The 288358-nt window shown below is 38.3% G+C and overlaps 1 protein-coding gene, 1 long non-coding RNA gene and 1 pseudogene across 4 annotated transcripts; 2 read left to right on the top strand and 1 right to left on the bottom strand.

Moving 5' to 3' along the window:
* Positions 1-3323: 3323 nt before the first annotated feature.
* Positions 3324-3397, top strand: LOC115934816 (uncharacterized; annotated as a pseudogene).
* A 138625-nt stretch (positions 3398-142022) lies between these two features.
* NR3C1 (nuclear receptor subfamily 3 group C member 1) lies at positions 142023-267526 on the top strand. Of its 2 annotated transcripts, none has more exons than XM_055389283.2 (9): positions 142023-142042; positions 146333-147529; positions 231136-231302; positions 235105-235221; positions 244541-244819; positions 246502-246646; positions 249725-249855; positions 262710-262867; positions 263401-267526. In XM_055389283.2, exons 2-9 carry the CDS (start codon positions 146346-146348, stop codon positions 263551-263553), a joined length of 2334 nt encoding a protein of 777 aa, XP_055245258.1. In that variant the 5' UTR covers positions 142023-142042; positions 146333-146345; the 3' UTR covers positions 263554-267526. The 2 variants fall into 2 exon arrangements, with proteins under 2 accessions (XP_055245258.1, XP_055245257.1); XM_055389282.2 differs by having other exon boundaries at positions 231136-231305.
* On the bottom strand, positions 250878-286520 carry LOC109027014 (uncharacterized). Of its 2 annotated transcripts, XR_010133958.1 has the most exons (4): positions 286377-286520; positions 260666-260758; positions 254067-254210; positions 251284-252248 (listed from the first exon to the last, which is right to left on the bottom strand). It is a non-coding gene; the product is annotated as an uncharacterized lncRNA (long non-coding RNA). The 2 variants fall into 2 exon arrangements; XR_008680332.2 differs by having other exon boundaries at positions 250878-254210.
* Between the last annotated feature and the right edge of the window lie 1838 nt (positions 286521-288358).

The raw sequence follows: 288358 nt of genomic DNA, 5'->3' as shown, positions 1-288358 counted from the left end.
CAAGGAAGAGATCATTTCAACCTTAAACTTATTCAAAAAAAATAGAAAAAAAAAGTTGGGGATAACACTCTCCAGTTCATTTTACAGCCTTATAAAACTTGATAGAGAAAATTAACAAGAAAAATAGCACTTTGAGAGGCTGAGGAGGGCAGATCACCTGTGGTCAGGAGTTCAAGACCAGCCTGGCCAACATGATGAAACTCTGTCTCTACAAAAAATACAAAAATTACCTGGGGGTGGTGGTGCATGCCTGTAGTCCCAGCTACTCAGGAGGCTGAGGCAGAAGAATCACTTGAACCCAGGAAACAGAGGTTGCAGTGAGTCGAGATCGTGCCACTGTACTCCAGCCTGGGTAACAGAGCAAGACTCAATCTCAAAAAAAAAAAAAAAAAAAAAAAAATAGAAGAAAAAATTGTTTTCTAGTCTCATTCATGAAAATAGAAGCAAAAACCCTAAATAATATATTATCAAACTAAATTAAGCAACGTACAGAAATATGACTCATAATTTGGGTTTTGGGCTTTTTCCCAAAATGCAAGTTTAATTCAAATTTACAAAATCTGTTAATGTAGTTGATATGGTTTGGCTCTGTGTCCCACCCAAATCTCACCTTGAATTGTAATTTCCATAATCCCCATGTGTCAAGGGAGGTAATTGAATCATGGGGGCAGTTTCCCCATGCTGTTGTCTTGATAATGAGTGAGTTTCACCAGATCTGATGGTTTTATAAGTGTCTGGCATTTCCCCGGCTTGCATTCATTCTTTCTCCTGTTGCCCTGTGAAGAGGTGCCTTCTCCCATGATTGTAAGTTTCCTGAGGCCTCCCCAGCCATGTGGAACTGTGAATCAATTAAACCTTCTTTCTTTATAAATTACCCAGTCTTGGGTATTTCTTCATAACAGCATGAGAACTGACTAATATATAGTTCACCACATCATCCAGTGAATAGTAGAAAAAATACATACGACCATTGCAACATATTTGAAAAAGGAGTCCATAAAATTCAACAACCATTCCTGACAAAATTTCTTAGCTACTAGGAGTAGGAAATAAGCCTCTTACCTGCATAAATGGTATCTATAGAAAACCTGGAACCATCATCATATTTGGTGGAGAAATATTGCAAGCATGCCTATTAAAATCAGGATTAAGACCATGAAGCCCTCTATCACTATTTCCATTGAATAATACATTGAAAATCTTAGCCAGAATAACAAGAAGAGGGAAAAATTAAATATATAAGCATTTAAAAAGAGAACATAAAACTCTAGCATTAGCAATTGCTAAATTATCTACATAGCACAAAAACATTTTCAGACAAATTATTAAAATTCAGATAATTTAGTAATTTTTAGATATATTAATATACACAAGTCCATTGCAAATCTAGTTATTCATCCATAAGCATGAGAAAATTTTTATTTAAAAAAAAAGATACCACTATGGTAGCAACTAAAGATATAAGGTAATGAGAAAAACATCCTACAAAAGATGTGTAAACCTTTAGGTAGAAAAGTAGAAAAACTATTTAAAGGATACTTATTAAGAGCTAGCAGTGTGCCAGGCATTGTGCTAGGTAGTAGAAATACAAAGGCTGGTAAGACAGCATGTTCCTTCTTTCCAAGGCTACCAGGCTGGCAGGAGACACTGGCACCCAAGCAGATGATTGCCATACAGTGGGACAAATGCAGTGGAGGTGTGTTTGGATACAGTAACAGGGATGAGTCACATTTGGGAGAGTCAGTAAAAGGGCATACAAAGTTGGAAATATTTGTATTGACTCTTGAGGATGAGTAGGAATTTTCCAGGAGAGCAAAAAGGGAGAGGGAGTAAGCAATGCTCACCAAGCAGAGGGAGCAGAATGGGGATAAGAAAAGGTGTGAGACACTCCAAGAACCCTATTCTCACAGCCATACCCACTCAACAAGGATGTGCTGAAAATGCTATCAGTTGCCCCACCTCTGAACTCTTGGACTGTCCCATCCTGTGGCCTCCCATCATCTCTATTAAACTATTTCCTGTCCTTGAAGGTCTAATTCAAATTGCTTTCCCTATTCCTCTGTCCCAAAACACTGTGATCTATCTCCCCACTCTTTCCTGAGGACACTTTTCACCTCTCATTTTAATGGAATGCCAGCTGCACTCTTCTGTTTACCAGACAGCATTTCAAATATTTCTGCTACTTTAGCAAAACAGCAAGCTAATAATTGAGTGGGCACTCAGCAAATGTGTTTTAAATGGGTTATCATTTAAACAGTTCATTTTAAGGGCTTCTATAGAGCTGTTCCTTGGAGCAGATTGTGATCTGAAGGAAATCTGCATTGTTGTTGGTTTTGTTTTATTACATGACATCACAGTGAATGGCCTTTGTCTAACCCACAGGGAGACCAAAAGACAATACCTGTAAAACTTGGCCTCTGGATAAACTCCATCCTGTGTACTTCAAAACAGCATGGATAATCTCCCCTCTCCCACGTCACTCCGCTCTCTAAACAAAATTCCCAGTGTAGAAATAAAAGCAAGTTATTCTGCTGGTTAAAATGCTAGTTTGCACATCTGCATGTGTGCAACAAAACAAGCTCATCTGGACATGCACAAAAATTAGTTTTGATATTTACTGTGGCTGTACTCTCTCTATATCATTAAAAATTAATAATTTTGTACAATTCAGAATAAATAATGATGTTTTCCTCCAGGTTCAGAGAAAGTATGAAGTAGGAGGAAGAGCACTGAACTTGGAATTCCCAAAAAGATACTACTGTGGAATTGGCGAAATCTCCTAAATCTTTTCCTCATCTTCAAGGGGGTGATAATGTCACTTACCCAATATAGCTCATTTGGCTAACAGGACAATCAAATATGCCAGTGGCTATTTGAGTTTAAGAAGTGTAAAGCTCTGTTCCCATGCCATGTGCTATCATTATTACTGAGACTAACCAGCAGAAACTGACACAACATTTCCCTTCTCGTGAGCTTGAATCCTTTGACGCTGTTATCTAAAGAATTAGCTCTGTGAGGCATGCCCAGAAAGTTCATTGAGAAAATCACTGGTTTTAGACAGCTAAGACTAATCCACGAGTGAAATTCATCATCTTCCTTCAGCATCTTTCAACAACATCCAAAAGTCTATCTTTTAAAAGATAACCACTGCCTTAAATAAATACAATTGTATTTGTATTGGTTACATTATCTGGTGGCACTGTTTTCAGTGTAACAAATCATCAAAATGCATCCTCCACATATTTCCAGGGTCCAATTAAGTTGAAAGATTATCCAGTAGCTCTTGTTTTCCTCACTACTTAATAGTTATCAAGAATTCTCCTCAGCATTACTGCTCTTTTTGAATTTGTCTAGCAGGTCTTCAGGGTTTTACAAAAAGAAGAAGAAACGCACCCCCAACACACACACACACACACACACACACACACACACACACACACACACAAAAGAACCCCTCTTCAATCAACACGTGTCTGACATAGGTGGAGTCTTTCTTTTAGTTCCTGTTAAATGTTTAGCTTTTGGAGATAGAATCATCCCCCATTATTCTATTATATTCCTCCATCATTCATTTAGACAGTGAAATACTATGCTACCTTTTAAAATGAGATTGAGGATAATGTTTACTAAGGTGGAGATTCATTATATGGTTAAATGTTAAATTTTTAAAGCAGCATGTTATGAAGCAGTAGTGTGGTGCGATCTCATTCTCGTAACAGGAAATGTGAGCTTGTGGTGTCACGTTGCTAAAAGTCTGGATGCAAGCAAACCTGGGCAATGATTAAGTGCATAGATATTAGTGTCAGATTGACAGGGATTCAAATCCATTCTCTTCCTGGCTAGATGACCTTGGACAGATTGTTTAATCTTTCTCAGTCTCACTTTCTTCCTTAAAGAAAATAATAATGGAATTGGCTTCCTGAGGTTGCTAGGAGGATTAAATGGATAAAGTATATTAAGCATTTAGCATAGTTCCTGCCCCACAGTAAGTGATCTGTAAACCATGGCCATTATTATTATGACCTATGGGATGATACAAAATGTCAATAGTTATTACCTCTGGGTATGGGCTTAAGAATAATTTTTTTCTGTGCTTCTTTGGGCTCCATTTCCACCTGCGTCAACCACTCTAATGTGTTAACATGTGCTTTTTTGTATATGTATATTGCAAAATAATTATTGTTTTATACAATATTTTGTAATTATGTGAAACTATCATACATCTCATTGATCTTACTTTTTTCATTAAGCACTATGTTTTGAAGATCCACAATTCACAATATGTTGCTGTGTGTACCTCTAATTCATTCTTTCTGAATGTTGCTTAGTACTCCAGAATGTGTGTCCTCAACATTTTATCTATCTGCTCTCTCAGTTATTGGACTCATAGGTTACTTCCAAGTCTCTAATGCTACAAGTAACATGTAATTAATATCCTCATGCACATCCCCTGAAGGATCCATACAATATTTTCCTTGAAATACATACCCAGAGGTATAATTGCTGGGTTATAGAATATGCATTTTCTTAATTGGCTAAGTAGTGACAGATGCTTTCCAAAAAGGCTGCAGTAATGACACAGTGACTCCATCAGCAATGATAAAATTCCTGTATGTGGGAACATCTCCACCAACACTTGGTCTTATCCATCTTTCTAACTTCTGCCAGTCTAAAAAGTAAAACATGAGACAACTTGTTGTTATTTTAATTTACATTTCTCAGATAACTCAGAATTTGGGCATCATTTGTTTCATATGTTTAGTAGTAATTTGAGCTTCCTCTCCCGTAAATTGCCTGTTGGTATCCTTTGCCTAACTTTCTGCTGAAGTTGCTGCCTTTCTTTTGTTGATTTGCAGGAGTTACTTGTGTTATTCATTTGGCCCTTGTGGGTTTTAGACATTTCTAATACTTTTCCCATGTTGACATCTGTGTAATAAATTTGCTCATGATGTCTTCTTCAAACAGAAAGCCATAATGTTGATGCTCAAAGTCATCAACACTTTTCCTTATGAGTATGCCTTTTGAACTTTTGTTAAAAAGGTTTTCCCTGCCCTAAGCTCAGTCACTAAGATATTCTCCTACATCATACTCCATTAACTGTATAGTTGTACCTTTTCCTTTTAGATCTTTAATTCAAGTGGGGGCCACATTCGTGTGTTATGTGAGGTAAGGATCTAGTTTACTCTGTGTATAGTGAGCCAATTTTCCCAATGTAAGCTGCTAGATACTTATGATATTCTCTTTATCATACTTAAGTTTCCACCTATATATATATATGTGTGTGTGTTTGTGTCTGAGCTTTGTGTCCTATTTTATTGGTCTGTTTATCTAGGGTATTTGGTTTTTTGTGTGTTTTGTTTTATTTGCACCAATGTAGCACTGTTTTTGTTACTGTGACTTTGTCATATGTTTTCATATCTAGTAGGACAAGCCCATTCTCTACTTATATTTTTTGAGCTTGACTTAGCTGTTTATAAACTTTTATTCCACCACATAAATTTTAGAGTAAGTTTTATCATGTTGCTCAAAAATATATAAGTAGAATTTTTGATGGGATTGTATCAAATTTACAGATTAAATGTTATTTTTTTCCAGTATAATATTGCCTCATCCAAAAGCTCAGTAATTTTCTTCACTTATTCAGATCATCTTTTCTGTAGATAGCTTTTATATTATTTTATTAATATAATTAGCTGCTATATAGTTAATAGACTTCTTAGTTGTGGGAATGATATGTTATTATTTATTATGTTTTCTGATTTGCTATTGCTAGCACTAAAAAAAAAAAAGGATTGATGTATCCAACAATTTTATTCAGTTCTCTTATTGGTTCTAACACTTTGTTTTTGAAATCTGTTGGATTTTTCTGGATAAATGATCATATCATATGCAAATGAAGAAAGTTTTCTCTCTTACCTTCTGTATTAGTCAGCTCTCACTAAGTTATGCTGTGATAACAAATAGCTCCCAAAACTCAGTGACTTATAACCACAAACATCTGTTTCTCACTTATGTAACATGTTGAATATATATTGGCTGCAGCTCCCTCTGTATATTTTCTTATTCTGGGATCTGAACAGAAGAAGCAGCCCTGGTCAGGAACACAGTATTCTCATAGCAAAGGAAAAATGCGAAGAAACCAGCAGATCTACACAATGACTTTTAAAGCTTCTGCTCACAACTATCACACCGTCAAATTCATTCATATTCATTGGCCAAAACAAATCCCATGGTTAAATAAAATGACGTAGGGTAAAAAGTGTTCTCTTCTCAGAGGAAGGCTCTAGAAATCACAAGGCAATGGGCAAGCAAGTGCAAAACTCTTGCAGGGAAGGTGGTAGTGGATAATTGGAAATAACAATATAATTTACTACTCTTTCTAACTCTCATTCTTATTTCTTTGTCTTTCCCTTAGCTTTGACCAAAACCCCTAATGGTAATAGTAAGCATCCTTGTCTTAACTTTAGCATAGAGAAAATGAGTCTAAAATTTCTCCATTAAGTATAAGAGTTACTATAAATTGTTAGTAGAAATCATTTTTACCAAGTTAAGGAAATTCCCTACTATTCCTAATTCCCTAAGAGTTTTGATCATAAATTTGTGTAGAACCATATCAAATTTATATTTTGGGGGTTGACTGATACAATCATATAGTTTTATTCTCCATTAGTCTGTTAATACACTAACATACATAAATGAATTTTCTCTATTGAACCATCCTTACATGTCTAAAATAAACCCTAATAGGTCAAGAGTTCGAGACCAGCCTGGCTAACATGGTGATACCCTGTGTCTACTAAAAATATAAAAATTACCCAGGCATGGTGGTGCATGCCTGTAATCCCAACCACTCAGGAGGCTCAGGCAGGAGAATCATTTGAACCCAGGAGGTGGAGGTTGCAGTGAGCTGAGATCACATGCCACTGTACTCTAGCCTTGGCAACAGAGTGAGAATCTGTCTCAAAAAAAAAAAAAATACAAAATGAGCCCTATTTGATCTTAAGGTATTTCTTTAAATCTAAAATTAGTTTAGCTAATATATTATGTATAATTTTTTAATGTGTATCATTATACATTAAAAAGTGAGCTATTATTTTCTTCATTGTATTATCCTCATCTAATTTTGGAATGAGGCCATGCTTATTAAACATAAAATGATGTGTATAGATTTTGCCCTTTTTCTGTTTTGCAAAACCAACCTGTATAACATAGGAATTAATATTCCTTGAAAATGTAGTAGAACTTTCTAATAAAACCATCTGGGTCTAGAGTTCTTTGAGTAAGGAGGATCTTTGTTTATCATTTCAAATTATTTAATATTCATTGATATATTCAAATTATATATTTCTGCCAAGCGTGGTGGCTCACGCCTGTAATCCCAGCACTTTGGGAGGCCGAGGCAGGTGGCTCACAGGAGGTCAGGAGTTCGTGACCAGCCTGGCCAACATGGCAAGACTCCATCTCTACTAAAATACAAAAATTAGCCAGGCATCGTGGCTCATGCCTGTAGTCCCAGCTACTCAGGAGGCTGAGGCATGAGAATCACTTGAACCCAGGAGGTGGAGGCTGCACTGAGCCAAGATCACGCCACTGCACTCCAGCCTGGGTGACAGAGTGAGACTCCATCTCAAAAACAATATATATATATTTCTTATTTATACCAGTTTATTATACCTTATTTATACCAGTTTTGGCATTTAATCTTTTTCCTAGGAATTTATCCACTTTAAGTAGATCTTCAAACTTACTGTCCTGTAGCTGCTTAAAGCCTTTGAAGTCTAGCCTTTCAAGGAAGTAATCATATCATGTGCATGGCCCTGAAGCTCCCTGTACACTTTCAATACTTTACAAATGATAATAATAATTAACAGGCACTATCCGATGAATGGAAATCTACCAAAAATATTAGAAATTATCTCCAAGAGTAGTAAGGGTAATTTTTATGTTCTAACATATTGTACATTCTTTTTTGTATAGTCTGAAGGTTTTACACAGACAAAATGTTGCTTTTCTATCATCAGGAGTAACTTAAACTATTTCTCTTTTGTACTGAAATTAATCTATAAAACTTACCTAAGTTCAGAATTACTGTCACATTCCCATGCCCCATTGAAATATGGTATTTGATATATCCACAGGCAGACCTCTTTCTTGGGTGCTGAATTCATCCATAAACAAGTAGTACCCTTCAAGGGAGAAATCATAACCTGTACATGGCCCTGAAGCTCCCTGTGTACTTCTAATATTTTGTAAAGAATAATAATTAACAGATACTGTCTAACCATTTTGGATTTATACCAATTTATTTTATATAAGAGGACATTTTAACATAGCCACCTATGGGTACAATTTTAAAATTTTGCTATTGAACTCTTGGAACATGAGTTGTTTGTTCTGCCTGTCTTTTTCCTGCCTTTACCTTCCACTCAAGTATGAGTTTTATTAAGCAGCGTATATTTCACCTAAGGCCTCGAAAATGTACTTTTGGAGAAAAAGGCTCTTCTTGGTAGTCTGTGGTGAGTAGGACCTTATTTCTGTTTGGTTTTTAGTGTGTGTTATGTGTGGGCCCTGAGGATTCAATGAAGCTGTTTTCTTTGAAAAGCTGTCAGACAACACAAATTAAATCCAGTAATGGTATAGACACAGCCAAACAAGTTCAACTAGTTCACATACACTTGAAAGCAAATGAAAGAGAGTATGTATAGGGAGAGATTTTTACCGTCTGCCTCTTCTACTAAATGTCTTCAGTTCTCCAGGGAAATGTCTAATAAATAGATCAGGTTGTTGTGAGATTCAAATTAGTTAACGCATTAGTTAGACGCACTTAGCACAGTCCCTGGCATACAATAGATAATAAATGGAAGCCATTATTATTTGTACACATATGGAGGTGGTTTTACATATACTGCTCTGGACTTTGTTTTCCTAGTAGCACAGACATTCCTCTGAGTGTAAGGACTGAGCTCTAACTCCCTCTGTAACAGGTAATTCTACAATAGCACAAATACATCCCCATTTAGTCAACCATTCCCCTATTCATGAGCATTCTGGTTGATTCCAGGTTTTGGCTTTACAAATGCTACAGCAACCTCTTTGTCCCCCTCAGAACTTCAAGGCAGCCAGTTCTGCCCTTCCCCATTTGCTCAGAAACTGCCACTCTCCCAAGACACTTCCTCAGATAGGGGTGCCCCTGCAGGCCACCTCCACATTCCTGCCCTCTTCCTCAGTCCTTCCCCAAGCAGGCTGGCCAAGCTGGAGCAGACTTTCTAAGCCCCTGGGAGGACTGGCTAGGAGCTGAGATGTGGAAGCCAAAGCCCATGGTAACAGTCATCCTGAAGGCATGCTGCAGTCATGACTCCTGGTGTAGGAATGAAGGCAAGACTGGTGGAACCAAGCCAGTAAGCCATTTTGACTGTGATGAGAAGACAAGAAACAGCTTGTGGATGTACCACGGCTGCTGTAATCCACCATTTTGAGATCAATTCTGGCAGGGGCACCAGGGAGTCACAGATCTGGCCTGTTTTAGGAATTCACCTCTATAATGATACCTTGTATTGGCAGAGTGACGTCTATGTCTCAGAAGATTTTCTTAGCTCTGTTATATCATTATGGGTTTTTCTGTTAAGTGACACCATGGCACCCAGCAACTGAGCTATGATTTGGCTGTGCTGGTTAAGTTAACTGAAATACTAGATCCAGCCACCTTTTAGCTGGGTGTTTTATGTTGTAAAGGCAGATTAAAATGCTCCCCTAAAGTTCACATGAGCTTGTCCAGTCCCTATTGGATATTAGAACCAGCTGTTATTGAACCTGTATGTGACTGATGCTGTTCAAATGTTATCTGACAATCTTCCCTGAAGCCCAGGAATTGGTATCCCTACTTCGTTCATTTGTTTTTTATTTATTTTTTTTATTTTTTTTATTTTTTTATTTTTATTTTTTTTTTTGAGACGGAGTCTCGCTCTGTCGCCCAGGCTGGGCACAGTAGCGTAATCACGGCTCACTACAACCTCAAATTCCTAGACTCAAGCAATTCTCCTGCCTTGGCCTTCCAGGTAGCAGGGACTATGCTGAGCAAACTTTTTAATTTTTTGTAGAAACAGGGTCTCATTATGTTGCCCAGGCTTCTCTCAAACTCGTGGCCTCAAGCAGTCCTCCCACCCTGACCTCCCAAAGTGCTAGGATTATGGGCATGAGCCACCACGCCTGGCCCGTTATCCCATTTTGTAGATAAAGCCATTGATGCTCAAGAAAGTAAAGCCTGAGGTCATTTACCTGATGAGGAGTGAAGCTGGGATTCAAACCCAAGTTTGTGAACGCAAAACCTATGTCTTTTCCCCTCTCGCCACCATTCCACAACTAAACCACCAAAGCCCAACTTTTTTGAAGAACTCTTTCTGAAACTTTTAAGGAAAAAGCCACTTTCCCATAGTTAACTAGGATGCGTCTGTATATGGATCCTATTTCACAGTTCTTTCAAACTAGAAGCCAAATTATTTCTTATGCACCTATCCCAGCTGTTGGGTGTAAACATGATCATGTTGATGACATGATGATGATGATGATGGTGATGGTGATGATAACAGCTTTAATTTACTGAGCACTCACTCCGTGCCCAGCACTTTGCTTAGCACTTAACATTCTCGCACTTACTCTTGATTCTTACGAGAATCCCAGTGCCCAAAAAAACGTGCACAACTAGGACACAGCACACCTGAGACTTGGCCTCGGGCTCCTGACTTCAAAGCCTGTGCTCCCAACCATGTCACAGCACTGCTGCAGCAGTGGAATCTTGAACGCGTAGTTTCATCTAGCATAGGCTACCGTAAGAGAAAGGAGACACTGGAAATACTCCACACGCCTTTCCTGCACTGACAGCCATTCTTAGATTTAAGCATTTTATTCAGCAGGGCTCAGATGTATTTAGACACTTTAAGTTAATCATTACCTGTCACCATTTATGTGTACTGTTCCTCATCAGCAAGCACATGTAGACGTAGCTGCCCTCTGCTTTACATCATATTTTTTATTAGGCAACCATAATATTAATAGAGGAGCTCTCCTGCCAGAAGAAGAACATTTTTGTGGTGTTGAAGATAATATAGGTGCTCAACCTAAATTAACTGGATAATTGCTTCAGTGTTTTCAGTAATTTATCATCATGGGCTCCCAAGCAGCTCAGACAGACGTCAGTTGTGGCTAAGATGACACTGTCCCCCAATAAATCAAGAAAGAGGATAACAGAATTCTGCAAAACACCCACAAACTCCCCAAACCTGAATTTTTTATCTTCACCATGAATTGCCTCCAGTCATCTCTGGCTGGAGCAGAGATGTCGCCTGGTTATCCGACTCCTCACCTCACTATCAAAGGTCATGATTGCAGGGATGTGTGTGGCTGTGTGCCAGTCCCTGTGAGAGCCAACTTGGTGGTGGCAGCACATACCAATGGCATGGTACTTCAGCTTGAATTGACAGTAGGCTTTATATAAGTGGAATTGTAGGCTCTTACTAGCAAAGCTACTCATAATCTCTACTCTTTTCTTGCTACAGTAAGTGTGAGAACCCAGTACAGAGTCCAGTAAGCATCACTTTTAGTTGGTGTGTATTAGGCAGGGTCCTCCAGAGAAACAGAAGCAATAAAATATAAATATATATAAGATTTATTATAAGGAAATGGCTTACTGAATTATGGAGGCTGAGAAGTCCCACAATCTGCCATCTCAAACCGGAGACTCAGAAACACCTGTGATGACCTTCCAGTCCAAGTCCAAAGGCCTGAGAACCAGGAACACTGATCATACAAGGATAATGTGAATCCCTGTCTGAGGGCAGAATACCAGTGTCCCAGCACAAAAAGTCAGGCAAAGAGAGTGAATTCTCCCTTCTTCCACCTTTTTTGTTCTATTCAGATCCTCAGCACATTGGGTGAGGCCCACCTATATTGGAAAGGACAATCTGCTTTATTCCTTCTACTGATCCAAATGCTAATCTCACAGACACACCCAGAAATAATGTTTAACCAAATATCTGGGCATCCCATGGTCCAGTCAAGTTGACACATAAAATTTACCATCATAGCAATTTGAGAACTTCACCTTCACTAAGATGAGGTAGCACTTTCTCATTCTGCCTTTTACCATCCAATATTCTATAGATGCTATCTACTACAGGGGTAGGTAAGGAGGGAAGAGAGAAAAAGTCAAACACATGTAGAAACCCATTGCATATGTTACCCTAATTTTGGAGAATCCCTGTGTGGACAGACATTTTAAAGACTCTAAAGAGTCCTGCAGTACAGACACATATTAACTTTGTTTTACCCAGTGTTTCCCTATTTGAGCACCCAACTGTTTTCGAGGAGGAGATTACCATTATGGCTATAAAGCCACATTCTCCCATGGCCATGTCCCCTCGATTCTGGGGCATAAAATTAAAAATATAGAACGCTAAGACCAGTATAATCTTAAGGGATTTCATTGACCTCATGGCATCCTCCCTCCCCTGCCCTTGAGAGTCCCGGAATTAACCTGACCCAGAAAAGTTTTCTCAAAGAATTTACAGAGCCCCAAACTGACAACAACTGCCTGAGATCTCTTCCTCCAATTCCAACCTACTCCTGTCACACAACATGATTTCCTATATCACGAAATGGGAGAGAACAGAGAAGAGCTTATCAAGAGAGACGATAGATGTCGTCTGTTAGGTCCTGTTAGGTCTCATCTCATCTTTTAATATTGCAAATAGGCCATTGGCAGGCTCCTTTGAACACTTACTAGGTCACAAAGATTCTGAGTTTCTATGTAGATGGCAGAAAGAATACATTCTTTACCTCTCCCACCTATCCTCTTATTTACAAAGGCCTGAAACAAAGTCCTAAAATCTAAAGACATATATTTAACGAAACATTATAACACCACTAAAAGGAAAGCCGCTATAGAGCCATTTAGAGCCATTTCATCCTTGACAAGCTCCCTGGCAGAAAGTGAAGATGGAAGCAAAGTCTGAGTTTTCTGATCCCTCTGAGTCCAGTGCCAATTCTGTTTCACTCTCTGACCTCTGTATGATTAATGACATTAGAAATCAACAAATGCCCAATGCTATCTGACAGAGCACAAGTGTTCCACAGAATCCAGTTTGATTATTTTACCCTATCCAGACATTCTTTAAGGGCAGAAGTCTAATAATTCTTTAGATATTTTAACTTTAGTTTTAGTTTCACAAGTAATTCGTATGACTCAATTCTACTTTTAAAAGTTAGAATATTGTGGATATAGCTAAGGTCCTCTTTCACCAATATCCTCATCCTAATCCCTTCCCCATATTCCCAGAGGTAGTGAGGTCCCCCCACACACATACACACACTTTTACATGCACACAATATGCATATTCATAATTCACATAAAACATATAATATGGGTTTGGATTTTTTGCATTAATGGTGTCATACTGTTCTGCAACTTGCTATTTTCAGTGCAAAATATGTTTTGAGACATCTATCATATTAATATATGTTTAGTCATGCATTTTAAGTACTGTATGGCATTTCCTCTTATCATTTCACCATAATTATTTAGCTATTCCCATTCTGTAAGATCTAAAGGTCATTTCCACTTTGGGCCTCTTAAAAGCCACGCAGCACTGAATGTCCTTATCATGGTCCCCTGTGCAAAGGCAAAAGATTACAAGGATAGATACCTAGAGATGTTACTGCTGGGCCACAGGGTGACATTTTATTTTCAATAGATGCTGCCAAGATGTGAGTAAAGAACTCTCATCTGTAAAGGAGCCAAGGGAAGAAATCTCCACAATGGCTCAAGGAAGTAAAAAAGAGGATGAAGAAGGTGGTTACACTAGCTGCTTTGGAGAAGCCTGTGAGAATTAGTTCAACCATTGTGGAAACACAGTGTGGTGATTCCTCAAGGATCTAGAGCCAGAAATACCATTTGATCCAGCAATCCCATTACTGGGTATATACCCAAAGGAATATAAATCATTCTACTATAAAGATTACATATACGTGAATGTTTATTGCAGCACTATTCACAATAGCAAAGACATGGAATCAACCCAAATGCCCATCAATGATAGACTGGATAAAGAAAATGTGGCACATATACACCATGAAATACTATGCAGCCATAAAAAAGGAATGTGATCATGTCCTTTGCAGGGACGTGGATGAAGCTATCATCCTCAGTAAACAGAGGAACAGAAAAACAAATACTGCATAATCTCACTCATAAGTGGGAGCTTAACAATGAGAACATACGGACACAGGGATGGGAACCACACGCTGGAGCCTGTCTTGGGGTCAGGGGGATGGAGAGCATTAGGATTAATAGCTAATGTATTCAGGGCTTAATACCTAGGTGATGGGTTGATAGGTGTGGCAAACCACTATGGCACATGTTTACCTGTGAGACAAACCTGCATGTTCTGTACATGTATCCCAGAACTTAAAATAAAATTAAAAAAAAGAAAAGACTAAAGCCATGGATCCTTTTTTTTCAATCCAAAAGCTGCCTTCTACCTTTGTGTGCTGTCTTTTTCCCTTCCAGACTGTCCTTGGTATTCTGTTTAACTTGGAATTTTGCTCTTAACTGCTATAGAATGTGTATGTGCATGCATATGCATGTGGAAGACAGACGTTTATCATTGAATTTTTTTAAATGGAAAACTAAACAACAACTAAAAACTTTCTTTTTTTTTTTTTTTTTTGAGACGGAGTCTGGCTCTGTCTCCCAGGCTGGAGTGCAGTGGCGCGATCTCGGCTCACTGCAAGCTCTGCCTCCCAGGTTCACGCCATTCTCCTGCCTCAGCCTCCCAAGCAGCTGGGACTACAGGCACCCGCCACCACAGCCGGCTAATTTTTTGTATTTTTAGTAGAAATGGGGTTTCACCGGGTTAGCCAGGATGGTCTCGATCTCCTGACCTCGTGATCCGCCCGCCTCGGCCTCCCAAAGTACTGGGATTACAGGCGTGAGCCACCGCGCCCGGTCCTAAAAACTTTCTTAGTGGGAAAGAGGTAGGTAAATGACCACCAGTTCACATACTGTTAAATATATACAATGTACATAATCCAATTCTGGAAGGATATACAGTTTATGAAACGTTAATGGTAGCCTTTGAAGTGTAGAATTCTAGGCTGAAAGGAGGAGAAAGAATTTTAGTTTTTATCATATACCTTCTATCATGTTTGATCTTTTCCTTTAAGATCTTATTCATTTATTTTAATCTTAAAATTAAAGAATAATACTAAATGTCTTCTGAGCATGTCTCTACAAGGTCCTTAGATAATGAAGTTATTGGTGGGAATGTCAAGCACTGATATGCTGTCGTATCTTAGGTTCTTTGGTGCCCCTCAAATTGAACTGTTTGCCATCCTTGCTGGCTGGGTGTGCCAAAGCATAGGCTATAAATAATACTCTCAGTTTAAAGTCAAAAAGTCATAAAACATTGTTTTACCTCTTTGACTCCTCATATCAAATCTAAAAAATTTCCACCTTTGAGAAAATTCTATTCCAAGCTATAATTGCAAATGTACTCTACCCTAATTTCAGTAGCAGACATCACTGAAATGAGGCAGGCTGAATTCATCACTGAATTGTGAGGCAGACACCTCACAAGTCTACTCCTCCCTCATTTTCAGTTGGTATCAGAGTTGTGGGGGTGTTGGGAATATGAAAGGATGAGGATAGGGTGGATGGAAAGAACTGAGTTAAGCAAGAAAAGATGATCATTCCTACTTGGGGTCTACTTGGGCCTTCAAGATTTGTAGACTTCTATCTTTTGCCTTCCCATGCTTTACAAAGTTCCAACTATGCCTGCATTTCGAAGGGAGCAAGTATCATGAATAGTGTGCTTACAATTGTTATGTTTAGATAGAAATTTTAAGTCTGAGATTTTAAATGTTCTTGAGGTTAGAAAACCAATGGGATACAAATAGATCACTAATAACATGATATCTTCTTTACAAATATCCCATTGCTCTTTAGTGCAAATCTATCACCTTTTGTGAAGAATTCGTCACTGTGATGTCATGTTCTTCCTTTGTCCCCCACTTTCTTGCTCTATTTAATAGTCTATGAATTGGCTGGCGTTTTTCCTTCTCTTTCTCAGCACTGTTTAACTTCCCACCCTCTGCATGATATTTCAGGGTTCATACTCCTCTGAATGGGCCACAATTATAAACCTGGTTCCCTAATGAAGGTTATCTGGGTAATTTTAATTTTTTGCTATTATAAAAATAACCAAATAAATACTATAAAAATTCATATCTTCAAACATATATTACTGCATATAGGAGTAAGTATAACCATAAGATTATTTTCAAACCGTGAAATGCCAAAGCAAAGAAAATACTCATTTTAAATGCTAAATGCTAAATATTGCCAAGTTTCCATTGAAAAAGTTTATATCAATGGTTTACAACAGTGCTGATATTCCCCACATACTCACCAATGCTGAGTTTTACCGAATGTCAACATTGTCAATTTGGTGAAAGTGATTTATTTTATTTATTCTGATGAGGTTGAATATCTTTTCACGATTATTGGTTATATTTTCCTTTCTGTGAGCTTCTGCTTTGTACTTTTGCTCATTTTTTAATTTTTCTATTTTGTGCAGTGACTTGTATAAGCTATCTCTGTCTAACAGTGGCCTTTGTCATGTGTGCAGTGAATCTTTTTCTAGTTTATCATTCATCTTTTTATTTCGTCTATGGCATTTCTTTCTATTTCTAAAAATAGAAGTTTTAAGCATTGATGTAGATAGATGTACAATATTTTCCTTTAGACCTACTGCAATGAATTCTTTTTAGTTAGATATTTGATTATCTCTTCTTTTTCTGACTTCTGAAGCACATGTGGTTCTTACTGCATATTTGACAAAACTTGTACTAACTCATATTTAAATTTACATCTGTGTGTGTGTGTGTGTATGTGTGTGTGTGTGTGTGTGTGCGAATCTATTCAAATAGATTAAAAGGTCCTTGAAAAGCTGGAGAAATCGAGTGATTCTTTATATTCCCCACCCTACCCCACAGTGTCCAATGTCTAGTAAGGGAAAAATTTAGACCGGCGGGAATTTCAAATGAAAGCACTGCTAAGAAGAGTGCTATGAGAATCTAGAGAAATATAGGCCCCAATTGTCAAACTGACCAAAGAAACAGTAAGAGATTCCCTCAAAGATATGAATGATCCCCAAGACAAACCCGGTCTTCTTTACCTTTTGCCTAGAGCAGAGGCAGTTCTCAGTGTTCCGTGGCCTTGCCCCTGCCCAACTCTCCAAGTTTACCTTGTAGCACTCTTGCCCTTCTCTTTATATGCTGCTACCCTGGCCTTCTACCTATGGCCCAACTATCCACCAGGTTAGTTTCTACCAAGGCCTTTTCCAAGAATATTCTTCTTCTTGGTTTTCACATTCCTAACTGCATCTTGTCATTCAGACTGTGGCAGATTGGATTTTTTCAAAGATGACCACACCAATACATATCTTATCCCTTCTGCTCTTCTTCTTATAATATGTTGAAAGTCCTACATCAAGAGATGGTGTCTATGTTTCTCTACATTGAATCGAAGTGGGTCTTTGTAACCATCTTAACTGAAAGAGTCTGGCAGAAGCGACACTACGTGACTTCCAAGGCTAGGTGATAAAAAACAATATCCACCTGGCTCAATCTCTCTCTTGGGAGGCTCACCCCCAGAACCCAGCCACCACATTGTAAGGAGAGCAGGTCACATGGAAAGGCCTGTATAGGAGTGCAGACACACAGCTGACAGCGAGTGACAACCACCAGATATGTGAGGGAGCAGACCGTCAAATGGTTCCAAGCCTCAGCCTTCAAGCCACCTCCCAGCTGGGCCCCAGACACTGTGTGGCAGAGACAAGCTGTCTCTACTATACTCTGTTAGAATTCCTGACCCAGAGAATCCATGAGCATAATACATTGTTTTATGCCACTGAGTTCAAGGGTAATTCATGGCGAAGCCACAGTAAGTAGAATGAAACCTCAGCTTAAATGTGTTCAGAGAGGTCCTCAGCACCTGCAGCAGTGTCTGGCACATAGACAAGTGGTAATCAACAAATATTCGCTGAATTAATATGAATTTGCAAGAATCAATGAAGTGGTTCTAGGCAATGAGAGTCTTCCATTAGACCTTATTTTTGCTACTTAATAGAACAAACTTTTACTGAGCACTTACTGTATTCTTCAGGAATAGATTGTAGTTTTCTATTCTGTCGCTATATGTGTACTTCAAAGAGTGATTTAATGCAAATGGAAGTAAAAATCAGTAATCTGTACACCAAATCCCCCTTGACATGCAATTTACCTATATCAGAAACCTGCACATGTACCCCTGAACCTAAAATAAATGTTTTAAAAAGAAGTAAAAATAAGCAATAACCAGGAGATGTATATGATGAATTTTTTTTACTTTTATTTTAAGTTCAGGTGCCCATGTGCAAGATGTGTAGGTTTGTTACATAGGTAAACATGTGTCATGGGGGGTTGTTGTAAAGGTTATTTCGTCACCCAGGTATTAAGCCTAGTGCCCGTTAGTTATTTTTCCTGATCCTCTCCCTCCTCCCACCTTCTACCCTCCAGTAGGCCCCAGTGTGTGTTGTTGCCCTCTGTGTGTTCATGTGTTCTCAATATATGATGAGATTTTTAAATTGGACTTAGAAATAACAGAGATAGGAAAAAATAAAATAAGTTGAAGCAAAGTAAGGCAAACCCTTAGAACATTTAAAAGAAAAAAAAAGAGCTTGTCAAACAAGTGATAATTTTTAATCACGTATAAAACTAAATTCTACCATGGTGATACAATTTCTAATTTCCTTAAAACAGTATAATCTTCTTTTTTATTCATAGAATATTTCCTTGTTGGTCAGAGAATGAATTAGATAATATGGGGAAAAAACAGTTCTTTAATATATGGTTATTTATGTTTGGATAGAATGTTTGACCCAAAACCTTCACCTTTCCTCTATTTACTTACCACTCTTTGCCCAAAAAGGGCTGGAATCAGAACCATAACAATGAAGAATGAGAGAACCCACAGTTTGTAACTGGAACTCAGGCCTTTTTTTTTTAATTTTTATTTTATTTTATTTTATTTTGATTCAGGGTCTCCCTGTCACCCAGACTGGAGTGCAATGGCACATTCTTGTCTCACTGCAAACTCTGCCTCCCAGGTTCAAGCAATTCTCCTCCCTCAGCCTCCAGAGTAGCTGGGATTATAGGCACGTGCCACCGCAGCCTGGCTAATTTTTGTATTTTTAGTAGAGATGGGGTTTCAACATCTTGGCTAGGCTGGTCTCAAACTCCCAACCTCAGGTGATCCGCCCGCCTCAGCCTCCCAAAGTGCTGGGATTACAGGCATGAGACACCGTGGCGGCCACTCAGGCTTTTTTAAGAGTCTGAACTGAAAGCTCTTAGAAACTGTTCATGCAGCAAATCTGGTCAGCCAGCTACCTGGGAAGTTTCTTCCTGAGACAGTGAGTTTTCGCACATCTAAATTTGTCTTGTTTCCTTCCTTGGACAAGCACCATTTCCATTTTTGTTTTCAAAATCAACACCATCCTTGCTATTTTATAAAATATTGGCACCAATTTAACAGTTCTATTGGCCTTAGAGAAAGTATTGGAATCTCGAAAGGAGCCCAGAACTAGAATATTATAAAGGGTTGCTTGGGTAAATGTGCGTTTTTTATGACCTCCTTGAGAAAATAAACACCTAGCACCCATGAATGTGCAACTTACCTGTACCTGTTATAACTTACAGCCTACACTGATGATTTCTAGTCACCAAAAAATGTTCAAAGTTATTTGGCTAGAAAAGGCACAGGAGATGAAGGAAGACCTGTTTGAAGCTAACTATTTCTCTGGAATAATAATACAGTGCATAACAAATAATGCTTTCCAGAGGCTGCCAGTATTAAAATGAAAGATGCTAAATCCACTTCTCTTCTCTTCTCTGCTTAAATATTATCCATGGCCCTTCATTGTACCCACTAAAATACCTGAGTTGAGATTATTTGCAACCACCCACACGTGGTACCTATACTATCTCTCTTATTATGAATCTCAATTTAGCTAAAATTTTTCATGCCCCTCTCCTCAAATATCAACTGAAAAAAGGTAAATATACCAAAGACTATAAAGTAGAATTGTTTACCCCCTCAATCAATAGTCATCACCCATTGAGTCAAACAACACCTGGGGCATTCACCTGAAAACAGAACTAGGACCAATCATGAGGCCATGTCTTCATAAGACCGAAATTGTGAGTTTAAATCTACAGGTGGGTTAATTTTACTTACTTATGTAGGATGCCAGAGAATATTGCTGTAGTCTTTCTCCCTGTCTTTGGTGGAAAGGCAATTAAAGAAGAAGACTATGAAAACTAGTGAAAAAAAAAAATAGCAAATGCCCAGTACACAGAGATTGGAAACCTGTATTCCAACTTGCACTAACTATGTTAGGTTAGGCCAGGTCCTCATCCTCTCTTGTCAGTTGGACGACAAACAGATGGTGCCTGGATGCTGGTTACCAAACCAGCTGTTGGCTTCCTAACCCTGGAATTTGCCTTCCTACAAGAAGAAAAACTAAGTGAGAGCTAATTAAATGCTTTCTACTTAGAAAGTCTATTCCCAGACTGTTTTCTGCCTGCAAACTTAATGTCCTTAATCTATGCCAATGCTTGTAGCCTAACTACTCTGGCTATTTTCTAACTTTCCTTTCTAGTTTTTACAACTGCTGTATTTTTGCAGTCATAATTATTAGGAAAAAGTTTGCTCAAAGAACAATCAGAAAAATAACCTAAATCCAATGAGTCAAATAACCACAATCATTATCATCATTATCACCATCATCATCAATCATCACCATCATTATCATTATCCTTAAAAGGGAGTGGCAAAGGTCAACCTGGTTTTAAGAAGAACGCATTCTAACAAGCTTAAAATTATTGAGTTCCCTCCGTGTTAAGATTAAACTGAAAACTCCACATTCTCTTGATTTCGTTTACCAAACTCCATATCCTAGCTCAAGAAAATAAGCTTTCAGGAGCTTTTTTGGAACAACTTAAATGGCAACTTGGAAATCAAATGGTTCTGACACAATAGTGATCTTGATGAGTTAACTTCCAATGAATGCACCATATGGATGAAATTCTTCCTGAAGTGCATGTGGGTGTGTTTAAGGATAGAGCATGTGGGGCAAAACACATTTCCAGCTTTTCAAAAACCCATACATTTGCAAAATCATTTGATGCATTTTTATTTTTTACTGATTCCAAATCTGGCCTCTTTCAAAAATAAAGAGTTACTGGTCTTTTCTAGGGACCTTCCCCCTTTGTTTCTATATGAGCATGCTCCTTCCTAGTCTCAGAGACAGAAAAGTCCAACTCCTGAAATCTAGGGCTTATGCAGACACTCCAGTCTACAAGCAAAGCAGCAGGCTAGGAGGAGGGGACACTTTAAAATTCAGTTACAGAGGAGTGGCTAATGTTGAGCTACCTCGTACAACCCTAGCAAGGCCACTATGGTTCTAGGATATTTTGGAGCCCATAATTCTATGATTTATGTGGAACTTAGGGTCAAATCTTTCTTCCTGAACCACTATCAAGTTTCCTCAATCCCAAAATGTAACCCACCACTGAATTTTGAATTTAAATAAAAAAATATACATATGTATACATATAGTTATTCTCACTAGCTTTCTTGTTGGTTTTGATTCACTGTTTAGCATATTAACATTATTTTGGATCCTAATTCAATCATACACTCAGGGAGTTATACTGTGGGATTTGGGGCTAATGTCTGTGTATTTGAGGTTTAATCTGTTATCAGTGGCATTCTAGATTAGGCTCAGAATATTTCTCAACTAGTGCTACAGCTTCTGCTACCATTCAGTCTGAGTTGGCATTTGGGATTAAATCGATTCACCTTGCCTGCTTTAGACATTCTCTTTTCTGTTCATTAGAATTATCCACAAGCGGGCAGTCAGAATCACCTTCTTTGGTGCCTAAATTTCTCTTGAGTTAGATCTGTTTTACAATTTCTGCCCATAACAAACCTGCCTCAGTCATTTGAAAGCTAGCTTCCCAAAACCTGGGACACACATGTAAGTGCCCAGAATCCCCTAGCTTTAATGGAGTGTCGCTTTCTGCAAGATTCCCATCCTTTCCTCATCACCAATCAGTGGTCTGTTGTTCATAGGAGAAACAATAGTAATCTCTTGTGGTTTCTTCCATATTCTGACCAATAAAACCACAGTAAATCAAGAATTTATCAAGCTACTTAGAGAAAAGAAGAGGCAATAGAATACTAACTGTGGTGGCTATCAACAGCAGGCTAGGTCAAAAATGTGGAAAATGCTTTCCTAATAACAGATTATTATCAAAGGCAAGAGAAGATTGTTTCTTCCATTTTATATTCCAGCCAAGAGTCTCATCCAACCATGTGTTAATAATACCTGTGAGACAGTTCTTCCTTTCTCATGTTCCAATGCCAAGTTAATTTTGTTCACTATCTAAGTATTTGTATTCATTCTCTCAATTTAGTGAGGGCAAGGATTTTGACTTCTTATTCACCTCCACACCCCAAGTGCTCAGCATGTCTGACAAATATTAGACACTCAATAAGTATTTGATAAATGAATTAAGATGAGATTGAAACAATTATTTCCTCCTGAGAAGTATTAAGTTCTTCCTCTACCAGAGTTTTTATATAAAAGCAATTTGAAAAAGAATGAACAAGTTGCTATATTTATCAAACTTCATTTTCCAAATTTGGTGAATCACAAGGACTTACTTTGAAAGCAAAACTGGGAGTTACTGATTTCCAACCTCTCTTCTCCCTCTATTCTTAATCTTCAAACACAGCATGTTTGCACGTGCGTGCACACACACACACACACACACAAACAATGGAGGCAGTTTAGAGAACATCTTAGAGTATTTTGTTAAATAACAAGAGTGGATTTGCCTGCAGAGCTGTCCATATGACCGCTTCAATACCTCTCGTAACTAAGATCGCTTTTTGCAGATGGGTGAAGACTGCCAGTCCTCAAAGAGAAGAAACGCGGCTCCCATTAACACAAAATCATCAAATGAATCTTGCTGGCAGGACACTAGCCCAGCTATCTATCCATTGACAATCTCATAACCTTCAATCTTAAATCCAAAACAAATAAAACAATGCCTGATTCCAAAAGAAAGAAGAGGAGAAAATGAAATATTTCCATCCCATTTACCCTTCAAACAAAAGATAAAATGGAAGCTAGAATGTAACACAAAAAGCATGGGTTTAGTAAGATCATGATAGCTAAGTCACTTTGGGTACAAAGTGTATATTTTTGAGTGTACCTGGTACTTTCAAATGGGGACATTATAATAACTGAAAATTATAGGGCAGTGATGGAGCCTCATGGTTAAGAGCACAGCCTTTGAAGTTATGCAGACCTGAGTTTGAGTTCCTGTTTTGTCAATTTCTTTCTGTGTACCTTGAACAAATGACTTAATCTCTCCCTGCTTCAATTTCCTTAGCTGCAAAGGGGGATGCTAATAATTTACAGGGTGTTATAAAAATTAAATGAGATAACCCATGTAAAGCACTCACACAGCATCTGGCACAGAAAAGCACTTAATAAATGTTTACTATGATAGCCGTGGTTCTTACATTAATCTGAGAGGAATTAATTTGACAGGAAGGTTGATGGATTGAATAGAAATAGCACAAAAGTGTCTCATCACCAAGAACATAGCCTTTCTGAGAAATTAGCCAACCGGCAAGCCCAGTAGCTAATTGCAATTCATTTGGAATGAAATGGAGACAAATATGCCGTTGTAAGAACCAGGATAGAGAAATGCTAATGAAGGTTGAGACAGTGGTCTGAGGAAGAAAGAGGCAAGTAAATCTAGTGTGCTGTGGAGAGAGCCTTGGCCAGTGGTCCCAGGCAAGAACATCCTTGGAAAATCTTTATGGCTGTATCTGAAACCTGAATCAGAGCTCTGCAAAGCTAAAGAACATGTCTGCCCTTTGGCAGCCAACAAAATGATGCTTGGAGGAACAGACATTCCACCTGGGAACTGACTAGGACCTTTTCCAAGATGGTCTATGAGAAAGGGTCACACGGAGCACCATACTTGGGGGTCTCCATGGTGCCTGGGATTGGCTCTCCAAGGTAGAGGTCCTTCCAGTGGAAGCTCATACCACACACAGGTCTATGTTTCATTAATTTCTTTTGCTTGAGATGCTACAGAGACCAAGATAGACAGGCCCTGGCTTCACGGAACTCATAGCTCTGTGAGGGGATGAGAACACAAGGTGGTGGGTTACCATGACGGAGGTCTGGGCAGGGTATTTATGGAGCACACGAAAAAGACATGGAACCAGTCTTGGGGCCAAAGAGGCTTCTTAGAGAAAATATCTGTGATGGGACATGAAAAATGAATGAGATTAGAAAGGCAGAGGGGGCCAGAGTAGAAAAGAAGGTCCAGGCAGAGGAAAGAGCATGGGCAAAGGGCCAACAGAAGACTGAGAGTGCAGCACATCTGAGGGATTAAAAGATGGTCTGTGCAGCTGCAGCAGGGAACATGGAGCATGTTCATTTTAGGATGGATTGTCAACAATAATTTTTACTTTCTCTGTGCCAGGCCCTGTGACAAGCAGGCCCACTAGGAGTATTAGCTCATGAAATCTGCACAACAATCCTACGAGCTGGGAACTGTTGTTCACCTCATTTTACTATGGGGAAGCTGAGAATCATCAGAGAAGTTAGGATTAAGGTATGATGTTCTGAGTCCAAGGTCTGACATCTCATAAGTGTGCTAGGATTTCTAGCCAGACAGCCTGGCTTGAGAGCTCACACCCTTAACCACTGTACCTCCCCAAAGACACATCCCACTGCACCGCCAGCCACCATGGCAGCTCACCTTTTAAGACACAGGGGGTAGGAAAGGGATTTTGTATAGAGCTTTACATTTATGGTTTCCCTAAAGTTAGTGTGAAATAACCTGTCCATATACAAAACAAAGGCGTTAAAAAAACTTTTCCAAATATGTTTCTGAGCAATAGAAGGTATAACCACAGGTTTGTACTTCTATACAATTTCTACACAGGTCTTACCTCTACAGATTCCCAGTTCTTGCAAAGTCTTGAGACTATTTTGAAATCCCTTGCGTAGAAAAGCTGCCTCATGTGAGATGACTATTCCATTTTTGACTTAGACCAAGTTTCTGAGTATGCCTGAAGCTGGAATTCTATCCAAACAACAGTGAACAGAACTTTTTTTAACCTAAACTCTGAGCTTCTATGTGGTGACTTGGGAAAGAAGAAAAGTCGCTATGTATATATAACTTTTCTACACACAAATAGCTAACTAGAATATTTGCCACTAAGCCCTCCAGCACCTAGCACAGTACCTTGCACATAGTAGGTAATCAAAGAAACGCTACAAATAAAGGCATACATAAAACCTAAATAAATGAATGAAGGAAGTTCCTACTTGTTTGTTTCTTGGCTTTCTCCTCAAGGTAAGGTATGATAATGTAAGGAGAGACATCTCTGACTACAGTGAGAAGTCATGAGAACTGACAGAATGTCTATGACCTTGAAGAGATACTTATACATCCGTGTTCACTGAAGCATTATTCACAATAACTAAAAGATGGAAGCAATCCAAGTCCCTGTTGATAGATAATGGATGAACACAAAAATGATAATAAAAATTTTTGAAACTATAAATAACATGGTATATACATACAATGGAAAATTATTCAGCCTCAAAAAGGAAAAAAATTCTGACACATACTATAATATGGATGAACCCTGAAGATATTATGCTAAGAGAAATAAGCCAGTTATAGAAGAACAAATACTACATAATTCTATTCGTATGAGGTACCTAGAGTAGTCAAATTTATAGAAACAGAAAGCAAAATGGCATTTACAAGGAATTAGAAGAAATTAATGGGGATTTACTGTTTAATGAGGTCAGAGTTCGCATTTTGCAAGATGAAAAGAGCTCTGGAGAGGAATGATAGTGGTGGTTGAAGAAAAACATGAATATAATTGATACTATTGAACTGCACACTTAAAATAGGTAAGATGGTAAATGTTATACATATTTTATAATTATTTTAAATTTTTTAAATAAATTTCAAATTCAAAATGTTTAACATTTTTTAAAATACAGTTTATATTTTAATCTTAAATTTATAACATAAATATAAATTTAAAATTTGTAAATAAGTGTTGTAAATTTATTTAGAAGAAATCAAACTATCCATGTTTGTAGATGACATTCTATATCTAGAAAACCCCATAGTCTTGGCCCAAAAGCTCATTCAGCTGATAAGCAACTTCAGAAAAGTCTCAGTTTACAAAATCAATGTACAAAAATCAGTAGCATTCCTATACACCAACAACAGCCAAGCCAAGAGCCAAATCAGGAATGTGATCCCTTTCACAATTGCCACAAAAAGAACAAAATACCTAGAAATACAGCTAACCAGGGTGAAAGATCTCTACAATGAGAATTACAAAACACTGCTCAAAGAAATCACAGATGACACAAACAAATGGAAAAACTCCATGCTCCTGAATAGAAAGAATCAATATCATTAAAATGGCCATACTGCCCTAAGCAACTTACAGATTCAGAGCTATTCCTATCAAACTACAGATGACATTCTTCACAGAACTAGAAAAAACTTTTAAAAATTCATATGGAACCAAAAAGGGCCTGGGTGGCCAAAGCAATCCTAAGCAAAAAGAACAAAGCTGGAGGCATCACACTACCTGACTTCAAACTACACTACAGGGCTACAGTAACCAAAACAGCATGCTACTGGTACAAAAACAGACACATAGACCACTGGAACAGAATAGAGACACCAGAAATAAGACCACACATGTACAACTATCGGATCTTCGACAAACCTGACAAAAACAAACAAGGGGAAAGGACTCCCTATTCGATAAATGGTGCAGGGATAACTGGCTAGCCACGTGCAGAAGAATAAAACTGGACCCCTTTCTTATACCATATACAAAAATAAACTCAAGACGGATTAAAGACTTAAATGTAAAACTCAAAACTATAAAAACCCTGGAAGACAATCTAGGCAATATCATTCTGGACATAGGAACCAGCAAATATTTCATGATGAAGATACCAAAAGCAATCATAACAAAAGCAAAAATTGATGAATGAGATCAAATTAAACTAAAGAGCTCTGCACAGCAAAAGAAACCATCAACAGAATAAACAGAAAACATACAGATGGGAAAAAATATTTTCAAACTATGCATCTAACAAAGGTCTGATTCCAGCATCTATAAGAAACTTAAATTTACAAGAAAAAAAAAATCCCATTTAAAAGCAGGCAAAGGACATGAACAGACACTTTTCAAAAGAAGGTGTACATGCAGACAACAAGCACATGGAAAAAAGCTCAATCACTTATCATTAGAAAAATGCAAATCAAAACCACAATGAGATACCATCTCCTACCAGTCAGAATGGCTATTATTAAAAAGTCAAAAAATAACAGATGCTGGCAAGGTTGTGAAGAAAGGGAACATTTATACACTCTTGGTGGGAGTGTAAATTAATCCAGCCATTGTGGAAAGCAGTGTGGCAATTCCTCAAGGAGGTATAAACGGAACTACCATTCAACCCAGCAATCCCATCACTGGGTATATACCCAGAGGAACATAAATCATTCTACCATAAAGATACATGCATGTGAATGTTCTCTGCAGCACTATTCACAATAGTAAAGATATGGAATCAACCTAAATGCCCATCAATGACAGACTGGCTAAAGAAAATGTGGTACCTATCCATCATGGAATACTATGCAGCCATAAAAAAGAATGAAATCATGTCTTTTGCAGGAACATGGATGAGCTGGAAGCCATTATCCTTAGTACACTAAAACAGGACCAGAAAACCAAATACTACATGTCCTCACTTATAAGTGGGAGCTAAATAAGGAAAACACATGGACACAATGAAGGGAACAACAGATACTGGGGCCTACTTGAGGGTGGAGGGTGGGAGGAGGGAGAGGATCAGAAAAAATAACTATTGGGTACTAGGCTTAGTAACTGGGTAATGAAATTATCTATACAATAAACCCCCATGACACATATTTACCTCTATAACAAATGCACACATGTACCCCAAACCTAAATTAAAAGTTAAAAAAAATTTTTTTAATAAAATAAATGTCAATGAAGGCAAAACAAAGACATTTTCCACCACAAAAGTGATGTTAATTATTAAAATGTGATTATAATGCTAGTATGTGATTATTATTATATGCTTTATATAATCTATTATTTCCCCTACTTATCAACAAGGAAAGTGAAGTACACCAATGTTAAATAACTCTATAAAGGCACACGGCTAATAAATGAAGTTGTGATTATTCTTAAGAAATAGCTGAAGAGTGGTGGCTATGTTGATGACTTATGGCTAGTTGAGGATATGTAATGGAACTGACTATTAGTTTGGATTAATCAGAGCAGAGGTCCCAGTAATTTACAATCTCATACCAACTTTCCATAAAGATAGCTACAGCTGACCAATAATAATTGTAACATAAATGAGGCTCCAAGACACCAGATACTAGATGAGAACTTTGGATGCATTACCTTCTCCAGCATTCCCAGAAACATAAGAAATAGGTGCTGCTCTTATTCCCATTTGCAGCAATGGTTAAAAAACTTGCCCACGACCATATAACTAGTAAGTGATAGAGCCAGGAAGTAAGCCCAGGCAGTCTGTCACTGAACTCTGTGCATTACCCACAACACCAGTGTCTCTTAAGCTGTGATCTGAGAACAAACTTCTTGGTGGTATTCATAATAATTATAATAAGAGTTAACATTTATTGATCACTCCCAATATACTGGCCTAACTGCTTCCAGTATATTATGAAAACCCCGAAAGAACCTTGTGACGGAGGTACTAGCCCTACTTTAAGGGTCAGGGGCCTGCCCAGCGTCTCCCCACTAGAAAGGGGAGGAATCAGGATTCAAATTCAGGTAGTCTGATTCCAAAGTCGTATTCTTAAAGACTCCACCCTTGCTACTCAGAGGGGCAACCTCCCGCAGCATTTCCCAGGAGGAGATAGTTAGAAATGTAGACTTTTGGACCCTACTCCAGACAGGATGAATGAGAATTTGCATTTATGATAATTATGCACAAAAGTGTGCATAATGAAGTTTGACAGATGCTACATTTCATTCCTGTCCTCCAAGGTGAGGCCACAAGGCTACAGCAATAAACAGCATAGACAAGGTCCTGCCTTCATCAGCCTCCACACTGGTAGAGGGAAGGGAAACAGACCACAAATAAGAAAATGATTACAACTAAGTTCTAAGCCCCAGGTGCTTCTAAAAATGCCATTTCCTGGTCTCTACCCTTAACTGAATCTATCTGGGTCTCTAGGGGAAAATCTGCATTTAACAAAGTGAGTCATTTGCCCTCTAAAATGCAAGAGCCATGGCCCTCCCTGCTAGGCCTCAGGGAAGAATCAGGCAAGAATGCCAGCATCTTTCCTACTTTTCATATTGCCTCAGTCCCCAGAGCCAGAGAAATGGACTGCAAGAAATCCTTCCAGTAGGCTGGCCAACTGACAATCTATGCATTGATTTAGAACACTGAACCTCAGAGATCCATGTGATGCTACTTAATACGGTGTGCAAGGCTGCAGGCACTCACAACTGACCGTGAGGGTATTGACTGGTCCCTATGGAAATGGTTTCTTGTGTCTGAGCCTGTCTCTCCCTGCCCACTGCACAGTAAAGGTCATTGCCCCAGCACCCTTGGGACGGGTCTAACACGACAGCGGCAGCCAGGACCTATGCACACACTAACCAATGCCATGAGCACATCCCAGCGAGGAATCAATCCTCATCTAAGAAGCTGGCCTGATGCCTGGTTCCTAAGGAGTCGCATACACAAACCATTTATTAGCAACTCTGATGCTCTCCCATTACTGACAGCTGCTAGCCAGGCTCAAATGAAAGATCTAGGGAAAGAAATATAGGCAAATCTTCCCAAGACTTTGAGTTTGAAGAGACAAACTCAGAAGAACCAAGAGAAAAGGAATAATAGAGAATGTGCCTTTTCCAAATAGTAATAAGAATCATAACTAACATGTAATCAGTGCTTACTACATGAAGTAAATATTTTAATTGTTCCCATTTAACACAGAGATGTAAGGCTGTCACTTTACAGGACAAGGGAGAGAAGAAAGGAAGGAAGGAAGGGAATGGCAAGGAAGGGAGGGAGAGAGAGAGATGGGGAAAGGAAGGGAAGAAGGAAAGAAAAGGGCAGAGATCCCAAGCTCAGCTTTCTTCTGGGATAAATGATAGAATGACTGTGGAAGGCCTAAAACAAAAGATGAATAGAAACTGTCTTTTTACCTTAATTTGAAACTGAAATACTCAAGAGATTGACTTGTTTCATGTTCTATGAACCCAGACAAAAATAAATTGGCTGAATTTCAACCATCCCCAAATTGTTACAAACACACACACACTGTGTGTGTGTGTGTGTGTGTGTGTGTGTGTGTGTGTGTGTGTGTGTTTTCCCAATTATGACTTCTTGGGGTTGAATGGAAAATTTGGCAATCTGATTAACTGTAGCTTACAATAAAATAGCAGGAATGGGTGTTTTATAAGCCCTCTGTTTCTCATTCTCCTTGGAAGATTGTCAAGAGCTTAATGAAACTAATACTTTGGGTTTTAGATCTCTCATAGCCAGAAATCAGAGCCTCTCCAACACTAACAACTGAAAGTAACTCATGCTCTTTGAGCCAGTGGAATTATGCCAGGCACTAGGCTATGTGCTATTTGTGCATTGTCCCACTGAATTTTCTCAACAACCCTGCAATGAAGGTATGATTAATATTCTCATCTTACAGACGTAACTGAGGCTCAAAGAGGTGATGTGACTTGCCTAAATGGTAAGTAGAGAAGCCACACAGTTGGACTCAAGTCTTTTCTCTTAAGCACTATGTTAAACACTAAGCTATAGTAATGTTGGCACAAAAAAATCTGTTCTTTAAATCAGCCAAACTGGTTACTTGGTATTCTGTGGAAAAGTAGTTTGGCTAATAATTGTTTTTAGTGGTTTTGGAGACAATGGCTCAGAAAGACATCATCTCCCCCTTCTCAGGATGTTTGACCTCCATCCAGGATGCTGGGGGGTTGCCTGAGATTCCAGTATGTTATTAGGGATTCATTGTGCCCATTCAGTCATTCAACCTTCTCCTCCAGCCTCCATGGGAAGTGTACATTGGCCACATGCATCCATTGGACATGGCAAATTGCACCATTCACTCATTTGATACATTTTAACCAGCTTCCATGTGCCAAACACCATCCTGGGCACTTCACATACTATTATTCTTCAATACTTACAGAGCCCTGTGAGGGAGGTACCATTATTATCCCCATTTTATAGATGAGGAAACAGAGATTCAGAGTGGCTAAGTACATCTAGGAGTCTCACCAGATCAGCCTGTTGACTCTGGTGTCTACTCTCTCAAGCAATATGCAATAGGGAGCAGGGAAAGATAGACATAGTACCCATCCTGGAGAAGCCATCACACCAACAGTGGAGATAGACATCAAGCCAATAATTACCAATTAATTCATTCATTACCATCATGTAAGTCCTACACAGCTGAACTCAAGGAGGAACTGACCTGGGGGAACAAGAAATCTTCCCTGAGAAAGTGAAAGTTTCGTTGAGAACTGAAGTGAGTAGGAGTTCATCAGGAGAGAACAAATAAGAAAAGCATTGAAGATAGGGGAAAATAGCATGTTGACGGCCCTTGCATATTAAGACTGGAGTATTGGAGAGGAAGAGAGACAGAAGATGCAAGAATCATCTACTGTTCCCATCCCTTCTCTATGGAGGAAGGAACTGGCCTCAGGTTCAATGCACCCACTATCGAATTTTTCACTGTGTGCCCAGTGTTGCCTAATAGGCATTCAACATACCACTGATAAATTAATGAAACACATGGACAAATACATGAAAGCTGTTTGGTCCAAAGTCAAACAATGTATTGGTAAGGAAGAAAAATCCACAAAATCAATGTTTGGTATCACACAGATATGTGTTTAATAGCTGAATTTTAAAATATTTCCCTATGGCTTTTTAAATTATATGAGCTAACGGAGTAAGATAGTCTTTTCAACAAATGATGCTAGAAAAACTGGATATCTACATGCAAAACAGTGAAGTTGACCCTTTCTTACAGCATACACAAAATTAACTCAAAAATATATCATAGACCTAAATTTAAGACCTAAAACTCTGAAAGTCTTACAAGAAAACATAGGTGTATATCTTTGTAACATTGGCTTAAGCAATGGTTTCTTACATATGGCACCAAAAGCACAACAATTTAAAAATAAAGAAACAAATTGAACATCATCAAAGTTGAAAATAGTTATGCCTCAAGGGGCACTAACAAGAAATTGATATTTTAAAACCCTCAAAATGGAAAAATACTTGCAAATCATGTATATCTGACAAAGAACTTGTATCTAGAATACATAAAGAACTTTTATAACTCAACAATTAAAAATAGCACAATTCAAAACTTGGCAAAGAATTTTAGTAGACATTTCTCCACAGAAGATACATAAATGGCCAATAAGTGCATGAAAAGACGCTCAACATCCTTGGTCATTGGGAACATGAAAATGAAAACCACAATGAGGTATCACTTCACACCCATTAGGGGAGCTATAATAAAAAAGCCAAATAATAGCAAATGTTGGATGAGGATGTGGAGATGAGAACCCTCATATATTGCTGGTGGGAATAGTATATGGTGCAGCCACTTTGGAGAACAGTTTGGCAGTTGCTCAGAATAGTAATCATAGAGTTACCATATGACCCAGCAATTCCACTGCTAGGTATTGACCTAAGAGAAACACATCTGCCCACACAAAACCTATGCATGAATGTTCCTAGCAGCATAATTCATAAGATCTAAAAAGTAGAAACCACCTAAATGTCATCAACTGATGAAAAGATAAACAAAATGTGCGATATTTATATAAAGGAATCTTATCAATAAAGGAAGTGAGGTACTGACACATCCTACAATATCAGTGAAACTTGAAAATATCATCCTAAGTGAAAAACGCCAGTCACAAAAGATCACATTTTGTATGATTCCATTTATGTGAACTGTACTAAATAGGCAAACCCATAGAGATAGAAAGTAGATTAGTGGTTGCCTGAGGTTGGAGCACGAAGCGGGTAACAGGAATACAGAGTGGCTGCTAATGGGTATACGGTTTCTTCTGGGGATGATGAAAATGTTCTAAAATTGACTGTAGTGATGGTCGCACCATCCTATAAATATAATGAAAACCTTCCATTGAATTGTATATGTTAAATGGGTAATCTCATGGTATGTGACATATCTCAATAAAAGTATTAAAAATTATATGAACTAGAACTAGTGTCACAATCTTCTAATTTTCTGGAACCGCATTATTTTGTTGTGTTTCAGTTTTCACTCTCTTCAGAAAAGGCTCTGACATTGACTGCCTTTTCACCCCACACCCCATAAAAAGTATTACTTCCAGGATATGTATAGTATGAACAAAGATTAAGCCAGGTCTTCTCAGCTTTCTACATCTGCCTGCCCCATCATAATCATCTTTCTGATGAGCCCCAAGGCCCTGTAGTGTCCTGAATTATTTAAGGAAGATTGAAATATTTCCATTCTACTGTACTTCTAAGTCTTGCACAAGCCCCCTCTCCAAAAATGTATATAAACAGAAAGCTTGAAATATATTTTCTTAAACTAAGTAGAACAACAAAAACAGTAACAACAGAACCAACCATTCTCAAGAATACCAGTTGTGTATTTTTTTTTCCTACGGTGGCAGCAGCATCATTTAGGCAGACTTTGCAGTGTTAGGAATTTAGGTTGCACAAAAGTCACTTTCTTAGGAGCATTACTAAACAATAGGCTATTGCACAAACAAGTAAGTTTTCCATCTGTGGACATCTTTTTTTCTTTTTAGTTTCTTTAAAGATTTTTATCCATTAATTTCAAACTATAGTAGCCTTAGTCTTCCCAAAAAGTAACAGGGCTAATGAGATTTCTTACAATCCCCCTCCATTCCTGTTACCTATAATATTTAATGGTTTCCCTTCAACTCTATCAGCGCTTGCAATTCCTCCTCTGTTTTACTCTTGTTCATTTTCAGCTTAATAACCACCTCATTCTATGCATCATCTCTCTGAAAATTTCGGGGAATAGCTGTGTAAGAGAAATGCACTCTTTGAATTTAGAACAGTACATTGTGTGTATACTTTTATATTATGTTCCATTTGTGCTGCTCCAATGGCATTGGCTGAACTCAGTGGCAAACTGAAATGACTGCAATGTTTTCCATTTGGAAAGAACAGCTTATTTAGCAGGTACATAATGGTATTTATTTTCTTTACTATTAGACATAGCTTGGAGTCTTTACCCCCCAAACCAGTTCTGGACATCAGTTTACCAAGTTGGACCTATTTGTCATACCCAAGAAAATTAATAACCTCAAAATTGTTAAGTATCTTCTTAACCCTGAAGAACTGATGAACTTATCAGAAAAGCCCTGTCCTTACCAAAATTTTATAGGACTACTACTTTTAGCAGCAATTACAGCTGGAAGTAATAATAACAGCTAAAATTTTTTAAGCTCTTACAATGGACCCACCACTGTTTAAAGCTAGATGTAGATATAGATACAGATAATTAATTTACTTAATCTCCACAATGGCCCTGTGAGACAGGTATTCTTATTATTTCTATTTTACAGATAAGGAAATTGAGGTACAGAGAGATTGAAAGAAACTTGCCCAAGATTATGCAACTTGTAAATGGCAGAATTGGGGGTTTAAACTCAGGAATTTAGTTCCCAAGTTACTATGCTATGTTGTTTGATAGGAGGAGCTTAATAAACCTACTTGAGTGAACAAGTAGAGGTTGTAGAGCAACAAAAGAAATTCATGACAGCAAAATTGCATCTACTCATCTCCACCCATTCTTTCCAGCCACATCCCTCCAGGAAGCCTCCCGGGATTACTAGAATGGAGAGGACATTGTTCTGTCCCTCCTGCCTGCTCTTTTTCACCTCCTCCTAGATGTGGAGAGACCTTTATAATAAATGTGTTTACGGAAATATGTACTTGCAAAGCAAGCCAGTTCCCAAGAAATCAAACATCCATGCGCAAATGCACCAGGTCAATCTGGTCTTTGACTCATTATGACCATAAGAATAACACAAGAGGATTCTGGCAAAGCAGATGTGGGTACCAGAAATGCAGGAAGGCTGCACACGATGGCTCACACCTGTAATCCCAGCACTTTGGGAGGTCAAGGTAATGGATCACCTGAGGTCAGGAGTTCGAGACCAGCCTGACCAACATGGTGAAACCCAATCTCTACTAAAAATACAAAAATTAGCCAAGTGTCATGGCGCTTGCCTGTAATCCCAGCTACTTAGGATGCTAAGGCAGGAGAATCACTTGAACCTGGCAGGCAAAGGATGCGGTGAGCTGAGATTGTGCCATTGCACATGGATGGAGCGAAACTGTCTCAAAAGAAAAAAAAAAATGCTTCAAGAATAGCTATTTGGAACCCAGAGTTCTGATACTAGGCCTCAGTCTTATCTGTTCTTAGCTCTTGCTTGAGAAAAAGATTGCATGATTAAAATTAGTCTTCAACTACTTTGAAACCCTCTCTTTGGTTCCTTGCTGGTTAGTCAAACAGATTAACCAGGCTACTCTTTCTCAGTTTCCAAACCAGAAGTCAGCACTTCAGGGCAAAACATTTGACACATCCGAAACTCTTTTTAGTAGTGACAGCATTCTTTGTTCACTGAACATAGCTAGCTCAGTCATTCATTCAAAATTATCAGTAGACATACGACAGCTGCAGGTCCTGACATAATGGCTGTACCAACACTTTTTTTTAAAGTGAGAAGGAGTTAAACTGAGGTAACTGAGATCGTGTGACAGGAACAAAACCCCAGCAACCTTGCCTCACCTGTTGGGAAATCTCAACTAAGCCTGGATTTGAGCCACATATTCAAAGGGCCAAATATGCAGCTCTACCTACATTAGCTCATTTAATCTTCCCAACAGTCCTGTTAAATTATCATATTATACTCTTTAAAGAGAAGGAAAATAGAGCCAAGATTTGCACCCAGGTCATTTGCACTCTAAAATCCTCATTTTAACCATTACAACTCTCCTACTTCAACGTACACCTAAGCCTAAAGACAGAACCTTGGCAAAAGTACCATTTTTCGAACCAATTCAATTCATTTCAATGATGTTCTCAGTAGGATTTTATAGGCAGTAGAAACCCAAAGTCCATTTCTCTCAAAAGCCTGATTTTCTTCCAATCTTTCCTCTGGGAATAAAGTATCGTTTCTAGAACACCTCAATTTAATGTAGATAAAGGATAACAACTTGTAGACAATAACAAGTTTAAATGTAGAAGGCGATAACACATTATTTTATATTTTTGTATGGTTGTTTTATTATACCTCTTTTGCCACATTACACTTGGGTAATACATTTTGGTTGTTGATGTTCCAATGTTGCATAATATATCAGGTTTCAAAATCTTTTTAGCAATATTATTTCATTTGATCATAGTTACAACCTTGTGAGGTAGGCAGATAGGAGACTATTATTCAAGTTATACAGTATGAAAACTGAAGCATTGTATTCCCAGTGCAGCATGGCTGCTAAGCAGTTGAGTGGTTACTGGAATCCATGTCTGTTGAATTCCCAGATCAATGTTCATGTCACTGTTCCACACTGCTTCTTGTAAATCCAGTGATACCCATTTTCATACAAGCATAGGTTTGCTTATCACCTATCTCTCCTACAGCTTTCAGAGATCCTGTGCAGGTCATTTTTGACAGGTGAATAATGAAAAGGTCTAGTATATTGGAAACCACAATGTGACCTAAAAGAAGAAAAGCATTGCAAGGACAAGGACATTCATAATATTTTGCAATAGCAAAAATTTAGAAAATAACCCATCAACAAGAAAACAGATTAATAATGAAGCATTTATACAATGAAATCCACAGCAGTGAAAACAAATAACCTCTAGCTAAATACAACAGCATGAATGAATCATGAATCACACACAGTTTGAAAGAAGTCAATATCAGAAGGATACATATAGTATAATGCTTGTACAAACTATAGAAATATGCAAAACAATAAGTTTGCATACACGTGTAGTGAAAGTATTAAGAAATGCATGGAAATAGTAGTCACCAAATTCAGACCACTAGTTGCCTCTAGACAGCAGAATGTGATCAAAGAGGACTAAGTAGGGACTTAAACTTGTATCAATATTGTTTTCATTCTTAATCTGTAGTCAATATGTGGGGGCTTGTAATATTTTTATTTACACATTTGTGTTTGTCTTAAATATTTTACAATACATTTTTTTTTTTTTTTTGAGATGGAGTCTCACTCTGTGGTCCAGGCTGGAGTGCAGTGGCGCAATTTCAGCTCACTGCAACCTCCACCTCCCAGGTTCTGATTCTCTTGCCTCAGCTTCCCGAGTAGCTAGGACTACAGATGCGTGCCACCATGCCCAGCTAATTTTTGTATTTTTAGTAGAGATGGGGTTTCACTGCTGGCCAGGCTGGTCTTGAACTCCTGACCTTGTGATGACCTTGTGATCTGCCTGCCTCAGCCTCCCAAAGCGCTGGGATTACAGGCGTGAACCACTGCCTTTGTCTACAATACCTTTCCAAAAAAGAAAATGACAAAGGCAACCATTCATTCTGCAAACATTGACTAAAGGCAAGCAACATGCCAGACATTGTGACTGGGTGTTGAAATGTTGCGGTGAACCCCCTGATGCACTGGAGAAGATGGAAGAAGTGTGTTTAGTACTAGAAAGCATAGGGAGCTGTGGAAGTGTGTGCCAAGGAGTCCTAATGTAGTTCAGGTGACTTAGGAAAGCCTCCAAGAGACAATGAAGCTTAAGCTGAGACTGGAGAACAAAAAGTTGTGGTTATCAGCAAAGAAAGGAACAGTTCAGATTGATCTCATTCAAAATTTCCGTGTCTGAAACTAAACATTGGCACAAGGAAGGCAGAAAGGACAAGCCAGATCACACACCACAGCATCTCCTGTCCATTCCTTGCTAACATTTAGACTTCATTATGCGCTGCCTGTAGCTCACGTGGTGCCACATGCCAGCAAGTACCAAGTAGGGTGGGAAGGCGAGTGAAGGGAAGTGGGTATTCAAACACATTTCAGTGACTTCACACTCTCCTGAGATCCAGAACTGTTCCCATATTCTCTCCTAATACAGAAGCAATTTCAGACACTGAGCATAGGGAGGCAGGGTGTGAGTGTGAGCTGGCTGAGCCTTTCCCTCCCATTCCTGTGAAGGAATTACTCTGGCAGATTTCCACATTGTAGGTATTTTACCATTTGTCATAGGCAAGTTACACAACTCAGTTAGTGATTAAATTACCAACAGAGCTGCTATTTGAGTAAGGAAGGTTCAAGGTTGTTTCTTGCTCCTGCACTTTGTTTTAAATGCAATTGGATTAATTCTTTCTTAACCTCCTTGTTTAGAGGAAGAAAACAAAAATCCCGTCTGGTCTCCAATAGACGGGGTAAAAAGCGGCATTTTAACTAACTTATCAACCACTAGGATCCCTGTGTCTAACCTCAGTCCTTTGTTTAGATTTATAAAGTATGAGATCATTGTCAGTTTCATTTATCTCTGTTATTAAATGTACTGGGCCTCCTTCAAATGACATTATATCTCCTTATCTGATTCAAATAAATGTCTTACTCATGGCTAGAATGTAGATGGTGAAATCTCATTGTTAACTCAATAATTGAAATAATCTCATTGTTTTGCTTTCCTAATAGAATCTTAAATTGATTGCTCATGCCTGGAATTTCACTTAGTTTCACCAAACTTTTCTTAAAACTGCTGCTCTTGTGCATTCTTTTTGTCTCAATGTTTCTACAAGGATGGAGCATTCTTGCTCTAAAGATAAATGCTTTTAACTAGCATTTCTCTTGGTCTGTTTATCTTATAAAAGCATAAAAGTAATCACTCAATATTTGTGTTTGTTTCTATTAGTTATGATTAAATATACTGGTGGTATAGTTGCTAAAGGCACAGGCTGTAAAATAAGCACTAGGTTTGGATCCAAGCTCTGTGACCTTATAGTGACTTAACCACGGTTTTCTCATTTATAAAATTGAGATAATAATGGCTATCCCATAAGAGTGTTGTGGGAATTCATAGAGATTATTTTGGGTGTGTTACCTAGGCTGGGTGGCTCGTAGTAACCATTCAGATTTTAGCAAATAAAATACTGTACTCTGTATTCAGCTTGACTAGAAAGGTGGTTTATCACTTAAAGGTTTGGATTGACCTTCTGAATTGTGACTCGTGAAAGGGATTTTCTTCCTGTCTTATACCATTCTGTACTTAGAGTGTTTGCATCTGAATCATTAGTGTTCCTTATCTTATGTATATAAACTATCCTCTAAATTAATTTTGTTTGATTTGGTTTTATTTTCCTGGTGATTTTCCCAGCTGCCCCAACTGCGATTCTTGGTATAGAAGAGGCAGTAGACTGCCCTTCACCTTCTTCAGGTGAATGTCCCAAACAGAGCATTTGAGGTCCCCAGCTACAGCAGCCAGTGCTGCCTGGTAACTAAAAGCAGCAGCCTGCATGGCTGGAGGAAGTCAAGATAATGGAATTGGATTGTCACCCACAGTCAGCCTGAAACAACCATGGCTACCACCCCAAGTCCCATGCACTTTCTTGCATTTGGGGCTCTACACATACCCTTCCCTCTGCCTGGAACAATCTTTCCTACACTTCCCCCTTAATAAGATAATTACTACTCATTTATCAAGTCTCAACTTATATGTCATCTCTCTAAGAATTTATTCTCTGACCCACAGACTTAGTGGGAATCTCTATCATGTACCCCCACGACATTCTCAAATTATCCCTATTATGTGCAAGCAGTCCTTGTGCTATGGATTGAATGCGTCCCCCAAAGTTCATGTGTTGGAAACTTAATCTCGTATGTGACAGTGCTGGCAAGTGGGACCTAGTGGGAGGTGATTAGGTCATGATCATTATCACGGGAGCAGGTTAGTTATCATGGGAGAGAGTCTGTTATAAAAGCAAGTTGAGCTCCTTCTTGCTCTCTTGTGCTCACCCTCTCTTGCCCTTCTGCCTTCTACATGGGTTAATGTAGCACAAAGGCCCTTGTCAGATGCTGGGACCATGTTCTTGGACTTCCCACCCTCCAGGACCATCAGCCAAGTAAATGTCTCTTCACTATAAATTACTCTGTCTGTGGCATTCTGTTATGGCAGCATAAAACAGAGTAAAACACTTTGCTTTACACAGTTCCACTATGCACGAACTTCAATGACCACAATTTAGTTAAATAGCACCAGCCCTTCAACAACACAGTTCAAATTTCAGTAACCATGATATGTGAACTATAAACTGTAGGGACATGGATGAAAGTGGAAACCATCATTCTCAGTAAACTATCGCAAGAACAAAAAACCAAACACCACATATTCTCACTCATAGGTGGGAATTGAACAATGAGATCACATGGACACAGGAAGGGGAATATCACACTCTGGGGACTGTTGTGGGGTGGGGGGAGGGGGGAGGGATAGCATTGGGAGATATACCTAATGCTAGACGACGAGTTAGTGGGTGCAGCGCACCAGCATGGCACATGTATACATATGTAACTAACCTGCACCTTGTGCACATGTACCCTAAAACTTAAAGCATAATAAAAAAAAGAAAAAAAAATGTATTTTCTTCACAATTTTGAAAATTAGCTCACGACATCATTAAAAATCAAGACAAACATCTGAAAAAAAAAAAAAAACTGTGAGCTGCTTGCTCTTTGGTCCACAAATCACTTCTTAACAGATTCACATCATGATCAGTAACCAATCACATCACTTCTTCCAAACCAATCACATCACTTCTTCCACTGTGCATTTGTTATTCAGTTGACACACAGAGAGCAAATTAAGTGGTTGTGTTGCTTCCTTGTCTCCCAGTAATAAACCCATGTGACAGTTTACAAACATGAATAATCAAAACTGGGAATTAGCTGAAAAAGGTGAAAGTACTCCAAAAAATGAAAAGTGATAACCTGGAAGTCAAATTCGAATCAAATGTAAGTGAAGTTATAGAAGAAGTAACTGATTACGGCATGTTGACATCCTTTACCATTTCATCTACTCTAGATATGCAGTCAGAGGAACTTAGCAAAGTGGCTATGACAGAAAGGATAAAGATGTCCCAGAGAAAGTGATGCCGGCCAACCATTTCACCTTGAAAGAACTCTCAGAGATATTTCACATCAACATACAAAGAACAAAGGAGAAAATATTAGAAACTGATCCATACTTAGAAAGGAATATGACAATTTACTGATACATAGAAAACATGTTTGCTCCATGTTGTAAGATATCTGATGATAAGAGAAGGCGAGCAGGCATTGTTCAGACTACTTTGGATGAGTGTTTTACACTAATTCTCAGTGTTTCTAATGTTTTCAATTATCATGCACTAAGTAAATAATAGTTGTATTACATTTTTCATTTCCCTATATATTTATCACTGGCAGTTTTTAAAGGTCATGGAACAGTCATAATTTTTCCTATTTATGATGATGATTACTTTGCGCAGTTTCAGCTTGCATGGTAATATTTGTGGTCCTGCACCACATGCAAAGTAAGGACTGCCTATATATTGAGCATCAATTGTATGTCTGGTACATCATAGTAATTTACTACACGCTCACAAGAATATAAGTTTAGGTTTGGGTGAATGAATGAATGAATTCTAAGTGGGCTTCACCTATATTCAAATATTAGGAATGAAGGAAGATATTTTCTTCCTTTCCCAGCCACTGTGATTTGCTGTAGTTCTTCCTCTAGCTTGATGCTTGGCCCATATCTGAAAGAGTAGACCTGGTCTGTGCTCAAATTAACTCTATAATTCTAACAATATCCCTGAAGCTGGGATTCAGCTCCCCAACCAGCAGGTCAGTGCAGCAACTTGCAACTGGCTCCACCAGGCCCAGGCCCAGTCTCAGCTGCTCACAGCCACAACCACTGCTATCTATGCTCAAGTGATTGTGGAGCTGAGTTTATGATTCAGTACTTCCAGTCTTAAACTATGGTCATGGGGCATAGGAATACCTTAAATAAGTTAAATGTATTGAGTAAGTTTATTATAATATAAACTTTAGTCTGGTCAATAACTTACATCCTCTTATATCTTTACAAGAACTGTCAATAAATATACAGATTTCATACTCATTTCTTTACACTAAAGAGTGGTCAAACAGCCAAAATGTCAACATTGCTATGACAGCACTTCAATGTCCATAAATGTAATCTTAGCATAGCTGAAAATCTAACTCTTCTGGTACTTTCTCTGTACTTTTATCATTGTAATCCTGTTGGAAATACAACTGGGAAGAGACAGAATATAAAAGGGACAATGTTCCCACAGCTTTTGGATGTCAGATAGGCAATGTCATTAAGTCATTTCCAGGAAATACCATGAACCAGCTTATTTATGTTTCTTTTTCTCCCAAGGTTCTTCTCTGAGAATGTTTTTAAAATCAAATTAACCTCTTTCCAAAGGCCTTTAATACTTCCTTATTCCATGGATTTATTAAAATCTTCTTCCAAATATGTTGCCCAGGGGGTGGTTGAGAGTTCCATTCCTTCCTTCATTTATTTGGCAAACATTTGCTGAACACCTACTCTGTTCCCAGCTCTGTGCTTGGCACTGAGATCAATATTGAGAGTCAGACACATGTGCCTTTCTCGGCCTTGTAGACTAATGGCAGAAACAGGCAATAAATAGATGAATAAATAACAGAACCTGGAATTAAACTCATGCCACATGCTATGAGGGGAACAAACAGGGTGAAGGGAAGGAGTTTGGGCCATAATCCAGAGAGACACAATCCCGAATGCCCAAATCTCACATGTTGAAATCCCAGAAGATCAAAATCTTTAAGTCTAAAATCCCAAAATCACAATCCCGAAAGATCAAAATTCTAAAAACATAATTCTGGAAAAAATAATTTAAAAAAATTTAAGACATCTATTTATATTAGGGGATTTATTTTAGAAACATAAACCCACAATCAAACGCTCATAGTCCCCTTCACAGAATAAAATAGGCAATAATAACATATTTTTGCAAGCATAAACAGGTATACTAATGACAGTCACATGAGCATAACAGTTATGAGAAGATGAACCATATTCACAAATAAATAGGTCAAAAGCAAAATGTATAAATGCCTATCACTATGGTTGGTAATTGTGTGCACCTAGCTTTTAACTGTGGTCATCTGAAATACCATGACCGACACCTTAAGGCTTTTGACAAGATTTGTCAAACATTACAACAGATCACTACCAAATAGGCAATCTCCCGAAGAGCTGAGATCTCAAGAATTTTTTTCTTTCACAAATTTAGATAGATGTACAAAAAAGGACATCTCTTTATTGATTGAAGAAGTTTTAATGTTTTTACATTGACAAGGAGGGAAGCTGATGGTCTAACTCTCAGTTCCAGGCCAAAAGCCTCAGGACCCTGTGTAGATTCTAGAGACTAACAGCTGCTGAGCCTGCAGTTCTGATGTCTAAGGCAGGAGAGGAAAAGTCTGTGCCAGCTCTCAGAGGAGACCAACTCACCTTCTGTGTTGGTTCTCTCTGGGTTCCTGACTGATTAGATGGTGCCCACCAACACTGAGGGCAGATCTTCCCCACTTAATCCACTCAGACTCACACACTAACCTCTGGAAACACCCTCACAGACACATCCAAAATAATGCTTTACCAGGTTTCCACATATCCCTTAATCCATCCAAGTTGACAAGTAAAACTAAGTCCACTAGTCTACCTTTTGTCAACTTGGCACCCACAGATATCTCCTTAAGCCATACTTGATTTCCAAGTAAAGACGATTTCTTGTCTTTTTTCGTTCTGCCAACATATTGCAACAAACAAAAGGCAACTATGCTGTATACGATCAAAAATGCACAGCTGTCTTCCTCAGAACTCGGCTTGCAGGATTTTAATCTTTCAGAATTGTGATTTTCAGGATTTTAGACTTTAGAAATTTGGATCTTTTGGGATTTCAATATTCGGGGTTCTGGCATTTGGAATTGTGTCTTTTAGAATTATGATGAGCACCAGAAGGGAGGGAGGATACTAGGAAAGGCCTTCTTCAGATAAGATGGCAGGGAAGAGCTCAGAGGAGGTGAGACCTGAAACACAAGGAGTTGAGGGAAGAAATTTCCTCACAGAGGAAACATGCCAAAGGGCTCTGAGGCAGGAAGAGCCTGGGGTGCTCATGGACATGTAAGGGAGGAAACTGGAAATTTTGTGCATAATTGTACATAATTGAAGCCCATTTAAGGCCAGAGTAACTGTTGTGGCTCTCTGGAGATGGCCTCTTGCCACCCACTCCATAGCCTGTCATCTCAGGGTGAAGAAGCTTCCACAGGGAGCCTCAGCTTCACCCCCATCTGTTTCCTATTTACAGCAGGCCTATCCTGATCTGCAATTCATGCTTAAAGCCTCCAACCAAGCCTGCTTCTCTGAAAACTTGCTGACTTTGACTTGGGATTCGCACTAAAGTTCTTTGTTGCAGGCTGATCTCTCCCCAAGTGCTTTCTCTATTAACCACTTAAGTACAGCAGTTTTTTCATCCCCTCTCACTGCCTGCAAGCAGGAGGATGAACACTGTCCTGTGGGCATGGATGCTGGCAGATGGGCCTCCTGGAAGGAGACTTCTGGAGGCTGTTGGAGCGGAGTATGGCCCTGGGCCAGCTTTGCAATAGAGGGACACTTGCTTGATAGGGGCTCAGGGAGTCATCAACTCTATTTTCTCATCCTTGTTTCACAATTTCAAAAGAAGCACAACACGAAATTGATAAAGCTTTGTTATAGCACATAATTGAGAAAGCCTGTGATTTGAATTATGCCGGGAAACTACTTGCCACATGTCATCATGTGATGTAATAAAAGCGATAACTATATGTAGAATAATTTTTTTTTTTTTTGAGACGGAGTCTTGCTTTGTCGCCCAGGCTGGAGTGCAGTGGCGCGATCTCGGCTCACTGCAAGCTCCACCTCCCGGGTTCACGCCATTCTCCTGCCTCAGCCTCCCGAGTAGCTGGGACTACAGGCGCCCACTACCACGCCCTGCTAATTTTTTGTATTTTTAGTAGAGACGGGGTTTCACCGTGTTAGCCAGGATGGTCTCGATCTGCTGACCTCGTGATCCGCCCGCCTCGGCCTCCCAAAGTGCTGGGATTACAGGCGTGAGCCACCGCGCCCGGCCCAGAATAATTTTTAAATAATCTATTATAGGACTTTCTTGGCTGTTTAGTCCAGTTATTCACAGGGACTTTATAATACTTTTATCTGTTATTACCACGGTTTGGAAGAGAAGGAGATAACAGGTAATCTGATATGTCCAGCAAGTTACTTCTCTCTCTGAACTTCATTTTCCTTATTAGTTAAAAGGTGATAAATAATGCTATGGCCCTCACAGGACTGTTGAGAGGACTAACTAAACTGATGTGTGTCAAGTACACTGCCCAGTGCCTGAGTCATAGTTAGAGCTCAGAAATAGTAATTATTATTATTTCATGAGGCACTATTTCTCTTCTTTAAAAAATTTTGGGCTGGGCACAGTGGCTCACACCTGTAATCCCAGCACTTTGGGAGGCCGAGGCAGGCAGATCAGCTGAGGTCAGGAGTTCGAGACCAGCCTGTCCAACATAGTGAAACCCCGTCTCTACTAAAAATACAAAAATTAGCCAGGCGTAGTGGTGCATGCCTGTAGTCCCAGCTCCTTGGGAGGCTGAGGCAGGAGAATCATTTGAACCTAGGAGGCAGAGGTTGCAATGAGCAGAGATTGTACCACTGCACTCCAGCCTGGGCAATAGAGTGAGACCCCATCTCAAAAAAACAAAAACTAGGACAAAGTTCATAGTTAGGACCAAGCAAAAATTTATTCTATGTGTTAGGGTAATTATTTTTGTAAATTTTTCTTCTATTTATTCCTTTTTATTAATAATTTATGAATTATAGTTGTATCCTTACACTATAAACAACACAGTTCAGTCCCACAGAGGGCATGTCCAAAGCCATGTGGAATCCAGCAAATTGCCAATAAAAAACAATCCGTAACAATAGTCTTGGTTTCACTGGAACTAAGGACATATGATCTATGCTGTATGTATTCTATTTCCTGTGTAAGAGACACTTTGATACTCATTACTCTAGAAAGTATTTATAATCTAGACAAAAAAAGCCTAATTTTAAACATTGTGATTTTTGACATCCATTTTTTGAAAATCTGTATTTTCCAGATCTTAATATATTTCTTGAGTGCTGACCATGTGCCAGCCACTGTGCTGTATTTCACATGAATTACCTCATCTAACCTTCCACCTGTAAGTTAGATACTATCCCACCCCCATATGACAGATAAGAACACAGAGGCTTGGAACTATGTGCTGTATTGCCCAAGGTTACCCACCTAGTGGCAGACACAAGACACAAACTCATGTCTCTGCCATTTTTACTGTGCTCTCTATGAGAGAAATGTCCACCACCTCTTCAGGCTAAATGTGATGAATAAGACTACAGAGTCTTGGGCGAGTCATATCACCCCTTTTTGCCTCCATTTCCTCATTGGTTAAACAGGAGCAATAATCCCACCAACCTCAGACAGCTGTTGTGAGGATTCAGTGAGGTCATGCATGTAGAGCACTGCCTCACCCTTTAGGAACCCTGCCTAACTCTCCCGGAATATCACACTTCATTTTATCAGGAAGAATTTCTCCATGTGGTCTAGCCTGACAATCCATTGTTCACAGCCAAGGTCATACTCCGTAACTAGTTGCCCATGTCCACCCCATGTTTAGGCTTCCTCAGATAAAATACTAATTGCTCATACTCATTAAAGCTTTTTTAATCAGTACCACTTGATTCCCTGTCTCAGCATTGTATATATTCCCATGGTCCTGTTGGCTTCCAGACTAAAAGATTTAGCAGATCTCCAGAGTCACATGCTTCTCCGTTTCTACTCTTCCTTTTCATAGAAATGAAATCTTAAGGAAATCCATCAGACCAGCTTGTTCATCCTTAAAGGATGTGCACTGGAGGAAGAAGGATTGGGATTTTATCTCTTTTGTAGCCATATCCCATAATTTGAGGTCCGCACACCATGCTACATTCATATTCATGCTCTCTTTCTCTTTGTTTTCTCCTTCTCTCTCTCTTTCTCCCCGACTCCCCCCATCTATTACCTACCTACCTGTCTCATTTAATCCATGCAACTCCCCCTCCAAGAAAGTATTTAAAAGGTGGGCTCTAGAGCCATACTTCCTAGATGGTAAATCCTGGCTCAACCACTTGGTAGCTGTGTGACCTTGAACAAAGTAAGTAACCTCTCTGTGCCTAGTTTCCTCATCTGTAAGGGGGGATGCTAATAGCACCTACATCATAAGATAGTGTGAGCCTAGTATTTAAAAGAGTGCCTGCTACATAGCTAGTTCAAAAAAGTATTATTATTATTCTGTTTAATAGATGGCAAACTGTGGTTCTGGAAGTTTAAATAACCCACCCAAAGGCATACAGACTGTGTGTTGCGGAGCCGGAACAGGCTGATGGCAGAGTTGGTGCTCTAACCACAGTACTTCACTGCCTCTTACTTAGCATATGCTGTGTGTTTATTACTCAGCTGAGTATGGCTGGGCATTGTGGGACTCTCAAAATAGACAAAGATGCCCTTTTAACCAACAGTTTCACTTCCAAGAACTTGACCGTAACTGGAACAAGTATATAAAGGAATAGGTATACGGATGCTCATTACATAATACCAGAAACAACAAAAATGCCCATCAATTAGGGGCTCAGTAAGTAAGGTATACTGCATTCATGCAGTGGCTGCTATGCTATTATTAAACCAAGAAGAGCAATATGTATTAAAGTAAAAGATCTCCAAGTCCTGAAGCTAGAAGAAAAATAAGGTACCAAAAAACATAGTTGTACTTATATAACCATATATGATCTCAGGAAGCAAATTAGCAGCAGTGGGTTCTGGAGAAGAGCACTAGGTATCTTGGACAGGAGGGAGATTTGTGTTGCTGGATTTCTCTATTTTGACTGTTTGAATTTTTGACCGAGATACTTTTCAATTTAAAAGACTAGAATATAAAAAGGCTGCTAAATGTAACACTGACTATATAAATGAATGTTTCTTTATATATAATCTTTGGAGCACAAATTTTTCATGGGAAATGTAAAACTGCCTTTTAAAATGTGATGGGGAGACAGACTGTGGGAAATATTCACTGACTAGAAGAGAGAAGCAAGACTATTTTAGAAACTCCTCTGTCAGGGCAGCAGTATAGAAAATAGTTGAGAGTGGTGACTTTGGAGTCAGACAAACCCACTGTCAAATATTGGGTCTAACACTAATCCACTGTGTGATCTTTTGAGTCTCAGTTTCCTCATCCATAAAATGGGGCAATATTATCTATTTTGAAGTGAGGATATAATGAGATAAAATACCGTAGAGTCTTGCACATACAAACATTCAATAAATGGTTATAGCTATTTACCCTGATAAGGAAGTAGGTAGATGACTGATAGATAGATAGATAGATAGATAGATAGATAGATAGATAGATAGATAGATAGATAGATAGATAGATATTGCTTAAAAGGTTCTAAATCAACCATTCTTCCTTTGTCCTCCTTTCTCTCTTTCTTTCTGCCCTTTCTTTCTGTCCTTCCTTTCTCTCTTCTATCAGCCCAGAGAACAACAGTCTTATACCTGTTGTCTAGATAGTATTGTAATAGCAGTACCAGCAAGCTTTGCAGTCACACTAACTAGCTGATGACCCTAGGCAAGTTTTAAGCTCTCTGAGTCTTTAAATAATGCTAATAACAGGCCAGCTGCAGTGGCTCACACCTGAAATCCCAGTACTTTAGGAGGCCAAGGTGAGAGGATCACTTGAGCCCAGGAGTTCAAGACCAGTCTGGGCACCATGGCAAAACCCCCTATCTCTAAAAATTACAAAAATTAGCTGGGCATGGTGGCGCTTGCCTGTGACCCCAGCTACTCGGGAGGCTGAGGCAGGAGAATCACTTCAACCCAGGAGGCAGAGGCTGCAGTGAGCCGAGATTGCACCACTGCATTCTACTGTGGACAACAGAGCAAAACCCTGTCTCAAAAAAAAAAGTAATAACAATATCTATCCATAAGGTATTATGCAGACCAAAACAAAATAGCCATGGTCCCTGCTCTCATAAAACAATCTAGGATCCCCCGCAAATAGCCTAGCATGACTAATCCTATGTGGGTCCTCCACAAACATTTGTTAATTCATTGAACCTATGACTTTCCAGGAAAGGCATCTATACATACCATGAGTTTTTTTTTCCAAATTACTCAACTACCATTTTACCAAACAACTCCAATTTGTGTTAACTTTTCAGGCCCAAGCATGTGTATTTGCCTTTAAACTACAAGCATTTCCTTCGCTTCTCATTTCATCAAGCTATACAATTGGAATCACTCTTTTATTCTCTAGCTTTCACTATCATTCTTGTTCTCTCTCACTCTCTTTTTTTTTTTCTGAGACAGTCTTGCTATGTTGCCCAGGCTGGAGTGCAGTGGCATGATCTCAGCTCACTGCAACCTCCGATTCCCAGGTTCAAGTGACTCTCCCGCCTCAGCCTCCTGAGGAGCTGGGATTACAGGCACCTGCCACCACGCCAAGCTAAATTTTGTATTTTTAGTAGAGACAGGGTTTCACCATGTTGACCAGGCTAGTCTCGAACTCCTGATCTCAAGTGATCCACCCACTTCAGCCTCCCAAAGTGCTAGGATTACAGGTGTGAGCCACCGCACCTGGCCTCTTGCTCTCTCCTAATAGTTATCCAACTCAAACTACCGAAGTGCGCTCACATCATGGTCCACTACATCTAGCAACTCAATTCTGTCTCCAAAAGGAAAGAGTTTCTCTCTCCTCACTTCAAACTGAAAAGTCCCAGGAATGGTCTCTGACTGGCCCAGCCTGGAACTGGAAGGGCGATAAATGTAGGGCTGGAAAGCACACACATAACTAGAGGAGAAATTATTGCACTTTGGTCTCCTCCCCCAATTTGGATCTACCAAATGTAAAACAAATATCTGAATAGTCAGGCTTTTTTTTTTAATTAAAAAAATTGTTGTGCTGCTTAAATTAACACAGTGCACTGTGCACTCCCCTTTGCATGTGTAGACACAACCCTTTTTAAATCTGTATTAAAAAATAGAATTGGCAATGGCTTTTGCTCCCGCTTGAGCTTGCCAAAAAAGGTTGGAAATGAGCATGCCTCTTCCTGTCTCTCTTGGCTCTGCTCCCTATTAGGATTTGATAGAGACAGAATCTTTCTCTTCCTCAACTTTCCCTGGAGCTGTAAGTGGGCTAAGGGGTGGAGTTTGGGAGAAGGGCACCACCTTTCACAATCTAGAAGTTAGGGATGTAGAAATATCAGGTGCTGGCGACAACATTTTGGAGCTTCTGAGCAAGTTCAAATGCTGTTGTTTAATCCTTAATCATCTCTCTTGGCATACTTCCCATTGCTACTGCTTGCATAAAATTGGAAGGAGCTGATTGCCTCAATCTGTATTTTCTATAAGGCCATGCTTACTTAGTGCAAAACCCACAGGGACTCCTCATATAATTGTTTTGACCCTAATAGGCTGTTTTCTTTGCTTCCAAGAAATCTCTTCTATCTTCCCCTTACATTCTAAAATAGTCTTAGTCCCAAGTGACAGTCAAGAACATGGGGGATACCTAAACATTTCCTGCAGAGAAATAAGATGTTAGTTGAATTCCATACCCATCTCTCTGAATGGGACTAATTATCAATAGGGGCTGTTGCCATGAACAGGAGGATTCTTTATGGAAATTACCTTAACTATTTTGTTTTTCCTAAAGACTACTTCAGTGGCAAAGAAGAATCATTTCATTACTCTTCAAAGTTCCTATACCAAACAATAAAAATAAAATGCCTGCTCATTCCAGCTAGTTAAAATTGAAATTTGAGGGCTCTGGTAATCTAAAACATGTCACTCAACTGTAGGCTGTCTCAGAAGAAAAAGTTCACTGCACTCTTCAGGAATGAAAGTACAAGATCCACCCAAGTTACTGCATAAACCAAAATGCTCAAGGCTAACCCCATGCAAATATAGAGAAGGCCAACCTTTAGATGCTATCCTTTTTTTTTCAGAGACCCTTCCCTAAAATCTTTCTAATGCTTGAATTTTCTCATTCATGAAAACTGCCTTAAAATTCCCAATATCCACAGGAGCAAAGGTACAATCAGTCCCTAACAGCTTGCAGTCAATTTGTGTCTTAAATCTTTCCTTACATTGAAATTAACAATGTTTTATTTCTGTTGCTTTCTTTTTGTAGATTTTACTATAAGGAGACAGATACATAGACATAAGCAAGTATTACTTGGAAAAAAATGTTTACTTTCTTACTCCATAATATAATGTGGTAGCACACACTTCTTCCTAGGAAGAAGTATATTAGGTTGAATGTGGAGAGACAGAAACTAAAAGGTATAGAGCACCTAATCCACAGTAGTATTGAGCAGGATGAGTCAGGTAAGGTGGCAACACAGTATGAGGGGGACACACCAATTTCAGCAGGAAACATTTTTGACTGTTATCTCTAATGACCTACATATACCTGCTCTTCAAGATTAACAGGTTTCTGAAATAATGTTGGGACTTTGAGTCTCATTCCACATCCATTGCAATGAATTCTTTAAAAATCGGAATGATTTTCCAATCTTGAAAGCACTGCAGAGAGACAACAGGACTAGTACAGCTTCAGTCAGGTATCCACACTTGAACCAATCAGGTAGGACCAAGAATGCAAGCATGGGTGCATTGGAGCCCACGGGGGCAGACTGAAGAGAAGTTCTTAGGGGAAAGAAGGGTCAAAGGAATTCTGTGACTTGCATGGCTTTGGGGAAAGTACTTTAGCCTGTATGAGCCTCTGCTTACCAGTCATGGATTATACTTTCTACTTACTGTAAGAAACACTGCCTTATAAATACTAAACTGCTAGTCAAGGATGCTGGGGCCTGAGTTGGCAGTAAGTTTAAGATGACTCACCAGTGTTATAAGGCTACCAAATGAGCAAGCTTGATCTTGGGACATAATAATATACATGTATACATTAAAATGGGAAAAAATGACAACCTCCCTCCATTTGATAAAAATCTGATTCTCCTGGAGTAGAGCCTTCGATCTGAGGTGCCTCATTAACAGGAATATTGGCAAATTGGAACAGGTGGTGGAACTTAACCTCTCTTTACAACATGCCATTGTATCAGTTCAAACGCCTTTTTTAAAAAACTCTAATCCACACGGTCTTAAACAGTTGAAAATGTATTTATTGGTGTTTACATAGCAAGGTGTCTAGAGGCAGGTATTTTCTGGCACTGAGTGAGTGGTCCACTGATGTTAAGGCTGTCATCTCTGTGATTCTCTTGACATTTTCTTGACCTCATGGTTGCAAGATAACTGTCAGAGCTCCAGATATCTCATCCATGTTCAAAGCAGGAAAAAGAAGAGGAAAATTGTTACTAGCTTGATTTGTTCATGTTATCAGAAATACAAAAACTTTCTCTGAAAAAATTCCAAGAGACTTTTGCTTATATCTCACTCATAGAACTGTGTCTCAAGTACACCATCAACTGCAGCTGAGGCTAGAAAGATGAGTATTGGGCAGAAGATGGCAAGGAAGAAGAACAATAATTGCAATATTTCAGCTAAAGGGCATTGTCTGCCACAATTGGCACTATTGCCTTTCCCTTTTGGGAAAAAGAAAATATTTCACATACATGAAAAAGAATAGGATTGGTCTAGATTTATCAGATGTCCACCCACTCCTTATCGAATCAGCTAACGTTTAGATACAAGCCTGGCTGTAGAAGGTTCATTACTATAAAAAATTGTCATATGTGTACCCATACAACCATACATGGCTGAAAAATAAAACATCACAAATCCAGTTGGAGCCTCTTATATATTCCTGCTCAATTACATTTCCTTACCCTGGCCCAGTAAGCAATTACATAGTATCCTGAGTCTGACATCTATCATTCCCACACATATTTTTACTTTGTATGGTTATTTTCATAATATTGCTTAAGTGGTTTTAAAATTTTGTGCAAATGGTATCATACTGTAACTTGGCCCTCTTCAACTTGCTTTTTTAAATTTAATTCTGATGTTTGAGAATTATTCACATTTGATTTAGTTCACTCAATATCATTGCTGTATAAATATTGCTTTGATGAATATAATACAATTTGTTTATCCATTCTTTCATTAATGGACATTAGATTTTTACAGCTCTTTGCTACTAAAACAATGCTTCAATGAACTTCTTGTACATGCCTCTTTCTGCATATGTGGAATAATTTCTCTAAGGCATATACCCAGAGATGGAATTGCTGAGTCACAGGTTCTGTACTTTTAAATTTTACAACATATTGCCAAATGGCTCTCCAAACTGATTTATCAGTTATCCACCCACCCCAGTGTATTATTGTTCTAATTGTTCCACATTCTTACCAACACTTGATATTGTCAGACTTTTCAATTTTTGCCAATTGCATAGCTGTGAAATGGTATCTCAGTGTCATTTTAATTTATATTTCCATGATTACTAATGAGATTAAGCATTCTATCAGATGTTTTTGGCTATATGGTTTTCATCTTCCATTAATTTCCTATTGATATTATTTGCTCATTTTGTAATGGATTTGTTGTCTTTTCCTTATCATTCAACTCTTTCTATGTCTGATTGCCCCAGTGAGACTGAGCATCTCTAATCAAGAATCATGGCCTTCGCCACTCATTCAATAATATCTGCTGAATGCCTAGTATGTGCCAGATACCACAGAAGCATTGAAGATACGTGGCAAAGGCCATGGAGATGTTATTATGTCTTTAAAATTCTTTTATTATATCTGGCACATAAAGAGATTTGTTGACAAATAAATAAACACAATTCTGAAGGTACATGAGAGCTGTCCTCTGCAGCCTTTTTGTGGACAAGTCCTCAAACTTATTCCAGGTACTCTAGAGAGCAATGTGAATATAAACAGGTAAAAGCTACATGGCAAGACTTAAGCTCAAACATAACACAAACTTTCTTATTATCAGATTTGTTAAAACATAGAGCATCCCATCACTAAGGGTATGTAAGTACAGTCCCATTGATTACCTGGCAGGCCTATTGTTTAAGGAATAGAGCACTAGACAAGAGTTTGGACTAGAAAAGTCCTCCTCTATTCTCCAAAATTTCATAAAATACATAAATTTTAGTTAACCAACACTTTTTTAAAATCCCCCATAATTATGTATAAAACTCACATCCATCCATCTGATGATTTCCATATAAAAATGCCTATAATCGCTTGCCCAAATGCCATGTATCTGACCCTTTCTTCTGCGTGTGGTTAGTTTCACAAATAATTTACCTTATAAACCTTTTACCTTATCTAACCCTTCATATTATGACAGAAAGGACTCAACCTTTTATTTCACGCAGATGACCTAATGTATTGCACCATCACACTTGAAAAAACAGTGAAGAAATATTTGCTTCCCATCCCAAATCTATGCAAAGAACAAAATTACTGCTCTGAATCCAGCCTTTCCATTACCATGTGTGCACCTGAAAATGTAAAAGCTTGGAATTAGGCTTTCCATTGATTTAAAAACACATGCATTCTCCCAGAGTGACAGACTTAAAAGCAGAAAGAGACCATAAAATCCTCTACGTTTACCTGAATCAGGCATCTAATATTAGGCAGCACTGAAGAATTGAAGAGCAGTCCTCTTTTACTTTCTAAATATCTATCTTGTTTGGATGTCATAGATTGCTGTATGGCTACTTAAGCAGTCAATAAGCATGTATTGAGTGCCTGCTAGGAATAAGACACTCTGCAAAAGTTAGGGCCTGGCATGATGTGTAAGAGATAGACTCTATTTTCCAAGGACTTGCAATCTTATTGGAGAGAAAGGTCATGTGTATACAGAGAACTAAGACAATATGACATGCATGAATGAAAGCCAGTGTCTGGAACACAGTAAGCATCCACAAGTGTCTCTGTAACAAAGATGTCCCAAGATGACTTCCAGAGTTCTGGCTCACATGCTTGGATGGATGGTAATGCCCTTTACTGAGAGAAGAAACACTGGAAGGAGCTAGATTGAAGGTGGGGGAAGTGAGAAGGACAGGGAGAAATCATGACTGTCTTGGGCATATTGGGGGTGAGATACCACTGAGAGTCTAAGAGCTGAATATAACAGTTTAGAACTCAGATAAGATATCTAATAAGGTGGAGACACAAATTTGGGAGCCATTTGCATATAGGTAAGAAATAGGAGGAGGAAGTCTAAGGCCAGGCTTGTAGAAATGCCAACATCTCATGTCTGGGTAGAAAAGGATGTATCCACAGAGAAGGTAGATAAGGACAGGTGGGTACCACAGAGACTAAGGGGACAATAGAGGGCAACAACAGGGTTGAATGCCACCGAGAGGCCAAGTGAATTAGGACACAGAAGGGGCTATTGGCTTTAGCATGAAGGATCTGGAAAAAACTTGGTGGAGAAGTCAGAGCTTGTGCTGATCCCAGAGGAATGGGGTAGAGGATGGTGCTCAGACATGGAGAGAAGGAGGAAAGGCAGCTGGGCAGGAAACAACACTACCTAAAACCCAAACAATGGAGTAGTGGCTGGGGAACATTGTATGTGGGAGTCGATATTCCCTGCATGGTAACCTTCTGGAAGGGGATACTGGAGAGGAAATCTGGGCCACTAGGGCCTTGGATGCCCGGCAAAGAACTTGGATTTTCCTCTCTAGCACAGAAAGGTCATCTGTGGTTTCTGGGCCTACAAACGACTGTATAAAGCCATGAGAGAAATTGGTGGTTACAGGAGATGCCATCTTTCCTAGTAACTGGGTTGGGCATACGCTTCAAAAATACAAATTCAAGGTGAGATTCAGCAGCAAAGGACAAAAACACTCCTTAGAGCAGGCAGATTTGTCACACCATCCTGTGAGCTCCTGGATGGGAAACTCACGGGGGAGGCACTATTTAGAGGTGTTGTTATCACGGACCAGCCATCATCTCCCCAAAGGGAAGAGTAGAAAAACAGAGCCTCCAGGCAGAAAGTGGAAAGACAGTAACCACTTTACTCCTGTAATTTCTGACTTGGTGTGTTACATAAGGATGAGCTGTACCAGGTCCAAGGGGCTGAGCTGATCGAGTTCCCATAGCAGAGCCCTCATCAGTTCTGCTTCCACAACCTGGGTGAATTTTATGAGCATGAGATCTCTGCTTGCTCTGGTGGAGACTCATGGAGAGGGCAGGGATTCACCTCTACGCCTTTTAGAAATGCTATGGCCCTGGCCCCTCTTTCCCAAACTCCCTCTCTTTAGCAGATAAATAGAGGAGGAAAGCAAGATAAAGAGGTTTGGGATCTTTTCTGGGATTTTGCTGAACAGGGCGTGGTGACACTGGAGGAGTCAGCAGATTCGGTGGCAGAAGAAAGGCAAGAAGAAAGAGGACACGCAATGAAGTGGATTTCTCTGTGTACCTCCCTTCCTCTCCCCACTCACCACCCAAATTACAATAATGACATTACTCCTTCCTTCATTTTTATTTATTGAGTCAATACACAAAAGTCATTAATGGTAGTTAGCTCTGCATACTGGGACTCTGGCAATATTTTCATTCTTTATTTTCACTATTTATTGAGACCGTACTATGTGCTAAGCACCAACCTAGGCACTGTGGATTACTCAGTGAACAGCTCGGACACCACCCCTGCCCTGATAGAGCTTGCAGTCTAGCAGGAAAGACAGACATTCAAGCAAGCAGTCATATAAACTGATATGCATTTGCAGAAATGGTGAGTGCAGTGAAGGACAATGGCAAGGAACAAAAAATGGAGGACGTCATCTGACCCCTAAGGTGACTTCCCTGAGAAGTGTTGATAGAAAAGGGGCAGTAGTATGATTAGGAACTGAAATAGTCAAAGAGGATTGGGAAGAGGGTTAGGAAGAGGCAGAAGAGAGGCCCTAAGGCCTGATAGAGACTAACAGTGTTATAAGAACAAAGAAGAAAGGCCAGGTTACAAAGGTAGGCAGGGAAGATGAGGGGAGGGGCAGGCCTCTTTCTCCTGCAGCCACCAAGTGATCCATTGACCTCAGAAAACATACACGGCCAGGATCATGGACAAACCCTAGGGCTAGGAGGATGGGGAAGTGCTTTCCTAACTCTTAACATGTATACACTGTTACATGTAGGGGAGACGCCACCCAGGGCCCCCCTTGATAAGAATGCAAGTAGTTATTCTAAAAGCAATAGGCCAGGTGTGGTGGCTCACACTTGTAATTCCAGGACTTTGCGAGGCAGAGATGGGTAGATTGCTTGAGGCCAGGAGTTTGAGACCAGCCTGGGCAACATAGCAAGACCCTATCTCTTAAAAAAAATAGAATTAATAAAAAAAATTCTAAAAATCTAAAAGCAACAGGTAGCCAAGAAGCATTTTTAAGCAAGGGGTAGATGGTGAGACCAGGTTTATATTTGCATCATCAACAACAATACAAATAGTATTGCTCTTAACAGTGTATACATGTTAAGAGTTATGAGAGCACTTTCCATCCTCCTATCCCTAGGGTTTGTCCATGATCCTGGCCGTGTACTTTTTCTGAGGGCAATGGATCACTTGGTGGCTGCAGGAGGAGAAAGAGGCAGCCGGCAGATGTTCCCTAGAACAGTTGCCAAGAGAAAACTGCTCTTAGGCAGCTGTCATGTACCTAGAAATGTGGGAGTCAGATAAGGACATCTTGGAACTGCTTGGACATTAACCTAGCCTACTTCAGAGTGATATGCATGTGAGGGAGATGCCCATGATACACTGCCCTGGAGAAAGCCTAGGACAAAGCAGGGGAGACAGAATCCTCTGCCCTGGGTTCTGTATGTGTGCACACTTGGGGTTCTGTATGTGTGCACACTTGTAGGTATGCCTGAAAACATTTGCAGGGAAAGAAGCCTGGGAGTCAGTACACAAAAACCAACCATTAATAGTAGTTAGCTCTGCATATTGGGACTCTGGCAATATTTTCATTCTTCTTTCTGCCTTACTGTGTTTTCCAGAATTTTTCTCTCATAAACCTATGGTAGTCAGTGAGTGGGAAACGAAAAAAACTGCAGCTTCCTTCCTCGAGATACTGGCTGGGGCTGGTCTTGCTCCTCCTGGTCTTCAAGCTCCCAAACACCCTTGCTCAGCATTACTTCCACTTGGGGCAATCTGACGAAGAAAACTCAGCCCCTGCTGACCCATTTCCTCCTGGATAACCGCTCTGCATCTTAGATCTCAAACTACAACACAGAGGGCAGAGGCAGGGTCTCATTTAGCCATCTTTTTAATCAATCAGTAATTACTGAGTGGCTCCCTCAGAGTAGGTGTTGTGATTCAGATATAAAGAGAGAGATGGGGCCAGGTGCGGTGGTTTACACCTGTAATCCCAGCACTTTGCCAGGCCAAGGTGGGCGGATCACACGGTCAGGAGTTCGAGACTAGCCTGGCCAACATGGTGAAACCCCGTCTCAACTAAAAATACAAAAATTAGCTGGGCGCAGTGGCGGGCGCCTGTAATCTCAGTTACTTGGAAGGCTGAGGCAGGAGAATCGTTTGAACCCGGGAGGCCAAGGTTGCAGTGAGCCGAGATGGTGCCATTGCACTCTAGCCTGGGCGACAGGGCAAGACTCCGTCTCAAAAACAAAAAAAAAATAGAGAGAGATGGGTTACCACCCACAGAAGGAGACTGAGCCACTGGGGTCCCCTAAGCTTCGTCTATGTATGTTTTGCAGTCTGGTCAATGAAGCTGGTCATTTTGCAAGGCGAATCTTCTAATACTTTTATATTGCCATAGTCAGTTGGATCTTGAAGTCAGGGTTGGCTTTCAGGGTTGGGCAAAGTAGAAAACATATATCTAATATATGCATTAGATATATGTCCCCAGATATCCTGGCCCACATACCTGCTGTGATACTTGGAATCTTCATGTAGAGTCTAATCTAAAACAATGCCTGTGGCTTTGGAAACATCCAAAAATGTGTCTCGATGTATTTGTCAAGAATCTTCCACTCACTGAACAGCCACTTTCCTATGAGGATAGAATATATCAATTAGCTAGGCCAAAGTCAGATACCAACTCCTGGAGCCTGAGGGAGAGATTAGCCTACCCTGAAATCTCAGGTTAACTGTGGGACAGGATGGCTCCCCAAAAAGCAAATTGAAATGGTGTTACTATCAGACAAAGCAATGGATCCCCATGGTCCAGAAGCAGCAGATGCTCACAAAGCCAAGGGATTCTTAGAGTCTTCTTGAGGCATTTGCTTCTGGCTGGATCCATAGCATCAGCTTGGTATAGTAGGTGGGACACTTGGCTCAGAAGGACAAGACCAGGGTTCTAGACTCACTACTTCTCATGCCTCTAGTGTATCCTCAAATCCATTTTCCACAGCATTCCCATAGTGATCTGGTTAAAATGCAAATCTAACCATGTCTCAGCTTGGAATTCTTCATTGCACTCACCTGCTTCTGCACCTCACTGCCATTGCCTGCGGGATCAAATCTAAGGTCCCTGATTGGCATGAAATGTGCTTTTCCTGCTTTTCAGCCCCATACCCCTTGGTCTCACACTTTCATCCCAGCAACCTTCAGCTACTGAGCTCCCTGCAGTGCACACTCATGCACACACACCAAGCTGAGTCTACTCTTCAGGCTTTTACTCATGCCTTTGCCTGGAGTGTCCCTTTCCTTTCCTCATTCAATTTTTACCATCTCATCTTCCATCTCATCGTTTTAACGACTTGGCCCAAAGATCATCTCCAAGAATTCCTCTCTTTTGTCCCCACCCCACCCTCTCCTGGGCTGTGATCTTCCCATAAGCACCATAATACCCTAAGCATACTTCTATCTTTGCACTTCAAGGATCCTAATTACCTTCTCCAATTACATTCCCGCAAAATAATCATGGTAGGAATCCTGTCTTAATTATATGAGGTACAGCCCCAAGTGCTGCCACACTCCCTGGACCTGAGCAGACTCTTATTAAATGTTTATTAAACTGAACATTTTAGGACTCATTTTCCCCATATATAAAATGAGACCATCAAATTACATGAGCTGTGAGATTCCTTTCAGTTCTGGCAGGTCATGGATCAGACGAGTCCTTTTTTTTTTTTGAGACTGAGTCTCACTCTTTCGCCCAGGCTGGAGTGCACTGGCAAGATCTTGGCTCACTGCAGCCTCCAACTCCCAGGTTCAAGCAATTCTCTTGCCTATCTCCCAAGTATCCGGGACTACACCACACCCTGCTAATTTTTGTTTTTGTATTTTTTTAGTACAGATGGGGTTTCACCATGTTAGCCAGGCTGGTCTCAAACTCCTGACCTCAAGTGATCAGCCCGTGTCGGCTTCCCAAAGTGCTGAGATTACAAGTGTGAGCCACCACACCCAGCCCAGACTAGTCCTTGTTACAAGATAGCAATGTCAGGAGGGAATGAGATACAGAGAAGGTAAATTTTTATTTGGGGGGTAGAAATTCAGAGTAACGGTCTGAACCAAGGGGAGATATACGTAGTCAAATTGGATAGCCCATATATTCTGTATACTTAAGATGGAGTAAGGTCAGTGACATAGTTTGGATGTTTGTCCTCTCCAAATCTCATGTTGAAATTTGGTCACCCATTTTGTAATTGGAGTCTAGTGGGAGGTGTTTGGGTTATGGGCACAGATTCTTCATGAATGGCTTGTTGCTGCACTTGTGGTCATGAATGAGCTCTTGCTCTTTTAGTTCCCACCAGAATTGATTGTTGAAAAGAGGCTGGCACCTCCCTCCCCCTCTCTTGCCCCCTTTTGCACCCTGTGACACGTCAGCTCCCCTTTGCCTTCTGCCATGAGTGGAAGCATCTTGAGGCCCTCAACAGAAGCAGATGCTGACATCATGCTTCTTGTACAGCCTGCAGAACTATGGGCCAAATAAACCTCTTTTCTTTATAAATTACCCAACCTCAAGTATTCTTTTATAGCAATACAAATGAACTAAGGCAGTCAGTGTGCATCAAAAAAAATTGATGAGAAACATTGGATCTCCCATGGTAAACTCACCACACAGGGCATGTGGACACTCACAGACATAGTGTCCAGCAAGCCCTGGCCAGACGGAAGAACTCAATGATTATGCTGAATTGAATGCCAAATACCAGCTTTATCTCCTTCCCCACTGGCATTCACCTGGTCAGGGGAGAGTCAAGGAAACATGTCGATATCATACAAACAGCCATATTCTGACTGATTCTTGCCATGTCCAAGCAATCTAGCCTGAAAAACCTTTCAAAGGGCTTCTACTAACCAAGAGTTAGGGACAAAAACTTGAAGAACAAAAACTAAAGTCCCTTAAAATGACAAAAGCTTAATAGCAATTAAATTGTCCTACCAGACTGTGAGCCACTTGGATATTGGCAGGGAAGACCCATATAAATGTTATCACCAGCTCCTTTGGATTTTTTTGCTGTTCTTTCAACATCTGGTAGAGATTGTAGTAGAGACAGATTGAATTTATGGTTAGTGGAAAATGTACTCTGAAAGTAGGACAAAAACGTCAGTATTTCATCATTGTTGGGCAGATGACTTTTCCAAGAGCTTCCTCAATTTTCAAAAATTGTATGTTAGTTCCTTGAAGAGGGAGGAATATGAATTAAATTTTTATGAAAATCACATATTTTAGGATGAACTCTAAGAGCTTTCAGAATACATTTGCATAAAAATAAAATTAATTCTGTTTGATGGACCTAGCCTTGATTGATTTCCTAACACTTAGGGGAGTTCATTTTCAGGGGCATTATCTCATCATTTGTGTTGCTGGGTTTTTTTTTTCTTTTCTTTTCTTCAAAACTGTATAAGTTTGTGCCAAAAGATATGTTTTGTCTATGACCAGAGTTTTGGTAATATAAATGTACTTTGCCTCATTTAATTTATTCATTTTTTCTCTTTGAGTGATAGTTGTCTGTCTTTTCTCCTTTTCTGACTAAGACTTTGTGACAATCTTATGTAGAAAATTAAAGTAATATTCTTTTTAAACCTGAACTGATTTTGCCCAGGTCTTGTTTCAGAAATAATAGCAAAGAAATAATATACTTGAAGACCTTGAATTTCACAGATTTCATCTTTGCTGTCTGGCTGGAAGCCATAATGTGAAATCAGAGCTGTTTTTCTTTTCTTTTTTTTCTTTTTTCTTTTCTTTCTCTCTCCTCTTCATCTCCCACATTTAAAGAGTAATCACTTGACTCGTGTCACTGGTTTGTATGACTTTGTTGTTACTGCTGAAAATAAATTGGCTCAAGGGCTAGTAATTAAAATATCTGCTTACATTTTTTCTCTTTAAAAATCACTCAGAACCAGAAATCTTTTTTCCACATAGTTCTGTGAGGCAACATCAAACAGAGCTTAGATTCTTGGGCCTTTGAGGTTAAAGGGAACCCTCCATATTGTGAGGTTCAGCGAAACGGAGATGAGGGGAGGGCTGGCTATCTGGCTGTAATCCAACCCGAGTCTTCACGTGACAGTTTTATTTGGCCTCATTTATCCGAATAATTGCCCTCATTCTTTCTTTTACTTTCTTACACCTTGCTCTCTTTCCCTTTTTTTTTTTTTTTAATCTCCATAGTGTAGAGCACAGTTAACGGTTGCCTGGTGAATTGACCAGGATAAAAACGAACACATTTGAGAAAGGAAGCCCATCCTCACCTCTATCTTCCCCTCAAGAAAAGTTTGCTTATTTATTTGTTCCCATAAATGACATTAGGCAGATGATATCCAGGTCTTCACTCTGTGATATGTAGATGTAGCCTTAAAATTAGTTGTATATTCCTCAGATAATGTTCCATCCTTAATGTCATTTGGCCTCAAATACAGGGCCAACACATCTGAATGAGAAATGAGATTCAGGAAACTGAGTTTTAGATTTGGTACTGTCTCTACCTAGATGTGTAGCTGATAATGGTCCTTAACTTCTGTGGGTCTCAGTTTCCAAACATGTCAATTTGATGTCAAAGTCTTCTCCAGCTCTAATATTCTGGAGTCTTTGATCTCTCCTGAACATCTTCTCTAAATCCCAGTATTTTGTTCATAGTCCTTTTAAGATATCCAACTTTAAAGTATTGTTAAAAGAAAGCAAGAACTACATTAAAAGAATGTTTTTCACTTTGGCCACATATCTTTCCTCTATTATAACCACAGGAAATATGTGAGAATATTTACAGGCTCTGTCAATTGCCAATGTAAAGATATTCTCCCTTTGGAGAGGGCAATTCCTGCTGTTACAAGGACATGCTCTGTAGCAACCAGCCTCAGAGTGGGTTTTCTCTAATCTCACCCTGACTTGGGCCTCCTCCTCGGGGAATGTGCACATAAGGATGGGATGGACTTGGCCACTCAAAGGAAGAAGAGTATTTCTGAGCCCATTCCCTCAGCTACCCCATTGAGGCCTGAGGTCAAATCTAGCCCCAAGCTGTCCAATATAATAGCTACTGTATCCCCACAGCTCATAAGCACTTGAAATGTGGCTACTGAAAATTAAGTTGTGCTACAAGTGTAAAAATGCACACCAGATTTCAAACACTTAGTATGAAAATATGAATCCAAAATTTCTCAATGATTTTTATATTGATTCCATGTTGAAATGATATTTTGGATATATTTAGCTAAATAAAATATATGCTTAAAATTAATTTCACTTGTTAATAGTTTTTTAATGTATTAACTAGAAATTTTCAAATTACATATGTGGCTCACAATGAGATGAGAGTCACAGAGGTTTCTCCTATTACTGGTTGGTAACAGCTGCCTGGATCATTCCACTTATCGAGCAAGAGAACCATGATCAATCAGAAAGCTCTACCATGGGTGAGGGGCCAGCCATGAGGTATGAGGCCTATTCTGGGCTGGGCTCTAGACGGTCATGGGTCTTTACAATAGGCAGAGAAGAGAGGCTCAATACCCCAAAAGAAGAAAGGTGTTTCTCAAAGCCAAGTTACATAATTTCTCTTTTTTTTTAAGTTTGACAAATTCACACTGATTTCAGCACTAGGAAAACTGCCAGTTTGGCTGTTCCATAGTGAATTTTCTCTCTGATCTGAGGTACAAAGTTCCTGGACTGTGTAAGTTTTCCTTCCTGGTATAGTACTTCTGCCCTGTTTGGAATGGTTACAATCAAGAACTTAAAACTACAGCAATGAGATTGCATCATGATGTAGGAGAAAGTTTGTACAAGTGAAAACAAAACAGAACCAAAACAGTCTGATGTTTCTGCAAACAGCAAAAAAAAAAATATGAATTTACTTTTATAAATTTTCTCCTCTCTAAGAGAACTCTTTTAGACAGCAGATCATAAAATTCTAATCTGAACATACGCGGTATGGCCATTTTTTACTACTACTGTCAGGAGACTCTTATACCTGGCAAATTCCTCCCTGGCTACCCTCCCTACTCATCTCCCTTGCATACTGCTGCAGCCACACAAAGCTGATCACAGCTTCTCAAGAACACACTGCTGTTCCGCGTCTGAAATATTTTCACCTAATTCCCTCCCTTCACTGGCAAAAATCTGTACATCTTTCCAAATTCCTTTAAAGTCTGATTTTCTTTCTGAGGCCTTGACTAAATATCAAGCCCCTGTATGGGCTTCTGGCCCCATGCATATAATGCCCGATCTCATTCTGTGTTTCTGTGTTTGCCTCTTTGTCCCACTTTGCAAGATGCCTGAAGCTATGAACCAAATATTATTTATGTCCCTGCCGGCAGTGTCTGTATATTTCCTGATACATCATAGGCAGGTAATAAGTGCTTGTGGAAAGAATGAATGCATGAGCAAATGAGTGAATGAATATTTAGTTTCTATTATTTCAGTATAAAACACTGTAATTATTTAATAATCACACTAAAATTTTTCATTTTTCAACACTAAAATAAACTGTCTTCTCTTTTGAATTTTGAAGCCTCTGCATGGGACTGGTTTAACTCCAAAAGACGTAGAGATTATGTATTTCTCCGTGTTAAATTTATGCTTAATTCTGTTTTATTAGCAAATGTTCAAAAGGCATGAAAAAGAGGCAATCCAGTGACATTTGATGATAGATGGGCTATCTTGGATGCATTATCAATCAGTCCATAGGTTACACTCTTTGATTTCTTGATCTAACAGTCAGGATAAGTGTAGATTCATCCATCTAAATTGTGTTACTCAGACCTCCTGTGATCAATAAAATGTATTTTGAAAAAGGTTTGGCAGGTGAGAAATCTATTTCCGTAACCATGGAAAAACAGAAATCAACTAGACTAGGCTGAGATGGAGGCCATGACTTTTGTCTCCTTACAAAGGCCCCCCAGAAATCCATTATTCATGGATTTATTTTATATAGGGCAAATCATTACATGTGTCAGTAAAGAAAATTAAATAAAATTATTCTTCTATTTTTATACTTCTCTGATAGACTATAAACTTCCTAAAGGCAAGGATCTTGTCAATTTTATTCACCAGTGATTACCACCATAATGAAATACATTATAAATATTTGTGAGCCAATGAGATAAAAGAATGACAATTGCATGTGAGATAGAAAAAGACATGTTATCAAATTACTCCCATAATCACTGTAATCCCAGAGTATGGGAGGCTGAGGCGGGCATATCACTTGAGGTCAGGAGTGCCAGACCAGCCTGACCAATGTGATGAAACCCCATCTCTACTAAAAATACAAATTAGCCAGGCATAGTGGTGGGCACCCGTAATCCCAGCTACTTGGGAGGCTGAGGCAGGAGAATCGCTTGAACCCAAGAGGCAGAGTTGCAGTGAGCTGAGATCGTACCTCTGCACTCCAGCTGGGGTGACAGAGTGAGACTCTATCTTAAAAAAAAAAAAAATTAAAAAAAAAGTATTCCCATAATCAGGTAGCATTGAGAAAAGCTCGTTATTGGTAAACATGTTCTCTTTTCTATAAAAGAAGTTTGATGCAATGATGTTGTTAGACTATAGCTTTCTCCCTACCCCATTCTTCAATGTAAAATGAAGAGAAACATGCTTTGTGTCAAGAGGAAGCCAAATGAATAATGGAAATAGTTTTCATGGCAGAAATATCTAAAACCAAACACGGAAAAACATGTTTCTGCAAAGTGACCACCTTGGTGGATTCCTCAAAGAGTGTATTAGATAAGAAAGAAGATGCTGGTGTGGATAGAGAGACAGCAGTGCATAGGTGCTTTATGTGTGGCTGGCTTCCTGTCTTCCTTCCCATTGAATCAACAGAGTACCAGAAAAGGTCCTGCCAAGTTTCTGGGGTTCTGAGTTATTTGAACCCTTCAAAAGCATATAGAAACCAGAACTTGGGAGAAAAAAAAAAAGATGTTTCACAGAATGGAAAGTTACAGCCTTAAGGTGACTTAGTGCAAGAGTTATGACTGGTTAAAAATAGTGGGTTTGCAAGGAGCAGTCATTTTTGGTCAAAATTAACTACACCTTTGCAAATGTTACTCTAAAGGTAGCTTGATTTAGAAAAGTAGGAGGATAAACACATTTTAGTTAAGTGCGAGTCTACAAAATTCAAGATTTTTAAATTCACTAATGTAGCATTAAAAAATGTAGAAAACATTAAACATTTTGTATATAAGATGTTTACCCTGCCTCCCAGAAAACAAATATTTTTCTATCATCATCATCTAGCACCTATATGTATCAAGCACCTATATGAGTCATTGGAGAGAGATGCTATTGTGTAATCATCAAAAGCATGGTCTGTTGTACTTTACAGTCAAGTGAAGTCTTCACTTATTAGCAGTTAGACTTTAGACCTGTTATTTTAACCTCTTTAAGAGTGGGAATAATAACATCTACCAACCTCATAAGATTAATACAAGGGTTGGATAAGACAGTGCATATAAAGTGACTGGCATATGGAAAGCATTCAGAAACACTGACTTCTTATGATTTTCATCATCATCATTATCATAAAAATTAGTATGTCATGTGGTTGCATGGTGCATAACTAAAATGTTTACCTTTCCTGACTGTGAAAAAAATCATCCTGTTCAGCAAAATAATAAGGTTATGAGAAAAGAAGTGTCTTAACCCATTTTCTGCTGCTATAACAGAATACCACAGACCAGGAAATTTATTTAAGAAAAAAAATAGAAGTTGGCCAGGTGCGGCGGCTTGCGCCTGTAATCCCAGCACTTCGGGAGGCCGAGGCAGGTGGATCACCAGGTCAGGAGTTCGAGACCAGCCTGGCCAACATAGTGAAATCTCGTCTCTACTAAAAATACAAAAATTACCCGGGTGTGGTGGCACATGCCTGTAGTCCCAGCTACTCAGGAGGCTGAAGTGGGAGAATCTCTTGAACCTGGGAGGCAGAGGTTGCAGTGAGCCAAGACCATGCCATTGCACTCCAGCCTGGGTGACAGAGTGAGACTCTGTCTCCAAAAAAAAGAGTTTATTTGGCCCTTGGTTCTAGAGGCTGAAAAGTTCAAGAGCATGGTACCACATTTGGTGAGTGTCAGGACACATGAGTGCCCAGGACAAAGATAAAAAAAAAAGAGCTGAACTTCAATGATAACTAACCCACCTCCATGATAACGGCATTAACCCACTTATAAAGGCCAAGCCCCTCATGACCTGTATTAGTCCGTTTTCATGCTGCCAATAAAGACATACCCAAGACTGGGAAGAAAAAGAGGTTTAATGGACTTACAGTTCCACATGGCTGGGGAGGCCTCACAATCCTGGAGGAAGGCAAGGAGGATCAAGTCACGTCTCACACAGATGGCAGCAGGCAAAGAGAGAGCTTGTGCAGGGAAACTCACATTTTTAAAACCATCAGATCTCATGAGACTCATTCACTATCACGAGAACAGCACAGGAAAGACCTGCCCCCACAATTCAATCACCTCCCACCGGGTTCCTCTCATGACACGTGGGAATTGTAGGATTTACAATTCAAGATGAGATTTGGGTAGGGACACAGCTAAACCAAATTCATGACCTAATCACTTTTTACAGATTCCGTCTCTTAATACCATCACAATGGCAATTAAATTTCAACATGACTTTTGGACAGGACATTCAAACAATCGCAAGGGGTATACTTTTATAACACAAAAAATCTAAGGTATCAGCAACCTTAGTTTTTGTGAAACAACCAGAAACTGTGCATTCAAACGAAGTACAAGTTTGTTCTTCTCTCATCCTTAACTTTGAAAAATTTCATCTTATCAATATTTTTGTCAGTATATTTTCAGATTTATTTGTGTCACTAAATATAGCTGAAATCCATAAACTATAATTATTTTTAATATATTATAAAATTTAGGTTTTGCTCTATTCAACCAATGCACTTAGTTCAAACAAATGTTTGGTAGTGCAGGAAAAAAAGGAAAGAGGAGGATGAGTAGGGAGGAGGAGGAAAGAGGGAGAAAAAAAGAAAGTCTTTCATAAAGGTACTTGTAAAGAAGATGGCTACTGGAAAATGGGTTTACTGTAGAATAGTCTTTGCTTGTAGACATGAACAAGGCTGCATTAACTAAGCACGTTTGGAAAAGCTGTGATGACTGACATATCCTATCCTGCTGAGTCTTTTGTTCTTAGCAATATATTTATCAGACCCACAGCACAATGTGAAAGTGCTCTAATAAATCTAGAGCAATAAGAGGGATGGGCTGCCCAGTTATCAAACTCTAAAGTGTCACTTTTACACTTGGTTTGGCCCAGTTTAACCTTGTAAAGACAGCTTTAAGGTTATAATACTGAAAAGTCCCCAAGAAACTCCTTCGAGGCAATATCTCTCTTCACACTTAAGTTTATATGTTTTAGTTACCCCTATATGTCCACAATGGGAGGATATATAGATTCTAGTAGAGTTTTTTAATAGTTAAATTATTACAGATTCGATTGGAGTTGTTGTATTTCAGAAATTCCCAAATATCAGATTTCAGACTGCATACTTTGGCTTTACTGCCTTTCTTTTCCAGGGCCCAGGCAAAATTATTAAATTCAGATCTCCAGCCCCATCCCAGACATCCTGAAATCAATTTCTGGAGTAGAAGATGGGAGGAGAACTCTGTGTACTAACAAATTTCTGGGTGATTCTGATGTGCTGTAATGTTTAGGAACACTTGCCTAGATGATTCTCGTGGACCCTGTCTTCTATGCACGATGCCATAAAATCTTAACCCACAGGAAGAACTGTAAATGGGAAGAGGAGATGGTGGAGGTAGAAAGATACCAGGCATCCTGCAAGGCATGCCCTTCATATCTCAGTTCATTCTATACCTTCCAGCTCAAACATTGCCTGTACATGTGAAAGCAATTCAGCAAACATTTGCTGAGCACCTACTAGCTGTGCTAGATGAGCAAGTCATAAGAGCAGGCATATATATGTTAACTAACTCTAACACATCACGTTGTGATGAATGTTTCCTGGTAATACAGGTAGAGCATCCTGATCCTGAAAGTCCAAAATTGAAAATACTCTAAAATCTAAAACTTTTTGGGTGTAGACATGATGCCACAAATGGAAAATTCCACTCCTGACCTCATGTGACCTGTCAAAGTCAAAACACAGGTCCATAGCACACAGTTTATTTACTGTCCCCAAGGGGAAAAGACCCACTTAGCTCGCTTGTGCTTCCATATGTCTTCATTCATTCATAACAGAAAAAGAAATCACATCCGTTTATAAAATCAGAGGCACTTCTAAGACAAAACCCATTTTTAATGAATATTGATTCTGGAGGAAACATTTTAAAAAGCCATCCAGCAGAAAGCTTCCTCTTCACTAGAGAGCCCCTTCCTGGTCCCTTAACTATTTCTGGTGTTTCTGCTCACCTTATATAAAATACAGTGTATAGTAACCTTTTAATCAAAACACAGCATCATAAGTAGAGACTGAAAGCCTGGCATCGTTTACTGTTGCTGTTGCTTAACAGCTGATACAGGCATTCTGCTGATGACACTGTGCTGCTTAGTTATTCTGAACATATTATTCCTTCACTGTATGAATGGTATATTTTTTTGTTTTGTTTTGTTTTTGTTTTTGTTTTTGTTTTTTTGAAATGGGAGTCTCACTGTGCCGCCTGGGCTGGAGGGCAGTGGTGCAATCTCAGCTCACTACAACCTCCGTCTCCCAGGTTCAAGCAATTCTCGTTCCTCAGCCTCCTGAGTAGCTGAGACTACAGGCATGCACCATCATGCCCAGCTAATTTTTTGTGCTTTTAGTAGAGATGCGGTTTCACCAAGTTGGTAAGTTGGCCAGGCTGCTCTCAAACTCCTGATCTCAAGTGATCCGCCCACCTCAGCCTCCCAGAGTGCTGGCATTACAGGCGTGAGCCACCTCGCTCAGCCGGTATATCGTATTTTTTAATGTTAAGTACTTATGTGTGAATGAGTGTGAGAAAATGAATACTTATTGGTATCATATAAATTCAGTCAGTAATGACGGTGATGCCAAACAACTGCAGATTGTCCACATGGGTGGCCAAGATAGGGACACCTTTGCTTTCTGATGGTGCAATGTACACAAACTCTGCTTCATGCACAAAATTATTTAAAATATTGCATACAATTTCCTTCAGGCTATGTGTATAAGGTATATGTGAAGCACAAATGAATTTTGTGTTTAGAGTTGAGTTTCATCCCCCAAGACATCTCATTATGTATATGCAAATATTCCAAAGTCCAAAAAAAAATGGAAATCCAAAACATTCTGGCCTCCAACATTTCAGATGGAGGATATTCAACGTGTATTAACAAAGTACAGTGGAAGCATAGGGGAAAAAACCTTCATTCTGATGGGAGAGGAGGCACCTTTCCAAAAAGGAAACTCACAGGAGGGACCAGAGAAGCTGCTTCACTACACAGAAAAGAGAGGAAGGCATGTTCAAAGGCAGTGAGACTTTTGGAAGTTTTAGGTGTCTTCAAGAAATGGTAAAAATCTCCTGGAACCTCACCATTCTCATACATACATCAGAAATGATCAGCTTTTTCAGGTGAGAGGACCTAGGAGAAATCACATCCCAGTAACAACAATGATACCCAGTGCCTGGTGTTATTCTCCAATAAAGGGAACCAGGGTTCCCTGGAGAAATGATTGATCCTAGAAATGGAACAGGGAATATACAAAATGAGCCTGTGAAAGGAGCACAGAAGACATCTGGAAGAGCGCCCAATGGTCAAGGCTGACACAATTTGAGCAACAAAATAAAGTAGTATTGAGTTATAATCCAAAGTATAAAGCACATATGCATAAGTCCATACTTCTATAAATGAAGGAATGGATACACAAATGTGAAAAAGAGACAAATCTCCCATGCAGAAGAATTTGGAATAATTTATGTAGATGCTGTCACGGAGGTAGAGCATAACTTCCACTGCTATAGTGTGAGCTATGCATAGCGACTTCCTTCTAGAGAGGATGGTATAGAAAGGAAGGAGTATGTTGGTCATGGAGAAACCTGACACACAGCCTCAGCCAGGCCATCCACTTGAACATCAACAGTAATAAGCCATCCAGACAGTACATACCGTTGGTATGAGGTGATGACAAAGGAACTTCTTCTCTGTGGTCTTCCTCCCAAAAATGCATAACTCCAGTATAATCAGGAGAAAATCATCAGAAAAATCCCAATTAACGAACATTCTACAAAAGACCTGGTCAGTACCCCTGAAAACCATAAAAGTTATTTAAAAAATAAGGAAAGTCTGGAAAACTGTCACAACCAAGAGAAGCCCAAGAAGACATTACTAAATATAATGCATTTTCCTGGATGGTATCCTGAAACAGAAAAGGAACATTAGGCTAAAACTAAGGAAATCTGAATAATAAAGTATGGACTTCAGCTAATACTAATGAATGTATCAATATTGGTTAATCAATGTGTCAAAATGTACCATACTAATGCAAAATGTTGATAATAGGGCAAACCAGATATGGCATATTGGGAAATCTATACTGTCTTTAAACTTTGCTATGAATCTAAATCTATTTTTAAATTAAAAGTTTATTTTAAAATATGTAGGAATGATCACACCTGCTTGCCTGCCACATATGGCTGTTATGCATATCAAATGATGTAATGTATGTGAATGTACCATAGTCTTCCCTTGTCCATGGAAAATAGGTTCCAAGGTCTCTGTGGATGCCTGAAACCACAGATAGTAGCGAATGATATATGTACTATGTATTTTCGTAAACATACATACCTATGATAAAGTTTACTTTACAACTTAGGTACAGTAAGAGATTAACAGCAATAACTAATAATAAAACAGAAAAATTTTGGTGGCCATCTGTAATCCCAGCACTTTGGGAGGCCAAGGCAGGAGGATCACCTGAGCCCAGGAGTTCGATACCAGCCTGGGCAACATAGCAAGCCACTGTCTGTACTAAATAAATAAATACATACATACTGTAATAAAAAGTTATACTGTAGTCTCTCTCTCTCAACATATCTTACTGTACTATACTCATTTATTTTTGGACTGTGGTTGGGTAACTGAAACCTTGGAAAGCAAAGCTGAGGATAAGGTTTGGCATTACCATACTTTCTCAACTATGGTGCACATCACAAATATACAAAGTTTTAAATATTATTTTATTTAAATGAAGCTATTTTTATTTTAAAATGTTTTTAATTTGCTACTAAATTATTTTTAAATATTTAAAATTACTCTTGGTATGAGATTGAATGATCACCGATTATGTAGGCTGTGACCGAGACTATGAAGAGTCCCAGAAGCTGTATTAAGGAGTTTGGATTTGATTCTGAAGATGATGAGCCACTAAAGGATTCACAGCAGAAGGGGGGTGGGAGTAGATCCAATTTTAGGACTGGCAATGGAAGGAGGCTGGAATTATGGAACCACAGAAGTCTGGACAGAAACGCTTAGATGGGGCAGAGGTGGGACCCGGAGGACTCGAGAAACAAAACCTGATCCACTGCTAACAGGGGGGATTTCCCACTTTGTGCCTCAGACCAGTAGCCCTCCAACCCAGACTTTCTGAGGACAATGCTAATTTGATATCATTTTAGTATTTTCAGTAAAGTTGATTCATTAATTGAATGTGTATGTGAATTTTTATACCTTACTAAAACTATTACAGATGCATAAATCACACAGAAATCTTTTGTCTGGCCAGGTGCTGTGGCTCACACCTATAATCCCAGGACTTTGGGAGGCCAAGGCAGGAGGATCACTTGAGGCCTGGAGTTCAAGCAATCTTTTCTCAACCCATGTGTCTGCTTTGAGTTTGAGGAGATTTTATCTTTACTATGGCAGTCTAGCACAAGTTAGTGGTTTAGTATGCAGCCTCAGTTTTCTTCTCTATAAAATGGGCATCATTGTAACCTACCTAATAGGTTGTTATGCAAATAAATGAGATAATCCAACATAAAAGCACTTAGCTCATTGCTACCCTGTAGCAAGCACATGGCAAGTGGTAGCTATTATTAAATGGTGGTAGCAGAAGTAACAGGCCTCCTTGACATTGCTCAGGAGAATTACTAAACATAGTAAAATGAATAAATTTCTGCCGCTACTCACCCTGGAATGCTCCATATATTTGCTCTGCTGAGAGGCAGCTGGATCATTGCTACCAAGTGTCAAGAATCGGAAGCATCTGCCCTCAGTCACTTTCCTCTTGAGGATTGTGTATAAAACCACTGTTTTTGTTGTCTGCCCAGGTCATCTTAATACATGTAACAGTAAACACTCAAAAAACATCAGCTATTCTTCATAGTATGCCATGCCAAGCTGGTGGTACCATGGACTAGTTCTACTCAGCTGCACTGGAGGGCAACTGCCCCTCTGTTCGAAGTGCCCTCTAGGTCCTCCGAAGGTCATTTTTGTGTGCTCCACAGAGCCTGCTTTTTATGTCAGATTATCCCAAACATACCCTGCTGATTTCACAAAAGTCTACCCATAAAAGTTTCCTGTGATGTGATGACAGGCAAATGGACAGAACCTTAATTTTGTCAAGACACATGGTGAAGGTTTTAGCTTCTTACTAGGCTGATAGCGGCCTGAGGCGAGGACCCCGTTCCACTCATCCGCATACAGGGCTTGGCCTCCAGCCAGTCCTCACTAAAAGTGGATAGTGATTTTCACTGCCTGGGAAACCACTAGGAAGCACCATCTCTCTCCATGTGGGTCCCTGGGCAGAGAGGCACAGCACCATCAAAGCAAACTTCCTGACTCCACTGTTTTACCTGGGGTTAGCTCTCCTTGGGAAACTTGAATGCATTAGCCATCTCTAACAGTCCCATTTATTTTTAAAAGAAATTAGGCTATTTTCTTCCCTACTCTGCCATCCCAGGAATCTATCTGTAGATTTTTATTTTAAAGGCAAGAACTATCTAATAATGAGTAATTTCACTGGTCTATTTTTAGCAGCAAGGAAGAATTTTTTTTTAGGTCATTGCTGGGAAGTTCTCAAAAACTGCAAGTTGGGAAGAATCAACAGAAGGTGAATGTCATGGATTTGTTTTCGTTCCAGAGCAGGAGGATTCACCAACAGGAACCAGGCCCCAGAGAGTAGACAGTAGGGACTCAGTTTCTTTATCAACCAAATGGGAGGAATATGCAAGATAGCGAATGTAAAAGCACTTAGCTTGGTGCTCCTACACGGCCGGTCCATCTCCACCTGTCCGCCTCTCAGCCACCACCTTCATTCCCTCTTGTGCTGGACAATTTCATAGCTGCTTCCCCACTTTCAGGCTCCTCCCTCTAATCTACCACTTTTCCCCTGGCCCTTCCTAAAGCCCAGCTCTGAGGTGTTCGTCTCTTCCTTGAAATCTTCCTGGGCTTCCTTCACCCTTGGGCTGGCATTCTTGGCCTCTATTACCACACTACATCCCATAGCCTAGAGTCAGTCCCCACTAATGGCCTGTGCAGTGACTCAGAGTTTCCCAGGCTGTTTGTTTATGCTGTTCCCTCTACTTGGAAATTGCTTCTCCTGATCCTCACCAAGGTTCCCTGCCAGTCTCCACCTCTTATTCAGAGCCTTGAATAAATGGTTTCCCTTCCTTTAAACCTTGCCTTATCACCTCACTAAGAAGTAAGGCCATCTTCATCTTAAATCCTGTAGCTCTGCATACTGTTTTTATGCTTCATGGTATCTAGCACCTCACTACATAGTTATCTGGGTATGTGTTCAATGTATTACTTATTACAGAGACAGTGTAACAGTGGTTAAGAGCACCAACCCCAGTGCCAGATTGCCAGGGGTTGAATTGCCACCTCCTAGCTCTCAACTTGAGCAAGTTGCCCGTGTCTTCTATAAATTGAAGATAATGCCACCTGAAAATGCAAATTATGGGAAAAATATGTATCTTACTAAGATACATACGCTTAATAGGATATATCCTATTAAGTGACAGAAACCCATCTGAAAGGGCTGTATATTATTCTAATGATATGAAATTCTGGAAAACACAAATCTATGGAGACAGTAAAAAGATTAGTGGTTGGCAGGGGTTGGGGTGGGAAGGGATGAATAGGTGAAGCATGGAGGATTTTTAGGACAGTGAATCTACTCTTCATGAAAATATAATGGTGGATACATATCATTATACATTTTCCCAAGCCCATAAAAATGTTTAGCGCCAAGAGTGAACCCTAATGTAAACTATGGACTTTGGGTGACAATGATGTGTTAATGTAGTTTTTTCAATTGTAACAAATGTACCACTCTTGTGGGAGATGTCAATAATGAGGCCAAGTCGGGGGGCTATGCATGTGCGGGATAGGAGGTATATGGGAAATTTCTGTAACTTCCCCTCAATTTTGCTGTGAACTTAACACTTCTCTAAAAAGATAAAGTCTTAAAGAGTTAAAGTAAAATACAATACACAGTGTGATGACTGAAAAAATATGTCCATATATTATTTTATATTCTTTCCTTCAAAGATGGACCCTTCATTCTCCTCTCCTTGAATGTGGGCTGTACTGACTGACTCGTGGATGACTAGAATGTAACAGGAGCAACAGAGTGTGACTTCCTCCTCCCTCTTTCTCTTGGGTCACTCATTCAGCAGGCTGCCATGTTTGAGGACACTCAGCCCTATGAAGAGGCCCACATACAAGGAGCTGAGCCCTCCACTAGATAATTAATAGAAAATAAATGAAGAAACTCATGTAAAGTTATTAGATGAGTGCCTAATAGTACCTAACATGCTAAATAGTACTATAATGATAGCTATTGTTATTTTGAAATATTTTAAACATACAGAAAAATTTAGCATATAAAGCATCAAGTACCTATGCTTCTGACACTCAACTTTATCACATCATAACATAAAGCCTTACTTTTACATACTTTTAAGAAGCAAAATATTACAGACAGAGTTGAAGCCCTCTGTGTACCCTTTCCATATCCCATTCCCATCCCTCCCTTTATAGCAGTGGTGACAATCCCAAATTTTGTGTTAGTCATGCCTTTATATTTCTATTTTGTGTTCTAAAATTTTATTTAAGTGGTATAACACTGTACATAGCCCTTTTCAAGTTGTGGTTTTGGTCAACATTTTTTTAGATTTACCCATGTTAAATTATGTAACTTGAGTTAATTCAATTTCATTACCGTGTCATATATGCATTATATAAATATTTCTTAATTTACCCATCCCATTGTTGAGGGATATTTATATTGCTTCCAGTGTTAGAGATAGAAGAAATCTCAGAGATCGACATGCAGATGAGAAAATGCAGCTAGAGAAGGGAAGTTATTTGGCTAAAATCATATAGAAGATCGTGGAGCCAGGACTTTCAAAGAGATTAGAGTAGCCTGGAGCAGCCAGTTGTTCTCTTCCCAGGATACCGTGCATTTACTTTCTTCAGACTTCTTTGAAAAACTCCTCCTTCGTTCCATGAGACCCTGTTGGGGATGTCAGTTATTCCCTAACCAATCGCCAGAGCCCATGACTCAGTTTTTGTCAAATGTAGTACATTGCTTAGTATATGATGATTAGCTCAGGGAAGATCACGTGACCCAAGCTGAGCCAATCAGAATCTTGTTATTTTGCTGAGCTGAAATAATATAGGCCTGGAGCTTCTAGAAAATTGTCTTTCCTGCCATGTAGGGAGAGTCTACCTCCAACAGAGAAAATGAAGTCAACCCACAAAGACAAGCAGTAACAAATAGAGGTGGGAGGGAAGAGAAAGATGTAGAGAGGCTTACTAACATTGTTCTGGTCCCTGAATACAGTATCCCTAAACTTCTCATTTATAAAACCTGCCCATTTCCTTTGTTTTTAGCTTAACCCAGTTTGACTTGCATTTCTCTAACCTGCAACCGAATCCTGACTCTTAAGTTCACCATTCTTTCTACTCTGCCGAAACTACAGCTCCTAGATGTTCAGTAAGCATTTAATCGAAAATGATGATCTCAACAAAGCCATAGAAATCCCACTAACCTTTGACTTGGGGAACACAGCAGGATTAACTGTGATCAGAGTTCTAATGTGGCACTTCCCTTTACTTGACCCATCATCCATGCATTCAGGGAATATTTACCATGTTTCTACTATGTGCCTAAAGGAAGTTATATGACAAGAGTAGCACAAAAGACACAGAGGTAATGTACTACTTTTCTAGGTATTTTATATGAAGTGGTAAAATATCAATTCTAAATAGAATGCCATTAATAAATAATGCACATTTTAATCCCTGGAGAAAAGACTTAAAACGCAATAGAGGAACTGAATGAAATATTTAAAAATATTTGATTAGCACAACAGAAAGTAGGAAAGGACAAATAAGTGAATGAAGAAAGATAGACAAACAGCAAACAAAGAGCAAGATAATAGACCTAAACCCAACCTTATCAATAATTACATTAAATATAAATAGGCTAAGCCTTCTAGTAAGAGGCAGAAACCTTCAGACTGTATACAAAAGCGAGACCTAACTATTGGTTGTCTATAAGACACCACTTGAAATATAATATTATGTTGAAAACAAAAGGACAAAAAATACAGTTTCAAGCAAACAGTAAACATAAAAAAACTAATGTGGCTAAATTAATATTAAACAAAAATGATTTAACAAGGAGTAAGATCAGAGATAAGGACAGACATTTTATCATGAAAAAAGCATCATTTTACCAAGAGGACATGGCAATTATAAATGTGTACTAACATAAAAACAGAAGCTCAAAATATATTAAGCAAAAGCTGACAGAATTAAAGGAAGAATTAGACGAAGTCACAATTATACTTGGAGATCTTAACCTTCCTCTCTCAGTAATTGATAGAACAAGCAGACAGTAATTGATAGAACAAGTAATTATATGGAATATCCAAACACTATCAATCACCTTGACCTAAATGATATTTATAGACCAGATGAAACCACTGCAGAAATACATTATTTTCAAGTGCACATGGAGCATTCACCAAAATCACCATATTCTAAGCACCAAAATAAATCTCAATAAATTTTAAAAGATTAAAATCATCCAGAATATATTCTCCAACCATAATGAATTTAAATTATAAATCAATAGCAATAAGACATAACACATGGATCAAAGAAGAAATTACAGGGGAATTAGAAAATATTTCAAAATGAATGATAAAGGAAATACAGCATATCAAAATTTGTGGGATGCAGCTAAAGCAGCACTTAGAAGGGAATTTATCCATTTAAATGCTTATATAAGAAAAGGAAATATGGGCAAAAAATCAATAATTTTGTATTTTTACCTTATGATGCTTGAAAGAGAATAGTATATCAATACAAAAGAAAATAGAAGGAAATAAATATAAGAGCAAAATTTAATGAAATGAACAACAATAGAAAATTTTAACAAAACAAAACCTATTTTTTGAAAACATTAATAAAGTTAATAAACGTCCAGCAAGACTAAGGATGAATGAACGAGAACACAAATTCCCAATGTCAAGAATGAAAGATGACATGTAATTATAGCTCCTACAGACATGAAAATGATAAGGGACTGTAATTAACAACTTTATGCCAATAAAATTTGATGTATCTTAATTGGACAAACTCCTTAGAAAATACAACTTACAATAACTGACACAGGAAAAAATTGAAAATCTGAATATTCCCTGTTATTAATGTATCTTATCAGACTCAGATATACTCAGAATATATCCTATCAGAATTTAAACAAATTAAATTCATTTTCAAAACTTCTTCATAAGAAGCTCCACTAATATATTTATTGCAGCATTATTCACAATAGCAAAGATATGGAATCAATCTAAATGTTCATTGACAGATGACTGAATAAAGAAAATGTGGTATACATAAACAATGGAATACTATTTAGCCATAGAAAAGAATGAAACCATGTCCTTTGCAGCAACATGGATGGAACTGCAGTCCACTATCTTCAGTGAAACAACTCAGAAATAAAGTCAAATACCAAAAGTTCTCAGCTGTAAGTAAAAGCTAAATAATCTGTACACATGGATATAGACTGTGGAATGATCAATATTGGAGGTTCAGAAGGGCAGCAGGGTGGGAAGAGGGTGGTAGATGAGAAATTACTTAATGAGTACAACATACACTATTCAGGTAATGCGTACACAAAAAGCCCAAACTTCACTACTACACAATATATCTGTGGAACAAAACTGCACTTGTATCCTTTAAATTTATACAAATTTTATAAGAAAAAGAAAACTCCAAGACCAGATGATTTCATTGGAAAATTCTATAAAATAATAAAGAAGCAATTCAAACACTAAACAAACTCTTTCAGAAAACTAAGGATAGAATTTACCCCAACTCATTTTACAGAGAATAAACCTTATACCAAAAGCTGGAAAAGAAATTATAAGAAAAGGAAACTATACACCAATATCTTTGATAAACACAGATATAAAAATTTGAAATAAAATATTAGCAAATTAGATGACAAATAATCACATAAAAAGATAGTCAACATCATCGTTAGGAAAATGCAAATAAAAACTACAATGAGATACGATTATCTGCTAGAAAAATAAAATTTTTTAAACTGACAATCCCAAATATTGCCGAGGATGTGGTTCAACTGGAACCCTCTTACATTGCTGATGGGGATGCAAATTGGTATATCCATTTTGGAAAAGTTTCTAATTTTTTATAGTTTCTTATAAAGTTAAACACAATATATCACCCAACAATACCACTTCTAAGTATGTTGTCAAGAGAAATTAAAACATATGGACATAAAAAAGCTTGTATGCAAATATTTATAGCAACATGCTGTACTTTGGGTATGGTTTGCTTGTTCTTATCAAAATTCATGTTGAAATTTCATCCCCAATGTGGTGGTGTTGGGAGGTGGAATCTAGTGGGAGGTATTTGGGTTATGGAGGCAAATCTCTCATGAATGGCTTGGTGCTGTTATCCCGGTAGTTAGTGAGTTCTCACTCTCCAGGACTGGAGCAGTTCTTGCAGAAATGGATTAGTTCCCACGAGAGTGGGTTGTTATAAACCAGGACAGCCTCTCAGGCTTTCTTCCTTTCACACATGTTCACTCCCCTATGACCTGCGCCATGTTGTGATGCAGCAGGAAAGCCCTCGCCAGAAGCCAGGGACATACCTTTGAACTTCTCAGCCTACAGAAAGGTGAATAAATAAGCCTCTGTTTTATATAAATTGTCCAGTCTCAGATATTCTTTTATAGCAACATAAGATGGACTAAAACAAAGTATTGGTACTGAGAAGGAAGGTGTTGCTAATAACAAATATCTGAAAACGTAGCAGCAACTTTAGAATCGGATAATGGGAAGAAGCTAAAAGAATTTGGAGGAGCAGGGTAGACAAAGCCCAGATTCTGGTGAGGGCTTAGAAGACAAGAAGACTAGGGAATGTTTAGAACTCCTTAGAGATTAGTTAAGTGGTCAAGACCAGAACACTGATAGAAATATGGACAATAAAGGCCATTCCAATGAGGTTTCAGATGGAACTGAGTAAGAAAGTTTGGAAACTGGAGTGAAGGCCATCCTTGTTATAAATTAGCAAAGAACTTGGCTGAACTGTGTCCATGCCCAAGGGCTTTGTGGAAGGCTGAACTTGAGAGTGATGAGCTAGAGTATCTGGCAGAAGAAATTTTTGGGCAGCAAAGTGTTCAGGCTGCTACATGTTTCCTTCTAAGTGCTTATAGTGTACTGATAGAGAGAAGGGAAACAGAGCAGAAAAAATAAGAAAATTCACAGCCTGGCCATGTGGTAAAGAATGACAGAGTGTTTTCAGGAGAGAACTCCAAGGGTACAGCCAAGCCACCCCTTACTAAAGAAATTTGCCTGGCTAAAAGGGAACTAGGCATTAATAGTCAAGACAATGGGGGAAAGGCCTCAAAGCCATTTCTGAAGTCTTACAGGCTGCCACCCCCATCACAGGCTCAGAGGCCTAGGGGAACAGAATGGTTTCTGGGAACAGGCTCAGGGCACCCCAGGTCAAGTGGCCCCAGGTGCAGCTCGTGCTCTAGCTGTGGAAGGTACAAGTCATAATAAACCTTGGTAGCCTCCACATGATGCTAATTCTGCAGGCTTGCAGAAAGAAGGAGCTATGGAGGCTTGACAGCCTCCACCTAGGTTACAAAGAACATCATTGAAAGCCTGGGGTCCTGGCCAGACACAGTGGCTCACCCTGATAATCCCAGCACTTTGGGAGGCCGAGGCAGGTGGATCACCTGAGGTTAGGAGTTCATGATCAGCCTGGCCAATATGATGAAACCCCATCTCTACTAAAAATACAAAAATTATCTGGGTGTGGTGGCGCACACCTGTAATTCCAGCTACTCAGGAGGCTAAGGCAGGAGAATTGCCTGAACCCGGGAGGCAGAGGTTTCAGTGAGCTGAGATCACACCACTGCACTCCATCCTGGGCAGCAGAGTGAGACTCTGTCTCAAAAAAAAAAAAAAAAGAAAAGAAAGCCTGGGGTCTCAGGTAGAGACTTGTAGCAGGGGTATAGTCACGGCAGAGAGGCCCCACTAAAGCAGTACTGAGTGGAAATGTGGAGTTGGAACTGCCACAGGGTGTCCCCAAAAGGACAATGCCTACCAGAGTCATAGGAACAAGGCCACTGCAGAGAATCCCAACTAGAATAATGTCTAGTGGAGCTGTGGAAATGGTACCACCACTGAGACCCCAGAATTGCAGAGTTACCAGTGTATAATGCCAGCCTGGGAGAGCTGGGTGAAATGAGGTCAGCAAAGCCATTGGGGCAGAGCTGCCAAAGGCCTTGGGGACCCAACTCCCACCCCAGTGTGTCCAGGAGGTGGCACGTGGAATCAAAAGAGATTATTCTCAAGCTTTAAGATGTAACGTCTGCCCTGCTGGGTTCTGGATTTGTTTGGGGTCTGTTACTCCTTTCTTTTTTCCTAATCATCTCTCTTTGAGTGGGAATGTCTGTTATGCCTGTACCACCATTGTATCTTGGAAGTAAGTAACTTGTTTTGATTTCACAGGCTCATAGGTGGAAGGGGAGTGCCTTAAATATCAGATGAGACTTTGGACCTTGAACTTTGGACTTTTAAGTTGATGCTGGGACAGTTAAGACTTTTGGGACTATTGGGATAGAATGATTATACATTGCATGTGAGAAGGACATGAGTTTTGGGGGACGGGGCAGAATGTGATGGTTTAGATATGGTTTGTTTCTCCCCATCAAAGCTCATATTGAAATTTGATCCCTAATATGGTGGTGTTGGGAGGTGGGGCCTGATGAGAGGCATTTGAATTATGGAAGCAGATCCCTCATGAATGGACTGGTGCTGTTAGCAGGAATGGATTTGTTCCCACGACAGTGGGTTGTTATAAACCCAGGTCACTCCTCAGATTTTTCTCTCTTCATATGTGTCCACTTCTCCTTTGACCTTCTGCACTATGTTGTGACACAGCACAAAAAGCCTTCAGCGGAAGCCAGAGTCATGCCCTTGAACGTCTTAGCCTACAGAAACATGAGCTAAATAAATCTCTTTTCTTTATAAATTACCCAGTCTCAGATATTCTTTTGGAGCAACACTTAACAGACTAAGATACAACATTATTCATATCTTCGCAACAGAAACAACCCAAATGTCTACCAACTGGTGAATGAATAAGCAAACTGTGGTATATCCATATAATGGAATAGTATTCAAAAATAATTAGAAACAAACCCCTGATACACGCAAAAACATGGATGAATCCTAAAGGTATTAGGCTAGTGTAAAGAAGATATTATTTCATTTGTAAAACATATTGAATCAGGAAAAGCTATAGAAACAGAAATCAAATTAATTATTACCAGGGCTGGGTTTGGGTGGAGGAAATTGAGAGGACTTTTTTGGGTGGATGATTTACTCTGTATCTTAATTATAATGATGATCACACAATGATATATGTTTGTCATTGGTCTAAAAATTTACCTTAGAAAAGGTAGACCTTACTATATGTAATGTACCTTCATAAACGTGAATTTTTAAAAAGAAAAAAATTAGCAAGTTGCATCTGGTAAGATATATACGTTGTACATCATGTTTAAGTGTGGTTTATTCCAGAAATTTAAGGTTGGTTTAACATTTGTAAATCAACAATGCAATTCATCATGTTAATAAAAATAAAAACTCATATGATTAACTAAATAGATGCATAAAAGGCATTTTCAAGAGTCAGAACCACTCATAATGAAAATTCACAGTGAGTAAGGAAAAGAAGGAACTTCTTCAACTGGGAAACAGGACCTACAAAACCTGCAACTAGCTTTACACTTTTCCCCAAAGTTCAGCAACAAAGCAATGGTGTCCTCTATCACCTCTTCTATTCAACATCATACTGGATATTCTAGCCAATGCAACATGGGAGCCTAAATAAATAAATATTGGAAAAGATTGGAAAAGATAGATGAAACTATTCTTGTTTACAAATGGCATAGTTACTTATATAGAAAACTTCAAGGACTCTATAACGCAACTACTATAACTAATAAGTGAATTTTACACATTTGCAGGATACAAGTTAAATATATTTTAAAAAGAAATTACAGCTAGGCACCATGGCTCACACCTGTAATCCCAGGACTTTGGGAGGCCAAAGTGGGCGTGTCATGAGGTCAGCAGTTTGAGACCAGCCTGGCCAACATAGTGAAATTCCCTCTCTACTAAAAATACAAAAAATTAGCCAGGCATGGTGGCAGGCACCTGTAATCCCAGCTACTTGGGAGGCTGAGGCAGGACAATTGCTTGAACCCAGAGGCAGAGATTGCAGTGAACTGAGATGGCGCCATTGCACTCCAGCCTGGGCAACAGTGCAAGACTCCATCTGAAAAACAAAAAAAGAAAAAGAAAGAAAGAGAAAGAAAGAAAGAAAGAAAGAAAGAAAGAAAGAAAGAAAGAAAGAAAGAAAGAAAGAGGGAGGGAGGGAGGGAAGGAAGGAAGGAAGGAAGGGAAAGGAAGGAAGGAAGGGAAAGAAAGAAAGAAAGAAAGAAAGAAAGAAAGAAAGAAAGAAAGAAAGAAAGAAAGAAAGAAAGAAAGAGAAAGAAAGAAAGAAAGGAAAGGAAGAAAGAAATTACATGGTTAAACTTCAGTACATCCACACAATATAATTCTATTCTATGAAAAAAAAAAAGGAATAAGCTACCAAGCCATGCAAAAACATTGATGGATCTTGTGTATTGCTAAGTGAAAGAAGCCAGTCTGAAAATATGAAAATATTACATGCAGATTTATATGACATTCTGGGGCTGGGTGCAGTGGCTCACACCTGTAATCCCAGTACTTTGGGAGGCTAAGGAGGGAGGATTGCTTCAGGCCAAAAGCTGGAGGCTTTAGCAAGCTAGGATCATGCCACTGTACTCCAGCCTGGACAACAGAGCAAGACCTTGTCTCTAAAAAACAAAAACAACAACAACAAAAATTATATGACATTCTGAAAAATGCAAAACTATGTAGCCAGTAAACAGATTAGTGGTGGTTAGGGGTTTGGGGAGGGAAGAGGTTTCAATAGGTGAAACACAAGGGATTATTTAGGGAGGTTAAAATGTTTTGTATGATACAGTAATGGTAAGTACATGACAGTATATATTTGTCAAAATCCATAGAACTTTACAGCCCAAAAAGTGAATCTTAGTATATGCAAATTTAAAAAAAAATTAGGAAGATGGGGTGATCCCAGGGTGGAATCCAGGCTGTGATAAAAGAATCTAGCTCTATCATAAATGCATGAAATAACCTCACTGGAGGGGTGGGGGGAAACATGCTGACCTATGTAACTTTGGAGATGAGTGGAAGCTATAATACTAAAGGCAAAGAGAGCTTGTAGTTGTTATAGGTGCCATACTCTAGTTGTTAAAGTTGTTTCCCACGAGGGCACAGGTTAACACATCTGAAACTACTACACATGTCTACTGGAATTAACAATTAAGTAAATGGGTGGTGGATGGTGGGAGCCAGCTTTCTCACTATTACAGTGGGAGGTTATAGACAAGCAAGGGGGAGAAGTAGCTAGAGAAATCCATGTAGTACTAGATTACAGTTGGAGACCTCAGTATAAACTGATGTTTAGCTTACCATAGATAGATGGTTACACATAGAAGTATTTATAGATTTGTATATATACTTGGGTTAGTATGCATACATATATTTCCTTGCTCTGTCAGCTGGGAGAGTCTAGGAGCAATGATACCCCAGCAGCAATGAACAGATACAGTCTCCAGAATTTATCTTTATACTACTTCCCATTAAAAGGAATCATAACTTCTTGGAGAAATAGGTAGTTCTAGAAATGGGGGGAGGGAATATACAAGATAAGCCTGGAGCATCTTGTAGTATGAGAAAGTAAGGAAGTGCTAAAAAGCAAACACCATTGAAGGGGTATGTCAAAGGAGCATAGGAACCAACTGAAAGAGCTCCCAATGGCCAAAGTCAGAACAATTTGACCAAGAAAATAAAGTACTACTGAATTATAACCCAAAGTATAAAATAAAATATCCATTAATCCCTATTGGTATAAATAAATATTGGAATAAATAAATAAATGGGGGAGAATAGGCAAATATCCTGTGCAGAAGAATTAAAAATAACTTAGATACTCATCCCTTAAGAAAGAGGAGCTTAGCTCCTACCCCTTAAATGTGGGATGTGCATAGCGACTCCCTTCTTTCCTCCCTTCCTTCCTTCTTTTCTTCCTCAGTATAGTATAGAAGGCGGGGAAAAAAAGAGGAACGTTACAATGGAAAAAACTGGTAAACTCCTCTTTAGCTAGGTCATCAAGGTGAACACCAACAGTGGTGATAGCATGAAGTCAAATGTTGCTAGCATGTACCTTTGATGTGATATAATGAGAATAACAATTCACCTCTGTGGTCTTCCTTCCAAAAATCCACAATCCAAGTCTAAGTGGAGATGAAAATAAAACCTAGCTCATACGGTTGTTGAGAGAATTTTAATATGACCCCTGAAAAAGAGTGGCTTGACCTTACTTCCAAAATTGACTCAGTCTTGGCCTAGTTCTTTGTATAATATCTTTTCTATGAACTTCATCCCTTAAGCTCTAGCCCTCTCCCCGTGTCCCTAATCCTCTTGTTCAGCATTTTGTTTCTTCACTTCACTTTTGATATAGTCATTATCTTCCTAGGACTCGCCTCCTCTTCGCATGTTTCAATATGATATCCACAGAAGATTGCATGCTCCTTGAGATAAGAGCGATCTTTGCTAGCTCCACAAAGAGAGAGCACTGGAAGAATGTGCAGTACCCAGGCCAAACTCCACAGGTACTACTCTGAATTCTTATTTAATTTGTGAGTAGGTGATACACAATTTTTTTAAGTATTCAATGATAATTTTCACATTGTTCAAAAATACAAAATTACAAAAAGTATTCAGTGAAGAGTATCCTCCCAGTCTCTCTTCTACCTGGTTCCCACCCCACCCCACCCCAAGAGACAATTGTAACTCCCCAAATCTCTCTGCGAAAATATATACATTCTTATTTCTCTTTGCTACATAAAAGGTAGCTTCCATAACATTGCTGTGCACTTTGTGGGTTTTTTTCCAACTAACAGTATATCTTGAACTTCCTTGCTAATAACTACTTAGAAATCAATCAGAAAGCTTTAGGCTGGGCACAGTGGCTCATGCCTGTAGTCCTGGCACTTTGGGAGGCCAAGGCAGAAGGATTGCTTGAGGCCAGGAGTTCAAGACCAGCCTGGGCAACAAAACAATACCCATCTCTACAAAAAAAAATTTTTAAATTATCTAGGCATGGTGACATGCACCTATAGTCCCAGCTAGTTAGGAGGCTGAGGTGGGCAGATCATATGAGTTCAGGAATTTGAGACCAGCGTGGGCAACATGGCAAAATCCCATCTCTACAAAGAATACAAAAATTAGCTGGACACAGTGGCATGCGCCTATAGTCCCAGCTACTTGGGAGGCTGACATGGAAGGATCTCTTGAGCCCGGGAGGCGGAGGTTGCAGTGAACCAAGGTCGTGCCAAGGCACCACAGCCTAAGTAATAGAGCAAGACCATGTCTCAAAAAGAAAAAGAAAAAGAAAATACAAAAAAAATCACAGAGTTTTCCATTGATTAACACACTATAGGTTATTTCCAATCTTTTGCTGTTACAAACAATGCTATAATGAATAACTTTTTACATAGGTCCCTTATACATGTACCAGTACAGCTGTAGGATAAATTCTTAAATGGGGGATAAAGAGTATTTGCATTGGTAATTGAAATTGTCAAATTGTCCTCCTTAGGAAATTTACAATTTATATATCCACAAGCAGTAAATGATAGTGCCTGTTTCCCAATAGCCTAACTAATGAATGAGTAATCAAACACTTGTATTTTTGCCAATATAAGAAGAAAATGGCATCTCAATGTAGCTTCTCTTATAAAGGGTAAGGTTGGTGATCTTATAATATGTTTAGATGCCATTAGTTTCGCCGTCTTTGCGAATTGTCTATACCACTCTCTTGCCCATTTTTCTATCAAGTTGTTGGTCTTTTTCTTATCATTTTTAAAGCATTCCTTATATATCGGAGAAATAAACACTTTGTAATATGAATTGCAATTATGTTTTTCCAGGCATCACTTGATTTTGTCTCTACTTGTGAGGTTTCTGTCATGCAAAATTGTTTTAATTTTTATGTACTTTAATTTATTTATCTTTTATTTTATAACTTCTAGATTTTGAGTCATAGTTAGGAAGGCCTTCATATGGTTAAAAAAAAAAAAAGATTAGCTGTTACACTGTATACCAGATAGCATTCCACAAAGGTTGAAAATTTCCATGTAAAAAAATGAAGCCTTAGGAGTATTAAAAGAAAAGGCAGATGCTTCTTGCCTTGAATTGAGTCTAATTTAATTGCCACATTTTGAATGCTTGGAAAAACACTTAACTCCATGTTGGACACAGAGGAGTTTTGCTAGTCTCTCCTGAGATCATTATCCTTTCATTATCTCACTGGCTGAAATATTTATCGTAAGCCTCAGCTGACTGAGGCTCTAACCAAAACTCACGTTTCTAGCTGGAGATGGTCCAGACACCTTTCCTTTTTAAGGTGCTGCTAGTTTCTTCTGTTGTGTTCTGTTTTGTAGTCTCACAAGCAGAGAAAGAAGTTGTTGTCAGCCACAATTATTCAGAGACACTTATAATTGCCTTTTACTGCCTATCACTAAGGGTCAAGACAAGGGAATTAAATCATTCATTGATTCATTCGACAAATATACTTATTAAACATCTATTATATATAAGGCAGTCTGCTTAATGTTAAGCAGACAGGGTGGGAAAAAAAGCTGACAAAATCACTACTCTCCTGACACTGATAGTCCAGCAGGAAAGGAATATCTTAAACGCCCACTTACATCATTTATTAGTCACCAGAAGTAAGGGCCAGGAAAAAGTATGGGGTGTTATGAGAGTTTATAACAAGGCCCCTGACCTAGTCTGACAGGTCAGGGATGAATTCCCTGGGGAAGTCTTTTTGAACTGAACTCTGAAGGATGAGTAGGAACTGAGCAGGTGAAGATTAAAAAGAGGTTTCCAGACAGTGAGAAGACACAGCAAGAGCCATGGCCCTCAGGCAAGAAGGAGCACAGTGCAGTAGAGGAACTGAATGAAGTGTGAGGCTACTGGGTTGGAGGAGGACATAGGATAGACTTAGATAGAGGTTGCTGTTGGCTGAGTCCCCTAGCACTTGAGATCACCAACTACAGGAGTAAAGGAGGTGGTAAGATTGGGAAGAGGGGAAAGCTGAGCTATGGTATGGTCACGACAGCCTCAGTCAACCCTGCGGGGAGCTGTGAACTGGGATGGCCCTTCAGGGTTGTTTCAAGCTGGGACAAGGGAGAAAGGCCTTTGTGTTCCCAAACTGAACATTCCCCGGATGTGGGCTGCTCTCTGACCGCCAGGGCTGAGAGGTGAGGGCTGTCTGGAAGCAGCACTCCCAATAGTGGGAAAAATAAGTCCTTCTGTCCAAAGGGGAATCTGGGCAATGAGACACAGCACTCACAATACGAGTCAAATCACTCTGGGCCTTTTAGGTCATGGTAGGAAATTTTAATGTTATTCCAACTGCAGGAGAAAGCCAAAGGGGAATTTTAAGCAAGTAAGCCAAATGATCTGATTGGCCTTTTAAAAAAGCTAGTCTAGGCCGGGCGCGGTGGCTCACGCCTGTAGTCCCAGCACTTTGGGAGGCCGAGGCGGGCGGATCACGAGGTCAGGAGATCGAGACCATCCTGGCTAGCACAGTGAAACCCCGTCTCTACTAAAAAATACAAAAAATTAGCCGGGCGTGGTGGCGGGCGCCTGTAGTCCCAGCTACGCGGGAGGCTGAGGCAGGAGAATGGCGTGAACCCGGGAGGCGGAGCTTGCAGTGAGCCGAGATCGCGCCACTGCACTCCAGCCTGGGCGGCAGAGCGAGACTCCGTCTCAAAAAAAAAAAAAAAAAAAAAAAGCTAGTCTAGGCCAGGCATGGTGGCTCACGCCTGTAATCCCAGCACTTTGGGAGGGCAAGGCAGGTGGATCATGAGGTCAGGAGTTCAAGACCAGTCTGGCCAACATGGTGAAACCCCTGTCTCTACTAAAAATACAAAAATTAGCCAGGTATGGTGGCAGGCGCCTGTAGTCCCAGCTACTCAGGAGGCTGAGGCAGGAGAATTGCTTGAACCTAGGAGGCGGAGGTTGCAGTGAGCCGAGACCATGCCATTGCACTCCAGCCTGGGCGATGGAGCAAGACTCTGCCTCAAAAATAAATAAATAAATAAAAATAAGATAAAATATAAAAAGGCTAGTCTGGCTGCTTTATGTTTTCATTAGAAAAGTTTGGAAGAAGAAAAAGCATTTAAGAGTCAACTGCAGTGGTGATATGGACCTAAGTGGTAGCACAGGAGGGATGTGGGAGGTGATTTGACTTGGTTTGGGCATGGTGTCAACAAGACTTGCTGATGGGTTGAATGTGGGTTGGTGAAGAAAAACAGAGAGATCAAAGATAATGCCTAGATTTTGGCTTGAGAAAGTCATGGTTGGTGGTGCCATTGAATAAGATGAGGAAGACTAGAGAAGGAGCATTGTTCTAGGCCATCTCATCACAAATCCCGGGAAATCAACTTTATTATATGGTTGTCACTACTTGTCACGTCTGTGCTGTTACTAAACACACAAGGGCACATTGCCTATTCTTTGGGCCATGGTTTTCACTTGAAATCATGATCCTCAGCCTTCAGTGTCTAGAACCAGTGCTACATCTTCTGTGCGATGTTCCTTGATCATTACAATGCTCAGAAATACACACACACACACACACACACACACACACGCACAGACACAGAGAGAGAGAGAGAGAGAGATGTTTCCTGACACAGTGGTTCAACTTACAATTTTCTGACTTTATGATACTGTGAAAGTGATATGCATTCAATACAAATCATACTTCGGATTTTGGATTTTGATCTTTTCCCAGGCTAGCAATATATAGTATGATACCCTCTTGCAGTGCTGGGCAGCAGCAGCAAGCCACAACTCCCAGTCAGCCACGCAATCAGAAGGGTAAATCACTGATACTCTACAGTGATCTGCATTGCCAGATGATTTTGCCCAACTGTAGGCTAATGTAAGTGTGTTCTTAGCACATTTAAGGTAGGCCAGGCTAAGCTATGATGTTCAGTAGGTTAGGTATTTTAAATGCATTTTTGATGCAGAATGTTTTCAATTTACCATGGGTTTATCAGAACATTACCCCATCCTAAGTCAACAAGCATCTGTATGCATGCACAGAGAGAGACAGAGTAATCCTGATATTTTACGACAGGAAAACTAGAAGCTAGGGAGAATAACTGACTTGCCTGAGACTGTACTCTTGGATACCAACAGAGATGTGACTAGACATCAAGTCTCCTGAATCCCTATTAGGTTTCTGAAAACTTCGTTAAATCAAAGGAGAACAGGTGGTCAACAAAGATAGGCCAGATCAGTAATTATAGAAGTTTATTATAGAAGTCCAGGCAAGCAGCCAGATGCGGTGGCTCACGCCTGTAAGCCAAACACTTTGGGAGGCTGACGCAGGCAGATTGCTCGAGTTCAAGAGTTTGAGAACAGCCTGGGCAACATGGCAAAACCCCGTCTTTACAAAAACAAAAATCAAAAGTTAGCTGGGTGTGGTGGCACATGCCTGTAGTTCCAGCTACTCAGGAGGCTGAGGCAAAACTCTATCTCTAAAAAATATATCTATCTATTAAATTTTAAAAATAGAAAAATTAGCTGGGTATGGCAGCACATGCCTGTAGTCCCAGCTATCCAGGAGGCTGAGATGGGAGGATAGCTTGAGCCCGGGAGGCAGGGGTTGCAGTGAGCTGAGATCAGACCACTGCACTCCAACCTGGGCAACCAGAGCAAGACCTTGTCTCAAAACAAAAGTCCAGGAATGGATGATGGTAGGGTGATAGCATAGAGATAAAGTAGACATATCTAAGGGTTTTCTAGGTTGCAGAATTGCCAGTACTTGGTCTTGGTTTTGGACGGAGGGAGTGAAGGAGAGAGAGGTGTCAGATAAGTCCTTGGATAACCTGGTGCTATTCACTGAGCTTGGAGGCACTGAAAGAAGACATGGTTTAGGGAAAAGATCATGAGTTTGGTTTTCATTTCAGCTCAGGTTAGTGGTTGGTGCTCAGACCTCTAAAGTGTGGTACCTATAGGTGGTGTTCAGCCCTCTGAAGGGGGTTATGTGGCCTGAAATTGTGTTTCTGAGTTTGGAGGCTTGGCACAGGAATCTCTAGGTGGGATCCCTATGTGGCTAGTACTTAAACCTCTGAGGGGGCACTGTGTGGCTGGTGTCCATACCTTTAATGGGTGATTGACACTTGGAACACCAGAAAACAACAAAACCAGAGCTGTATGTTGCACTTCCTTCCTGCCTCCTGCCTTCCAATTTTCCACCACTGCCTCCCATTGACAGTGTCTAACAGGAGGTTCAAATGCCTGGGAAATGCAGCGTTGGAGAAGTGAGCTTGGGATTGAAAGATATTAGATAAATAACCAGCACAACAGCTTTAGGGAATGAGCCCTGGAGTAGTGATATGGTTTTGGCTCTGTGTCCCCTCCCAAATCTCCTGTTGAATTTTAATCCCCATATGTCAGGGGAGAGGCCTGGTGGGGGCGGATTTCCCCCTTTGCTGTTCTCTTGATGAAGTGTGTGGCACCTGCCTCTTTGCTCTTTCACTCTCCTGCTCTGCCATAGTAAGACATGCTTGTTTCCCCTTTGCCTTCTACCATGATTTTAAGTTTCCTGAGGCCTCCCAGCCATTCTTCCTATACAGCCTGTGGAACTAAGACTCAATTAAACCTCTTTGTTTCATAAATTACCCAGTCTCAGGTAATTCTTTATGGCAGAGTGAGAATGGACTAACACAAGGAGGAATCAAAAAACTGGGTCTTATTTCCAACTTTGCCATCAACCAGCAGTGTGTCCTTGGATATGTCATTTCCCTCCTTTGATTCTCTTTTCCCTTCTTTCAAATGTGTAAACTTCTCCTTGATGTTCCACATATTTAGTTGTCTGTCTTTTAAGAAGCCTTCCATGGCCAGGCACAGTGGCTCATGCCTGTAATCCCAGCACTTTAGGAGGCCAAGGTGGGCAGATCACCTGAGGTCCGGTGTTTGAGACCAGCCTGGCCAACATGGTGAAAACCCATCTCTACTAAAAATACAAAATTAGCCAGGCATGGTGGCACATGCCTATAATCCCAGTTACTTGGGAGGCTGAGGCAGGAGAATCTGTTGAACCCAGGAGGTGAAGGCAGTGAGCCAAGATCTCACCATTGTACTCCAGCCTGGGAAACAAGAGCAAAGCTCCATCTCAAACAAAAAAAAAAAAGAAAGAAAAAAAAAAGAAGAAGCCTTCTCTGACCCCCCCATCTCATCTTCTAGTGAGTTTTGGTGTTCCTCCTGTTACTCACATAAATTCCTCTTCTACTTCTTTTTTTCCCACTTTGCTTTTTATTGAAAAATAACTAATATACCATTGAAAACATGAATCTAAAATATTCAGTTTGATGAGTTTTTTCAATTGCTTATACTCAGGTAATCACCAACCCAAACAACACATAAGCATTTCTTCTGCCAAGAAAGTTTCTCCCACCAAGTAACTTTCTCCCTACCTCTCTACAATAAAAGTTCCATAATCCAAAGCATAAACTTTCTAATTTCCAGCACTAGATTAGTTTGCCTATCATTGGGCTTCATATAAATATAATATACAATAAGCACTCTTTTTTGAAGTTTTTTATGTTGGTATAATATGTATAACATGAAACTTGCCATTTTAACCATTATTAAGTATACAATTTGGTGCCATTTATTACATTCACAATGTTGTGCAACCATCACCGCCGTCTACCTCTTTGTAGCTCATTTCATTTTACCAGCCTACTGACTAGTCTGAGTCCCCCTAGTGGGAATTCAACCCTCAAGGATTGGGATCATGTCATACTGGTATGTAGTAAATACTAATATTTGTAGATTGGGTGGTTGAATGAATGAATGACTGTCTAAAGTCCCATTGAATGTGTCTTTCTATCTAAGAATTATAATAGTCTTGTCAAACTGTTCCTTTATTCCTCCTCCATTTCTCAAATGCTTACTAGGTATCAACAGGGTATCTGTGCTAGGCACTAGAAATTAAAAGATAACCTAAGCAAAATTCCTGCCCACAAGTCCATAGCCAGGTTAATAATCCAGACAAATAAATACCATGTCATAAAACATTAATTCTTAGTAGAAGGATGAATAGGGTGGGGGATACGGGTGTGAGAATGAGGTTATGCCTTACACTGCCTTGGGAAATCAAGGAGGGCTTCATGGAGAAGCAAAAGCAGATTTACTGCTGTTGAGTGCTGGGGTGGGAGTTGGGGGAGTCTGAAGGAACTGCAAGGAATTCTTTAGGGCCAGAAACAGGGTCACTCCTCCTGGATTCCCCCATTCTGCTTCAATGCCTGAGACTGTGGTTGGCAAAGAGGTGAGATAGCTACATTGATTTTTTCAGCACGGTGGGCTTTGCTTGCTCTCCCTGTTCCCACCCCATTCCACTTCATTAAGGTCCTTTGGCATTTCTCAGCATTTCCTTATTTCTCAGTGTTTCCCTTGAGTTAGTTTCTCCTCTTTGTGCATGCTCTCCTTAAATGAGTGTGGCTTTTAATATCTGTGGCTTCTCACAAAAGATCTTTGTTTAAGACCTTGGGATTTTTCTAGGGAAATCTATATATATGTGCATACATACATACATATTCATATGTAAAATTGTTTCATATACTTATCAGTCTCTTATTTCAAAAATAGCTGCTGAACGAATCTGTACCTCCTTGCTACTATATGTACTCACATTCACACAGGCACACGCTTTCTCTCTCTGTATCTTTCTCACTCTTTCTTTCTCTCACCTGTCCCCACTCAATCCCATTCCACCCTCATTCTGCCACTTGTATGTAGCTTAAGAACTCAAACCTCCAAGAAGAAGTTGTCTGTGGTCAAAATGGTGCTACTAGACTTTAAATAACTTAGGTACCAAGGCTCTCTTATTCAGAGAGCTGGATGTTTGAATGGATGAATGGGTAGATGGATAGACAGATGGACAGACACACAAATGGCCCAAACAATCAAGCTTCTGAAAGTTTGGCAATGTTATTTTTGATAACAACCCTTAGTAAGCAACTCAAAACAAGTGTTCGCAATGATGATGATGATGATGATGATGACAGTGTAATGTGATAAGTACTACAACAGAAGAAGAATAAAAACGGTACGCTGGGGAGTAAGGCAGTGAGATTCCAAAGAGTTTGGCAGGACTAAGACTTCACAATATTCCTCCTCCACTCATTAAACAAACATTCAAGCAGTGATCTTTGGCATCACCATTTGCCCAGCCCATGCTGTGCATGGTGGTGTGTGCAAAAGAAGTAGTCTGTGACATCCCTCCCTGTTTAAGGCCTAAAATAAGAGATTCCTCCCTCCTTGTTAACCATAAATTAAGTAATTAATTCTTTTACAAGGCATGGGTAAAAGATGCTAAGCCCTAAAAGACAGGATTCATCCAAGAGGGTTTTTCAATAAGGTCCCTTTTATTTTTTACTCAGGATAAAATTAAATAATAATAAGATATTATCCACACTGTTTCTCAGCATTCTACTTATAAGGTTTATTTCCTTGAATTGTTTGAGAAGTCCAAACAAGATGTATGCTATTTTAGGAAGCACAGACAGGCAGATCCATCACAGCCAAGCTCAGTGAAGATGACAGGTGGGAGGGACAAGGCAAGGGTGTCATGCTTTTTTGACCCAAAATGATTGAAACAGAGGAAGATATGAAGATGACAAAGAATATCTCATGCTTTCCTTTCTTCCTCTTATTCTAACTAGGATAAATAATACATGACAGTGGAATAGCCTAAGTGTTGCATTAATTACCATGCCGTTCAAAACCCCACTTTTTCCATATGAAAGAAGGATTTGCATGTGGCAGTGACCAAGAAGCCTCCCAGAACATGAAAAGCAAGGTTGTCTGAGGGCCTTGGCTCCTGCCTGTGAAGAAATTTGACTCTAGCTGCAGAAACAGGAATAACTTAAAAGTCAAACAAAGCTAGGGTGAAAAACTAAACTGACCTAATCACCTTCCCTTTGTTATACATGTGAAGGAGAAAATATTAGAGAATAAGGCTATAAGCCGAAGTAGCAGGAGCTTAAAAAGTCGTGAAGACCTACATGCATGGTAAGTTTGCATATGAGCAAAAAGTATAAGCAAACAGAAGCTGTATAAGGTAGCTTGCTGTGCCTGGAACATGGTTTCCCTGGACTACTCATTAATCCTATGGATCGCAGTTTAAACATCACAGCCTTGAAGAAACCACCCTAACCAGCTTCATCCTCATCTCATACTTCCCACCCTCACCCCACTGATACAGAGACCTGGTCAGGCTCCCCTCTGTGTGTGCTCATCAAATCCTAGGTTATGTTCCCCATCGCATCTACCACAGCTGTCACTGAATAGTTATTTATGAGATTATCAGTTACCTCTCTCCCTTACTGTACTAGCAGCTCCATCAAGGCAGGAACTGTGTCTATCTGGTTTCCACATCACTGTATGTACTTATAGCATTAACACAGAATCTGGCTTAGGCTGAAAAATAACTAAATGTTTCTTGAATGATTTAATGAGAAGAAACAAGACATAGGCTTAAGGAGAAGACTGAAAAGAAGAACAGGCCAGGTGTGGTGGCTCACACTTGTAGTCCCAGGGCTTTGGGAGACCAAGATGGGTGGATCACGAGGTCAGGAGTTCAAGACCAGCCTGGCCAACACAGTGAAACCCCATCTCTGCTAAAAATACAAAACTTAGCCAGGTGTGGTAGCGGGTGCCTGTAATCCCAGCTCCTCGGGAGGCTGAGCCAGGAGAATCGCTTGAACCCGGGAGGCAGAGGTTGCAGTGAGCCGAGATCACACCACCGCACTCTAGCCTGGGTGACAGAGCTAGACTCCATCTCCAAAAAAAAATAAAAGAAGAACCTGACTTCAGAGGACAGGTCGGCGGCCATTGCTGGGCCTGGAGTGATGCCACCCCAGTCTCTGAGTGTGAAGACTTAGGTCTGGTTATTCCCCAAACCCCGAGCAGCAGCAGTACTCTGGTGTCCTGATGTGTGCTGCAGGATGCTTAAAAACAAGATGATGAACTCTTGCTAACCCACATATATCCCCAAAACAAATAGCAGAGAGAGAAGCATGGACCATGTGCCACATCAGCGGAATCATCTCTAAATGACATGCTTCTGAAAGCCTCGGAAAGGAGGGGGTGAGCTAAAGGTTTACATTAACCTCATTGCATATTTCTTTTTGTTTACAGGAAATTATTTGAATTTTCCATGCCTATCTGTTTGATGTTGACTTCACTGCATCATTAATGCTTAGCTGCATCATTTGGATTGTTCCACATTATTTATACAGAAAAAAGACCCCAGTTGATACTTTATTAGTTGTGGTATAATAATTTGTTTTCAATTATTATTTTTTTAATTTAAGATACTATCCAAGTCTCTCCTAGTGGGGAGGAGAAGAAATACTTTTTTTTTACAATATCATGTTTATATAAATAAGTAAGTAAAACATCTCCCTTCTCTTCAGTGATCCTATACAACTTGCTTATAAAATTAATTTAGATATCTTGCCTATTGAACTGTCTGGGTTTTCTATATTTTTTGGAAGAATAAGGATTTTTTTTTTAATGGATAGGTAGAACATGGCTTTAAAGCAAGGATTTTGAGCCAGATAACTCTTTGTTGTGGGAGGCTGCCCTGTGCATGATGGGATATTTTGCAGCACCTCTGGCCTCCACCCACTAGATGCCAGTAGCACCCTCCCAGCCCCAGTTATAACCATAGAAATTGTCTCCAGGCATTGCCAAATTTGCCCTAGGTAGGCAAAAAACACCCTAGGTTGAGAGCCCCTGGTGTAAAGGGAGGAAGAGGCTAGAAGGCAGACTGTTTTCCTGTCTTTCAGATGAGGCAAAATTATCATTAGCCTTCTTGGTCAGATGTTTTTCTAATCACTAGTTTGGTCTCCTTTGGCCTAAGCACAAAAAGGCTATGTGGTGTCCCATCCATTGGTGAAACATGAAACAGAAAATCTCTTTCTGAAATCCCTAGAGGCTTCCCTCCCCATCCTGTAGAAAGAATACAGTATAGTGATCCAGACAGACTAGTAATCTGCCCCTTATGACCTCTGTGACCTCTGGGGAGTCTAAAGCTCCTCAATACAGTACGGGTACAACATTTGACCTACCCATGTCAATGAATAGTTGGAAAAATCAAATCAAAATGTACCCAGTTTCATTTTCTATAAGTGACAGAGTCAGACCTAGTAATACTGCTTGTTGTGTTGCCTTTTCTTGACAAAATGACTTTAGCCATAAGGAAGGAGTGGGAGGCAGAACAGAGCATGGTTATGGGTCTGGTCTTTGAATTCTAACAGGCCAGAGTTCTAAGCAATTGCCTCCAGTTACCAGCTGTGTAGGTGGTATAACAACTAAGGCACATAACTTCTCTGAGCCTCTCTTTCCTCACCAATAAAATCGTAAAAATATCTAGTGTATAGGGGCGATTGTGAGAATAATATTCTAGAATATATGCAAGACATTATGTGCATTGTTCATTACACGGTGAGTACCCATAAATTATGTTTGTCATTGCTGTTATCATTGTTAATAAATACAGAAAATACTACAAGCTGTCAGGCTAATGGGAGAGACATGTGGGAACAGTTTCCTTTAGGATCCCTAAACCAGATCTGTGATGGGAACTTCAATTTCTCTTGCTTTGCTTAAAGCCAAAAGCAATGACAGGCATGTTAAAAGATCAGTCATTTTCCTAGGGTTTGATAGCAGGAGCTGTGTCTCATTCATATCTGTACTCAAAGCACCTAGCACAGTGTATGGCCAAAGTAAGGGCATTCATTCCTATGCTCCCGTGCTTGACAGGGAAAATTATTGAGCATCTACTATATGCCAGAAACAGTTCTAGGCTCTGGACAGTGATGAGTGGTGTTGAGCAAAAGCAGACACAGTCATGGCCCTTGGGGAGTTTATAGTCCTATTGCAAAGACTGCAAATCAACAACTGACTGGGAACAGGCAGAAAACAGAAAAGCCACACAATCTTTTCATAATTTTTTCATTTATGATACACATATAGTTATGGAGAAATAGTTCTCAACTTAAAGAAAACCAACATTCCAAGAATGATAGTAAATGGCAGATGACATGGCTCAGTTTGGGAGCAGTGGGAAGGGTAGAGAGCTAGAGAGAATGTCACTGTTGAGCAATAAAGAGGCACATTCTCCAAGTCATTTTGAGATTTCTGGGTCCATCTGAGGAGATCTGAGTTTTGACTGTGGAGTGTTTGTGATGCATGAAGGATCAGAGGATGCTGGACAGTTGCACAAGAGATGGGAAAGATGCAACATGGTCCCCAGGAGACTGGGCTACAGGAGCCAGATTCTCCGAGTCCCTGAGCCCACAAGGCTCAGCATGACAGTGTAGGTGATGTCACACGAATAGGAAGTAGGTAATGACTGGCCTAGCCCTTTATAAAAAACTTTTAAAAAAAAAACCCAAATTCTAGAGATGGGGGTGGGGAGGAATTCACCTTTTTTATTCAATCAGCTCCAGAAAATGGTTAGAAAAAGAAAGTCTCCTCCTAGTGATTTTAAGCATCTTGTTCCCACAGGAAGAGGCCATTGGGATTAAACATTACTCTGCCTAAATCAAATCCTAATCCTTTTAGAGTGGTTAGTTATCTGTAGGACTTGTTAACTGGCTAGGGATGAGCTTAACCTCCTGGGTGCCTATCACTCCAGTCTTGACATTTTGCTGTTAGTAGGAGGGCCACACACACATAGGATGCTCCAAGAGAGATTAGGACCAGGCTACTCCAAAGTTTTCTTTTTTTTTTTTTTTTTTTTTTTTTTTTCCTTGTGCTTTTTTAGGTCAAATAGTCTACAGAGCTCTGGAAAAGGGGTGAAATGAATGTAGGATTGTGGGGAAAGGCAAAAGGAGCTAAAGAGACATTGGGAAAGGAATTTTTGAAAGAGATTTAGGAAGCTGTAGTCTTAAATGTAAAACAAAATACCAAAAGATACATTATTTACTTCCATATAGTACAATAGCTGGGACATTTCTAATAAAAGGTCTGCAACATATTACACATATGAAAATGTACAGTTCTGCAGTCTTTATCATATAAGTTTCAGAGTTGTCTGTTCTTTGCTTGGCACACTTATAAAAGCAAGCATATACTGAATGCTATTTTAATAACCTTCATGGTATGGTATTATAGATTAGATTCAATTCATTGTTTCCTACCCCATACTTATTTCCCACGGCATACCACTGCTTTTATACTAGACAGTCTACCCTGTAGGGAGAAAAATTGGTCTAAAATATAAAGCTAGCCCTTTCTTTTTGCAGACATCCTGTAATTAGCTCAAGTTTTCATCTCTTCACAGCAAGATCCTGCTGCACAAAACAGAAAAGTTTTCTTTTCTCAACATGTTTTTGCCAGATGTTTCCACCAAAAACAAAAAATGTAAAGGCAAAGTTTTTGTGTGCATTCGTATACATGACTTCATCCTTAATGACTGCTTCAAATGCTCCTCCTCCTTAATTAAACTAAGTAGTTCTCCCCCGGGTCCTTTGTAAGAGCATCTATTGTCTTTATCTTCACAGTCTCAGCATTTCAGCCATTTGTGATTGTCCCACATGGCCTCAGGAGGAGTCAAACTTTTAGCTGTGTTCATACTCCTTCTGTATTTTCTGCACAACAAACCCCAAATAAACACTTTAATTAACAATTTGACCAAAGAAAATTTAATCTCTGCCAAATTAGCTTATAAAATTCTTGCTGTATTTCCAACTAACCTCACATTTTTTTCTGATTAAGGGATTATTTTATGGTTAATGTGGGAAATAGTATGATAAATTTGCTTCAATATTAGCAGTCAGACATTGTCTAGTTTGAGATATCAGTGTTTCAGTTTTGCTATAGAATATTTTTATGTTTTTAATATATTTTTCTGGCTGGGCGCAGTGGCTTACGCCTGTAATTCCAACACTTTGGGAGGCTGAGGTGGGCGGATCACAAGGTCAGGAGATCGAGACCATCCTGGCTAACATGGTGAAACCCCGTCTCTACTAAACATACAAAACAATTAGCCGGGCGTAGTGGCGGGAGCCTGTAGTCCCAGCTACACGGGAGGCTGAGGCAGGAGAATGGCGTGAACCTGGGAGCAGAGATTGCAGTGAGCCGAGATCACGCCACTGCATTCCAGCTGGCGGTACAGAGCAAGACTCTGTCTCAAAAACAAATGATAATAATAAACAAACAAAACAAAACAAAACAAATATATTTATATATATTTATATATACTTTTATATATTTTTATATATATTTTTATGTTTTTATGTTTATATATATTCTTTTTTATATATTTATATTTTTTTATGTATTATATATTTATATATTTTATATATTTTTATATATTTTTATATATTTTATATATATTTATATATTATATATAATATATATTATATATTTATATATTATATATAATATATATTATATATTTATATATTATATATAATATATATTATATATTTATATATTTATATATTATATATAATATATATTATATATTTAATATAATATATATTTATATATAATATATATTATATATTTATATATAATATATATTATATATAAATATATATTATATATTTATATATTATATATTTATATATTTATATATAATATATATTTATATAGATTTTTATATATTTATATAGATATATATACTTACATATTTTTTAATATTTTTATATATTTATATATATTCATATATTTATATATTTATATATATTTATATATTTATGTATATTTTTATATATATTTATATATTTATGTATATTTTTATATATATTTATATATTTATGTATATTTTTATATATATTTATATATATATTCATATATTTTATATATATTTATATGTATATTTATATATTTATATATTTTATATATATTTATATATTTTTATATTTTTAAATATTTTTTATGTATATTTCTATCCTATACATTTTTTAATATATATATTTATATATATTTCTATCATATATATATATTTCTTCCCTATCTTCTGTATTTCTGCCATCATCACAAAATTTTGTAATATCAATACTGGCGATGGCCTTAAAAGATCTGATTCAGCTCCTTTCTTGATCATTGGCAAAACTGAGAGGAAGAGAGTTGCCCTAATCACACATCTGATTAGTAAAGATTTTTTTATCCCTATTCTATATCCTACATCTTCTAATAACAGATCACACTGCATTCTCATGTGAAAACCCAAAACAAAACAAAACCATCCCTTTTTATCAATGACATAAGCTTGAAATCATTGATGATGATATCTATATACACTTCTCACAAATTGCCGGTCAGTATTCTTTGCTCCAGCTATCTTATGAGTTGGGCTGATCTAGCCACACTCTCATTTAAAATTTTTGGAATATTGAATAAGTGTGAGCTCCCACAATGATTAGTGGCATTGTAGTCAGATATGTGTTCAAATCTCAACTTTGCCTCTTACAAATGAAGACCTTGGGCAAGTTACTCAATTTCTCCAAGCCTCAAGTTTCTCATTTTAAAAATTGAAATAGTGATAGGAACTTCCTCATAGGGCTGTCTGAGGAATGAATAAATGAATCAGTGAGCATAAGTGTGCATAGTACGATTCTTGGCAAATAGTTAAGTAACTGACATATTAGTGCTTTTGTTATGTTTGATTCAAATCCCAAGATTTGGTGACTGCCTGGATCAGAAAGGTGGAGAGAAAAGGAAGTGCCACAGATGAGGTCGAGGTTTCAAGGCTAGGTTACTAGACATTTCTAGTACTCCCCAGAACTGACCTCCCCTAGCTCAACATAAGGAACATGACATTTCCTAACCCACTTTCAATTAGGCTGAGACTGGGATAAGACCAGTGAGGTCTCTAAGGTGAAAAATACAAGGAGCCACTGGCTTTTCCACAGAGCCACACAGGGACCAACCCTATATCTGCATGATCCCAAGAGCTAGAGCCTCCTAAGACTATATTCTGGTTACCTCACACCTCACTCCTCACTCTAGTCACAGGATAGGTAAGCCCATGTGACAAGGTCTGGCCAGTGAGCTGCAATAGCAAGTCGCTCTTAAGAGCCAGCACTCAATTCTCCATGCTCTCTTGCCCTGGCACAGCCGCTGAGGAGGTTGCCTGTTCTCAATGGTGGCATTCTATAGCTATGTGAGACAGGTCCCCTGCCTACCATTGAAAATAATGGCAAAACCGCAGTTACTTTTGCACCAACCTAATACATGGCTGTGGAGCATGATCAAGAAATAAAATTTTGTTGTATAGGGCCACTGAGATCTGTTTGCTGCTGCAGCAAAACCTAGCCTGTTTATTATTATCAGTATTATATTTGTTATTGCTATTATTAGCATATCCCAAGTCAAAATTAATCAGTGACTTTTGTTGCTTTCACTAGGAGTATTGAGCTTGCAGGACTGTGTGGGTTAAGCTGTATCCTACTCGCTTGTGAATAGTAATGTCCTCCCTGACAACCTTTGTGAGCAGGGGACCTCTATATCCCTAAAGGCCTAACCTATTGTCTTGGCATATTACAGGTGTTTAATAGATGTTTGTTAATTAAATATTAGAAGACTTTGGTTTACAAGTAATAAGAAATTTTCTACAGAGCAAAAGGTATGAGCCAGCACTGAACCAAGAAAATGGCCCAGATTTTCTCCTGTTTCTCCCTGTGAATCTCTTATTCTTTCAGTGCCTGCATCAGCTGGGTTGTCAAGGTTACTTCTCATCATCTTAGGAATATTATTAGATGTTGACCCATATTGTATCAAAATTAGACATAGACCTTGGTGTGTGTTTGCCTCCCCTACTGTTCTGACTGTTGTCACTCTTTTCTGATCTGTTTCCCCCACTATACTGTATTTAAATTTGTGAAGGATTTTACAGCCTGGCTATTCACCAGAATGAGACATCATTTAGCATTGTACTGACTCAGTGGGATTTCAACAGACATAGACTCAAACCCTGGATAAGTTGCAAAGTTCTTTGCTTGAGATTTAAGTGAGATTCAGTCTCTTCTTTCTAAATTTGCAGATTCTATATGGAGTTCTCATCAGCGTTCTGACCAGTTCTCCTACTTTTGTAAGCTTTCATCGTCATTGACATCGTTATCTCAGCAGTTTATTTATTTTGTCCTGTGTTAGGTACTCTGCTATATGCTTCACGTTCATAACAGCACTTAAAGATTCACCACAACCTTATGAAAGAGATGCTATGGTTAGTCCTGTTTTGCTGATAGATGAGAAAATTGAGCTCCAAGAGAATAAGGAACTTACCCAAGGAAACACAATACTAAATACCAGAGCTAAGATTAAGGCTAGGTTCAGTTTGACTCCAAATCCTGTTCTCTTAGCTTTCTATTATACTGATTAAGCAAGAGATAAAAGTGAAAAAAGTTTCCAAGGTGGTCCAACCCTTTCCAGTTTTATAACAAATATTTAAATAAGGATGATGATATCTAATACTCTGAGCATTTTAGTAGGGATGAGGGAAAAAGAAGAATAATTGGTGACCCAGTCTGACAGAATTTGGCTTACAAGGCTAGGTGTAGTGGCTCATGCCTATAATCACAGGGCTTTGGGAGGGCAAGCTGAGGGGATCACTTCAGGCCAGGAATTTCAGACCAGCCTAGGCAACAACCAAGGCCCCATCTCTACAAAAGATAAAACAAAATAAATTCACCAGGCATGGTGGCATGTGCCTGTAGTCCCAGCTACTCAGGAGGGTGAGATGAGAGCATCCCTTGAGCCCAGGAGTTTGAGGCTGCAATGAGCTGTGATAGCACCACTGCACTCCAGCCTGAGCAACAGAATGAGACCTTGTCTCTTAAAAGAAAAAAAAGAATTTGGCTTGCATAGGCTATTACTCAGAAAAAATACTCCCCAATTTCTTTACAACCTAGAGTTTTAAGAGAACTGGGCTCAGGGAGGGGATGGATATTATTGGGCAAAATTGTTTATTGGGAGAAAGTATTTTTAGTCACTTTGAAAGTGTGCATGGTAAGATTAAAAGCTACGGAAGAGAAAATATACACCAATATTATTCTTCAGGCCAGTTTGAAGCATACTTTGTTAAAACAACAAATTTTTCTTTCAAAAAAATGACCCTTTCAAACTGAGTTTCTTTCATTATTGAGGTTGAGAATATTATGTTTGCTGGACATTTTTATTTCCTTCTGTGTGAATTATCTATTCATAAATTTTGCCCATTTTATATTGAAATTATATGCATTAATAATTTATAATAACATTTTGCATATTTTGGAAATCAGACCTTGTGATTGTCATTATATTGTAAATATTTTCTCAAGTTTTTTGCTTATGCTTTCTTTGATTATGACATTTCCTATCTAAATATATTTTTAATTTTTATGTTAAAAGGGTAGCTTTGAGTGTGTGTGTGTGTGTGTGTGTGTGTGTGTGTGTGTGTGTGTGTGTAAAAGACAGGGAAATAATTTGGATGTCAAAAGCTGGTTTTACAAATCTATTTCATGCCAATAACAAGCAGGCAGGGAGCCACTGTATAATTTGTGAGGCAATTTGCAGAAGGCTTCCTGTTTGACTCTGGGCATCATTAAATAATAGCCATGTGCAGATTTGGCTACTTTCCATGCATGGCCTAAAAGCGGGCCTATCGGCACTCACATCAGTTTGCAATGCCTGGCTGATCATAATAGGTGTTAATACCAGCCCATAAAACTACTGCTACTTTGTGGATTTGTTGAAATGTCAAGTGATTTGCTGCTGAGAAAAAGAATGACAGAAAGAGAAGAAAGAAAGAAAGCTGGAAAGAAGGTAGAAAGGAAAAATGAAGAGAAAAGGAAAGAAAAAAATAAAAGGAAAAGGAAGGAAAAGGGACAAGTAAAAAGATAAAGAAGTAGGTAAGAAAGTAATTGAAAGACAAAGGAAAGGTGAGGAAAAAAGGAGAAAGAATAGAAAGGAAAAAGAAATAGAGAAGCAAAATATAAATAATGATGGAAGGACGGAAGGAAGGAGATAAGGAAGAAGGAAAAAGGGAAAGAAGAAGAGAGAAAATCAAAATTTAAAACTTCAGACTAAATTCATTTCAACTATACAAAGAATCATAAATCCTAGGGATGAAAGAGAATACATAGTTCCTTTACATCTAAGGCTCTCGTTCTACAGCTCAATTCAAGGCCAGAAAGATGGAACTTGCCTGAAGCTCACACAGCAGTTTCATCACATAATGGGAACCAGATTCCAGCCAGGTCTCTTAACTTCCAGTCTAGCCTACCTTCTCTCATGCTGCAAGTTTTTTGTTTCATTGGAAACTTGCCAGTGTTTTAAATCGATTTCAAGCAATATCTAACATAAAAATATATTAGCAAAAAATAGACCTTCCCCTTGACCAGAAAATCTTACCCTATGAGATTTTAAAAAACTGCAGCACATTCCCATAACAGAATTTGACTTACAGTATACATACTTTTAAAAGATGAGCTAGCAGTTTCTTCCTTATTTTATTTTATTTTATTTTATTTTATTTTTTGATACAGAGTCTTGTTCTGTCACCCAGGCTGAAGTGCAGTGGTGCAATCTTGGCTCACTGCAACCTCTGCCTCCCAGGTTCAAGCGATTCTTGTGCCTCAGCCTCCTGAGTATCTGGGATTATAGCCACCACACCTGGCTCACTTTTTGTATCTTCACTAGGGACAGGGTTTCACCATGTTGGCTAGGCTGGTCTTGAACTCCTGACCTCAAGTGATCTGCCTGCCTCAACCTCCCAAAGTGCTGAAATTACAGGCGTGAGCCACCACACCCGGCCCTCTACTGTTTTTGTTTTGTTTTGTTTTGTTTTGTTTTGGGGACAGAGTCTCGCTCTGTTGCCCAGGCTGGAGGGCAGTGGCAGGTTCTCGGCTCACTGCAAGCTCCACCTCCCGGGTTCACGCCATTCTCCTCCCTCAGCCTCCCGAGTAGCTGGGACTACAGGAGCCCGCCACCAGGCCGGGCTAATTTTTTGTATTTTCAGTAGAGACGGGGTTTCATCGTGTTAGCCAGGATGGTCTCGATCTCCTGACCTCGTGATCTGACTGCCTCGGCCTCCCAAAGTGCTGGGATTACAGACGTGAGCCACTGCGCCCGGCCCCAGCCCTCTACTTTTTTAAAAAAGTAAAAGTTTTAACTTATAATAGAAAAAATGTATTTAAAAGGAAATTACTCAGGATAACTTAGGAAAATGCTAAAGTTTTCAGTACCTTTAGTAGAGTTGCCATTGTTTTGATATTAGACACCTGAGGAACATGGTATTTTTTCCATTCCTATCTGGGGCCAGATAGTCAAAGAGAAGTAGGAGTTTGCATGTACTCGCAGTTGGCCTTTCGTTTCGGTGTTATTTAAGGTAGAGATATGACTTTTCTAAGAAGGGAAGCAGATGGTGAGTGGTTGAACATTAAAAAGAAAATATATGAATAACTGAAAAACCAGAGTATTTCTCCAAATACCCTTAACACGGAAAAGATCCTCTTTGACATGGTTGGAGTGTGCCCTCTCGGTCTCACAGTTAGGAGGCAGGACTGAGTGAGAGCTCAGGTTTTCTTTCAGTTCCACGGTCCTATATGATCCTATAACACAGTTATAAAAAAATCCCTTTGCCCTAATTAACTAGTTATTGCTTTAATTTTTAATTATCTATTTTGCTTTGATAATGGGGACTTGCTTTATTCTATTAATTTATTTTGGATGGCACTCTGTTTCATTAGCTTAATGGTTTAGAATTAGTGCCAACGAGGCCAGAGTATTTGGTTTCATCCATTCATTCAATAAATACTGTTTGAGCTACCTACACATTGGGGACTGTTCTAGGTGTTCAGCAGACCACATAAACAACACAGATAAAAACCCTGCCGTCGGCCGGGCACAGTGGCTTACACCTGTAATCCCAACACTTTGGGAGGCCAAGGTGGGCAGATCATGAGGTCAGGAGTTTGAGACCAACCTGGCCAACATGGTGAAACCCTGTGTCTACTAAAAATACAAAACTTGGCCGGGCATGGTGGTGGACACCTGTAGTCCCAGCTACTCGGGAGGCTGAGGCAGGAGAATCGCTTGAACCCGGGAGGCAGGAGGTGCGATGGGCTGAGATCGTGCCGTTGCACTCCAGCCTGGGTGACAGGGTGAGACTCTGTCTAAAAAACAAAAACAAACAAACAAAAAACCCTAGCCACATGGAGTTTATACTCTGGAAGAAGGGGGTGGAGACAGACAACAAATAAGTATAATAATATATGGTATCTGAAATGGTAATAAGTGCTACAGAGAAAAATAAAACAAGAACGGGGATAGACAGGGTGGGGCTAGAAAAGGAGCCTTAATTTTCAGTAGGATGATCAGATATTTGACCAGAAGAGTCTCTGATGAGAGAAGGCTTGAGCAAAAATCTGAAAGAGATAAGGAGTAAGGGCAGCTGAGGGATGTGTGCAAACAGAGTGACCCTGCCTGGGGAGAGGCATGTGGCTGCGAGAGGCCGGGGAGAGGACAGTGGCTGAAGCATGATGAGTGAGGAGGAGGCTCAGAGAGGCTGGGGTCCAGATCTTGTAGGGCTGGGAAGGCCGTTGTAACGACTGTGGCTTTAAGTGTGAGTGAGGTGAAAAGGTTTTTCTTTTCTACTGGGGATGCATTTTCACATGACCCCATTTGCTGCTGGGTGGAGAAGAGCGCATTCCAGGGCAAGGGCAGGAACAGGGCCAGGACTAAAAGAGGCTGTTGCTAACCCAGGCAAGAGATGACAGTGGCTGGGGTCATGCTGCTAGCAGCCAAGCAAATATAGGATAGAGATGGATATATCTTGCAGCTAGAAATCACAGGATTGGATCAATGGCCTGGATGTCAGGTGTGAGAGAACATGAGGACTCAGGATGATTCCAAGACTTTCGAAGTCCTAAGCAATTGAAAGGATAGAGTTGGAATTGCTCTAAAGTGAATAGGAGAAGGCTGCAGGAAAAACACAGTTGTTTGTTATGAGTAGGGACCAGAAGTTCAGTTCTGAATAACTTTGAGATGCCTACTAAATATCCACCTGGATATGATGAGTAGACTGTTGCGTATGTGAGTCTGGAGTTCAGAAGAGACATTCAAGTTGCTGACATAAATTTCGGTCTTCAGTGTAGAAATTTGATTTAAAGCCATTGGGTTAAACAAACCAACCAAGGTAAGAGTATTTGCAGGTAAGAGAAGAGACCCAAGGACTGAGCCCTAAGGCGCTCCAGCATTATGATGTAGGGGAGATGAGGAACCAGCAAAGGAGGCTGAATGGAAACAGAGAAGGAATGGCGAGTTCTGTGCAAGAGACAGGAAGAAAGAGAATGCAAAATGGTCAAATAATAAATAATTAAGTTGAATTAGATGGTAAAGAAATAAATGCAAGGAAATGCAAGGCCATAGTCACTGGGCAGACAGAGTAAAAGAACATGATGAATCAGGTGAGATTAATCACCCCTCCTGGAACTATCAGAAAAAGATACTCACTGACAGTGAGGCAGTCATGTTAGTCCCCAAGTTGATGACTAATGGAAACTAAGGTCACAGTGCACATTAATTTCTTTTGAAGCAAAGGATAAAAACAAACAAAATATAAAAGATTAAGATGTAAACGTAAGTATAGTGTACACTAATTCAGAGAAGAATTAAATGATTTTTAAAACTTCAAGAAGGAGGACAGCATTCTAAATGCATTGTTCTAAAACGATAGTAAGATGGGATAAATAGTCACACTAGGGTGATGATTTTGGATGTGTTAAGTTTGTCACTTTGAGACCAGATATGCTCCATTTCCCTTCATGCCAGCTTTTAAGAACATATATCATAGAAAAAGAGAAAAGAAACAGTTGAATCAAAGTGAAGAGAAATATTGTGAAGCAAATAAATCCAGGGAAAAATTAATAAAACCCTATTCCCACCCTAAAAAAAAGAAACTAAAAGAAGTGCAAATATAAAGTTCAATAGGAGTCACTAGAGATTGTAAATTGGGCTCTGAGCTTCCTACCAACAAAAGCACAAAGGAAAATATGATCACTGGTATTAAAAAAAAACACCTATGGTTTCCAAAAGATTAAAACAAACCAGCAGTTTTGTAGAAGCTAACACTAAAATCTAAAGGAACTACGTTCTATGGACCCACTTAATATGGATAAACACTTTGACAATATTATTTCAACAACTATAGTAACAAGTTTCTTAGAGTCCATTTCTTTTTACATCCATAATGAATTGTAAATCTTTTCTACTTCTTAAGTAAAACCTCACCACTTAATTCTGGTAACTTTTCCATATTAACTTTTTGGAACAATTGCAAATGTACCATAAATGATTGTTGCCACAGTGGTAACTATTTGACCCTGACTGTTATTTTGTATATAGCAGCTTTTAAAATAAAAAGGCAACAAGTTTCTAGGCGTAATTTCCACAGATCTTTTATGTAAAACAATGACATCCTTTGCAACTTCTGCCATTTAATCTGTCTCAAGCAAGCTCTCTGGAAACAAATCTATTTGAAAGATTCTGTTGTAATTAGAAATCAGGGTAACTGAATGCACTAGATGAAAACCTTCTGACTGGGGCCAATGAAGTCAATAAAGTCAAAACTGCTGTGAATGCTCAACTGTCTGCAGATCAGTTGTCTTGGGATGGAATCCGTTCTCGAGGCCACCATCATTAATATCAATTTGGCCATGTAATACAAGTCTCACTTGTTCCACTGTTACAAATGTGCTTAAAACTGAGCTCATTTACAATCCAAATACATATGTAGGATGGTAACCAAGGCACCACACTAATTTAGGTATTATGTTTTAGAGGGAACAAAAGGTATGTTAATATTTTATTCATCTCCAAATTAACTATAAATTGGGCATTCTTGCATAGATCCTCCTTGGGAATGAGAAATTAGGAAAATCCAGTTGTTAAAATGAATGCCTAAAATCAAAATAAAATTTGTTTTTCTGGCACCTGCTTGATGACACAGACTAATAACCAATGACAAAATTGCCCTTGAACCCAAGTTTTCATTTCCTCCTATTGTGTGGTCAGGTTATGTAAGGGTTTGCTTTCACCCCATTCAAAAGGTACCTCTTCCTCTTCTCTTGCTCCCTCTCGCCCTCATTCTTGTGCCTGTGCAGATATTTGAGTAGAGGCGAATCACTTTCACTTCTGCTGGGGAAATTGCAACACGCTTCTTTAAATGGCAGAGAGAAGGAGAAAACTTAGATCTTCTGATACCAAATCACTGGACCTTAGAAGGTCAGAAATCTTTCAAGCCCTGCAGGACCATAAAATGCGCATGTGTCCAACAGAAGCACTGGGGCATGAGTGGGGAAGGAATAGAAACAGTCAGAAAGAGGGTAAGAGAAGAAAAAAGGGAAAGTGGTGAAGGCAGGGAGGAAAATTGCTTAGTGTGAATATGCACGCATTCATTTAGTTTTCAAATCCTTGTTGAGCATGATAAAATTCCCAGCATCAGACCTCACATGTTGGTTTCCATTAGGATCTGCCTGGGGGAATATCTGCTGAATCAGTGGCTCTGAGCTGAACTAGGAAATTCACCATAATTAGGAGAGTCACTGTATTAGTCAGGGTCTCTCCAAAAAAAAAGTTATACCCGAGAGACAGGATCTTCTGATCTGAAATTTTCTTCACTTCTGAAATTCTCTGGTTTGTGCTCATCGTTGGTAGCTATTTGTTCATCAGGAGTTGTGTAGCTGGCTTCTTCTGAAAAAAGGAATCTGCGTCATATCTAAGTCAGATTTCATTCTGGTGCTCTCAGAGCAGTTAGCCCAGGAAAGGGGCCAGCTTCTGTGACGACTGCTGCAGAGGCAGGTGCAGTTTGTGTGCCACAGATATTAACTTTGATAAGCACTTAATGAGTGCCTTCTCTGTGCGAGAATGGGGAGGAACAAAATGCAGCTCCTACCCTCCTCGGGCCTTAGTTGTACCTTAATAACAGGAATTTTCATCTGCCTGGCTCCTTTCCTCAAAGAACAAAGAAGACTTTGCTTCATTAAAGTGTCTGAGAAGGAAGGTAGGTTATATTTTTATTCCCATTCTATAGCTGGGTAAAGTGAGTTCTAACAAAGTTACTTGTTAAAGGTCACTCAGAGGTCAGAGCATCAGAAAAAAAGACAATCACAAGGCTGATGTTGTGTGCTGGATAGTTTAAAGTGAACAGGAAGAAAACATTTTTGTGGGCTTTATCTAAAAAGAAATAGTTTGCTCTGAGTTTCTCAGTTTCATTTATTCAGCAAGTATGTGCCAAGTGCTATTGTAGGCAATGAAGATACAGCAGGGAACAAAACAAAACTGACATGGAGCTTCCAACTAGAAAGGAGAACGAGACAACGCGTTTTAAAATATATATAATGTGTTAGGTAAAAAGTGCTATAAGGAGAGCTAAAACACAATGAGAGGCTAGAGAGTGATAGTGGCGGAGGGGCTTCTCTGAGGAGGTGACATTTGATCAGGGGTCTGAATAAAGTAAAGAGGCCAGTTATGTGAATATCTGGAAGACTCAAGGGGCAGGGCGGAAATAGCCAGTAGAAAGGCCCTGAGGTAGGAAGGTGTGTGGCAAGTTTGAGGAACAGGAAAGACAGTCTGACTGGAGCAAAGAGAACTGGAGCTGAGGCCATCAAGGCAGCCAGGAGCCAGGTGCAGACTGGGCTTTGACTCTGCGTGCAGGGAGGAACTGCTGAAGGTTCCAAGCAAAGGACCGCCCTGACCTGCCTTAGGTTTGAACAGGATCCCTCTGGCTGGTGTATGAAGAATTAACTGTAGATGGGCAAGTGTGGAAGGAAGGAGAGCAGTCAGGAAGCTGCCACAACCATCTACAGGAGAGAGGTAAGGCCTCAGATGGAGGGGAGCAGTGGAATGGTGGAAAGTGTTTATTTTGAATGTGAAGCCTGCAGGATTTGCTGGAGGATTGGACATGGGGGATGAGAAAAAGAGAGAGGCTTACAGATCAGGTAATTTAGCTGATCTTTAAGCTTACAGATCAGGTAATTTAGCTGATCTTAAGCCCCTTACAGCTTAATATTATTCCAAGGTGCCAATAACAGCCAAGGTAACCAACCTTGTCTTGGACATTCTGCCTTTATTTGCCCACACAAGATGAAATTAAATATATATATATATACATATAATTTAAATATATATAATTTAAATAAATAAATTATATATATATATATATATTTAGTGCTGGTTCCATCAGCTACTAGCTGAGACACTTGGGCAAATGAGGGTGATCTCCAGTCCTCAGTATCCTTGCTGTTAATGAGAGATGGGCATTTCTTCTCTGCCTAGCTCAAAAGAATATGTTAAATAAAACTCTGTGAACTTTAGGCAGCACAGGCTTAGGGCTTCTTAGTAACATCATCAGCATCATCAGAGTTAACTTCATGAGTCAGTTGAGTTGCCTTTGGGGTATATCATTAACAGATTCCAGGAAGCTCCCCTGCCCAAAAGCCTCCCACCAATGGCCTGCCTTGTTGAAAGAATTACACACTTAGCCCAATTCCTTTCCATTAAGGCATTGTGGACTCCAAACATCCTCCTTTAAAATGGAAACTAAATCGAGCTACTGTCAGTCATTTGTCCTTTTAGGTGACATTATATATCAGATCACTTTTCTGCCATTAGAGCTAGTTGAAGTTTGAATAGGGAAAAGGAACGAATGAACGTGGGGCAGAGAACGCAATAGTCGGTGGGTTACTCAGTAGGCTGTGGACAGATGGAGAGGATCCCGGTGGGATGAACCTCTAAAGATAAACTTTCTATGGGAAAATGTTGACAGATTTACCTGAGTCATGGTTTTTCTTACACCTCATAAAAACGAAGGCTTCCAAGGTCAGCTCCTTGAAATAGTTATAACAAGTAGCCACAGAAGTTGAGTTGCTTAAAGAAAAACATTGAATTCATGGGGAACCGTACGCTTTAATAGCCCCTTTGGCTTACTTTGTTTAAACAAACTCATCCCGAGCATCTCACACTTCACCAACCGTGAGTGTCCCTGCTTTACCTCAGCCTTTTAAAGAGTGTCTTTCCCCTAAATATTTCTGGAAATGCCTAAGGGTGCTGACGTGCAGCCAGAAATAGTTCAGTTGTGTCCCCACTATGGCAGGAATCCATGGACCAAGGCTCTGATGTTTCCACAAAGATGCCCCTCAGGACTAGAAATCTGTCCCCATCCCCGTTGCCACCACAGTCACCATCACCTGGAAATCCTGCAGGACCAATGTTTGTGAATTTGGAATATATGCTAGATGCCTTACTACCTTGTTGTGACCTTATTTCTTTATAGCACTTTTAACCTAGCGCATTACATATTTTAAACGTATAATTCAGCGATTCAGATCACTGGTCCAGTGTCACCTCCCACTCAGCAAAGTGAGATGAACACACTTGGTGCTACATTCAGCTAGGCTGGCACTGTACATGCGCCCAGTCCCAGGTATTCTAGTGGCTCATGACAGGGCTTCCTCACTGGAGACATGCTGAGCCAAGCAAGGCAGTTTTTACCGCCAACCCTGATAGTTGTACACATATTCTGCTCCTCCACCCCCACCAAGGTTGAAACTCCGCTCCTGTCAGCTTTGCAGCTACCGCCACCCCCTCAGGGAGAGTCATCTCTGTTCCCAAACCCATATATATGTCATTCAAAGCCAGAGGATGTAATTGCTGTAGTAATTGTTATAGTCCACTCATCCAGGGGCCCCACTGCAAAGCTGATTAAACCACAGTGTTACTACCCTTTACAGAGTTATTATTCTTCCAAATCACACCCACTGCACCTTTCTCCAAGGCTTCAAAAGTGCCCCTAGGGTGGCTGTGTACAGGCAAGTTTAGATGTCAGCTGGGAAACTACCTATAACCCCCACTCTCTGCTAACACCAACTTTTCTTTTTCTATTTTATTTTATTTTATTTTACTTTAAGATCTGGGATACATGTGCAGAACGTGCCGGTTTGTTACCCAGGTAGGCATGTTCCATGGTGGTTTGCTGCACCTATCAACCCACCACCTAGGTTTTAAGCCTCGCATGCATTAGGTATTTCTCCTGATGCTCTCCCTCCCCTTACCCCCCACCTCCTGACAGGCCCAGGTGTGTGATGTTCCCCTCCCTGTGTCCACATGTTCTCATTGTTCAACTCCCACTTATGAGTGAGAACATGCATAACACCAACTTTTCTTATTGGAATTGTAGTGCCAGTTTAGTTCTTCAGTGGAAGCACTTGTTCTTCTCTATAATCTGTTCTCCATCTGGGAACACCCTACTTTCTCAGACATAGGTTTGCAGTGCATTGGTGGGCAGGATTTCAGTCCTTTCTCTGAAAGTTCCTAAGCCCTATTGAAAAATGAATGCACTGGGGAAGGGTGTGGCCCATCTCTCTCCCCAGAAGCTCCTGAGCCACATTTCTTACCCAGTCCTGGAACCCTGGTATCCTAAACCATGTCTGAACCTGTACCCCTGTGGCCCCAGAAAGGGACCAAACAGTACATCCCATGAAACCACAAAGAGATCATAACCTTCTCCTCTCTCCTCCCACATCTCTACATAAACAACATTTATATAGATGACTGAATTCAAGATACGTTTATTTGGTACTGATGGTCAACTGGAAGTTCCTAAGCAGAATTACTTATAATGTGGGGCTGTGTTTTTAGTGGTTGCAGTGAAGGCTCAACACCCCTAAACACGGTGGGAACTTGCTGAGGAGGCAGGCTGTGAAGGGCAGGGTATTAGCATCTTTCCTTAAAATAACATGTGTCTTAGTGTGCTTAGGCTGCTACAGTAAAAATACCGTAGATTTGGTGGCTTAAACAACAAACATTTATTTCTCACAGTCTGGAGGCTGGGAAGTCCAAGATCAAGGCACTGACAGATCCAGTGTCTGGTAAAGTCCTGCATCCTAGTTCATAGCCAGCTGTCTTCTCACTGTCCTCAAGAGGCTGAAGGGGTTAGAGAGCTCCTCCGAGACTCTTTTATGAGGGCACTAATCCCATTCATAGGGCTCCACCTTCATGACCTAATTACTTACAAAGGCCCTACCTCCTAATACCATCATATTGGGGGTTAGGATTTCAACGTATGAATTTTGGGGAGACACAAACATTCAGTCTATATAACAACATGTACCGTGAAACTTTCCTACTCATAAAAGTAATATATCTTCACTGGAGAAAGTAAAAAAGTACAGAAAAATATGTAGAAGAAAACCTACCATCATCTCACATCCAGAGATATCCATGGTAAATATTTTAATACAATTCCTGTGAAGTTATTCAGTACACATTAATAGAGTTTGAAAACATAATCTAACATAAAAGCATGAAATTCATAAAGATATTTTAAAATAAAGTTAATATGTGTGTATATGTATTTTTATATATACACAAACATATATGCTTATTATTTTTATTGTGAGCATTCCCCCATATTATTAGAAAACAATGACTTTTTGTTCTTTTTCTTTTTCTTTTCTTTTCTTTTCTTTTTTTTTTTTTTTTTTGAGATGGAGTCTCACTCTCTCACCCAGGCTGGAGTGCAGTGGTGCAATCTTGGCTTACTGCAACCTCCACCTCCCAGGCTCAAGCAATTCTCCTGCCTCAGCCTCCTGAGTAACTGGGATTACAGGCCCCTGCCACCATGCCCATCTAATTTTTTTGTATTTTTAGTAGAGATGGGGTTTCACCATGTTGGCCAGGCTGGTCTCGAACTCCTGACCTCAGGTGATCTGCCCACCTCAGCCTCCCAAAGTGCTGGGATTACAGGCATAAGCCACCGCACCAGACCAAAAACCATGATTTTTGATGGCATCATCTTATGGATGCAATATAATTAATTTAACCGTTCTTCTACTAGTTAATATTAAGGTCATTTCCAACTTTTATTATTGTTACATTGCCTCTCATTTTCTTTATAAATATTTGGCTCTTTTTATTTTGGATATGTTGTAGCTAAAATGCCATCCAGATAGTTTATTCTGATTTAGTGCCCACCAGGTTCTAGGTGCATGACTGCCATAGCAGAGATAGTTGCATACAGTTCAAGTTTAGATTTTGTTTGTGAGCGGGAGAATCCAAAGACCAAGTTCCTAATATTCTTTTGCCTGAAAAATGGCTACATAACCTTGCCAAATCTCTTAACATTTTCATGCCTTTGTTTCTAATATGGAAAATGAGGATACTCACCAATTTGTAACTGTAAACTACTATGCAAGAATGAGGTATTCATTTAACCATATGGTGAGATTTTGTAGTTAAAATTAATTAATTGTGCTCAGTGGTCAGACTACTGGCTTTAAATCCTGGATCCATTATTCATTACTTCCTATTGTGTAACCTGGGCAAGTTACTTAACTTCTCTTCTCCTTAGTTTCCTCATCTATAAAATGAATAACGAAGCACTTACCATAAGTGAGGATGAGATAAGATGGTGGTATATGTGAGTGGTACACATCTGTTACTATTATTATCATTGTTACTTATTATTAAGCAGTGAATTTAGACTCAATGTGAAATGGTTTAGAAGTCATCGGCTTCCCGTTGCATGTTCTTAAAGCACTGGTGATAAGAGTATGCCTGTATCATGCAGTTATAACTTGAATCAAAATATGAAAGTAACTTTAATCAAAATGCCAAGTCAAATTAGCAAAGTCAGCCCTTTTCAAAATGTGTGCCCTAAAGTAATAAGGTCTGCAGGGTGTGCCCCAGGGACCTTTGGTGGGGAGTGGGTGGTAGTCAGAATGGCGAAAACAGTGAGGATTTTTAGGGCTCCCACTTACATCGCTTTGCTTTTATAGCAAAAATTGTTGGCTGATGAACAAAATCATTTCCTTTTCTTGGACTCACAGCTAGACCTAATTTCCCAAGTCCTGTACAGTTAAATGTTACCATACAATTACAGTGGAGCCATATGTTGTCTGTCTCAACCACCCAAGCCTGCCATTGCAGTGTGAAAGCAGCCATAGGCAATACTTAAACAAAGGGATGTGCTGTGTTCCAATAAAACGTTACCAAACTTTCCTATAGTTTGCCAGCCCCTGAACTAGAGCGTGGTAAGGCAAGAGAAAATTGCAGAACGTGGTTGGAAAGGCAGAAGGAGTCAGGGAGGAAAGACCTTGTGGAACTCTAGCACAAAGTTTGGATTTTATCCTAAAAGCAGAAGGGAAGCCTTTGAAGGGTTTTAGAAAAGGGTATGACCTGAATTACAGAAGCTCAGTCCTCAGCAGATCAGTATTTCAGCCTTCACTCACCATGTGAACCACTGATCCCATTTTGTAACTTCCTCTGTAGAATCTCCTCTTAAAGAAATTGAAAGCAAGCTCCTGAATGAGATGGCATTTTCAGGGAAAGACCATGAGGCAGACCCCAAGGGGCTTCACAAGATGGCATTTTTGTGGCCTTGGTGGATTTGCCATGACCTTGGCTTGGCAGGATCAGAAACCTGAATCTGTCAGCCTGTAAGTCCTCTTTTCCTGTAAGTCCTATAAGACTTACACTAAGTTCAGGTGATTAACATATTAAGTCAAAAAGCCCATTTTAGTAATTTTTAATGAAAAACATAATTGCCACATGTGAGAAGCCCATTCTATTTTCATAGACATACTTATATTAGAATAACAATGACCATAATGGTTAGCATTTATTAACAATAACATTGTGCCAGGCACAGTGTCAAGCATTTTCCATGATGACCTCACAAGTCTATCGGTAGGAATTGTGGTTAAAACCCTCTTATAGATAAAGTCAGAGGTTATAAACTTATAAGATCACAATGCTAGTGAGTGGTAGAGATGAGATTTGAACCCACACAGTGTAAACCAGAGTGTGGATACCTAACCACTACAACATAGTGTCTCATAGGAGACATGTTCAGAAGGTTGCTAGTGGACATTGAATCCATGGGGGAAAAGAAGGCAGACAAATCTGATTTTAATGTTATCAGGTTAATGGGGCCTGATGCAGCCATCTTGCAGAAGAACGGTATTGCTAGCAGGTCCTCCATGTTTGTTTACAGCACTGACTACGGCCTTCCCACTAGGATAGGAATTCCCAAATCCTGTAATTTCCTAGATGGTGCTGGAAGAAGCACTGCTGAGGTTTGTTTTGCCAACTAGCTTTCCCCTCTTCTTTGCCTTATTTGTCATTCTATCCATTAAGATGACTTTTCATCCATTTTATATGAATTTCATAATTAACCTCTCAGGGTAATTCCCCCAGCCCACCCTACTATCAGGGCAGTCCCCAATATGACTAATCATTCCCACATACTAAGACCACAGACTGCTTCAGAATCTGTATTTATATTTTCACTATTAAAAATCTATGCTATCGTTTCCTGAAATCTCAATGAAAAAAAAAATACTAAGCTATATCTGGAGTGAAATGGTCAGTAAGAACACAGTTTGTCACACAAAATAATGAAAATGCTATTTCTTACTTACAGTGCAGACTGGGGTTCTTCCTCTAGAATTAGAAATATTAGGCTTGCTAAGATGTGATGGGGAGTTCATTGGGGCTAGTGTTTTAGCTTTTGAACTCTTCAAAAGGAACAGAAATGAAAAAAAGACCTGCTTTAATAAACAAGGTTAAGTCTGTATGATTTATGGACTTATGATATGAGCAAATCTGACATCCACTCACATGGGTGGTCCTCCCAAGGGATAAACTTCGTAAAAGCACATTTAAGAAAAAGGGAGCAGATACTGTTGGTGGACTCTTCACCAGGAGACACACTGAAAGGCTGCAGTAGCACATCAGAGCCTCACAGGTCAGCATCAGCCAAACAGCTGTTCTGTGCATCATAAGAATTCGTACATATTTCAAAATGACTAATTTGTACCTATGAGACAGGATTTGACCCACTAATTTTTGTACCATAACGTTTTAATAAAAATTGTTTTTTCAAAGCGAAGCTCTGCTGAGCAGATGAATTATCATGTGGGAGTTTAAAAATTAGTCAAAGGAGTCTTGACAACTAAGTCCTTTAAGCTTGGCCTTCCCTTGGCCTCTGCCTACTCCTGATCATAATCTGAATAAACTTTAACTTTTCGACTAGAATGCAAAACACGTGTTTTTGTAAAACGAATATTAATGGCATAACTCGTGCTTTATTATTTTAGCTGATTTGTATCAATGTATCAGCATTCCAAAGAAAATAGGGAGCATATGTTGGTTAATAATTTTTATTATTACTATTGACATGTAATTCACATGACATAAACTTTACCATTTTAAAAAGTACAATTCAGTGAGTTTGAGTATGTTCTTAATTTTGTACAACCATCCCCGCTATCAAATTTCAAAGCATATCCATCACACCAACGATAAACTCTGGTTCTATTTGTAGTCACTCCCAATTCCCTTTTCCCTAGCCCCCTGGCGACCACTAATTAATTATTTTTCTGTCTCTATAGATTTGCCTACTGTGAACATTCCATATAAATGGAATCACACAATATGTAGTCTTTTGTGTCTGGCACCTTCCACTTAACATACTGTATTAAAGGTTTCTCCATGTTGTAGCATGCATCGATCCACACTTCATTTCCTGTTATGGCTGAATAACATTTTGTCCTCTGAATCTACCATATTTGTTTATCCACTCATGAGCTGATCATTTAGGCTGTTGCCACTTATTAGCTATTATGAATAATGTTGTTATGGACGTTCATGTACAAGTTTTTGGGCAGACATGTTATTTCTCCTGGGTAAATTCCTAGGAGTTGAATTGCTGGGTCGTATAGTAACTCTATGTTTACCTTTTTGAGAAAACTGCCAATATGTTTTCCACAGTGTCTGAACCATTTTATAATTTCGCTGGCAATGTATGAGAGTTCCACTTTCTCCACATCTTCACCAACATTTATTTTCCTTTTTTTAAAAAACAATTATTGCTGTCCTAGTGGGTATGAAGTGATATCTCCTGTATTTTCAATTTGCATTTCTGTAATGAATAATGATATTGTGCATCTTTTATGTGCTTATTGGCTAGTTGCACATCTTCTTTAGAGAACTATCAGGTCATTTGCCTTTTTTTGAAATGTTGGTTGTCTTTTTATTGTTGAAATATAAAAGTTCTTTATGTATTCTAGATCTAGACCTTTACTGGATATATGACTTGCAAATTCTACCATTTCTGTACGTTGTCTACCATTCAACCATTCTGTGGGTTGTCTTTTTATTTTCTTCACAACGTCTTTTGAAGCAGAATAGTTTTTCATTGTGATGAAGTCCAGTTTGACTATTTTTTTCTTGTGCTTTTGGTATCATAACTAACAAACCATTGACTAATCCGAGATTCTGATGTACATACATGCTTTCTTCTAAGTTTTATAATTTTAGCTTTTACATTTAAGTTTTTAATCCATTTTGAGTTAATTTTTTAAATATTCTTTTGCATGTAGCTATCCAGTTGTCCCAATGCCATTTGTTGAATAGGTGATTCTTTCCTCATTGAATGGTCTTGGTATTCTTGCAAAAAATCAGTTGACTGTAGGCATATGGGTTTCTGGACTCTCAATTCTACCCGACTGATCTGAATGCCTATCCTCATGCCAGTACTACACTGTCTTGATTACTGCAGCTTTGTAGTATGTAAGTAGTAGTATGTTTTGTGAGTCCTCGAACTTTGCCTTTTTTTATAGATTGTTTTGCTCTTTTGAGTTAAGTATTTTTTTAAAACATCAAGTTAAAGATGAAGCTGCCACTCTCTAAAGGAGGACAATTTCAGCAAGGCACTGAGACCTGTGCTTGGTATGAAGTAGGTGCTTTTGAAAATGTTTGTTGCATGGAATGGATTGATTTCATCTCTATTCTAACACTCAATGCCATGTTCATTTCCCCTTTGGAGCCTTTCATCTCTCCCTTCTCTTTTCTAAGAAAATCAGTAACTCTCTCATTCATACATTGTACACATACATATCTTTATTTGTTTATGTGTCTATTTTCCACTAATTAGACTATAATGCCATATAAGGCTAGAATTACATCTAATGCATTGCTGGGTCCCAAAGCCATGCTTAAGACCATAAGTATATAGGGTTTTTTTCTTTTAAAAAGTTTTTATTTTTAATTATTATGGATACATAAGAGTTACAGATATGTAAAGGGTACATGTGATATTTTGATACAAGCATACACCATATAATGATCAAATCAGGGTAACTGGGATATCCGTCACCTCAAGCATTTGTAATGTATTTGTGTTAGAAGCATTGCAATTCCACTCTTAGTTATTTTGAAATATACAATAAATTATTGTTAACTGTAGTCACCCTGTTGTCTACTGAACACTAGATCTTATTCCTCATATCTGACTGCATTTTTGTATCCATTAAACACCCCCTTTTTTTATTTTTCGTTTTATTTATTATTATTATACTATAAGTTTTAGGGTACATGTGCACAATGTGCAGGTTAGTTACATATGTATACATGTGCCATGGTGGTGTGCTGCACCCACTAACTCGTCATCTAGCATTAGGTATATCTCCCAATGCTATCCCTCCCCCCTCCCCACACCCCACCACAGTCCCCAGAGTGTGATGTTCCCCTTCCTGTGTCCATGTGTTCTCATTGTTCAATTCCCACCTATGAGTGAGAATATGCGGTTAAACACCCCCTCTTTATCCCCCCTCCCCACTACCCTTCCCAGACCCTAGTAACCATCATTCTATTCTTTCTCTCTCTGAGTTCCCACATATGAGCAAGAAATGTGATATTTGTCTTTCTGTGCATAGCTTATTTCTCTTGCATAATGTCCTCCAGTTCCATCCATGTTGATGAAAGAGACATAATTTCATTCTTTTTTATGGCTGAATAACATTTCATTGTGTATATGTACAACATTTTCTTTATTCATCTGTTGGTGGACACTTAGGTTGATTCCATACCTTGGCTATTGTGAATAGTGCTGCAGTAAACATGGGAGTGCAGATATCTCTTCGATATACTGATTTCCTTTCTTTTGGGTATATATCCAGCAGTGGGATTGCTGGGTAATATGGTAGCTCTATTTTGTTGTTGTTGTTGTTTTTAGGAACCTTCATACTGTTCTCCATAGTGGCTGTACTAATTTACATTCCCACCAACAGTGTATGAGGGTTCCTCTTTCTCCACACTTTTGAGAGCATCCGTAATTCCCTGTCTTTTTGATAGAAGCAATTTTCACTGGGATGAGATGATATCTCATTGTAGTTTAGACTTATATTTCTCTGATGATTAAGGATGTTGAGTATTTTTGGCCATTCGTATGTCATCTATTCAGATCTTTTGACCATTTTTAAATCAAATTACTTTTTCCTATTGAGTTGTTTACGCAACTTATATATTCTGTTTATTAATCCCTTATCAGATAGGTAGCTTCCAGATATTTTATTCCATTCTGTGAGTTGTCTCTTCACTTTGTTGATGGTTTCCTTTGCTGTGCAGAAGCCTTTTAGCTTGAGGTGATCTCATTTGTCCACTTTTGCATTGGTTGACTGTGCTTTTGATGTCTTATTCAAAAAATATTTGGCCAGACCAATGTCATCTCTTGCCATATACAAAAATCAAATCAAATTGGATTAAAAACCTAAATCTAAGGCCTGCAAGTATGAAACCACTAGAATAAAACAACATATATGTGTTGGAGGGAGAGAAGAAAGTAATGAAGAAAGAAAGGCCAGGTGAGAAAGTAAGAGAGGAGGGAAAATGAACAAGAAAGACAAAAGTCATTCCAGGCACTGTTTTAAGGGGCATCTCATTTATTCTTACAACCTTATGAGATAAGCACTCTTACTTTCAGTTTGTTCAGGATGCTATAACAGAATCCCATAGACTGCGTGGCTTATAAACAATAGAAATTTATTTCTCTTAGTTCTAGTGACTGGGAAGTCCATGATCAAGGCACTGACAGAACTGTTATCTGGTGAGGACCTGCTTCCTGGTTTATAAATGGACAGCCATCTTCTCTTCTTGCTGTGTCCTCACATGGTGGGAAGGGAAGGGAAGCTCCCTGAGGTCTCTTTTATATGGGCAGTAATCCTATTCATGAGGGCTCTGCCCTCATGACCAAATCACCTCCCAAAGGTTCCACCTCCTAATGCCATCACCTTGGGGTTAGGATTTCAACAGGAATTTGGAAAGGACACAGACATTCAGAACATAGCACCCCCATTTTACAGATAAGAACAGTGAGAAACAGAGAGTTAAATAATTTTCTCAAGGTCATACAACGAACCCGTAGCCTAGGCAGCCTGGCTCTTTGGTCATGTTCTTAAATACTATGCCATACTGTCTCTCAAATAAACACTAAAATCAAGATACTTGGGACAATCATTGGGAGGCAGGGCCCAGATATCTATACTTTAAACAAATTCCCAAATGATCTGATGGGCAACTCAGATGAAAATCAATGCTTCAAGAAATAGCCAAATAAAACTCTATGGAAGGTAAAGATGGGGAGAGCTTGGTGAGATGTCATACTTGGGAGGAAAAGCCAGGGAAAGTAAGAGAAAACTGGGTATTAGTAAAGATCATGGAGAAGGGAAAACACAAGATATTGCTAGGCTAAAAAAGAGGCAGACCTGATGAAGCAGTGAACACCGACCGCTTCAGCCACTCCCTAACTTGGCCCCAGCTGGCCCTGGCTGTGACTGTGTTCCATACTCTGCAATGACATGTAACTTCCACCAAGTCCATATCATACCTAAAGCCTACTTCAGTGTGTCCACAAAAGCAAGTAAGAATAAAAAGTAAGAGAAACAGCTCACATTTATTTGCTGCTTATTATGTGCCAGGCTATGTCCTTTTTTTTTTTTGAGATAGAGTCTCACTCTGTCACCCAGGCTGGAGTGCAGTGGTGCGAGCTTGGCTCACTGCAACTTCTGCCTCCTGGGGTCAAGTGATTCTCCTGCCTCAGCCTCCCAAGTGGCTGAAATTACAGGCACGTTTAGTAGAGATGGGGTTTTGCTATGTTGGCCAGGCTGATCTTCAATTCCAGACCTCAAGTGATCTGCCCACCTCAGCCTCACAAAGTGCTGGGATTATAGGTGTGAGCCTCCACGCCCATGTGCCAGGCTATGTTTTAAGTGCTCTACCCATGAGAACTCACTTAGTCCTCATAACAATCCTGTGAGGTAGGTACTATTGTTTCCCCCCATTTTACAGGGAAGGACTCTGAAGCACACAGAGGTTAAGGAGTTTATCAAGGTCACTGTAGCTAACAAGCAGCAGAACCAGATTCAAACCCAGAGCCCACACTCTTAAACACTATATTGCTTCTAGAAGAAAGAAAATAAGGGATGAAGGATAGTAAAAACATGCAAGCCCTTCTGAGCCCCCTGTTGTTGGCCCCACTTTGGCAGGAGTGTTAGGAAGACTATGGGAACTCAAAGGTGACACTTAGCACTCTCCTCCAGAGGCTACAGGAGCCATCAATGGTAGCTAGCCATTTGTATCCCCCGTGATGGCGGAGAAAAGCCCACACTGTTGCAAGTTTCCAGAATTTTCTCTGCTCTGGGAAAGACTCCCAAACTAGGGTTAATCAAGTATCTTTTTTGGTGAATTTCATTAAAATTACCACATAAAAAAAGAAGAATTTGTCCTGAATTATACATATAGGAGAAAAATGATAAAATAAAATAATTTCCAGTATCTTTGTAGCAAAAAAAGTTTGAATGATTCCACCAGGTTCTCTGAAGGACTTTGTTTTCAAAGGAGATGTTAAAATGTGTAAAATATCCAAAGGATACACTTTTGCAGCTGAATTTAGGATCTTAAGAAACATGGTTTTACCATGTTTCCCAATGATTGTTGAAAAGAAGCAGTGACTGGGTTACATCTAGGGCAGGGTTTCTCAGCCTCGGCACTATTGACATTTTGGGCCAGGTAATTCTTTGTTGTGGGGGGCTGTGCTATGCATTGCAGGATGTTTAGCAGGATCCCTGGCCTCTACCCACTAGATGCCAATAAGATTCTCCCTTTCCATCTGTGACAACCAAAAATGTCTCCAGGAATTTCCAAATATCCCCTAGGGCCAAAATCACCCAGTTGAAAACTAGTGGTCTAGGGAAAACCATTATAATTAATAGCATGTCTATGATCTCCCCTGTTGCGGGAAGTCAGGGACCCCGAACGGAGGGACCAGCTGAAGCCATGGCAGAAGAATGTGGATTGTGAAGATTTCATGGACATTTATTAGTTCCCCAAATTAATACTTCTATAATTTCCTATGCCTGTCTTCACTGCAATCTCTAAACACAAATTGTGAAGATTTCATGGACACTTATCACTTCCCCAATCAATACCCTTGTGATTTCCTATACCTGTCTTTACTTTAATCTCTTAATCCTGTCATCTCTTAAGCCGAGGAGGATGTATGTCGCCTCAGGACCCTGTGATAATTGTGTTAACTGCACAAATTGTAGAGCATGTGTGTTTGAACAATATGAAATCTGGGCACCTTGAAAAAAGAACAGGATAACAGCAATTGTTCAGGTAATAAGAGAGATAACCTTAAACTCTGACCGCCGGTAAGCCAGGGGGAACAGAGCCATATTTCTCTTCTTTCAAAAGCAAATGGGAGAAATATCGCTGAATTCTTTTTCTCAGCAAGGAACATCCCTGAGAAAGAGAATACACCCCTGAGGGTGGGTCTCTGAAATGGCACCCTTGGGTGTGGCTCTCTTCTATGGTTGAAACTGTAGGGATGAAATAAACCCCAGTCTCCCATAGCAGTCCCAGGCTTATTAGGAAGAGGAAATTCCTGCCTAATATATTTTGGTCAGATCAGTTGCTCTCAAACCCTGTCTCCTGATAAGATGTTATCAATGACAGTGGTGCCCAAAACTTTGTTAGCAATCTTAATTTCGCCCCCGTCCTGTGGTCCTGTGATCTCGCCCTGCCTCCATTTGCCTTGTGATATTCTATTACTTGTGAAGCACGTGACCTCTGTGACCCACACCTATTCATACACTCCCTCCCCTTTTGAAAGTCCCTAATAAAAATTTGCTGGTTTTGCGGCTTGTGGGGGCATCACGGAACCTACCAACATGTGATGTCTCCCCCGGACGCCCAGCTTTAAAATTTCTCTCTTTTGAACTCTGTCCCTTTATTTCTCAAACTGGCTGATGCTTAGGGCAAATAGAAAAGAACCTACGTGACTATCGGGACAGGTTCCCCGATACTCCCCAAAGTATTGCATGGAATGCCACTTTTCTTTTATCATAGTGCTTCAAATACTTGTGTGTTACTGAAAATATTTATAAACAAAATATATTTGATAGCAGGGTATGAATATGCCCGTGTCCTTGGAAGAGAAAGAGGGGACAAGAGAACAGGTATAACAGCATGTTGTTGGTGAAAATAAATTGGTAATAATATAGATTGAATATCCCTTATCCAAAATGCTTCCGACAGGAAGGGTTTTGGATTTCAGATATTTTCAGATTTTGAAATATTTGCAGAATACATACAGGTAGAGCATCCCTAATCCAAAAATCCAAAATCTGAAATGTTCCAATGAGCATTTCCTTTGAGCATCATGATAGCACTCAAAAAGCTTTGGATTTTGGAGCATTTCCGATTTCAGAATTTGGGATTAGGGATATTTGACCTATAGTAATGCCAAATACTGCACTAAAATTAGCAAATGTAATTTCATTGAATTGTGACAACAGCCTTAAGAGGAAACCCGATCGTTATGCCTACTTAGTAGATGAGGAAACAGAGGTAACTAGGTCAAGGTCACACAACTTGGAGTGTCAGAGTCTGGATTCTTTCTAGTTCTGCCCTCGTCCAAGCCAGTTCTGTTAACACTATTCTTCCTTTCAGCATAATCTGTGTCATCACTGGAGCTTATGTCTACCTGCCTGCCACCCAGCACCAACTGTTTACCCTTTAAGTCTCATTCTGCCTCCTCCAGGAGTCTTCCCTGACCCCGCCTTCACCTTCTGACCTGTGTTCCCTTCACACCCTGTGCCCTCTTAACTGGGAAAGTCCTGAGGGCAGGGGCCATACCTTATTTACCTCTATCTCCAGCTCACTGCACAGAGGCATTCAGCAGATGACCAGTAAATATGGGCTGTCTAGTAAAAACTTTGCAGCTAGAGATAATGAAAGAAACATAATTACTTCTGTGTGGGTTTAAGAAAGAAGGGAAGGGAAAGTCCAGATACTTAAGCAGAAAAAGGCAAACAGTCCAAAAGGGGAAAAGTAACTTGCCCAAATCATGCAGTTGAGGGCAGGAAGAAAGGGGGACAAAGCCAAAACCAAAACCCAGTCCCTTGTCCCCAGCCCAGTGCTTTGTCTGCTAAGTTATACAAACTGTGATTGTGAAATTAAAGGGTTTTTGATGGCACTGATATAAGTAAATAAATGGCTTTATGAGTTAACACATGACAAGCAATAAACTCATAAAAGGTAAATATTGACAACTGAAGATTATATATCACTATGTTTAGTGTGTGGAGAACCCAACTAGGAATTAGGAAAGCTTGCACATTCAGTCTGGTTTCTTGGCAAATCAATGAGACTTCAAACAAATCATTTTATTTCTCTGTGCTTTTGTTTCTTTTGGCTGTAGTATTTTGCTGGTTAAAGAGCACGTGATCAATGCCTATGCTTTTAAATGTCTGTCTTTATTTGAGCATGCTCAGCTGGATGTGGAAAACCTATGGTTCTCTTGGGTTTCATAAGGATCAAATCCCACAGTGATATGTAAACTTGTGTGGTTTATAGAATTATAGGACCTCAAAGCTGGGAGAGGCCTGATAAATCATATAGTGAAAATTTCCAGCCAGTGCCTGGATTTCTTTTACAGAATCTTTCTTTTATTGGACAGGTGCTCCCTTCACAATCCATGATGTAAGGAGAAAAGGGGCTTCGTTTGAAGGAAGTTAGTGTATTGTGTATGCGCGTGTACTTTCTGCTTGGGGTGTGCCTACAGGGCTATCTCACTTTCTGAAAGCGTAATAATAAGTTACTTTACCATGCATTAATTAAATGTCAGAGACCATGCTAAATGCTTTACAGAGAATATCTTTTTTAATCTGTATAAGAACCTCGTGAGGCTTACTTTTCAGATAAGGAAACTAACATTCAGAAAAGTTAAGTAACTTGCTAAAGACATGTGTCTACTAGGAGGTAGAGTCTCAAGTCTATTTCAAGCTCCTAATAAGTAAATAAATGTCTATTGAGTCCAACTAATGACATCCCACTCCATATTCCCCTGCCACTGATGAGAGAGAGAAGTATAAAGTTTATGTAAATAAGACAGACGCAATGTTTTATATAAGCATTGTGGATTTAATTCCACTAAGGGATTGATTTTTCATCTTAATGGAACTTTTTCTTCAGCTATCAAGTTTCAGTTTCAAGATCGCAAATGCTAAGAAGATATTAAAATATTTTAATACATAATTCCACTAGATCATATTTATAGGTACTGTTAATATATTACCAAATCTACTATAAACAAAACAATAAAACAAAAGGCTGGATCAATATGGAAAGTAGAGTAATAATTTAGGCCCTAAAGAAAAACTACGTAAGACATTTCTTAGAGGATTACCAGGTTTCTCTCTCTCTCTCTCTCTCTCTTTTTAAACACAGCCTAAAATAGAAAAGCAATTTATGTATTAATAAAAAGAATAGAAACCTGAGGCAGATGTAACCAGAATAGGTGAATTAACTGAAGACTGATATTCTTATTTATTTTTGTGTATTTTAAATAAAGAAGGAGTTTGACCATCTCATCTAGTTAATCATTAAAAGGAAACTCGAGCCAAACTTGTGAAGCAGGTAAAGTTTATTTTTAGACATTCAACTGGCTTCTCTTTTGGGCTCCCCTTTTCTTTTGGGGTCATCCTCCATGTCTGGTAACCTTAACCTCCCTCACTCTTCCAGAAGGAGCAACACCCCCATGTTTTAGACCTTTACTTCTGATGTCAGGACCCTTTCCGATGCAAGTGTTAGCTAACTCCAGCTGGCTGAAGAGGAAGGAGGAGGAAGAGAAGGAGGGGGAATAATGTATTGAAGTGTGTAATAGTCAAGTCTAGGAGCAGCCCTCACCTCAGGATCTAGACATTCAAATTATATAATTGGGAATCTATTTCTAGATCTCTTTGCTTTTTTTTTTTTTTTTTTTTTTTTTTTTTTTGCAAACCTCAATCCAATGGAGTCTCTAAGTGGTAGACCACAGCTGCTCCAAGCTTGCATCGTATCAGCTTAGCTATTCCTGTTGAGAAACAAGGCAAGTTTCCAAGTAGTCCCAGAAAGCCAAGAATTAAGGCTTATCTGTCCCTGTCATGTGCCTATCTCTGATATTACCAGACCTGGCCCATGCAGAGTTACAGATGGGTTAATACCACCATAAGCGCACGGACCAAAGTTAGGGAAAGGATAGTTTTCCAAAGGAAATGTTAGGTCCTAGTATCATATGTGGAGAGTGGATGCTTGGTAAGCAAAACAGTACCTATCTACCATGTGGCCACAACAGGGCAGATCAGGGTCCCTGGTAGGATGGAGGCAGCCATCAAGCATTATGGTATCCCTGAATAATCCCTTCCCAGTTCATATGTAAACCAATCCTCTTAAATTGTTAATGCATTTAACATAAGGATGGATTCAGCAAAACTGTATCAATAGCAAAACATGAGGGGTCTCCAGGTAGTAGACTGTCCTGCATAGCCATCCATGACTCCTGCTCTAATTGATTTTTTCTAGACTGTCTAAAGGAAAATGAAAGTAGAAAATGAGCTGTAGTGGACAAGCATTTTCAAAATAAGCCCAATAATGTAGCACTTTTGGGTGCTTAATAATTGTTGCAAATCACATTTGCCTGAGAAATTTCAATTCTATAATAATTGTACAATAGCAGAAAGATCTAGATACAAAAATATTCATTGCAGCATGGCTTGCAATAGTGAAAAATTGAAAACAATTTACATATACTTCAATAAGGAAAGGTTAAAACAATGGTATACTATGCTACTATTACCTGAAAATATTGAAAAGATGAAAAGATGTCCAATAACATTTGATGAATAAAGGTTGAAAAATACATGTAGTAAAATCTCATTTTTGTTTCTAAAAAACATATATGCATGCATGCATCCATGTATAGACAAAAAGGATTTGAAAATATACAATAAATTATAGTTAATCACATTTACCTTATGGTACTGCAGAACATCAGAACTCATTCCTCTTATCTAGCTGTAATTTTGTAATCGTTAACTAATCTCTCCCCATCCTCCCCTTCCCCCTGCCCTTCCCAGCCTCTGATAGTCACAATTCTACTTTCTATTTCACATAATAAAAGTTTTTAAAGAGGGGAATAATGGGGTGGGGGATCTGGAATATACATAAAAACTCAAAAATAATTACATATTTGTTGCCATCAAAATATAAAAAGAAAAAAATAGTTACATCTGCAAAATGGGATTGTGTGAGGAAGTTTTTACCTTTATACATTTCTACCTTCTGTATGTTTGGATTTTTACAATAAGTATGTGTTATTTCTAGCATCTTTTAAAGTTTTTTTCTTAAAGACATAAGTAATATCTAAAGTTATTTTTCATCCTTCTAATGCCGTCTACGCAAAGATAACGATTTTTCTTGGATGGCCCCAATCTTTCTTCTGTAAGATCTTTCCCCATTTGTCATATCCATAACTCATGACCTCCTCACCCTTCACTGCTCTCCATTTTCTCTATAAAGTGAGTCCAGTCAGTACTTGTAGGCTTGTTAAGCATTACTTCTAATAAGAAAGACTAACTTGTAAAGCAAATGTGGAAATGTGCTAATATAGCATCAAGCACAAAATAGCCATTCAATAACCGAACTATTTAATTCCTTTTTTTTCACACTGCATCCTTTCCCTAATTCCAGAAAGAACTTGAACTGGGTCATAACAAAGACAAATTTAGACAGACAGATAAGGATATCTCATAGGTAGAAATAAAACTGAGTAATTATAAACTAATCACAGGAGGCTCTGTTAGTCTGATGAACAGAAACACATGTGATAAAATCACAGAGAGGTAAAATAGAAAATGAAAATCAGGATCAAGAAAAGGGAAATAAAAATATGCTGGACATCATTCAATAACTATTTGCTGATGGTAATTATAGGGATGGAAAACCCATCAGGCCTATGGAGCTAAAATTAATCAGCAAGTATTCACAGAGTGCCTACTGCTTCTATTACTGGTTCTGGCTTCCTGCCTGCCCAGTGCAGAGGCTTGAGACATTTGCGTGACATTCAGCTTGTCAAGACAGAAGGAGCAAAATAAGCAGACAGAGGCTCACTGCAGCCGCCTATACCCATCATATTGTTGGAATCATAGTCAAGTGAGACAAACTCCTTCAGTAGAAGACGATAAAACTAGCTTAAAAGTTGTAAACATCACTTCATCACCCCAAAAAGGCCCAATTAAGTGGAGATACTATTTCTGCAAAGCAATCATCAATTCATTTGTGTAACATTTGAAATTTCAAAGTACAAACCCACATTCTATTAAAGGCAGGAAGTGAAACCAATAAAACTTGTAACAACTATACTTAATTTTCAGGGTTCTTTCCATTGCTGACAAACATTTTGAGTCATGTCTAATTCTCTTAAAATGTAAAATATGATGTTTATGTCACTGTTAATATTTTGATAAAAAGCTATTGTCATGGACATCTGGGTTTTTTTCTGCATGCCCAGAAATCCCTTTTCTCCTATTTAAATTTAAAATCTCCAATTATTTGGAGAAGCACCTCCTCTTCTCTCTCTTTCATTTGTACCCCATTCTTAGGTGTCAGTGGTGGGTACTTGAGCTAGGCTTTGCCCATCATAGTACACATTCCTGACATCCCTTGGTCATAGTTATTGGTCCAGGGATAAGCATTTGAACCAACTAGACCAGTGAAACCCCTCCCAGGAACAACTACTAAAATTATGGGAAAAGAACTCTTTCCACTGAAGTTACTAACCTGGCAGGATGTGTTAAATCCAGGTGCCACAGGCCACCAGGTGGAGAGGTGGAGATAATCTTTCCAGAAAAAAAAAACAAAACAAAACAGGAAAATTAAGCTAAGGGATAAAATTTAAGCCCTTTGGACTTCATTTGAGCCCCTGAATCCAGTCATGCCTCCTGAAATTAAACTTCCCCTGGACTTTTCAGTGAATCAAAAAACTCTGTTTTTAACAGTGGGGTTTCTTATAAATGCACCAAAAAATGACCTAATGAATGTTGTCTACAAGCTTCCATTAGAAGTATTATCTTCAAGAGAAAAAAAAAACCAAATAACTTGAAGGAAACCCTTCATAATTCAAGTCAGTCCTGCTAACCTCTAGGAAACCCTCCGTGACCACCATCTCCATATCCACACCCATTTTCCTAACCTTAAACACCAGATGACTTCTTGAAGCTTATGAAGTGCCCTATGCATCTATCACATTTCTGTAAGTCTGCATTGTTCTATAATGACTTGTAACCGTATCTGTCTCCATTTCCTCCAGAGAAGAGATTGTTATCATTTTGATATCCCTGCAGCCTTATACTGGGGCCTAACATATAATAGTTGCTATTTTGTTGAAGGAATTGTATTTTGTTGAAGGAATTCTCTTTTGTTGAAGGAATGAATGAATAGGAGAGAATATTAATTAAAAAAGTCTCTTCTATTAATAAACATTCCCTGATTGATTGAAACCATGCATAAAATAGCTAATCATCAGAAGACCAAACTAAACAACATATCCAAACTGAATCCTCAAAGTGTTAGTCATTGGTAGCTGTATAGCTGAGAATCTTTCCTTCTTCTGGTCACTAGGGTTGAAAGGGTGGGTGAATGTGGAGACATGATTCTTTCTTTTGCAAAACATATACTATTTTTTAAACTCCATAAAATGTAATAACTTCTCTTGAAAAATGTTAAAACCCAAACAAAAAACCTGTAATGTGGAATATAGATTGTAGGTTATAATGGAGGAAGCAGGGAAAGTGGGGAAAACTGTGGTTGCCAGAAGTTTTCTGATAACTAGTAGGCAAGACAATAGGGTGGCTTTTGGTAGGGTCCTTCTTTATGGCATACCAAAGAAAAATAGGAATGAAGTGAGAAGCATGAAAGGGGACAGCAATATATGTGTAACACAGGGTGATTCAGTGTGAGAGTTTTATAATTAAAATTGCCAAATGTGAGAAAAAAAATCTACTATAAATTGGGATAGGCTCAAGGCATGGAGATGAACAAATAACCCCTCCATGTGGGCAAAAATCAATGAAATTACTAGATGAGTAGCTTAGTATGTGAGTTCCAGTTGCAACATGTTACTGGTATTTGGGGCTTCCCCTCCCTCCTCCCCCTCTGCACTTTGAGGCAATTCGACATTTGACTAACAATCCAGCCTAACTTTCTCCATCTGATATAAAGATATTTACCTTGAAATCCTAGAACTGCCAACATCTCCTACTTCCTACTACAACCCTCCCTGACTCCTTTTCTCTGGCACAGCTTTCTATGCACTCACCCCATTCAACTAAGCCTGCTTACTCTTCACCAGAAGGTCTTCTCTTAGCATAAAAAGTTCCTGGAAGTCCATCTCTTTCATAGAGCTGCTGGATGACTGCTTTGCTTACCTTTGGCCTTCAAAATACCTCTCCTGTCCAACCATAGCTCCCCAGCTCCCCTGCCATTGCAACCAATACAAACTTCGTCATCTTTCCTTGGGCCAATGTGCCTGTCTCCTCACTGCTCTCCCTGCTTTCTCCCTTAGCCCCTACAACTCATACTCCACGTCGCAAGCAGAACGAGCTTTTCAAATAGTAAATTAGATTATGTCCATTAGTGTGTTAGTAAATGTTTAACAGCTCCTGAGGGGAACAGAGTATCTATGTGTTTATTATAATTTTTACATATATATATCACATAATTTACAAAAAGCAAGAAAAGATATAACACTCTTAAATAGTAAATTCTAAATGGCCACGTGATTTTCACAGAACCGTTTCAGTGATTTTTGCAGAATATTTGTGTCCATAGCCAACCTACAGCTAAAATTCAAACATGTTTGGCAAAATCAGACCACAAATAAATATCTGATTAATATTCAATCAGCAAAGAAGTCATTCATGGTACTGAAGTACCAACATGAATGTTGGTTGATATTTTTACATTAATGAGCAAGATAAAAGTGAAGCAACAAAAATGGATGTTGGAACTAAACTCGTTCATTAATTACAGGAGTGACTTCTTTTGCTGATAATAGTTTTCAAGTACTGGAAAAATATTTCCTCAAGTTTCTGTGTTCACAAACTAAGGCACTTTTAAGTTCAATCTTCATTATTAAAATTTCTTCTACTCTGTCAGTCTAGACAATCAACAAAACAAATCAAGCTCTGGGTTTGTCATGTTTCCCAATTTCTATAGTATAGGTACTCCACCATGGTTGATTTCAAACTACCAAAATAACATTTCTGAATGCAGCGTTAGGAAGGGATACGCTGCATCATACCATTGTATGGTATATTCTTATACAGAACAGACAGAAATAACTTTAAGAACATAGATAATAGTAAAATGGAGTAAAATAATTAGGCAGTAAAGTTTTCAGCATTTATTTTTGTTGTTAAAATATTTGATTGTGAGTTTATAAATAATTTGGTTTTTAATGACTGTGATTAACAACCAACTTACAAAATCTCTGAAAATTTAACAGTCAGTGCTTGCAAGCTGGTACAATTGTTTCCAGTGCACTACTGAATTATCACTCCCCTGCCTAAAATTCCAGACTGCCCATTGCACTGATTCCCTGGGAAATAAGTGAAAAGAGACAATGATAATTTTCATTTTTGTTGTGGTGAAGTGATAGTGCAAAAATTCCATAAGCCCCTCTAAGTTTTCCAAATAAAGCTTAGTGTTTAAAAACGTTTGAACACATGATCCCATGTAAGGCCTACATTACTTCCTGTGAGATAGGTGGGGTAGATATCATTATCCTTCCTTTACAGATTGAAAAACAAGGCTGAGAAAAATCAAATGCCTACCCCAGGCTCATTCAAGTAAGTAAATGGCAGAATAGGGTCTAAAAACCAGGTCTTGTATTGAAAATTCAGCAAGAGGATAGAGAAAATTTAATTGACAAATACTGATCTCAAAACAATTTTTTTTCAATGGTGACAAATGTCCTTTGTAGCACTTTGGAGTTTGATATGAAGTATCTTCTTATCTTGTTAAGGGATCCCTATACCAAGAATGTTTTCATCTCAACCCCACTATTTCTAAGTTAGCTTAAAAACAAAACACAAACAAAACAAAACCCTGTGTGCTCTAATAGGAAGATATAAGAACCAAAATGGAAATGCAGGTTCTCAAATGAGCTGAAAGATTCCACATAGCAGTGGGGCAGATTGAAACACTCTTTACCAAAGGAACATGGGAGAGAAAAGGAGATTAAATCAAAAAAGGAAGAAAGCTAATGACATATGAGGAGCCACAAATGCCACAAATGAAAAAACAAAGTACGTAATACTTGTTGCAATTATTCAGTGCGCTTGCTCTAATGCCTCCAAACATTAAAAACATTGAGTTCCTGCTTATGGCAACATTTATCTCATTTATCTGCTGATAGCTGCCTCATCCTTGAATCAGGTATTGCTTAAACTAAGTTCTGCCAGCATAAAGAATAAAGTCAACCCAGACACCCATTGGGCATTTCACGCATATGAGCACAAATTGTGATATTTTAGGTTGCTTGTGATGAAATCATTGAAAGCATCATGAAAAACAGCAAAACAGCAGGAAAGCTAGTAATAATTTAGCATTTCCCAGTCCAGGCGGGAATGTTAATTCTAATTACAATGAGGAATACCAAAGTGGAGTTCATTATGATTAAGAACTTGCTGTACTAGTGTGAATTGTTTATAATAGGCATGTCTGGCATAAAATACAAATATTGAAGCAGACAGAGATGGGTCATTCAAAGCTCAGCTGGGTTCCCTTGAACCTCTTACCTTATAAAGTTAAATAGGAATAGAATTATTTTCCAAAGTCAAGATATTATTTTAAAGAGACAAATAATAGCTATGATAGCTGCAGGAATAATTTTTTAAAGTAAGTTCTAACCACCAATAAAAGCTGTTTGTGTGGGCTTAACATGTTCAAAATTATTAATACATATGCACAATACACGTATACATGGTTCCCATTTATATTTAACATCACACATTTAAAGTGAGAGAGTACAGAAAAAAAGAATAAATGGAAACTGAAGCCATGACAAAGAATCACCGACTATAGGAAAATAAGTCACAAAGAAGTATGCTTATGTAAGAGGAAATATATGTGATAAACAACAGGAGACATGGGAATGAATGTGGTGTGTTATGTCCTTTCTTTAACAGAATCGTGTAACAGACACTACTCAATATTGATCTCAACTGATCCAGTTCTCCAGTCTCCCTGGAAAACAATGGATTGATGCCCAGGGTGCGCTGAACACTGGAACCATGGTCACTTCTGCACTTCACACGATTCTGCTCCCACCAGTTGAGCTACCAACAGTTCCTGGTGCTTTTGCTTCCCAAACATGTTTATGCCATTTGTTGCTTATTACTGTACTTACTTAATTTGATTAAATATTAAGTGAAATGATGAAATGAGTGTAAAAAATTGTTCTATAAAATCTAAATGGAAAGATGCCATATAGCCTTCCTTGACTTACAGTTGCGTCAAGTAAGGTGGATGTAAGACAATTTTAAAAGACTGGGGTGGGGGCAGGAGTGAGGAATCATAAAAATTTAGAAATCTGCACGAAAATTATTCTAAAAGTACATGTTGAACATCCCTAACTTGAAAATCTGAATTTTGAAGTGCTCCAAAATCCAAAACTTTTTGAGCATTGTTAGGATACCACAAATGAAAAATCCTACATGGAAGTACTTACCACAAACTTTGCTTCATGCCTCAAATTATTTTAAATATTGTATAAAATTATCTTCAGGCTATAAGGTGTATATGAAACAAAAAATGAATTTCCTATTTAGACTTGGGTCCCATGGCCAAGATATCTCATTATAATGCAAGTATTCCAAAATCAGAAAAAAAAAATCCAAAATCTAAAACACTTTCAGTATTAAGCATTTCAGGTCATGGATACTGAATGTGTATCTTTAATTTCTTATTCTACTTTGTTTAAAAAAAAGGGGAAAATAGTAATTCTACAGATGAATAATAATTGCTAATGATGAGCAAATACTTCCTATGACCCAGGGATTCGTCTAAGCACTTCACATATATCAAACTGGTTAAATCTTTATAAATCAGTACTATTATTATCCCCATTTTACAGATGATGGAAAAAGGCACAGAGAGTTAGCCTGCCCAATGTTACATTCCTTTTAGTGGTGGAGACTGTATTTGGCCTTTATAGTCTGGCTTTTAACTGCTACACTATATCAATGCATTACAGGTATAGTTTATACACACACTAAAGAAGACATGGAACTCCAGTCAGTGGGCTCATAAAAGCTTCAGACCTTCATCAAAAGATTAGAAAATAAATGTTCAATCACAGGTTTTAGGTTTCAAAAGTTTCAAAAGTTTAAAGTTTGCAAGTTATCTTTCTTAAAATTATTTCCTTGTTTTAACTAATTTTTAAATTAAACTCCAGTTCAATCACATCCACTAGAAGGCTTCACTTTCTACAAAGGGGCAGGTAAAGGTGATGATCTTAAATACCATACTGGGAGTTGGGATCTGTGTAGCACTAGAATCAAGAGTTATTGTATATACTTGAGAAGGAGCACAGCCTGATTTGGTTGATGTTTTGGAGGGGTAATCTGGCAGTACAGCTTGGATTATTTTAGTGGGAATGGAGATGACAAAACATGAAGAGAATGGGAGAACTCACTTGGGTAATATATCAGTTTCTGATATCAATGTATCAAGTGGTTTGGTTATTAGTCAGGCTTAAGGTTTTGTTGGCCTTAGGACATAGTCTCTAAGACCATATATTATCTTCATTCATTCATTTAACCAACACCCACTGAGCACCAACTATGCACTAGTGATACAGGGGTGAACAAACAGACACAGTCCCTGCCTTTGCAGAACTTATGTGCTGGTGGGTGATACAGAGAAATAACAAATGAGGGCACAAATAATGAACTATCATTGTAATGTGCTAACAAAGTATGCAGAATACTATAAGAACATATAATCAAGAATCTAATCTAGTTTTTTTTTTAAAAAAGTGGGGGGAGCACTCAGATGTTTAAACAGAAAACAATAAAAATGAGGATCTTGAGGGTTATCTGTACACTTTTTATTAACCCATTTGGCCACAACAATAACCCAGTAAGAGTGATTTTACATCTAGTTAACTAGTTGACTCAATGTTACTATAACCCTGTAATGTATTTGTTGGGTGCCTGCTATGTAGTGGGCTCTGTTCCAGGAGTGGGACATAAAGCTATGACAAGATAGATCAGGTCCTTGCCTTTATTGACATAAAGCTATGACAAGATAGATCAGGTCCTTGCCTTTATTGAGTCTGAATACATCACCTTCATTTCCACCTCTGCTTCTAAGACAATCAAATACATTCCCACTCAGATAGGGATTCATCCTATTTCTTGTAGTAATTACAAGTTCCCAGGGTTACAGATTAGTAAATGCCATACCTAAAGACTTAGGATATTGTGCATAAAACACTTTCAATAGTGTCTGTCAGACAGCAGATGCGCAATAAATGTTGACTTTCGTTAGAATTGTGTTATTATTATAATGCTAAATCTCACGTCCTTTCTGGTACACTGGAGTTCATCTCTTGAATTAAATTCCGTAAGCACATATTGTAAGTAGTCTATCAGAATTGATATACTACTTCATGTTAATGATTGAGATCAGTGAGGAAAACCACTTTAATATTGTCTAATTCCTCTCTTAATGCATAGGAGCCATGTGAACTTAGACAAGCATCAACTCTGTAAGCCTGTTGTCCTCATATTGAAAAATCGAATAACAATACCTATCTCATTTAATTGTTGTCAGCAAAAGTGGGCAGCAGAAGAGTGGGGATCAATAAATGTTAGCCACAAATCATAATAACTATTTGTATTACTCTGAAAAAGAGGGGTTAACTTATAGTTTACGCATGCTTCCAAATGAATGTGAAAGACTAAAGAATGAGAATTTTTTTGCTATCAAATTAAAAAATTAACAGGCACATTTAGATCACTGAAGAGAGAAATTAGGATAAGTTTTTTTTTTTGCTCAATTAAAAATGTTTTCAATGGCATATTTAAAACTACATGAGTATTCTTCCCCATTAAGATCTGCAGAGAAAAAAAATGAAGGGAGAATAATTGGGAACTCTTGTGAAATCATAAATTATTTAAGCAGAGTACCTACCACTAAGGATTTGAGCACGTATGAGCGATGAGGCGGATTCTTAGAGCAGAGATTCAGCAGTGAGACAGGCTTATGGCATGGGGAGATGTGTTCTATTAGACAACTGTATTGTCCCCTTAATTATATACATATATATGTACATAATATATATGTGTATACATATGTATACATACATGTGTATATAAATAGAATTCTTAGTTATTTTAAGCAGTGTACAAGGATAATTATTAGCATGGGCTATTTAACTCACTTTTAAAACGTGTAAAACATTATTGTAGGGTTGGGTCTTGATTTGTTTCCCATGAAACTGTTGGTAGTTTAAGGGCCAAATTAACGAAAGACATCTCATTCTAGTGCTTGAGGCTCAGAAATTGGAAAAACGGGCAACTAGGTCAAGTAGTGTTCTCATAGCCTCACAGATGAGCATCCAAAGCAAAGGCCTCCTTCTAGTTGACTTGTGCCAAGGGACAGGAGAAGCGGAGTCTGCCTTCTGCGTCCAGAAGGGGGTTTTGTTAACATGGAGTTGCTCAGCGCCCTTCATAAAAATTCTTCTGGCTGAGGGTTCTACGTTGGTATACGGTTGGCTCCCTCTTCTTTTCCGAGGTGGCGAGTATCTCTTCCTTTGCCAAGATGGCGGCTCCAGAATCCTCTGGAGGCGGCCCCCGTAGATCGTCTCCGGACAAGAGGCTTGCTGAAAGCCTACTTCTTTCCTTTCACACCAGACAATGCACAGGGAACCGTTTACCCTTGAGAACCAAGGAAGGACGGCTTAGGCTACCCGCGATCGCGAACCTTTGCCAAGATGGTGGCCGCGGGGCCGGGCTGGCGACACTGTACCCTACCAAGATGGCGGCGGGCGGCTTCCGGGACGCGCTTCCCCAATCGTCTTCAAGATGTCAGAGCAGGGGGAGCCGCCGTCAGTCTGAGCGCGGCGGGAGGTGAGAGAGTGGCTGTGGCCGAGCGCCCGAGCAGGATTAGGTGGAGCTGCGGCAGCCCCCGCCCGTGTCAGGAGCTGGCAAGCGATGTCACCTGTGGGGGCGCAAAAGTTACCTCCCCAAACCCTAAACCCACACAGCACAACCTTTCCCAGAGTCACAAAAATCATAATCTGTGCCGCACAAGGTAGGAGGCTCGGTCCCGGCATCGTCCAAGCCTTCCCGACGCGGCGAGCTGGGGAAGGGAGCTGGGGCGGGGGCTTCCCGCACGGGCACCCCTCGCCCCACGGCCCTCTCCTTTCTCAGGACGGACCACGTGTTCCCTTCCCCTTGGACTGAGGGGGAAGCTCGTAACAGGAACATCTGTAGGGAGTTGAACGCTGGCATTTTAAAGCTGCCTGTATTTTGTTTTATTTGTAGGGGCAGGGGTCCTATGAACGTGATAGGGTGAGCAACGCACAGAGTCGAGGGCAGCAAATGTCAAGATTCGGGGGTGGGGCCTGCACCGGGAACTTGGACGCGGGCCCTGGCCGGGGTGGAAGGAGAGGTCAGGAGTTTCGGAAGGGGGGCTATACTTCGCCAGCAACTTACTATTTCGCCTGCAACTTGCTTTTAAGCCTGCCGCCCCCTGCTTTCCTTAATCATAATAATAAAAAAAAGTGCAAAGAAATCCAGCTCGCTGGAGGTTTTGCATTTGGCGTGCAACTTCCTTCGAGTGTGAGCGCATTGGGCGGGAGGGGTGGGGGTTGAACTTGGCAGGCGGCGCCTCCTTCTGCCGCCGCCGCCTCGCAGACTCGGGGAAGAGGGTGGGGGACGGTTGGGGCGCGGGGGAGGGTGGGTTCTGCTTTGCAACTTCTCTCCCAGTGCGAGAGCGCGGCGGCGGCAGCTGAAGACCCGGCCGCCCAGATGATGCGGTGGTGGGGGACCTGCCGGCACGCGACTCCCCCCGGGCCCAAAGTACGTATGCGCCGACCCCCGCTATCCCGTCCCCTCCCTGAAGCCTCCCCAGAGGGCGTGTCAGGCCGCCCAGCCCCGAGCGCGGCCGAGACGCTGCGGCACCGTTTCCGTGCAACCCCGTAGTCCCTTTCGAAGTGACACACTTCACGCAACTCGGCCCGGCGGCGGCGGCGCGGGCCACTCACGCAGCTTAGCCGCGGGCGGCGCCCCGGCTCTTGTGGCCCGCCCGCTGTCACCCGCAGGGGCGCTGGCGGCGCTTGCCGCCAAGGGGCAGAGCGAGCTCCCGAGTGGGTCTGGAGCCGCGGAGCTGGGCGGGGGCGGGAAGGAGGTAGCGAGAAGAGAAACTGGAGAAACTCGGTGGCCCTCTTAACGCCGCCCCAGAGAGACCAGGTCGGCCCCCGCCGCCGCCGCCACCCTTTTTCCTGGGGAGTTGGGGGCGGGGGGCGAAGCGCGGCGCACCGGGCGGGGCGGCCACGCCAGGGGACGCGGGCGTGCAGGCGCCGTCGGGGCCGGGGTGGCGGGGCCCGCGCGGAGGGCGTGGGGGCAGGGACCGCGGGCGCCCCTGCAGTTGCCAAGCGTCACCAACAGGTTGCATCGTTCCCCGCGGCCGCCGCGCGGCCCCTCGGGCGGGGAGCGGCCGGGGGTGGAGTGGGAGCGCGTGTGTGCGAGTGTGTGCGCGCCGTGGCGCCGCCTCCACCCGCTCCCCGCTCGGTCCCGCTCGCTCGCCCAGGCCGGGCTGCCCTTTCGCGTGTCCGCGCTCTCTTCCCTCCGCCGCCGCCTCCTCCATTTTGCGAGCTCGTGTCTGTGACGGGAGCCCGAGTCACCGCCTGCCCGTCGGGGACGGATTCTGTGGGTGGAAGGAGACGCCGCAGCCGGAGCGGCCGAAGCAGCTGGGACCGGGACGGGGCACGCGCGCCCGGAAGCCCCGACCCGCGGAGCCCGGCGCGGGGCGGAGGGCTGGCTTGTCAGCTGGGCAATGGGAGACTTTCTTAAATAGGGGCTCTCCCCCCACCCATGGAGAAAGGGGCGGCTGTTTACTTCCTTTTTTTTAGAAAAAAAAATATATTTCCCTCCTGCTCCTTCTGCGTTCACAAGCTAAGTTGTTTATCTCGGCTGCGGCGGGAGCTGCGGACGGTGGCGGGCGAGCGGCTCCTCTGCCAGAGGTAAGAAGCGAGGCGGGAGGGGGCCGGGGCGCGCTCGCTCCCCCGAGGTGCCGCTGGGACCGGAGACAACTCGGGGGCCGCCGCGGGAGCCTACAAACTTTTATTAGCCTCGGGGAGTGGGGGTGGGGGGCTGGCGAGGGCCGGGCGACGGTGACGAAAGGGCAGCGCGCGGGTGACAGCGCTGGCCTCTTCCTCTCCCTCCGCCGGCGTCCCTTGGCCGGGCCGAGGGGGAGGAACCTGGCCTCGGACGGCGAGCGGAGCCCTGTCGAACTGCCGGGGGCTTCCAGCCTCTCATTCCTCCCGGGAATCCTGGCCTCTTTTCTCCCCCCAGTGTCCCCTTTCCCTCCAAGGGGGTCGCCCGACACCCGTTTTCGTGGTGAACGCTAAGCCGCGTCTGAATTTTACTCGCCCGAATATTTGCACGCCACCCCGGCGCGCCCGAGCGCGAGCCCGGGATCCGGGGAGGGCCCGGCGGCGCCTGGCTTGAGGAGGGCGTGCGGGGCGCGTGAGGGTGCACACGCGGGGGGCTGACAGCCCACAACTTGGAGACTCCGGCCGGGGCCGGCGTTATCTGTTAGAAGTGGGCGTGTCGGAGAGAGAACTCAACAGGTCTGGACATACTTCTCTTTTAACCTCGCGCTTTTTTCTCCCCTCCACCCCCGCCCCGCAAGGGCTTGGCTCTTTAGCGTTTGTTGTTAATTCGCGCCTGAGGTTTCTAAGTGGCCCCTTTTAGAAAAAGACTCCCTGTAACCGTAATGGTTTTGTGCTGCGATTTTTACAAGTGCTAGTTTGACGTTTGGGGTTGCAGACTTGATAATTGCAACCTTGTAATACCACTTAAGACCTTCTGGCATGGTTCATTAGGGCCAATTAATGTGGCTGGGTTATTTGCAACTTAAACTGGGGGATAATGTCGCTTGAGGGAGCGTTTTCGTTTTAGGAAATACTGTTTTGGTTTCGGGTTTGAAGGCAGCTGTCAAAAAAGCGGCATGGAAATTCATTGGGCTCCATTCGATACCTCGTGTTTAGAGATCGTTATCACCTCAGATAAACGGGGCAGAGAGGTGGGGAGATAAGCAGTTTACCTTCAAGATTTGTAGTGGCAAGTCCACACCCCTCTCTCTACCTTCATATTCACTTTTCAGTGAGGGCCAGTGACATTTATGCTGCCTAACGTCATCGCATAGGAAAAGTTACCTTTTATTGGTCGGGATTTGACTACAGTGTCCCAAATGCGCTTCTCCGTCTTAGCCCATCTCTTAAAACACCCTGATTAACAATACACTAACAGTCTTACTCTCTTGAGAATAGGCTGAGAATTGGGATAGGTGAAGGTTTGGATAGGTGAAGGCAGAGAAAATTATTTTGAACATTTTACTGGATACAGTTGTCCCTGAATTTATATGAATGTGATTTTACGGTTCTGTGTTTTTCCATTTTTCAGTACTTCGATATTTGTTTGGAAAGGAAAGAACTTAGAGATGTAATAGCATTTCATATTGAGGATCTCAAGCAATGTAAACAAATGTAGCTTAATCTAGATGTTTTTGTGAGTTATGATAAGGGTCAGCTATATTTAAGTTACGTAAGCTAACAACGTAGTGAGAAGCTACTACACCTTTTCTTCTGCTCTTTAAAATCTAAATTTTAGTTGGCCTATATAAAGTGTATCTCATTTCATATATCCAAAATTTGGAGGTAGGCACATCCAGTCAGAAGTATGGGTTAAAAAGCCTTTTCCCAGCCTGTCGGAAGATAAGCAGATCAGCATTGTTTATTTTTCAAAGAAAACGTGCATGGTTCACCAGTTGGTTGTACTCAAAGGTTTGGATGTGACTAGCTGGTAGGAGGGAAATTTGGAAGTAATTAGGGATTGAGAATTCTAGCATAGTATTTATCAAATGTTATATGTATTGGTTCTCAGAAAAGCAAACAGCCTTGATTGAAAAGAGGTAGGAATTTTAATGATCACACTTCCTTTTTTTGAAATTAAATACTTTGACATCAACTTGAACCTTTAGAATAATCAGATGTAATGAATTATAATGTCTGTGATTAACAAAGCTACACGTTCAGTGAGCGGCAGGATGAATAGCCAAGCTTAGTTCGATACACTTTTGCCCTCAGCTGTGCAAATGGATTGCATTGTACTTTTAAATGTGGCATGCTGAATGGGAGCAGGGGACATGGCTTTTTATTCTGGAAGATAGAAACTACTCTTCTGGTAACAAAGAATTTGATTCGGAGTTAACTAAAAGGTTCATTTAACAAGCTGCCTCTTACTAATCGGATCAGGAAGATAATGTGACTTTAGAGCTTATGATGTTTTCCCCCCGTTTTTGTTTTTTGTTTTGTAGTTGATATTCACTGATGGACTCCAAAGAATCATTAACTCCTGGTAGAGAAGAAAACCCCAGCAGTGTGCTTGCTCAGGAGAGGGGAAATGTGATGGACTTCTATAAAACCCTAAGAGGAGGAGCTACTGTGAAGGTTTCTGCGTCTTCACCCTCACTGGCTGTCGCTTCTCAATCAGACTCCAAGCAGCGAAGACTTTTGGTTGATTTTCCAAAAGGCTCAGTAAGCAATGCGCAGCAGCCAGATCTGTCCAAAGCAGTTTCACTCTCAATGGGACTGTATATGGGAGAGACAGAAACAAAAGTGATGGGAAATGACCTGGGATTCCCACAGCAGGGCCAAATCAGCCTTTCCTCGGGGGAAACAGACTTAAAGCTTTTGGAAGAAAGCATTGCAAACCTCAATAGGTCGACCAGTGTTCCAGAGAACCCCAAGAGTTCAGCATCCACTGCTGTGTCTGCTGCCCCCACAGAGAAGGAGTTTCCAAAAACTCACTCTGATGTATCTTCAGAACAGCAACATTTGAAGGGCCAGACTGGCACCAACGGTGGCAATGTGAAATTGTATACCACAGACCAAAGCACCTTTGACATTTTGCAGGATTTGGAGTTTTCTTCTGGGTCCCCAGGTAAAGAGACGAATGAGAGTCCTTGGAGATCAGACCTGTTGATAGATGAAAACTGTTTGCTTTCTCCTCTGGCGGGAGAAGACGATTCATTCCTTTTGGAAGGAAACTCGAATGAGGACTGCAAGCCTCTCATTTTACCGGACACTAAACCCAAAATTAAGGATAATGGAGATCTGGTTTTGTCAAGCCCCAGTAATGTAACACTGCCCCAAGTGAAAACAGAAAAAGAAGATTTCATCGAACTCTGCACCCCTGGGGTAATTAAGCAAGAGAAACTGGGCACAGTTTACTGTCAGGCAAGCTTTCCTGGAGCAAATATAATTGGTAATAAAATGTCTGCCATTTCTGTTCATGGTGTGAGTACCTCTGGAGGACAGATGTACCACTATGACATGAATACAGCATCCCTTTCTCAACAGCAGGATCAGAAGCCTATTTTTAATGTCATTCCACCAATTCCCGTTGGTTCCGAAAATTGGAATAGGTGCCAAGGATCTGGAGATGACAACTTGACTTCTTTGGGGACTCTGAACTTCCCTGGTCGAACAGTTTTTTCTAATGGCTATTCAAGGTAAGATCAGTGTTTTTCTGTTTCTTAAGAATGGTACATTTAAGATAGATTAATAGATGTAAATCTTCATTGATTTATATGTATTCTCTAAAGATTCATGTGCTTTTTTATATGAATAAGTTTAAGTGGCCTTTTGAAAGTAGGAAAGGTAGACAACCTAAGTGACATCTGTACGTAACCATTTCAGGTTTTTTCCTTAAATAGTGGTTTTCAGTATTCCATTGGCCAACGGTGAGGATTTTATTTAACATTTTTAAAATAATATTGCTCATTAACAGATATCTTAAGGAAAAATTATATAAATTCAGGAGAGTATAATGTCTCATAATATCATATTGTGTTGTGCATGGTCGTTCAGCTGTTTTAGAATATGTTCTTATATTACAATAAATGATACCCTTACTTACATAGTCAAAAGTTGTGCTGCCTTATTTGTAAATTCGTTAAGTGTTAGCTTGAGATTAAAGAGTTAAAAGCAGAAGTACTAACAAAGAGCCCTATTCTTCAAACTGAACCTTCTGTTAAAGAATTTGAGTTTTGAAATTGCTAAAGCAATGCAGTGAACAGTGTACCAGACCATAGTATTAGACACAGGTCTTGCTCACAGGGTTCTTGCCATAAAGTAGACAAGTTATGTCTGCCGATCAACCTCTTTAAGAGAGGAATTGGTGCCAACATGGTGCAAAACAAAATTTTACTTTCAAATGTTCCTGCAAGTTCTCAAGTAGATAACTGATGGCCAAAATTGTTCAGCTTCAATTTTCAGCTTTTGTTTGATTTTTCTCTTTTTTTTAACTCAGTCGTTTATAAGCATACTAATATTTTTGTCTGACCCAAAAAGGTCAGAAAATGGAATTATCAGAAAAAAGTTCTAAATGTAGATATACGTGTTGGTAGGGGTGAATTTCTCTACCCCGTAACCTCATCCCCAATTCAGATAAATGCTAGGTTTTATATCCATTTTAGTTGTGAAGGAAAATATAAAAATGTGGATTGTAGTGACACAAGATTGATTAATCAGCGGGTTTTTTTAAAAGAAGACATGGTAGACAGTGATTTATTTGTATGTAACTATTGAAGTTTTTTCTTCAATGTTAGTGATATTCATCGTACCCATTAACTAGTTATTCAGATTTTTGAAAATACTTTTTCTGTGAAAGCTATCCTAACCTGGAGGATGTCTCTTTTCTTTCCTCTGTACTTAGGAAGCTTTTCTTGTTAGGGAAATAATTTAGACTTAGATTTAGGCTCTGTTCTGTTCTTCTAAAAGGCTTAGTTGTCAAAAAAACAAAAAAACAACCAAAAAACCTTGGTTCTTACATGTCTTAATGTGAACTACCTCCTAATCTATAGTTTAAATAATTATCCTTTATTTAGAAGAACACTACTTCAACCTGAGTTGAAGGTTTAAAATCTTTTCAGTAAGGAGATTTGAGATGTTTATTATTGCATAAGCTGTTGTGTTTTAAATGCTAAAAGACATGCTGTGTTTTAAAATTTTCAATTGCAAATTTTTGGCAATAGAATTCACATACTTGGTTTTCTTAAAAGAGTTAAGTACGGTTGATTTGACTAAGCTATCTGTAGGAAACTCTTAAATTGATTTATAAAACATGTAATTATACAAAGAAAAATAAAACATCTTAGGAAACTCTTGGGGATTATTAATGGATTTTGCCCTGATAATCATCATGGCATGGTTTTCATTTTCCTTACTATAAAGGAAAGGCAAGGGACAAAACTTATTTTCCATTTGCTATGAACTTTTAAACCCTATAAAATCTGGGATATAGAGTATAAGTAGATGAACATAGTTACTCTTAAATCACTAAAGGTGATTTTAATGCTTTAACTTTTATAGTACTTTATGACATAAAGTATCTTTACGTATTTTTAATTTGGGTCCCATAACCTTATGGAGGTAGTAGGCAAGGCAATGATGATGCGGCTCTTTAGAAGTTCTTTAATATCAAATGAAATTATTATTTTTATGCCAATCTGTGATTGGGAAATATAATCAGTAGTCTGTGTCCTAACAAGAAGGTATAATACTTTACACAGGGTATTTTGTTAATATTTGAAGATTTTATACCTTATGGCATTAACTTAGCACTGGGAAGTATGATTACCCAAAACAAAGCTTCATGCAAATAAATTGAAACAGTGTTTCTTTTAAACCATCATTGAATTAGTCTATTGTTTCCAAACAACAGCCCTGATATAGCTAAAATTAGTTGCTTTCTCTTCTCTATATGTTACATGACTGTAGCCAAACATTTGCTATGACCAGTGACCCTGAGTGGTCAGCAAATAATCAACACATTGAGACCACAACTTGAATACTGACCTTCTGACTTTACGTAGAAAAATATTAAATGCCACTAATAACTTGAATTCCTTTTAAATTAAAAAAAGTTATAAATTGCAATTTGACTTTTTAAAATGCCACCTAAAATTGTTTTTATCAGAATACTTAAAAAAATATATCCTCACTTTATTCTCTGGGGGTGGGAAGAGGCAATTCCTTCCTTCCACCACAACACTGAATTATCACATAAAATTGTAAAATTATGAATATTATGATTGAGCTTAGTAAAGCATTTTCTAAGTTCATTTATAGTAAAACAAGAGAAACCTTATTCTCAAAATCTATTCTTTAAGTAAAACAAATTAGCCATTCTAACTTAATATGCTTTTAAAAATACTGAAATTCAGTACATTTAGCATAAACTTATTGACGAAGGCACATTTCTGCATTATTTGATTTTCAGCCTTGTTTCATTTAAGCATTAATGGCAGAGGTAGAGAACAGAAATGGTTTTAGGTGGTATTAGAGCTTTTATTGGGATTATGTTGAAATTTTAGTGTTAAAAAATTGTTCGTATCCTGAAGGGAGGGATTATTGGAGAGAATGAATGATGTAGGATGAACTTGTAAATTCAGTTTTCGGCAGAGTCTAGGGCTCTGATGATTAGCACTTAATGAAGCTACTAAAATTTATGTAGATTTTAATGTCTCATTAGTAATCGCATCTGTATCTGGTTTTATAAAAGTAATGAAATTGAAGACCTGTACAAATACAGAATGAATGAAGCAAATTCTGCTAACATCATGTTGAATGTTTTCTCAGAAAAAGAGGAAATACAAAGAGAAGAGATTTGTTTTGACTGTGATTTACCCCCACCCCCATGGATACTTTCTTTACTTCCTACCTTTTTTCTTTTTCTTTTCCTTCTAAAGATTCTGGCAATGGGTGTTTCAGTGTTTTTTAAGCTTAATATTTCTGGTACTCATTTATGTAAAGTGATTTCTGAATGTTAAAGGAGATTTCTTTTTAAATACATTTTCACTTATTTTTAGCTTTATGATGAGAATCTTATTTTTTAAATCTGTAACTTGTTATGGCTACATGATTAGTAAAAAAAGTTTTTAAAAAACACACTGTGTATTCAGGTGTGTCATTTTAGTGTGGAATGACTAATACAGAAATATGTGACTAGCATGTGGTCAGATTTTATTGAAATTACTTACGATGTTTCTATGGCTATTCCCCTTATATTTTTATAATTGGTAACATAAGTCATATGTTATTTTGGTTTTGTCTATTTGTGTTACATGTATTTTAGTCTGACCACTTTTGCTACTTATTTAATGTTTATACATTTTATGAAAGACTTATTCTGAAATATACCTTGCATAAATGTAGGTTAAATGCAAATTGTATTAATAGTGAAATGGATATGTGGGTAGAGATCACTTTAGGGGCCTTTTGAGATTTAGTGAAGGAAAGATTGGATCAAAAGGGTTTACTTTAATGTGACTGCCTAATGTGAAAGTCGGAACATCTGCATTAATTGGTTAGTTACATAAATCTTAGTCTACTCTGGCCTGCAGGTGATTGAAACAGCCCAGGAAATCTTAATTTACATTAAGCTTAGACAAGGTCTGAGGCATAGTTCTTAAAGCACATTCTTTTTTACTTTAATGATTATTCCTAATTTTAATGAGCAGTGGGTTCTCATTATGTACTAGTACTTAGGTCGGCAAATTAAATAAGCAAAATAGGTTTGTGCTGAATAGCATTTACCCTTCTGAGGACATCCTGGTAATATTTTCATCAACAGTAATTGTGTAATGCAATATTTACAGGTATTTGCCAGATTAATGGGCACTTGTTTTCATATTTCTGAGTCATGGAAAATATACATTGATGATTCCTGTTGCATAAAGAGTTTTCAAGAAAATTTTGTTGAATTAAGCTATAACTACAAAAAAAAATAAATCCATTACATATTGACCTTTACAAAGGATTTTTAAAAGCCCATGCTGTCCTTATTTCTGCAGCTTCAGAGAGCCGACTGCTCTTATTTTATTCTGGCATATTCTATTAATACTTGGGTTTTGTATTTTTCAAGTAAATAAAATATTCCTATTGAGAATTTCAATTTTAAAAAAGAAAAGATCTACTAAGTGTTCCTTTCCCTGTTGAATTATGTGTGATCATTTCTATGCTAAACTAGATTAGGGTGTGACTTGTGATGGTGATTTTTGTTCATTTTACATATTAAGAAAGAAATAGAATTTTATTGCAGTTCAAAATTATTCGTAGACAGTGGTTTTAACCCCCAGACACCTAATTTTGACAGGTTGCTTTCCTTAGTCCTCAATACTGTCGTAAATGTCTCTAAATACAGAATTTCCAGTGGAGTTCATGAATTAATTGGGTGTGGAGGGTGAAGAGGGAGGAGCAACAGAGATGTGGAATGCTATAGATAAGTTTAGGAATATCCAGATCAGTTCTGAAAACTAACAGTTTGGATCAACTGTCATGAATTAGAGGTTTAAGAAAAGAAAAATTTAGGACTATAGGTACAAGGGAATGCATCAATCAGGATTACAATTTAATTTCTTTTATTTCAGGTAGAAATCTAAAACTGACCATGGCTATATAATACTAATTGTTGAGTTATGTTGTTTCTTACTATGCTTTATTACCAAAAAAGGATAAAATGCACATTTTACTTTAAGATTATTTTAGCTAAGATTAAGTTCATATTTTTCCCATTTTTATTTAAGCTGCTGTTTAATAAATGAAAATCTAATGACTTGAATGTAGTCGACCTAATGTCTTAATGTTGATATAATCATTTCATATATCATAGTGCCCTTTTCAGCCATTGTCAACTGACTGGAGAGCAACCCTTTTCTTTGGTAATATATTTCTATGGGTTATGTATTTTTCTGCTGGAATATTGAGAAAATTAATTTTTCATAATATGCAGAATAAATTTTGGGGTTCTGCAAGTGCTAGACAGTCACTTAAACTATTTATATTGCAATACATTCCTTAAATTCCGTATTTTGAATGAAAGTGTGTTATCCCCTAATTTTATCACTTGGCCAATTTAAATATTAATTACATCCCAATAGAGCTGCATGCTTAAACATGCTTTTTCAGAGTAACCCAAGTATTAATTTCGAGTGCTTTAAAATATTTTTTCTTTTTAGCAAGTTTCAACAAGATTAATCCTGTCTATAATGCAGCAAGTTCAGTGAAAGTACCTGTTGTTTTAGAATTTTTTTTTCATTCACACTATAGGGCACCAAAAATATATATAAGGGGAAAAACGTTTTAATGATATGATTAGTTGTAAATGTTTACACATTATCTTACCTTGAATTTTTATTTTTGTAACTAATAATTTGAGAGTTCAATAAGTATGCAGTGTTTAAGACATACAGTTTGTTGCAAAAAGTGTTAACTTACTATTTCTTTTTACAATAAAATTAGCCTTTATTCTAGTTGATTTCATAATTGTCCATAATATTTAGCTGTGGCTATTATGAAAGTATATTTGATAGCCAAATTTTGAAAGCTATTATGAAATGATACAATTCAGTACATGATTTATTATTTCATGCTGGTTGGGGCAGTGCTGTGACTTATGACCTTATGATTGTCACATGCTGAACACTAAAGCTCTACCAGTTTGTTATGGACACTGTTTTACTTTATATTATTATTTTAATGTTTTCTTTTGTAATTATTGAGGATAAGAGCTTCCTTAATTTTAAGACTATTTAAATTGCAGATTTTGCTTTATTTTTTTAACCATCCCTTCCAAAGAATTTGATTTAGATATTCAGTAGTAGAAACAGAAGAAAAATACTCAACTAAAAGTCCAAAGACCTAGTTTCTAATGCTAAGGGAGACAGTCCATGGCCTCGAACTAGGTACTTTGGAGTCAAAAATACTTTCTTTACAACTATGTTTGAATTGTTTTCAAAACACCTGTGTGTGTGTTTCTAAAATTCCGCAATCCTTTTAACCCGTCAATTTGATGAGGGAAGTAATTAGGGTAGGGAATGGTATAACAAAGTTGGTTCTTTGACATTTTCTTTATAGATTATCGAATGTAAGACAAATAGATGTGAATGCAGATTTGGTGTTTTTATAAGATAAGGATTTAAAATAATGTAGTTGGTGATATATAAAAATAAACTATTGCTGCTGTTAGCACCCAAGAGGTGGGGCTCTTGGGTTCTCAGAGCTTGTTTTCTATGTTCATTACAGTTATTTTAGATTAGAACTTAAAAGAACTTGAGAGTTTCCCTAATCCTACCCCCTAATTTTTTCGAATGAGAAATTGAGATCCATAGAAAGTGTTGAGGTAAAGATCACAAAACACTTAATGAGCAGTGTTGCCAGTTTGAATATCTCAATTCTTAGTTATCTAAGTTCCCCGGTAGGCTTCTTTAATTATCTGGGTCTCTTCTAGACATCTGGAACAAATAGTTGATTGACATAATACAGACTAGCCACATATTTTATAAGAGTTACTTTTGACTCATTTAGATTTTTAAAATATTCAGTGTCTGTATTCTTCCCTATACATTTTGTTAATCTTTTTTTACCTAATAATGATTAAGCCCCAATTATGTGACAGCACTATGCTAAGCACTTTGCATGCATTCATCTCATTTAAATCTCAACTCTGTGAAAGTTTTTATTCTAGTTACTGTATTAAGTCTTGATTCTGTCAATATCCATGAAGCACAGAAGGCAGCTGTTATTTACCTTAATTTTACAGATGTGAAAACTAAAGGCATTTAAAGAGAAAAAGAAAAAAAAATAGGAAACCTTAACACTTATCTGAAGGGAAATATTTAATATTGGGTATGTTAGTTCCTCGTGTATCTTTAATAATTTTTGTCAACAGCGAATCTTTAAATAAAACATAAAGGATCAGGCCTCTGCTCTCCTGCATATATTTGTAAAGTCACTTACTGCTTTTTGTCACAGTTTCAATTTCTGTAAAATAGTGAGAGGGTTTTTACCTGACAGGATTTGTGCATGTATGTTTACTTTGAAAATTAAAAAGCATTAGGCCAGGCGCGGTGGCTCAGGCCTGTAATCCCAGCACTTTGGGAGGCCGACGCGGGCAGATCATGAGGTCGGGAGATTGAGACCATCCTGGCTAACACGGTGAAACCCCGTCTCTACTAAAAATACAAAAAATTAGCCGGGCATGGTGGCTGGCGCCTGTAGTCCCAGCTACTCGGGAGCCTGAGGCAGGAGAATGGTGTGAACCTGGGAGGCGGAGCTTGCAGTGAGCCGAGGTTGCACCACTGCACTCCAGCCTGGGCGACAGAGCGAGTCTCCGTCTCAAAAAAAAAGAAAAGAAAATTAAAAAGCATTATAAAAATGCAAGGTGGAATTTTTAAAGCTCTGCCAAGTCCACTTAGTTTAAACCAGCATGACTCTCACTGGCTAAGTACGTTATGACATCTGTGACTGTGGTGTAGGTATTTCCTATAATCAAGAATCTTTTAGGGTCTGTTATATGCAATCCCTGAAGGGTCATGGATCGCAGTTTCATAAAGACTACTGTATTTTAAAGCCTTCAAATGCCAAGGTAGTATCTTCACAATGATTTTTTTTTCAGTTTTATTATTTTTTGAAAGCGCCTTCGACAAAGTTTTCAGTCGATTTTGTTGAGGGATATTAAGTATGCCATCTACATAATAGCCATAGTGATAACTCCAACCACATTGTTATATTTTTATTAATAAATGCTAGAGTATTCTCTTTCTGGTATTTCCTATTCTGATATTTTTATATAATCAAGTATGCAAAGATTCTTTGTCATTAGAAACCTTAATTTGCCTGAAAATGGGAATGAAATTATCAGGTTTAAAATTTTTGTACATTTATTACATTTATTGAAGCTGTCTGGAAAAGCTCTTGAGTATATTGAATACCAAAATTTATCCTAACTGCATAAGTTGGGAGGATTGTGAAACTTGACTGCACTTACTTGTTTTCTTTATTGATCAAATGGTTGAAAAAAACTTCAGTTAAACAAGTTTGATGTATTAAACCAAAGTTATAAAAGCAGAGGAAAGCATAGCATTATTAAACAGCAGTTTAAATTGGTAAACATACCGATGTACAACCTAAGTTTGTAGGCAGCTTTCTTAGATGGAAACTTAAAAAAAATTTTAATCAGAACATTATGTGAAATTTGTCATCTGGAATTCAGCTGGGTTTATTAAGGACAAAGTGTATGGCTATAAAATAGATTGAGTTTTTTTTTTTAAAACAGAAAACCCAAAATAAATGTTCTAAGTTTCCACCTTAGGAGGCTATGTATATTGCTCCTCTTTGAAACTGCCTTCAGAACCACCTTGTAAGCCATAAAAGAAAATCGGACTCATTGCACTATAGTAACACCTAACTGTTCTTGCTCAAAGAAAATGTATTTATTCCTTAGCTTTATTTGTGTGACTCCAAATCATTTGAGTATTTCCAGATATTTAGAAATTTAATCCTCTCTCGAATGATAACATTTATTTTCTTTGAGGGTTTTTAAAAGAGCCCACATAGATATTTCTACAGAAAATGTTTAATTCTGTTTTGAATATGCCTGGAATAAGTGAATAGCTTCCCAGGGTGACTATTCTGAAATGGATGATGCTTAGTGGTTAAGTTCTGATTTGTGTTTTCTTGAAGTTATTAAGGAACTTTATGCTAACAGTTTATATAGTCCCTCTTCTTGGCATAGTACAGAAGTAATAGAGACTATTCACCTCTAAGCCTGATTTTTTAAATAAGTATTTATTTTATGTTTAACTAAGGTAGGTCTGCTTTTGGCTTGGACTTGAATTTGGCAATAGCAGATATAAAGTAAACATAATGTGAATTCCTACAACAGTCTCCCAAACAGTTTAATTTCCCATTCATACACATTTCCCTTAGTGTATCAGGGAATTAAGTATCTGATTATCAGTATAGCAAGAACAACTCAAGTATACTAAAGTTATTTATACTCATAAAATAGTTTGAGTTATAGCTACAATATAAAATTCATATATTTTGACTTTTATTCCTCACAACCTGAAAAAAACCTCTGCGATTACTGATAGTACTTTTAAAAACTAAATGAATTTTGTTACTACTATTTGCTAAATTTAGTCATGTTTACTGTTCAAAAAATGCTAGATTAAAATGGATCCTAATCTTTGAAATGATGAAGACATGTGTAGTGGTGTCAAAAATATGATACTCATTTTGTAACTATTCTGTTAGTGCCAAAGTTCTTAGAATTTCTTTGTGACAACAGCCTGCTTAAGAACTTTAGATTTTTTAGAATTGTACTAAAAGCAAACTGTTTTCTTGGATATTTGTTCTTTCTCCCCAAAAGATGATTTATAAGTTTTCAGAGCTAAGAAATGGGAAGGAAGAGCCATCCTAGCATGGCAGGTAATGTTTTACTGCTAACAGGTTTTCTCTGCACTGCTTTATTAGCCTTGAACCTCTTTCTTTGTTCTGTCAGCTGGGAGGCTGGTAGATTTTCTATTAGGTAGCAAATGCTTCTCATCACTAAACACATATCATGGGCTGGTGTTAGTGCAGTCTGTGGATGGGCACTACATTTTTAATCAAGAAATGTTTTTGAAGGAAAGACAAATTGGTGAAGTAATTTCTAATTCAGTATTTTAGGGATGAGCGACCTTTTAATTGATAATGATATTTAACAGAGCTGTACAGTGCTTTGGGGGTCCCACAGACATGTTTAAACAAGAAAACAGTAAATAAGGAAGCCAGAAGGAAAAGTTATAAAACTATTAAGAAAGAAAATGAAAATTCTAAACTTCAATTCTGGTGCCTGGCTAAATTTGATTTTTGTATGTCTCAGTGTTTCTCTATGGACACTGGGAAATCAATAAGCCACCTAGCTACGTCATTATGTTCATAAGTGGAAGAACTAAAGAACTACAAAGACATGTTCTAGGCCAAGAATTCTGGAGGTAGGTAGAGTGGGAGGTTAACTAGATGATCTCCAAGGTCCTTCTAATTGCACTTGGCAGCAGCAAGCATTTATCAAGCTAGACACTGGGCATATGGAGATGAAGAAGATGAAAATCCCCAGCAGCATGGAGAGCACTCTGATGATAGTCATCCCTGCCTCCCCCTCCCTCAGTTTGCTTTTTGAAATGTGAGCTTGAAAGATCTCAAACTCCTTCCTGGGAAGACATAACTGAAACTTCATGGAGGAAAGTGCATGAATGAATGGGAAACAAGATTTGATTCAACTATTTGGAATAAGAAAAGGGGCAACAAGGAGTCTGAAACAAATGAAAGAAAAGATGGAAAGAGTTGACTAGATGAGGACTGAGTACATAGGAATGAGCCAACAGGAGACTTCAGCAACTAATGGATGAAAGTATTATGTGCATGCATGTTGTCATCAAATATTACATGATACAAGACAAGGAGAAAACATGACTTTCACCATAACCTCAGTTTGTGTACCCTAGTTGCAAGATATTTTTTTCTTCTAGTCACTTAAGAATATCCTTATTGTCTAGGAGAAATAATCCTCTTTCTGGGCTCCCCAGTGTATAAGCTCAAATCTGAGGAAAATTTACCTGAAATGTTCTTTCCCCAGATACCCACATGGTTTACTCTGTCACTTAAATGTCAGCTCTGTAAAAGAGATCTCTGACTGCTCTATCTGAAATAGTAGAATCTTTCACAGTCTTTCCTTCTTCTTGATGTCATCTATTTGTGTCTTATCTGCTCACCTGCTACAATGTAAGCTCCATGAGAGCAGTGATACTGTCTGCCTTGCTTACTCCTGTATGCCAGCGTCTAGAATAGTGTCTAGCACATAGTAAGACCTCTACAAATACATGTTGAATACCTAAATAAACAAAATTTGACATATAAACCAAAAAGATATATAGGAATGAATTATATTTCTAATCTTTCTCGAGTAAGGAAAATGTCAGCAGATACTGAATATCACTGAGAGGGAGATGATAGCCCAGGTTATCTTCCCCAGATAGAAATAAGCCTTAAGACTGACAGGTGTATATGAATACAGAGAGTATACATAAAGAAGATGTATTTTCAATTGTCAGTCTCTAAATTTGCTTTAAGACTTCGAAATGGATTGCTTTTCATAATTTCTTAGAATAACTCTGGTCTGTTTACCATTGAAAAATTAGAGTAGCCAATGTTTGTAAATGAAGGGTTAGAGGGTTTTTTCCTTTGGTGGTTTGTTAAAAGCTTGCTCAAGGCAGTAACTTACAGTAAATTGTCAATATAGGAACTTTTGTAGCAGAAGCTTTATGCTTTTCACTTTTATAAGAATTGAGATTATTTAAGCAGATGAGTCTAATGTATATGTTTGTACTGACTTACCTAGAAGGTCAGGCAAGAAATCGGTTTCCTCATTTTTCAGATAAGTGTGTGTGTAATCACTGAGTACCTTAAGAGAGGAGGGGTGTTTTATTTTTGCCTGAATTTTCAAAATATCTTTCTTCAGCTTATTATATTTTAGATTTGACTTATTCTGTCTATAGTATATAACAGTCAGGAGGTTGGTAGGATAAGTTCATCTCTTCTACTAAGAGTTATAGGAGAGTTCAACCTAATATGGCAATAACAGTCACAGAAAAGAGAAAATGCAAGTTAAGTAGGTGTTAGCCATAGCAAGATCAGATGAGGTCATTTAAGAATGAACTGCTGTAATGTTCAGGAAAAAAAAGGGGAGGGACAAGGACAGGGCTCTGGAAGGCAACCAAAGAAAGCAGCCACAAAAGAAATGAATAGCTGAAGAATTAGGAGACAACAATCTTAAAATGTGGCAGGGAGAGGGTAGTTGTCACATCAACTAGCATAGAAGAGACAGAATAGAATAACATAAATATATGAGTGATTATTGTTCTTGAAACCAGTCTTTAAAACATGGGAACATTCTCAAAAATCAAAGCCAGATAAATTAGGGAAATCTTAAATGGCACAATATAACTAGTGATTTCGTTTATAATTTTTTTAAAAAGGAGACTTAAATTTGAAATTTAGATGTAATAAAAGCAGATAATAAGAAACATACTTCTGAGACCACAAAGACCCTGAGATTCAGTTAAGAGTAAGGTAGAAAGGCTGGAAGCCAGAAGGGAATTAAGTTTCTGTTCCCTTAGAAGCCAACACAACAGGAAAAAACTGGCCACACCCTAGTTCAAACTCTTATTACTCTTATCAATAGTCTCCTAATTGTTTCTCTAGTTTTCTCCTCTCCCTTCTTAATTCATTCTGCAGTCTACTGCCAGATTAATCTTCCTAGAACACCACTTTCAGTATTATTCCCCTGATCAAAAAACGTCTGTGGTTTTGTTGCTCATAGCATAGTGGTTCTCCTTCTTTGTACCACAGCCCATATGCCCGATGATAGATGGTGGGTAGCCACATGAACTCTCCATAACCTTTGGAGGATTTGGGTTATACACAGTCTGTTATCCAAGAAAGCATATCTGAGTGTAAGTGAGCATTATAGGGATAGTCTTAGAATTGACTCTTTTTAAAATTTATTCTTCTTTTTGCAAATGCCCCTTCAGAATTTACAGAAATAATGTGTTCATTCCATCAGTAAAATTATACCCCAAAATGTTAATAAACTTATTTCCATCACGTCTCCTTTCCTATTTCTTTCTTTCCTCTTTCTTCCTGCACATCTCCCCTTATCCTCCACATTTCTCTGTAATTATATAAGCATAAACAGACACATACGAGATTTTCTGGGGTGCTTGCCTTTAAATAAAAGAATGGGATTATCTTATACCCCTTTGTCTGCAGCTTGCTTTTCTCACCTAACAAGTACACCCTGAACATCCTTCCAGGTTAACAGATGCGGATCCCATTCTTTTAAATAGTTAGACAATATTCGATTCATGTGGTTTCACGATTTTTGCCACTACAAGCAAGTTTCTAATAAACACCCTTTTCTGTGTACCCTTTACAAATAGCAACTTTTTTTCTAAATATAAATGCTATGGTTTGGCTCTGTGTCCCCACCCAAATCTCATCTTGAATTGTAATCCTCACATATCAGGGGAGGGGCCTGGTGAAAGGTGATTGAATCATGGAGGCAGACTTCTCCTTTGCTGTTCTCATGGTAGTGAGTTCTCATGAGATCTGGTTGCTTGAAAATGTATGGCACTTCCCTCTTCACTCACTGTCTCTCCTGCTCTGCCATGTGAAAACATGCTTTCTTTGCCTTCCACTGTGAGTGTAAGTTTCCTGAGGCCTCCCAGTAATGCTTCCTGTTAAGCCTGTGGAACTATGAGTCAGTTAAACCTCTTTTCTTTGTAAGTTACCCAGTCTCACTTAGTTCTTTATAGCACTGTGAAAATGGACTAGTACAGAAACTTGGTACCAGGACAGTGGGGCATTGCTATAAAGATACATGAAAATGCGGAAGCGACTTTGTAACTGGGTAATGGGCAGAGGTTGCAACAGTTTGGAGGACTCAGAAGAAGATAGGAAGATGAGGGAATGTTTGGAACTTCCTAGAGACATGTTGAATGGTTTTGACCAAAATGCTGATAGTTATATGGACAATAAAGTCCAGGCTGAGGTGGTCTCAGGTGGAGATGAGGCACTTATTGGGAACTGGAGCAAAGGTCACTTTTGCTTTGCTTTAGCAGATAGACTGACAGCATTTTGCTCCTGCCCTAGAGATCTGTGGAACTTTGAACTTGAGAGAGATGATTTAGAGTATGTGGCAGAAGAAATTTCTAAGTAGCAAAGCATTCAATATGTGGCCTGGCTGCTCCTAACAACATACAGTCATATGTGTTCACAAAGAGATGGTCTGAAGTTGGAACTTAGGTTTAAAAGGGAAGCAGAGCATAAAAGTTTGGAAAATTTGCAGCCTGACCTTGTGGTAGAAAAGAAAAACCTATTTTCTGGGGAGCAATTCAAGTGAGCTGCAGAAATATGCATAGGTGAAGAGTAGCCTAATGTTAATAGCCAGTAGAATAGGGAAAGTGTTTCCAGGGCATGTCAGAGACCTTCATGGCAGCCCTTCCTATCACAGGCCTGGAGGTCTAGGAGGAAAAAATGGTTTTGTGGGCCAGGCCCAGGGTTGCACTGCTCTCTGCAGCCTCAGGACATGGTGCCCTGCATCCCAGCTGCTGTAGCTCCAGCTGTGGCTAAAAGGGGCCAGGAGATAATCTTGGGCTGTTGCTTCAGAGGGGGTAAACCTCAAACCTTGGCAGCCTTCATGTGGTGTTGGGCCTATGGGTGTGCAGAAGGCAAGAGTTGAGGCTTGAAAGCCTCTGCCTTGATTTCAGGATGTATGGAAATGCCTGTATGTCCATGCATTCTGCAGGGGCAGAGCCCTCATGGAGATCCTCTGCTAGGGCAATGCAGAGGAGATACATGGGGTTAGAGCCCCCACATAGAGACCCCACTGGGGCACTGCCTAGTGGAGCCGTGAGAAGAGGGATACCATCCTCCAGACTCCAGAGTGGTAGATCCACTGACAGCTTTCACCATGTGCCTGGAAAAGCTGTAGGCACTCAATTCTAGCCTGTGAAAGCAGCTGCAGGGGCTGTACCCAGCACAGCCACCAGGGCAGAGCTGTCCAAGGCCTTGGGAGCTCACCCCTTGTGTCAGCGTGGCTTGGACGTGAGACGTGGAGTCAAAGGAGATCATTTCGGATTTTTAAGATTTAATGACTGCCCTGCAGGTTTTTGGACATGCATGGGGCCTGTAGCCTCTTTGTCTTAACCAATTTCTCTCATTTGGAATGGGGGAATTTACCCAATGCCTGTATCCCAATTTTTTCTTGGAAGTAACTAGTTTTTGATTTTACAGTCTCATAAGCAGAATGGACTTGCCTTGACCCAAGAAGACTTTGTACTTTGACTTTTGAGTTAATGCTGGAAGGAGTTAAGACTTCGGGGGACTATTGAGAATGCAAGATTGTGTTTTGAAATGTAAGAACATGAGATTTAGGAGGGGCCAGGGGCAGAATAATAAGGCTTGGCTGTGTGTCCCCACCCAAATCTCAATCACTTGTAATCCCCACATGTTGGGGGAGGGGCCTCGTGGGAGGTGATTGAATCACAAGGGTGGACTTCCCTCTTGTTCTCATGATCGTGAGTTCTCATGAGATCTAGTTGTTTGAAAGTGTGTGGCACTTCCCCCTTCTCTCTCTGTCTCCTGCTCTGCCATGTGAACATGTGCTTGCTTCTCCTTCAACTTCCACCAGGATTCTAAGTTTCCTGAGGCCTCTCAGTCATGCTTCCTTTGAAGCCTGTGGAACTGTAAGTCAATTAAATCTCTGTTCTTCATAAATTATCCAGACACAGGTAGTTCCTTATTGCAGTGTGAAAACGGAATAATACAATAGATTTCCCCAAAGTTGGGTTCCTGAGTCAGGGGTATGTGTATTTAAAATTTTAACAGATATTTCTAAATTACTTTTTTCAAGGATTATGGCAAGTCACAGTTCCCCCGGCAGTGTTTATACTTTTCTTTATAATAAAAATACATGAATCATTATTACTAACAAATTCCTTGCCATGAGTCCTAAATTGATAACAACATACCAGTGTGCCATATGACATAGCTGAAGACTGTTGCAGTCTGGAATTCAGGCTCCTTCTCTCTGCTTTTAACAATATGTGTAATGTTCAAGACCAATTTAATGCTACTTATTTTGTATGCTTTCCTTTATGTAGTCCAGGCCATAGCCCCCCCACCTTCATTTGATGGTATCCTCTGGCAGCCACAGACCACACAGTTCTTTCTACCTAAATTAGTCATTAGCACATAGTAGGTACCCAGTAAATGTTTGTTGAATTAATACTGTTTATATATTTCCAATTTATCTCCAAGTAAATCCAGTCTCCTTAAGGACAAGGAATGTTTTCACTATACCACCTAGCACTTAAGGTACTCAATTTAGGTAGGGCTGTTTGAACAAAGAACCACAGAGGAAGCAAATAGCATGGCCTTGCCTTTAATACATATATTTTACTTTCTCTTAGGGAAAACTGGAACTGTAAGAATCTAGTAACAATAATAAGAACAGCACTTTTATTGAGCAGTTACTATATGTGAGGCACAGTTCAAACTGCAGAGAATACAACAGTGGACAAAGCTTTAGTTGTTTCTGCCTTTCTGAAGCTTATGGTTTATGGGTGTTACATTCAAGACATTTGTAGGACACATTTTTAAAATGCCATCCGATTTCAGGCTCTTTCCAGCAGAAACTGTGGAATATTTTTCTATTCATTCAGCATTTACTTAGCGCCTGCTCTGCCAGGAATTGAAGAGAAAGCCCAAAGACAGGCAGACCTTACCTGAGAGGCAGTGAACTGACCAGGATGACTGTGGGCAGTAGACTTGTTTCCCAAACTAGCCTCACCATTTCTGGATTTGCATATACGAGGAAAGGATTAGATATAGGGATTCATGTTGGCATACACCCCAGGGACATTTGTTTTTAGTGAAAGGTGCCAGTCTTCATCCCTGTACCCAGTACACAAACCACTAAGAAGTATGCTCCCGTCATTGTCAAAGAATCATAGAATTCCAAATGGAGCTAGTTTTGATATCCAGATCTCACTTCATATGAGGAAACTAGGTCCAGTATTGTGAGTAAGAATTAGGACTCTTCAGATTCCCTGGGTATGAATCTGACTACCAACTGTGTGAACTTGACCAAATTCATAACCCTTTAAACTCTGTTTCCTCACTTTTAAAATGGGCACAACAAAGTGATGCATGTAAACTGCATAGCACAGTGTCTGGCACTTAAAAAGCACTCCTGAAGTTATTTTTAGTGATGTGTTTTAAGATTAGACAACTCCTTAATGCCAAAGGTTTTTACTTGAGAACTCTGTCCGTTGTGCCATACCACACGCTGTTCGTTAAGATAAGCCTTTTTCATTAATTGATCTCAAACTGGCTTCATTATGATCTTAACTTTATTTCAGTTTTATTTTTAAAATTTATTTTTAATTTTTATGGGTATATAGTAGGCATATATATTTATGGGGTACAGGTCATGTTTTGATGCAAGCATGCAATTGTGGGGGTGATATATAATTGACTGGGGTGAGATATCTCATTGTAGTTTTGATTTGCATTTCTCTGATAATTAAGGATGTTGAACATTTCTTCATACACCTGTTGGCCATTTGTATGTCTTTTGAGAAATGTCTATTCAGATCTTTTGTCCATTTTTTAAGTTGGATTGTTTGATTTTTTCCTGTTAAGTTGTCTGAACTCTTTATATATTCTGGTTATTAATCCCTTCTCAGATGGGTAGCTTGCAGATATTTTCTTCTATTTTGTGGGTTGCTTCTTTGTTGTTTCCTTTGCTGTGCAGAAGCTTTTTAGCTTGATGTGATCCCATTTGTCCATTTTTGCATTGGTTGCCTGTGCATTTGAGGTATTACTAAAGAAATCTTTGCCCATACCAGTGTCCTGGAGAGCTTCCCAAATGTTTTCTTTTAGTATCCTAGTTTCAGGTCTTAGATTTAGGGCTTTAGTCCATTTTTATTTGATTTTTATATGTGGTGAGAGATAGGGGTCTAGTTTCATTCTGCCTATGGATATCCAGTTTTCCCAGCACCATTTATTGAAGAGACTGTCCTTTCCCTAGTGTATGTTCTTGGCACCTTTGCTGAAAATGAGTTCACTGTAGTTGTATGAATTTGTTTCTGGGTTCTCTAGTCTGTTCTATTGGTCTGTGTATCTGTTTTTATGCTAGTACTATGTTGTTTGGGTTATTACAGTTTCGTAGCATAATTTGAAGTCAGATAATGTAATTCCTCCAGTTTTATTTTTTTTGCTCAGGATGGCTTTGGCTATTCTGGGGCTTTTGTGGTTCCATATAAATCCTATGATTTTTTTTTCTATTTCTGTGAAGAATGTCATTGATATGTATTGATAAAGATTGCATTGAATCTGTAGATTGCTTTGGGTAGTATGGACATTTTAACAATATTGATTCTTCCAATCCATGAGCATGGAATATCTTTCTTTTTTTGTGTGTCCTCTTCAATATTTTTCATCGGTGTTTTATTGTTTTCATTGTAGAGCTCTTTCACTTCTTTCGTTGAGTTTATTCCTAGGTGTTTCATTTTATCTGTAGCTATTGTAAATGAGATTACTTTCTGATTTCTTTTTTAGATTGTCCTCTGTTGGCATCTAGAAATGCCACAGATTTTTGTATGTTGATTTTGTATCCTGTAACTGTACTGAATTTATCTGTTCTAATATTTTTTTGGTGGAGTCTTTAGGCTTTTCTAATAAGATCATACAGTCTGCAAACAAGAATAATTTGACTTCTTCCATTCCATTTTGGATTCCCTTTATATCTTTCTCTTGTCTGATTACTCTAGGTAGGTCTTCCAGTACTTCCAGTTGAATAACAGTGGGCACTCTTGTCTTGTTGTAGATCTTAGAAGAAAGGCTTTCAGTTTTTCCCCATTCAGTATGATACTAGCTGTCAGTTTGTTGCAGATGGTGTAACTTTCAAACTAATTGATTATAGTTAGGAAGTGGAGACTTTAACTTGTGGTACCATTATCAGATTTATATTTCAGCCATAAGCTTGAAGAGGAGCTGAAAAATGCATATGTGATGCATATGCTTCCTATTTGGCTCTCTTCTCCCACCCCCCTGCCCTATAATCCACACAAGTTCCTCTCTCAGTCACTCATCAACTACTTGAACCTCTGAGGAACTTGGGGTTAAGGTAAATTAGAATAAAACTGTCTGAAGAAGAGCAAGCCTTTCATGTCTTGAGAAATTCTTGGGGTTTTAGAAATAACTTCATTGCTTTTTTTCTCCAGTTACTTTGGCTTCTTCTTAAAGAGAATACTAACGCTTTGAACGTCATAATACTAAGGTTCTACCTCTTCAAATAAGGACTTTAAAAAAATGGTTTTTGTATGATTCAGTGTGAATTAAATCCCACAATGAAAAGGACTTTACTTTCTTAATGTAGATTTTCAAATACACAATTACTGATGTTTATAAGTAGATTTATTACACCAAAGCACCTAGCAAATTCTTGAATGGATCGGGTCTTATTTTTCAGTCTTATTTTGCAAATTTAAGTCAAATAATTAAGGATTTGTTAAACATTTGTCTTAATATCAAGCTTTTGCATGTTGGGGCCCTCTTTTATAAGCAATCTTTTGTTTTCTCTGCTTGCTCAAAGTAGCTATGTTTGTTGTATCTGTTAGTATTTGCTCTATAACAAACATACTGGGTGCCTTCCCACTTAGATTTGGTAATTATCACTCCTGTAAATGAGATATTACATAAGATAGGAAAAAGAACAGTATCTTTCCAAGAAGAATAGTATCCTTCCATATTAACAGTTTAGAGCTGACTGCTTTTAAAATTTAGTGGCTTTAAAATAACAACCATTTATTATTCTTCATGAGTCTACAAATCAGGTGGGCAGTTCTGCTGATCTGGCCAAGCCGAACTTATCTCAGCTGGGCACATTCAGCGTATCTGCTGTCATTTGGCTGGTTGGCTGTAGCAATGAATGGTGACAGTAGGCTGCCCTTAACTTTTTCACACAGTAGCATTAGAGTTACAAAAGAACCAGCAGAACCATGCAAAACTCTTTAAGACCTAGGCTTGGAGCAACTATATTTCTACCACATTGTATTGGTCAAAGCAAATCACGGGGCTAGTCTAGATTCAAGTGGGTGGAGGAGCTGCAGTTACACTGCAAAGGAGTGTGACTGTAGGGAGAGGTGTTTTTTTATTTTTATTTTTTTGCGATTTGTCACAGTAGTTGTAGGAATCAGGTGTATTTAAAATTCTGATCCTTCTGGGATATCCGAATTGTTCATGAACCTTGCCTGTGGTGGAAAGGCAGAATCATTGTGACAGAAGGATAAAATCTTGGAATTTAGAGACTAACAAAGGTTCAGATTCCAGCTCCATCACTTATTTCTGCAATCCTGCAGAAGTTAATCTTCCTGATAGGCACTCTGTAATGATTGATTCACCTGAACCTCAGATTCTTTATGTATTTTAAAGAAAGGGCTAGGTAAATGCAAAGCACTTATGTAACTGCTTTTATTATTGCAAACCTGGCTCCCACACTCCATTCAAGGTGTAAGACTCAGTGTCTTCCTTGAATTAAAAAGGAAGAGAAAGTGTGTTAGGGAAGGGAAGAGAAATATTTGACTAACTGTGGCCTCAATAAAGTGACCACTCACTGGGGGTATTTTCCTGTAAGAAAAGAATGGTTGAGGCTCAGAGTTAAGAGATGCAAATCCAAAAGTCTCCTTGGGGTAGGATTCCCTGTGATTCATGGGTTGAGAGGTGTAACATTAGACACAGTCCCAATCTAGAATTTTTTTTTAAAGAGTTGTGGTCCATCCTATACACACTGGGTGCCTTAGTACTATATTTGGCAATTATCACTCCTATAAATCAGGTTTTACATAAGATAGGAAAAAGAACAGTATGATTCCACATTAACAATTGAAAGATGACTGCTTTTAAAAAATTAAAAGGGCCATATAGAAATAAAATCACATAAATTTCTTGTGTTAAACATAGTTGTCATATTCGGTGAGGACTAAACACCTAAATTCATCCAACTAGTAGTAACAGAAAAGATGAAACACACACACAGTAAAACTGGATTAATTTAATTTATACAAAGGGCCAGATATCTCAGAATTCAGACAGTCAGAGATGTTGACTAGAGTTAATGCCTCTTTTAGGAGAGGTACCAGGTAAGTGTTCTCAAAGAACTGGAAACTGAGACCACCACCTCTGGCATTATCTATTTGTGAACACAAGCAAGTCTGAATTTTTCTGCACCATAGCTACCTTTCATGTAAGCATCTTTTCTTAGAAGAAAAGAAGGTAACATTTGGGTGTAATTTTTTATTAAGGATGAAATTTAGTGTAGACAGTAAAGGCATTTGGCATAGAAGCCCTTAGTTTTTTTTGTTTTTAAGTTGAACTACCAGCCTTTATGGATTGCAGTCTTTGCTGTTTTGATTGACATTTCCCAATTCATTTTGTATTATTTATTTTTTTAAGAGACAGGGTCTCACTCTGTTACCCAGGCTGGAGTGCAATGGGGCAAACATGGATCACTGCAGCCTTGAACTCCTGGGCTCAAGCAATCCTCCCACCTCAGCCTCCCAAGTAGCTTGGACTATAGGTGTGCACCACCATCCTTGGCTAATTTTTTAAATCTTTTGTAGAGACAGGGTAGTGCTCTGTTGCCCAGGCTGGTCTCACATTCCTGGCCTCAGTTGATGCTCTGGTCTCAGCCTTCCAAAATGCTGGGATTACAAGTGTGAGCCACTGCACCTGGCCCCCAGTTTCATCCTTTACAAAGACTGCTTTCAACCATAAATCAACGGAAACTTCAGCTCCATCAGACATATTTGGGATCCAAGGATATTTTCCCAAATGATTAATGCTAATTTCATATCAATACATTTTTGCAAAACCTACAAAAATGGACTAGTAAAGAAAGACTCTTAATTTGGGAAAGACAGTTACTTGGAGAGAAGAGAAACTTAAGAGGCAAGTCGAGTTCAGTGTTCAGAAATGAGAGGATCATAAAGAGATAGCCATAAAAATGTTTCTCCCTATATTGCCTGCTGATAGGGTGTATCAATGAAGGTCTTACTAAGGACCTTGTACCTTTTCAGTGCTGCACTGCGTGCTCATAGGGAGGAAAGATAAATCGTGTTTTTTCTGACCTCAAAGAAGCCTGTATCTGGCTAGAGAGACATGATGCAGACACATGAAATAATTAAGAAACAATTAACTGTAGCAGGTGCTGAAGAATAAACCAGGAGGTCAGAGAATGGTAGAGCTAGTGTGGGCGAAGGTATAGCCCAGAGCATCATCAGATGATTCTTCCTTATGCAAATTCACATCTCCTCTGGGTCAAGTATCATCCTGGCATGCAGCAGCTCCATAGGTAATGCCCTAGGCTAGCCTGAGGCAAGTTGCAAAAGCCATCATATTGAGTCATGGCCTTTTTTTTTGTGGGGGGGGAGGGGAATGGCATCCCCTTCCTGTCTGCCAAATCAAGGAATACAGTGCCCTCCTAAACCTGCTTTGTTTTAGTGGATTGTTAAAAAGAAGTGAATGAATTTATGCTTCATTAGGGAAAGGTTACAGTGGAATACTGAGGAGTAAGGGGTATTTCTATTTAACAAATGACATAACTTGAAGGAATGAAATCATAAGGATGGAATTTCAGGCATTAATAAAAAGCTGATGAGAGATACTTTGAGACAAAAGAGCCTTGCCAGTGTAACCGAGATCACAGCACCTACTTCACATACACAGGAAACCAGTCCTATCTGTCTCTCCCATAGAGCAGTAGCTGCCTTGTTTTTCCTCCCTCCTCCATCATTCGTTCTAAATCTCCAGTCCTCCACTGCACCTTATCCAAACCCTGATACCCTTAAGTCACAGATGGTGAATCAGTCAAAAGTAGTGTTAAAAACTAGTGCTACACAGCTACACCTGGAATGCAGTAAGAAAAATACGGATTTCTGTACATCGTCTTCCCTCCCTGCTCTTACCCCCATTTAAGAGTTACAGGGTCAGAACCCAAGAGTCTGAGTTTTTAAAAGTCCCTAAAAATTTTGGATGATCACCTACATTTAGAACCACTGCTCTAAGAAGGACAACAAATATGCCAATAAATTCTGTTGCCAAGGAGGTGATTATGCAAGCTGGAACCCTGATAACATGAGGAGAATCCCACAATAGCCAAATAGTCCATGTACTAGTTACATTATAATAAAGCCAAAAGCAGCAGGCCTACCTGACTTTCTCCTGAGGTCTGTCATGAGCTTAGAGAGAAGAAACATGGACATATAGAGAGGTAGCTCTAGATGGAGAAGGGCACTAGGTGTCATGGAAAGAATCATGTGCAAGAAGTAAAGAGGTGCTCTGAATGTCCTAGCCCTGCTTAGGTGTCTGTGTCCTCACATGAGAATTTATCCACAGTTCTTTCCCACTCTAACAATCTTTGGTTCCAACTGCATTTGCGAGACAGCAAAAAGCTATGGTCCAGTCTCCTTCCATTGTATCATCTCATCAATGTATTTATCCCACTACCCTTGTGTGTCAAATACAGAAACTTTTTTGGCTTATTGTGATTATGCAAGGTGTATGCCAACTTTTTTTTTTCCTCCACATCTTTCAGCTTTCTGATGGGTAAAAATTTTCCTTATTTTGCTTTAGAAAAATTCTCATTGGCATAGATCTAATTTCAGGGAGCCTCCCTTGAAAGCTAAATAACATTGAGAATTTATGAAAATATAATGTAGAGCATTATGCCTATTAGCATATTAGTTTAAATAGAAGTGGTTCATGAAAATTTTTGAAATGCCAGACCCTGTCCTGTGTTTCATATTCTCCCAAATACTCATCCAGATACTGTTCAGAATGTAACATGATTATTTTGAAATAAGGATTTTCCCCTAGGTTTTAAAAAAGTTACTTTATACATTAACCCTTATGTTCCTCTTTGATCAATTTTTCCAGTAGTGTAAACAGTCTTCAGGGAAGTAGATTTGTTACAGAAATTGTCAAGTGGCTCTCTGCTGTTAGCATGGTTACTAATCTTTTGGTTACTTTTCATATTTTTTATACTTTCTGGAAGTGGACAACTTACTTGTAAATAAAAGTGCATAATTTGTATTAAAAATTTTTAGTAACAATCTAATTTGTAAAATAGATGTGAGCAGCATGTATGTGTGTGATATGCATACATACGAATTACGTCTCTTAAAAATGTATCACAGACATCTTTCTGTGTCCAAACAAATCTACCTCATTCTTTCTAATAGCCATATGGGTATACCATAATATATTTAACTAGGCCCCTATTAAAAGAATTTTGACTCTTTTGTAGCTACTATAGTGTTGCAGTGTGTATCTGTGTATGTATCTTTGTGTGTGTATCTTTGTACGTGTGTACATATATTTTCCCCTTGGCTATTTCGGATTTTTTTTTTAGGTTTAAATCTTAGGAAAGGTTTTGAAATTGTCTTAAGTATTTTCAGAAGCATTAAATCATGGTTTTTTTTACATTTTTCTTTTAGAAGTTTTATGTCATCTCTATGACTAGCTTTCAGTAATTTGTTCTGCATAAAATTCCCGAAAACTTCCATTTAAAAATAGGTGGCATGACTAGACTTTCTCAGCTGAAAGAGTGAGGTCCCAGGAAGGATTTTGGAGAAGCTGTGTTCAAATATAGCTGCTGACCTGATGTCTGCCTGGAGTCTGGCAAGGTGATGTGTTGAATCTAGTGTCTGCCTGCATGCCAGCATCCCTTTACTGATGAGATTTGTGGTTTTCATCACTTCATGGTAATCATCCCAAGTTATAAGATGGAGTCTCTAGAAAATCAGTAGAGTATGAAGGCCCAAGTAAAATACATGTGAGTGCATGTATGTGTACATACAAATTACTTCTCTTAAAAATGTATCCTGGGCATTTAAAGAATGAGGACCTCCGAAGGATTTTGTGGAAGCTGTGTTCAAGTACAGCTGCTGACCGTATGTCAGCCTGGAGCCTGGCAAGGTGAAGTGTTGAATCTAGTGTCTTTTTGACTCACTGTTTTTTTTTTTTTTTTTTTTTTTTTGACTCACTGTGCTTTGAAGCCCTTGTCATTTGGGCTCATAAAATAGATTTCTGTATACTGTCTCTCCTCCCTGCCCTCGCCCCCATTTAAAAGTATAGGGGCAGAACCCAAGAATCAGAGTTACTAAAAACTCTCTAGAAAATTTGGATGATCACCCACCTGATCATGTCTTTTTTACTCACTATGTTTTTTTTTTTTTTGAGACAGAGTCTCGCTCTGTCGCCCAGGCTGGAGTGCAGTGGCGTGATCTTGGCTCACTGCAAGCTCTGCCTCCCTGGTTCACGCCATTCTCCTGCCTCAGCCTCCTGAGTAGCTGGGACTACAGGCGCCTGCCACCGCGCCCGGCCAATTTTTTGTATTTTTAGTAGAGATGGGGTTTCACTGTGTTAGCCAGGATGGTCTCGATCTCCTGACCTCGTAATCCACCCGCCTCGGCCTCCCAAAGTGCTGGGATTACAGGTGTGAGCCACTGCGCCCGGCCCTTTACTTACTATGTTTTTAAGCCCTTGTTTTCATTTGCTCCACTGTAAAACATTCCCCAAGCCAATCTGGAGCTGAGGCAAATTTTTAAAAATTTAAAATCTGGGGAATATAAATATTGGATAATGATCATCCTGAAAAAACAATGAAGGTAGTAGCATAATACTTTATATATCAATAAAATGGCAAAATAAGACAGTTGTTGAAGGACAGGAAAGAGTAACTGAAGTTAGGAGCTTATCTTAACACATTTTTTGTGTAATACCATAGGCATCATATGTTTTAAATTTTTTTATTTCATACACATAGGAAAATATATGTATGTGTGTAAGAAATAATAAACACCTCTTTGTACCTACCACCCAACTTAAGGAACAGCTCATTGCTATTCCCTTTGGTGCTCGCTGGATGCCCTTTCCCAGTCACATCCGCCTCCCTTCCCATCTGCAGGACTATACTAGTAAATTTTGTATTTTTTGCATTATTTTGCTTTGTTTTATGATTTTACTACCTATCTACGTATCCCTAAATAATACATTATTTAGTTTCATATGTTTTAACTTTATGTTGTGGAATCACGTTAAATGTAGTCTTTTTTTTAATATTATACTTTAAGTTCTAGGGTACATGTGCACAACGTGCAGGTTTGTTACGTAGGTATACATGCGCCATGTTGGTTTGCTGCACCCATCAACTCGTCATTTACATTGGGTATTTCTCCTAATGCTATCCCTCCCCTAGCCCCCCACCCCCCCGATAAATGTAGTCTTTATAACTTGTTTTTTTAACTCAACATTGTTTGTAAGATTCATCCATGTAAGCTGAAGCTTTTTTATAGAGATCTTTGTTAAGCCTTTTAATGAATACAGTACGTACATCTCTCTGTTCCCCTGTTAGTGGACACTTGGATTGTTTCCAGAGTTTTGCTGTTTTGAACAACGCTGCTGTGAAAATGTCTCCTGAAACACATTTATAAGAGTTTTTTTCCCCAAGGGAATTATACCTAGAAATTGAATAACTAGATCACAAGGCATACACATCTACAACTTCTGCTAGGTAATGCCAAATTGTTTCCAAGGAGCGTTAGAAGTGTTCTCACCAACTTTTACTAGTGCTAGTCTTTTACATTTATGGCAGTATGGTGGGTGTGAAATATTTATGTTTAGTTTTTCTTGGTGCCATTTAATAATTTTTAAAAAAAATATTTAGAAGTCAAGGCAGTTTTTTGTTTTTGTTTTTATTTTTTGCTTGTTTTGTTTTAATGCAGACATTGAGATTATGACTTGGAATAAACATTGGTTGCAAAGTTCCTAAAAGGAAATCTTTTTTTGGTATTCTGGAGCTTTTCTGGTACTGAACAAGATAAGTATGTTAAATTATGCATGTGTAGTTTAGAAGTCAGAGCAATAATTGTGATTGTTGAACAGAATGGCAATAAAAAGTTTCTAAATGGTTGTACTGTACAAGGGACACTTGTTGTGGGTCAGTTTTAGCCTCCCCAACTTTTATGTTAAAAGTTGCAACAAGGTTTAAGGGCTTATGTTTGATAGGCCAGATGTTGACCAGCTGTGATAAAACACAGGGAACCCTTGCAAAGAATTTCAAAATTTATGCAGTAGTCCGCCTTATCTGCAGTTTTGCTTTCCAAGGTTTCAGTTACCCGCAGTCAACTGTGTTCTGAAAATATTAAGTGAAAAATTACAGAAATAAAGACTCGAAGAGTTTTAAATTTTATGCTTCCCACCCATCCCACCTGGGATGTGAATCATTCCTTTGTTCAGCATCTCCATGCTGTAGGTGCTGCCTGCCCCTTAGTCACTTGGTAGCCATCCAGGTTATCAGATTGACTCTTCTAGTATTACAACACTTGGCTTCAAGTAATCCTTATTTTACTTCATAGTGGCCCCAAAGTGCAGGAGTGGTGATCCTGGCAATTCAGATATGTCAAAGAGAAGCTGTAAATTGCTTCCCTTAAGTGAAAGATGAAAATTCTAGACTTATATATAAAGAAAAGAAATCATATGCTGAGACTGCTAAGATCTATGATAAGAATGAATCTTTTATACATGAAATTGTGAAGAATGAAAAAGAAATGCGTGCTGGTTTTGCTGTCATATCTCAGACTGCAAAAGTTTGCAGCCAATGTGTATGGTAAGTGCTTAGTTAAAAGGAAAAAGGCATTTAAGGTAAGTATATATAGTGTTTGGTACTACCTGTGATTTCAGGCATCCATTGGGGGTCTCCTGAGTATAAGGGGAGACTACTCTTTTAGTGTTAAATGAACACTAAGGAACAGAGATGGGGAAGAGGTTGGAGAAGATTAGTTCAGCAGTTTGAGTATAGGTAAACAATTGTTTGAGAAAGAAGAAAAATGTGATTAGTATTTTACCTTAGCAATAGTGGCATAGATAATGATAAGTTATAGTCACACAGAACTCTTAGTATTTACAGAATGTTCACATTTGTGATCCCATTTAACAATAACTCTGAAAGAAACGTATCATCTACCACTGCTTTATTGATAAAGATATAAAAGGTAAGAGAGATGAAACATATTGGCCAATGATACCCATCTGGTAAGAGACAGGGATGGGGTGGGACCCCAAGGCTCTTCTCACCAAGCCCACGGTTTTTTTGCTTTATACTTTTTTGCCTCCTGATCACCATGGCTGCAGTTTCTACTGTGGACAATGTCTGTCAGCAAGCATTGATCCCCTGCCTTCAGCACTCTTACGTCTTAGCAAGAACTGGAAAGAAAAAGCCAGGTTCCTGCCCAGGAGTTTACAGTCTGCTGGTGCAACAGAAAAGACTGATATGAAATATGAAGAGACCAAAATGATTTATAATAAGGTGCTAGACTATGTAGTAAAAATCTGCTTTAGCTGTAAGTCAAAAGCAAGAGCAGTCTTTTCAGAATGGAATAGAAATGTTGGAATTAAAGGAATTTTCAAAGTTGTGAATTTTTTTCAAGATAAACATGTTTCATTTTGGTAATTATGGTATTACTAATTTGTCTGATAACCTTCAGGGAGCCACCTAATATTATAGAAGATGTACATATAATGACAAAAGCAAACACTTTATTTTTAAGGACCACAATCTAATCTAAAACAAAATTTCTCCCTTTTCTGGTCTTTGGTTAATTAAGGACTTATTTAAATATCAAAGAAAGACACATAGAAAACATTTAGTATATTTCTGTACTTTTATTAATGTCCTCCATACCTTACACAGGTACTTGACTTGGCTATGGTCTAGATAATCCATGAAAATTTAAAGGACAGATTTTAACAACTTTATGCTAAATTGATAGATCTCTAGGATCAGATTGCCATCACTCTCAGATGCGAAGCTTCCAACCACTTATAGGTTCCTGATATCTTGCTTTTATACAGACCTAATTTCTCTTCCTTTAAACTTTCTTTTCCTCAGTTGCTATTTGATTGAAATATTGAGTCATTAAAAATTTCCAAGTGGGAATTTTTGTGTTTCTCCATCTGTCATGAAGCTGCTCAAATAAGTAGGTGTTTGAATAGGAGTAGAAACAGTAATAGGCTGAACCCAGACCAATACAGCTTCAGCTAAATGCCGACCTTGCTAAAAGCTGGGAGGACCAGTGTGGTATTCTACAATGTACAAGTCTGTAGCCAGTGCCCTTAATATGTTGGCTTCATGTCTCATGACTCCCTTCTGTAAATATGCAGTTTAAAAAATTCAACTTATTCTGCTGTAGAAGATATATTTGCAAAATTGATGTATCCCCTCATTTAAAGTTGGCTAAACAATAAGGACATATTTATAATTAATGAATTTGAGAAGAATGCTGACGATATGCATTATTCTTTGAAGTTAACATTTTTCAGGTCCTAAATAAACAAAAAGTAGGTTACTTCTGTCTGGAGTGTATGCAAGGGGTACCATCTTGTCCTTGGTTCCTGGCTGCTATTCCAAGGTGCTATAAAGTCAGCTAAAGAGAGCAATCATAATACATTGATAGCATCCCTCAGTGTGTTTCTGAGCTACTTGAGAATCTTATTTTTGAATAGGTGGCAGGAAACCATCTTTGCAGGGCAGCATGGGCAAAGGGTTTGGAGGGACTATTATTATAAAGATCCACTGAACTGCTTCAGTATCATAATATCTTAAACTAAAGGACTGGAAAGAGCCAGATTCCAATTTAATCTGCTGTTCTATGAATTCTTAGCTTGGTTCATTTAAAAAAAAAAACTTGAAGATTGCAAGATTTTGAAGACATCTTAAAATAGGTGAACTCCAAGGTGCACTTTAAACTTGAGACTGATAACTGAATACTCCTTCACCTTTTGATCTGATATTGTCAGAATGAATGAGGACTTAGTGCTCTAGTAAGTTTGGAACAGAATGATATTAATTTATTTTCTCATGATTGATTATTTTTTGCTTTTTAATAGATTAAACTTCACCATAGAACAGTTTCTCAACCTCTGGACTATTGACATTTTTGACTGGATAATTCTTTGCTGTCAGGGCTGTTCTGTGTGTTGCAGGATAGTTAGCAACATCCCTGACAATCACAAATGTTACTTTCTGTCTCTATGATTTGCCTATTCTGGACATTTCATATAAATAGAATCATATATATGTGGCTTCTTGTACCTGGCTTATTTCACTTAACATGTTTTCAAGGTTCATCCATATTGTAGCATGTAACAGCACTTCATTTTCTTTTTATGGCTGAGTAATATTCTGTTATGTGGATATACTACCATATTTTGTCTATCCACTCCTTAGCTGATGGTCTTTTAGGTTGTGTCCATTCTTTGGCTATTATAAATAATGCTGTTAAGAACATTCGTATACAAGTTTCTGTGTAGACATATATCTTTATTTCTCTTGTGTGGATACCTAGGAGTAGAATTACTGGATCATATGATAACTCTATGTGTTACCTTTTGAGGAACTGCCAAACATTTTTCTACAGTGGCTGTATCATTTTACAGTCCCACCAGCAATGTATAAGAATTCCAATTTCTCTGTCTTTGCCTATATTTATTAACTGTCTTTTCTTATTAGCCAACTGCTGTGGTTCGAATGTTTGTCCCCTCCAAAACTCATGTTGGAACATAATCCCCAATGTGGCAGTATTGAGATGTGAGGCCTTTAAGAAGTGCTTGGGTCATCAGAGGTCTGCCCTCATGAATAGGCTAATCCATTCATGAGTTAATGTACTAATGGGTTATCACTGGATGGGGACTAGTGGCTTTATAAGAAGAGGAAGGGAACTAACCTAGTAAGCTCAGCCTTCTCACTATGTGATTGCTGCCCTGTGTCACCTTGGGACTCTGCAGAGAGTCCCCCAGCAGCAAGAAGTTCTTCATCAGCTGTGGCCCCTTGACCTTGGACTTCCCAGCCTCCAGAAATGTAAGAAATCCATTTCTTTCTTTTAATAAATTACACAGTCTTACATATTCAGTTATACCAACAGAAAACAGACTAAGACACCATCCTATTGGGTATGGATATCTCATTGTGTTTTTTATTTGTATCTCCCAAACGACTAACGATGTTGAACATCTTTTCATCTGCTTTTTGGACATTTGTGTATTTTCTTTGAAGAAATGTCTTTAACATTCTTTGCCCATTTTAAAATTAGTTTGTCTTTTTATTGTTGAGTTGTCGGTGTGTGTGTGTGTGTGTGTGTGTGTGTGTGTGTGTGTGTGTATCTAGAATATATGTGTATGTATATATGCAGATATATTCTAAACACTAGACCCTTATGAAATATATAATTTGAGGACAATTTCTCCCATTTAGAAGGCCATCTTTTCACTTCTTGTTAGTGTCGTTTGACTCACAAGTTTTTAATTTTTATGAAGTCCAATTTATTTTTTAATTCTTTGTTTTTGGCACTGTATCTTAGTTGCCTGATCTAAGGTCAAACTGATTTTCACCTATGTTTTCATCTAAGAATTATAGTTTTAGCTCTTACATTTAGGCCTTTGATCCATTTTGAATTAATTTGTGTATATGGTGTGAAGTAGGGCTCTAACTTTTTCTTTTGTGTAATGATACCTAGTTGTCCCAGCACCATTTGTTGAAAAGATTATTCTTTCCCCATTGAATGGTCTTGATACCTTGTTGAAATCAACTGACCATAAATATATAGGCTTATTCCTGGACTCACAGTTCTATGAGTCTGTATGTCTAATCTTATGCCAGTACCACACTGTTTTGATTATTACATCTTTGTACAAAGTTTTGAAATTGGGAAATGTGAGTCTTCCAACTTTGTTCTTTTTTAAGATTACTTTGCCTATATTCCGTGTTCATTGCAAACTCATATGAATTTTAAATCAACTCTCCATTTCTGGAAGAAAAGAAGAGGCAATTGAAGTTCAGATAGGGATTGCATTGAACCTGTAGATCAGTTTGGGGAATATTGCCATCATAACAATTAGTAGGTCTTCCAACCCATGAATACAAGACTTCTTTCCATTTCTGTAGATACTTAGTTTCTTTCATTAATATTTTGTAGTTTTCAATGTAAAAGTCTTGTACTTCGATTAAATTTATTCTTGAATATTTTGGGTTTTGATGCTTTTATGAATTTGTTTTCTTAATTTCATTTTAAGATTGTTCATTGCTACTGATTAGTAATGCAACTGATTTTTGTGTGTTGATTTTTGTATCCTGCAACCTTGCTGAAATCATTGATTAGCATAATAGAGTATTTAATAGATTTAGGATTTCTATATATAAGATCATGTCATCTGCAATTAGAGATAATTTTACTTCTTCCCTTTCAATCTGGACATTTTTTACTTCTTTTTCTTGCCTAGTTGCCCTAGCTAGAACCTCCAGTGCAGTGTTGAATAGCAGTGGTGAGAATGAGCATCTTTGTGTTGGTCTTCATCTTGTGGGGAAACCTTTCAGTTTAAGTGTGTTGTTGTGGGGTTTTCATAGTTGTCCTTTATCAGGATGAGAATGTTCCCTTCTGTTCCTAGTTTGTTGAGTGTTTTCTTTTTGTTCGTTTGTTTGTTTTAATCAGGAAAGGGCATTAGATTTTGTCAAATGCTTTTTCTGCAGCTATTGAGATTTTTGTGTGTTTTTCTGGTCTTTTATGGTTTATCACATTAATTGATTTTCATATGTCGAACAAACCCTGTGTTCCTGGGTTTCATCTCACTTGGTTATGGTTTATAATCCTTTTTATATACTTGTAGATTCAGTTTGCCAGTATTTTGTTGAGGATGCTTGCATTTATATTTATAAGGGATATTGGTCTGTTGTAGCTGACCAGTAAGTATAGTAAGCTGTATAGTTTACTAAGTGTTCCCTCTGTTTTTGGGGAGACTTTGAGAAGAAGGATTGTTGGTAATTGTTCTTTAAACATTTGGTAAAATTCACTAGTGAAGCCATCTGGGGTCTTCTTTGGAAGTTTTTTGATTACTAACTTAATGTCTTTACTTGTTTGTTATAAGTCCATTCAGATTTTTTTCTCCTTGAGTCAGTTTTGACAGTTGGTTGAGGAGTTTGTTCATTTCATGTGTAGTTATCTAATTGGTTAGTGTATAATTATTCATAGTATTCCTTTATAATCTTATTTTTTTTCTGTAAGGTCAGTCATAATGTTCACTCTTTCATTTCGGATTCTGGTAATTTAAGAGTCTTCTCTCCTTTTTTTCTTGGTCAGTCTAGCTAAAGTAAAGTTTTGTCCATATTCAGGGGAACAGCTTTTTTTTTTTTAAGGCAGAATTTCCATCTTGTCACCCAGTCTAGAGTGCAGTGGTGCAATCTCGGCTCACTGCAGCCTCCGCTTCCCGGGTTCAAGAGATTCTCCTGCCTCAGCTTGCCGAGTAGCTGGGATTACAAGCGCCCACCACCACGCCTGGCTAATTTTTTATATTTTTAGTAGAGACGGGGTTTCACCATGTTGGGCAGGCTGGTCTCGAACTCCTGACCTCAGGTGATCTTCCTGCCTTGGCCTCCCAAAGTGCTGGGATTACAGGTGTGAGCTACCGTGCCCAACCCAGCTTTGGTTATTTTTGTTGACCTTCTCTATTGTTTTTCTCTTCTCTGTTTCACTTATTTCTACACTGGTCTTTATTATTTTCTTCCTTATGCTTGCTTTGGACTTAGTTCTTCTTTTTCTAGTCTCTTAAGGTGGATAATTAAGTTCCTGATTTGAATTCTTACTTTGTAAGGTGGTCATGTACTGCTATGAATTTCCTTCTCAGAAATGTATATGCTTTCACTGCATCCCTTAAGATTTGGTATGTTGTATTTTTGTTTTCATTTGTCTCAAAGTATATTCTTCTGATTTCCGTTGTGATTTCTTCCCCCTCTAACCCGTTTATTATTTAGGAACTTGTTGATTTCCACATATCTGTGAACTTTCCAGATTTCCTTCTTTGTTAATTCTCAGTGTCATTCCATTCTGGTCCGAGAACATACTTTGTATGATTTCTATCTTTTAAAATTTATTTGGCTTGTTTTATGACCTAATATATTGTCTATCCTGGAGTATGTTTCATGTACACTTGAGAAGAATGTGTATTCTGCTTTTGTTGGGTAGAGTGTTTGACAGGTGTGTTGGTACATAGTTCTGTTCAAATCTGTTTCCTTGCAGATTTTCTATCTAGTTGTTCTATCTATTGGAAGTGGGATATTGAAATCTCCAACTAATATTGCTGAATTGTTTATTGTTTTCTTCAGTTCTGTCACTTTTTGCTTTATATATTTTGAAATTCTATTGTTAGGTACAAGTAAGTTTATAATTATTATATCTTCTTGATTATTTTATCATTGATTGATTCTTTTATCATTATACAGTGCCCTATAAGAACAATTTTTATCTTAAGTCTATTTGTCTATATTAGTATAGCCACTTCAGCTTTCTTTTGTTTACTGTTTGCATGGAATATTTTCTTCTTTTACTTTCTATTTGTGTTCTTGAGTCTAAGGTGAATCTCTGTAGATAGCAATTGGATCTGCCAATCTTTGCTTTTTATTTGGGGAGTTTAAACCATTGACATTTAATATAATTATTGATGAGGAAGATTACTTCTGATATTTTGCCATTTGTTTCCTTTATTTTGTGTCTCTTGTTCTTAAATTCTTCCATTACTACCTTCTTTCTTTTGTATTACATATTTTCTAGTGTAACAATTTTAATTTCTTTGTCATTTCTTTTGTTGTATGTTTTTAGTTATTTTCTTAGTGGTTGCCATGGAGATTTTATTGTCATTTTAACAGCCTAGGTTGGGCACAGTGGCTCATGCCTGTAATCCCAGCACTTTGGGAGACTGAGGCAGGAGGATAGCTTGAGTCCAGGAGTTCAAGGCCAGCCTGGGCAACTTACTGAGATACTGTCTCTACAAAAAAATACAAAAGTTAGCCAGGGATGGTGGTGTGTGCCTGTAGTCACAGATGCTTGAGAGGCTGAGGTGGGAGGATAGCTTGAGCCCAGGAGGTTGAGGCTGCAGTGAACTTTGATCACACCACTGCACTCCAGCCTGGGTACCAGGGCAAAACTAGCCCAAAGAAATGAAGGAAAAAAAATATATAATTTAGATTAATATCATCTCAACTTCAACAGTGTATAAAAACTTTGCCTCTGTATACCTCTTCTGCTTCCACTCTGTGCTGTTATTGTCATAGATTTTCATCTTTCTACACTGTGTTTATCAATGTAGATTTAAAAACATTGCTCAGTAGTTGTCTTTAGAATCCGATACAGAGAAAAGGAGATATAAACAAAACATGCATTTTTACTGTCTTGTATGTTTACTTATGTAATTCCCTTTCCTGGTGTTGTGTTTCTAAAGGCGAAGTAGGGTTATTGTGAGTGTCGTTTTGTTTCACCCTGAAAGACTCCTTTTAGCATATGTTGGAGATATGCTAATGATGTCCTCTCACAGTTTTTGTTATCTGGGAATGTGTTAATTTATCCTTCATTTTTGAAGGATAGTGTTGCCAGGATACAGAATTCTTGGTTGACATGTAATTCTTTCAGCATTATGAATATGTCATCGTACTGTCTTCTGACCTCCATGGTTTCTGATAAGGAATCAACTGTTAATCTTATTGAGGATCACTTGTTTGTAATGACTTGCTTGTCGTGCTGCTTTCAAGATTCATTCTTTGCCTTTAGCTTTTGGTAGTTTGATTGTGATGCATTTAGGTGTGTACTTTATTAGTCTGTTCTACTTGGAGTTTGTTGAGCTTTGTAGATGTATTTCATCAGATGTGTCAAGTTCTTTTGCCACTTTTTTTTTTTTTAAGTAATCTTTTTTGCCCCTTTCCGCTCCTTCTGTCACTCTGATTATTTGTATGTTGCTTTGTTTGGTGGTGTCCCAGAAGTCTCTGAGACTCTGTCCAGTTTTTTTCCCCCCATTCTTTTTTCTTTCACTTCCTCAGACTGGATGATCTCAATTTGACCTATCTTCGAGTTCATGGATTTTCTCTTCTCCAAGTGACATCTGTGAGATGAATTTTTTTCTAGAGAATTTTTCATTTCAGTTACTCTACTTCAAAATTTCTCTTTGGTTCAGTTTTATCATTGCTATCTTTATATTATTCTCAGTTTAATGAGATACTGTTTTATACTTTCCTTTAGTTCTTTAGACATAGTTTATGTCACTGAATATATTTAAAATAGCTGATTTTAGGTCTTTTTTTTTATTTTTTTGGAGATGGAGTCTTGCTCTGTCGCCCAGGCTGGAGTGCAGTGGCACGATCTCGGCTCACTGCAAGCTCCACCTCCCGGGTTCACGCAATGATTTTAAGTCTTTGTCTATGAAGTCTAGTGTCTGGGCTTCCTCAGGCATAGTTTCTGTTGATTTCTTTCTTTTCCTGTGTACTTCGTTTCTTTGTATACCTTGTAATTTTTGTTGTTAACTGGACATTTTGAATATTACAGTGTAACAGCTCTGGCAGTCAGACTGTCTCCCCTCCCCAGTATTTGTTGTTGGTGAGTATTGTAGATGTTTGTTTAGTGACTTTTCATGGCTAATTCTGTAAATTTTATATTCTTTGAAGATTGTGGGCACCCTGAAGTCTCTGTTTGTTAGTTTAGTGGTCACCTAATAATTAACAGAGATTTCATTAAATGCTTAGAAGCAAAATATCTTCCAGTCTTTGCCCATGGCCTCTGTGTATGCATTAGGGCAGGCCTTGAACTCTTACCCAGGGAGTTTACAACCCTGCCTTAGCCTTTACTACCAGCTTCTGCAGAGCATTAAGGTCAACAGGTGGTGAGAGTTTGGAGCCTACTCCATCTTCCCTGAGCATATACACAGCCCTACTCATGCATGTGGCCCTCTAGATTTCCAGGAATATGCTGGACCCTTTCAAAGCCCTTACAGACTCCCCAGCTTTTCCTCTCAATCTTTAGACTAGTCTGTTGTTTTCTTCAACAGTTATCTGTCAGGCAGCAGCAAATTAAGAGATTAGCATAAATGTTTTCAACTCCTCCACCCGTCATGTGCCCCAGTGAAGCACTAAGCCAGTTCTAAGTTAGGCAAAATAAAGACAATCCTTTTGAGGTGGTCTTCCATGGAGTCTCCAGACAGGTAAACCAAATAATTAATTACAAGTCTTTGGCTGGGTACAGTGGCTCACACCTGTAATCCCAGCACTTTGGGAGGCTGAGGCAGGTGGATCACGAGGTCAGGAGATTGAGACCATCCTGGCTAACACGGTGAAACCCCGTCTCTACTAAAAAATACAAAAATATAGGTGGCTGTGGTGGCGGGCGCCTGTAGTCCCAGCTACTCGGGAGGCTGAGGCAGGAGAATGGAATGAACCCAGGAGGTGGAGCTTGCCGTGAGCCGAGATCACACTACTGCACTCCATCCTGGGTGACAGAGCAAGACTCCATCTCAAAAAAAAAAAAAAAGAAGTCTTCATGAAAGAGGTCCATTCTGCTGTCTTTCATACCAGGAATGTGGAATGTGGACTGTTATTTTCATGGCTACTGCTAAGCTAGGAATCAAGGGATAGATGGGACTGGGTAAAACACCACAGAGTTTGCTGTTCTTACCAAGAATAAGCTGGGGAAGAGGGTTGTTTTTGTTTTTCAATAAAAATTCCCTGGGCTGCTTCAAGCCGTTGATTAATTTTCAGGTTCCGAAAAAGTTCAGTTTGACAGTTTTTGCCCTTTTTATTTGCTTTTATGGATGTGTAGAACTTGAGTTCTTTTTTCCACCAGTTTTGCTGACATTGTTTTAAAAGCACTTTTTGTAAAACCCAAATGTTGTCTCTCTCAAGGCTAGCCAATAATTAGAAATACTCTTACTCCCCTTTGACTTTGGAAATGAATTCGTATTGACCAAAATTCAATACTAGAGGTCTTTCAAGCTGTTTTACCATTTATCTAAACTTTAGAATCTAATGATTCGTGTACATTGTCTAACATACTGGTGGTCCTCAATTGTCATAAGTTCAACTTTGGAACAAATGAACTTTTTGTGTGCAAGTTGCCAATTGTTTGGAAATTACATTGATGCCCCCTCCATCAAACTATTATTCGTGGGACATCTAGGAATTTCTTATAGCAGCTGACAAATATTTCAAGTCAGTGCCTGGTAGTACTGTCCACCAGGCAACAGCTTCAGTAGTAGAGTGATCTTTATCTATAAGGCAGTGTTTGAGCAATTGTTTATTAGTGTTTTCCTAACTACTCAGAAGAACTATCAGGGGTTATAGAGGTAGCTCAGAGAGTTGGGTGCAAGTAGAGAAATCCACCCAGCTTGCATTACACATCTTATTTCTAGAGAAGCTTTCCTTTGAAGAAAGAGTTCTAAGGTTTAAAAAATTACCTTGAATGCCACTTATATTGCATTTTAATTTTATTTTAGAGAAATCAATGGAAAGTAGAAAAATTAAGGTACTGATACTAGTGTTAAGAATGTTGGTTAAAGCTTCTGGCAATTAATTTTTATATCCTTTTTGAATTTTATTAAAATTTAACAATTTTCAGTTTATGCTGTAATCCAGACCAAGGTTTCAATCTAATGAAGTTAATGCCAGTGTTGCTGCTACCTATTTTGTCTTTAGTCATTCAGCCATGCTTCCTACTTATACTGAATAAGCTAGCTTAATCTAACAATCAAAAAAGAAAGCTGGCCGGGCGCGGTGGCTCACGCCTGTAATCCCAGCACTTTGGGAGGCCGAGGCGGGTGGATCACGAGGTCAGGAGATCGAGACCATCCTAGCTAACACGGTGAAACCCCGTCTCTACTAAAAATACTAAAAATTAGCCGGGCGTGGTGGCGGGCGCCTGTAGTCCCAGCTACTCGGGAGGCTGAGGCAGGAGAATGGCGTGAACCCGGGAGGCGGAGCTTGCAGGGAGCCGAGATCGCGCCACTGCACTCCAGCCTGGGCCACAGAGCGAGACTCCGTCTCAAAAAAAAAAAAAAAAAAAAAAAAGAAAGCTGTTGCCTAAGTTAAGAAAAGCAGTTCTGAACTGTTTTCAAACTAAATACCCAATAGACTCTCTAGTTGCTGACAGGAGAATGCTTAATTCAGAATTGTCCTGCAGTAGGATCATTTTATCTCATTCCTGTTCTTCTATAGGATAGCTTATTTGTTTGAAATTGTATTTAATATGTTGTGATTTTTGTGTGTTTGTTTCTGTTTTTCACTGGGTAGACTCAAGATAAAACCTGGTACCCTACAGCGTAGCTATCAGTTTATAGCAGAGGAAATTTACATTAGAACTTGGCTGTGTATTTACATGTATCTAACTTGGAGGTCACTCTGCTTACTGTTGATATATCCGTCATATTAGATGAGTCCCTAATGAGATACCAGAAACTCCGGAAACATCATTAGGTGGAACAGTGTCCTTAATGCTTTATTAAGTGTTATAGGTAAGACAAAGCCTAGTACTATTTGTGGCATCAAGGTTAGGTGTTTAAATACCTGTATTCTTCTGTTCTCATGTTGAAATTGTTCCCTTGATGTAGCAATAGAAAATTTTAGATTAGGCTTAAGTTAATCAGCAAACAAAGATAAAAGTCTGATACTATCCTAAATATTTTGTGTTTCTAAATAATTGAACAGTGATCCAATTAGCTACTCCTGTAGAAATGTAATTGATAAACTTTTCATTCTCTTTTAAATTGCCATCTTGAATTTTACCTATTTTTTAAAGCTGTCTCAAGTCCTCTCTAAAAAAAGGCAGTCATTTATAAATTTAAAAAAGCTTGATAGCACAGAAAGTCACAGAAAAATGTAAACATAGTTTAAAACTGAATTGTATACAAGCCACTAGAAGTACTTTTATTAAGTTTACAAATATTAGTAGAGTGGAACTCATGCATTTAATATGTTTGAAACTTTTGATCAAATACTGTGCTATGAAAAACATTTTAGATAATTATTCTTTAATCATGTGTGTGTAAAATGTGGCTTTTTTTGACAACCAAGTAGCTTTTCTGTGTGCCAAACTGTGACTTTAAAATTTTAAAGTACTCAACAGAGTAAACAAACCACAAATACCACTTAAACTGTACACATTTGCACATGCATTTCCTATAAATAGTACATGGGTTTCAAGTCTTCACTTTTGAAATTCAGAAATGGGTTTTTTCTTCTTCCAGTAGAAATAAAAACTTGATTTATTTTATTTATTTATTTATTTTATTTTTGAGACGGAGTCTCGTTCTGTGGCCCAGGATATAGTGCAGGAGGGTGATCTCAGCTCACTGCAACCTCCGCCTCCTGGGTTCAAGTGATTCTCCTGCCTCAGCCTGCTGAGTAGCTGGGATTACAGGTGCCTGCCACCATGCCCAGCTAATTTTTGTATTTTTAGTAGAGATGGGGTTTCTCCATGTTGGGCAGGCTGGTCTCGAACTCCTGGCCTCAGGTGATCTGTCTGTCTCAGCCTTCCAAAGTGCTGGGGATTACAGCTGTGAGCCACCGCACCCAGCTAAAAACTCGATTTTTAAAAATCCAAATCGAAGACAGAATTGTGTATTTTAGTACATTTATTAGCAGCCTTGACGCTATACCATATGGCTGCTTATCATTTAAACAGCTTGTAAAAGCAAACACTTCAGGATTCATGAGTGGCAGAAGGATTGAGTACTTTGGGAAATAAGAGAGAACTTTTGTTGAGGATGGTTGAGGAAGAGTCCAAGACAATAATAGGCAGAATAAGCAAAAATCTAGAGACTCATTGTAGGCACTCAAGTATGTATTTGTTAGAATGAATGGCTGAACTTGGTATATTGAGGAACACTGAGAAAACCATACTGACTGGAAGATAGTTCCTACAAGAAACTGGTGAGACATATGTTACAGTCTAGATTTCGGTGAGCCTTGTTAAAGTTTGGGCTTTATTTTTATAAGGGGAGAAAGTTTCACAGGGGTTTGGAAATGAGGCTTGGAGCTGTTAATGGGGACAAAGTGAGGTTTTAGGGTAGTGGCTTTCAAACTGTTTAAATCCAAACTTTGATGATAACCCTGACATAACTATTGTTTATAACTTCCATTTCAGTTTTATTGGTTTTATCAAAACATCTTCATTGATCTTACTGATTGCTTCCTATGCAGATTAATATTATAAATTTGAATGTACAAAGGAAGCTTTAGCAGTAAAATAGCAACTTTTATCTGTCTTACGTATTGGAGGTTCTGCATAAGATTTAATTTTTTTTTTTTTTTTTTTGAGGGAGTTTCGCTCTTGTTCACGGGGCTGGAGTGCAATGGTGTGATCTCGGCTCACCACAACCTCTGCCTCCCGGGTTTAAGCGATTCTCCTGGCTCAGCCTCCCAAGTAGCTGGGATTACAGGCATGTGCCACCACGCCCGGCTAATTTTGAATTTTAGTAGAGATGGGGTTTCTCCATGTTGGTCAGGCTGGTCTCGAACTCCTGACCTCAGGTGATCCGCCTGCCTCAGCCTCCCAAAGTGCTGGGATTACAGGCATGAGCCACCGCGCCCGGCCAAGATTTAATTTTTTAAAAGAAAGTATTTTGCTAAGAGTTTGGAAACTCTTGTTTTAGCAAGAATGGATTAAGACTGATTAAAACTAAAGGCAAAGAGGAAGCTCTTGTGTTTGGAATTCTTTGCTAATATTTGCCCAATATAATTCTTTCCACAAATATTTAATGGTACCAGATATTAGATGGCTATAATGGCAAAAGTGTTCAAAGGATGGTATCATATTCATGATTCATGATCAAAATGAACATTATAAGGCTATCCCTCTTCAGAATTAAATACGTTACTCCTGTGGAAAACTTGCTTTTAATGTAGAAGTTTTCCCAGAGCCTTTCTTCCTTTCTCATGTCCTCTTATGTCCACTGCTGAGCTAACATGGGTCTCACTGAATGATTAAGAAAAAACCTCTTAGGTGGGGAGTTCTGTATATAGTAAATGTTTAATTTATTGGGGTGGTGAACGGGAAGTGCTGCTGGCAAGAGAGGATGGGAAGAGAAATCTACCCAAATCCTTACCCGCTTTACAGAACATAAACTTCCTATTCAGTAGTACACAATAACTTAACGATCAAGGCATCTTAACTTGTCTGTTTTCAGATGAAAGAACTATCGTTTGGCTTGATCAAGTATTTAGTATTTATTCGTTCGCTCAAGTGCTTACGTTTTTTTGTTATCTCAGGGTTTTACGTTAGTTATTAACCAAAAGAACTAGTTTTAGTTCTGGAAGTCTAAAATATATAAGAGAAGGTGAGGAGTAATAAGAGAAGATGAAGGGAGACTTTCGGAATGGCCTATGAACTTCTAGTAACTATACCACCTTAAAATAGACAAATTACAATGCAGTTATGAAGATATGTATTTTTCAGTGAAGACAACTAAAATGTTTGCACAGAATTTTCTTTTTTATTGAGCGTTAGAAATTCTATTTTGGAGATACTACCTTGCACAACAAAAAAGAAAAAGTGAGTGTGGAATCTAGGAATCTACGTGGCTCTAGGAAATTTTTTAAGTGTGGAAACTGAAGGAGAGGAAGAGAAAGGGAGCATGGCATTCCCCTGTTTGTAGTTCATGAGGTGGTTTTAAATTGCCTTTCGCCAATGCAGCTGCACGCTGAGGATTACAGAATTCTTTTTAAATGTTTGTAGAATTATTTTTCACTTATTAGGTAAAACGTGTATTTTTTGATTTTCTCCAATTTCAGCTTTCTCATGTTGTGATGCTCAATTTTGTATACCATATATAGTTTTGTTAAATTGACAAAGTGGTGTTTTTTGTTTTTCTTTTTCCCATTGGTTAAAATTTAAAGAGAAAGTGGAAGCTAGAAATTTATCTAAAAAATGTAACTTTCCCTGTAATTATTAAAGTATCAATCTAAATTTGAATTTTCTTTGTGAATAATCTTTTTTCAAGCTATTTACCATGTTGACAAACTTGCTTTCCTATGGCAAATACACTAGCAATACGTTATATATAACTTTCAACCTATTTGCAGTTGATGCTTTTTTAGCCCTTTGGATTTAAAATACAAGCACTGAAGAGGTGAGGAAGTAGCACTGCTGCCTCAGCATTATTTTGAAATCCTGTTTATAAACTGTACAATTTCCAAGGTCATGAATCCAGCACCTTTCCAGGTACTAACTACTGGGACAAAGATAGAATTTGATTTTATTTATTTACCTATTGACTGAAGTCTAACTTAAATCTTGCACCTAGTAAGATCTTAGAAATAACGTGTGTACTCTGACCTGTAAACTAATCCTAGTATTCTGTGTGTATATTCTTTCTCATTTGGGCTCTTAAAAGGAAAATTAACGTACATCTGATGATCATTAGCACTGAGCTTTTTCAGCAAAAAGTATATGTTTATAAAGAAGTATAGGATAATTTAGTAATTTAATAATGTGACAGCATTTGCGTGTGGTTTTTTTTTTTTTTTGAGAAATACAAATTGTGAGAAACAGAAAAGTAAAAGAAGCAGCAGCAGAAATATCATTATAGGATCAAAAGATTGCAGGAACCAAAACTCCAAAATTATTGGGCATAATGTACTAAAAACAGGGCAGTGGAGGAAAGGGACAGTCCATACTAGCTCTGAGGGTCCAAAGAAAGTATTAAATATTGTTACTGGAGTGATTTGGTCTGCTATTTGGGCTTGGGAATTAAGTGAAATTGTTGATATACTAGACAGATACTTCCTACCCATTTTTCTCTTGATAATCAGGGTTCGTTTTTTCTATTTTCTATTTCTCTGGATGCTCCATTTCTTAATAGTCTCAGTCTTTATGCTAAAAATTGTTTATTTAAAACAATTTAAATCAACTTCAGTCTAATTGGTTTAAGTTCAAATCCATTTTAAGATCGATATTGTGTCCTTTAAAAATTTTATTTAAAAGATATTTAAACTGATGAGAGGATACTACCCATTCCACTGATAAACTATTACTGTAAGTTTGTCTATTGAGGGCTAGTTATTTGGTTTAAAAATGCTGAGATTATGGAAAGTGGATTGGAATATTTTGGAGCAATATTAAAAACAATATCTGTAACAATTTAATACACTTATAAATTCCTCTTTCTCTGTTGATCTATCTTGAAAAGACACTCTATGTCTCTAGGCATTCCTTCTCTGTGGTGTGATTGGTAGACAGGGAGTAAACAACTTACTGTAAATGGGCACCATGCCAGTTGGCTTCAGGCAGCATCAAGCTTGTGACTCGCAGTCAGGGTTAGGAAAATGCCTTTTAACTTGTTTGTCTCTGCCTCTTTTAAACATTAAAGGCACAACTGTACTAATTATTAAGTATTTCATAAGGTCTTTTAGGGCTTATAAGAACTTTTAGGAATGGCCTGGAAGTTATTAGTACTGTTTCATTGAATCTGAATACCTTTAACATGATAATGAGAAGTTTTTAAAGGGTGGTTTTATAGTTAAACGGAATTTCTCAAATTGGCTTGCTCCTTACGTTGATTTATTTAGGATCATATTTGGGAGTTTCTCTGCCCTACTTTCAATGTATTTAATTTACTGACCATCACTATTTGGGGGGAAAATGTTATATGATATTTAGAAACCAAGAGTTTTAGAGTTTTTCCCCCGTTAGATGTATTTATTTATTTATTTATTATTTTTTAAAGACAGGGTCTTTCTCTGTCACCCAGGCTGGAGCACAGTGGCATGATCCTAGCTCACTGCATTCTTGAACTCCTGGGCTCAGACTGTCCTCCCACCTCAGCCCAAGTAGCTAAGTATCAAGTAAGAATCACCTGGCAAATTCCAAGGCTGTATACCAGATTTCCTAAATTAGAATTTTGGGGTTGGGTATCTGAATTTTAGTAAAGCCCTCCAAATGTTTCTGGTATTGCTTCTAAGAACAATTGATAACATAATAGCTGTGGCCATTATAGGGGTATTCTGTTGTATTTAGATATAGGCATACCTTGTTTTATTGTACTTCCCAAATATTGCGTGTTTATTTTGTTTTGTTTCACTTACAAATTGAAGGTTTGTGGCAACCCTATATTAAGCGAGTCTGTCAGTGCCATTTTTCCAACAGCTTGTGCTCATTTTGTGTCTCTGTGTCACATTTTGGTAATTCTCTCAATATTTCAAACTTTTTCATCATTTTTGTATCTGTTATGACCAGTGATCAGTGATCTTTGATTTTTTTTTTTTTTTTTTTTTTTGAGACGGACTTTTGCTCTGTCACCCAGGCTGGAGTGCAGTGGTTCAATCTCGGCTCACAGCAACCTCTGCCTCCCAGGTTCAAGCAATCCTCCTGCCTCAGCCTCCCCAGTAGCCTGGCCTCCAGGCGTGTGCCACCACGCCCGGCTAATTTTTGTATTTTTAGTAGAGATGGGGATTCCCCATGTTGGCCAGGCTGGTCTCGAACTCCTGACCTCAGGTGATCCGCTCACCTTGGCCTCCCAAAGTGCTGGGATTACCGTGCCAGCCTGATGTTACTATTTTAATTGTTTTCAGGCACCATAAACCTCACCTGTATAAGGCACCATACTTAATTGATAAATATTGCGCATGTTCTGACTGCTCTTCCAACTGGCCATTCCCTGTCTGTCTCCCTCTTCTTGGGACTGTCAAATCCCTGAGAGACAATAATATTAAAATTAAGCTAATTAATAACCCTACAGTGGCCTCTAAGTGTTGAAGTGAAAGAGTTGCATGTCTCTCACTTTAAATAAAAAGCTAGAAGTGGCTAAACTTAGTGAGGAAGGCACATCAAAAGTCAAGACAGGCCAAAAGCAAGGACTCTTGTACTAAACAGCTAAATTGTGAATGCAAAGGAAAAGCTCTTGAAGGAAATAACTAGTGCTACTCCAGCAAACATGTGAATGATCAGAAAGTGAAACAGCCTTCTTGCTGATACGAAGAAAGTTTTAGTGGTCTGGACAGAAGATCAAACCATTCACAACATTCCTTTAAGCCAAAGCCTAACTCTAAGGCTGTGAGAGGTGAGAAAGCTGCAGAAGAAAAATTGGAAGCTAGCAGAGGTCGGTTGATGAGGTTTAGGGAAAGAAGCCAGCTCTGTAACATAAAAGTGTAAGGTGAAGCAGCAAGTGCTGATACAGAAACTGCAGCAAGTTTTCTAGAAGATCTAGCTAAGATTACTAAATAATAGATTTTCCATGTAGATGAAAAAGCCTTTTGTTGGAAGAAGATGCCATCTAGGACTTTCATAGCTAGAAAGGAGTCAATGTCTGGCTTCAAAGGACAGGCTGACATTCTTGTTAGGTGCTAATGTAGTTGGTGACTTTAAGTTGAAGCCAGGTCTCATTTACCACTCCAAAAATCCGAAGACCCTTAAGACTTATGCTTAATCTACTCTGCTTGTACTCTAGAAATGAAACAACAAAGCCTGGATGACAGCACATCTGTTTATAGTATGCTTCACTGAATATCTTAAGGCCACTGTAAAGACCTGTTCAACTGCTCAGAAAAAAATGATTACTTTCAAAATATTGCTGTTCATTGACAGTGCACCTGGGCTCACCCAAGAGCTCTAATGGAATTGTACAAGATGGATGTTGTTCTTATGCCTGCCAACACATCATCCATTTGTAGCCCATGAATCAAGGAGTAATTTCAAGTTTCAAATCAGTACATTTTGGAAGGCTATAGCTGCTATAGACAGTGATTGCTCTGGTGGACCTGGGCAAGGTAAATCAAAAACTTTCTGAAAAGGATTGGCCATTCTAGATGCTATTAAGAATTTGTGATTCGCAGGAGGAGGTCAAAGGATCAACATTAGTAGCAGTTTGAAAGAAGTTGATTCCAACAGTTATAGATGAATTTGAGGTGTTCAACACTTCAGTTTAGGAAGTCACTGCAGATGTGGTAGAAACAGCAAGAGAACTAGAATTAGAAGTGGAGCCCGAAAATGTGACGGAATTGCTGCAATCTCATGAGAAAACGTGAATGGATGAGGAGTTGCTTCTTATGGACAGATGAGCAAATAAATTTTTTTCTTGAGATGGAATCTACTCCTGGTGAAGATTCTGTGAACCTTGTTGAAATAACAACAAAGGATTTAGAGTATTACATAAACTTAATTGGTAAAGCAGCAGCATGGTTTGAGTGGATTCATTCCAATTTTGAAAGAGTTTCTACTGTGGGTAAAATGCTATCAAACAGCGTCTCATGCTACAAAGAAATCTTTTATGAAAAGAAAAGGGAAACTTCATTGTTGTCTACTTTAAGAAATTGCCACAGCCACCCCACCTTCAGCAACCACCTCTCTGATCAGTCAACAGGCATCAACACTGAAGTAAGACCCTCCACAAGGAAAAAGATTACAACTCACTGAAAGTTCAAATGATTGTTAGCATTTTTAAGCAATATTTTAAGATTAAGGTAAATACATTTTTAAAGACACAATGCTATTGCACACTTAATAGACTACAGTATAGTATAAATATAACTTTTATATGTAGTGGGAAACCAAAAAATTCGTCTGACTTGCTTTGTTGCAATATTCACTTTATTGTGGTCTAGAACCGAACCTGAAATATCTCAGAGTTATGCCTGTATTAATATTATTTTGCAAGTAAAAAACCCAGCATATAAAAAAAACGTAGAATATGTTGAGAGTTCAGTAATATGGATGAAAATGTTTTTCTCTAACTGAAGAGCATGATAAATTATAATTAGAGAAGGATATAAACCAAGAAAATATGTCTGAGATAGCCAATTCTTGCAGTTCATAATATGAAAACTCATTATACCAATCTCAGTAAGAATACTTTTAATAGCTGTTATTTCTTTGGGATATAGAATTTATAAAGTACACAGTAATCTTCTTATGATCAATCCTAGGATCACTTTACAACCACTTACCCCATATTACAATGTAGTACCAAGACAAGCAGACCAAATTATAGAAGGACAAAGATTTGCTAAGCATATTTTGTCATCAGCATACCGCATTGTGTGTGCATGTGCATGTGTGTGATTGTATAAAATATTAGAAAGCCACCCCATAAAAGTTAAATGACTAGGAATTTTGTGAAGGGATTAAGCTACCCCTAAAATTATATAACAAAACTCTCTTCATCTATTATTAGGTCATCTTTAGAACATCTTCTCTTAAACTTGTTATAGGTCTCTCTCATCTGTTTGGATTAAAATTGGTCTGAAAGCCTAAAATGACTTTTTACCTATATAATTATTTCCCAACTAGCTTGTAGTATAGGTGCAAAGCTGTCACACTTGCGAGGTTAGTGAAGTATGTAAAAACTACCATCTTTCAATCAGGAACCATCGGATAGCTTCTACAGGATTGCTGGGGAGAACCTTTATAAAGAAAGTTATATCTCTTTAAATTTTTGTCATTTTACTTAGCTGAGAATATAAAATAAGTCAGCTAATAATAGAGTAGAAATGTTTTCTGTAACAGATTAATATTGATCAAATGTGTTATTAAATGCTAAAACACCATTTTTTTTCTCTGTAAGCCATGTTTCATGCCACAACGCAAAAGGGACAATTGTCTGTGTTTTATGACAGTTCTGTCAGATGCTGTTTGTTCATTTTGGTGAATAAATGAAGAGAGCCCTGGACACATCTTTTTTTCCTTAACAAAAGAGGAAAATTATTCTTGTCTGTATGTCTATAATCCTGACTCTTTGAATGGCTTTAATTTTTTTAAAGTCAGCATTTTTTATAAGGATAGGTGTTTGGAATGTGGGCGATATGGCTGGACAGTTAGATTGGGACCAAATAATGGAAGGCTTTGAACATCATGCTAAGAGGTTTGGGTTTTACTCTGAAGGCAGTAGAGAACCATTATGTTTTTAAGCCAGGATTGACTTGTTCTAAGCTGTACCTTAGAAATATTACTCTGGCAGTTGTACATAGGATGAGCTGTATGTTGCTTTGTTTTGTTTGGGGAGACAGTTCTCGAAGAGAGACTACATACGAAGGCAGTTATATGAGTCATTACTAAAGGTCTGGCAAGAAGTAGTAAAAGCATTAACTGGAGTGGTAGCAGTGGGGAAGGAAATAAAAGGATAGATGTGGGAGTCATTTGGAAAGTATGAGGCAATTCATTGACCTTACAGAATCACTGGTTTTCTGCTTCCACTCCATTGACATTGACCTTTCCAAGGTTATCAGTGACCTGCTTGTCCTTAAATTCAGTGGGCACTTTCCAGTAACCTACTGTTGGCACCAGCCGTGTGCTAGACACCAGGATCCTGTTTGTAAAGGCATCTGCCAGTGGTTTCTGTGACACAATTCTGTTTCTAGTTTTCCTCCTTCTACTTCTCTAGCCTCTTGGCAAGTTCTTCTTTCAGAGTTTCTCAGAGCTTTGTGCTAGGCCCTCTTCTCATTTTCTCCTTCTCTAAGTGATCCCATCCTTTTCTGTTGCTTCAGTTACCATTTGTCCTTATGCAAAGGACAGCCATATCTACTGTATCTCCAGCTCAGATCTATCTCTTTGCCTCCTGACCCATATTTCCAACTATCTAACTGGGTATCTTTTCTTGGATGAGTTATAGGTCTCTCAAACACAACATGTCCAGAATAATTCATTGACTTATTCTAAGGCCTGCTTCCTCTTTCTCCTGTAGTCCCTATCTCAGGAAATATATGGTGCTATCAATCCCAAAGCAGAAATCTGGACATAATCCCTAACTACCCTTTTCCCCTCTCTGTGCATATAATTTCAGTCATTAGGCCTCATAGATTGGACTAAATAAATACCTCGCAAACCCTTCTACTTATATTCTTAACTGCTCCTACCTTAAGCCAGGCTACCATAATTTTGTAGCTGGATGACTGCATCATCATCTTGACTGGCTCCCTTGTCATCTTCAATCTATATTCTATACTGCAGCTAGAGCTTTCAAACATAAACATCTGATCAGATTAGTCCCCTCTTTAGAACACCCTAGGGTTCTCACTGTCCTGGGTACAGTCTAAGGGTTTACCATGGCTTACAGGGTCTTTTATGATTTGGTGAGCTTTTTATTGTATAACCTTTCTAAACTGCCTTTACTTCCCTCTTTCTTGGCTCTGTCTTTGCATAATGCTGTTCCCTATACTTCACCTCATGTCTAACCTTCATCTCCTTTTCACTTCTCCTCTTCCTCCAAAATCCAGCTGAATATCACATTGTCATGCAGGCCCATTCTTGATCTCCCACGTTTGGGTTAGATATCTCTCTTCAGTACCATCACCACACCAGGTGTGTCCCCTATCCTAGCATTTGCCTCATTGTATTACAACTACTGTGTACTTGTCTCTACAGCTCCTGCTAGTCTAAAAGTTTTGGGAGAGCAAAGGTTCATGTTTGTGTTTTTCACTGTGGTATACCCCAGTGCCTAGTATATGATAAGCTCTCAAAATATTTGTTAGATGTGTGAAGAAATGAGAAAGAGAACAGGAAGAGGGTAAGTTTCAAGACTAGGAAACAAGACTATGAAAGCTGCAGGAGAGCAGCAGGTTAAAACCTAGAAGAAGAGTTTGTTTTAGGAAATACTGGGTTTTAAACCACTATAACTGAAGCAAAAAACCAAGGCCTGGGTGTGGATAGAGTCCACTATCTGATAACAGTGGATACTGATGGGTGGCAGAGTTGGAGAGGAAGAGAGCCAGATTCCAAAACAGAAGGGGTAAAGTCTTCTAAGAAGATAGATTATAGTAAGAAGGATTAGGGGATAGAAATATGAGCCTGTTCCACTCATAGATCTCAAACATGAAATGATGAGTCATCATGAAGAGAGCAGGCAATTGTCCAGTGGAGAAGGGGATGCTAACCCTTCTTAACCTTGAATCTCTCAGGTAGAAGCAGTTAGAGAAGGAACAGCCATCATCAGATAGTGTTGTAAGGAAAATGATATCCTTGGGGAAACCTGCGTTTTGGTAAAGCAAAGCAACTAAGAAAGAATATACTACCACTGTTTAACAATCGCCACAAAAAGACAGTAGGATCATCTTTGACCCCCCTCATCCTTTCTCAGGAACTTGGAGGACTAAGAAGAGAGAAATCTGTGGAAGAGGCTTCTCTCTCTGATCCTCCCTCCACTTCCAGTTTTACCACACGTAATGCAACAATATATAAGAATTTGTATAAAATTTCACCAGGTTGGCATGCATGGAGAGAAAAATTATTCAGATGTTTTCCTTTGTCAATAATACAAGGAGCATTTGTAGGGAAAAATATTTACAAATACAGTAAGACCCATTCTCTTTCTATATTTATGTGAAAATTTTAAGTTGTGCCCTTGTTTCGTGTGTGTTTCTATTTAAAGATACCATACTTAATATATATTGTTGATTCATTAACATTGAACTCATGGCTAACAGCACTATAAATCATGTCTGATCAAAACTTATGATACACGTACTTTCTTCGTAAGGTACATCATAGTCTTCTCGTACATGGGAACTCTAGGTAGTACTTCAGGACTATGCATAGAGGCCATTTTAAACAGCGAAATTCCCAACAAAAAGCACAAAACTCAAAAAATGTGCCACTAAATTTACCATGAAAAGGACACTTGTTTACAGTTTGAGAGCTAAAACAACAAGGTGGCGTGTCACTTCGTTTGACTTCAGCTGGGAACATGCATATCAGTCGACTCAAATTTTTTGCTATTCTGTGCTTATCCACGAGTCGATAGGAAAGCAAGTATGGATTTGGGGGTTACAAATAAAATGTAGCAAATGTGTAAACTTGCAGATGTGGAATCTACAAGTAATTAGAATCAACTATGTTAGTCTGATCATTAAATCAGTTTTTTAAAGTACTATTATAACACCTTATAACCTGCCCCATTCACTGAGTGTTGTAGTTTATAGTTTCATTGGGCATTTTCAGTAGTTTTATCTGAAGTCACATTTCAAATTTTGTAATTGAAACTCCAAAGTATGCTACCAGAAACACGAGTTGATGCTGTGAGACAAAATCAGCAGGTAATCCACCATCACAACTGTGGGCTAGAATGCTCAAGAAACCTTCTTGGAGGCCCAGAGAGCTGAGATGAATACTGAAGAATCATAGGCAGGTTTACTCTGTCAAGCTGCCTGTATTTTGAGGGTGTAGTCCTCAGACCAAAAAGACACCAAATGAACAAACTCAGATGGCCTCACGGGGGAACAGAGATTGAAAGCTGACACTGGAATGTGTACTTAAAAAAGTGAGAGCCCATTTTGGAAAGGCAGACTGGGCACAGAATGTGGAGAGCTATATTTGCTAACTGAAGAAATTTAGACTTTATCCTCTACAAAACAAAGCTATTGGTTTTTGAAGGTTGCATAAAAGCTGCATTTTAGCAGCGTATATTTTGGTAGAGCTGTTACCTGCCTGAAAACGTCAATGTCATTTCACACAAATGATACTTATCCCTTGGTGTTTGGTCTAAATTTCTACAATGAGAATGTGATTTTATAGTCTTTACTGGGGAAGGAAGTAGGTTTTTCAGGCCGAAATTCTTGTGTAGCAAAAATTAACACTTAAGTTAGCCCTTGGCAATCTCCAGTTCTATAATAGTAAAATGGATTTCCCAGAAAGTCACTCTCTATCCCTTTGAATAGACATTAGAAATAACATGTACTTTAAGTGGGATTTACAGAGGAAGGGGGCCTTTAATTCTTTACTAGTGTGATCCCCTGTAAAAAAATAACTAACATTAGAGTTGAGGCCCAGAAATAGCAGCACTGGGTTAAAGTCTGTTTTCAAGTGCAAGTTTTTCTTTTTATTCGTGTGTGTGTGTGTGTGTGTGTGTGTGTGTGTGTGTCTGTGTGTGTTTCAAATAGAAGGAGGAAATGCCAATTTCATTTCTTACAAATATTAATGACTGCAACTTATAAAAATGTTACAGACTATATTCTTCCCTTTTGTAACAGATGAGAAGATTTTGAAATTTAGTCTCTACTTTTTAGTTTGGTAAGACGATTTGAATAAACTGCAATAATTGCAAAAGAATTTTGAATATTTGAACATTTGACATTTTCTGTGTCAAATATACATTTCTTGTACTGTATAAACATTCTAGAAAAGAGAGACAGGCAGGGAGGAAAGTGCTCATTAAAAAGAGCTTCACCCTCTCTGAAAAGGGATTTCCTTTACAGTGTTGTGTACTAAAGCCTGTGTTGTAAATCAGAAAGCACTGAGCACACATGTTGCTGCTTTGGTAGCATCAGAAGTCGGTTTTCATTAGCCTTATACCATTCACTGTTCCTGTCAAGCAATCTTAAATTATAAAAGAATCTTATTTGATTTTGTGATTCTCTTGTTTTCTGCTCATAAAGAAAATATCCTAAATTGAACAATGGCATGCTACGTTTTTAGTTTTTAAGACAGCTAATGTGTAAAAAGACATTTAAAGTATAGTTGTGTTAAGTTTTTGAAGTTTACAGTTGTTTCAATTTTGCTGCTATACTTTGTTAACATATTTTAGGAATATTTCATTTTAGCCACAACCAGGATATAAACATTATTTTGGTGGCGATCTCCTTGTAATCATGAGATCAACCAAATTTGGGAAATTTTGATTTGTTAGATTTATAAATTTTACAGTAACACAAAAGTCTAATTTCCTATATATTTTCAAGGCCCCTATACCTTTGTCAAAATAAAGTATCAATGATAAATGAAAAAATCATAAACTATGTTCAGGCCAAACTGATACTTTGTTAAAAGGCTAGATAGAAATCTGTTTTCCTCTTCTGTTACATCTCCTCTTCTGGAGACCACTCTGTGTGGACTGAAGGTTTGAGATCCTAGGACCTAGGCTAGAACAGATTAGGAGATTGTGCTGTATGTTAAGTGGCAGATACCATGGAATTCTAAGCCTGTTACGAAGGAGGAGAAGAAGAGGCACAATGACCCTGACACAGCCCCTTGGTTGACCACAGCAGATATCTCACTTGAGCAAGTAGATATCATCTCAATTGCTTGCTGATTATCTCTAACTTGTCAGTAACTTACTTTGATAACCTAGATTTAGGATTCTGACAGCATGCAGTGTATGCCTCATAATAATCTGCTGTTTATGAAAGTCATAACATTGCATGTTTAGCATAATGGTTAAGAGCCTGCCATCTGGAATGGTCTACTTATTTGGGATACAGATACAGTAAGCTCTCACTTAACATCATCAGTAGGTTCTTGGAAACTGTGACCTTAAGCAAAACAACCTCTAATGAAACCAATTTTACCACAGGCTAATTGATATAAACAAGAGTTAAGTTCCTGTGGCATATTTCTGGTCACAAAAACATCACTAAACTTCTAAATAAAGACCCAAAACACTTGTAATATTAACCACTGAAATAAATGTGAGCTATATATATACATTTAAGAATAATAAAAACAAAAAATAATTATTTTCCCAATTTTTGGTGAACCCATGAGTGATAGTGATCATAGTGATGGTGGATGAAATCAAGGAATAAATATTTGCAAAGTGAAAATTGTAAGAAGCACCCCCTGTCACCACATGGCTCAGAAATAATAATTAGAGCAGGCTTGCTGAGCATTTTTAAACTGCACTGTTTATTGTCATGCATTTGAATGATTATCGCAGACTTTATGAATTTTCATTTTATAATAATTTGTAGGCCAGGCGCAGTGGCTCACGTCTGTAATCCCAGCACTTTGGGAGGCCAAGGCAGGCGGATCACTGGAGGTCAGGAGTTCGACACCAGCCTGACCAACATGGGGAATCCCCATCTCTACTAAAAATACAAAAATTAGCCGGGTGTGGTGGCACACACCTGTAATCCCAGCTATTTGGGAGGCTGAGGCAGGAGAATTGCTTGAACCTGGGAGGTGGAGGTTGCAGTAAGCCGAGATTGTGCCCCTGCACTCCGGCCTGGTGACAGAGCTAGACTCTGTCTCAAAAAACAATAATAATAATTTGTATTCATTCATTTTCCAATGTGTTCATTCCAGTTCAGGGTCCAGGGGGCCTGCAGCTTATCCTCATAGCTCAGAGCAACTGACCCTATAGACAGGACGCCACCCCATTGTAGGGTGCACTCACATGCACACTCACACTCAAACTGGGACCCTTCAGACATGCCAGTTACCGTATCACACACAGCTTCGGGATGTGGGAGGAAAGCGAAGTACCTGGAGAAAAACTACACAGACATGGGAAGAACGAGCCAACTCTACACAGACCCTGGACAGAGCTGGGCAGGCATCAGTTTTTTTTCTTTTTTTTTGTGGGGGGTGGGGGTGGGGCATGGAGTCTCACTCTGTCGCCCAGGCTGGATTGCAGTGCAGTGGTGCGATCTCAGCTCACCACAACCTCCACCTCCCGGGTTCAAGAGTTTCTCCTGCCTCAGCCTCCCAAGTAGCTGGGATTACAGGCGCCCGCCACCACACCTGGCTAATTTTTGTATTTTTAGTAGAGACAAGGTTTCACCATGTTGGCCAGGCTGGTCTGGAACTCCTGACCTCAGGTGATCCACCCGCCTTGGCCTCCCCCAAAGTGATGGGATTACAGGCGTGAGTTACCGCGCCCAGTCAGCATCATTTTTTTTTTCTCATCAACGTTAAAACAATGTTGAACAAAACATTATTCAAAGACCTGCCGTATGGCTATTTTCTAGTTGTGTGACTTTCTTTGGGAAAGTTAGCAACCCTTTCTGAGCTTAAATGTCTTCATTCATAAAATGGGGCTAGTAATAATGCATAAGGTTTTTGTAAGAATTAGAATTAATAAAGTACTTAGACCATAATAACTAATTAGTATTAGTTGTTGTCTTTGCTATTATTTTGATGTGGTGGTTGTTTGGTTTCACCTGTGTGCTATCAGGACATGCTGAAATAAAATTTAAGAATTGGCTTTATAATATTAGAAAAGCAAACTTTTGTATGATATGGGTATGAAAAATTGTTGGGAGTCTACTTTTTGTCTCTTACCTAATTTGTCTTAGTCTTTTTAAAGCTTAGATTTTCCAAATGAGCCATAGCAAAATATAATGTTTAAAAATGTTTAAATTCTAAGCACTATGTCATAGTTAAATAACTTAGAGGTGCTACATCTTATACAGTCTAAAAGGAGCATAATTAGTAAAATTCTACAATTTAGAAAAAAAACTAGCTGACAGTGACTGATTTATAAAAGTAAAATATCTTTTGTTAATACTAATATTCCTTTTATAAATTAATTGATGACAAAAAATTGAGTGAATGAGATTTGCAGTTCATTTCTCTATGATGCTGGTTTATTTAATCTCTGTAATTTGCTGTATTTGAAAGAGCATAGTGATAGAGGTCATGATAAAATCTAGGCCCAGTGCCACAACTAAATCCCTGTAGGAACTCTCAAGGTTTTGATTTCATCTCTGAATGGGAATAACACCTTCTAAGAATATTATGAAGATTAAAAAGTTACGTATCATAAATACACACAGAGTAACAATACTGGGAATATTGCAACTTGTAAGAAAGAGGAAGCATTGGCATATTCTGATGGTTAGGGATATGGACTCTGTAGCTGGGATGCCTGAAAGAGAACTCTGACTCCACTAATGGCTAGTTATATGAAATTGTGCAGATAATTTAACTTCTCTGAGTTTGCATTTTTCTTTGTCTATATAATGGGGATAATAATAGTACATACCTCACACATAGTGTTAATTTCTATTAGTGGTTCTCATTAAGATAGTATTGTTGTTCATCCCTGGTTGTTTGCCATCATGTATCTGAGTTAGAGAGTCATTGATTTTAGAGAGTCCCGAGAAGACTATCAGGTCAAGCAACCTGCCTCCTGCTAGACAATTAGCTTTATCCATGAGTTACCAAAGAGGGAGCCGAAACCCAGGGAAGCTGAAAGAGCTGTTGATGGTCACCCTGTGAGTTGGTGATAGAAAGATATCTGGAATCCCAGTAGTTGCCCATTTGCTAGTTCTGGGCTCTGCATTGCACTAGAATACTGTGCCATTCTAAATATGAAAAGGCAGTATGACCATTGTGCTTGTCACTTTCCCTTCCCTAGATGCTATCTTATGTTTGTCCTTATGAAATTTAACCTGTGACTTTCAGATCACTTAGAACCTTGGTTGGACAGTGTTTTCTAGTGTTATTTAGTATATTTTTTTGTCATCTTCTGTTGTCTTTGGGTTCCCCCAAAAGAGCTATACTCTCGGTGCCAGGAAACTTCACACATGGCTGTCTTCTCTTCCTCGACTTCCCTCTCTACTTACCTTTCCAGCTCGTAGCAAATCAGAAGACTTCTCTGACACCTCTCTATGTCCAAAGGTCCTTTGATATTCTCACATGGCAGCATGAATCACAGTGTATTTTAACTGGCCTTTTCCTTGTATGTCTCCTACAATGAGCTGTTGAAGCTTCATGAAAACACAATCTGTTTTACTCAGGGCAGTTATAATTCCAATTACAAAGCACATTTCCTGGCTCCTGGCTAGGAACTCGATCATTTTTCGATGCATCCTTGCTCAGGACTTTCTGATTCCTTCTTAAAACATTTTGGGGCATCTCCTTCTCCTGGTTTTTGGAAACATATTCTTATACTGCTATGAAGGTTTTTACTGACATTTCCAACTTCTCTTAAATTCATTCAGCAAATGTTTTTCCATAATAAATGTCACTGATATGTCATCAATATGGAGAGCAACAACAGAATGCAGTGAGTAAACTCCTCCCCTGGAGGTCTGAGAATCTAGATTCCAGTTCTCACAGAGCCACCACCTTGGTGACCTTGGACAGTAGACCTCTAAGCCTCAGTTTCCTTATCCCTTAAGTGGTGATATTAATAGAACCCATTCTCAGAGATGTTGCCAAGATTAAAATAACCAAGATAATTCCTGTAGATGATTTGGCATAGTGCCTGCCACGTACCATGTACTAAGCAAGAGTTAGCCTCCGTCATTATAGTATGATCATAAAAAATGAACAGACTAAACGAAGTAACCAGAAGGAAAGAAATTCTAATTCTTAAAATGTAATAGTTTCTTGTTTTTTTTTTTTCTGACTGCGTGGCACCTTTTTGTTATTCATACTGTTTTGACTGTGGCTGTCGTAGATTCTTGTTGAAAGTCTGAGAGACTGAGACTTGTCATTTTGAACATGGCATCAGTGGAACAGCTTATTATTCAATAATTGCATCATCCTGGACAAGCACCAGTAGAAGTGAGTCAGGACATGTGATAAAAAGACATTCATTTTGCCCCTCCTCCCTCTCTGTATTTTCTTTGCTATAAAATTATTGATGTTAAGCCCATAGTACTAATATTTCAGTTCAATTCATAATAAAATTTGAGGGCATTTGAATATATTATCTGTTGTAAATTATAATTTTATATTTGACCACAGAGTATTTGAAGTAGGTCTTTTCTTTCCCCAAAATTCTATTTTAATAACTAAAAAACATTCTTAGGAGAAGTATTATTTAAGAACAGGTTTATATTAAATAACGTCATTTCACTTTCAACTTTCTGGTGGTCAAAAAATATGCTAATACTAATTAGGATATGATACACATGTTCTGTTAGAACAGTTTTGGCAGTTAGAAGACTTCTCTTCTTGTGTTTGAAAGGGATGTTACTTGGGGTAGTTATGAGCCATGTATCCAGATGTCCTGAAAGGACCAGTGGTAGACGTATTTCTATTTTTGTCTTTTCTTTTTTCTTTCTGGCATTCTAGTTGCTGAGTGACTGGCTTTTGTTTTCAGCTCTTCTCACAATCACCATTGTTCTAATAACTTCGCTTAAATAGAACGTCTCCTTTTGATATAAGCCATGGGGCCATTTACCGTTAATTTTTTAAAGTACTGAAATGAGAACCTCATAAATTAAAGAACACTCCTGATTCTGAGTTAGCAGATCCTACTAAGCCTTTTGCAGATGGAAATTTCCTTTAAATTGGTTTGTTTTCCTTTAACATTCCATTATCCTATTGTTCATTCTTTGGAGCTGTGATTTGTTTAATGTATTTCAGGCTTCTTAATAAATCAAGTCATGTAAGTTATTATTTGGATCATTTTGAAACTACAACAGCTTATCAAACCTCTGAAAGAAGAATTTTGTGTTTGCCCACAGACTGAAGAACTGATGCAGTTTTATTGGCTGAGCTACCTTCATTATTCATATTTAATTCCTGGTACTGAGGGTGGGAGGAGGGAGAGGAGCAGAAAAGATACAGCTATTGGGTACTGGGCCTAATATCTGGGTGATGAAATAATATGTACAACAAGCCCCCGTGACATGTGTTTACCTATTTAACGAACCCTCACATGTATTCCCAAGCCTAAAAGTTTAAAAATATATATTTGGTAAATCAATTGATGTGTTTTAAAAAATATCGTCTTTTGGCCAGGTGTGGTGGCCCATGTCTGTAACCCCAGCACTTTGGGAGGCCAAGCCGGGCGGATCACGAGGTCAGGAGTTCAAGACCAGCCTGGCCAACATGGTGAAACCCTGTCTCTACTAAAAATACAAAAAATAGCTGGGCGTCGTGGCGCGCACCTGTAATCCCAGCTACTCGGGAGGCTGAGGCAGGGGAATCTCTTGAACCCAGGAGGCGGAGGTTGCAGTGAGCCAAGATTGTGCCGTTGGACTCCAGCCTGGGCGACAGAGTGAGACTCTGTCTCAAAAAAAAAAAAAAAAAAAAAAAAAATCATCTTTAAAGAGATAACTAACCCTTCCCCAGAAGGCAGGGCCAAAGTTAAGGTTCTTCCAGGTCCTTTGTATTCCCTATAAATTTTAGAGTCAGCCTGTCAATTTCTATACACACACAAAAAAAGCCTGCTGGGATTATGATTGGTATTGCATTGAAATTAAATCAGTTTGGGTATAAGAGACTTCAATTTGGGGATTGAGTCTATATTGAGTCTTCCAATCCAGGAACACTGTATATCTCTCCATTTAGTCAGATATTTAGTTTATTTCAACAATATTTTCAGATCTTTAGTTCCTTTCAGCAATATTTTCTCATTTTTCCTGTAAAGCTCTTGCACATCTTTTGTCCCATATCTATTGTGTATATGTGTTTTGCTAGTTATTAAATTATATTAATATAAATTTTATTTTCCAATTGTTCGTCGCATATATAGAATGTTTTAAAAATATTGTGTCCTGTGACCATGCTAAATTAACTAATTCTAGTCATTATGTCTTCATTATCTTTCTCTTGAATTTTCATTGTCTTCTCCTTCTGGGACTCCATTCATATGTAAGGCCATTTGATACTGTCTCTCAGGTCCATGAAGTTCTGTTAATGTTTCTTCATTCTTTTTTTTTTTCTGTGTTCTTCAGCTGAATGAATGCCATTGATAATTTGGTATGTAATGGCTCACTTAAACTTCCTTTTGTTTTTAAGATATTTCTACTCTCAGCTGTGTCTGGAATCCTTTAATCCGGAGCCCCACCAACCCTCAGCCTAGAAGGAAGGAGGAGAAGGATAGGGTGAAAGGAAGGGGAGAGCTTCTAGCTTCAGGACAGAGATCAGAACAAACAACAGAGCAGTCATCTTGGATAAGGAAACTTACCTCAAACCTATTACTTATATCCTCAGAAATAAGAAAAATAATGCATTTATCAAATTAAAGGATTTTGAAAAAGGGAACATTCAGAGAATAAAACTAAACTCTTGGAAATTAAAAGGATGATAACATAAATGAAAAGCTCAGTTGAAGGATTGAAAGATAAAAGTAAGAAAATATCCCAGAAATAAGAGCAAAAAGACAGCAATGTAAAATAGGGGAGAAGATAAGAGAATTAGAGAACCAGCTTAGGAGTTCTAGAAAGAGAAAATGTAGACAACAAAAGGTAAGAAATCATCAAAGACTGGAGTAGGGGAGGTCATGCTATCTGTTTCTTTTTCTATTTTTTATTTTGAGTTACATTTTTTTTTTACTGTGAAACAAGCATATGTACATGAGAATGAACAAAACAAATATGCAGTCATGTATTGCTTAACAACAGAGATAGGTTCTGAGAAATGCATCATTAGGCGATGTCATCATTGTGCAGACATCATAGAGTGAACTTACACAAATCTGAATGGTATGTCCTACAGTACACCTGGACTATATGGTATAGCTGTTGCTTCCAGGCCGCAAACTTACAGCATGTTACTGTACTGAACACTGTAGGCACCTCTAATACATCGGTAAGTATTTATGTATCTAAACATAGAAAAGGTACAATAAAAATACAATATAAAAGAGGAAAAAAATAGTACACCTGTATAGGTACTTACTGTGAATAGGGCTTCCAGGATTGGAAGTTGCTGTGAGTCATTGAGTAGTGAGTGAATGTGAAGGCCTAGGACATTTATTATATGAAGTCTACTGTAGTGTAAACTCTGTAGACTTAGGCTACACTAAGTTTATAGAAAAATTTTCTTCAATAATAAATTAACCTTAGCCTACTGTAACTTTACTTTGTAAACTTTTAATTTTTTTAACATTTTGACTCCTTTGTAGTAACACTTAGCTTAAAACACACACATTGTACAGCTGTAAAGAAAATTTTATGTCCTTCTTCTGTAAGCTTTTTTCCATTTTTAAGATGTTTTTATTTTTAAAACTGTTACTAAAAACTAATACACAAACACACACATTAGCCTAGGCCTATACAAGGTCAGTGTCATCAGTGTTCAGCCTTCACGTTATCCCACTGGAAGGCCTACAGGGGCAATAACAAACACAGAGCTGTCGTGTTCTGTGATAACAATGCCTTTTTCTGATATACCTACTGAAAGACCTGGCTGAGAGTGTTTGACAGTTAACAAAAAAAAAAAGGACAAGAAGTACACTCTAAAATAATGAAAAAAGTATAATACAGTAAATACATAAACCACCAACATAGTCATTTATTATCATCATCGAGTATTATGTACTGTACACAGTTGTATTTGCTGTACTTTTCTTTAACTGGTAGCACGGTAGGTTTGTTTATACCAGCATCACCACAAACATAAGCATGGTGTTGTATTACAATGCACAGCTGCAGCTAAGTGATAGAACTTTTTCAGCTCCATTATAATTTTATGGGACCATCACTATAAATGCTGTCCATCATTGACTGAAATTTATGTCGTGCATGACCATACATACAATTTAATGAAAAATAATAATAATAAAGCTAGCAGTGTGTAATTACCAACCAGGGCAAGAAACAGAATATTGCCAGTACCTTGGAGGCCTCCAGTATGACCATATAAGTTTACAAATCCTATTTTGTTCCTCCTCCCCAGAGGTGGTAACCACTGCCCTGACAAATGTGATCGTTATTTTCTTGTTTTTTTTTCTACCTATATAAACATCGTTAAACAATATAACTCAGTTTGTATATTTTGAATTCCATGTTAATAGAATATCATGTGTATATGAATTTTATGTGAATAGAATATTATATATGTCATTTTGCATCTTGCTTTTTTCATTCAACATTGTATGATTCATTCATGTTGTAGTATACAGCTGTCGTTTATTCATTGCTGTATAGAATTATATCCTCAGAGATAAGATATATGGATGTTTATAAATCATTCCACTATTATGAACATTTGACTAGTTTGTAGTTTTTATTTAACCAAAAAAATGCTGCTGCCAACATTCTTACACATTTTACTGTATATGCACATTAATTTATTTACAAGTATAAATTTCTTTTTGAATACATGTCTATTGATGGAGTTGCTACGTCATAGGACATTCTTGTCTTTGACTTTACTGGATAATACCAGACTGTCTTCCAAAATGATTACATCCTTAAACTCAGGACACATCTTATTGTCAAATGTTTAATTTTTGTCAGTCTGATGGGTATGTAAGTTATTTCATTGTCATTTTAATTTGCATTTCCCTGATTACTAATTAAGCTGAGTAACTTTTCATATGTTTATTGGCCATTTGGAGTTCCTGTACTGTAAAGTATAAGTTTTTTTGTCCATTTTTCTAGTTTTCTGTCTTTTTAGTTGAAATTCAAATTTGCCTAAATCTGTTATTCTCTGAGCACAAGTAACTTGGGATGCTTTCCTTTAGATTTAGCCTAATTCTTTATCATTTTTGTCAGCTTGATGGTGCTTTTAAGGAGATATATATGTGTGTGTGCGCGCACATGTGCGTGTGTGTATATATATATGTATATGTATGTATGTATTTTTTGAGACAGGGTCTCACTCCGTCACCCAGGCTGGAGTGCAGCGGCACAGTCTTGGCTCACTGCAGCCTCCACCTCTGGGTTCAAGCTTTTCCCTGTCTCAGCAACCCGAGTAGCTAGGATTACAGGTATGCCACCATACCCAGCTAATTTTTGTATTTAATAGAAACAGGGTTTCGCCATGTTGACCAGGCTGGACTCGAACTCCTCACGTCAAGTGATCTGCCTGCTTTAGCCTCCCAAAGTGCTGGGATTACAGGCATGAGCTACCGCGCCTGGCCTGGATATTTTTAAAAAATATTTTTTATCTAGCACTTTGGTTTTTGGCAGGCAGGTTGGCACTCATAGTCTGACCTACCATTTCTATAAAAAGAAACCTGTAAATGTTCTTAAACAGACTTTGAACCAGTCTTCCTGATTTTGAACCCCTACCTTTACCCCCAGTTTTTGAGCCTTTCAGAATTTTTTTTCATAATAATTAGGTTGCTTCTTAGCTTTCCCCACTGGTGACTTAACAGATCTTAGGAAGCCAACAATCCTTGTCCATCTGCTTTCTGTCTTGTGAACTGTTGCTGGTATTGTCTCTTCTCTTTATTCTTAGAGGTGTATGCTTTTAAAAACATATACTGGGTTTGAGAGAGAGCTGAAATAAAAGCATGTGTTAAATATACCATCTTTAACCAGAACTACATTTGACTGGTCATTTTATTTTCAAGCTCACATACACTTCAAACAGAGATATGGCTAAAGGAATTATCATGTGAACAACAGCCAGGGCTCTGAATATCACAGATTATATCATCATACTTGAAATATTTGAAATTTTCATTCAAAATGAGACCTTTATAGATATGTCCTCAATGGACTAAGTGTTTAAGTACTTAACATCCAAAACATTCTTACTAATCAAGAGAAGACAAACACCCCAACAGAGAAATAGGCAAATTTTATCAATAGCCAGTTCACCAGATTTGTTTTCTGTTAGAAGCGAATATGGGGAAATACATGTGCCCATGTTTTGCCTACTTTTCCTGGAGCAGGTAAGGAGAGGCAGTTTAAGGATCCATGTGATAAACTCTAAAGTTGTCCATCGGCTTTCCAGTCCCTTCTAGGAATTTAACTTAGGGAAATAATCAGACATTTGCAAAGGTGTGTACAGTGGTATTTATAATAGTGAAAAACCAAAGAATGACCAATAACGGGAGAATGGAAGTTACAGCCAAATACTTTACAACTACTAAAGAATCATGTAAAATATCTATTGACATAGGAGTTTTATCAAAATGTGAAGTATACAGATGAATGGTACCACACATAAAAAGCAAGGTGCAAATTAGCCATTTATATTGTTATCCCCAAAATAAATAGATGCAGTTTTTTTAAAAGATGCAGGCTATATATGGAAGTGTTTGCTGGTTTTCTGTCAAAAGAATGGCGACTTTATTTTCTAATTTAAACTTTTTGCTGTTTTCTAAATTGTCTAAATAGTTAATAGTTTTTGTAATGTAAAAGTATCTTCCAATTTAGCTTCATTTGACAAATTACCTTTTCATTCTATCTAGCTATATAATTCTAAATGAATTTACAGCAGTAATCTTAGAGCAGATGAATTTACAACAATAATCTTAGAGTAGACTACGGATTAGATGTAAAAACATGAACTAGGAAAAAAAATAGTTTGGGCTTTATGGTTACAGAGAGTTTTCCTCAGTGTGGGGATCATAGCTGTATTGAGTTTATTCAGTTTTCCTTTCCCACATGAATGAAAAATGGGGCCAGCCTACAACTGGAAGGGCCTCGGCATGTACCACTGTACTGTGTATGATGTGATTTCTTGATGCTAGCAGGGAGAGAATCAAATTGCCTCCTATTCAAACCAAGACCCACAAATAGCATCAACCAGTCATTTCAGCTACTCCCTGCAGTGTCAAGAAGGTGTGAACCCCTCATGTTCTCTATTGCATACCCTTGTCTAATTCAGTGTTTCTTCTTCTTTTCAGGTTTTGGCTTTATGATACATTTCAGAAATCATAATAACCTTTTCTGGTATTATTTTATTCTTTTTCGCACTGTGAGAAAAATTAAACTTTCAAGTGGATGCTTCTTATAAACTATTTATACCCTTTTGCTCCCTTTTGGGAGGCAGGGACAGGGACAGAGTTCCTCCTCAGGCTAACTAAGAAAACTTACTGCTTCCAATGTAATTTAAAAGATCTCCCTCTTTCTATTGCTCTCTGTACTCTTAATTCTTTTTTTTAATTATAATTTTTATTTTAAGTTCCGGGGTACATGTGCAGGATGTGCAGGTTACATAGGTAAACATGTGGCCATGGTGGTTTGCTGTACCTATCAACCCATCAGGTATTAAGCCCGGCATGCGTTAGCTATTTTTCCTAATGCTGTCCCACCCCCCCACCCAACGGGCCCCAGTTACACTCTTAATCCTTATAGCTCAGATGTTATGATCCACAGTGTGGTTCTTACAGTAAGTTATGGATTAAAAAAAAAAAAAAACACTCAAAGTGCCCGAACTTTCTTAATCCTGTTACAGCTAAACTCATGCACTGACTGTCCACCTAATATTTAACAGTCTGTGTTGCGATATATTGTTTTAATGTTCTGAATGCTTGTCAGCTTTCAGTATTGAAGATGTGAATCATTTATCAGCAATGAAACATTTAGTCTAAGGTTGTCAGCTATTTATGCTACAAATTAATGACTTGTCCTTAAAATATCAATTTTGTGATTCATGTTTTGGCAGGTGGTTAGATGTTTTGTGTTCTAATTTTAAACTATGGATAAAGGTTTTGTCATAATCATTGTTTTATTGGTTCCTTTTCTCCCCTGCCCACTCCCCAAAAAAACCCTGCAATTCTTTTTTGTTAAACTTTTATTTTAGGTTCAGGGGTACATGTGCAGGTTTGTTATATAGGCAAATTTTGTGCCACAGGGGTTTGCTGTACAGATTATTTCATCACCCAGGAAATAAACACAGTACTTGATGGATAGGTTTTTAGTCTTCACTCTCTTCCCACCCTCAAGTAGGCCCCAGTGTCTGTCATTCCCTTCTTTGTGTCCCTGTGTACTCAATGTTTAGTTCCTAGTTATAACTGAGAAGAACATGTGGTATTTGGTTTTCTATTCCTGTGTTAGTTTGCTTAGGATAATGGCTGCCAGCTTCATCCATGTTGCCGCAAAGGACATGATCTCATTCTTTTTATCGCTGTGTAGAATTCCATGGTGTATATGTACCACATTTTCTTTATGCAGTCTTCTGTTGATGGGCTTTTAGGTTGATTCCATGTCTTTGCTATTGTGAGTAGTACTGCAGTGAACATACACATGCATGCATCTTTATGGTAGAATCATTTATATTCCTCTGGGTATATACCCAGTGATGGGATTGCTGGGTTGAATGGTAGTTCTGTTTTAAGTTCTTTGAGAAATCATCAAACTGCTTTCCACAATGGCTGGATTAATTTACACTTCCACCAGGAGTGTATAAGCATTTCCCTTTCTCTGCAACCTCACCAGGATCTATTATTTTCTGACTTTTTAATAATAGCTGTTCTGACTGGTGTGAGATGGTATCCCAGCACCATTTATTGAATAGGGAGTCCTTTCCCTATTACTTGTTTTTGTTGACTTTGTTGAAGATCGGATGGTTTTAAGTGTGTGGTCTTATTTCTGGGCTCTATTCTGTTGCATTGGTCTATGTGTCTGTTTTGTACCAATACCATGCTGTTTTGGTTACTTTAGCCTTGTAGTAGTTTGAAGTCGGGTAATACGGTGCCTCCAGCTTTGTTCTTTTGGCTTAGGATTGCTTTGGCTATTTGTGCCCTTTTTTGATTCTATATGAATTTTAAAATAGTTTTTTTCTAATTCTGTGAAGAATGTCATTGGTATTTTGAGAGCAATAGCACTGAACCCGCTAATTGCTTTGGGCAGTATGGCGATTTTAACAATATCGATTCTTTCTGTCCCCTGCAATTCTTTGTTGTTGTATTTAACTATTTTTACTTGTGAAGTTTTTTCAGGGATGATTTTGTTGAAAGTAACAACTCTAAAAATTATGTTGGTAATTAAAATTGTAAGTAAAGACTTTTATTTTCAGAGATTCCACTTCTCTTAGACTTTGGAGCTGTTAACAGCAGTGTCCAATCTGCAGTGGTACTCAGCAGTTTCTGATTCCTGCATGCAGAACTGCTTATATGAAAACACAGTTTTAAAAATGCTTTCTTATGGCTGACATTCACATTCTTATTCCTTTTGATTCCTTTCAAAAGGGATTTGGTTTGTTAAAATTAATTTTTGCAATACTTTTATGAAGATACAAACTCTGACAAAGCTTTTAAAACAAGTTTGAGAGAATACAGTATTGATTTCACTTGTAAATCTGATGATTATTTTAGAAAAAAGGAAAAGATTATTTACTATTATTTTGCTTATAAATGTTTATCAATTTTAAAGCTTCCACATTGCACATCTCCCACTACAACAGTAGCTACCATTTATTCTTTCTCAAAAAAAGTGCTAAGTGTGCCCTTGAAATTTTTACATTGTGCAGAATATCCCTAAAATTTTAAAACAGAAATTACATCATCACTTGCTTTAAATGTTTCTTCTTTATTTAACATACAGTTTCTAAAATGTTAGCAGATAGCATTTTAGGAGAGACACGTTACTTTTCTAATGAATGTTCTAAAATGAACCACAGTAACCTATACTTACTTAGACTGTGAAAAACAAAACTTATATTCTATTGTTAAATTTTCAAAAGTGAAACTACACGATAGTTTACTTGGCACATCACTCTGTTATTGTGAATTGACAAATGTATATGTAGACAAATATGTGAAAATCAGAGTACATATACATTATATGCAGCGCTACAATACATTTTTAGTATGTTTTGACTGATATTTAATTATATAATTTACCAAGAGGATCTCACCAGAATGTAGAAAAGTATTGAATTTTAGAACAATTCACATATTTAAAAAAAATGTAGTCAGCCCTTTTATCTGTATCTGGAGAATGCAGGGTAAAGGAATAATACATGAGTATTGGTATTTAAAAAAAGGTGTTAATTTCTTACCTATGATACCTGTTACTTTGGGTATCATTTAACCTTTATTTCTGTGAAATAGAGGAGTTCTAACATCCTCTAATTATTATTATGTTGTTCTAATTTAATCTATCTTAATCTGTGATACAGTTTGAAAACCAAGCTTTTACTATTGGCATGTGCAAAAAAATAAAGCAGCAGTAGACTTGGAATCTTGAATGCAAATTTAGATTTTGCCTCTTAATAAATGTATAATATAGTGTTCTGGGACCAATTCTCTAACATTTCTGAGTCCTAGTTTCTGCATCTGTCAAATGGGATTAGAGATACCTACTTTCAGGATGTGATATGGTTTGGCTCTGTGTCCCCACCCAAATCTTATCTTGAATTGTAATCCCCGTATATTGAGGGAGGGACCTGGTGTGAGGTGTTTGGATCATGGAGGTGATTTCCTCCATGCTGTTCTCGTGATAGTGTGGGAGATCGCAAAACAACCGATGGTTTAAATATGGCAGTTTCCCCTGTGCTTTCTCTCCTGCCACCATGTAAGACTTTCCTTGCTTCCTCTTTGCCTTCTGCCATGATTGTATGTTTCTTGAGGCCTCCCCAGCCATGCAGAACTATGAGTAAATTAAACCTCCCTTATAAATTACCCAGTCTCAGATATTCTTTATAGTAGTGTAAAAACTGACTAATACAGAGAATTGGTACTGGCAGGGTTGGGTACTGCTATAAAGATAACCTGAAAATGCAGAAGTGACTTTGGAACTGGGTAACAGGCAGTGGTTGGAACAGTTTGGAGGGCTCAGAAGAAAACTGGAAGATATAGGAAAGTTTGGAACTTCCTAGAGACTTGTTTTGAATACTTTTGACCAAAATGCTGATAGTGACGTGGACAATGAAGTCCAGGCTGAAATGGTCTCAGAGATGAGGAACTTATTGGGAACTGGAGCAAAGGTTATTTTTGCTATGCTTTAGCAAAAAGACTGGCAGCATTTTACCCCTGCCCTAGAGAACTGATGAACTTTGAGATGATTTAGGGTATTGGGCAGAAGAAATTTCTAAGCAGCAAAGCATCCTAGTGGTGACTTGGCTGATTCTGAAAGCGTTCAGTCATGTGCATTCACGAAGATATGGTCTGAAATTGGAACTTAGGTTTAGAAGTGAAGCAGAACATAAAGGTTTGGAAAATTTGCAGCCTGACCGTGCAGTAGAAAAGAAAACCCCATTTTCTGGGGAGGAATTCAAGCCAGCTGCAGAAATCTGAATAAGTAACAAGGAGTAATAAGTAATAATAAGTAAAAAGTAATAAGTAATAAGTAACAAGGAGCCGAATGTTAATAACCGAGACAATGGAGAAAATGTCTCCAGAGCATGGCAGAGATCTTTGGGGCAGCCCCTCCCATCACAGGCCTGAGAACTAGGAGGGAAAAATGGTTTCCTGCTCAGGGCCCTGCTGCTCTGTACAGCCTCACGACATGGTGCCCTGCATCCCTGATGCTCCAGCTCCAGCTGTGGCTATAAGGGGCCAAGTTACAGCTCGCACCATTGCTTCAGAGGGTGCAAGCCCCAAGCTTTGGCAGCTTTCACGTGGTGTTGGGCCTGCAGGTGCACAGAAGACAAGAGTTGAGGTTTGGGAACCTGTGCCTATATTTAAGAGGATGTATAGAAACGCCTGGATGTCCAGGCAGAAGTCTGCCATGGAGGCAGAGCCTTCATGGAGAACCTCTGCTAGGGCAATGCGGAAGGGAAATATGGGGTTGGATCCCTCATACAGAGTCCCCACTGGGGCACTACCTAGTGGAGCTGTGAGAAGAGGGCCTCTGTCTTCCAGGCCCCAGAAAGGTAGATTCACCGACAGTTTGCAGTATGCGCCTGGAAAAGCCACAGAATGCCAGCCTGTGAAAGCCACAGGGGTACCCTGCTGAGCCACAGGGGCGGAGCTTCCCAAGGGTATGAAAGCCCACCCCTTACTTCAGTGTGCCCTGAATGTGAGACATGGAGTCAAAGGAGATTTTGGAGCTTTTAGATTAAAGGGCTGCCCAGCTGGGTTTCAGATTTCATGGGGCCTGTGGCCCTTGGTTTGGCCAATTTATCCCATTTGGAACAGGAACATTTACCCAATGCCTGTTCCCTCATTGTATCTTGGAAGTAACTAACTTGCTTTTGATTTTATAAGCTCATACGTGGAAGGGACTTGCCATGTCTCAGATGAGACTTTGGTCTTGGACTTTTGAGTTAATGCTGTAATAAGACTTTGGGGGACTGTCGTGAAGGCATAATTGGTTTTAAAATGTAAAAAGACATGGGATTTGAGAGGGATCAAGTGCAAAATGATATGGTTTGGCTCTGTGTCCCCACCCAAATCTAATCTTGAATTGTAACCCGCATGTTTTGGGGGAGGGACCTGGTGGGAGGCAGTTGGATCATGGGGGAAGTTTTTTTCCATGCTGTTCTTGTGATAGGGAGTTCTCAGGAGAGCTGATGGTTTAAATGTGGCAGTTTCCCCTGTGCTCTTTCTCTCTCCTGCCGCCAGGTAAGACGTGTCTTGCTTCCCCTGCCCCTTCCACCATGATCATAAGTTTCCTGAGGCCTCCCCAGCCATGCAGAACTGTGAATCAATTAAACCTCCTTTCTGTATAAATTACCCAGTCTCAGATAGTATCTTTATAGCAGTGTCAGAATGGACTAATACAGGATAGTAATGAAGATTACAGAATATGTAGATGAAGAAGTGTTAAGTAAATAGCAGCTATTATTATGTAGTCAAATTGAATGTATACTTTGTGGTACTTCAGTGTCCTTTAAATTGAATAACTAGAAATTTGTTGGCTTTCTCAATCTGCTCACATCAGATGACATGTTAATTTATGCCTATACTTTTTTCTAGTTAATAGATATAAATCTATTCACTCAACTTCTATTGACAAAACTGGTAGTGTGGCAAGACAGCTCATATCTAGTTAAGGCTGTATAATATTAAGTTCATTTTACTTAAATTAACTATGGTTTGGGAAATGCTTTTCATATCATCATGTATGCCCTATTTGATACTTTAGTGGGACAGTATATTTCAGAAAAAAACAAATGCTTCCCCAAAAATTCCAGGGTTGAATACATTAGTCAGACATATAACAATGTACTTCAGAGTTCCTCTAAGGGCAAAAATTGTGGTATGAATATACAAAACACTCCTATTTATACTTCTGTATTTTTGAAATACAGTCTTCATGTTAATTTAGCATTTTAATGACCAGCATGACATTATCTTAATAATTTGGAATGCCAATATGTTCATTTAAGACTTAATATGGTAAGTATCTAAAGAAAAAAATGGAAGTGACTGAATGCTTTTGTATCTCTTAATTATAATTTGTGCTCCATTGTGATATGAAGGATAGAAGGGGCAGGATAGATAGAAAACAGAAATTAACTTTGATGTTTAACCTTACCTTAAGACTGTCTGTTAAGTGACCCACATAATCTTAAAAAACTCTGTCAAGCTTAATGGATGTTACTCTGCAGGCCCCTGCCAGGCAACAGTCACAAGGTTATGAGGTGCATAGATTTTGGAATTAGGCAGAGCTGAATTCAGATCCAGGTGTTGCCTTATAATGTGACTTTGGGCAAATAAAAGGCCCAATTTTTGTATTCTTATCTGTAAAATGGACTCAGTAAAAATTATTTGAGATAATTTATTTATGTACTGTACCTAGTCATGCAGCTTGACACACAGAATTACAAGTCAGTAGTTTCCGGTATGATTATTATTGTGAAAGAGATATTTTGTTTCACCTACTGAAAACTTTTTTCAGTCTTAAATTTTTTATCTAACTGGCTGTATTGCAGATGTCTGCTATATAACTTTTATATAATTTTAAAAACTATTTCTTTCCTCCTTGATCTTCTAGGGGTAAGCTTACCAATGTTTTCATTATTTACTAAATATAGCAGCCCCCACCCCTTATTCATGGAGGATAGGCTCCAAAACCCCTAGTGTATGCTTGAAACCACAGACTACAGATAATCCCAAATCCTCTATGTATATTGTTTTTCCTATACATACATACCTATGGTTAAAGTTTAACTTACTAATTAGGAAGAGTAAAAGAGTAATAGTAACTAATAATAAAATAAAACAATTGTAACAATATGCCAGCATCACTACTCTTGTGCTTTAGGGCCATTATTAAGTAAAATAAGGGTTACTTGAACACAAGCACTGTGATACTGTGGCAGTCCAACTGGTAACAGAGATAGTGATGCTGTTTGGCTGTGTCCTCACCAAAATCTCAACGTGAATTGTATCTCCCAGAATTCCTATGTGTTGTGGGAGGGACCCAGGGGGAGCTAATTGAATCACAGGGTCTGGTCTTTCCCTTGCTATTCTCGTGATAGTTGATAAGTCTCACATGATCTGATGGGTTTATCAGGGGTTTCCCCTTTTGCCTCTTCCTCATTTTTCTTTTGCCACCACCATGTAAGAAGTACCTTTTGCCTCCCGCCATGATTCTGAGGCCTCCCCAGCCATGTGGAACTCTAAGTCCAATTAAACCTCTTTTTGTTCCCAGCTTTGGGTATGTCTTTATCACAAGCATGAAAATGGACTAATACAGTAAATTGGTACCAGTAGAGTGGGTGTTGCTGAAAAGATACCCAAAAATGTGGAAGCAACTTTGGAACTTTGGAGGACTCAGAAGAAGACGGGAAAATGTGGGAAAGTTAGGAACCTCCTAGAGACATGTTGAATGGCTTTGACCAACATGCTGATAGTGATATGAACAATAAGGTCCAGGCTGAGGTGGTCTCAGATGGATATTAGGAACTTTTTGGGAACTGGAGCAAAGGTTACTATGTTATGTTTTAGCAAAAAGACTGGCAGCATTTTGCCTCTGCCCTAGAGATTTGTGGAACTTTGAACTTGAGAGAGATGATTTAGGGTATCTGGTGGAAGAAATTTCTAAGCAGCAAAGCACTCAAAAGGTGACTTCGGTGCTGTTAAAAGCATTCTGTTTTAAAAGGGAAACAGCATAAAACTTCAGAAAATTTGCAGCCTGACAATGCAGTTGAAAAGAGAAACCCATTTTTTGAGAAGAAATTAAAGCTGGCTGCAGATATTTGCATAAGTAGGAAGGAGCCTAATGTTAATCCCCAAGACCATGGGGAAAATGCCTCCATGGCCATGTCAGAGACCTTCACAGCAGCCCTTCCCATCACAGGCCCAGAGGCCCAGGAGGAAAAAGTGGTTTCGTGGGCCAGGCCCAGGGTCCTCATGCTATGTGTAGGCTAGGAACTTCGTGCCCTGTGTCCCAGCTGCTGCAGCTGTGGCTGAAAGGAGCCAATATAGAGCTCAGGCTGTGACTTCAGAGGGTGGAGGCCGTAAGCCTTGGCAGCTTCCACATGGTGTTGAGCCTGTGGGTACACAGAAGTCAAGAATTGAGGTTTGGGAACCTCTGCCTAGATTTTAGAAGATGTATGGAAACACCTAGATGCCCAGGCAGAAGTATTACTGCAGGGCAGGGCTGTCATGGAGAACCTTTGCTAGGGCAGTGCAGAAGGGAAATGTGGGATTGAAGCCCTCACACAGAATCTCTACTGGGGCACTGCCCAGTGGAGCTGTGGGAATAGAGCCGTCATCCTCCAGACCCCAGAATGGTAGATCCACCAACAACTTGCACCATGTACCTGGAAAAGCCAGACACTCAATGCCAGCCTGTGAAAGCAGCCGGGAGGTAGGCTGTACCCTGCAAAGTCACAGGGGCGGAGCTGCCCAAGACCATTGGAATCCATCTTTTGCATCAGCGTGACCTGAATGTGAGACCTGGAGTCAAAGGAGATCATTTTGGGGCTTTAAAATTTGACTGACTCACTGGATTTCAGACTTGCATGGGCCCTGTAACCCCTTTGTTTTGGCCAGTTTCTCCCATTTGGAACAGCTGTATTTAACCTGTGACACCCCCCTGCCCCCAATCCCTCCGGCCCTTGTATCTGGAAGTAACTAGCTTGCTTTTGATTTTATAGGCTCATAGGCAGAAGGGACTTACTAGCCTTGTCTCAGATGAGACTTTGGACTGTGGACTTCTGGGTTAATACTGAAATAAGCTAAGACTTTGGGGGACTATTGGGAAGGCATGATTGGTTTTGAAATGTGAGGACATGAGATTTGGAGGGGCCAGGGGTGGAATGATATGGTTTGGCTGTGTCCCCACCCTAATCTCAACTTGAATTGTATGTCCCAGAATTCCCATGTGTTGTGGGAGGGACCCAGGGGTGGGGGTGCAGTAATTGAATCATGGGGGCTGGTCTTTCCTGTGCTATTCTCATGATAGTGAATAAGACTGACAAGATCTCATGGGTTTATCAGGGGTTTCCACTTTTGCCTCTTCCTCATTTTTCTCCTGCCACCACCATGTAAGAAGTACCTTTCACCTCCTGCCATGATTCTGAGGCTTCCCCAGCCATGTGGAACTGTAAGTCCAATTAAACCTCTTTTTCTTCCCAGTTTTAGGTATATCTTTATCAGCAGTGTGAAAACAACTAATACAGATGGCTAGTAAGGGACTAACCGGCAGGGAGCGTCTCCAGTGTGGATATGCTGGACAAAGGGATGATTCACGTTCCAGGGCATAAGATTTCATTACTCAGAATTGCACAGAATTTAAAACATTGTTTATTTCTGGAATTTTCCATTTAATGTTTTCAAACTGTGATTGACTGCAGGTACCTGAAACTGTCAAAAGTGAAACCACAGATAAGTGGGGAGTCCTGTACCTAAGATTATTCCTTTAAATTGTTTCAGTGGATATGTAGGGACCTGAGTGTGAAGTGAGAGCAGCAGCATCAAAACCTGAGGGAAATCCAGATAGCAAAAGAAACTTGTCTAGTATACTGGCATGACAGAGAAACCAAAAAGTTCTCATGTTAATGTGAGAATCTAAGAATTAAAGAATTAAGCCTTTGCCTTTGAGGGAAGGAAAGGGTAATGTGGCTTTAAATCAGGTTGAGATTGGTTCTGAGGGTTCCTTTTCCTTCCTTTATATTGATATGCACAACTGTTCTGCATTTCCATTTGTTTTTATAAATGTCTTTTTAGGATTTAGGAACTGCTAATTATGCAATATGAGATATACATTAGTTTGAGGAACATTTGAAAATTTGGTCAAATGACACAGATTGTCACACAGTTTTAAGACAAATGTTTTTACCTATTTGACCTAGTCTGGCAATCCCTATTTGGGCAAAAATCTTCATTTGCAGGTCATGATTGGAGGCAGGCACAGAAAAAAAATTGCCACCTTTTTTGCATTATGTCATCAAGACATCAAACTTCAGCCTACAAAGTAGAAAGCGTTATTTCTCAAGTTGAAGGCCTGGATATACCTCAGCTTCTCAGTTCTGACACTTTATCATAGTGGAAAAGGAAGAAGATTGCTTAAGAACACTGATGTTGGTGTCAGAAAGACCTGGGTTTGAACCCTGACTTTACTAGTTACTTAGATCACTTTAGGCAACTCAACTTTATCTTGTTTCTTCATCTGTAAATGCTGAAAATAGTACCCACCTCAGAGGTCTGTGGAGAGGATTAAATGGGATAATCTATACAAAGAAAGAGCTTGCATAATAGTGCCAAGTAATGGTGAGGTTATACCTGTATTCTGATTATAATCTCATAAATATTTACCATGTTAGCTGTCTCAGAGTTCTTTTGCAAAACAGATAAAGATAGAAAGTATAAATAAGCAAAATAAGTGAACATATACTGAACTTTGTACAAGATGCTGGCGATATGGAGAGACCCAAGACATGGGCCCTACCTAAAAGAAATTATTGATAGAAACAGGATACATATACATCAAAAGGTAACATAGGATCATCTGTGCAAAGTGCTATATGGCAGTGTTTTAGGAAGTCTAGAAGCTGTCATGGATCAGGAATACCATGGTGGACACTTCAGGCAGGGAAAACAGATCTTAGCAAAAGCTACTCCTATCATAGGTACTTGATAAATATTTGTAGAATCCAGGATCCCTGTAGTGATAAAGAAACTACATGGATTATGTAGGGGAGTGATAAGACATGTGACTGGAAAAATAAAAAGACCAAATTATGGACCATACTGAGCTTGTACTATAAACAGTGGAGGAGCCCTTCAGATTTTTAATCATGTTGAGAAAAGAGTTTTAGCAGTGAATGGAAAGAGAAGCCAGTGCCAGAAGGACTACTTAGTATCAACCATTGCAGTGGTTAAAGCAAGAGGTGAGAGAAGGCATGCATTAGAATGGCAGCGGTCAGAGTGGATGGGAAGGAATAGGTCCTGACATAGTGTTACAGGGAGTAATAAATAGGATGTGGAAGATGGGTTAGAATTGGCAAAATCTCTGCATGTAAGTCTGGGTTACTAAACATAGTGAGAGAAATTCAAATCTCTCTTTAAGAATCAAATAAAATATTTAGAAATAAGTTACTGTTGTATTTGAGGTGAACACAAATGGCATTTCAAAGATGCCCGAGATACCTTGTTGGAAAAAGTCAATAACTGCACTATTGTCTCCAACATGTTCTTGCCTTCTCTGAAGACGTCATGTTCCTAATTCTGAATTATGAACCGTCTATTATCCTTGTATGCTCTTATGTGTGAGGAACCATAAGGTGGGAACAAAATCCGGTCTTCATTCTAGAAATAATCATGCGATCAAAAAGTTTTTAGTCTTTCTTCTTACCATACTTGTTCTTGGTATTCTGTTTACCATTCAATGTACTATTATTGCTTCTGCTTAAAACTCGCATCCCTTAACGCAAGCCTGAGCAAACAGAACTGAGAACACACAGCCTGAGAAGGGAGTGCTTGGGGTCTCAAGACTTATTCTGTTTTTCTCCATCTTTGACACTTGGTTTGAAGAGCAAAGAAGGATACAGCTGTTAGGAAGTAAGTTACCCAAACACAGTGACCAAACTGGATTAATTCTTCCAATGAGAAAGAAATACATTATTTCTGTGAAACAGATTAGACTTTAAGTAGCATAGATAACATGATTATATTCTTTCTACAAATAAATACACAGGACCTAAGAAACCCTTTACAGATCCAAGTGTTTTCCTCTCCACTTTTCCATCCCCAAACCCATCTTGCAAGATATGGCCAGCTTATTTGGAGTTAATTAAATCAAGACCTTCATTTTACAGACAGGGAAACCAAGCCCAGAGACACTGAGTAGTAGGCCACTGGTGTCTTAGAGGTCTGAAAAATCCTTTACTGAACATTCTCTTGATCTATTAATGTATAGGTTTTGTTGCTGTAACCCTCTCCCCAAGAGGAGTGAATATAAATGATGCAGAGTTTGGATGAACTATCTTAATAAGAACCTAAAGTTGAAACCAGTGCAAACCTCTCTCAATAAATGCAAAGCAAAGAGAATAATCAGTCTTTCTTTGGCTTGTTAAATAAGATAAAATGTGTTCTGCTAAAACCATTTAACAGAAATATTGTGAAAGGTTTCCCCTAAAGCATTTTTCTATTTGATTTGAAAACTATTCCATAGCTTATTATCAAACAAATCAGTAATCCTTTAGCTAATGCAGAGATAAATGGGCAGTCAGAAAATATAATCACCTGGTGTGTGCAGCTGAGTATTTACATTTTTCCTAATGAACAAAGATAAGAAAAGTGCAGGTGACTTTAATGTGTAAAAACTACCTTTTAGTGCTAGCGCTAGAGGGAAAAAGAAATTACTGGCTCAAGCCAATCCTGTACTTGATAACTAAGCCGTATAGCCCATGGCTTGGCTTCAGTTCTGTTTTGAATCTCTTTTTGGACTTGTCTTGAATGGACTGTTTAGGGCTGCTTCAGTAGTGCAGTTGTTGCATTTTTAAGCATAGTTTAGGTTTTAAAATGTTTCTGGTCCTTTTTTTTTTCCTTTTCCACTTTATGTTGCTTAAAGCTTTATGGCCAGGTTTTCTCATCCTCAGCATTATTGACATTTGAAGCTGGATACTTCTTTGTGGTGGGGGCTGTCCTGTGCCTTGTAGGCTGGTTAGCAGCATCCCTCACCTCTTCTCACTTAGATGCCAATAGCATTTCCCCAACCGTGATAACCAAAAGTGTTTTCAGACACTGCCAAATGTCTCCTAGAGAGCAAAATAGCTCTCTGTTGAGAACTACTGTGTTACGGTGTTTGGACAAAAACTGACAAGCCAATGGGAGTATTCTATTGGTAGTTGTAAAAAATTAATCCAGTTATAGCAGCTGTATTTCTGGAATTTTTTTCCATATTAACACTTGCTTTCTGAGGTGATAATATCTTTGTTTTTTTTCTCCCAAATAGATTTCTTGCATTACACTGAAAAATTGCTGATTAATTCACTTAAATTGAAGACTAAGCCAATCATGTCATTTGGGTAATAGTTTACCAACTCTGCCCCTTTCTCCGTCAGGGAAGCCTCTAATTTAGTAAGCGATACTGTATCCTTTTGTCAGGTACATTACCATTCCTATTAGCAATAGGGCAATTGAGATCGAGAAAGATTAAAAGGTCACCAAGCTATTACATTGTAGAATTATGTTATGAATTGTAGCTTATCTGGTTTAGAATCTTTACCTTACTAGTCTCCATAACAACAGTTCTTCCAGTGTGGTCCATGGGGCCCTGGGAGTCTCCCCTTAAAGGGCAGACTATTTTCACAGTAACACGTACTTTATTTGCCATTTCATTATGTCAACATTTGCAATAATGGTACAAAAGCAAAGATGAGTAAAACTGTTGGCATCTTAGTATACAGTAGTTACTGTATTCACTGTCATGCACTTAAAATCTTTGAAGAAGCAAAAAAATTATCAATTACATTAAATTTCAACCCTTAAATACATGTGGTCTTTCTCATGTCAGTGTGACAAAATGAGAAGGTGCATAATCCACTTATATCGCATATAGCATTTGATAGTTGTCTCAAAGAAAAGTGTGTATAAGATTAAACTGTGAGTTAACCTACTTTTTTTCATGGAGTACCATGAGAGATAAACTCTGGTTTTCAGCCTTGGGTATTTGGCGATGTTTTCCCAAAAATGACTGAAGTAAACTTAGCACTTTAAGGAAAACAACTTAAAGTATTTGTTGCCAATTGATAAAATATAGGTTTCAAGCAAAAATCAGAATTTTTGAAGACTTGTAACTGCTACTGTGAGCTTGACAAATGTGACTCTTTTATATTATATAATGAACTATGTCAACATTTGAAAGATCTGCATAACTCAGTGAACCAGTATTTTCCAGATGACTAATGCGTGATAATACAAAATCATGCATGGGTAAAAGATACATTCAAAGTGCAAGATAGACTGACAGATTTCAATGTAACAATCAAAAGTTCATTGATAACAGTTTTGGATTCCACATTACAATACTAAAACCTTTAAAAAACTAAATTGTCAAATTTTGGTGTAGTAATCAGAAAAGGCAATCTATAATTACCTGAACTTAAGTTTCTGGAGGACCATTAACCTTCTACAGGCTCATAGGGAAGACTGTAGCACTTCTCTTTCCCTAAGATCCTCCAGAAAGGAAGAAGATAATCCTTGAGGGTAGGGTAGAGACCTATTGTGTGAGGATTACCAAGTATGTAACAATGCTTTATGTAACTCTAATATATATAATCCACACAAACCCCCTAAAATGGCACTAATAAGGGAATAGACTCAAAGAAGTTAAGTCAGCTAGCCACTGTCACAGCTATTAGAGCACTGGAACTAGGATTTGAACCCAGATTTGTCTGTATGTAAAGCTGATTCTCTTCGTAATAGTACTGAGACACAAGAGGCGGCTACAAAATATTCTAGTACTCCATCCTAGACCAGAGTTTCAAGGTTCGTTATCATTTGTAGCATGATACTGGATCCTCACAGTGCTTGCCTTTCATTCAGGTGCCAGGAAACGTCTGCCTGAATGAATGGGTGTAATTTGCCTGCACATTTTACATGCTTCTCTAGGTGTGTGATTAACTCATAATCCATCCATGACTTTCACCCGTAATCCTCCTTGTAGCAATTGCTTTGCTTGCAACAAAACTAAGTAGACATATCTAGCTTTATGCATGGTTTTCTCTCTCTGAACGCTAACATAAACTCAGCCTCAGGAATTATTCGGTTTCCACTACATTTGCCATGCTGATTGGGAACCACCAGCATTCAGGTATTCACCTGGAACAAGGCATTTTGTTCCAAGGGTTCCTCACTTAAAAGCAAGCACCCTAGCAATAGTTCATAATGGAACTTCTTAACATTCTCAGAATGTTTGGCACAGCTGTGAGTGAACACACATTGAGCAATCAATAACTATTACAGATAATGATGCCCTTAAGACCAGGATATTTTAGCTTTCCCATTCAAAGGGGGTGAAATATGCACTCTTACTATGGTATACTTTTGGTTCCTTCTGCCATGTATCCTTAATAAAAGATGTCAATTCCATATGGTTTTCTCTTGAGTTCTAACCATTTTGTTGTACCCTAGCCCTTTTAACAATATCAAACTTGCAACTGAATACCATTTAGCATTCATCCATTTTTTCCAGTGGTGTTCATTATAGGCTATCTTACTCCTCCTATTTGTATGACAAAAATTGGTTTTTTTCACCGATGTCTATGGTACATCTGGCAGCTTTCCATGTACTCAGTTCTTATCTGATGTAGCCCAGAACGACTGCCTGAAGGGATGCCAAAAGCCTGATTAAGGTTCCAAATTTTCAGCTACTGTACTATCAATCCATTTGTTCATTTTTACTTTCCCTTGTCATCTGTAGCTTACAGTTGAGTGGCCTAAACATGTTTTGCATACATTGTAATATCTAAGAATTTGGGAATACGGTCCTAGGATTTAGACTTAATACTACCTTCCATTTATATAATACTTACTCATAAAATCTTCAATGTTCCTGAAAAAGAAAAAGGAACATGTATTGAGTGCCTGCTAGAAGCAGGAACTTGCAGTAGATTTTCTATGTGTTACCTTATTTTCGCAACACACACACAGGTGATATCCTTCCCAGTTTACTGATGAGGAAACTCAGGGGTCAAAGTAGTAGATACCTACCCAAGGTAACAGAAGCTGTGAAGTGGTACAGCTGGGATCTAAAATATGTCAGCTTCACCGTAGATAGGCTCCCTGATGAACCACCTGCCATGGCCCGTATGACCGCATCCAGGGGTGATGATGTCGTTTTCACAGGGTTATTGAGAGCTAAAACTACGAAGTACTACAAACTATTATTTAAAATATAAATACATACTATATATGCATACATGTGTATATATAATTAATGGGGGAAACATTACAGAATACTGTCCTAACCTTTAAACAACGCACTCATTTTCTGCAAACTAATATACAAACAACTGTTCAGTCCCTAAAAATAGATGTCAGGTGACAGACACTGGCTGAGCAAGAATAGGAGTATCTTCAGAATAGAAGCCAGAGGAGTTTTTGCTTCCCCAACACATTGTCGCACCATTCACTGTTCCAGGACCTTCCTACTTCTCTGGAAAACTCTGGCCCAAAGCAGCTCCTCTACATTAGTCACAAGTTTCCATTAATCAGGGGTGGCCTGTGCCGGACCTACAGCAGAGTCATTTCAGGTTATTCTGTTACAGGCTTTCGACGTGTAGTCAGTCCACTCGCCCAAATCTAGCAGGGAATGAATGCCTTGTAATACGGAAGCATCTACAAATTCTTCTTAACAGTGTTCAGAGAACAACGTGAAACCCTGGGGCCTTTTCCCAGAATTAGGGTGGTGGGAATGCTGTCCTATTGACTAAGCCTGTTAGGTAAGCAGGCAGTTGGCAAGATTCAGGAAGCTTCATTTGAAGATAGAATTTAGGGCGATCGTTTGGATTTACTGGCTTAATTACTTAAGGTAACATTTATAAAAGAAATTGTCATTCCAGTATTATTACCTTTTAACTTTTATTCCTAAACAGAACATTAGCAACAAACTACATTACTTGATAAATGTAATTTCTAACCAGATTGATAACTAGAAAAAAATTTTAAGTTACTTTACTCTGTGAATTAGTTTATACATATTTGTAATTGAGACTTACTACTGTTATTGGCTGAAATAAATAAAAGCAAGAGATAATAAAGAATAACAAAGAGACAACGAACACCCAATTTAAGTTTATTTCTAAGTGCCATCTTTTTTAGAGAAAAGGCAAATTAAGAAAAGTTTAGAGAGAGGTACTAGTATGTTTATGAACTTGTATAGACGATAAGCAAAACGGACTTTAATATGTAGAATTCCAGAATCAACAGGCTGCCAGCATCCATGTTTTTGAAGATTTGTTTAAGAACACAACCAAAAATGGAATGGGCAGTCTCTAATTACAAGCAGAAGGCTACAAAATCATTTTAGCTGCATAATACAGTTTTGGTTCTAAAGTCAGCACGTAAGAGGAAAATTCCTTAGGAAGATACAACATTGAAAACCATTGTGTCATGTAATATGAAATGCAGTAATTAATTTTTCCTCCAGTAATAAAAAGATCACTGTTTTCATTGGTTTATAAAAATACATCTTTATCATTAAATGTGGCAAAATGTTAAGACTTGGTGAATATTGGTAAAAAGTATATATCCATTGTACAATTCTTTCAAATTTTTTTTGAGATTGAAAATTTTTAAAACAACAAATTATCTTTTAAACAGCTTATAATCACTAGACCTGCACTCTCTGTGATGAGACTATGAAAAATGTTAGAGACCTAGTAAGAGAAGCAGATTCACATTTCTGTCTTCTTCTTCAAGCCAAACAGTCATAGGGTGGAGTGGGCAGAATGGAACTCACTTTTGAAAGCCTAGTGCTCTGTCCAATCTTACTGCAAGCCAGACAGGAAGGTTATAGAAAATGTTTCTGGATCAGTCTTCTCTGAGTCATATGAAATTGTGGTTTCAGCCAAGATGACATTAGGAATTAGAGACATGGGACAAAAACTTTAAGATTGTAAAAAAATTTTGACTGTAGTAGGAAACATGGGTAGAATTGTAATGACACTTGATTGAATTTTAAAAGATGCCTGTATAAGATCTTAAAATTAGGAAAAAAAATTATGTCCTAAGCAATTAAAGGCATAGGAGGCATCTTTTTGGGATGATGGAAATATCCTGTCTCCTGATTGTGATAGTAGTTACATGAATATTCATTTAACAAAAACCATAAATTATAGACTTAGAAAACAGTAAATGTTACTGTATGTGACACCTTAATAAAGGTGATTATAAAAATAGATCTTAAGCATCTAAAAAAAAAAAAAAGAAGAAGAAGAAATGAACCAGAACCACACCATTCTATTTTGGAGACACTTCAAAAGAAATGACCTCATTCTTAATTTTGTTTAAAGAAGAATATAACATGATTTGAATATATTTAGATAGGATATTTTAGTGCCTGCTAGCACTTGAAGCCAGAGTTCACTGTGAGCATTCTGACTATGAAGTGAGAAGCTAAGAGAACTGTATTTTGATATTCCTTTGACAGTTAAATCATAACACTGTTCTTCCCCTTCTTTAGCCCCAGCATGAGACCAGATGTAAGCTCTCCTCCATCCAGCTCCTCAACAGCAACAACAGGACCACCTCCCAAACTCTGCCTGGTGTGCTCTGATGAAGCTTCAGGATGTCATTATGGAGTCTTAACTTGTGGAAGCTGTAAAGTTTTCTTCAAAAGAGCAGTGGAAGGTAGTGTGTGTTTTGAAGAGTTTATTTTTCCTCTACTTGGTTTTCATTTCTCAGGGTGGATTTTGAAATTTCCATTATATGCAAAGCCCATGAAAGGCTAAATATCAGTTAAGAGGGGAGAGGAGGGTGGCTCCTAGGTCCTCTAATGGGCAGGAAAGTATTTAAAACAACAATACAAAAAGATCTAGAATAAAATAGAAAAGTATAAGTTGATGTCTGGGAGTTTGGTCAGGGAGCATAAGGTAACACTATAAGAAAGTGCTATCATATGAAATGATGGTGTTAAGTTTGGGCATAACATAATGTTCATTGTATTAGAAACATGGGCTTTAACTTCCATAAGCTAATAGGTTTCAAAGTCACCAACTATACTGGCCTGGCAAAAATGAGTCACAGTGAGAACTGTGACAGGAAAAAAAAAAGATATTCATTTCATTTCTTATTCATTTTTTTTTCTATTAAGCCAGGGCACTGTGCTAAGTGGTATAAATACCAATAAGACCTGATCCTTACCCTCTGGGAAGTCACACTCCACTGAAGTGAAAGATGAGTTAACAATGACAAGGTACAGAGATTATAATACAGATGAGGGAGAGAGAAACTCGGCCTGAGGAGGTCAGGAAAGGTATTTTAGAGAAACTGATTTCACTATATAAATGTTGTATTAACACAAATCTTACTTTGTTGTGGATTCAGACTGCTGACAGGGCAACAGCATTATCTCCCTAAAGAATGAGAAATTCATTCCATAGCAAATTTATTAGAAGAGAGTCTAAAATGTCCTAATACTTCCAGTGACTCCTCTAGGAAAAAAATTGTCATATAATTTAGTTATTTCTAAAGCAGTTTGAAAGTAGTGTGGCCTAAAGCTCTGATTATATTAATTTTTTAAAGAAACATAATTATTCATTCACTGTATGAGGATTATTATTATTTGTCTCATGTTGTTTTTGCATATCCATGAGAGTTAGATGAGTCATTTTCTTTTGTTTTACTTTTTAATACATTAGCAAATTATTAAAATTACTCATATTACACCACAAAGATTACAAGGATGGCAGCTTTGGCCAGTGTAGTAGTCCCACCTATTGATTAGAGTCAAAAGTAAAGCCCAGCCCTGCTTTGTGCATTGCTCCTAATAAAGTGGATGTTATTTAACACATACGCAGAAGACAGAAGCATCTTCGTGTCCTCACTTTACTCCTCACTTTCTTAACTGCTTAAGTATTTCCATGATATAAATGCAGTGATAATAATAATACGGACAGTCCCTGACTTAATGATTTTTCAACTTTTATGATGGTGGGAAAGTGACACGCATTCAGTATGGCTCCTCGACTTACAATGGGGTTGCCTCCAGATAAACCCATTGTGAATTGAAAATATCTTACACTTAGCACTCCATTCTTAATACCTGCTAGAATTATAGATTATCCCTCAAAATGGGCATAGTATAATATGGGTATCAGCAAGTTGTTGCACTTTATTCAGAGCTTTACACTAGGCAGGGGTGGGCTTTACTTTTGACTCTAATCAATAGGTGGGACTACTACACTAGCCAAAGCTGGCATCCTTGTGGTCTCTGTGGAGTAACGTGAGTAGCATTATAATTTACATCCCCCATAACAAATGATCCAAGAGAGTATGTGATCAATGCAGCAGAACTATTGTCTTTTATTATCTGATTTCACATGTAACATGCCATCACTTCTGCCATATTTTATTGGCCACACAGACCAATCCTGGTAAAGGACGGAAAGGGACTACACAAGACCATGCATTCAAGGAGGCAGAGATCACTGGGGGCCATCTTGGGAGGCTGGCTACCACACCCACCATAAATAGAAAACCAGAATTATTTGCCAAAAATAGATTTTAACCACAAAAATGAATACCATATAAACAAAACAATGTCACAAAATTTCAGCTGACTTGAAGACTCATCTTTTTATTAGTTAGAAAGGGAATTTACCAAGTAGTAGAAGACACAGGAACTCCAAAATAAGATATCTCATTGTCTTATCAGAAGGGTTGACAGGAAAATGGGCTGGGCACTGTGGCTCAAGGAAAATGGGCTGTGCACTGTGGCTCACACCTGTTATCCCAGCAATTTGGGAGGCCAAGATGGGAGGATTGCTTGAGGCCTGGAGTTTGAGACCAGCCTGAGCAATATAACGAGACCCTGTCTCTACAGGAAAAAAAAAAAAAAAAAACATTATCCAGGCATCGCACCTGTAGTCTCAGCTACTCAGGAAGCTAAAGCAGGAGATTCAGGCTGCAAAGAGCTATGACACACCACTGTACTCCAGCCTAGGCAACGTAGCAAGAACTTGTCTAAAAATAAATAAATAAATGAGTCAAGGAATGAATGAATGGATTGACAGGAAATGACTATTAGTTGTACGTGGCCATGTGTTATGAAATAGTGAATACTAGTTAAAACTCCTCATTTTATAGATAAGGAACAGATAGATAGACTTGTCCAACTTCATGCTAATAACCACAAAGGGCTATTTTTAACTTATGAAGGTACAGTGCCTCTGATCCTATAGCTCAGAGTCTTAGCTGTGCACAAGACATACCTGGGATAAAGAAATCAATATTGGCGTAATGTGCACATCCTGACATTTCAGTTGGATATAAACAAAACTTTGCAATTTTTCATTTTTAGCAGTGGGTGATTTTTTTTCTTTTTTTCTTCCAGTAACTATAGGACAATGATTTAGAGATTCCTTATAGGGTATAACTTTTTTGTATTACAACCACTTCATCAATAGATGTATCTGTTGATCGTACTTTTGATTTATAGGGGATAGAATTGGGTTAGTGCTTCCATTTTGTGTCCAAGTAAAGAAGCTAGGAAACTTACAGAGTACAAAAAGAAATTGAAACAGCTGGTACAGATATTTGGCATTGGAGAGCAGCTCTGAACAAAGGTGAATTATAGTCCAGTGGTCAATTTTGTGGCCTATTCTTTACAAAGAATTGAACCTGATACAGTTAACCATCTACCCCAAACTATTATTTGTTTAAAACACAATCTATTGGCCGGGCGTGGTGGCTCATGCCTGTAATCCCAGCACATTGGGAGGCGGAGGCGGGTGGATCACGAGGTCCTGAGATCGAGACAATCCTAGCCAACATGGTGAAACCCTGTCTCTACTAAAAATATAAAAATTAGCCAGGCGTGGTGGCGTGCACCTGTAATCCCAGCTACTTGGGAGTCTGAGCCAGGAGAATTGCTTGAACCTGGGAGGCAGAGGTTGCAGTGAGGTCATGCCACTACACTACTACACTCCCAGCCTGGGCGACAGAGCGAGACTCCATCTCAAAAAAATAAAAATACAAATAAAAAAACATAATCTATCAAACTGTGTAAAACACAGTTTATCAAAAAAGTAGTTACCCTTGGTGGGTACTGGCTGGAATTGGGCAGAAAGGGGGCCTGTTGGGGTACTGTTCTGTTTCTTGATCTGAGAGCTGATTACATAAAGGTTCTTGGTTTGTAAAAATTTATTAAATGGTTCACTGATGATTTGTGTACTTTTTTTTATATGTGAATACTGCAGTAAGGTTTTTTATTGCACTGTTTTCAGTTTGTTGAACAGAAAAAGGGAGACTCTTTTTGTTGTTTTTGACCTCTCGACCTCATAATGGCAATGTAGGCAAGAACATTACCTCAAGGCAATACCTGTGGGTGTCTTGGTTATATTCCACCGGAAACAAAAACAGACAGAGGCTGTCCGTATAAAATATCTTTGAAGACCTGTGAAACTTTAATAGTGCCTTTTATTCCATATAGGACAGCACAATTACCTATGTGCTGGAAGGAATGATTGCATCATCGATAAAATTCGAAGAAAAAACTGCCCAGCATGCCGCTATCGAAAATGTCTTCAGGCTGGAATGAACCTGGAAGGTAATATAAATATCTGAAAGCAATTGTTCGTCTCTGTAGCTTATAAAAATTTATCATTTTACTTTTGAAGATACAAGTAAGCAGATGTAATTAATGTAGTCAGTTCAGTATATATATGCTTGACTAGCATAATGTTACTGCCCAATAAAAATGGGAAATTTTTTTCATGAATATGTCATATTGTTTGTTTATCCACCAGTTCTTCTTACACACACTGAATTCAGTACAGCCAGACTATATACAAAGAAAGGAAATTATGTAATAATGAAACTTACACAATGCAGCAACTTTATTATTCTTACTCCTTTTTTCAGCCTCAAAACTATTCCCTAGGGTTGGAAATGTTTCTGTATCATACATATTTACATGTCCATTTTTCTGTTTGCCTTTTAAAAGCATACCTTTTACTTGGAGATCTGTGTTTTATTACAGATCTTCAAGGGGGCGGCGGGGGGTAAAAAAAAACCTCAAGGAAGAACTGGATGGGTTTTGTTTTGGTTTTCAAGTAAAGAAGAAACCTGGGCCGGGTGCAGTGGCTCACGCCTGTAATCCCCGAAGTTTGTGAGAATCCTTCTGTCTAGTTTTTATGTGAAGATATTACCTTTTCCACCGTAGGCCTCAAAGCGCTCCAAATATACACTTGCAGATTCTATAAAATGAGTGTTTGAAAAACTGCTCAATCAAAAGAAACGTTCAACTCCATGACCTGAATGCACACAACACTGAGAAGTTTCTGAGAAAGTTTCTTGGTCTCCCCGCACTTTGGGAGACCAAGGCAGGCGGATCACGAGGTCAAGAGATCAAGATCATCCTGGCTAACATGGTGAAACCCTGTCTCTGCTAAAAACACAAAAATTAGCTGAGCGTGGTGGTGTCACCTGTAGTCCCAGCTACTCGGGAGGCTGAGGCAGGAGAATCGCTTGAACCCGGGAGGCAGAGGTTGCAGTGAGCCGAGATCACACCACTGCACTCCAGCTTGGCGACAGAGCAAGACTCCGTCTTGGAAAAAAAAAAAAAAAGAAACCTGAAACTAGTTATAAGTTAGAGTTTCATATCCCTGTTTATATAACAAGTTGTATAATTAACACTGATCTCAGCATTAAAAAATTTTCCTCTGAAAAAAGTTTGGAATTCTGCTGTGGTTGAAATTGCAAGTTCTGTGAAGGTAGTGGTGATCTAATAACACATATGCTTAGTATTTATTGTGAAATTAGCACTTTTATTCAACAAATATGCACCAAGGAGGCAGTCACTAGGTATAAAATGAATAAAATAGTGCCTGTATTCAAGTAGTTTATCTGCTAGTTAGGTTGCAGAGTCAGTCGCAAAATAGCATGGCACACCATAGAGGGCATAGGGCCACAGGAACAAGAGGAAGGTCACCTAATTCTGTCTTGGAAGTCAAGGAAGAAGTAACATTGAATTTTAAATCTATAAGCTGAGTAGGAATTAGATGAAAAATAAGGGCAGAGATGATCAGATTTGTATTTTACAAAGACTAATCTTACATGGAGAGACCAATTAAGTGAATATGGCAGTCCTCCAGATAAGAGATGGCAGTACTGAGAGAGAATGGAAACCATGTGGTTCCTTTTATGATTATGATGATTATTATTATTTTAGAGACAGAGTCTAACTCTTGTCACCCAGGCTGGAGTGCAGTGACATGAACATGGCTCACTGCGGCCTTGAACTCCTAGACTCAAGCCATCTTCCCACCCAGTAGGGCTACAGATGTACACTACCATGCCCAGCTGATTTTTTTTTAATTTTTGTTTTAATTTTTTGTAGAGACAAAGGGGTCTTGCTATGTTCCCAGGCTGGTGTCTAACTCCTGGCCTTAAGTGATCCTCCCAACGTGGCCTCCCAAAGTGCTGGTATTACAGGTGTGAGCCACTGCAACTGACCTATGTGGTTCTTTTGATAGGAGAGACTAATTGTTGGTGCTATCTAGCACACACTGTGTGTATACATCTTGTTAAATAGAAAATAGATTTATGGGTATGACTATGAAGAGTCTAATTCCCCAAACCACACACACAACTCTATCTACGTTTGACCAGGCTATTTAAACTTAACTGCAGAGTGTCAGCATGTTAAACATTGATTTACATAAAATGATAGCTGCCCACTTTCTTGTAAATGTTATAAAAACTGCAGAGATTAACTAAAAAATGCACACAGAAGTTTGCTTTCAGTTCCACAAGGGTAGTTTATTTTTGTTATAAAAACAGTATTCTCCACTTTCTTAGATACCAGATCTCTGCCCAGATTTTACTCAGTTTCATCTTGCTGCTCTCTAATCTCCTATGTATGTAATATACTTTGACCATTTAAATATGTATTAAGACACTTGAGTTTTTAGTGCCCTTTGGTTTATTTTCTCCGGTCCCAATTATCTCTAATCTTCATTTTTTCATTTTACCTATTTTATATTTCGAAATAGGTTTTGAATGAAGCTCAAAGGACAAACCCAAATAAAATTCTGTCGTATCTCTAATATATTGTGGTTGCTTACCCAGTAACATTTTTAGGTGCTTTTCTGAATACATATAAAGTTTAAGATCTTTGGAGCTTTAAGTATATAATGTTTTTCTGGGCAATTTCTCCCTATCCAAACTATGAGGGACTTCTTTCATCAAAAGAAAAAAGATATATCAACTACAAAGTAATGATTTTGATGGACTAGGCTACGAAATCTGTCCATTTTTTCCTCCTTCTTACAGTTTAATAGCAATTGCAGTGCCCTTTGCCCTTACTGTACTAGAAGACGACCCCAGGCAGTGACTGACATCTGATTTTTCTATTAATTATACCATCACTGCCATTTCCAGTTGAATCTTTTGTTGGACATCAGAAATTTTTCTTACATGAATAAAATTTAAGCATACGGTTGGGCGCGGTGGCTCATGCCTGTAATCCCAGCACTTTGGGAGGCCTAGGCAGATGGAACACGAGGTCAGGAGATCGAGACTATCCTGGCTAACACGGTGAAACCCCGTCTCTACTGAAAATACAAAAAATTAGCCAGGCGTGGTGGCGGGCGCCTGTAGTCCCAGCTACTCGGGAGGCTGAGGCAGGAGAATGGCATCAGCCCAGGAGGTGGAGCTTGCAGTGAGCCAAGATCGCGCCACTGCACTCCAGCCTGGGCGACAGAGCGAGACTCCGTCTCAAAAAAAAAAAAAAAAAAAAAAAAAAAATTTAAGCATACAATTTAGGCTGCAGTTTCTCAAAATATTGTATTAAAAATAACCAATTATATGCTTTTATAGTCAGTATAACGTATCCAGTTAGTGTAGAAATTGGCATTTGTTAAAAACTACTACATGTTAGTCTTTGATATACATTCTTCTACTTTTTGGACCCTGATTATTAAAAGCATCTTTGAACAGGGCCATGATTTACTTTATATCCATTTTTATACTACATAGTGGAAGAAAATTCTGATTTGTTATTTCCTACTGTGATATGTACCGTGTGGCACATATCATATAAATGATCCAATTCTACTTGTGGATGAATTGAAAGAAAGGCTTAAAAAAGTTCTTAGGGTTTGTGTGTATGGTTTTACTGTAAAACTCATTTTTGTATTGAACTAACCCCAGTATACATAAAATCTTTATTTGGACTGGTATGTACGTATGCCAGGAATCTTTGGCAGACCCTAACACTTACAATACAGATGAGCCATGTGTTTCACACTTTTTTTTTTTACAACCTTCAGAAATATTCTCTTGTTCATCAGAGTGCTTCCCCTAAGCCAAGCAGTTTCGATGATAGCCCCAGAATAACTTTGCCCAAGTCTCTCCATAAATGTAACTTAGGACTGCAAGTGGTGTATTTTTATACTCTTGCCCCATACCAAGTAAAGCTCAATATTTATTTTAAGGGAGTGGCCTTCACTGCTTAAAGTGCCTAGCATTTAAGAACAGATAAGATTTTTAATGGTGATCCTAAATGTTTTTTTTAAAAAACTTGCTTGTTTTTCTCTTGAAACTAAATGTTTTTATTCACTTCATTTTAAGATATATTGTAATCAATCCAAAGTATGGCTTTATTTTTAGTATAAACAGTCAAATGAAACTTACAGTCTTACGGCATTATCAGATTTATAACCAAATATTACTGAAACTAATTTTTTTTAAGTTCAAAAACCCAATCTAGTAGTTTCTCTCTTATTTTCAACTTTTATTTTAGATTCTAGGGGTACATGTACAGGTTTGTTACTAAGATACATTGTGTGATGCCGGTGTTTGGAGTATGATTGAACCTTTCATCCAGGAAGTAAGCACAGTACCTAACAGGTGCTTTTTAACCTGTCCCTCCCTTCCTCTATCCCCCCTCTTGTATTTCCCAGTGTCTGTTCCCATCTTTATGTCTACGTGTACTCAATGTTTAGCTCCCATTTATAAATGAGAACATGGTATTTGGTTTTCTGCATTAGTTCATATAGGATACTGGCCACCTGCTACATCCATGTTGCTGCAAAGGACGTGATTTCATTCTTTTTGTGGCTACATAGTATTCCATGGCATATAAATACCACATTTTCTTTATCCAGTCCACTGTTGATGGGCACCTGGGTTGGTTCCATGTCTTTGCTATTGCAAACCATGCTGCAATGAACATATGGGTACATGTGTCTTTTTGATAGAATGATTTATTTTTCTTTGGGTATATGCCCAGCAATAGGATTGCTAGGTTGAATGGCAGTTAAACTCTTAATTCTTTGAAAAATCTCCAAACTTCTTTCCACAGTGGTGTCATTGTGGTTTTGACTTGCATTTCTCTGATGATTAACAATCAGCATTTTTTCATATGTTTGTTGGCCACATGTATGTCTTTTTTTGAGAAGTGTCTGTTCATGTCCTTTGCCCATTTTTAATGGGGTTGTTTTTGCTTGTTAATTTAAGTTCCATATAAACTCTGGATATTAGGGCTTTGTCAGATGCATAGTTTGCAAATATTTTCTCCCATTCTGTAGATTGTGATAGTTTCTCCTGATTTGCAGAAACTCTTTAGTTAGGTCCCATTGTCAATTTTTGTTTTTGTTGCAGTTTCTTTTGGGGATTAGTCATAAATTCTTTCCCAAGGCCAATGTCGAGAAGGTTATTTCCTAGGTTTTCTTCTAGGATTTTCATAGTTTGAGGTCTTACATTTACATCTTTAATCCACCTTACTAATTTTTATATGGCAGTAGGTAGGGGTCCAGTTTCATTCTTCTGCACATGGATACCCAGTTATCCCAGCACCATTAATGGAATAAGGAGTCTTTTCCCTATGGCTTATTTTTATCAACTTTGTGTAGATTACATGGCTGTAGGTGTGTGTCTTTATTTCTGGACTCTATTCTGTACCATTGTGTGTGTTTTTTTTTTTTTTACCAGTACCATGCTGTTTCGGTTACTATAGCCTGTAGTATAGTTTGATTTGGGGTAATGTGATGTTGCCAACTTTGTTCTTTTTGCTTAGGATTGCTTTGGCTATTTGGGGCATTTTTTGGTTCCATAGGAATTTTAGAATGCTTTTTGCTAATTCTGTGAAAAATGACATTGTAGTTTGATAGGAATAGTGTTGAATCTATAAATTGCTTTGGGTAGAATGACCATTTTAACTATACTGATTCTACCAGTCCATGAGCATGGAATGTTATTTCATTTGTTTGTGTCATCTTTGATTTCTTTCAGCAGTGTTTTGTAGTTCTCCTTGTAAAAATTTTAAACTAACTTAGATGCATTCCTAGGTATTTTACTCTTTTTGTGACTGTTATAAATGGGATTGCATTCCTGATTTGGCTCTCAGCTTGAACATTACTGGTGTATAGAAATGCTACTGATTTTTGTACATTGATTTTAAATCCTGAACCTTTACCAAAGTTGTTTATCAGCTCCAGGAGCCTTTTGGCAGAGTCTTCAGGGTTTTCTAGGTATAGAATCATAAGTGGAAAGAGATCGTTTGATTATTTCTTTTCCTATTTGGAAGCCTTTTATTTCTTTCTCTTACCTGATTGTTCTGACTAGGATTTCCAGTACTATGTTAAATTGGAATGGTGACATTGGGCATCCTTGTCTTATTGCATTAAGGGGAATGCTTCCAGCTTTTGCCCATTTGGTATGATGTTGGCTGTTGGTTTGTCATACAGGGCTCTTTATTACTTTGAGGTATGTTCCTTCAATACCTAGTTTGGTGAAGGTTTTTATCATGAAGAGATGCTGGATTTTATCGCAACTTTTTCTGCATCTATTGAGATGATCGTTTTTTTTTTTTGTTATGTGGTGAATCACATTTATTGATTTGCGTATGTTGAACAAGCCTTGCATCCCAGAAATAAAGCCTACTTGATTGTGGTGAATTAACTTTTTGATGTGCAGCTGGATTCAGTTTGCTAGTGTTTTGTTGAAGATTTTTGTATCTGTGTTCATCAGGGATATTGGCCTGTAGTTTTGTTGTTGTTGTTGTTTCTCTACCAGGTTTTGGTATTAGAATGATGTTTCCCTTGTAGAATAAGTTAGGGATGAGGCCCTCTTTCTAGATTGCTTTTTTAGAATAGTTTTAGTAGGATTAGTACCAGCTCTTCTTTGTACATCTGGTAGAAGTTGGCTGTGAATCCATCTGGTCAAGGGCTTTTTTTAATTGGTAGGTTTTTTATTATTGATTCAATTTCAGAACTCGTTATTGGTCTGTTCAGAATTTCAGTTTCTTCCTGGTTCAATCTAGGCAGGTTGTGTGTTTCCATTTCCACATACATACTTACTCCAAATAATGGCTTTATATATACGGGGGTCAGCTGAAAAAAAAATGATACTTTCATAGTAAACTCCACCCGCCCCCCCCACCCACATACACACACACATAAACCCTAAGATTTTTTAAAGCCTTTGTTCCAATTTATCCATTTCCTCTCGATTGTCTACTTTGTGTGCATAGAGGTGCTTGTAATAGTGTGAAGATCTTTTTCACTTCTGTGGAATCTCTTGTAATGTCATCTTTTACGTTCTTTATTGTGCTTATTTGGGTCTTCACTCTTTTTTTCTTTGTTAATCTTGCTAGTGGTCTATCAATCTTGTTTATCCTTTCAAGTAACCAACTTTTATAAACTAGGTTTTAAGCTAATTAAGATTTCTCTACTTTTATTAAGAAGGAAGTAGTGTTACCACAGACTCATGAACACTTTTGTGGAGCTCCTGTATTGACTGCTAATCAACTATATGCTCCAATGGGTCAGGAATTTATATAAAGTTGTATTAACTAAGTTGCTTTAAAATAGTGATTGCTTAACTAAATGATTGAATTCAGTTAACTCCTTCCTGAAGATATTTTGAAAAATTAATTAGTATTATTTCTTGCTCTAGTCAGTACAGCACAATTGGGTTCAATTGTACTTTCTGAGCTGTATTGAAAAACATCAGTTTTCTCATTTAGAACTATATATAAGTAGTGAGAAATTAATTACAAACTGAGTCATAGAAAATGTTTTTTTTTTAATCCTCCGGCTTGTTACTCTTTCTTCCTTGTTCTAATGTGGAGTAAAGAAATATGCATTCCAAACCATTTAAAGTTATGACTAATTGAGGCTGTCAAAGTACTGTTTCAGTGTATTGATTTGGCACATGTGTGTTCTCTTTTACATTGTCAACAAAAGTACATTTTATGATTTTGGATCAAGATTTCACTGAGATACTTCTGGTTGTTTAAAGAGTTTCTTTATGTATTGGTGTCTTTCCTTTTTAAAATTTTATCACTCCTCTATTAAGTTGCGATATCCAAATTTAAAATATTCTAAAAACATGTTCTCCTGCAAGTTGAGGTAATGATAGTTGTTATATGGTACTTACTATAATATATGCCAGGAACTGTTCTAAGCATTTTACATATTTAATTCTCACAACAACCCTATGAGGTAGGGACTAATATTGTCCTCATTTTACAGAAGGGGAAATGAAGAGTCAGGGAGTAACTTGCGCAGGTATCCAGCTACAACATGGCAGAACCAGGACTTAAATCCAAATATGCTGATTTCAGGTTTCTGCTCTTTAGTCCTATATCATACTGTGTCTCCAAGAGAGCATGGTAAACTAATTAGCATTGTTCTATCATGATTCTGTTTCTATTTTGAACTATTAACTAAAAATTTTTGCATTTCTCAGTTACCCCATTTAGTATAGAACACAATAAGAATGGAACCATTCTATTCTAACATTGTACATTGAGATATCGTTCCCACCACCATATCTGTCCTCCACAGACTGTATGGTGTGTCATTTTAAGGACAGAGGATCTAACAATGATTTTTAAAGGTGATTTACATTTACTCTTCCCTTTGCAAAATGGTTTGCATCCCTAATAATTTAGACAAGTACATTTCTTCATGATATAAATTACATTTCTTGCCTTTCCCTGGAATTCTGAGTACTTTCCCTCTGAGAGAACAATGTAATTCTTATTTATTTAGTCACTAAAATAACTTCAGGAGTATGAATAAGTCTACTAAAAAGTCTACAGGATCCATGTTGTAGTTTGAGTAGATGGTTCCATACCAAGTCAAGGTAAAAGATAATTTATATATAATATGAAAATGGCTGCTTTAGGTTTATAGAGTAATCAGTATAAATCTTCCTTATAAAAGGGAAATTTCCCACTTATAATTTATGTAATGTAAAGTTTTTCATTTCATCTTCCCAAATGTTTTTGGTCCCACGCAGTATTTATGTTAGTACCTATGTAAAGGTGAAAAGTGAATTTTTCTACTGGTAGAACTAATACTATTTTTAGCATGTAATCTGCTGTCATCTTCCTATCTTTATAAGTGGCTTTGAACAAGTGTAAATAGTGTAATTCTCTTCATTATATATACTACCATGATTCAGATTAATCTTAAACCACAGTTTGTAATCCGTTATTCCAAGCTTAGATTTTTTTTTCAGTTTATAGTAAGAGTAATTTGCCTTATATAACCAATGAAATTGTTGCATTTAGAGTGAAAGTGAGATAAAAAAATAATTTATAGAAGAATTTACAAAAGTTATTTACTCAGATTGTTTTAACATACCGTTATAATACTTTGTATAAGAAATAACTCTAATGAAGTTTCTGGCCTATTTGTAGGCAAAATTAATTGGGAATAAGTTCCTCTGGATCTTTTGCTTTCAGAAAAAAAAAAGTTTTTTCTCCTCTTCCATGTCACTTTATCATAATTGCTAAATAAAATATTTCTCCCATCTTAATAGTTTTAGAAAGTAAAAATACTTCTTGAATAAACTATGTAGTGCAGACCTTCCCATTACAGTTCATTTCTATGTATTTTTTTAAATACCCACAGCTCGAAAAACAAAGAAAAAAATAAAAGGAATTCAGCAGGCCACTACAGGAGTCTCACAAGAAACCTCTGAAAATCCTGCTAACAAAACAATAGTTCCTGCAACGTTACCACAACTCACCCCTACCCTGGTGTCACTGTTGGAGGTTATTGAACCTGAAGTGTTATATGCAGGATATGATAGTTCTGTTCCAGACTCAACTTGGAGGATCATGACTACGCTCAACATGTTAGGAGGGCGGCAAGTGATTGCAGCAGTGAAATGGGCAAAGGCAATACCAGGTAAGATGCAAAACATAAAAGAGCAATTATATAAACCTTTGTGTTTTCTTCAGCAAAAACACTTTGGCTTTTATATCATCGTGAGCCCATGGCTTATCTTGTTTCTCTTAGTTCTGGGGACTATGAAGGGGAGAGTCAGGTGAATACAGGTGATAGGGAGTTTATAATAAAACATTTACATTACTCCCTGCTTTTCAAATCATTATGCACAGGATGGTAATTTCACATAGGATGATGTAATATCAGAATTCGAGTTACAAGACTCACTCAAAACTCCTTTTACACTGAAGTTTGGGGAAAGAAAATGTTTTTAGTTAATTCCATTTGTTTTCCTTCATTGTGCCACTTTTAAAAATCAGGTTGTTTGTAAGATTGGTAAACATCAAGTATGTTGATTGTCAAAATTTGTACTAAAGTAGAATGATTTTAACCCTTCACTAAATGAAATGCTACACATTGAATGTAATTTTAAAGATAATTTTAAATAAAAGTTACCCTATTGGAATTTGGTGTGGAACGGCAGAGGTCAATGTTAGTGTCAGCTCTGACTTTAAAGACAGGGAATTGACAAGCCTGTGTTCACGCAAATAGTTAGGGAGAGAGCAAGAAAGTAACCTGACCTCCTGTCATCCTTGTTTTATTAAGGGGGAAAGAGGTGTGAACAGCAGGGCAAATGTTTTGCTTAACTCATTGATTAATACCTCAAGCCAAGATTCTTTTCTGTTTTTTAAAATCTATACATAATAGTTGTACATATTTACTGTACATATTTATATTTAGGGGGTACATGTAATAATTTAATAAAAGCATACAACGTGTAAGGATCAAATCAGAGTAACTGGGATATCCATCACCTCAAACATTTGTTTGGGGAACATTCCAAATCTTCTCTTTTAGCTATTTTGAAATATAAAGTAAATTATTGTTAACTATAGTCATCCTGTTGTGCTACTGAACACTAAAACTTATTTCTTCTAACTGTATTTTTGCACCCGTCAACCATTCCCGCTTCATCCCCATCACCACTATCTTTCCCGGTCACTGGTAACCGCCAAGCCAAGAATTTTGGCTATTTTACTATTTAGTTCATGTTTACTTAAGCAGACAAAGGTGACAAAACTGGTTACTTTTCTTTTTTTTTTTTTACATTAAAAGCTATTAAAAAGCACCTAGGGGGCTGGGTGCGATGGCTCACGCCTGTAATCCCAGCACTTTGGGAAGCCCAGGTGGGTGGATCAGTTGAGGTCAGGAGTTCGAGACCAGCCTGGCCAGCATAGCAAAACCCCATCTCTACTAAAAATACAAAAATTAGCTGGGCATGGTGGTATGAATCTGTATTCCTAGCTACTTGGGAGGCTGGCACTGAGAATCGCTTGAACCCGGGAGGCGGAGGTTGCAGTGAGCCGAGATGGCACCATTGCACTCCAGCCTGGGCGACAGAGCAAGACTTTGTCTCAATTAAAAAAACAAACAAACAAACAAACAAAAAACACAGAGGGTTTGTGAGTCTTAAAGTGTCAGATGACAGAAGAAAACTGTGTCTACCTAGTATTTAATTTCCGTTTTCTGTTAGGGGCCCCCTTGTTTTGACAGGGCTAATTGATCTCATTGCTCTTTGGCAATTCCCACAGAGATGATCTTCTGAAGAGTGTTGCCTCATACCTTTATTTCTCTTAATTCAGGTTTCAGGAACTTACACCTGGATGACCAAATGACCCTACTGCAGTACTCCTGGATGTTTCTTATGGCATTTGCTCTGGGGTGGAGATCATATAGACAATCAAGTGCAAACCTGCTGTGTTTTGCTCCTGATCTGATTATTAATGAGTAAGTTGTATGTGTGTCATTTTCCCTGTATTCATAGGGTATCTTTAACCAGCTGATGTTTTCCTGATTGACTGCTATTGTGATAATTCAGGACTGAAACAATCCTACTAGGTATCTAGGATCTAGGCAAACTGGAAATAGAGTTATGAGTGCTTGGGGCAGGACAAGTGTAATGTAAAGCAAATGTACATGTGGCATTATTACTGTCCCAGGACACGTTTGAGGATATTTAACAGCATATCTGAGGTTAGTAAAGTCTGTCGCAAGCAACAAGGAATCTTACTGTGATATTATTTACATAACCCTATTCCAGAAAGAAAAAGGAGCATGGTAAAACTCATGTGGATTCAGTGGGGACAATTGTAGATGAGGATATCTAGGCTGATGGGGTGGGACATATGGACCCAGACACAAGAGGTATCTCTTTGCATGGCAAGGCTCACCCAGTGTCTATGGTTTAAGAATATGGGAACAAATTTGTTTTGTTTAACTGAGAGAAGATCAAGCCTTTAAGATTTTATAAATCAGCTATTCTCTTATCCTCTAAGCTTATTCCTGTGTCTGCGAAATACTTCAGGTGTCCATTTCCCCTTACCTCATTGCAGTTGTTTCCTCACTCGTTTTCTCCCTCCAGTGTAACGTTCATCATGTTGGCTAATGTTTGCTTCCTCAAGCACAGTCTGACTGCATCACGTATCTCCCCAGTACACAGATTGTCTTCAGTATCTTCCCACTGACCCTCCAGTACATATTCTGCATGATTTCAGGCTTTCCAGAATCTGACCTCACTTCCTCTCCCATTGTTTTCCTTCACACACTCTTCATTCCCATCCATCCTTTCTAGCATACTCTTAGACTCTTGGTGTTCACATCACCAGATACACAGCAGAGAAGTCACATCCTAGTTACTCTCACTTTCTACCTTGTATTACTACTTTTCGTACCCCTAGCTTATTGCTATTAGTACAATGTAAACAGGGAGTTCACACACTCATACCCCTGGTCTAAGAAGAATAAAAAATGAAGGAGATTTCTGTTTGTATAGAAAACAGAAGTCACCTTGACTTTTATTGCCAAAAAGAGGACTGTTCAAACTACTGCATCACAATGTCACAAGATTAGGTAGTTGGATGCAATTTTAAATTAACTGGTAAATATATTTAGTTTCTGGGGAAACTGAAGACGTTATTACTCATCAGAATCCTACCATGCTGTTTAAAAAATACCATGTTGGCAGTATTTGTTTTTTAGTCACTTTCTAATATGTAATTTGAAGGCATTTAAGTGGAATTAAAAGCATAAACAGATTTGTATGAAACACCAACTTATCCTTCTGGTTTATAAAACTAACCTAATTTAGGGTTTTTATTATTAGGGCATTCAGATTTAGCTTTAAGCAGTCACAGCAAAATCTAATCATGCCACATACATTCCTTACATAAAGTGGGATTTATAATTTTTTTTCCTCAACAGATTTACATTAGTTTCATTTTCATTAAGGGATATGTACTTCCTATTCTTGTGTTCTCATGCTGCTGCCTAAAAGATGGGCAGTCCTCCACCTTTTTCTTTTTTTTTTTTTTTTGAGACGAGTCTTACTCTGTCACCCAGGCTCAAGTGCAGTGGTGTGATCTTGGCTCATGGCAACCTCTGCCTCCAGGGTTCAAGTGATTCTCTGCCTCAGCCTCCCGAATAGCTGGGATTACAGGCGCACTCCATCACACTTGGCTAATTTTTTGTATTTTTAGTAGAGACGGGGTTTTGCCATATTGGCCAGGCTGGTCTTGAACTCCTGACCTCAAGTGATCCACCCACTTTGGCCTCCCAAAGTGCTGGGATTACAGGTGTGAGCCACCGCACCCAGCCCTCCACCCTTTTTACTTAGCCCACTATGTTTCCATACTGCTCTGGTGTCTGTGACAGGCAGATATTGCATATCAGAAAGTATGCATTCAAGTTCTGACCCTCTATAGAGCTGTCAAACAGTCTCTCATGGTTGCCCTTAGGTCAGAACGTTGTGGGAAAAAAAAAATTGTTGTTGTTTTTACAGCCAACAAGAATGACTTTTTACTTATTCTACTACACTATAATATTCTACTACACTATAACTTTGTTGAAATTTTCAGTTATATGAGTATAACCATGTACAAGAAACTAAAGGAAAAAAAGGTGCCTCCCAGAAAGGAGTGCTTTACCTACTATTAAGGACTAGGGAGGTGCCTCTTCGGTAAGAGCAGATTTTAAATTTGAAGAGCCTCTGATCACTTTGGCAGCGTATAAGTCATGTCTAATTTATTTTATATAAAGGAATAAACCACATATTCAGTAGAGAAAAATAATAACCTTTCTGTTGTTAACTCCAAGACGATTTTCTGTCAGAAACTTAAAAAAAAAAAATCTTGAAGCATTTTAAAAGCTGTGAACTGGGCCCAGTTTCAGGCTCTTAGTGTCATTTCACAAGTCAGGAAACTTTAGAGACCTATTTGAAAATCATAGGTATGTAATGACTTCAGAATCATAAGCAAGAATTGGTTTAGTACTTTTAGTTTAAAGAATATTAAGGCATATGCCTGTCAGAGGCAGATTTTGAGCATCAGAAGTCTAGAATCAAGTTCTAGGTCTCGCCCTCTGCATAACTGTGAACAGTGTCACACATTTTTGTCTTTAGGATGGAATGTTGTGAAAAAATTTACCTTTAAAAATCAAGTGTGTAGGACCTAAAACTGTCGTCTAATTGACCGTATTCAAATGATAAACCTTGATTTAAATGAGCAACTAGTAATAAGTTCTATAAGAATTCTAACACTTTAATTAAATAATAAAATAATACATGGCATGCATGATAGAAAATAATATCTCCACTGTTACATTATTCATTAGTCTATTTAAACAGCCAAGATGCAGGAAGTTTAAGGAAAGTTCTCCAAAATTCTGATTTTATAGGGAATTAGCAATAATATTATTGCAGTAGTTGTTTTTCTTTATGAGTTCATAGTTTTGCAAAACAAAACAAAAATGTGCTTTTTGGGGGGAAGTAGCAGTATTTCTAACTAATACCCTGCTATTTATCTTTCACAGGCAGAGAATGACTCTACCCTGCATGTACGACCAATGTAAACACATGCTGTATGTTTCCTCTGAGTTACACAGGCTTCAGGTATCTTATGAAGAGTATCTCTGTATGAAAACCTTACTGCTTCTCTCTTCAGGTTGGTAGAACACCTTTTCACCTTATGTCAAAAGCATGAAATATGAAGGCCTAGAAACAAAGGTTAATTTATATACATAGTACTAATAATTATACCAAGTCTACTATTATTTCCTACTAGTCAGATGATTTTTATGAATGTAAAATATTAGAAAGGCATAGTAAGTGATACCAAGATTAATAAGACAAATAGGTATGGCAGAAACAGAGAGGTATATGAGCTGCATAGGGATCTCTGTTGATAAGAATCTGTGTAGACTTTTTTCTCCTTCCTTCCTTTGATCATGGGAAGACATGGAAAAAGAAAGCTAACTACAGTGATTTTGTCTACTACACTGTTATTTGGTTAAAAAATTTAGTTTCCTAATGAGTATTAGCATGTATAAGAAATTATGGGAGAAAAAGGCGCATCCTAGAAAAGGTGTGCTTAATTACTATTGGGGATTGGTTAACATAGCATGGGAGCTGGATTGTCAGAGATTCATTATCTAGAAAATGGCAACAAGAGTTTATAAAACAAACTTCTGTGAGATTACTTTTTAGCTAGCAAAGACAAAGATGTCCTTCAGTAGGTGAAGTGATAAACTATGATACATCCAGATGATGGAATACTATTGAGGACTAAAAAGAAATAAGCTGTCAAGCCATGAAAACACATGGAGGGACGTTAAATGCATATTACTAAGTGAAAAAAGCTAATCTGAAAGGGCTACATACTGTGTGATTCTAACTATATAACATTCCATAAAAGGCAAAACTGTGAAGACAGCAAAAAAAAATCAGCGGTTGCCAGGGTTTAGAAGGAAGGGAGGGATAAATGTGCAGAGCACAGAGGATTTTTAGGGCAGTGAAAATACTTCGTATGATACTATAATGGTGGAAACATGTCATTATACATTTATCCAAACCCAAAGAATGTCCACCACCAAGAGTGAACCCTCAACTATGGACTTTGGGTGATGATGTGTGGGACAGGAGGTATATGAAAAATCTCTGTACCTTCCTCCCAATTTTGCTGTGAACTTAAAACTGCTCTAAAAAAAGTCTTTTTTAAAAAAAGCTCTATGAACTAGTTGGTAGTATAAACCTTAGGCCATTTCAAGTAAAAATTACATATCAGTGTTTATTAAATACTGAGTTAATAGCTGAATACCTCTTTCATATACAAATAAGTACATTTGCAATTTTTAAAAAAGTCTTAATTCCATTAGTAACTGTGGTTTCATAGTTGCCAAATAACTGTAAGCTATGGATGTTGCACAAGACTGTGATTTTATTTAATCATTTCATATCTATTTAAACATTTCCAAAGCGCACATTCATCTTAATGTTTTCACACTATTTTTGCTCAACAAAAAGTTATTTTATGTTAATGGATATAAGAAGTATTAATAATATTTCAATCAAGGCAAGAGAACCCGATAAAGATCATTGCTAGAGACGTTTAATGTTACCTGTAGCAGTACACTTGTTAAAGAAGTGATTAAGCAGTTACATAAAATTCTGATCATAACTTTGATTGATACCATGAAGGTATAATTCAGTGCCTAGATACTAACAACTTTACTTGTTTAAAAAAAAAAAGAATGGTTTCAATTGTATACATCCCAGACTAATTGAGCTATATTTTTTTCATTGTAAATAATATCACGAGTTCTTGTTAAAAAATAATAGAATCATAAGGATGGAAATATATACCTTAAGATATAGACTTCTACTATGATAGACTACTGGAATAGGTATATAACCTCCCACCAAAAATGCTAGACTAAAAAAATTAAGAACTAAGTGAAGGCAGGAACCTACAGAGATAAGTGGAACTCAAGCCAACTTGCTCTTTGACGGCATTTGTAGAACCTGGTAAATTAGTAAGTTTAAGAGATAAGTGGAACTCAAGCCAACTTGCTCTTTGACGGCATTTGTAGAACCTGGTAAATTAGTAAGTTTAGTAAGTTGGGGTTTTTTTAAGTTTATAATCTTTTTTAAAATGATTTCAGTAGGTTTTTGGGCAACAGGTAGTGGTAGGTTACATGAATAAGTTCTTTAGTGGTGATTTCTGGGATTTTGGTGCACCCATCACCCGAGCAGTGTACACTGTACCCAATGTGTAGTCTTTCATCCCTCATCCCCTCCCCAACCCTAGTCCCCAAAGTCCATAATATCATTCTCATGCCTTTGCATCTTCATTGTTTAGCTCCCACTTAGAAGTGAGAACATGCAATATTTGGTTTCCCATTCCTGGGTTACTTCACTTACAATAATGGTTTCCAGTTCCATCCAGGTTGCTGCAATTGCCATTATTTTGTTCCTTTTTGTGGCTGAGTAGTATTCCATGGTATATATACACCACATTTTCTTTATCCACTCGTTGATTGATGGGCATTTGGACTGGTTCTGTATATTTAGTAAGTTTAAAAACAAGGGATGGAAATATAAATGCAGTTGAAAAGGCAGTGGATGGATCTAAAAGCAGATTGGACACATTTGAAGAAACACTTGAAATGTATATTTGAAAAAATCAGCCAGAATACAATTGTTTTTAATGATTGTGTATATGTTTGTGTATATAAACCATAAGGGAAATCTGTAGGTACTGAAAATCACAACAGGAAAATGGCAACAAAGCTATAGAAACTGGAAAAGCAATGACTTTTCTTAGATCCCTCAGAGAATGGAGGTCATAGGACAAACCACCACTTCGAAATCTAGAAGACTAGACAAATACAGAGAAACAGCCAAGATCAGCTTACTGGGAAAAGATGCCACTGAAGCCAGGAAGACTATGGCAATTTTGATGAATTGCTGGAGGCTGAGTGAGGACTAGTTTCAGAGTTAAAAACTCCCAGGGACCCAGTCTTAGTGGGGGTTTCCTGCAATTTCTTGGGTTTACCCCACAAAATTTCTAACTTCCAGAAACTCCACAAGGTTCTTATGGTGAAGATGCAAGAAAAGAAACTCCACAAGGTTCTTATGGTGAAGATGCAAGAAAAATTCCCTCCTTTTTCTGGTAGGAGTAGAGGGAAGGTAAAATTTGGAAATATGTAGCAGAGTGTTCACAACAAAAGGCCTGCCCTGTAAGGAAAACTAATTTAACAGGCCCTTATGTGACCTGGGGGAAAGGCAAATAGAGGATTCTAGCCCTTCCTTAGCCTTCTTGTCTCATTTCTGAAAGTCACAGCCCAGGGATTCAGACCCACTAAAAAAAACTGAGATTTAATCATAAAGATTAAAAAACAATTCACCTCCCCCTCCCCCTCCCCAACACCTTACCACCATATAAACAGGGCTCCAGGATAAAATAACAGTGGATTACAACTGAGAGAGCTGCAAGACACAAGCTGTTTAAGGAGTTCTTAGGAAACCCAAAAACAACAGAAGAAAAAGTAAATAAAAACAAGGAAACTAGAGGAAACTGAAGCCTCCAGTACCTACAATTATGGCAAACATTAAATACAGCCCAGCTCCTAGCCAGATTAGCATGAAACCTCACACTAAAAGTCTAATTACTTCAGTTTTGATATATCATGTCCAGCTTTCCAGCTTTCCAGCTTTCAGCAAAAAAACTATAAGGCATGCTAAAAGGCAAGAAAAACCCACAGTCTGAAGAGACAAAACAAGCATCAGAAGCAGTCCTCAGATATGACACAAATATTTCAGTTATCAGATAGGGAATTTACAATACCTATGATTAGTAGGTTAAAGGCTCCAATGGAAAAAAGTAGACAACATGCAAGAAGTGATGTACGCAGAGAGATGGAAACTCTAAAAATAAATGCTAAGGAATGCTGTAAGGAAATGCAGAATGATGTTGATGGGCTCATCAGTAGACTGAGCACAGCCAAGCAAAGAGTCAGTGAGCTTGAAGATAGATAGGTCAAAGGAAATTCCCCCAAACTCAAATGCAATATAAACATAGTAGACATTAATCCAGCTGTATCAGTAATTACTTTAAATTTGAATGCTCTAAGTACACCAATCACCTATTTTTTTAACTAGGAGGTGAAAATAAAGTTTGCCACCAGATGCTCACTAAAAAATTATTAGAGGATATACTTAGGCTAAAGAAAAGTAATCCCAGCCAGGCGTGGTGGCTCACACCGGTAATCCCAACACTTTGGGAGGCTGAGGCAGGCAGATCACGGAGTCAAGAGATCAAGACCATCCTGGCTTACGTGGTAAAACCCCATCTCTACTAGAAATACAAAACTTAACTTAGCTGGGGGTGGTGGTGCGCGCCTGTAGTCCCAGCTACTCAGGAGGCTGAGGCAGGAGAATCACTTGAACCTGGGACGTAGAGGTTGCAGAGAGCCAAGATAGCACCAGTGCACTCCAGCCTAGTGACAGGGGAGACTCCATCTTAGAAAAAAAATAAAAGTAATCCCATCTTTAAGAAGGACTGAAGAATAACAAAAGTGGTAAATAATATAGATACATTTAAGCTGACATTTACTATGTATATAAAATAACAACAGTAACAATTTCCTTGAGGGCTAAAAAGTAGAACTAAAGTATGTTTAAGTTTCAAGGATGACAACTAGAAATAGGGTATGCAGGGTATGCAAAGTACCAAACCATCGGGGGAAGAGAATACCTAAGAAAAACAATCCAAAAGAATGAAAGACATGAGAGGAGGGAGAAAAAAATGCATAAACAAGGGCATGATAACAGGAAGTAACAAACAGATAAGGTACATTAGTACAGCTAAATTCAAACACATCAGTAGTTTAGTTTCATTAAATATAGAGATGGGGCCAGGTGTAGTGGCTCACACCTATAATCCCAGCACTTTGGGAGGCTGAGGTGGGCAGATCACTTGAGGTCAGGAGTTTGAGACCAGCCTGACCAACATGGCGAAACCCCGACTCTACTAAAACTATAAAAAGCCGGGTGTGGTGGTGCATGCCTGTTATCCCAGCTATTCGGGAGGCTGAGGCACAAGAATCATTTGAACCTGGGAGGTGGAGGTTGCAGTGAGCCAAGATCGTGCCACTGCTCTCCAAACTGGGTGACAGAGGGACACTGTCTCAAAAATAAAATAAATGTAGAGATGGACTGAATGCTCCAAGCTAATCTGACAGGATTTTAGAAATAATCCAAATTTATGCTATTTAAAAAAAGCTATATCTGAATAAAGATATTGAAAGGCTGAAGTAAAAGGATCTACTTTTGCATAGTATAACCCAAGACATGGCCAACTTTTTCTGTAAAGGGCCAGATGGTAAATGTTGTTAGCTTTGCACAGTCTCTGTCACAGCTACTAAACTCTGCCCTTGTGGCAGGAACATAGTCATTGACGGTACTCAAATAGAACAGGCATGGCTGTGTTCCAATAAAACTTTATTTACAAATACAGGCTGCAAGTAGGATTTGGCCCATAGGCCAAAGTTTGCTGGCCCCTATATTGACCAAAACAAAACCGAAGGAGCTACATTATTACCAAGCAAAATAGATGTTAAGGCAAAATACTCCTTAAAGCATTTGTTCAGGAAAAATAATTGTAAATATATAGTTTCAAATTACATAATACAAAAATTCATAGAACAAGAATACTTAGATAAATCTAGTAAAAATAATGAGATTTTACTATACCTTTCTTACAAATTAAGCAGACAAAAAATAAGGATATGGATGTACATTTCATCTCTCTTGGGTCAATACTGAGGTGTGAGATCACTGGGACATAGGTTGAGTGTGTGTTTAAATTTATTTTTAAAATTGCCAAACTTTTCCGCAATTGTTAACATTTACCAGAAATGTATGAGACTTCTTAAGATACGTTCTATACCCTCCTCAGTACTTGGTACTGTCAGCCTCTTTCATCGTAGGTATACTGATGATTAAAGATATTAAGCATCTTTTCATGGGCTTGTTGGCCACCTATATTTCTTATTTGGTATTGTGCCTCTTTTAATCTTTTGCCCATTTTTTAACTGGGTTTTAAGAATTGTTCAAATATTCTCAATATGGCCCTTTGTTAAATATATGTTTTGCATGTTTTCTTTAAGTGGATTACATTTACAGTTTTCTTAACAAAATGTAGAGATGAGCAAAAGTGTATAATTTTGAAGAAAGCTTCATGTCTTTGTGTACTAAGAAAGTTTTGCTTAATCCAGGGTTAAAAAGATTTTCTACTATTTGTTTTCTTATAGAAATTCTGTAGTTTCAGCTCACATGCTTAAGTATATGATGCAAGGTAAGGGACAAGGTTCATTTTCTTCCCCAAAATCCATATCTGGTTGCTCCAGAACTTGACTCTCTTTTCCCTATTGAGTTACTTGGCAATTTTGTAGAAAATCAGTTGTTTGTATATGTGTGGGTCTACTTTCAGACTCTTTTTCTTACCCAACGATCTGTATTTCTTACCCAATGATCTGTATGCCTATATTCATATTGATAACATCCTGTCTTGATTACTGTTGCATTACAGTAAATCTTGAAATTGGGTAATATGAATGCTCCAGATCTGTTGTTCTTTTCCAAACTGTTGTTTTGGATATTCTAGTTTCCTTGCATTTCCACTTCCTTTTTCTTTTTTTTTTGAGATGGAGTCTCACTATTGTTGCCCAGGCTGGAGTGCGGTGGCATGATCTTGGCTCATTGCAGCCTCAGCCTCCCCAGCAGCTGGGATTGCAGGCACCCACCATCATGCTTGGCTAATTTTTGTATTTTTAGTAGAGACAGGGTTTCGCCATGTTGGCCAGGCTGGTCTCAAACCCTGACCTCAGGTGATCCACCCACCTCGGCCTCCCAAAGTGCTGGGATTACAGGCATGAGCCACTGTGCCTGGTCTTCCACGTATTTTTTAATTAGCTTGACAATCTCTACCAAAAAGTCTTTTGGGGCTGGGTGTGGTAGTTCATGCCTGTAATTCCACCACTTTGAGAGGCCAAGGCAGGCAGATCGCTTAAGCCCAGGAGTTTGAGACCAGCCTGGGCAAAATGGCGAAACCCTGTCACTACACAAAATAGAAAAAATTAGCCAGGCATGGTAGCTTGTGCCTGTAGTCCCAGCTACCCAGGAGGCTGAGGAGGGAGGTCAAGGCTGCAGTGAGCCATGATCATGCCAGTGCACTCTAGCCTGGGCAACAGAGTGAGACTCTGTCTCAAAAACACAGTCTGATAGAATTTTTATTAGGATAGCCTTGAATCTATAGATCCATTTGAAAATAATTAACATCTTAAATTTCCAATTTCCGGCCGGGCGCTATGGCTCACGCCTGTAATTCCAGCACGTTGGGAGGCCGAGGTGGGCAGATCATCAAGTCAGGAGTTCGAGACCAGCCTGACCAACATGGTGAAACCCTGTCTCTACTAAAAATACAAAAAAATTAGCCAGGCGTGGTGGCACATGCCTGTAGTCCCAGCTACTCAGGAGGCTGAGGCAGGAGAATCACTTGAACCTGGGAGGCAGAGGTTGCAGTAAGCCGAGATTGTGCCACTGTACTCCAGCCTGGGCAACAGAGTGAGGCTCCGTCTCCAAAAAAAAAAAAAAAAAAAAATTCCAGTTGTTGAGAAAGAATAAGAATTCCAGCTTTGGAGGAGTGGGGAGACCATCAAATCCTTTTTCCAAAAATACTACTAAGCAGAGTATAGTTCCACAAATATTCTTCTGTAAAGAGACTCACAGTACATATTTGTCTTTGTAGGCCATATAGTCCCTGTTGCAATTTCTCAATTCTACAGTTATAACAGGAAAGCAGCTATATACAGTATGTGAATGCTTGTGTTCTAATACAAATTTATTTGCAAAATCAGGAAAATGGCTTGAAATGGTTTAAGATCTAGTTTTCTGACTAGATCATGGTATATAATCTTTTCCATATATATTTTGAATTTGGTTTGCTAATATTTTGTTGATCATTTTTATATCTCTCTTTATGAAGGATGCTGATCTACAACTTTCTTTTCATATCTCTCTTTATGAAGGATGCTGATCTACAACTTTCTTTTCTTGTGATATCTTTTTCTGGCTTTGCTACCAGGGTAGTACTAGCCTCTTAAAATGAGTTGAGAAGTATTTTCTGTTTTCTTAAAGAGTTTATAGAGTATTGATCTTATTTATTCTTTAAATATTTGATACATGTCACCAGTGAAGCCATCTGGGTCTGTGTTTTCTTTCAGGGAAGATTTTTAATTATTTGCTTATTTGTTATATAGATCTATTCAGAATTTAGTTATATAGATCTATTCAGAATTTATATTTTTCCTTGACATAGTTTTGTAATTTTTGTGTTTCTACGAAATAAGCCATTTTGTCTGAGTTGTCTAACTTGGGCATAAAGTTGTTTGTCATCCTTTAAATTTTGTAGGCTCCATAGAGGTGTCCCCTCCATTATAGATTTTCATAATTTGTGCCTGATCATCTTTTTTTCATGGTCAGTCTAGTTAAAAATTTATCAATTTTGTTGGTCTTTACAAAGAACCAATTTTTAGTTTCATTGATTTTCTCTTTTTGTTTCCTATGTCATTGATTATTATTTCTTTTTTTCTGCTTGCTTTTCATTTAATTTGTTCCTCTTTTTCTAGTTTAAGGTAGAAGCTTCCATTGTTAGTTGAAGACCTTATTATATAGATGTTTAAAGCTATAAATTTTTTCTATATTTTCATTCATTTCATTTTCTAATGTCCTTCATGATTTTTTTCATTGACCCATGTGTATTGCTTAATTTTTATATATTTGGGGATTTTCCATATCTCTTCCTATTCATTTCTAATTTAATTCCATTGAGGTAGGAGGTACATTGAAGGACTCTAATATTGAATGACTCTAATAAGTCTTCTGAGACTTTTTTAGGCACTTGCATATGGTCTATCCTGAGTGTTCCATGAGTGCTTGAAAAAAAACTTACTGTGCTCTTGTTAAGTAGAGTTTTATGAACGTCAGTTAGGTCAAGTCGATTGATTGATAGACTAGTTCAAGTTTTCTGTACAAAGATTTCTGTCTAGTTGTTCTAGATCCTACAACTTTGTCTACATCCTTGCCAGAGCTTGGTATGGTTTTTTTATTATCGCTATCCTAGAGAGTATGTAGTTGACCCTTGTGACTTGCCATGCATTTAATGACTGCCCATGTTCATAGCAGTATTATTCATAATAGCAAAAAAACTTTTATCATATGCTTTTGTGCCTCAAGATCATATATTTTTCGTTTTTAGTCACTAATATGGTATAATGGTATAATATACTGTTTAAATGGTATAATATACTGTTTAATTTCTGAGTAATTGACTAGCCTTTCATTCCAGGGATAAATCCTATTTGGTTATGATATAGTATCCTTTTTACATATAGCTGAATTCATTGTACTAAAATTTTGGTATTTTTGCATCTAAATCCATGAGGGATATATTCTATAGCTTTGGTGTTATGATAATATGGTATTATTTCTTTCTTAAACGTCTGGTAAAACTCAGCAGCGAAGCTGTCTTGGTTTGTTTGGAGCCTTTTTTGTAGAAAGGTTTTCAAGTACAAGTTCATCAAATGTTTACTGATAATATGTTTATTCTTGAGTGAGCTTTGTTGGTTTACGTCTTTGAAGGAATTTAACTGTTTCCTTCAAATGTTGAATTTATTGGTATAAAGTTATTCATAATATTCCCATAATATCCTTCTTATTCATAATATTCCCATATCCTTCTAATGGCTCCAGTATCTCTAGTGTTATTCCCTTTCATTCCTGACATTGCTGACATTGGTATTTAATATATTCTTGCTTTTTTTTTTTTTTTTAAATCAGTCTGGCTAAAAGTTTTTCAGTTTTACCGATGTTTTCATAGAACCAGCTTGGTCTTGATTATGCATGTTCTTAGTTATTCATTTCTACTCTTTATCCTTCTTAGTTATTCGTTTCTACTCTTTATCCTTTCCATTTTTCTTGTGTTTAGGGTAGAAGCATATATAATTGAGACCTTTCTTTTCTAATCAAAGCTTTTTTTTCTAATCAAAGCTTTTAATGCTGTAAATTTTCTAAGCACTGTCTTCATTGCATCCCACACATTTTGATATGCTGTGTTTTCGGTACTAGAGATTTTTAATTTTATGATGCCTTATTTAATCATGATGCCTTATTTAATCCATAGCTTACTAAATGTCAAATTCCAAACATTTGGGTTTTTCTACAGATATGTTTGTTACTGACTTCTATTTTAATCTCATTTTTGTCAGACAGCATTCATTGTATAACTTAATCCTCCTAAATGTATTCAGACTTGTTTTATGTTCTAGATTAATGTTCTGTGTATACTTGAAAAGAATGCAAGTTCTTGGGTAGACTGTTTCAGAAATGTCAGTCAAATTTAAGTCTTGTTTATTCTTATTGATTCTGAGACAAAGGCGTTTATAATGGTATATTTGTCTGCTATATCTCTGACATTGCCAAATATCCCCTTGGAGGCAAAATCTCCCCCTCCCTTTTGAGAACCACTGATCTATGTAGCCTTTTTTCTGGGACTAATTTAGCCTTGCTTCTGAGATGTGGCCCCTAGGTCTCTACTGAATGCCCTGCATATTTAATTAGATCTTTCTTTCCTCTGTGGCCTCAAGGGATTTCACCCTAAGTATGCACAAATTTTTATTCAGCCGAAGACTGTACAGATTTCTGGAGGCCTTTCTTTGTGTACCTCCTTCGTTTCCAGTAGTCTGACCCATGAATTAAAGCTGCTTTAGCCTCCCCAAACTTCAATCTCTTGCTCCTCAACCCAGCAAGATTGCTAGACCCTGGGTTCCCTTTCCCTTCACTGCAGTATGACAATTACTTTCAAGCACAAAGGTTTAGAATTAAGATTTCTTACTCCTGGGCTAGGTATGGCTTACCGTATTTGTTTCTCTTTTCCTAGGGATCATAATCATGTATTGCTTGTTGTCCAGTTGTCCAGTAGGAGGGGAATTCCAGGCTGTACTTACTTCCTGCAGCCAAAAAAGGAAGTAATGTTAGTGATTTCAATATTAAAACATTAAAAAAATTTAAGATAAAAATCTAAGATGGATGAAATTCTTTTATATGCATATTGAATTGGGCTTCACCATAGTTATTTTTAGAATTAGGACTAACCAGCAGGGAAAAAAACTATAAGCCATCACTGTTTTACAATTTTGCAATAATTAGATTTTCTGTAGTATAGTAATGTGTAAAATTAACCCATTGTTGATATAGAATGCCCTTATCACTCCTGATTAAGCGGTCTTCATTTTCATGTTAATACTGATGTCTTGTAATGCTTTATGGAATCAAACATTTTCATACATATTCATTAGTCTAATTCTAATCATAATCCAATGAAAAAGAGCAGGAAGGATGCTCAAGGAGGTTATATTCAAGTCCACATGGCAAGTAAGAAATAAGACTACTCGGCTGGGCATGGTGACTTACTGCCTGAAATCCCAGCACTTTGGGAGGCCAAGGCGAGCGGAATTGCTTGAACCTGGGAGGCGGAAGTGGCAGTGAGCTGAGATCATGCCAATGCACTCTAGCCTAGGCAACACAGCAAGACTCTGTCTCGGAAAAAAAATAATAATAATAAGACTTCTCGAAGCTCCTAAATCCATAGCTTTTCCTCTGTACCAGCATCTTCTAAAAATGTCAGCAGCAGTGAAGTTTCAGTTTGGGAAATAATGCATTTCCCCTCTCTGGAGAGTGCACAGTTATATCTCCAAGAAGTACTGAAATTCAGAAGTCTGCCTAATATGTATTAAACATTTAGCTTTTCTCAAACTTTGACCACCAAATCCTTTTTCTTACTCTAACCATAGTTAACACAGAATCAGTGTTCCCAGGAGCACACTGTGAAAAATGTAGCACTCTACAAAAGTCCTAATCTCCACAGGATTAAGTGAAACCATGATTAACCCTCTGTTCCTTGTCCTTATTAGTACCATTTTCTGAAGAGTAATGTATCCCCCCAAAACTTTTATACTAGTTTCACTAACCAGAATCCATGTACATAAGGAAGGACAGATATTTTCTCCCTACTAAGACATATCTATTAGCTACATTAAAAAAAGTATTGCATGCCGATTTTAAAGTTATAATTAACTGGTGATATCACAGATATTCTAAGATATAATTGCTGGAATAAACACTGTTGTTGAAGGCTTCTATCTATCTCAATACTAGAATTAAACTCAAGTGCAGAATGGCAGACAAAGTTAACTAAAAATCACTGTATTATTTCATTTGGTCCTCCAAATAGCTTTGTGAGCTAGGGAGGAGAAGGTGTATCATCACCACTTCCATTTTATAGATGAGAAATCAAGTGATTTACTCAAGGTTAAGTCCTCCAATTCTTTGTTATCCTGCATTTTCTCTTGGCTGTAGTTTAATAATCCTAAGAAAATGCTTATATTTTAGGGTGCAGTAAGAGTACATAAACAATGTTAAATGCCCATCTTGCATGTATAAAAAGTTATAGCAAGAAATCTGGCTGGGAACAGTGGCTCACACCTGTAATCCTAGCACTTTGGGAGGCCGAGGCAGGAGGATTGCTTGAGCCCAGGAGTTTAAGACCAGCCTGGGCAACATAGGGAGATCCTGTCTCTACAAAAAAATTTAGCCAGACACAGTGGCTTGTGTCCTAGCTACTCAGGAGGCTGAGGTGGGAGGATCACTTGAGCCAAGGAGGTCAAGGCTCCAGTGAGCTATGATTATGCCATTCAGACATGGTGGCTTGTGCCTACAGTCCTAGCTACTCAGGAGGCTGAGGTGGGAGGATCACTTGAGCCAAGGAGGTCAAGGCTCCAGTGAGCTATGATTATGCCACTGCACTCCAGCCTGAATGACACAGTGAGACCCTATCTCAAAAAAAAAAAAAAAGAAAAAGAAAAAGAAAATCCTTTAATTGACTTCATCTTAACCTTTTAGTTCCTAAGGACGGTCTGAAGAGCCAAGAGCTATTTGATGAAATTAGAATGACCTACATCAAAGAGCTAGGAAAAGCCATTGTCAAGAGGGAAGGAAACTCCAGCCAGAACTGGCAGCGGTTTTATCAACTGACAAAACTCTTGGATTCTATGCATGAAGTAAGTGTCAAACATAAAGCCAAATATAAGAGTTTTCTGGGACAAAGTATGTTTTGATTAGTGAATATAATTATATACCAACAGCGCCCCCACCCCCGACCCGCCCCACCCCCAGTTTGTGGATGTTGGTGATAGCTTGAGTTCAACTTATGAACTTCAGTTTTGTAGACATTTTTCCTAAGGCCAATTATGAAATATCCTTTCACCTAGTCATGTGTATATAAAATCACCATGTTATTACAGAATTTAATAACACTGTTTTTAAAAAGTATGATTAATCCATTAAATTAGAATAATGCACCCTTCATATATTATGGTACTACAGTGATTCATGAAATACTCAATTCTATATAATTCAAGAAAGAAATATAAAATGTGTTCTGTACGGAAGTGCTTATTTTTCATCTGGGAAATTCCAGTGAGATTGGTATATTCTAGGCCAGATAATTTTTTCAAAATAGAGGACAACAAACATGAGATGTTCCCACTGACCAATTTGGAAGCCTGATCATTAACTATATCTTCTCTTGCAGGTGGTTGAAAATCTCCTTAACTATTGCTTCCAAACATTTTTGGATAAGACCATGAGTATTGAATTCCCAGAGATGTTAGCTGAAATCATCACCAATCAGATACCAAAATATTCAAATGGAAATATCAAAAAACTTCTGTTTCATCAAAAGTGACTGCCTTAATAAGAATGGTTGCCTTAAAGAAAGTCGAATTAATAGCTTTTATTGTATAAACTATCAGTTTGTCCTGTAGAGGTTTTGTTGTTTTATTTTTTATTGTTTTCATCTGTTGTTTTGTTTTAAATATGCACTACATGTGGTTTATAGAGGGCCAAGACTTGGCAACAGAAGCAATTGAGTCGTCATCACTTTGCAGTGATGGGAGAGTAGACAGTGAAATTCATTAGTTAATATATCCCAGAAATTAGAAACCTTAATATGTGGACGTAATCTCCACAGTCAAAGAAGGATGGCACCTAAACCACCAGTGCCCAAAGTCTGTGTGATGATGAACTTTCTGCTCATACTTTTTTTCACAGTTGGCTGGATGAAATTTTCTAGACTTTCTGTTGGTGTATCCCCCCCCTGTATAGTTAGGATAGCATTTTTGATTTATGCATGGAAACCTGAAAAAAAGTTTACAAGTGTATATCAGAAAAGGGAAGTTGTGCCTTTTATAGCTATTACTGTCTGGTTTTAACAATTTCCTTTATATTTAGTGAACTACGCTTGCTCATTTTTTCTTACGTAATTTTTTATTCAAGTTATTGTACAGCTGTTTAAGATGGGCAGCTAGTTCGTAGCTTTCCCAGATAAACTCTAAACATTAATCAATCATCTGTGTGAAAATGGGTTGGTGCTTCTAACCTGATGGCACTGAGCTATCAGAAGACCACAAAAATTGACTCAAATCTCCAGTATTCTTGTCAAAAAAAAAAAAAAAGCTCATATTTTGTATATATCTGCTTCAGTGGAGAATTATATAGGTTGTGCAAATTAACAGTCCTAACTGGTATAGAGCACCTAGTCCAGTGACCTGCTGGGTAAACTGTGGATGATGGTTGCAAAAGACTAATTTAAAAAATAACTACGAAGAGGCCCTGTCTGTACCTAATGCCCTATTTTTGCAATGGCTATATGGCAAGAAAGCTGGTAAACTAAACTATTATTTGTCTTTCGGGACCTTTTGAAGTAGTTTGTATAACTTCTTAAAAGTTGTGATTCCAGATAACCAGCTGTAACACAGCTGAGAGACTTTTAATCAGAGCAAGTAATTCCTCTCACTAAACTTTACCCAAAAACTAAATCTCTAATATGGCAAAAATGGCTAGACACCCATTTTCACATTCCCATCTGTCACCAATTGGTTAATCTTTCCTGATGGTACAGGAAAGCTCAGCTACTGATTTTTGTGATTTAGAACTGTATGTCAGACATCCATGTTTGTAAAACTACACATCCCTAATGTGTGCCATAGAGTTTAACACAAGTCCTGTGAATTTCTTCACTGTTGAAAATTATTTTAAACAAAATAGAAGCTGTAGTAGCCCTTTCTGTGTGCACCTTACCAACTTTCTGTAAACTCAAAACTTAACATATTTACTAAGCCACAAGAAATTTGATTTCTATTCAAGGTGGCCAAATTATTTGTGTAATAGAAAACTGAAAATCTAATATTAAAAATATGGAACTTCTAATATATTTTTATATTTAGTTATAGTTTCAGATATATATCATATTGGTATTCACTAATCTGGGAAGGGAAGGGCTACTGCAGCTTTACATGCAATTTATTAAAATGATTGATTGTAAAATAGCTTGTATAGTGTAAAATAAGAATGATTTTTAGATGAGATTGTTTTATCATGACATGTTATATATTTTTTGTAGGGGTCAAAGAAATGCTGATGGATAACCTATATGATTTATTGTTTGTACATGCATTCATACAGGCAGCGATGGTCTCAGAAACCAAACAAACAGTTTGCTCTAGGGGAAGAGGGAGATGGAGACTGGTCCTGTGTGCAGTGAAGGTTGCTGAGGCTCTGACCCAGTGAGATTACAGAGGAAGTTATCCTCTGCCTCCCATTCTGACCACCCTTCTCATTCCAACAGTGAGTCTGTCAGCGCAGGTTTAGTTTACTCAATCTCCCCTTGCACTAAAGTATGTAAAGTATGTAAACAGGAGACAGGAAGGTGGTGCTTACATACTTAAAGGCACCATCTAATAGCGGGTTACTTTCACATACAGCCCTCCCCCAGCAGTTGAATGACAACAGAAGCTTCAGAAGTTTGGCAATAGTTTGCATAGAGGTATCAGCAATATGTAAATAGTGCAGAATCTCATAGGTTGCCAATAATACACTAATTCCTTTCTATCCTACAACAAGAGTTTATTTCCAAATAAAATGAGGACATGTTTTTGTTTTCTTTGAATGCTTTTTGAATGTTATTTGTTATTTTCAGTATTTTGGAGAAATTATTTAATAAAAAAACAATCATTTGCTTTTTGAATGCTCTCTAAAAGGGAATGTAATATTTTAAGATGGTGTGTAACCCGGCTGGATAAATTTTTGGTGCCTAAGAAAACTGCTTGAATATTCTTATCAATGACAGTGTTAAGTTTCAAAAAGAGCTTCTAAAACGTAGATTATCATTCTTTTATAGAATGTTATGTGGTTAAAACCAGAAAGCACATCTCACACATTAATCTGATTTTCGTCCCAACAATCTTGGCGCTCAAAAAATAGAACTCAATGAGAAAAAGAAGATTATGTGCACTTTGTTGTCAATAATAAGTCAACTGATGCTCATCGACAACTATAGGAGGCTTTTCATTAAATGGGAAAAGAAGCTGTGCCCTTTTAGGATACATGGGGGAAAAGAAAGTCACCTTAATTATGATTAAATTGTGGATTTAAGTGCTATATGGTGGTGCTGTTTGAAAGCAGATTTATTTCCTATGTATGTGTTATCTGGCCATCCCAACCCAAACTATTGAAGTTTGTAGTAACTTCAGTGAGAGTTGGTTACTCACAACAAATCCTGAAAAGTATTTTTAGTGTTTGTAGGCATTCTGTGGGATACTATACAAGCAGAACTGAGGCACTTAGGACATAACACTTTTGGGGTATATATATCCAAATGCCTAAAACTGTGGGAGGAAACCTTGGCCACCCCAAAAGGAAAACTAACATGATTTGTGTCTATGAAGTGCTGGATAATTAGCATGGGATGAGCTCTGGGCATGCCATGAAGGAAAGCCACGCTCCCTTCAGAATTCAGAGGCAGGGAGCAATTCCAGTTTCACCTAAGTCTCATAATTTTAGTTCCCTTTTAAAAACCCTGAAAACTACATCACCATGGAATGAAAAATATTGTTATACAATACATTGATCTGTCAAACTTCCAGAACCATGGTAGCCTTCAGTGAGATTTCCATCTTGGCTGGTCACTCCCTGACTGTAGCTGTAGGTGAATGTGTTTTTTTTGTGTGTCTGGTTTTAGTGTCAGAAGGGAAATAAAAGTGTAAGGAGGACACTTTAAACCCTTTGGGTGGAGTTTCATAATTTCCCAGACTATTTTCAAGCAACCTGGTCCACCCAGGATTGGTGACCAGGTTTTCAGGAAAGGATTTGCTTCTCTCTAGAAAATGTCTGAAAGGATTTTATTTTCTGATGAAAGGCTGTATGAAAATACCCTCCTCAAATAACTTGCTTAACTACATATAGATTCAAGTGTGTCAATATTCTATTTTGTATATTAAATGCTATATAATGGGGACAAATCTATATTATACTGTGTATGGCATTATTAAGAAGCTTTTTCATTATTTTTTATCACAGTAATTTTAAAATGTGTAAAAATTAAAACCAGTGACTCCTGTTTAAAAATAAAAGTTGTAGTTTTTTATTCATGCTGAATAATAATCTGTAGTTAAAAAAAAAGTGTCTTTTTACCTACGCAGTGAAATGTCAGACTGTAAAACCTTGTGTGGAAATGTTTAACTTTTATTTTTTCATTTAAATTTGCTGTTCTGGTATTACCAAACCACACATTTGTACCGAATTGGCAGTAAATGTTAGTTAGCCATTTACAGCAATGCCAAATATGGAGAAACATCATAATAAAAAAATCTGCTTTTTCATTATGTGACTCCAACATGCTTTTGTAGAACTTGTACAGTTCCGATTGTCCAATCTGATTTTTGTTTACTGAAAGTAGAGTTACCCCCGCTTCAGGAACCTTAAGATAATATGGTGGGCATTTAAACGTCAGTGTGGCAATGTTCGCCTGCTAATATGGCATAGATTCAAAATAAGCTTAACCCTGGTGCCAAAGACCTGAAGATTATCCCATCCATGCCTCAAATGGTTGTGTGCCAATTACTGCAAAGGGTACTAAGGGAAGGAGAAATTCACTCCTGAGGCTGCTTCAAATGTATGTCTTTATCACAAAAGATGACATTTTATGTAAGCTAATGTTATCTAGTCAAAATTCTTAGCTTATTTTAAAATCAACTCTTCAAGAAAAGGAATAAACATTTAATATAAATATCATAGCAGTATTGCACATAGAATAGAAAGGTCGGGCAGGGTAGTGGAAGTCAGCTATTCTATACAATCCATTCAGTATTTTCCAAAACATTTGATGTTCAGGCCATATCCAGGAACTGGATGACCTAACAAACTTCTCTGAGTACTTTTTTTTCCACAAGAGATCTCCATCACTAAGAAAAAAAGCATTGTGATTTAAAAGCCAAATTTGCCTTATCCATCATCATGTGCACCAAGTATTTGCTACCTGCCTACTATATAATATTGAAGATACAACGTGAATAAGAAAAATACTATTGCTACCCTCAATCAGAGTATGTGATTGGAAAAGTGTATAACAAACCTTTCCCAGTGTCTTCAGGTATAATGCAGAGATACCAGATACGGCATCAGTGTGTATACACATTATGGCTGTACCATTCACTAAGTAGTAACCTTACATTTCTGTAGAACACCTTCACATACATTTTTAACAAGCCTCACTGAATGAATTAATGACATGAAAATAATGAGGCAGATTATTCTCGTTTCCATTTTATAAGGAAGTAAACTCTGTAAGAAAGTAAACAGTCTCAGAATTTAAGCACTGATTCATAGCCCCTAGCTCCCATGTTATTGAAATTTGAATGGAAAGCCTCTAATGAGGCCATTCATCTATCAGATGTCAAAGAGCATATCTCTGGCCTATGAGCCTCTCAGGGAACTGGTTATGTTTTTCTGTTTTAAATTAAACTAATGCTTTACTGAGCACTTATTATGTGCCAGGCACAATGATAATTCAATATATTATTTCATTTAATCATAGTACCCCTCTAAAGTACTACTGTAAAGCAGTGCTATTATCCTCATTGCATTTATATCAGGAAACTGTGGCTTAAAGAATTGAGTAACTTGCCTACAGTCACAAAGCTAGCTCCAGAATCCATAGTTTTAAAAACCACTATTGAGAAATTATTAATATGAGCTAACTAGGGCGAATGAACCCATATTGATCATTATGTGTCTGGCCTTTTGACGTGTCCTCATTTAATCTAATCCCTTTTGCTACCATATCAATTTTGACTTAGAAATTTAACAATGATACATTAGTCCCCGCTTATCTACGGAGGATATGTTCCAAGACTCCCAATGGATGCCTGAAACACAGATAGTACTGAACTGCATGTTTTTTCCTATATTACATACCTATGATAAAGTTAATTTACAAATTAGATGCAGCAAGAGATTAACAATAACTCAATTACAACAATATACTGTAATAAAATTTATGTGAATGTGAGCTCTCAAAAAATCGTACTATACTGAGGGTAACTGAGACCACGGAAAGTGAAACCACAGATAAGGGGGGCACTATTGTATTTCCTTCTCTTAAAAACGTGTCCTGTACCCTGGGGTGGTTGATGGTGGAAAATACTAGCTGCCCACAGATTACAGAATGCCCTTTGGTTTGTCTAATATACAACAGGGAGCCTAGCTCACTAATGCCCACAGAAAAATCAAACATTTCTTCAAGTGATATGGAGCATATAGGGTACAGTCAAACCAAGGAAGAAAGCTGTTTATAAATGAGAACTATAGTGCAAGTTAAAATTTGCTCCTAGTTTTGCAGGTAAAGAGCCAGACTTTGGGTGTAGAAAAAAAGTTGAAAATACCGAGGCTTTTACATAAGGTGATTTTTTTTTTTTTTTTTTTTAGAATTTCAACTAATCTCTTTTAACTTAAAGTAAGTCGTTCTTAACAGTATTGGTAACTTTATAGCACTTTCTTTCTGGTGAAATAACCCCATCCTCCCTCTTATTTAGGCTTCCTGTTTCCTAGTTAAAATGGGGTAGTACTTTGTTAGGGAAGTGTTTTTACTTCACTTGGTTACAAACATGTAAGTCTCAGAACAAAAGAGTTTGTGCAGACCATATCAGACACTCAAAAAACTCTTCACTCTACCCACTTGAGTAAGAGACAATTTATATTCTGTTCACCTTATGTACCCTCACCAAAAATATTCAGTAGGGTAATAATGTGTATATAATGTAAATAAGGCACACGTTTTTCTATTTTTGTTAAAGTTGCATTGTCTTAAAAATACTAAGTATATACATGGGGTTTTGCTAGAAATAAAAATCTAGGTCATCCAAAACCACTACAATTGTTCACTAGGATTGCAAAGAATCAAGATAAAAATGAAACTCTTTCAATATGGCAAGAAAGGGGGACAGTGTGCATAAAAGCAAGCAAAGGCTCACAAAACATGAGAATATGTCACAAACACCTCCTGCTCAGTTTCAAGACCTACTATGTGGCAAGCATGCTAGATGAAGCAATTCAAAGACCACTAAGGCAATACTAAGACTCCAAGGAGAGGTTCCTGCCCTCAAGGAATTAAAGATGAAAGGCAAATGACTAAGCAATTCTACTCCTATGTATCTACTCAGAAGAGATGAAAACGTGTCCACACAAATGACTTGCATGCAAATATTCATAGCAGCATTATTCTTAATAGTCAAAAAGTGGAAACAATTCAAATATCCATCAACCAATGTACAGATAAACAAAATGTGGCATACGAAATGTGGCTGGGCACGGTGGTTCATATCTGTAAATCCCAGCACTTTGGAAGGCCAAGGCAGGTGGATCACTTGAGGTCAGGAGTTCGATACCGGTCTGGCCAACATGGTGAAACCCTGTCTCTTCGAAAAATACAAAAAATTGGCCGGGCACGGTGGCTCACGCCTGTAATCCCAGCACTTTGGGAGGACAAGGTGGGTGGATCACCTGAGGTCGGGAGTTTGAGACCAGCCTGAACAACATGGAGAAACCCTGTCTCTACTAAAAATACAAAATTAGCCGGGTGGCGCATGCCTGTAATCCCAGCTACTCGGGAGGCTGAAGCAGGAGAATTGCTTGAACCCGGGAGGCAGAGGTTGTGGTGAGCCGAGATAGCGTCACTGCACACCAGCCTGGACAAAAAGAGCGAAACTTCATCTCAAAAAAATATATATATATTAGCTGGGTGTGGTAGCGCTCACCTGTAGTCCCAGCTACTCGGGAGGCTGAGGTGGAAGAATTGCTTGAATCCGGGAGGCAGAGGTTGTGGTGAGCCAAGATAGTGTCATTGCACACCAGCCTGGACAAAAAGAGTGAAACTTCATCTCAAATATATATATATATATTAGCTGGGTGTGGTAGCGCTCGCCTGTAGTCCCAGCTACTCGGGAGGCTGAGGTGGAAGAATTGCTTGAACCAGGGAGGTGGCAGTTGCAGTGAGCCAAGATCGTGTCATAGCACTCCAGCCTGTGGCAGCAGAGTGAGACTTCGTCTCAAAAAAAAAAAAAAAAAAGTGACGAACCTCAAAATCATAATGGACGAACCTCAAAATCATGCTAAGTAAAAGAATCCAGACACAAAGGACCATATATTATTTCACTTACATGAAACGTTCAAAAAAGGCAAATCTATATAGAGAAAGCACATCAGTGGTTTCCTATGGCTAGGGATAATATTAGGGTTTAAGTGCAAATGGGCACATGAGGGTACTTTTGGGGGTGATGGAAATGTTCTAAAACTAGACTGTAGTAATGGTTGTGCAATTCTGTACATTTAATAAATGCTACACTTAAAATGGGTGGATTTTATATGGTATATAAATTAAATCTCAATAAATACGTATTAAAAATATATAGAGAGAGAGGCAGCCAAGCAAATGTGTAATTGCCATTCAGTTGTATCAAAAGCAGGTACAAATGCACTAAATGCACTTTGAATGCACTAAAACAAGTGCAGCTATTTTTTTTGGAAAGCCTGTCAGAAGATGTCTTCATTGTGCTACATGTTAAAGGATGAGCTGGGAGTTCAGCAGCACAAAGCCTTACTCGTTTAATACTAATGGATGCCCCTGTAATGTTTAATTAGTCATATGTTCTACCCATCCCCAGAGAGGGCAACCAGGTACAAAGAGATCACCAACATGACAAGTAAAAAAACTCACAGCATATACATGACTACTCATTTTAAATACAAAAACAACGTCTTGTATGAATTCTAAGTGTTAATAACTGTTAAGACCTTAGTGGTCTTACAACTTTGGAATAAACAAATCTGGGTTCAAGCCTTGCTTCTTTATTTACTAAGTCTGTGATTCTGAGAAAATTCCATAATCACTTTATATCTGTTTCTACATCTGAAAAATATATGTAGCTGCTTAGCTCAACTCCTACCATATAGCAAGCATTCAATACATGTTAGCTGTTTTTTAAGTCCTCATGAAAATCTAAGAGAAGGGGAATTTTTTAATGCTGTCCCCAAAAATGTACAGAAGTGAGGCAAATGATGAAGAGCAGTATGAACACAATAACTGCACAGAAATTTCCAACCCTGCATTTCTTAATTAATCAAAGCTACGCATAAGGCTGAGGGAGGCTGTTCTGTTATTTGCCAATTCTACAGAAACTTCCAAAAAAACTGAAGAGGGGGGAATACTTAACTAATTCCATGAGGTCTTCATTATTCTGATAACAAAATTAGACAAAATATAAGAAAACTACACACTAATATCCCTCATGAACATAAATGCAAAAGTTCTAACCAAAATCTTAGCAAATAGAATATAATAATATATTAAAGGAAGATACATCATGACCAAAAGATTATCTCAGAAATATAGGTTTGACTTAGCATTTACAAATCAACCAATGCAATTCACAATAGTGGAAAAGAAAAAATCCATGTGATTAAGATGCCAGACAAACCATTTGACAAAATCTAACATACACTCTCAATTAAAAAAAAAAAAAAAGATCAGCAAACTAGAAATAGAAGGAACCTCCTCAACCTAATAAAGGGCATCACACACAAAAAAATCATCTTCCAGCATTATACATACTTCATGGATACTTTCCTCTTAAGAAAAGTAACAAAACATGGTCTGCTCTCACCACTTTCATTCACTATTTTACTGGTGTCTCTAGCCAATGCAATCAGGCAAGAAAGAGAGATAAAAGGCATCCAGATCACCAAAGAAGTAAAACTCTTTACTAACAGATGACGTGATCATCTGTTTAGAAATTCTGATGTGATCTTTAAAAATTAAAAAACACTACTAGACTTCAAAAAGGCTGGGCATGGTAGCTCATGCCTGTAATCTCTGCATTTTGGGAGGCCAAGGCAGGAGGATTGCTTGAGGCCAGAAGTTCACGACCAGCCTGGGCAACACAGTGGGACCCCATCTCCACAACAATTTTTTTTTAAAAAATAACTGGGTATAGTGGCACATGCCTGTTTTCCTAGCTACTTGGGAGGCTGAGGTGGAAACATCACTTGAGCCTAGGAGGCTGAGGCTGCAGTTAGCCATAGTCACACCATCACACTCCAGCCTGGGTGACAGTGAGACCTTGTCTCGAGAAAGAAAAAAGAAAGTTAAATGCAGAATTATCATATGATCCCACAATTCCACCCCTAGGTATATACCCACAAGAATGAAAACAGGTACTCAAGCAAACACATGTACACACGTTCATAGCAGCATTATTCACAACAACCAAAAGGTGAAAACAGTCCAAATGTCTCCATCAAGGAATGGCAGATAAACAAATCATAGTATATATAAAAATGAAATATTCAGCCATAAAAAGGAATGAAGTACTGATTTATGCTACAACACAAGTGAAGCTCCAAAGTATTAAGCGTAGTAAAAGCAGCCAGATGCAAAAAGTCACATATAGTGTGATTCCATTTATATGACATATATAGAATATATAAGCCTATAGATACAGAATGCAGATTGCTGGTTGCCAGGAGCTGGGGGAAGAAGGGAATGGAATGGGGGGAAACTGCTAATGGGTAAGGGGTTTTACTTTGGAGTGATGGAAATGTTTTAGAACCAGACAAAGGTGGTGACTGTACAACACTGTGAATATACTAAATGCCACTAAATTTATCACTTTAAAATGGTTATATTTATGTTAGGTGAGTTTCACTTCAATAAATTATTACTTTTTAAAAAGCTACTAGGACTAACAAGCTTAGCAAGGTTGCAGGATACAACAACAGAGTTTGGCAAACTACGACTTACAGCCAAACCCAACCCACTTTCTGTTTCTGTAAATAAAATGTTTTGAAACATAGATACTCATTCATTAACATATTGTCTATGCTGGTTTCATACTGTAAAAGGAGAATTAAGTAGTTGCAACAGAGACCATATGGCCCGCAAAGCCTAAAATATTTACTACCTGATCCTTTACAGGAAAAGTTTTCTGATGCCTGAGATACCAATCAACATAAAAATTAATTTTATTTCTACGTACTAGCAATTAACCAGAAATTAGTATTTTTAGAAATACCATTTATAATAGCTTCAAAATTATGACATATTTAAGAGACAAATCTGACAAAATGCTAAAAACCTCTACTACAAAATATTGCTGAGGAAAGTTCAAGATTTAAATACATGGAGAGATAGATATGCTCAAAGACTTAATACAGGCTGAGTATTCCTTATCCAAAATGCTTGGGATCAGAAATGTTTTGGATTTCAAATTTTTTAGGATTTTGGAATATTTGCTTTATACTGAGTAGTTGAAATCCCAAATCTGAATATCTGAAATCCAAAATGCTCTAGAAAGAGCACTTCATTTGAGCAACATGTTGGTGCTCAAGAAGTTTTGGATTTTGGAGTATTTAGGATTTCAAGCTTGGGATGCTGAAACTGTATTATTAAGATGTCAGTTAACACATAGATTCAGTGTAATCACAATAAAAATTCCAGCAGGTTTATGTAGAAATTGACATGCATATTCTAAAATTCACATGGAAATAAAATGGACTTAAGACAATCAAAATATCTATGAAATAAAAGAACAAAGTTAAAGAACTAACACTATCTGATTCCAAAAATTATTATAGTAATCACAACAGTGTGGTACTGCATAAAGGCAGACAAATAGATCAATGGAACAGAATAGAAAGTCCAGATGTAAACCCACATATAAATATACAAAAACAAATGATTTTTTATAAAAGCACAAAGGCAATTCATTTGTCTTATGCTCAGATGGGACATTCACCAAAGACAGACCACATTCTGAGCCATAAAGCATACCTTAACAAATTTAAGATAACAGAAATCATATAAGGTGTGCTCTCAGACCATAGTAGAATTAAATTAGAAATCAATAACAAAGATAACTGGAAATTTCAAAATACACAGAGATTAAACAACATACTTCTATTAATAAGTAACTCATGGGTCAAAGAAGACATCTCAAAAGAAATTTAAAAATAGTTTGAGGCTGGGTGTGGTGGCTCACGCCTGTAATCCCAGAACTTTGGGAGACAGAGGCGGGCTGATGGCTTGACCTCAGGAGTTTAAGATCAGCTGGGCAACATGGTGAAACACAGCCTCTACAAAAAAATACAAAAATTAGCTGGGCACAGTGACACATTCCTATAGTCCCAACTACTCGGGAGGCTGAGGTGGGAGGATCACCCAAGCCTGGGAGGTCAAGACTGCAGTGAGCCATGATCATGCCACTGCACTCAAGCCTGGGTGACAGAGTGAGGCCATTTCTCAAAAAATAAAATAAAAGTACTTTGGGCTGGATAAAAACGAAAACCCAATTTATTAAAATTTGTGGGATGCAATGAAAGTAGCACTTAGATGGAAATTTAGAGCACTGAATACATATATTAGAAAAGAAAAAGAAAAGCCCTAAAATCAATCATCTAAGCGTCCACATTAGGAAATCAGTAAAAGAGCAAATTAAATACAAAGTAAGCAAAAGTAGAGCAATAATAAAAATTAGAGGATAATGAATAAAATCAAAAACAGAAAATTAATAGAAAAAAAATCAATGAAGCCAAAAGCTGTTTCTTTTAAAAGTTCAATAAAATCTATAAGGCTGTAGCCAAGCTAAGGGAGAAAAAAGAGAGAGGGCACAAATTACCAATATCAGAAATGAAAGAGGGGACATCACTACAGATCCCAGACACACTGAAAGGATTATCAGGAATACTGTGAACAACTCCATGCCCACAGAGTTTATAACCTAGACAAAATGAACAAATTTCTTGAAGGACAAAAATCTGCCAAAATTCCCACAAGAAAAAATAGATGAATCAATAATTAATAACATTCCAATAATTAATAACCTTCCAAAGCAGAGAACACCAAGCCCAGATGGGTTCACTAGTGAATTCTACCAAACACTTGAGGTTGAGAAATTATACCAAGTCTCTCAATCTCTTTCAGAAGACAGAAGTAGAGGAAATACTACCTAACTCATTCTATGAGGCCAGCATAACCCCAGTACCAAAACCAGACAAAGATAGCACAAGAAAAGAAAACTACAAATATCCCTCATAAGCACAGATGCAAAAATCCTCAAAAAATATTAGCAAATCAAATCCAAAAAAGAATTATATACTACAACCAAGTGAGGTTTACCCCAAGCATGCAAGTTTCAACATTCAAAAACCAATTAATGTAATCCAGGCTAAGGAAGAAAAAGTACATGATCCTATCAACAGATGCAGAAAAAGTACTTGAAAAAAAATCCAACACCAATCTATGATAAACCTCTTAGTAAACTAGGAATAGAGGAGAACTTCCTCTACTTGATTAAAAAAAATACATATGTACCAAAAAACCTATAGCTAGCATTATACTTAATGGTGAGAAACAAGCAGCTTTCCCACTAAGATCAAGAACAAGGCAAGGATGTTGCCTTTCACCACTCCTTTTCAACACTGTGCTTGAATTCCCAGCTAATTTGCAGTAAGATTTAAAAAATATATATTATATATATACTGATTAGAAAGGAAGAAATAAAATTGTCTTTGTTCACAGATGGCATGATTGTCTATGTAGAAAATCTGAAAGAACTGACAAAAGAACTCCTGGAACTAAAAATCACTTACAATAAGGTTGCAGGATACAAAGTAAATATATGAAAGTTAATCACTCATCTATACACCAATAATGAACAAGTGGAATTATAAATTAAAAACACAACCCCATTGATATTAGCACCTCCAAAAATAACATACTTAGGTATAAATCTAACAAAAAAGTACAAGATCTGTACAATTAAAATTACAAAACTCTGATGAAAGAAATCAAAAAAGAACTAAATTAATGGAAAGATATTCCATGCTCATGGATAGGAAGACTCAGTATTGTCAAGATAGCAGTTCTTCCCAACTTGAACTATGGATTCAATGCAATCCCAATCAAAATCCCAGAATTGTTATGTTGTGGATATCAACGAACCAATTCTAAAGTTTATATGGAGAGGGAAAAGACCCCAAATAGACAACACGATATTGAAGGAGAACAGCAAAGTTGGAAGACTGACACTACCTGAATTCAGGACTTACCATGAGGTTACAGTAATAAAAATAGTGTGGTATTAGCAATAGACAAATAGTCAATGGAACAAAATAGCCCATAAATAGACCTGTGTAAATATAGTCAACTGGTCTTCGAAAAAGGAACAAAGGCAATTCAACGGAGCAAAGAATTTTCAACTGGCACTGGAACTGGCCATCACATGCAAAAAATGAATCTAGACAAAGACCCTATGCTCTTCACAAAAATTAATTCAACATTAATAAACCAAAGTGTAAAATGCAAAGTATAAAACTCCTAGAAGATAATATAGGAGAAATTCCAGAAGATACAAATACCAAAGGCACAATCCATGAAAGAAAGAATTGATAAGCTGGACTTCATTAAAATTGAAAACTTCTGCTCTGCAAAAGGCAATGTCAAGAGAATGAAAAGACAAGCCAATGACTGGAAGAAAACAGCTGAAAAAGACATATCTGATAAAAGGCTGTTATCCGAAACCCAGAAAGAACTCTTAAAACTCAACAGTAAGAAAACAAACAACCTAACTAAAATATGGGCCACAGACCTTAAACAGGCATCTCACCAAAGAAGATATATAAATGGCAAATAAGCAAATGAAAAGATGCTCCACATTATATGTCATCAGGGAAGTGAAAATCACAATAACAAGCAAACACTACCCTCTCATTAGAATGGCCAAAATCCAGAACACTGACAACACCAAATGCTGACAAGGATGTGGAACAAAACAAACTTTCATTCACTGCTAGAGGGAATGCAAAATGGGACAGCCATCTTGTAAGGCACTTTGGTGGTTTCTTATAAAATTAAACATACTTTTACCATATGGTCTAGCAATTGCATCCCTTGGTATTTACCCAAAAGAGTTGAAAACTTATGTCCACACAAAAACATCCACAGGGGTGTTTATGGCAGCATTATTCATAATTGATAAAACTCAGAAGCAACCAAGATGTCACTCAGTAGGTGAATGGATAAACTGTGGTATATCCAGACAATGGAATACTACTCAGCACTAAAAAGAAATGAACTATCAAGCCATGAAAACACACAGAGGAACCTTAAATATACATTAGTAAGTGAAAGAAGCCAATCTGAAAAGGCTACATCCTTGTATGATTCCAACTATATAACTCTGTAAAAGGCAAAACTATGATGACAGCTAAAAAAAAAAAAAAAAAAAAAATCAACGGTTGCCAGGGGTTAGATGGGAGGGAGGGATAAATGTACAGGGCACAGATAATTTTTAGGGCAGTGAAAATACTCTATGATACTACAGTGTTGGATACATGCCATCATACATTTTTCTAAACATAAAGAATGTCCAATACCGAGAATGAACCCTAACGTAAATTATGGACTTTGGGTGATAATGATGTATCAATATACGTTCATGAGTTGCAATAAATCTATCTCTCTCATGGTGAGATGATAATGGAGAGGCTACAGATTTGGGGGGCAGGGAGTATACGGGAAATCTCTGTACCTTCTTCTTAATTTTGCTGTGAACCTAAAACTTCTCTTTAAAAAATAGCCTTTAAAAAGGCAATGCAATAAAGAATAACCTTTTTTTAACCAAATGTGCTGTGAGAATTAGCTAAGTATGTTTTTAAAAATGAACTTGGATCCATAGATCACACCATATACAAAAATTAACTCAAAATGGAAAAAAGACGTGAATGTAAAATCTAAAACTATAAAACTGGTGAATAAACCAATGGAGAAAATCTTTGTGACCTTGGGTTAGGCAAAAATTGCTTAGACACGACACTAAAAACATAATTCATTTAAAAAATTGATAAACTGGACTTCATCAAAATTTAAAATATCTACTCTTCAAAAGACAATTTTATGGGAATGAAAAGACAAGCCAAAAATTGTGAGAAAAATCTTTGCAAAGCATAAATCTGATTAAAAAAAAAAAAGCCTTGTGTCTGGAATACATAAAGAACTCTCAAAGCTCAAAAATAAGAAAAAAAAAATCCTCACCCCACAAAAATGGGCAAAATATTTGAATAGATTCTTCACCAAGAAGAAATGCAGATAGAGAATAGACACATAAAAAGATGATCATTATTAGTCATTAGAGAAATACAAACTAAACCCAATGAGATATCACTATGTACCTATTACAATGCTAAATTTAAAAGACTGACCATACCAAGTGTTGGTGAAGATGTGGAGGAAGGGGAACTCTGATACACTACTGATGAGAATGTACAATGGTACAACTGCTATGACAAACAGTATGGTGGTTTCGTAAAAAGTTAAATATACATCTCCCATATAATCTAACTTTCAACCTCTAGGTACTAACCCAAAAGTATTATATGTCCATGTAAAGATGTGTTCATTTATACATGAATGTTCACAGCAGCTTTACTTACAACAGTTAAAAAGTGGACACAATAAAAACATCCATCAACAAATGAAAAGATAAATAATTTGTGGTATATTCCTACAAGGAAATACTACTCAGCAGTCAACGTGAATAATTGGTACATGCATTAACATGAATGAATCTCATAAGTATTATGCTAAGTGAAAGAAGTCAGACACAAAAGGTTTCATACTGTATGATTCCATCTATGTGATATTGTGTAAATAAGGGCAAATCCATACGAACAGAAATCACATCAGTGGTTGCCAGGGGCTGGGGGTTAGAGGAGGCAGCTGACTACAAAGGCACAGGAAAGAACTTTATAGGTTGATACCTTGATTGTGGTGGTAGTTACATACTTGACGATATATGTTTGTCAAAACTGTGAACTCTAAATAGGGTGAATTTTACTGTATGTAAATTAGGTCTCAATAAATTTGAAGTTTAAAAACAAATGCAAAAAACCCTTAAACTTGCAGAATCAGAGTTCTCTGTAAGGCAATCTGCAACTTCCGTGAGCCAACAAAGACTGCCTTTAGAAAAAAATCAGTTAAGTCACAGACTTAGATGTCCTTCTTTAGTAAAGAACATTAAGAACTAGAAAAGAGCTCAAATAAACATTCTCAGGTTACAAACTGTGACCATCACTAACATATGAAAATTCTACTTGCCAACTAAAAAACCTGGAATACCTGTCTTTCTTTAAAGTACCACTAGCTCTGCCATACAGGTCCTTATTATTCCTCACCTGAGTCACAGCAAAAACCTTCAACCGATTGTCCTGATTGTTTTCTCACTGCACCACAAACCATCCTCACCACTGCTTTCCATTTTCTTTCTAAATCAGATCTGATCATGCAGGTCTCCCATTCAAAAGCCTCTGATGCTTTTCCATAGATTGAATAAAAAACCAAAGACATTTGGCAAGGCCCTTCTCAAATTAGTCTTAACTTACCTCTTCAGGCCTATTTTCTGTTCCATCTTCCCCAACACAAAATTTTAACTCAATATATGCAAATACACCCCAAGTTTGCATCATTCAGACCACTTGAAATTTCCAGTCGACATCTCCTCTGGTCCTCCATACCATTCAGCTCATAGAGCTACCTCTACCTGAACTGCCATTCTCTGATCTGGTTCTTTCATACACATCATCTTAGGGAAGGCTTTTCCAGGGCCCATCCCCTCCCCTGTATACCACAAGACACATCTCCTTTACAGCATCCAGCACACACATTACAGTCAATTGACTTGTCTACACTCCCTAAAGTGAGATCTTCTCACAAACAGGGCCATATACGTTTTTTTTTTTTTTTTTTTTTTTTTTTTGAGGCAGGGTCTCACTCTGTCACCCAGGCTGGAGTGCCATAGCACAATCTCAGCTCACTGCAACCTCCACCTCCTGGGCTCAAATGATCCTCCTGCCTCTGCCTCCCAAGTAGCTGGGACTACAGGTGCATGCCACCGCTCACAGCTAATCTTTGTATTTTTGTACAGACAAGGTTTAATTGCCCAGGCTGGTCTTGAACTCCTGGGCTCAAGCAATCCGCCCACCTCAGCCTCCGAAAGTGCTAGGTGTGAGCCACAACACCCAGCCAGGGCCATGTCTTGACCCAGCTGTTTCTCCAGGGCCTAGCACTATTCTAAGTGAATGGGTGTTTCGGTAGACCAGAGACTTGTAAATGCAGATGTTACTGAGACTGTAAGTTAAATTTTTGTTTTTTCATATCATTAAAGTAGTAAGAGCAACTATTGAGAATTGTATTAATATCATCATTTTTATATTTGTTAAGAGAGCATTCTACATTTAGAAGAGAGTTCTGTGTGAAAGGAAAATAAATATTGGGGCCCCAAAATCACTAAGCTAAAGGGAAAAGTCAAGCTGGGAACTGCTTAGGGCAAACCTGCCTCTCATTCTAATCAGTCATCTCTCTGCTCACAGAGATAAATGCATATCTGATTGCCTCCTTTGGAGAGGCTAATCAGAAACTCAAAAGAATGCAACCATTTGTCTCTTATCTACCTATGACCTGGAAGCCCCCTCCCCACTTGCAGTTGTTCCACCTTTTCCAGACTGAACCAATGTTCATCTTACAGGTGTTTATCGATGTCTCATGTCTCCCTAAAATGTATAAAACCAAACTGTATTCTGACCACCTTGGGCATATGTGGTCAGGACCTGCTGAGGCTGTGTCATGACAGGCCTTGGCAAAAAAATCTTTCTAAATTAACTGAGACCTGTCTCAGATATACGGGGTTCACAGCTGTGAGGGAAAAAAATCAAGAGAAATGAAATCGAAAGCCTACATGAGCAACTTATTAGTTGTGAATCCTTGGGCAACTGTTAATCTTTCTGAGTATATTTTTCATATATACAAGAAGAATATTAATATCTGTCTTCAAAGGGATAATGTAACCACCACAAGGAGATAACATAATGTCAAAAGTTTGTGAATCATACAGTCAACATAAATTTTAGCATTAACAAAGAAAAAGGTTACTATTTTTCTGGCTCACAGAGCCTACTCTGAAGAAAGAGTTTAATGCACAATGCCAGTAAACAATTTGAAAATATCTTCAAAGGCACTGGCCAGGGTGACTTATAAAGCAAGGAAGCAAATATTTCTTCTGCAATGTTTAGTAATGACTTTGAAAATCTTGTGTTTGTAGTTGTTTCAATAACATTATTTAACTGTCTGAGGCACTGGAAATAGTCTGGGGCAAGGGAATATAGTCAAGTGATTTAAAATAATTTTTAAATTTCATCTAAATAATGAGTTTTTTTAGATGTGGTTGAAATTTTCAATAAAATACTCCTCAGAGCTGGCAAAAGTTCAAGTCATAATTAAGAATTTTCAATGATTAGCCTATAAGTTCAAGTAAATAACATAATTGAATTATTCCAATGATAGCCTTCAATAGGTAAAAGATAAAGATTTAGAGAAAATGATTATTTTTGTATTGAATAGGCCTTTAAGGCTGAAAATGTGAAAATATGATGATTATACATTTCTTCCAGCAAAATATAGTGTGTCACCATCCACTAGGAAATTTATAAGTAAAAAGACGAACGATAACAAGTATTGGCAAGAATACTAAGAAACTGGAACCCCTATACATTACTGGGAATATAAATGGTACATCCACCATGGAAAACATTTCCTCAAAAAGTTAAACACAGAGTTACCATATAATCCAGCAATCCACTCCTAGATATATACCCAAGAGAACTGAAAACATATAATCACACAAAAACTTGTGCATGAATGTTCGTAACAGCACTGCAGTAGTCCCCCTCATCTGTGGTTTCACTTTTCACAGTTTCAGTTACCCACAGAGTCTGAAAATATTAAAATTCCAGAAATAAACAATTTGAAAGTTTGACATCATGCACCATTCTGAGTAGCATGATGAAATCCCACTGTCCTGTCCAGGACATGAGTCATCCCTTTGTCCAGTGTATCCATGCTATACATACACTACTCACCCATTAGTCAGTTAGTAGCCATCTTGGTTACCAGACAGACTATCACAATGGGGTTTGGTACTATCTGCAGTTTCAGGAATCCACTGGGGGTCTTGGGATGTATCCCCCATAAATAGAGGGGGAATTACTGTAGTCACAATAGTCAAAGGTGAAAACAACCCAAATGTTCATCAATTGATGAATGGATAAATAAAATGTGGCCTATGCATACAATGGAATATTATTTAGCCATGAATAAGAATAAGGTACTATTAAATGCAACGACACGGATGATCCTTGAAAACATTGCTAAATAGAAAAAATCAGTCACAAAAGACCACATAATGTGTGATTCCATTTATATGAGGTGTTCAAAATAGGCAAATCCATAGGAGAGAAAGTAGATTAGTGGCTACCAAAAGCAAACGGAAGCGGCGGAATGGGGAGTGACTGGCAATGGGTACAAGGTTTCTTTTTCAAGTGATGAAAATGTTCCGGAATTAGATGATGGTGATGGTTGCGCAACTTTGTGAATATACTAAAAACCACTGAATTACACTTTGAAAGGGTGAATCATATCTCAATTTTTAAAAATACAGTGTTTCAGAGCAGGGTGATGGAACAGATCAAACATGGCATCATCTTTGTGACTGGGGGCCATGAACAGTTTAGCTGCTTCCTACTCAAATACAGTAGGCCACAGATTACATACCTCTTTGTGGCAAAGAGTCCAAAAAACGCACTATCAAATTGCAAACAGGAACCAGAAAGCTAATATACCACCTCTCATATACAAAACTGCCAGGGACTCAAGTGAAAGGCTGGATGTGCTGCAACCTCTTTCATAGTTGATGTGTCCCAAGAATTCATTTTAAAAAAACAGTTTATCAAAAAATATACAGTACAGAGCTGAACAAAACATTTTTCACAAGCACTCCTTGCTCTAGCCAGATCCATCTTTTGGCCTTTAGGAGCACAGGGAAAACGTCTCAGCATTACTTTGTACCCTGAGTACAAATTTATCTAGAACATACTGAAGTTTCTGGAGAGTGAGGTGTTTTATAAGAGATTCTGCTCTGTATCTATAACATGGGAATAAAGCACTGCATTAAATATAATCCTAAAAGGATTCTTTGTTTGCCCTGCCAATTATGGGTATGTGGGCAGAAATCTGCCTCAAAGACAGTAATTAACATCATCAATGATGTTCAACTGTCTGGAAAAAAAGCTGAAAAATCTCAGTTATAATGAAGATCAACAAAGGGCCAACTAACCAGAGCACTAAAATCCACTGATAATAGTTTTTAGCATTCTATCTTTAAAGAAAATGAGTGCAACTTTACTGTTTACACTCCAAATCCAAAATTCTAGGATGTTAGCAGGGGCTGTAAGGGTCAACACACACTCAAGCCAAGTTCGTGACACCATAGATGTGTGTGCTTGAAAGCCAAGGCCTACTTTTGTGTTGCTCATGTACACTCAGAACTTAGTACACTGATTAGCATCTAATTACAAGATATCTATAATATCTCTTAATGTTTGATGAGTACAGCCATTATAGGAAATGCTATGGGAGATTCCTCAAAAAATTGAAAATAGAACTACCATATGATCCAGCAGCCCCACTTCTGGATATACACCTCAAGGAAACAAAATCAGTATCTCAAAGAGACATCTGCACTCCCATGTTCACTGCAGCATTACTCACAGTTGCCAAGACAGGGAAACAATCTTAAGTGTCTTTGGACAGATAAATAGACAAAGAAATGTAGTGTGTGTGTGCGTGTGTGTGTGTGTGTGTGTATATATTTCTTTCTTTTTTATGACTGACTAGTATCCCATTGTGTGGGATACACTCTACATTTCTTTGCCCATTTGTGTGTGTGTGTATACATACACACACACACACACACACAATGGGATACTAGTCAGTCATAAAAAAGATATATATATACACACACACACACACACACACACACACACAATGCGATACTATTCAGTCATAAAAAAGAAAGAAATCCTGTCATTTGCAACAACATGGATGAACTTGGAGGACATTACGCTAAATAAGCCAGGAACAGAAAGACAAATACCACATAGTCACACTTATCTATGAGATCTAAAAGAAGTCAGACTCATAGAAACAGAGAGTAGAATGGTGTTTCCTGGGGCTAGGACGTAGGGGAAACAGGAGGTGCTGGTGAAGGGATACACACCGTCAGCTATAAGATGGATACGTTCTGGCAATCCAATGTACAACGTGACTACAACTAATTATGCTGTATTGTATACTTGAAATCTGCCAAGAAAGATCAGAAAGTTACTTTTTTACCACACAAAAAAGGTAACTTTGTGAAGTGATGGATGTATTCACTAACTTGATTGTGGTAATCATTTCACAATATATATATATATATCAAAGCATCATGTTGCACAACTTAAATAGATACAATTTTGTCAATTATACCTCAGTAAAGTCTGGGGGAAATTTTGTGTTAATCCAAAAATTTAATTAATTGATGAAAACCAATATCTGAAATAATGACCCTAAGCCACTATAAACCAGAATTGAAGAAAATGTTACCCATCTATCTTACATAGATATACTTACAAAAATTGTAGAGAGAGAGAATCATTAAAGGGCTTTTTCAAGCTCTATTCTTAAGCATTTCCTAGCACATTTACTAGTTGTGGGACTAGTAAATAAGTGTTATTTCATCTCTAGATGAAAGCTTCAGGCTCTTTATAAAACATGGAATTGCTGCTGTGGCTGGCTCTTGGGATTGCTACAAGGAAGAAATGAATTTACGTATGTGTAAAACACCTGGCACAGAGAGTAGATACGCAAACATGTAAATCACCTCCCTGAACCTTCAGTTCTTTCAGAGGAAACGCACACACAACCCCCCATAACGGTTCCCTTCATCTACAGCAGTTGTCCACCACATGCATCCTGCGAGGTTGGCCCTGGGGATCCCAAAATGAATTGGGAGGTGTCCTTGTCCACAGGGAGCCTACATTCAAGCACAGGAGATGGGTAATATGAGTGCCTGTCAAGAGCCATAACCGAGCAGGCCCAGGTGCTGCCGAGCACCTGCCTCTCCAGGGTGAGAGAGACGCCCTGAGGCACCTGGGCAGGTACTTACCGTGGAGGAATCTCTGAAACTGGGCTGCAAGTGCTAGAAACTCCACTCAAATCAGCCTAAGCAATGAAAAAAAGGAAAGCTGTACCTCGTATTAACTGGAGACACAGAAGGTGAGACTCCAAACCAGGTTCTTGCAGCCTTCCACTCTGCAGACCACAGCCTCACGCCACATCAGGCCTCCCTCGGGCTGCAAGATGGAGAGACCAGCTTGAGGGCGGTGGAGGTAGGGCTTCTTCCCGGAAGATCCTGACAGCCCTGTACTCACCTCTCATTGGCCCAAACAGGCTAGGGTCGGCCCACCCCTCAACCAATCTGTGACAAGGGAGAGCAGATTTATCATCATTGGCTAAAAATCCTAATTCTCTAGAGGTAGAAAGGATATTTTAGATTCAATCACGGTGTCTACTACAAAGCATTCAGTAAATATCTGATGACGACATGAATGAAATGATGAATGGCTGGATCTACAATATAATCTTAGAAGAATTTGCCTGTGGGGACCGGGCAGGGGGGAAAATACCTGCTTTTGATTTTAGTTCAACACAATTAAAGATAGAGCAGGATGAATCTACCCAAAATAATTTTATCAGAAAGCTATCAGCAATTAAGCATAGACCGCCATTAATATTACTTAGCAAGTAGTATGAGTCAGGAACTATGTGGAGTGTAATTTGTGGTTAAGAGCATAGGATAAGGGCTGAGGGCGGTAGCTCACGCCTGTAAACCCAGCACTTTGGGAGGCAGAGGCGGGCAGATCACTTGAGCTCAGGAGTTCGAGACCAGCCTGGGCAACACGGCGAAACTCTATCTCTATAAAAAATACAAAAAAATTAGCCAGGCATAGTGGTGCACGCCTGTGGTCCAAGCTACTCGGGAAGCAGAGGTGGGAGGATTGCTTTAGTACCGGGAGGCAGAGGTTACAGTGAGCTGAGATAGCGCCACCGCACTCCAGCCTGGGTGACAGAGTGAGACAACTTAAAAACAAGAAAAAGAGAGACAGAGAGAAGAAAGAAAGAAAGAAGAAAAGGAAAGAAAAGAAAAGAGAGGGGGAGGGGGAGGGGAGAGGAGGGGAGGAAAGACCTTGGTTTAAATGTGCTCCAATGCTGACTCTACCATTTACTAGGTATATAATCTTGGGTAAGTTGCCTAACTTCTCCAGGCCTCGGGTTTTCTAACTGGGGAAACAACAGTTCCTAGTTCACAATGTTGTTATGAGAATTCAATAATAAAACATGGGAAATGGTCAGCATCCTGAATGTTTAAAAATGTTAGCCATTGCTGTCATCCATAAAAATCCATCCTGAATCAGCTTTAGTTTCATGTAAACTGCATGTAAAACTAGAAAAGACACCTTTTCTCTGACTCGAAATGTACAGTGCAATAAATGGAATGACAACCATTAAAACAGTCTTCTTTGCTGATGGGGCTACAGTAGGCAAGCCATTCTCATCAAAGATAGATGTGGCACTTTGGGACCCGGTCCTGTTCTGTGACAATGCCACTCTGGACTCCTGAATTTGGCTCACCCCACTCTCCAACAAGGCAAGTTACTACTAGGTTTCTCTGTTTAAAATATCTATATTTAAGAAAACTGAAGCATATGTCCCCACAAAGGCTTATACATAAAATGTTCATAGCAGCTTTTTTCATAGTAGTCAAAAATTGAGAACAACTAAATGTTCACTAACAGTGTATAGATAAGGAAATTATAGTGTATTCATAAAATGAAATACTGCTGTGATAAAAAAGAGTGGTACATGCAACAACACGGAAGAATCTCAAAAACTGTTGAAAGAAAACAGACACGAAAGAGCACACTTTGTATGATTCTATTTATTTGGAATCCTAAAAAAGGCAAACTAATCTACAGTCACAGAAAGGAGATCAGTGGTTGCCTAGAGCCAGGGGTTAAGGGTAGATAGATGCTGACTGGGACACTATGTAGAAGGGAATTTGGGAGGATGACAGAAATGCCTTATATCCTGATTGTGACTGCGGTAGTTACAGGAGTGTATATATTTTTCAAACTCATTAAACTGTTTGCTTAAAATGGGTACATCGTATCAC

Source organism: Gorilla gorilla, chromosome 4, assembly GCF_029281585.2.
Source record: "Gorilla gorilla gorilla isolate KB3781 chromosome 4, NHGRI_mGorGor1-v2.1_pri, whole genome shotgun sequence".
Lineage (NCBI taxonomy): Eukaryota > Metazoa > Chordata > Mammalia > Primates > Hominidae > Gorilla > Gorilla gorilla.
This window is presented reverse-complemented; position numbering and strand designations above follow the sequence as displayed.

Bases quoted from the DNA above. Each gene is read 5' to 3' on its own strand.
- NR3C1 (XM_055389282.2), top strand. From the start codon at position 146,346: ATGGACTCCAAAGAATCATTAACTCCTGGTAGAGAAGAAAACCCCAGC. The intron at 231,306-235,104 runs GTGTGTGTTTTG...TATTCCATATAG, and splicing joins CAAAAGAGCAGTGGAAGGTA to GACAGCACAATTACCTATGT. The intron at 235,222-244,540 runs GTAATATAAATA...AAATACCCACAG, and splicing joins GGCTGGAATGAACCTGGAAG to CTCGAAAAACAAAGAAAAAA.